Raw genomic sequence first — 264,235 nt, 5'->3', positions numbered from 1 at the left:
GCTTGCTTTTGCCTTCTGTTGTCTTTCTTTTAATGGCATTCATTTTATGTTTATGAGGATTTGTTATGTTTATATGGTTTTGTGTAATATAGGTGGGTAGCCATGATATAATAGATTATTTTTGTTAATCAAGACTCTTTAAAGCTTAAAAAAATAAATATTTCTGTGTAGTTTGCTTGTGGGAATGCTTATGCTGCTCACGCCAACATGGTTAAATATCTGCAAGAAAAACTAGCTCACTCATACAATCAGTAGATCATTGGTGAGAGCTTGCTGACAATCCAGCGTCTCTAAACCTCACAGACATCTGTTACTCGATACGTTGTTGAAATGCAAAATGCTCCCTATGTGCCTTATATATTATTTTCATAATGAAAACCAAAGAGGTTTAGGTTGTAAATTCTATTTTGATAAAAAAAGTCATATGATTGTGTATATATATATATATATGCCTTAATGTATAATAAAAAAATAAAAACTGTTAAAAAATATTTCATGTAATCCAATTTTATTTTCAACACATAACAGTTATCATCTTTAATTTATTGTTTAATTATTTACATTGTCCAGTTTCTCTGCCAACAGAGTTGACAGAAGATGACACAGATCAACACATTAAATAGAGGAAAACTCTTACAAAAACAATCTTGGCTGTAGATGAAATCACGGGTCATCACAAACTCCTAAACCTACAGACATGAAGTTTAAGATTACTCTTGACACTTCCTCAATCCCATCAGAAGGAAATAATGAAATTAAATACTTTGTGATTAAGCAAGGATGAAAGCTGACCTAAAATTCAATTTTCTAAATGCCCTCTTGAGAAACATAATTTAATAAACACTCCCTTTTTCCTTATAAATCCAAGGGAAGGATCTCAGTCTGCAATATAGATCTGCAGAGAAAACTTAGCACTTCACATTAAGTACGAAATTAACTAAATATCTATAAATAGAAGGAGATCTGCAACTATTCCAAGTCAGATATTGACTAGGATCAGCATAGGCTTCAAACATTGTAGAAATGCAGCAATTGTAAGACACCAGTGCACTTAATGCTTTGTCTCAACAGTGTGCAGCTTGGTAATCTACTGCAGAGAGCAAAGAGAGAAGAGACTTCAAGTTATTTGCTAAATGGGTCACATCTACAGACTCAGTCACAGCAGCAGGTAAAAAAAAAGAAGACATACAGATACAAATCAGCCACCAGGTGAGCTGTGCGGCAATAAAAACAGCTTGATGAAGCAAAGCAGGGCTAAAAGCATGACAGAAAATTAGAGCAGTATGAATACACAACAGTGCATGGCTTGATTGTAACAAATGCTCAAGAGATAATAGCTCTCTCCACGTTTTAATGTCCTGTCTTGTTTTACGATGATGATTGTAACATTGCAAACAGCTTCCCGTAGCACACATTACAAAATAAGACTTAGAAAAGAATTTTAGTCACGACAAAAAAGATTAAGCTTTCTTCTAAAGCCGTGCCTTTGGTTAAGCTATAATTACACTTTTGACATTTATATGATAGTCACTGATAAAACACTTGCTGTTGTCAAAAGCAACTTTTGTAAATGAAGCACTGAGGTTGTTTCTGTACACCATACGTATCAAGTAAAGGAACATTCACAGCATTGAGACAAAACACTGCTTCTAGTGGGGTAGAGGTATCTTTCTTGAGAGGATTGTATTTGGTGTAGTGTTCCTTTACGTTACTGTGACTAGTGAGTGTATGTATATTTCTAAAGCACCAATAATTGGATGTTCATGGACGGGGGTGGGATTAGTTACTGTAATGTCCTCTGCAATGTCTCTCTTCTCATTGGTAGAGTGTCCCATTATATGTTCGTTGGCTACAACCACTAATTGTCTTCTTATCTTTTTAAAGTTGACTTATCACTAACTTTGGCTTTAGTTCTTCCTAATGAAAAATGTCCTATCGTTTGAAGGAGCTGGCAGTTGTAGCCCATGAAGAGACGTATGGTTCAGCCTCCAGGTGAGTCGATCGGGACGAGCAGGTGGAGTATTTAGAAGACAAGCTTTTTGGGCATCTCCCAAGTGAACTCTGGTCGACCAAAGTGGCCATAAGAAGCTGTCTGCTGGTAGATCGGCCTCTTCAGGTTCAGTTCCCTAAGGGAAAATACAACGCAATAAAAGAGGTGAGAAAGGACAGTAAGGTAAGTGAGGTATCATCTTAGTTAGCAGGGATGATATTTAAATCAGTAACACGGGATGCCTCTATGGGCAACAATATGTGAAACTCCTAACCCACAAAATTCAAATGCATCACTACTAGGATAATTTGAAACTAAAGTGTTTAAAGAGGGATCAGTCATGTATTAATGATCTGGTACTTGCCATTGCGTGGTATGTGGCATTGGTTCATGCCTATTACTTGTCCCTGTACAAATATGAATTTCTGGGTGATTCCATAGGGATTATGGGTTGGGATAGGCAAAAAAAGCCTTGGCTTCAGCCTATTCTTTTTTTCGGCTAGATATGGTGGCAAATTGTGGTAAATACTTGTTTCTTTCATGTATGTTAACCAAAATAAAATTATTCATCATCATCATCATCATCATCATCATCATCATCATCATCATACATAAAATAAACAACTGAATGTTCTAATCTTTCTGTCTGTCGTTACATGCAGCCTTCACTGCAAAAGAGAGAAATGTAAATGTAGACAAACGCTAGCGTCTTAAACCCACTATGTGTACAATTTGAAAGTGCCTAACTTTGGTGCCTCCTAGTGGTAAAATAAAGAAATGCATTTTCACTGAGTCTAATTTAGCTAGAAGCAAAAACATAAGACATCAGACTATTTTAATATATGCTATAATAAAAAGTCCACCCACAGTGACTAAACGAAACAGCCTTGACATTGTCTTGCATAAGGAGGATACAGAGGTCCTATTGTCATGGTTACCTGACAATGACTCCTGGCCGCAGATCAAAGTTCTTGTTGACAATCTGGAGCAGCTCTGACTCCGTTTTCTGGGAGGAACCGTAGGTGAACAAGGAGATGGACAGAGGTTTGGCCACTCCGATAGCATAAGACACCTGTAACACACACCCACAGAAATGTAGATAGAAATGTTTTTATCAGTACAGCTTAAAGCTTTAGTGCGTAACATTTGATATTAATGAACGTCCATTACATTCAAGCCATTGCCAAATGAGTTGTTACAAAGCTAATTAAGACTATGAGCTCCACACAACTCTCTGTGTATTTCTCAGTATGGCTGTGTTCAGAAGATTGTGTCGTCCGGCGACTTTCGCGCGCAGAAACCCGAGTGAAGATAATTACCTGAACCTGTCAGTCACATTTTTTTAATCCTCCGTGTCCTCCTTGGCTACTAGCAACTGTGTGGAGGAGGGGTGGGGGCTGTGTGCGATCACGGAAGGCTTGTATCGTGTACGCGCCGACAGTTTTGTTGTCATTACTTAGAATTTCTCATGGGGGTGACAGAAACTACGCACTATAGCTTTAATGCTTCAAACGCTGGTCATGTACACATGGGTGAATGAATGATGATGTGGGCTCACCTGAACCAGAACTCTCCTGCACAGTTTGGCTTTGACCAGAGACTTGGCAACCCAGCGAGCAGCATAGGCAGCAGAGCGGTCCACCTTTGAGAAGTCTTTTCCGGAGAAAGCTCCGCCACCGTGAGCGCCCCACCCTCCGTACGTGTCTACAATGATCTTCCTGCCTGTCACACCAGCGTCACCCTGTTAAAGAAAGAAGGAAAGATGAGCAAAAATCAGTGGTGACTTTTTTACATTTTTTCTTTTGTTTGTTTTCGAGATGAAATGAGCAGCTTGTGTGTGATGGTCACCTGAGGTCCTCCAATGACGAAGCGACCGCTGGGCTGAAGGTGGCAGATGGTCTTGTCGTCCAAATATTTAGCTGGAACCACGGCATCGATCACCTAATAGAATCAATGCAACAGAACCAAAGATATGACTTCATTTCCTAGGCAATGCATTCATCAGAGGCCAGTGAAGTGTGTTTATAGGATCAACCTTCTCCTTGAGGACCCTCTTCTGTTCCTCCAGAGAGATGAAGTCATCATGCTGGACAGAGACTACGATGGTGTGAACTCTCTTGGGGATCACAGCTCCGTCCTTCTGGTCGTAATGTACCGTCACCTGTGGGACAGCCAAGAAATCAAAAAGTTAGCACACAATAATGTATATATTATAGTATAATTACAGAAGTAATCTACAGTTCTCTCTCTTTTACCCTCATTTATCTAGTTTCCTGCTGCTGCTGTGAACCAAATTTCCCCACAGGATGACTACATTTTCCTTTGAATGTATCGGTTTACTTGTGCAGACCCTCACCTGAAACTCTGAATGAAAGTTTTGCCAGACATCTTCTAACATTCCAGAATTGGCAATAGCTAAGTAACTACATAGTCACTTTGTTGATTCATTAATACTTCTTTGTCATAGTAAAAATGTGTGCTCAGTCAAATCTGTGATACATTTAAAGCTATTGTGTTTGAATGCCTGGTTTTAATTTGGATATAGTCTTTCTTGTCTGGTTTTCTAACAACCTACATTGGACCTGGGACACAAAGGTATTAGACACGTAATGTCACAGAGCTGCAGTCAGCGGCTAACTGCCTCAAAATCGGTCAAAAGTCTATTATTTCTACACAGAGAGCTTTATGTTAAATACTTAAGTAACCACAGCTGATCCGATTTTGTCTGCTGGCACCAAAATAAATCTCTTGGAAGACATCCAGAGTAGAAACAATAAACTAATTCACAGAAAGACTACTGTGGTTTTGTTTCGGGAGGAAAAAAGAAAAATATTGCATATGTTGTAATACTTTGTACAACACATGACCTCACCTGTGTTTTAGAGTCGGGACGCAGCCAAGCAATGCTGCCGGATCGTCGGAGTTCAGCCATCTTTGAGTTGAGTCTGTGGGCTAAGACGATGGTGAGAGGCATGCACTCCTCTGTTTCATCCGTGGCATAGCCAAACATCAGACCCTGCAGAGAAAGAGAGTCAGTACAGAAACAGAAAGATGTAAACTGTATAATGACACCGATCATCATCAGCAGGAAATAGTCAGATTGACTGAATCTGTAACAAAAACAATGACAAAATATTAATAATGCATTGTACGACACAGTGGCCTGTGAGGAGTCAGCTGGAGCTAGTTATATTAATATACAGTGCCTTGCGAAAGTATTCGGCCCCCTTGAACGTTTCGACCTTTTGCCACATTTCAGGCCTCAAACATAAAGATATAAAACTGTAATTTTTTGTGAAGAATCAACAACAAGTGGGTCCCAATTATGAAGTGGAACGAAATTCATTGGCTATTTCAAACTTTTTTAACAAATAAAAAACTGAAAAAGTGGGCGTGCAAAATTATTCAGCCCCTTTACTTTCAGTGCAGCAAACTCTCTCCAGAAGTTCAGTGAGGATCTCTGAATGATCCAATGTTGACCTAAATGACTAATGATGATAAATAGAATCCAGCTGTGTGTAATCAAGTCTCCGTATAAATGCACCTGCTCTGTGATAGTCTCAGAGGTCCGTGTAAAGCGCGAGAGCATCATGAAGAACAAGGAACACACCAGGCAGGTCCGAGATACTGTTGTGGAGAAGTTTAAAGCCGTTATTTGGATACAAAAGATTTCCCAAGCTTTAAACATCCCAAGGAGCACTGTGCAAGCGATAATATTGAAATGGAAGGAGTATCAGACCACTACAAATCTACGAAGACCCGGCCGTCCCTCTAAACTTTCAGCTCATACAATGAGAAGACTGATCAGAGATGCAGCCAAGAGGCCCATGATCACTCTGGATGAACTGCAGAGATCTACAGCTGAGGTGGGAGACTCTGTCCATAGGACAACAATCAGTCGTATACTGCACAAATCTGGCCTTTATGGAAGAGTGGCAAGAAGAAAGCCATTTCTTAAAGATATCCATAAAAAGTGTCATTTAAAGTTTGCCAAAAGCCACCTGGGAGACACACCAAACATGTGGAAGAAGGTGCTGTGGTCAGATGAAACCAAAATCGAACTTTTTGGCAACAATGCAAAACGTTATGTTTGGCGTAAAAGCAACACAGCTCATCACCCTGAACACACCATCCCCACTGTCAAACATGGTGGTGGCAGCATCATGGTTTGGGCCTGCTTTTCTTCAGCAGGGACAGGGAAGATGGTTAAAATTGATGGGAAGATGGATGGAGCCAAATACAGGACCATTCTGGAAGAAAACCTGATGGAGTCTGCAAAAGACCTGAGACTGGGACAGAGATTTGTCTTCCAACAAGACAATGATCCAAAACATAAAGCAAAATCTACAATGGAATGGTTCACAAATAAACATATCCAGGTGTTAGAATGGCCAAGTCAAAGTCCAGACCTGAATCCAATCGAGAATCTGTGGAAAGAACTGAAAACTGCTGTTCACAAACGCTCTCCATCCAACCTCACTGAGCTCGAGCTGTTTTGCAAGGAGGAATGGGCAAAAATGTCAGTCTCTCGATGTGCAAAACTGATAGAGACATACCCCAAGCCACTTACAGCTGTAATCGCAGCAAAAGGTGGCGCTACAAAGTATTAACTTGAGGGGGCTGAATAATTTTGCACGCCCAATATTTCAGTTTTTTATTTGTTTAAAAGGTTTGAAATATCCAATAAATTTCGTTCCACTTCATGATTGTGTCCCACTTGTTGTTGATTCTTCACAAAAAATTACAGTTTTATATCTTTATGTTTGAGGCCTGAAATGTGGCAAAAGGTCGAAAAGTTCAAGGGGGCCGAATACTTTCGCAAGGCACTGTATCAGTCCTGTCACGAGACAAGACATAATAAATGAAAAGAGCACTTCTTAAAACAAACATGAAGGTTAAAAGACATTAAAATAGACGTATATATAAAAGATAAATCAAGTAAAATAAGATAAAGTTATGTTTTAAGAAAATATTTATAAGAAGATCTTGAATCAGCGAGCTTTATTTTACATCCTTAGACGTGGTATTATAGATATTGCAAAACTTATTTTAACTGTTGATTTTTTCTGATTGAATTACACTTAAACTTAAATTACTCAGAATGAGTACATTGATTTTTGATACCTTAAGTACATTTAGCTGTAATTGTACTTAAGTAGGATTTTAAATACAGGACTTTCACTTGAAATAGAATATTTACTTAAAAAGTAAAAGATCTAAGTACTTCTTCCACCACTGCTGAATTGTCTCAATTCTTTAACACTGTAGTATTGAGTCAAACAAATAGAAACAGAAGTCAAATATCACAGCCATCCAGCCCTCCAGCCAACATTAGCCAAAGGTCACATTGTCCTGTTGCAACAGTCCTACCTGGTCCCCCGCTCCAATGTCCTCCTCCTGTCTGTCAACATGGACCCCCTGAGCAATGTCTGGACTCTGCTGCTCCAGAGCCACCAGCACATTACACGTCTTATAGTCAAAACCTACAGAAGAAAAGTGAACGAGAGCGATAAAGCTGACAACACGGCACATTTTACCTCTATTTTAGTTGATTTCCAAGTTGCTTTCTCACCTTTGTCAGAGTTGTCGTAGCCAATGTGTTTGATGGTGTCCCTCACCACCTTCTGGTAGTCCACATTGGCCCGAGATGTGATCTCTCCACAGAGCAACACCATGCCAGTCTTACACACTGTCTCTGTCAATACAACCAAGACATTACACATACTTTTAAACATCTTGTGAAATTAGAAAATCTTTGGACACAGTTCTACTTTTTGACTTCTATCACTTGGAAATAGCTGTTGCAAAGACAGGCCTTATTGCCGTTATCAGCAAATTCACAGGGTTGCTCTGAGTGGGGAGTAGGGATCTTGTGACACTCAGAGGTCAATATTAAAATACAGTAAATAATCTAACAATCCAGACAATTTAAACTCGGGTTTGTACGTCAAAACTGACCGCATGTTGCCCTTTGTCCTACTTAGGAGAATTTAAAGAAAAAGTTAAAATATTGAAATAATGACATTAAATCGATCTGAATTCTAGTTTACTTACCACATGCCACTTTGGCATCTGGGTCCTGCTTCAAGTGAGCATCCAGGACAGCATCACTGATCTGGTCACAAATCTTGTCTGTGGAGAGAGGACAAGCATTAAACGTTAAAAAGTTTAGATTCAGAACAGAGACAGTGTGATGTGAATGTATTACTGCACAGAGATTTCTAGATACGGTATATGAGCCTTTTGAGGCAGTAATTTCAGTTTTTGAAAGACAGAAAAAACTAAATATTGTAGCATTATTACTGTAGGTTCTACAAATATTTCTCTGAAAGGTTACAAGCTAATATTTCAAACAGGACGAGCGTTGGATTTTAGTTGTATCACTCAGCAGCAGGACAATGTCTCACCAACCACTCCATTCATTTCTATCTGTCATCCTGCTGGAGCATGCAATACATGGGTTACATCAGAAACAACATCAACATCTGGTTGCATCGGCTTGACACGACACTGAGAACCTCAATGTATAGTTTTAGTTCAGAGATATGGAGGAATTAAAATAATATGAAACTTTTTGTCATCTTCACTTTAAATTGACTAAATCGATTTATAGCTGGTTTACAGTCTGTAGGTGTAGAAGAGAATATGTATCTTTGATCCCCCCCAAAAAAAGGCCACTATCTGTGGGAACAGCCCAGACCTTGAGGTGTGTTATCAAATCAAAAGTTGTGTGCTGCAGCTTTCCACCAAGGCCACACACCTCTGTAAATGTTCAAACAGTATGGGAAGTATTTTAACTGGTAACTAGGTCTTTTGACTGGTAACTAGGTCTAGATTGTTTTTAAGACCTAAAAGACTTTAAGTTAAAGTAAAAGTCCTCTGGGAGGCCCGAGTTGGACTCTGTTAACTTGTTAAGTCCTTTTTTAAGGCCCAGTTTGGAACTGGTTAAGTCCTCTGGGAGGCCAGGTTTGGAACCTGAGTTGCAACAGAAAACATAAGTACTCTGGGAGGCCCGAGTTGGACTCGGTTAACTTGTTCTTATACTGCACTGTAAATTTAATTATCGTCTTTTATCTGTTTTTAATTTTTTTTTATCATTTTTAACTGCGCTTTAATATTTAAATTTCTTAATCGTTGTTAACTGCTCTTTAATGTTTTATGTAAAGCACTCTGAATTGCCCTGTTGCTGAAATGCGCTATACAAATACAGCTGCCTTGCCTTGCCGAGTGAAATGTGATTACTATCTACAATAAAGATGTATTGTTTGAAACATGATTGGCCATGTTTCAAACATGAATGCAAAAGGTTTGTTTTGTTTTCCCTGAGACCGCAGAGGGTGGGGGGTGGGAGAGGGTTTTGGGTCTTGTTTGATTGTAGTTGTTTGTTCTGTATGTTCTATGTTCAAAAATATAAAAATAATAAAAAATTGATCATAAAAAAAAAATGAATGCAAAAAAACTAAACTGTGACACAACCAAGATGAATTTCTCAAATTCAAAATCAGCGTAACTTATTTTCTAACCCTGTGGTTTTACACAATATTGCGCCATTATCTGTGAAGCAACTGTTTTACTCTGCTGAGTTTACTGATTATCGATTTAGGAACTTTGTAACATATTTGTGAAAGGATTACAACACTTTGAAAAAAAGGGGTGGGGGAGCAGTGTAGAGGGTAGAGTACATTTTTAGCTTTATAATTAGCTTTCTCAGGTGTGTATAGAACATTTGGGCAACATTTTACATAAGTCCTCCTTTTTAGCATTTATAAGCAGTATATAAACATTAAATACATTGTTAATAACACCATCATGTAGTTGTAAGCAGCTATAGACATTTTTAAGGGTTTGTTAAATATACAGTAGTTGTCAGCAATTATAACTTATGACCTATGAAGACATATTTTATATTATTACAACTGTATTTTACCATATTGCAATTAATCATACACCAGCCTCCACTTATGGTTGCCCACAGGAGGAGTTAAAGTTGTTGACAAATACATTAATAAAGACTTATATCTGCTTATATAAGTGATGTTATAAACCATTTATGAAATATTTACAGAGTGCTAATAAATGCTATATAGGGGGACTTAAAGTAAAGTTTTGCCAACACGGGATTGACAAGAATTGACAACCATATCCAACAGCAATCCACATAGAAACTGTAATTGGTCATTTTAATTAGGTTAAGGCTGTTGGACAATGTTGTTCTGTCGCATGTATTTGTATGTATGTATACTTATTTCAATGTCAACATGCCAGTTGTATCCCCGCATAGAGTCCACATGACACTTTTCTTCAGTGTGCAACCTTACACCAGTGTCACACACATTCACCTCCTGCTGCCCATAAGTGAGAGTGAGCGTGAGGGGCAGTAAACACATGTTGCTGTGAATGGAATACCAACCATGCTTGGAGAGTAAATACTCAGCACTGTGGAGCTATTTTGGACATGAAGTTCAACTTGCCTAGAGTTTATTCATATGTATGTCTATGTTTTAACCATGGAATGTTAAATCTAGTCCTCTGTGTATAGATAAGAAAAAGGTAAAGATGTGTTTTGAAAATGATATGTTCTGGATGTGTTTACAACAAAGTGTGAAGAAATGTGTTGTGAGATATCTCATAGTAAACACTTTAACACACTAAAGTTGATTGGAGACTCACCTGGATGTCCCTCTCCTACGGACTCCGACGTGAACATAAAAGAGCCATCGTCCAGCGTGTCACTCATTTTTCTTTACAGGGCCAGGTATTCAGCAAGACTCAGAGAGAAAAGTTTCCTCAGCTCCCTCCAACAAGCAGTGCAGAGAGATCTGAAGGCTGCTTTATATTCCTGCTGGTTCTCTTTAAGAGTATAATGAAGAAAAAAAGGCCAACAGCCCTGCAGCCAATACAAAGTCTATCCTACAAAACTCCACGCCTGTGTCCACATGGCCCGATATATATGGCTAAAAGAACACACACACGCACACTCTCTCTCTATGCGCGCACACACACACACACACACACACACACACACACACACACACACACACACACACACACACACACACACACACACACACACACACACACACACACACACACACACACACACACACACACACACACACACACGTCATGTGAATCCATGGGACAGTCCATTCCAGGGGGAATGGATGATGGGAGGGCATTTACAGCTTGTGGAAACTGCTTTGAAACACCTTGTGTACAGTATGATACTTAAGTGCGTTTAAAGTCACCACCTCCACATTGACAGCTCTGCTTTTTAGGGTGAAAGACTGGAAGGGTGGGAGCAGGAACAGCTTAACTAGGGGTTCCCCTCCCCTTGTCACACTGGTGGCATGGCTCTGTCTGCTGGGACTCTGCCAGGTCAGAGCAGCCTATGGATAGAGGGACAGAGAGAATGCTGGTTGTTGTCAACTGCAAAAATGATGCAATTACTTCTGTTTACCTCATGTTCAAGGAGTTGGTGGTGGTTAAATAATACAAAATGCTCTAGAACATGATTACAAAGCAATCAAAACAATAACATATGGATGTAAAACATAGATCTTCAACAATTAGTCAATTGAAAGAATATTAATCTGCAACTTTTTTTTTTATGGATTAATCATTTTAAATTAAATTTTTTAAGCAAAAAAGCCAAACTTTTGATGGTTCCAGTATTTGCTACTTTGTCCCGTTTGAATTTTTGCTACTCTTGGTCTTACATTTTGGTAAATTGCAGTGGTGGAAAATAGCTAAAAGTACATTTGGTCAAGTATTGTAGTTGAATTAAGTAGGCTACAATTTTACTACTTTATACTCATACTTTACTACATTTCAGAGCAAAATGTACTTTTTACTACACTACATGTATGTGACTGCTATAGTTACTTTGCAGATGAACTTTTAATGAAAACCTAATGCTTAGTTCATGAACAATATAATGAATGTAATATATAAAACTACCAATCAGTGTAACTATAAGTGGTTGGTTTAAAGATAAAAATAAAAAAAGATAAAAAATAATTGTGTCATGAATAATTCCCTTGACCTCAAGTAAAGTGGAACACTGTGGACTTTTCATTAAGATGACATAAATGTTATAAGGCTTGTTTGACGACAGAGAATGCAGTACCGAGGTGATTTACTGAGTTTTAGACAGATAGCTTTAGGCTACTTGTTGCTAAAGTAACTGCTAACTACTGCTAACTGTAGTAAGCTGTCATTAGCTGGGTGACCGGATAGCTCAGTTGGTAGAGCGGGTGCCCATATATAGAGGTTTACTCCTCGATGCAGCGGGGGGGGGGGGGGGTTTCCCCCCCGACCTGCGGCCCTTTGCTGCATGTCGTTCCCCCTCTCTCTCCCCTTTCATTTCTTCAGCTGTCCTGTCAATAAAAGGCCTAAAAATGCCCAAAACATTATCTAAAAAAACAAAACAACCTGTCATTAGCTCGGTTAGCTGTACAGCTGTCCTATTAGCTAACTCATCCCTGGGGTGCTAGTAGCCAAACCCAGAAAGAAAACCACCTATGGGTACTGTATTCCCTGTCGTTAAACTGGCCTGGTCAAAGTATTTCAAATTTGTACTTCAGTACAGTACTATGTAATTAGTTACTTCCATCACTGTCGATAATTACATTTGGACAGACAGCCACCTGTTGTCTGAATGCTCTTTTCCATCTAAGTTCCAGCCTGAGGCTCTTGTCTCTGTACACAACTGCAGAAAATATCGAGATCCATTTCCAGAGAGGAGATCAAATAATGAAGATGTGTCTCTCAGATATATTGAGGCCTTTAAGGTGACTCACTGTGCCTGTGTTTTAATAGAATATCAGGGACTGTAGAGCAGAGATCTTCAACAGGAGCTCCGTGACCCCTAGGGGGTCCTCAGAGTTAGTTCCGGGGACCGCCAAATTATTCAAAATATAATAATAATAAAGTTTCTTTTTTCAAAAATGAAAATGTCTACAAATATACTTTAATATGAATCCAACATATCAATAGCAAAGAGAAATTGGCCTATTTGTGGAAAAAAAAAATTACATATTGAAGATAAGCTTACTATAGGTAAGCTAGCCACTATGGTATCTGTACAGTTAAGCTTAAAGATTCACTGTGCCTTCCACATGTATGTTTTATGTTAAAACATGATGTATAAATAATTTATTTATATCCATTCGGTCCGGTTTAATATGGAACTTAATTGTATACATACAATATATGCAGTAGGGGGTCCCAACTCGTTCTCAAGGGGTCCCTGACCTAAAAAACATTGAAGACCCCTGCTGTAGAGGACTGTTTATGTAAGTGATGTTCACAAACATACTGTATATGCATGCACAAACATACACCTGGAGAAACAATGGGACTGTAAACTGCAGAGACACTGACTCTGTGCTTTTTCATATGGTAATACAAGCTCTGCAGACAGTGAAAGATACACACATCTCTCTTTACTGTAGCATAAACAGTGGAGAGGGACTATGGACAAACCCTTTCTCTCCACCTCTCTCTCTCATCTGGCTCTAATATCAGCTAGTGTTGAGTTGGCCTCATGAAATGAGAGGAGAATGTTAACTAGCTCTCAGTAGTGAATACAATTCCTCTTCCTTACTGTTTGAAGTCTCATTTAAAGCAGATTTAACCAGAAAAGCAAAAAAGCACAATCTACATTAACTTTAGAGCCATGTAAGCAGTAAATGCATTACCTTTTTTTCTTCACAGTTCTACAGAAACTCTAAAAATGAATTTGGAGTATTTGTAAAACTACAGTAGTTCTGTGCATAAAAACATTTGACATAGTGAATATCTGTCTGAACTGCACACTCTAAGAAATAAATCTGTAAAATAACAGAATAAGTTCTGGCATCTCATTACCCAGACTTTGTCCTGTAATTAAAAACAGAAATTTTGTGTGTAGCGTCAGTAAAAATACAGACACTTTTCTATCAGGCCTTTATTAAATTCTCTCAGTTAGTACACTTCTGAAAACTGTGAAAAAAACACCCAAAATGTCAACAAAATGTAAAAAAAACTGCCAATATGTTGAAAAAAATGCAGGAAAAAGCTACAAAAATACCAGAAAAAAGCATCAAAAAGGTACAAAAACAACACAAAAACTGTCCAAAATGTCTTAAAGGTCCCATGACATGGTGCTCTTTGGATGCTTTTATATAGACCTTAGTGGTCCCCAAATACTGTATCTGAAGTCTCTTTCCCAAAATTCAGCCTTGGTGCAGAATTACAGCCACTAGAGCCAGTCCCAAAATGAGCTTTCCTTAAGGTGTAGACACATATAGCCGACGGCCGACCGTGGACAGAAAACCCCGTCGATATGATCAGTCGCGTCCCCGAGGTTAAAAAAACTGCCACAGAGAGGGGAGAGGAGACGAGACGTAATACATCTGTATAACAGCAGGTGGCGCTAATCTGTATTGTTGCCAATAAATGAAAACTGGCAGCTGATTGGACGAACGCATCACATGGGTTTGTTTTCTCCGGAAATTCAGAGCCAGACTGTCTTGGCGGCCGTTCAGAATACGATCTCATATTGTACTAAAATAGTTCACTGAAACATGTTTCTGAAAACATTTTAAGCGAGAAATAGGCCGTGCAGTTGCTGAATCTGTCTTCATTTCAGCTCAACAAAGGTCAGTTTAAAAGATATTTGTCAGATTTTGAGAGACTCTAGTCACCTCATTCCGCTCGCCATTTCAGGGTCAGAGTCCCGACTGCCCTGGCGCCGACCGAACATGTCAGGTCGGCCAAAATGAACGCCGACAGCCCCTCAGACGGACGACGGCTCGGGACACACCGAACAAATTAAATAAACTAAAAAAATAAACTAGATCATAAAGAGACAACATGGGCCAGTCTGATGGCACAGTGCACGACCTTGGGATGATACACCTGTTTATTTTGGCATGACTACTGCCTGTATACCAGGATGAAAACACTCAAGACGGACACCACACTTGTTACGTAAACACACATGAAACTGACTCCTCTCTGAGTTTGTGTAGTTTGCCTCTAAACATTTGTTAATGACTGACCAGAAGAAGGGATTTTTTTTTTCACCTCCAACAAGATCACTCTGGTTATGTGGAAAGATAACTGCTATCAGTGCTTTGATAACGTGTCAACATGAAGAGTGAATGTGTGCTGGGGAATTGTGAAAAATACAATACAGATAATGCTATAAACCAGGGGTGTCGGACTGGGGGGGAAAAGGGGACTGAGTACCCAGGGCCCTCATGTGAGGAGGGCCCAAAAAGATGCTAGAATGAATAGCTGTGGATGCGGGGAAGGGCCCATAGAAAATGCCTTTCTACAGGGCCCAGAATTTTGTGCTACACCCCTGCTATAACCCTCAACGTGTAATTTATTGACTTCTACCTTTTTCTGTGTTCTACATGAGGCTAGCACAGTGGAACAGAGACTTCCAGGAGCTTAAAAGACAGATTAACTGACATCACTTGTAATGTTGTATTTGTCATTTCCCCGCGCCGCTACATTAGAATCAATGCGACACACCTTACCAAAAGCGTGGAGGTTGTCGATATGACTTGGTAAGATGCATGTCAATTGTTGCGCCCAACACTTTTGAAAGTTACAGCTATATTTGATTTCTTTGCGGAAAAACTGCCTTCACCTGCCATTTTTATTGGCTCGCTTTTCGGGTCTGAACTTTCCGGGAAGCTTGCGCAGAGATCAACTGCAAAACTGGGTTATAGGTTGCCAGGTTGAGGTGACAAACGGGTTGAAAATTGTATATGGTGTGTGGATTGTGTGACTAGGATGTGTTTCATACAAGATCTGGCAACAGGTCAACATTAGACAATCACATTGGCAATGAAAATTACGGGAATTTCCCAGGAGAACTATCAAACTGGGAGCAGTCCGGGAGATAGGGCTAAAAAATGGGAGAAACCCGTGAGTTTGGTAGGTATGGTGTAAAGTCTCTGGAGGTGAAACATCTGACCTGTATGTACACTAGTTATCATGCACATGGAGGTCAGTCTGTCAGGAAAAAAAAATGCAACCCTGATATACAAGGTCCTTTGAAGTGTTAAATCATTCTGTAAATCTATTGCAAATGCATATCTACTTCATATTAATCTAACTCAGTTTTTCCTCTCTTTAAAGCAATTTAAAGTTTATTGAAGTTTGTAGGAAACCCCTAATTTTCCAAGCAAAGCTTTTGCCTGTAACATTTTGTAAGTTTTCTTATTTCTATACATTTTTAAATTCCATTGTTTTCACCAGTGAAATATTTAGTTTGAACTATTTTATTCAAATCTAGTTTTGTACTTCTGAGACACCATTTTGATCCATATCAGGTATTTTTTTTATCATCTATTCTGTATATATGTATGTATGTATGTATGTATGTATGTATGTATGTATGTATGTATGTATGTATGTATGTATATGTATATATATATATATATATATATATATATATATATATATATATATATATATATTCTCTGACAATCACTGCCAGAATAGTTTGCCACAGCTGATGATGCTGCCACATGAAGAGCCAGACCAGTCTGCTGCTAACACTGGACCCCTGGACAAAGTTTTGATTACTATATTTTATTTATTATTGTTAATATAAAAAAGTTTCACACCACATTTATTGTAATTATTTCATGCAGAATGTATGTAGATGTAAAATGTAATAGCTTGATAGTTGAGATAATATCATAAATCAGTTCAAGTCATTTATCATTAAGAATTTTTTTATTCAAACAAAATATAAAAACAAAGGGTACTTTGTACCGTTAATTGCTCCTGGGAATAAATAAAAATGGAAAACTCTGTAAATTTTAATAAATAAGTTAAAAGTACAGAAAACTGAGGCAACTAACATGCTAGCTTGAAAGCTGTGAGTGCTAACAGTAGTAAGCAGTCGGCGGTTTAACTCAGTGGTTACTTCCACTCAAATGTTGATTCCTAGCTCCTCTGGGTCAGGGGTTCGAACCACGGGCGCTGTCTGCTGTTTTTCAGGAATTTCCCCAGTGTGGGATTAATAAAGTCTATCTCATCTTATCTTAACCAGTGAATGAGACATGAAGTAGTGTAAAATTGCAGTCATTTCCCAGCTCTGCTCTGAAGCGGCGACGTAGCAGTGTTCGTGCACGTCTGCGTGTGGGTCTGAGCCCCGAGGGCGGTGGGGGGGCGGGGGGATATGCTACTTTTAAATCTTGCTAGCTCCTCAACATTAACAACCCTGCCTTTAAGTACTGGTTTTCAAACCATTCTATATGAATAATTTTCACAGAGAGCCAAACCAATGGACAGTCGTTGAAAAAGGAACTGGAACACAGGTTTTTCTTTTAATATAGCTAATCTACCAGATGCAAGGATTCATGTGTCAACGTAAGGTGTGTCATCATCTGAGACATTGACAAATTAAATTGACAATGTTTCAATCGACTGGATCTCTGTCGGGTCAATCTTGTGTAATAAAATTAATTTCTTGTTTGGAGTCCGTGTGCAGGGGTTATGTTTTTTTGAATTTGAACTACTTTATAAACTAGCATATTAGGTAGATTGTGAATTTCCCCACAGGGATCAATAAAGTCTTATCCTAAACTATAATAATACATCATCATTTAATTTTTATAATATTATATTTTGTATTATTAATCTGAATCTAAATCATCATTTAGGGGTGAATTATTACACATAATCTCATAGGTACAGAGGGAATGGAATATTATTTTGACATACTCTAACATGAAGAGTATTGCCTAATAGGTCAGCGAGACGAGAAGATATATGAAACCTACAAAAGATACACTCTAGATAAAGTTTAAAGTTCAAATCCTCCTGACCCTTTATCCACAGAGCCGTTGGGCCCCTGAGAAGACGACAAGCACAATGATAAAAGCCTGATGACCTTTGTGTTGCAGCGTGTAGCTGAATAAACTAAGTGAAAAAAACTAAACACACATTATACATTCATCATTTAAATACTATAATTCCACATTACACTATATAAAGAAAAAAAAAACACTGAATCGATGTCAAATCAGACATGACAGCGTCTCCTCCTCCTGTCTGATTGGCTACGTCAAAAGGTGTGTCATATATTGACCCACTTTAATTTAGTCTAAAAACAGGGGTCATTGTTTTGGGGTTTTTGAGTCGGTCAGATTCAAACTTGCCAGAACAGGATGAGATAAATGAATCCTGGCAGCGTCAGGGGCAGGTAACACCTGTTTGTCTTTCCCCAGGTCCAAGGACACAGTTCGGCTCTGAGCCCGTCTGGTTACCAACCAGTTTCATCTGGATGGCAGTCACAGCTCGCAGGACGAGTTGGATCCTGCCAGTCACAGACATTTATTAGGGCTTCAACTGACGACTGATATTGTTAATCTGTTGAATATTTTCTCGATTAATTGATAAATGTTTGGTCTATAAAATGTCAGAAATGGAAATGTCATTCAGTGTTTTCCAAATCCCAGGATGATGTCCTCAAATGTCTTGTTGTGTCCACAACTCAAAGATATTCAGCTTACTGTCATAGATAAGTCAAGAAACTAGAAAATATTCACATTTAAGAAGCTGGAATCAGATAATCCTTTTTTTCATAATAAAGGACTTAATCGATTAATGGGCAATTAATTTAATAGTTGAAAACTAATCAATTAATCAATTATTCTTTGCAGCTCTACACTTATTGCTTGGTTGAGAGATCGTGGAGTGTGTACATCTTGTTAAATTAGGAATTGCATATCTATAAACAGCAGATAATTCACACTGTCACCAGTTTATTGTATGTTTATGGACATTTCTTGGATGGCTCTATCCATTAAGGTCATTTCTTTTGTGTTCAATTTGTGGCTTCTTGTTTGTATTTATCTGAATATTTACCTGAAAGTGGTTAACAGAATTATTAGGTGGAATTTTGGCATTATAGAACTAGTTATATTGCCAAGATTTTGACATTTCTGCCATCAAACTGATCCAAAAGAAGATCTCCCTTTTCAAATGGATTTGGACAGTAATTACTATTATTACTATTGTACTCCCTGTCCTTCCTTTATTACTGCCCACTTTACTCTGATTGGCTTCACTTGCACAATAAGAATATCACGTGTCAAGCAAGCAAGCGACAACACCATACAGGAGGTGGGGTGCAAATCTTCAGCTGTGATTGGCTGTTGGTCCCCCACACTCCCCACTAGAGCAGCATGGTCCAAGGAGTCTGTTCTGTATTTGTGTGTTCTGTATTTGTGTGTATGTTTGCAGAGTGTGTGAGTGTGAGACCTAACTTAAACCTTACAGATGAGAGTCTTGTGCGTTGTGAATGCGTGAAATGTTTACGGTACATTGACAAGTCTTTGCATGTTTCTATGATGATTATCTGCCGAATTACAAGCATAAGCCTCACTTTGTCATATACTTTTGGGGGGGAAATCCATTGGCCATCCATTACGTTTTATAGTAGATGATGTGAAATGGTTTACAACTACAAAAACAAGCATCCAGGCAGACTGTATTACACACACACACACACACAGCCCAGCATATGGCCGAGCAGAGTAGCCGGAGGGAGTGCAGCAGCTGGGCTCGTGGAGTGTCATCCTATCCCATCTCTATTTCAGCCCACTTTGGACTCTCAGCACATTCCTCTGTGAAGCTGCCACCAATGAGTGAAATATTACCACAATACCAATAGCAATACAACTCCGACACAGGGAGAGAGGTTATGTAAGTTCACCCCCTTCACACACACTCCCCTAACCTGAACCCCCTACTACACCGCACTGGGGTGGACTGGGTTTTTATCAATGGCTTCTCTATAAAAACGGCTATCTCCAATGGTGGTGGTTGTAAAATGGGTCATACAATACAGACAGGATGTTTTTTAGAAGATGGACAAAATCTATATAATAGATATAAAGAAGATGACTTCTCATTTAGTAATTTCGTATGAGTCAAATTATGTATTATCTAATCATGAATCAATTTTACATTAGATATAGTTAACTCAGCAACTGTTTTGATAATCAATTAATCATTTTAGACATTCAAACAAAAATGCAAAAAGATGTAGGGCCCAGCCTCTGTGAGGATTTGATGCTGAACTTCGTCATGCATGACAGTAAACTGAATATTTTGGGGTAAAACCAAGCAATTTCAAGATGTCACCTTGGGTCCTGGGAAATTCCAGTGGCTATTTTTTCACAATTTTCTGACAATGTATAGACAAAATGATTATTGAATAATTGGTAATGAAAATAATAGTTAATTGAAGCCCTGAATTCAGCCACTGAGCAGACTGTGTGTCAGCACTATAATCTCACTAACCTCCTGCAGGGGGCCGTCTTGCTCTGAGCCATAACAGCTGGAATGTGATCTCAGGACCTCTGCGGCTACTTTGGGACTGACCTGAAGAGATAATAAAAAGACAAATCTTACAAAGACATTTGTATGCCCCCCACTGACACGTGTTTATGTCAGCAGTTAAAATAAGAAATTCTGATGGTGTTCATTAATTTAACTAAAAAGATCAGGAGACTTTGTATCGTTGTCAAATACTTAATTACAGATGCTATTTATTATATGTATGGATATTAAAATAATCAAGGCAACATAACTGATTAAATCAATATTTAAAACTGCTGTCACATTGCTAATTGATGTGAGCTTCACTCTGCACAACGCTGTACCTGGTACTGAGGATTGAGCTCAACATGAGCCTTGTTTCACAGCAGTCTTTGAGAAATTCCTATCATGTTACGTTCACATAAGCAAGGCTTTCATTGTGAGGGGGACTGATGGGAGTTTAGACGGCTTAAGGGGCTGGTTGCAAACATCAGATTTCTTCACACTAGCAGCGAGGCACATTCTGGTCAGTATCACCTTTTTACAGTTTTGTTTGACATATTGTACTCAAATAAATGTTAAGTTAAATGTTAAGCCGTTAAAAACCAAGACTTTCATCTTATTGATTCTCTTGTTAATATGTGGTTAGCAAAGCATTTTTGGCAAATTAACAAAGCATGCATGAGTGCACCTGTTTATCTGTGTAAAGATATAAATAGCCATGCTAAAGTGATCTGACTGATGGTAAAACATCTTAATCTTGTTAAAAGTTCCTGAAGCAGAGTGTTTTTACATGTTTTCTCCGTAGAGTGCCTGCGGAGTGTGTTTAGGGTCATGGTGAGTGTGACCGTGGTCCTGAAGGCGTTGAGCCTGTTTGTTGCAGAGCTCATCAGCTCTGTCACAGACTGGTTTCAGTCCAAACCAGCATGGGCAAACCTAGAAGTGCTGGAGAACACAGAACTGAAGACCACTGGAGGCGGTGAGTCCAAAAAGAGGAACAAGGAGAATGAGCTAACTTGCAGACATGCTGCACTTTTGCACTGAAAAGGTTACAGATTTTTAGTATGAAATTCCCTCTTTGTGTTGCTGTTCTTCCATCGCAGTACAACAAGGAAACACTGTCTATTTTTACCCTCTGAACTAATAACGCTAATGAACACTTTGGACGAATGCAAGACTGGTCAAAATCCAACTTTTGGTGTGTGAAATAATGTACGACAGCACACAAATCAATCAACAAACTCTTTGTTGTCCAAAACAGACGGCATCATTCATAGGGCTGGGTACCGAATTCAATACTTTTTAGGCACCGACCGAATTACAGAGTATCAAAATCTGCCTAATCATTCAATAAAATAATATTTTTTGTGATTGGCTGTGTAACGTTACACGTTGTAGAGACACACAGGAAAAACTCTACGTTACACACAGAGACGGGGCTCACGTAGTAGGAGCTGAAAAATAAATAAAGACATTTTGCGGTAATGTTGTAATTTCTTTTCGTTAAAATGGATTTCATAAATTGGTATTGAAAAAAGTCAGGGTATTGGTATCAGTACCGGTATCGAACATGATACCCAGCCCTAATCATTCATAAGGCACAAGATAGTTAATGGACTTCTTCACTTATCCCTTATGAAGAAGAGTCAATGATTTAGATTCAATAATGCTCTTTTGTCTCTTTCAGTCCATGAGCGACACAGGGCCAAAACTCTGTGGGAGAATACTGGAGCAGTTGTCATGGTTGTACGACGACCTGGATGATTATTGTGCAGAGAGGTAAGAAATCACTGTATGTGTATCAGTAATAAGAACTCTGTAGTCACCTAACTGGTTAACTTTGATCCATGCTATTTGATTCTCTCTGTCCTTCCCTCTCTAGGAGGCTGCTGAGCTGTCCTCTCTAAAGTCCCAGCTGCAGGAACTTGGAGTGCCTCTGTTTGCCGTGGTCAAAGAGAACCTTGGCAAGGAGCTGGACTGCTTCAAGACGTACTTCTCTGGGAAGGTCTATGTGGATCAGAAGGTCTGTATTTACACATGGCTTTAAGCTATTAAGTGAAACATGGAGGGTTACATACCGGTAGTTTAAGACAATAAGCTGCTTTTATATTATTCTCATAGAGAAATTTCTACGGCCCTCAAGAGAGGTGGATGTGTCTATCCATATTTCTGCGTATTGGTGTGTGGAGGAACATTTGGCGGGCCTACAGGAAGGGCTTTGGAGGAAACATAAGAGGTGAAGGACTTGTCCTGGGTGGAGTCTTTGTCATTGGGCCTGGAGATCAGGTAGGCAGTAACTTATTTAATATTTTCTGACAAGTGCATCCGGATGTTTTAATGGGTTTTGATTGTGTTCACCCCAGGGTATTCTACTGGAGCACCGCGAGAAGGAGTTTGGGGATAAAGTGAATATGCTGGCAGTACTCAGAACAGCCCGCAAAATGCAAGACGATATGGCAAGATAGACCTCAAATATGTGATTGAATGGACTGTTTGTCATTGAGACGTTATGTAATATTGGTTGCAGCATGTTGCCATTTGCTGTGTGCATTCTTTAAGCTAATCCAGGAATTTTCTCTACATCATGATGTGCTCTACTCATATTGTATTTGGAAATGTAATGCTTTTCTGACTGCATTCACCTGTTGCTGATATGTTATACTGTGTCACAACTCTGTGGTTTAAATGTGCTACTTTAACTGTTTATTGACCCACTTTCTGCAGTTCTGGTTTTGGTTGTGTGATGGCCTTCTGTGTGTGTTTAATGAAGATTTGTTTCTAAACTCTGCTGAGAGAACAGATCTGATGCTAGCACACAAATCCAACACTGACATGAGGGAGATTGAGCCGTTGGAGTGATTAACATATTTGCCACGTAATAAACCACTTAACCAGTCATGCTGGAAAAAGATTATCAGCATATTTACCTGTCCGCGTGCCTTCATTTCCCATGCCTTGCTCCTTCAGATTCATGTCAAAGTTCAAATAGCCAGCTATCTTGCTCGATTAGTTTCCCTGCTCCTTTGACGTTTAGTACGCATGCGCCAAAATCTGTTTACAAATCGCTCTTTCAGAGAGGCGCTGCTGTTTGTCGCTTCATTGATTCTGGTGAGTGCGCCTTTATTACGAAAGTACTCCACTTTATATGACAGTAACAGCTTCTGAACAGGTGCACCCGCCTCAGGAACACATGCTATTTCCAAGCCCAGACTCTATAAATCAAAGGCTAAATCGTTAGCTAAGCTAACTGCTAATTTATTGATTGTATACCACGACACTTGTCTCCGTGCCAACTTTGTAGGAGACTGAACGTATTGATTATATAACCACCACCATCACCATATTTATTTAAAAAAGATAAAATATCAAGACCTGTTCGGTTACAATTTTAAGTGTAGTGTGTAGAGCCATCAGGTAGACTACTGCCATTGACTGATTAACGTCACACATGACATTGGTAGCGTTAAGGTCATTATCTGCATTATGTGTCTTCCTGCGGGCTGAAAAGGGCGGTGATCGTTACTGGTAGCTATTTTAGTGACCTCATCTTTACATGTAAGTTAGTTGAGGAAGAAGTAGTCGGACCCTTTACTAGCAAAGAAAATAAAAAAATGTCAAGTAAGTAAACTCTTTGTGAAATTATTTTTATGAATTTTATAATACAAAATATTAAGCCCGAACAAACAGCAAATACAATTACGCTGCTGGACTAATAATAAAAATAGCAGCACATTAAATCTGCAGTGGGTATAAAGCCAAAAAAAGCTGCCAGAATTTGAAGTAGAGTGCCCACAGCTTCCTTAAAACCTAATTTTAGGCGTCGTTGGGCAAAAATTCCATGATAATCTTTCAACATATTGTAATGCAAGTAGTCTGAGAGAACTAGACTTCTGCACCTCCTCTTGGCTCTGTTTCCAGGCTTTAGATAAGCGGTTATATAAGTTGGACAATATTTATTCAGCTTGCTTAGTTTTGTCTTTAATCATTTTGAGTGTTTTTTATTTATTATCTGCTAGCTTTTCCAACGTTTTAGACACAGATATGATAATAATAACGGTCCAAAATGGTGTTAAAAAGAGACGCAAAACTACCACAAAGGGACACAAACCGACTACAAAGGGAAAACACTGGAACTAATGTTGAATTGTTGTTAAGTCCCATATCCTTCCAGGCAACCGAGTATTACAATTTGGGGTTTTAACAGCTGGTTAACAAATAAAAGTAAATTATAAAAAATATAAGTAATGTTATATTAAGATATATATATATATATATATATATATATATATATATATATATATATATATATATATATATGATATTTTCATAGGATGATATTATTAGATTATTATTACGGATGCATTAACATGTATGCAACATTTTAAGGTTGTTTTAACTATTTTATATTCTCTTGGGCAGTTAAATATATGACAAATCATTCCACTAGTTGATCATGCATAAAAAATCAGAGTATTCAAGGTAACTATTAACTATAGCTGTCAAAGACAAGAAACATCTAAGCAGCATTTGAATGTTGTATCTAGTTTTTGGTGGTGGAGCTAATTTCACCACCTATTAGGTATACCATTGGGTAGTTTAATCGCCTATATAACAAATCATATTTTAGGAGCTGATAATTTTTTGTATGAAAATCAAATAAATGTCAAATAAATGTAGTGTAAAAAGCACAATATTCCCCCCTGAAATGTAGTGGAGAAGAAGTATAAAGTTGCATCAAATGAAAATACTAAGGTAAAGTAACTCAAAATTGTACTTTAGTACAAATACTATTTACAAGCTACTGTTTGACCCTTCCCCCAGTCATCTCATTAATGTAGTATATCACTTGATTATATTTGGTGATAATGTTCAAAGTGTTAGGCAACGCTACATCATGTTTGGCAGTGACAGTGTTGACAGCTCCTCTCACTGCTTGCTCTGCAGACGCATTCAAGGAATTTAGACTCTTCCTTGAGTTGCAGGCGTGGGCATCTGTCTAGCTATAGGCTGTTGCTGTTTCAGCCCTTTGTCCTCCCTGTCTTTATTTGTCAGAACACTAGCGCATTTGCGTCATTTACGATTTGAAACGGGATGAGCTAAATATTTCTTCACATTTTGGAAATGGAGACAAGTTAGTATGACATTTTTTTTACTTTTCTAATTGGTTATAAAAAAGATAGATTTGATCCTAATTAAACTTTAAGTCAGTTTTTTTTCCCAGTGTAATATCTGACTGGTCATATTTAATTCTGACTGCATGAATTTCTCTGTGTACTAATTATAAACTGACTTATATTTTTGTGTTTTCACTGTAATTTATGTGTTGATGTGTTTACCACACACGAGAGCTTCCGTGCAAGAATAGGAAGTTTGTTTGCAAATGGAGAACTCTTAAAACCCCAGTAAGATTATCAAGATAAGGGCCTTTCGTACTTGCTAATATGGTTCTTTCATTTTGATATTGCACACTCTGGGTGGGTAATCATTTCATTTTAAGCATGGCTACAAATTGGCTAACGTCTTATCTGGGTAGTCTAATGAGAAAAGAAAGATGCCACAGTATTTTTCTCTCTTAAATCTGTGAAATCAAATGCAGCCTCCTTGAAAGTAGCGCTTGCAGTTAGAGATGGATTGTATTGTCTTTGAAACGGTCTGTGGCGTGGCACAAGTGGTTTAACGCTCATAGAAAAGACTTGTGTTTCTTTCTTTCAGTGAAATCTTGTTTGTAGTCAGAGGGTCAGACTTTGTCCACGGTCCCGATGCTGGCTCTGTCCAGGTGTTCGAGAGCTTTGAGGTGGAGACTGTCCCTGCGCTGCTCTGCCCTCTCTCTGGGGAGCAGTACCATGAGCAGCCAGCCCTCCACCGCAGCCAGACCCCAGTTTCTAAGAACCCAGACTGCTCTGTTTCACCAAAGTAAAGCCAAAGCCAGTCCTGACCCAAACAAGCCCGCTACAGGCAAGGACATATTTGACTGCCTACACAGCTGTTCCCTACCATAACCCAAACTTCCAGCGTGTTCTAGAAACCGTGTTTCAGCCGTGACCTGTGCACAGTGTTTCCTTGCTTTCCACCCACTTTGTGCTGGAGTGACTCAAAAACAAAAAAAAAAAATTTTTTTTTTTTTTTTTTTTTTTTTTTTTTTTAAAAAAAAAAAATTTTTTTTATAAAAAAAAAAAATTTTTTTTTTTTAAAAAAAAAAAAATTAAAATAATACAGGTGAAGGCACAATAACCTGTACAAACAAAGGTTAGCTGTCCCAGAGTGACTCATTAAGAAACACACCAGCTGCAGTCAAATATAGCATTTACAAACGGTTTAACCTGTCATGTTGACCAGCATCCCATTTCCTTTGTAAGTATATCAACTATTTAATCTCATGGATGGGCTTTAGATTAAAGTGAGAAGAGGCGTAAAAAGCAACTCACACAGACATGATAATATGCTCAAACACAAGCCAAAATCTGCAAGCTGGGTCTTGTTGCTCTCACTGAGAGTGAAAGAGTATGTGAAAATATCAGCTAGTCTGCACAACTAGCAGCTCATTTACAATAGGCAATGTGAAGAAAACTGCAAAAACTGTATGGTTAAATAATGTAATGTCAGAATTGTGACACATTTCTTTCCTTGTGTTGTTGCCCGTTTGTGCTGCAGTATTGTCCTCCGAGTCCGGCCTGGAGGGGGAGCTATTTGGGATGGGGATGTGGTCGTTGGGTCTGGGTGCTGTTGGAGCTGCGCTTGCTGGGATCTTCTTGGCCAACACTGATCTGTGTCTGCCTAAAGCTGCACAGTTGTCACTGGAAACCCTTGAAGATGCTGACCTGCGCTCCACCATAGATGGTAGGCTTTCTGATTGGCTGTCTAATATGTCACTCACCACAAATAAACCTGTTTGTCTCAACGCTGGCTGGTGTTAAAGCCAATGGGAGGAGAATTAACCATAGAAATAATGGAATTAACATTACATCAGCCAATTCCAGTTTTCTTCACGGTTGCATTTGTATGCAACATATATTGCACTGAATGAGGTGTTGTGGGATTCAAGGCAAAGCTGCTTTCTCAAATCTCCTGGTATTACAGATTACATCACTGTAATGGTCTTTGTCTGAAGCTGAAGGTCGAGTTACTGTGTTACTCTTAATACATATTGATGGTCCATGTGACCATGAACATTTAGCTTTTTCTCCATTTGAAGGCTGCATATTTTATGGTCCACACAATGGCTTTACTGAATTTTCTTGCAGCAGTAAAATCCATGACATTTTTGTGCTTTCTTTTTATCAGAGACATGTCAGATTGGAGCTTTGTTTTAGAAAGCGTTTTTTTCTTGTTTTGTCTGCAGACGACAACATCATTAAAGCTAAGAGCCTGTGGGAGAAGAATGGGGCTGTGGTCATGGCCGTACGACGACCTGGATGATTTTTGTGCAGAGAGGTGATGCGTAATGTTTCTGAATGACAGAGGACAGGCTGTTACACATGACTGAAATGTATATAGTGTATATGAGTAATCTCTCCCCAGATGGCATAATCTCTCTCTCTCTCCCTCTCTCTCTCTCTCTCTCTCTCTCTCTCTCTCTCTCTCTCTCTCTCTCTCTCTCTCTCTCTCTCTCTCTCTCTCTCTGTGTCTCTGTCTCTGTCTGTAGGAGGCCTCTGAGCTGTCCTCTCTGAAGACCCAGCTGGAAGAGCTCGGGGTCCCTCTGGTCGCTGTGGTGAAGGAGAACATCGGCACAGAGATCCAGGACTTCAGACCGCACTTCGCTGGGGACATCTACATAGATGAAAAGGTCAGCCGTGGTAGATAACTTCAGATCTTCCAGAGCCGCTGTCAGAAGTGCTCACCCTCCAGCCAGTCCATCTAAACTACACTGCGATTAAAACATCTTATTTCTTTTTTAAATACCTTTTTTAAAGATCTCCGCAGCTGATAATGACAACCTGTCCCGATCCCCTTCTTTGCACTTTTCTTAGTCTTCTATGATAAAAAAACCTTTATAATAACAGAAATTATACACATGCTGAAGCTACTAAACAATCAATTTGTTATCAAAATTGTCACTAATTAATGTTGTGTTCATCGACTAAACTTGTGTGGTTAATAGTTTGGATGTGGAACTCTTAGTCCATTAGTGGAGTGAATATGGCCACTAGAGTCTTGGTTAACTAAGCAATTTTCATAAATGTTTAACAATTCTTTTATGGTGAATAAGCTATTAATTGTGTGATTGTAGAAAAACTTCTACGGCCCGCTGCAGAGGAGAATGGGGGGCCTGGGGTTCCTTCGCCTCGGAGTGTGGCAGAACTTCATGCGGGCCTGGCGGTCCGGCTACCAGGGCAACATGAACGGCGAGGGCTTTATCCTGGGGGGAGTGTTTGTCATCGGAGCAGGAGACCAGGTAAGCGTAGCAAACATCTGGACTGCACCAAAGAAGTTTGGCACAATAGAGCTTCATAATACTGTATTTTCACTGCATGTTGTATTTGCAGGGGATTCTCCTGGAACACCATGAGAAGGAGTTTGGCAATAAAGTGGAGACTGCAGATGTTTTAGAGGCTGTTAAGAAAATTGTGCCAGTGAAATAAGTATTTTTATTTTTTCCAAAAATAAATGGCATTGGACAAAGGTACACTGTATTTAGATCAAAACATAACTGCATTTTTAACTTGACATGCTGAGATGCAATCAAAATCCATCCATTACTTAAATACTGATATTATAATGACATTTAAGTTTGGTTGTGTTGTCTAATATCACAATATACCTCTGTTTTTTTGCACATTCATTTGTTGTTGGTTAGTGGAGATGTACTTGGGCCAGTGTTAAAATGTTTAAACCGGTTCGATATTAAGCCAAACACCGGACCAGACCAGTATACCAATATGTCACACTTGACTTAGCAGCCACTCCTGAGTGGGACATAATTAGACTTTTACTTTTTTCTTGTAAGTTTGCTTCGTCTCAGCTGCGTTTCAGCTCACCTCTTTCGTCGGCTTCAAATCCAAAATATTGCCATGTGGGCAGCCCACTTTTAGCATACATCCATGAGTCATGTCTCGTCACCCCAAAAAACACTTTTATTTTAGCAGAACGCTCTTCTGCACTTGAGCGTCACAAATACTTGGGGAAATGCATCGTTACATTGTGTGGTCGCTACCACACTGCTTGATCAATAAAACAACAATGCTACTAAGAAACCAATGTGAACTAGTTATGCTGCTGTAGGCCTTACTGCCCAACACTGTTGGATTTGGCAGCGTGACACTGCTGGCACAGGTTGCTGATGTATACTATTTTTTTATTTTCGCCAGAACCACAATGAGTCATAATGACAAATGCAATTGCATAAAATCAAACCGGTTTAATCTTGTACACTGGACCGGCAAAACCGGAAATCAACCCAACTCTAGGAAAGAGCCAATATTACAAGATTTGTCACCTAGAAGCTAGTGTTTTTGAGACGGGTATTAATAACGGGTAGTAAGGGAATAAAAAGCAGCATTTTTATTCAGGTACATGAGCTATTACATTTAAAGTAACTTGAAATCCGCCTTTTAGAGAACCACATAAATCAGTCTAAAGACTGGATTATACATTTGATGAATTATTCTATAAGCTGTCTGTTAGGGTACATTTGTAATAGGGTACATTTGTAATACTGTTCCTATGTGTTATCTTCCTTTGCTTCTCTTGGTCAGGCACCTGAATGGGCCTTCAACATGGCGGATGAGTGTAAGCTGTCTGTGTGTGCTATAATGACAACTTGACTCCAAACTCAACATTGAGAGGAGCAGGTTTGATGCTTAAACGCATGCAGATTCAGCCACTCTCGCCATGTTGAGGAGTGTTTGTGCTGCCTGAAGCATGTGTGTGTATTTGTATGTGTTAATTATAAATAAAGAAGACCTCATCACCATCTCTTCACTGTGCACTGTACACTGTGTGTTTTTTTTTTTTTAAGATTTCATCTGTATGTTAGGGCACTTTACATGACCAGTTTACAGATGTTTTGGTAATAGATTCTACCAACTCTTGTGGATTTCTTTATATTTCTAGTTTTTCACACAAACAAACCACCAACAAGTCTTGATTGTGATGGCTAATAGGTTTAGATTTGTTTTTACTGGACTTTATAACTAGACACAAATGTGTTTGCTGTTCTAAATTACTTTGCTAGTATGTAGGTTCTCAGCCTCAATTACAACTTCCAGTTCGTATGAGACAGCAGTCTGACTCTGTCAAGTTTGTGTCTGATTTGTGAAAATGTATCAAATCCATCTATTAAAATTTCAAATACATACACACTCTTTTCCTTTAGTTTGATTAATAGTCCTATGTCTTATTAATCGAATCCTGCATGCTTTCCAGTAGCACTAAATATTCGGTAAAATAACTAAAATGAGCAAAAACGCCATCAACAGTTTATATTCTAAACACATTTTTCTGGTAAATAAATCTGACTGTCATTTAAACCATTAATTTATTATAGCTACCGAAACAATATCTACATACTATGGCTGAAAACTAAAAAAAAATCTCATTTTCTGTAGAAAGCTCTGGATGGGTACAAACGTCAGTAAAAATGTATCTGTTATCATGTTTAAACTAATCCTGGGAAATATTTTATTCTCAGACATCTGAACTAAGACATTAGTAGACTTCGATGTAGAATAAAGTCCTGTTTAGCTGGGTTGGTCACTTTGTGTGTGTGCGTGTGTGTTTGGCCAAAACACATAACAATTCAGATGACATTCTCAGTTTAATCTTAGTGTTATCTGATTGACTCCTTATCATTTAAACAATCCTTATCAGATCAGAACATGGTTTTCACTCTTTTAAAGTTATTTTTCTAGTTGTTCCCCAAGAGCAGGAGGATGATATATTTAGTATATACAATGTTTAATACTGTAATGTCAAATTAGGCAGAAAGGTTTGGACTTTAACATTACATATTTTATTCTATTGCTCTGAGTGAAATACATTCCACATCAAGGAAATATACTTCAACACAATACAAAACAGAGAGAGAAAACACAGGACCAATACTGACAGGACTACATGTGTGTAAGTTGTATGTACATGACATAACCAATAAGTATTAATGGAGTGTAACAATAATGGATTGTCTTTACATTTGTGCTTTCAGTATGCAAAGATTTGACATTTCCTTAATGCAGAACAACCAAAGTTACAGATTAGTGAGATTTCAACCAGTGCACCAACATTCACTGGTGCTATGTGAAATCACGTTTTTTAGGAGATTAGAATGCCAAAACCAAAACAAAAATCGATACCAATAATATGATCTTTAACCAAACTAAACTGTGCGTTTCATTTATTTATATCTCAATCTGTTAGCTGTGTGTTAATGACAATGCTTAGCGATGTTCTTGAACATTTTGGTGTGCTGTTGACAAAGTTAAGGACCATTTCTGTTAAAATAAACAACAAAAACATGTTTTTGCATGACAAAAGGTCCATACGTTAAAGCTGAAACAAAACTTCACAAAAAGCTACACACTTCTCCTCAATCCTGTACGATTCAAACCTGTCTCATCTTTGGCTAGCTCTATTGGTGCGACATGTTACGGTGGTACAGTACAGTCACAAGCTGAGATACAGGTTTACAAATGTATTTAAATGCTGACTAAAACCTTCCAGTTTTGTTCTTGACACTTTTACGCTATTATTCCAAGACCAGAAAAACAAAGGAAAAAAGCAGAAGCTAACCATAGTTCGTTTAACATCATCCAGCACCATAAACAAATACAGTCTTCAATTTACTTTAAAACAATCCTTTTAAATAGCAACGCAAATCCAACTAGCTCCTACAGCAGGACAGCAAAGGTTATATAGTGCAGTTTCACCCTCAGCAGGAAAACACCCCAAACACAATAACTTTGTATAAGGATGCAGCCATGTATATATCAAATATTGGAATACATTAGTGATGCCAACTCTGAAACACTGTCCTGCAGTGCATGTGATCATGGCTCAGTGTTACAGAAGGAGGCGAGGGACTCAACAGTAGCTATTATTTGGGGGTTAAGTGTTTACATTGCATATGAAAGACAATGGAGAGTAAGAAAACAGTTGAAAGACGAGTTTTGTTCCAAAATGAGATATCCGTCATTTTAAAAATAATACAAAGACATCCACATTCTCATTCAGAAGTAAGGAGTCATATCAACGTGGTATTTCAGGATAGGCCCGTATGAGTCCATAAAATGATCCGAATATCACTTTGGAATTAAACCCTTCAATTTCAGGATCACATAGAAACAATCATTGTGTATTTTTGTACAGAAGTTGATTTTTGTGCAGTTGCTACAGTCCCTTAACATCCACAATCAGTTTACTTTTAATTAATTACTGTACAATTTCAAATTTCAGAAACATTTAATCATAGTTGGTAATCTGTGACTTTGTTTAAATCCCACTAGAGGACCACTCCTCTAATCTGAGAACGCGTTAGCCCTAAAGGTGCACTCGCTCATTTGCAGCAAACTCTTCTGTGCTCCTGCATATGTGGGGCCAACAGAGGCCCACCTTGAAGTTAAAATCTTTAAAATTACTCATGCATTATCCAGTGCCGTCTGGATAATGCAGGAATATGTATATTTAGATATATTTATAAATGTGTATATATAGATAAATAGATAAATCCAACTATTTCCTCACATACACCATCATCACTATCTAACCACACTGAGTCATGTGTTTGGCCGACACTGTAAATGAATTTGATCAGAGAAGCTCAAACTCAGCCAAACTGTCCACTTTAACGAAGCAACAACAAAGACCGTGCATACAGCTACCCACTGCCCTGATATAAGCTTTTAGTATTTGGACTTTGTCCCACAATATTAGCTACTTTCATTTGGTACAATGGGACATTAATGGCTCTAGTGATACGATTTCAGATGGCCAGCTAGCTGTTGCACATAAAAACCCTGCATCTCTGACTTAAATTAGACAGCTTTCATTTCTTTTAACCTGTTCATGCAATTGTTCAGTTCAAGTGTGAACATAAAAAACAAAAAAATCTGATTTGCTAAGTTTTCACATGACAACAGCAATCAATTGTTGTTTGCTTCTGCACATCACTGTTAATTTAAAACACACAAATGGCAAAACTCAGATCATTTCGTCTTAGCAACAACAAAAGGATATTCCTCCACCTGACAACCACCAAACAAGCACCACCAACAACAACAATCTATTATTCATTAATTTGCCACTAAAGGCTGCGACTGATCAAACGATAAAAGGCCTTGAAAAACAGGTAACAAGTAGTGCCTTTTGCATTATAATTTCTACATATTTTTTGTAGAATATCTACCCATTTTCTTTGCCACATTGTACCTAGCACCTTATTACCTGGTCTATGAATATGAAGGGACATAAGTACACTTCAAGGAGAGTTGACGAAAGCTGCACCGGTTAAGTACAACAAAAGAGGAACTTATTCATCAAGGGTGGGACTAATCAGAGCTATTTAACACACTGGTTCTTCCAGTACAACTGCATGATTCAAGTTCAAGGAGGAAATTAATTGGTGGAAGTGGGGAATACTGCAACGCGGACTAGGCAAGAATTGGAAAAAGGACTTCTAAATGTGTGTGTGTGGGGGGGGAAGTGGGGGGAGCACAAGGCAAAAAAAACTTACATGAACCTGAATGCAACATGAAATATTGGTGAGTGAAACACAAATCTGTAACTTCATGAATTGCCCCACTCTAGGCAGTTTTGACCAAAGGAAGACAGAAAACACACTACGACACAATAGAAAAAAAGTCAGGAGTCCGTTTTTCTATTCTAAGGAGTGCCATCTACTGTATGTACAGAGAGAACTGCCAGTGATCCTCCTTTTCAAAGGGTTTTGTTTGCCCTTCAGTTAATCATCAAGAATCAACGGCCTAACCGTCTGCTGTTACACGCAGAAAAAATAAACAAAAAACAAATGCAGTAGTACACAAAAAAAAAAAAACATAAATACATTTTGTATTGCCCTCCCACTTGTGCCCACAGGACAACAGACGTGTGTGTATGTCTGATTGTCTGCATGTCTTGTGTGTGTGCATGGATATGTGTTGGCTGGTCCTACAGGCCCTTGTTGAAGTAGACGGTGGAGGTGTTGGGACTGGTCTGTCGTATCCTCTCCTGCAGATCTGCTTCCAGCCCGCTCACACTCATAGAGCTACAAAGAGACGATAGAACAGGATTAAAACGCTACTACATGTTACATAACTGCTGTGTACAAGTATGAGCTCCTTTTTCTCCAAGGAGAGTGATGTGGTCGGCTGGTACCTTTTCTGTGGGAAGAGGGCGCAGCATAGAGGAGTTGCAAACACCAGGCTGAAGACAAGAGATAGAAAGGGATGTTTAGACGGTGTCACTCGTTTCTTTTCAAGCGTACATAATAGAGTCCATTAAAAATGATCCCCATAGATACTATAATGCGTTATTTACTTACCACAGACCGACGAGCCCCACCTGGATTGGAGCGTTTAGAATTGGGAACCGCTACAGGGAGACAAAATCAGAGAAGGCAGAACTGCAGTGAATCAGGCAGACAAGTTGGACATTTGACACGTTAGCTGTTCAATGGATGTGTAACATGTGGAATGCGACGGGACTCTTTTCAGCCTCACAAAACACCAGCAGAATCCAGTAACTAAAAAACTGTATGACAGCCATGCATGCAGTCTGCTTACCTTCATGAAAGCTTTCTTCTCCAGTGCGTTCATTATGACAGGGGGAATGGCTGTAAAAAATTAAATAATATATTTCAAGTGTTGCGTTTTATGAAAGAAAATTTCACACTTTGGTACGTGTCCAACAGGGCGTGAAATGATTTCATCCCTCATGCCATGGTACGGTGTGACTAGCAAAACAGTAGATGTAATGTTGACAATACCCATTGCTGGCACTGCCATGCCGATCCTTGACACCACCACCTGTATGATGGCCTGCTTGGCAGCATTGGGGGACTCTCCTAATCGGTTTCCATTCTCATCCATCACAGGGATACCATACTTCAACTCCCTGGAAGAAACAAAAACAAAAGTCATATAGAGCAGTGTTGGAAGTCATAACCGTTCCTAAAAGCTACCGAGTAAAACAAAGCCATTTGTCTTTTAGTTTAGAGATCTTACCTCTGTCTCATGAAGGGAATGTTGATACAGTTAGCAGCAGCAACAGCAGCAAAGGGGACAAACCGGCTCATGATTGGAGGGAGATGCTGCAAAGATACAGAAACACATTCAGACAAATGTAGAGAAACATATGTGCAGATCAGTGTGTCTGTATTTGAGTTACTTTGTTTTACTTTATATGTTTATTCTAGGGCTGCAAGTAACGATTATTTTCATTGTCTATTAATCTGTCTATTATTTTCTATATTAAATCGATTAGTTGTTTTGTCTATAAAATGTCAAAATAAGTTGTGAAAAATGTCGATCAGTGTTTCCCAAAGCCCAAGATGATGTCATCAGATGTCTTGTTTTGTCCACAACTCAAAGATATTCTGTTTACTATCATAGAGGAGTGAAGAAACTAGAAAGTATTCCGATTGATTACTATTTAGGAAACTGAAATCAGAGAACTAATTGACAACTAATCGATGAATCTTTGCAGCTCTAGTTTATTCACTTGAACCACAGGCATTACCGTAGCTAGAGACTTGAGTCCCAGGGCAGTGACTACAGCTCCAGTAGTAGCACTGACGTAGGCTGCACCAAGCTGACTGCAGAGAGACAACATCACACATTAATTACCCACTTCCTCTTCAACACTGTTTGCTGAAGTTTGCGGCTGACAATCTATAAGGGGGTACTCTGAAGTGGAACATTTCAAAGTAGAGTTGCCTCAGTAATTTTGCAAATCCATGCTCTGTGAAAGTGCAAAGGTAAAAAAACATGAACATCCTCACAAATAATAATGCAGAGGAAGACACTATAACATTAATACTCAATGACATGCTTAACAAATGAACATGCATTTGCATGTTCTGAAGGCAACCCCCCCCTATTCTTCATACATGCATGCATTCGATGCATTTCTGCAGCACCTGAAAGATGCATTTTCTGGCACAATGAAAAGAGAATGCACGTTGAACTGACATCAACTGGGAGCATATAACCTATGTCAGCATGGGTGCATGGTGACAGGGGGCTGAACATGCTTAACAGTGGAACGTAATACCGCTGTGAGGGAAGGGGAGAGGACAGCAGCTCCCATAGCCTCCTTACAGACATTAGGTTAGAAGGAGGACAGCAATGATCTAGAGTGGAAGTGAAGTGAGAAGTCCTCCCTACTTCACGGTCATGGGGGCATCTCCACTGCGGTTGGTGTAGTTGACGACAGCGTTGAAGGACTGGTTAACCCACTGCCAGAACACCACTGCCGGAGTAGTCCTGTAAACACAAGGGAAAAACAGAATGTACAGTACAAACTAAAGTTTTTGGCACTGCAGCGAAAGAGTTTAGTGACATTGTAAAAACTGTCATAGTAGAGCATAAAGCAAAAATACCCTACTGTCTGAGGATTAGACAGTTATGTGTGCTAATCTCCAGTCCCCACAGTAGAAAGAGTCGGAGATATTTATAATATTAAGCACACAGCATGTACCCTCAATCATTTATTTCACACTGCAACTACCAATGAATTACATGACCAGTCAACCCAGCAGTTTAGTTTTAATAAAGCTGACATGCATAAGATAAAGCTGGCAATCTAGCTATCAAATTGCCAGCTATTGAATTTATCTTTGCAACTTTAGACCTACTCGTCCCTCTCCGTTGAACTCCGTTACTCTCATGTAATATATACGTTGATTTTCTGTTCTGGAGCATTGTTAACCACAAAAACACATGTAGCCAGATAGTTGCTGGTGTGAAATGTTGATAGGACAAGTCAAGCCACAAGTTTATTTTAGCTCAAAACCACAGGTTTGTCTTCTGGATTAATACTTCTGTCAATTGTCACTAAATAGTGTTTTGAAGTAAAACCTTCTCTCCGACTCAGTACAGATGAACCTCTCAGTATTTTGCATATTCTTTCCTTTGATAAATAATCTGATGTTAGGCCTCATCTTTATATGTTGTGCCTATATTTTCTTTTATATTTAAAGCCACTATGTGTAGAATTTGAAATTTCAGACTTTGGCTCCCTCCAGTGGTACCATGCAACAATGACACTGTGATATCCCACTGATTACTAGTCTGATCACCAGACAAAAGTCCCAAAGTAATACAATTCTAAGGATGTAAAATATGGAGGTCCAAAGTGTTCACTATTAAATAAATTAATAAGACATCATAAAATAATAAATAAATAGGAACAACATATAGAATATAGCCATGACATTTCCATTAAATAAATGTTTAGAATATCAGTATTATGTGATGTTATTTCATCCTGTTTGTTTTTGTAATGAAAGGGTTTATTGCAGATAATGCAGTGTTTCCCACACATAGACTAATTTGTGGCGGTGCGCCACACAATCAACACCGGCCGCCACATACACATTAGGGCTTTGACTCTGAACTTCGTGATTCGAATATAATTTGAATATTAAAAATAATAATGATATTCTAACAAAGTATTAGGCAGCTCTTAATATTCGAACCTGTTATAATAATAATAATAATAATAATAATAATAATAATAATAATAATAATAATAAATTGAATTTATATAGCGCTTTTCATGGACTCAAAGTCGCTTTACAGGGCAGGGTAGATTATAAAAACATAACAAAAAAAACGAGCAAACAAAACAAGTAGAACAAAACAAGATACAGATGAAAAAGGGAGGGGGGCAGGTGGACTATGGGTAGGCTGAGGTGAAGAGATGGGTCTTGAGGCAGGACTGGAAGATGGTGAGGGACTCAGAGGTGCGGATCTCTTGGGGAGGGGGAGTTCCAGAGCCTGGGAGCTGCTCTGGAGAAGGCTCTGTCCCCAAAACAGCGCAGGTTGGACTTTTGGATGGAGAGGAGACCGGCTGAGGTGGATCTGAGGGACCGTGAGGGTTGGTAGGGGGAGAGGAGGTCAGTGAGGTATGAGGGGCCAGATGGTGGAGGGCTTTGTAGGTGAGGACCAGGATTTTGTAGGTGATCCGGTGGGAAATAGGAAGCCAGTGGAGTTGTTTTAGGACGTTATGGCCATTATTTTTTGTAAATGTGTTTGCTTGTAAACGTTTTCAATTCAGATTCCGAGGCTTTTTCACGCATTTCAAAATGTAACTACAAGTCGCGGCGACACATGGCTTGCATTTCCCCCTGACTCCTTTCCTGGTTCTCCTTCTCCATAAACAACATGAAATCAAGGAGAGAGTTAACTTTTCCTGCTACAGATGTCCCACCGTGGTCAGAAAGAACAGGGGAGACACTTTGTTCCTCTCACTATGACTCTAGAGTCAGTACTCACTCTTAAGCTAATCACAGTCACTCTACACACACTCTACACACACTCTACACACACACGCACCACACACGCACGCATCACACACACACACACACACACACACACACACACACACACACACACACACACACACACACACACACACACACACACACACACACACACACACACACACACACACACACACGAAAGCTCCGAACTTCCTGTCGAAAGCATACCGTTTGTGTTTAATCCAGGGTCTGATTTTAATAATATTAAGAATTTTAATAATTGTGTTTTTCTTCTGAAAACATCGTCTGTCTATTGACATTGACTGATACACTGCCCCCTGGTGGACAGAACATATACAACTTAAGTTTGATAAAAATATAGGTCTTACTGAAGGCATTTAATGGTCACAATATTATTAATAAATATTTGAATATATTTGAATATTAATATTAATAAACAAACAAACTTCGAATATGATTTCTGGGCAAAAGTCAAAGCCCTAATACACATATTGCGTTTCGTTATTAATTGTTTTTTAACGCAGCGTATTCGTTCAGCTGCATTACCTATCCCTGCTCTGTCTCTCACGTGTCTCTCTCACATAGCACACACAAACACACACTCAGAGTCTGTCTCCATGAAAACAAGAGAAAACGCCTGGCGAAATTCACAAGTTCACGAAAGGGTGGTATCTCATGAACACCTTTGCACAGTCACACATTAAAAAGTGCTATAAAAATATGTTATATTCTGAATACAATGTTGTCAGTGTGTTAATGTTGGAGTCCCGACCCGACTCTTAGCAAATAAGCAATTGCGCCTGCTTTAGAAAGTTAACTAGTCACAAGTTTGCGGTAAAATGCAGTTGGGTTATCGAGGTCAAAACACTATATAGCAGCTGTGAATCAAATATACAAAGTATTTTCCGTGACTGAAAAAGGCACGTGTTGAGGATGAGGACCAGTCTGAACAAGAGGTATCAGTCTGAAACAGAGCTGGTAAGTCCGACTAGTGGAATTAGTTATATTATTAATTTGTTTACAATATTTTCAGGCTTCAATCAGTCAAAGACAGGGTCAGGGAGAGAAAGAGATAGATTCGTTAGGCATTGAAGAAAGAGTAGGAGAGGAGGACAGCATCCAACAGTGTGTCCTCCTCAGTTTTTGATTAGGGGTGGTACGGTTCATGAAAAAACACCCGAACCGCTCGGTTCGCTAGTCTCGGTTCGGAGCGTGTGTGTACCGCACGGTTCGTCAGTCCACTGTTAATATGCACTAACCTCTTACTGCCGTAGTGTCCACTTTCGACACCTATGTTAAAACAGTTACTGGGAATGACGAGCGGGATGGGCGTGACAAACGCAACCCATGGCAGCTGATTGGACGATTGCGTCACATGGGTCTGGCTGGTCCCAAATTTCAAAACAGACTGTCATGGCGGCTCGTTCAGAATAAGATCTCATATTGTACTAAAATAGTTCACCGAAACGTGTTTCTGAAAACATTTTAAGCGAGAAATAAGCCATGCAGTTGCTGAATCTGTCTTCATTTCAGATCGACAAAGGTCAGTTTAAAAGATTTTCGTCAGATTTTGAGAGACATCGAGCCGACCGCTCCTCAAGTGGAGTGGGGTGCCGCTGCAGGTCACGTCACGTCACCTGCAGAAATGTCAAGTGGGAGAGAGGCTGCCCAGAGCTGGAGGATGCGCCAGCGTCGTTTATAGTCTGGTGTGTGGGATTTCACGTTACCTATGATGAAATATAACAATATAGAACTGCCACTGTGTGCACGTTTTGTGCAACATGCATTCAATATGCTAATTTTAGCTATATGCTGAAGTATATTCTGGAGTGTTAAAGAAAAAATAAGAACCGTACTGAGCCGAAAACCGTGACCCTAAAACCGTGATACGAACCGAACCGTGGGTTTTGTGAACCGTACCACCCCTATTTTTGATACTTGATTATTACGAAAATAAGTATTTTACCCCCCCTCTACCCCCCCGGTCTGACATGGGGCGTCCCCCCCCCCGCACCACAAATTGCTTTCTAATCTGTGGGAAACACTGTAATGTTTTTACTGCAATAAAAACATTTTTTATTTTTTTTTATTTAATTCTAACAGTTCTTATTTGAAAATGTCCATTTTCCAAAGCCTGTTGTGCAAATTTACATTTTTATGTTGTGAAACCTTTATTTCACATCGCCATTTTTTTCCAGCGACTGTTTTATTTCATAATAATTCTAGTTGCACTTTTTAAAATCTTTGAACAGATAATTTTCACTTGATAAATATCTCAAACTGTTATATTGATTACTTTTTGTTGTTCATCAGGTTGTTTTAGCGCAACATTATCACATGACTTCACTCGCCCAATGATTTGTCAGTATTCAGTAGTGAGTGATTTTTTTTTTTAATTCTTTAAGAGGATTTTCACTGTGCAGGGATTACAATCTCTATCTTTATGCAGTGCTGTATGCCATATTAAGGTTACATTTAAATCACATGAAAGTATAATATTTATTAAGTAAATTTTACTTTTTCTATTTTTTCCTTTTTATTCTGATGAAGCCATTTTCAGTTTGGTGTTTAAAACATTAAATTATGTGTTGAAACCTCTGCTGTACCTGTAGAAGGTGAGCATGCTGCCTGTGATGGACATGTTCATTGGCACCTGAGCGGACATCCGGCCAATCACAAACATCTTCTCCCCTGTGTCGGGGTGGAAGGCGGAGTCATAAATGTACTTGGCTCTCCAGAGCTCATCCTCCGTCAGGCCAGGCTTCACGACCCCGGCTCTGAAGAAGTCAAAACAGTGTAACACATAATGCCTTTTTACTTATACAGTATGCGAAAAATATAGTATGTGATTTTTAGATTGATGCTCCTTGTCATGTCATGTCAATTCTCATTTCTATTCATGCCTCAAACCACAACAACCTCCCTAACATTATCATTTAGTATACTCCTACTCCATCCTCTTATTTCATGACCCTCTACCTGTAGTTCTCCATGATCACTCTGGCGTCCTCCAGAGTCTCAGAGGACAGCAGGACATTCCTGGGATCTGTGACCATGAAGAAGTGCTTGGCGCGCCCCATAAATGTTCCTTGGTCCCATCTTGGCTCTTTGATGTTTATGTTGAGAGACAGCTCTTCAGACATCCTGGCTTTCTTTAATGAATAGCAGATATGTTAATTAGTATGCACACATTATGTCACAAATCTATACTGGATTCACATGTAAATACAAGTGTACCATTTTGAGAGTATTTCAGAGGAACAACTGATAAGACACAGATTTAAATTTTTAATGAATTTCATATTAGACGGATTAACAAATGACGAGGTCCAGTTATGTAATTCACAGGCTGAGCCTTGTTTGAGAAATCATACCATCACAATACTTTAACAAATAAATACAATACATGCTTCTCAACAAAACGTTTTTAAAAGCCAAGGTTCTTTGTTGAATGTTAAAATTATTATTTCAATTGGGAACCATCTGATCGAAGAAAAAAGACATTAGATGGGAATACTTTCAACGCTCTGCTCTATCGACACAGTTTGGAGGATATCAAATAAGTATTGCTGATACCCAGCTGTAAAGGTGAAATTATCATTATTATAATGCATATATAAGCCTTCACCTCTACTCTATTAATAGCTCTGCTACAGTACAGAGCTACACTGGGGTGTAGCCCCTCCCCCTTGTCAGATTGTAGCTTCTTTGAAAGCATGTACCAGGTTGAGGCTGATCTCAAAAGTCTTGTATCAGTTGTGGCTGTGAGTACAAGATAAAAGTAACTATACTGAAAAACAAACCACCATTTAAGGCGATGATTTTTCATTATTAATTAATCTGCCAATTATTCTCTTAATTAATGGATTTGTCTCATAAAACTTTCAGCAAATTGTGAAAATGTCCATCACAATTTCCTAAAGCTCACTGTGACTTCTTGAAATAGCTTTTTGTCAGACTAAAAGTCCAAAAAAACAAAAAATTTGAGTTTACTGTCATTTAACACACCGAAAAGCAGCAAATCCTCACATTTGAGGAGCTGGAACAAGTAGGCTAAATATGAAACGTTGCTTGAAAAATGAAAACGTTAGTTTAAGGCCAAAATTGTTTTCTGTCAAATGACTAATAAAATATCGACAACAAGTTCCAACAAACAAAACTATTACAGGAATGTTGTATGTGTGCTTATTTACGCGGCACTCCGACAGTGCTCACTGTACTCACACAGCATGTACCCTCAATCATTTATTTCACACTGCAACTACCAATGAATTACATGACCAGTCAACCCAGCAGTTTAGTTTTAATAAAGCTGACATGCATAAGATAAAGCTGGCAATCTAGCTATCAAATTGCCAGCTATTGAATTTATCTTTGCAACTTTAGACCTACTCGTCCCTCTCCGTTGAACTCCGTTACTCTCATGTAATATATACGTTGATTTTCTGTTCTGGAGCATTGTTAACCACAAAAACACATGTAGCCAGATAGTTGCTGGTGTGAAATGTTGATAGGACAAGATAAAAGTAACTATACTGAAAAACAAACCACCATTTAAGGCGATGATTTTTCATTATTGATTAATCTGCCAATTATTCTCTTAATTAATGGATTTGTCTCATAAAACTTTCAGCAAATTGTGAAAATGTCCATCACAATTTCCTAAAGCTCACTGTGACTTCCTGAAATAGCTTTTTGTCAGAGTAAAAGTCCAAAAAAACTAAAATTTTGAGTTTACTGTCATTTAACACACCGAAAAGCAGCAAATCCTCACATTTGAGGAGCTGGAACAAGTAGGCTAAATATGAAACGTTGCTTGAAAAATGAAAACGTTAGTTTAAGGCCAAAATTGTTTTCTGTCAAATGACTAATAAAATATCGACAACAAGTTCCAGCTCTTTAGCTTTGTACATACTGAGTAAGTGCTCAGGAGACACTTGTGTACAAACAAAACTATTACAGGAATGTTGTATGTGTGCTTATTTACGCGGCACTCCGACAGTGCTCACTGATCATGCCATGACAAAGTCATAACCCCCTCTGCAAACTGATAAAGAAAATAACTCTAGAGCGAGATAACATGTATGGTGGATTCAAAGACACAAACGTTGGATAAGTAGTTGTAGCTAGATAGATAGATAGCTGATCAAAGACATAGCATGACACATACACAGTGACAGACGGGATTGGGGGAATTCACGACACGCTGCCGGCGTCAGCAGCAAACCGGCGGCTAACGTAGGCAGACTTGCTAACGAACTAGCTAGCGGGGTAGCTGATTGATGAATAACCATAGACTTAATATCAACAGTCTATGATAATAACACGCACGCACGCACGCACACACACATACATACACACACACACACATACATACATACATACATACATAGCTAGCTACATACATATATATACACACACACACACACACACACACACACACACACACACACACACACACACACACACACACACACACACACACACACACACACACACACACAAATACTTGAACGGGACATTAAAACCAAATTAAATTCCCACAACATCAAACGTTAGCTAGGTTATACGGACAATTAACGGCTTTTCAACGCTATCAAAACAAACCACTTCAGTGCTCTCTTGGTAAACTAACGTCAACCAGCCAGCTAGCTAGTTTACAAGCTAACTAATATGCTAACACTTTAGTTAGCGTTGTAATAAGGGCACTCATCTAGGCGAAGTAAACACTGTCTTAGTCGTAGTGTAATTTAAATTCATTAAAGACGTGAATTCAGTCAGCACTGAAACGTACCTGGCTTGCTTTCGTTTTTCGAAGATGTATGACCTCTCTCAATATCACAGCACAACCGGTTGGACCTGTGCTGCCTTCTTTTACATTTAGAAGTATCGTAAAACACAGCATTACCGCAAATGACTTGGTGGTAAATAGGAAAAGTAGGCTATACATTAATTTCTGTTATACCCAAACTCAACTCAACTACACTTCACCTTATACAGTAGCCTACTATATCTTATATCTCATATGATATTATATTATATTATACTGTACTATATTATATTATGTCAATTAGGGGTGGGAATCACCAGAGGCCTCACGATACGATATAATCCCGATACTTATGCCATGATACGATATTATTGCGATTTTAAACATATTGCTATATTTTGCGATATATTGCAATGTATTACCTTTTTTCCAACTTCAGATTTTCCCCAATTTCAAATGATGTCCCGAAAAGGACAATTTTGTCAACATCTGTTTTATCTAAAAAGATATATTTCAATATTTGTTCATCTCACTTCAATTTTATTGCTGCAAAATGGGATTGTCAAGCAGACAAACTGACCAACACATATGTCATAAAAGATCGATACTTGGCATCTGTGTATCGATACAGTATTGCCACGAAAAATACTGCGATACTATGCTGTATCGACTTTTTCCCCCACCCCTAATGTCAATACTGTATACTGTTTTTGTTACATTATGTATGCAATATGTATATAATACTATTACACAATATTAATACAGACAAACATTAAGTATCATAACTTAAACATAGCCTATTATATATTAGTATGTTTACATACACTTGCTGACTCTGCTGCTGCTACCACTCTCACTTTCTCACTGTAATTTGGTCTTTAATTGCTCTTGTATAGATTCTATTTTAACTGTTATTCTTGTTTAAGTTCCAATGCCGCTTTTCTTTTACCTTATGTATTTACTTGTACTATTTTTGTCCTTCTGCTGCTGCAACATCCTAATTTCCCCTCTGAAAATCAATGAAGGATTATCTTATTTTATTATTTTATTATTTTCTCCACTTTGTTGCAGCATAATGTTTGTTTTTACCAAATTTGAGAAAAATCGATCAAATATGGTCAAATCAATCACATAGAAGATTGGATTCCGGAAATCAGAGCTTCGTAGAGACCTTTGAAAGCAGCACCGTGAGGGAAATACTGGGGGCGGTGTTTGTCATGGAGGACATGCGTGAGTTGTTGGAAACCACTGGGCGTGGGAGGTAGACCAACACCTGATTGGTTAAGAACCAGCTGACTAGCCCTACAGCTACGAAAAAACCCTTGAATAATTGTGTTTAACAAAAGCCACTTTGATTGCAATCCTGCCGTTCTAATATAGCCTACGTTATAAGTTATATTGTTATACGTATGCAGTCCGCAGTAAAAATGTGCAATGAAGTAGGCCTAAGTGTTTTTGTTTTTCTTATAGGTTTTTATTCATGATATGAGTCTTGGAAAGAAGTAACCAGTAAAATACAATATTTCAAGTCTCTGTGAAAAATGGGTCATGTTAATTTTGATTGTATTTATAGTATCTATTTTGAAAACTATTGTGATTCGTGTATATGAATTTCTTGAATTATTCGCTCCTTTGTTTCATGCTATGGTGTATTGTTGTGCATTGCTTTTTTGAAATAAAGTAGTATAAAATAATAAGAATTATGTCTAATTGAAACAACCCTTGTGATTCATGGGTGATGAACTGACTTCACAATTAGATAATGTCAACTTTAATCATTTTGGAGAAATTATCATATATGATGATTAACAATATTTACAATACTAACTTATCAACCACACCAAAAAATTAAAATAACGAAACAACGCTAATACAAAAACTATATGTTCAAGGTCAAGGTTTCCAGTTGTATATTGACTTGTATTAATATGACTGATCAATTCCCTGAAGACTCTGACAAATCTACAGAGATTGGGATCTACACTATGGATCTGCATCGAAGCTGTGATATGACAATATGACGCATCTGACCACTGGGTGGGGTTGTTTACCCACCTTACAGGCACGGTGAAGATCCACAGCTCACTTTCTCCACATACACCTCTCTGCAGTTTTACGGAAAAATAAGGACTTAACACATTAATAACCTAAGGACAAACTGACACAGACTTGAGGCAGTATTACTGTAATATAAGTGCAATTATAGTGTGCTTAATTATAACTAGTCCAGCGCTAATGGCTGCACAGCTGCAGAGGCTTATGTAAAAGGCTTACAACTCACAAGACAATGATTGTCACCTGGAGAACGACTGAGGTGGCACTAATACTCCGGAGGTGTCCGATGATGCGTCAGCGAGGCGGAGCAGTGAGCGTCTGTCCGAGCTCATCCGACACAACGTGGACACACACAGCAGGTAGGCTGACGCTCTCATGATTTTCTGTTCACTTTAGTTTTAATGCTCACGATGTTACAGTTGTTTCGCGGGCGTTTTGGATCATGGTTGAAGGGAATCAACAGAAAGAAGTTTAGATCCAAACAGGACGCGTTGAAGTTTACTGACATCGCTCAGAACAATGTCAACAATTAGGCCTACTACAGAAGTTTCGTTAGCTATAGTTATAGATGATAATTACCGGCCAAAACTATGCCACTTGTTTATGTATGCTATCTCTTACTCGCTGTCCATGGTGCTGATTGATAGAAAAATCACACGAAGTAGCCTAATAGTTCAACGTTACTTCTGTTGACACAATTTAAAAAGCGATATTCAATGTTATTTGTATTCTATTTAAGATCCCAGGCAATAGGTCATTACTGTAGGCTATCATATAAATGAGTTTATCTGGAGCTTCTGAGCCCACATTACTCACCACAGCATATGTTCCTCACAACAGATATCCATTTAATTAAACATGACCCGAGGGGATCACCATGCACCGCTGAATTCTCTGCAGACAGGCCGGCAGCCTCTCAGCTGAAGCAGGGGGGAACAAGGTACCATGGGCTCTATGGAGATGGATTCAGAGGCTGCAAAGGAAACTAGTGGAGTATACCAACTTCTTTAACCTACAAAGAAAGGTCCACAGTTCAATCATGGATCACTACTTTTTGCCATCGCTTTTAAATGAATGTTGGTTTGTTAATTCAGTTGTGACATTTTCTATTTTGAATCTTGGATTTATTTATTAAGTTTTATTCATGGTCTGTAACTGGTTTTAATGAAGATCAGGGATGTTACCTACATTTTTGTAAGTTGCCTGCTCCAGTATTTCATCATCTACTTTGGATCAACATGTGCAAAAAAGTTCCCCACAACATTTGTCCCCTACCTCAGTTCCCTAAATCCCAGGCGCCATCTCTTCCATCCTGACTGCAGACACCAGATATCCTCCTGTCTGGATGACTAAGGAAAGTATTGCCAGACACATAGCATGGCTCGCTCCTCTCATCCCTCTGGCTGGAGGGAGATGACAAATGGAGGGGGGAACCCCCACTTCAACCATGGAGGCCAAACCGGGGGTTCCCACAGCACCACGCGCTACATGCTAAAGAAACAGCACCGCCACAGACATAGGTCTTCCTCACCCATGGGCAGGGTCATTCTCATTAACTCACCTGTTGATGGTGAGTTTACAATGCTCTGTTACCATGGTAACACACACATTGCCACTGGCTGCAGAGGCCCACTCAGGACTGTTATTCAGTCAGTCTTAAGTCCAATATTAGATTAGAGTTTAGAGCAAGCCAATGTATTATTAATAATGCAATATACTGTAGATACTAGAGAGGAAATAATAAGTCGATGAATTGTTTCGTCAATCAAATCGCTCATCTCATTTTTTAAAGCAGGAATAAAAATTCTGAGATGTGTAAATATTTGCTCGTTTTCTTATTCTTCTATGATGGTAAACTGAAAATCTTTGAGTTTTGTGATCAGACCAAACAAACAATTTGAGTACTTCACTTCTGGCTCTGGGAACTTGCGCTGAACATTCTTCACTATTTTTACACATTTTATTGACGAAACAATTCATCAATGAATTAACTGACTGAGATTGATCAATAATGGAAATAATCATTAGTTGCAGCCTTAGTAAATACTACACAGGTACACATGGATATCTCAGTGACTCATGGTTGAAAAGTGTCACACTATTTGGAGGAACAATGAATGAATGTTTCTAGGTTTGTCAAGAAGTTTTAAAAAATGTATAGGTGCAAACATATTGATGTTTCAGTTCTCTTTACCCCACACTAATTGAGTATCAAGAATTTCTGCATTTCAAACCTGACTTTCTTTGTCGGTCTTTCTTTTTTTGTTTTGCAGGAGGGGATGACAGTGAAGACATTCACACAGTGACAGTAGAAAAGAGTCCAGATGGGCGTCTGGGTTTCAGTGTCCGCGGGGGCTCTGAACATGGACTCGGCATATTTGTCAGCAAGGTGGAGGACGACAGCTCTGCAGGTTAGGAGGCAAGCTTATTTTTCAGTGTGCTTAAACCTAGGCATGTGGTCTTCTGTTTCCCTGTGACATTTACTGTAGTGTATCATGCTGAGTTCCACCTGTGTCTGCAGCGCAGGCTGGGCTGACTATGGGCGATAAGCTGGTGGAGGTGAACGGGGTCAGTCTGGAGAGCATCACCATAAGCAGCGCTGTGAAGGTCCTGACGGGCAACAACAGGCTGAGGATGGTGGTGAGACGGGTGGGCAAGATCCCTGGCATCCGCTACTCCAAGGAGAAGACCACATGGTGAGGCCAAACAGCTCAGAGGTGCTGCTCAGTACAGGTTCTGCCAATGTGAATAAGGCTGCAAAAAAAGGATATTTTACATCTAATATACAATTAAATATGTACTCTACATAGTTAATTAAACAACTTTACCAAACAGTAACTGTATATTATGACTGTAGTTTGCTTATTATTATGTAAAGTACAGACTACAACCGTGTTGTTATCGCCACTGACCTTTGCATGGCCCTTGTTTTGTGAAGTCTTGTCACTTGACTGTAGCTCACACTGGTAATCTTTCTTTTGGGATATACTGTATCTTGGTTTCATGTGGCAGCAGTGGATGGATTACCGCTCTGACCTTTATGGCTATTTGATTAACCGATACTGACAGGCCTGAGTGCAGAGGAGAAAGAGAAAGCAGCGTATGTGAATGTTTTCATGCGTGCATACATGTTATCTTTTGCATGTGTTTGTGTGTAGGGTGGATCTGATTCACCGGCGGATGGTGGTGGAGGAGAGCGGTCGCACACCGTCAGAGGCCAGTTCAGACGGCGCTCTCCGCAGGATCGTACATCTCTTCACCACATCAGATGACTACTGTCTGGGCTTCAACATCAGAGGAGGCAAAGAGTTCGGACTGGGAATTTATGTTTCTAAGTATGAACCAAGTGTGGTTTGAAGCACATTTCGGCTCATGGTTGTTTTTATACCTGAAGAGGCCATCAGCATCAGATAAACAAAATGGTTCAGGGTGGTGCTGTGTGTGCATGCAGTGGAGCCCAGCTTCAATCCCCCCTATTGCTTAATTGGATAAGACACATACATCTAGTAAATGCAAAATATTCAATACTTTTAAATTAAATATAGAATAGAAAATGAAATACATGTTTTATTGATATAAGAAGTCAATTATAAGTAAGTGCCTTTACCCACTGCTCAGATTTAATAGATGTCTATATCTCATGTATGTATGAATGTGTGTGTGTTTGCATGCCTTTATATATTTTCCCTTCAGGTTGGACCCGGGTGGGCTTGCAGAACAGCATGGCATCAAAATGGGCGATCAAATCCTTGCAGCCAACGGGATCAGCTTTGATGACATCACCCATAGTAATGCAGTTGAGGTCCTGAAGAGCCACACCCATGTCATGTTGACCATCAGGGTGAGCAACAATTTTACAGATAAACTTGAGACCAAATTACAGTAAGTTTGGTCAAATTAATAAACCTATACCAATCAATAGTTTTTATATTGCTAATGGAGCAAATGATTATGTGCAATATGAAACGGGGTTGTTTGTAATGACGAGCTGACAGAGAATTATCATCCAACTTTGCAGTTCCCCTCAGCTCTACGGCACTTTTTAGCCTCTTTAACCTAAATGTCTTAGTTTTACCCGCAACCAGTGTTTTGGTTCACTCTCACCGTTCTCATCATCCATTTCCATTTCAGCTAAAAAGCTATAAAAAACCACTGTACACTACCTGCTCAGCACCAAACAGCAGATAGCTACAGTTAGCTACTAGCTGGTAAACATAGTGGAGCGTTTAGCAGCTAAAGTGTGAAATAGAGCTAAAAGGAGATTTTAGATAGTGCCCCCCTTGGTCCATTACACATCTCTAGTGCAGTGTCTTGTGGCAGTGTTAATCATTTGCTCAGGTTTAAACATAATTGATTGGGGGCTGTGATACAGTAATAATTGTTACAGCGTGTTAAGCAACAGTTCTTCTCTGGAGGGGACAGAATAAGCCTGCACAGCAGAGCAGGCCGCTGGCTTACAGCCACTGAGTTCCTTATGTGTGTCTGTGTAAGCATGTATGTGTGCAAGGCGGCGCCACATAACCTGTGTAATTTTTAGATAAAGGAATTGTGCATATGTTTGTGTGTATGAATGGGCACGTGTGTTGTACAGTGTGTTTGAGCACTCTTTTAGCTCGCTAACATTACTGCATGCTCATTTTACTCCTCTGATCTCAGGTTCCACGTGTGAAAAACAGCCAGAGACAACGTTCATTATTCAAAGGCGGTCAGGGATCAGGTTATAATCAACAGAAAGCTGAATTTTATGTCTTCCTTCTGTCCTGTATTAGCCCCATTTGTGTGTCACACATAGTGGAGCCAGGGTTAATGGAAAAGTTTGTGGAAAATTGTAGATGTAACCTTGCTACATCTGCGTGTCTTCTCTTTGACCTTAAGCGGTGTATTGGTGAGACAGTCTCTTAAAATAGACTTGGGAGGCTATCGGAAACTAATTGCTAATGCAAAATGGCTCCTTTCTTTAAAGTGCCCATATTATGGAAAAAAACACTTTTTCTGGGATTTGGGGTGTTCTTTTGTGTCTCTGGTGCTTCCACACACATACAAACTTTGAAAAAAATCCATCCATGCTGTTTTGAGTGAGATACGGTTTCTGAATGTGTCCTGCCTTCAGTCTCCTAGTGAGCTGTTCAAAATCGGCTCGGACTGTGACATCACAGTCCGAAATGAGCTGGCTAACCGCAACCGTTAGCTCGTAGCGTTAGCATTAGCATGCTAACGCTAATGCTAACACTAGCATGGTACCTCGTTCTCAATAGCAAAGCACTGCTACAACACACACAAGTTCACCATAATCTACAAAAGAACTACTTACATGTGTGCCCTCATTTAGAAGTCTCTGTCACTACCCAAAGGGAGAATAGTGCAGATTTGAGTTGCGCATGCTCAGATTTAAACGGTTTACGGCATAACGTGTCATACCCGATGTTAACCGAGTCAGACCGGCTTTGGTCGAGTGCAAATGTGAGTTGCGCATGGTCAGATTTAAACTGTTTACGGCATAACGTGTCTTACTGAAATTTGTGAAATCTGTAAAATAATAAACTTTTCTCTTTACATACAATAACAGAAGATGGGAATCATTTCTAAAAACGTTTTAGCAATCTATGATTGTTTGGTTGCTAACGTTAGCTCAAAACGCCATTCAAGTGACATAAAGTGTAACAGCCTGTGTCTGATTGCTAATTTGTAGCTAGCAGTCATTTCAAAAACGTTTTCGCTCTCTATTATTGTTAGATTGCTAACGTTGGCTCAAAACGCCATTCAAGTGACAGCCGATGTTGTGTTTGATTGCTAACTTGTAGCTAGCAGTCATTTCAAAAACGTTTTAGCTATTTATGATTGTTTGACTGCTAACGTTAGCTAAAAACGCCATTAGCATCTAGCTAGTAGGCTAGCTACTTGATTGCTAACGTTAGCTCAAAACGCCGTTAGCATCTTGTAGGCTACTTGTCGCAAAGTGACGCATGCGCAACTCACATCTGCACTCGTCGCAAAGTGACGCATGCGCAACTCAAATCTGCACTCTACTCACTTTGGGTAGTGACAGTCTCCCAGCTAATCCTGCCTTGTAACTGACTGAAGTTGGAGAAACAGTCTTTTACTTCTATGGAGCTAGCTAGCTGACATGATCTACATCTGAGCTACTGAGCTACTGAGCATGTGCGAGTGCAATCAAAGATAGTACAGAAGAAGAAGAAGAAAAGAGGTCTCACTCTGTAGCTAAAACAGAAACCAGGTGAAAAGAGGATCTACAGCAGTGAGAGAGAGCTGTGCAGTACAACAAAAATATGGTGTTTTTTGAAAATTAAACCATGTAAACCTATTCTGGTACAACCTTAAAATACAATTATGAACCTGAAAATGAGTATAATATGGGCGCTTTAAAAACATTGCCTAGAGCAGTGGTGTCCAACCTTAAACTCATGCTTAAAGCTTGAGTTGTTTAGGAAACTACTTAATATAAGTAAGTATAAGGTGTAGACACGTGCAATTTGTAGTTTTGTTGTTTATGTTCACACTGAATATTAATATTATCATGTTTGTCCTCATCAACAGGAAGCTGGGAGATACCCTGCATACAAGGAAATGGTAGCTGAATACGGCTGGCTCGACAAACGTATGTTGACTATCCCAAAATATGATTTTACAAGATGGAGATAGTGTTAAAGATGAGTGTAAAAAGACATGATGACTTGAGTAGTAGTGCGAAAGAATTACCTGCATTAAAGTCAATATTACAGAACAAAATAATGAAGATGTGACCTGGTGATTAGGAGTTTTTAAATCTAATTTCCGTTTGCAAAGCCACATGTTTGATTCTACTTGGAAATCTAATGAAAACAGTGGAACAGTGGCTAAGTGTATCCTTGCTTATTCTAAAACCCTGTCATTTAATTTCTTCAGAGGACTCAAATTTCTTGTTTTTTTAGTTTGATATGACTTCTGAACACAGCCAGAGATTAATTCAGTGTACTCAAAGGCAGCTCAGTTGTTTGGAACAGAGCACGACCTGACATCTGTGTCAAGATGCAGAGTCATTTTGGAGTTTCATTAACAAAAAGCAAGACACAGAATAACTCCGGGTTCATGTTCTGTCACTCAAAAGTTTAAAGGATTAACAGGACATGAGGGCAGACAGACTTTAATGTAAACAAAGCAGACTGTGTGTGTGTGTGCGTGTGTGTATTGTGCTCAGATATAACAATTGGACAGTTTCATAAGGTATTGCACTTGCACAATAATATTAAAACACACACTAATCCCCATACTTCATTCTAATTATGGATTGTTTTCTACAGTGGCAAATGGGGGCCCGGCATCATCCTCCCAGGGTTCAGACTCCAACTCCTCTGCCTCCTCGTTGTCCTCCAGCACCCCTGTCAGCTCCCTCAGTGGTCTCTCCCAGGTCCTTTTCCCTCCTATCTTTGGCTCTGGGATGGTAGACGTCGCCATCTCCACAGAGGACCGCTCCCAACGTCAAAGCAGCGCAGAACGAACTGCTGACACCGCCATACAGACTGACCCCCACCCTCCATACTACTTGGACCACACCTCCACTAATGGGTTGTACTCGGACAGGGTGGTCGCCACAGAAACCAGCCGGACTGTAGGTGCCACAGTGCTGCTGAAGGACACACTTATACGTGGGAAAGGGGAAGGGCCGAGGGAGATGGTAGGAGCTGGGGAAGGAGGGCGGGGACGTACGAGGACGTCATCTGGGGACCAGGAAGTAGTGAAACCCTCACCTAAGACGGCAGCGCTGATGGCCCTGAGCAGACCACGGAAGCCAATCAAACGTTCTCAGAGCCACATCATTGTGTCAGGTGAGACCTGCAGGCTCACTGGGATTGTAAGGATTGTAAGGTCGCTTCATAGACTTTAAGGTCATATTAATTAAAAAAGTTTTTTTTTGTATTAGAGGTAGACTGAAAAGTTGGCTGGGCTGGTATATCAGCCGATATAAGCTTATTGTAGATATATCAGTATTGTTGTATATGTCGGCTGTAAAGAAACAAGAATTTGCAGTACAAAACTGGCAACATATGTTTGAGGTAGGCAAGTCCAGTATCAGGTCAGGTTGTACTCTGTGATCGGGCTGGGCAATACGATATTATATACACATCGATATATGACACAGTATTGTCTTTTCCTGATTTTAAACGCTGCACTACAGAAAAGTGATGTACTTTTCTGAACATACCAGACTTACTAGCTGTTTTATAATTTGCCTTTACCCACTTAGTCATTGTATCCACATTATTTGTGATTATTTATCAAAACTCTCATTGTGTTAATATTTTGTGGATGCACCAATTGTTGACCCTACAATATCGCCACAATATTGACATTGATGTTTTTGTTCAAAAATATCATGATATTTGATTTTTTCCATATCACTCAGCTCTACTCTGTATCGTGGTTGTTGATTATAGTGGTAGTATCCTCCATCTCAGTAGAGGAATCAGCCACAGCACGATGAATATTGCAGCCAAAATCAGGTTAAATTCTTCAGCAGATTTTTGTGGCAGTACCTGCATTCCCTGTATCATCCAGAGATCTTTCTGCAGGCCATCCGTCAGTTTAATGACCCCTCATCTTTCTATCACTCCAGGAAGTAAACAAGAACATCTTGGCTCCACATGGCTGATTTAAGCTCCAGACACAAATTGTCCAAGAGCACAAAGTTCAACGCAGACCCATGATTAATCACCGCCCCTTACTCTCACTTGTTGTACCTCTGTGAGAAATGAATAAGAACAAGCATATGGAGAAATATCTCATCCAAGCCTTGGTGGGGCTGTTGAGTTATTAGCCTTTCCTTCTCAATTTATTCAGCTCATTCATACCTCCAAGTCCTGGCGGGGGCTTGGGGGTGAAGCTCAGGGCTGATTGGACATTTGTTATGTAAGCTGGAGCACTTTGCTGTTGTGCCTTCAATAGATAGGGGTGTGTTCAGGTTGGTGTAGCTGCAATTCATCAGTATTACTGTGTTACTTTCCACAGTGGCAGATTTACTGCAGTGAACAGCGGAGCTGATTGGAAGAGAAATGAACAGTCTGTACTCATAGAACAGAGTGTGTATCACCTACTGTTATTGGCCAACAGCATAAAGTAGTACAAAGCTTAATGAATTATGTTTTTAACACCATACACAGATATGCAGAATGTCCTATTCTTGCTATGGGTCAACACCACTTAAGGAAGATTTTCCTATGATTTAGTCGTTTGGGTAAATAGTTTTTTATATAATTTAGCAGGTGTTAAATCTGTCATTTGGATGGGAAAATGTATCTGTATTGACTACATATGCTGATTTAGAGGGACTTGAATGCTATTTTGTCTTCCTCTTTTTTTTTTTTACCTTTAGAGGAAAGACAAAAGAAGCAGAGGCAACAGAAGGAAACAAACTCTGGAGAGGGTAAAACCAGCCTGCAGCGATCTAAAACCTTTGTCAACTTGTTCTTTAAGAAAGACCGTAAAGAGAAGAGCCCATCCAAGTCATTGTCTCACAATGCAGACAAAGGTAAGGGCACAGTCACAAGGCATTCTTTTTACTTTCCAGGCACATATTCTGCATCCCATACAGCAAAAATATCCCCTAAGGTTTTGGCTGAATTGCCATTTTGTTTCACTTCAGTTAATATATTTGAATCCCTGAATTAAATCAGAGAAATGGGCAGCAAGTCAGGTTTGGAACCAGGAAAAATACATAGGATCCTGTTTCAGATTATATTTTTGGCATTTGGGGGGGTTACAGTTCATCACAGTAGCTATTCGCTCATTCCTTGGAGTTCTTAAGTTTACATCAGCTTTGGACATTGGTGGTGAGATGGGGTGGGAACCGACAAACATCAGACAGATGTGTGATGATTCAGCTTTGCAACTGCCTCACTGGAAAGACTTTGGGACATTTTGCATGGACATCTCTGGGTTTGTGAGGTGAAATCTTATTTTGTATGAGTGTAAGTCTCTCATGCCATCTGCAGATGCTTTTGTTTGCATCTTGTTTATTTCAGTTTGCACTAATTCCTTAGATAAGGAGCGGGGCCGTCCCTTCCAGCTCTTGACCTCCCCGAGGGAATCCCGTGCTGGGGTTAAAGATAGCAGCCCGCTGCGCCGACCAGAGACCCTGATGCATGTGGAGGACATAGCAAAGAAACTGCTCGGCCATGATGAGGTGGCTGCTGTGATGAGACACTGTCAGCGGGTGAGTTTCTGATCTAAAATTACCATCTCTAACACCTCAGTGGTGTTTTTTTTTCTTCCTCCCACTGAATGAAAACCAGCCATATTACTTGCAGGCTTAAGTGTGCAGTATTGTTCCCTGTGTTGCTCAGTGTGTCCCTTAGTCAAAGATGTGTCTGGCAGCGGCTGTGACAAAAGACGGATTTGGCCTGTCATTTATGATTAGGATCAAATACCAGCCATCATTTGATCCCCTTGTGTCTCTTGGGCCCATCTCACACTTAGTGGCCAATTTCAGGGGATCAGCTTCTTTGCCAACACTGCAGAAGATACCAAGTCTACTCAAAGCACAGTATGACTCACAATACAGTAATTAAACACCAAAGACTGAAAACAGCAGAGTGCAGTGGTGTTCTTGGAAAAGTGAATATTTAATGTACATGCAACATATTAGAAGACAACCCAACTCCCAATCATGAAAATGAAACAACTTCAGTTAAAGGGCTACTCCAGCAATTCAGTATTGCACTTCCATAAAGTTGGGGGACTCACAAGAGACAAGATAAAACAATTTAAAAAATGGTAGAACTTGATGTAGCAGAGCCAGAGATATCCTGACTTTTAGTCTCACAGTGGATTATACATTTCCCAAAATGCACCTTCATAGTGTCTTTCATTAAATACTCCCTTCCTCCTCACTTCTTTCAAACCTCACACCTTCAGTTTGCAACTCAGACTTACTGTTAAAAGACATTATACATACAGAACAGAGAAACACAAATTGAACAAGAACAAAAACCCTCTCCCACCCCCTCCACCCTCTGCGGTCTCAAGGAAAACAGAACAAATAAACAAACAGAAATCACACCTTGCCTAGTCACTCTCCTCTATTTCTTGTGGCACTGAGGTCATTAGGTCTGATATTTGAGCTGTTGTGCTTTTCCATAGGTCTATAGTCGATGATTTGGCTTTGTTAATCCTTGCTGTAGCGAGCTCAAGCATAACTACGTATGTCTAGAAAATACGCCAACCACTGTTTTATACAAAGCGAGTGAGGGGGGAGCCAGCATTGAGCTATAATTTTCTTGGTTGCAGTTGAGCCGGCTAGCCAAATTTTATCAGGGTTATTTTTTCAAACTTTGGAAAACTCCTACCAGAGCCACAGAGGACATTATATGGCTGTTTTCACAAGCTTAGTAGTGGTCTTTGTGACGAGTAAACTGAACTTGATGTGTAAAATTGGTGGAGTGCCCTTTAAAAAATCAGAAAACAACCTGATGTAAATCTGTCTATATACACCACCACACTAGTTGGCTCTTCTTATTCTTTTCCTCTAATTTGTGTACCTATCTAATCTTTCTCTCAGTTTCTGTCCGACAATGTAATTGAGGATTTAGTGCGTCCCCTTTTGGCCATCTTGGACAGGCCAGAGAAACTGCTACTTCTCAGAGAAATAAGGTGAGACACATATATGTAAGTATATGAACAGTATAATACTGTTTTTCTGTATACATGCTGTGTAACTATGTTTATGTAACTGACTAATTTCCCTTGCAGGATGCTGATACCTACTACGGAGCTGGGTCGGTTTGACAGCATGGTCATGCCCTTTGAGCTGGAGGCGTACGATGTTCTCAAGAGTCGCTCTGGTAAGCAGAGGAATGGACTTAACATAATTTTCCTGATTACAACATACATTCATAATTTCCTGTTTGCATGAAAGAAACAAAAGAAATATAGAAGTAACAAAAAGCAGGTACACAGACCAAAGGAATTAATGGAAAATAAACAATATATCTTTAGTTGTTTATTTCTTCTTAGTGCGTTCTCCAGCTCTACGCTCCCCTCGCAGTGGAACCCCTCGACGTCACCTCATCACCCCAATCCCAGGTACATTCGCTGTATCGCTTCCTTCCTCTCACCCTTTCTCTTTCTAGACAGCATCTCTTTCTTCTGACTTTCTCTCTGTCCGATTAATGTCCTTTCTCTGATCCCAGAGCAACACGAGAGTCACGAGGGGCTTAACTCTCACGTTTTATCTCCTTCCCCTCCCAACTCTTACTTTTCCTCCCTAACCTGAATCATCTCATATCTGTAGTGTCAAACTGAAACACCTGCAGGCACAGACCATATTCTGGCCTTGGCATTCCACACACACATACACATACCCACCTCCTGACCTCATAAAAAACACACTTACACACACACACATTGCCATGCACAAAATATCTCAGGTTTCCTGTGCCTGCGCTGAAGCAGAGGCTTGTGTTACATCTCTGTGGCCAACAGAAAAGACTGGTTGGCCACTGTGACACTTCTACAGTACAGAGATGATATTATCCTTTTTCTCATCCAAGAGTCATTTGAGACACAATCAATAGAGTCTAACTTTAGACTGACTGCAGCCATCTCATTTTCTAAAATCACAGGTTCGTGGTCACAAGGTCAACATCATTATTTCAGTTTGGTGCTCTGCCTCACAAATAAATTGTTTTGCAAATAAATGATAAATATAAGATGACAGCACCATTTCAAAGAGCTTTTAGACTGATTGTATCCAATTGTTCCAACAGTTTTCCCTATATTACAGTAAAATTGTGAATATTTGTTCTTTTATGCTGCTGTTATCCCTTACAATGTAGGCTTATTATTATTATTATTTCATTGCAAAATTTCTATTTGCAACTGTTAAAATGAAATCAAATCCATATTTTGTCATTCAGGCAGTGTAATGTAAAATCGTCACCCACTGTTTGTCTTTAAAAAGGACACCCTTAAGATCCTTGCATGAACAAGCTTGTCGTGATGTTTTCGTGGCATCAGTATTCCAAGTAATGTTATGTAACCCTTATGGGTTATGTTGTTTACTTTTTATATTGACTTGCCCAATTGAGGAAGTAAAATGTAGAAACAGAAAATGTAGAAAAGTCTGATGTGGTGAGAATGCTAGAAGGTAGTACAGATTGAGCTTGTTTTATCCTCAGGATTTAAAGGGGGACTCCTTTTACACACCAACGTCTGTTTAACGTTACAGGTCTTGGGTAGTACTTACGTTACTGCGCATGTGAAAAAAACTTGTATAAAGCCTTTGGTGGCTCCAGAGTAAGCTGTGCAAATTCAGCGTCGGCTGAGGCTGAAGACTACATGTTTGAAAATGAAAAGGCTTGAGACTAGTGGCCCGAGGCTACATTAATTGCTACTAGCATAACCAAAGACCCTATAAACCGTCTCTGGCATAACGAACCTGAATATCCGACCCAAACTGTTGCATTGTGGGTGATGCTCATGAACCATGTTCAAACTAGGTTTTGAACATGGTTTTGAAAAGTAAGAAGAATGTGTGTTTTTAAAACGTCCATTGTGAGTTCAATGCTAAATCAGTGGAGTAATCTTTTAACTCATGCTGAGCGGCTGCTTTTATTCTGAATAATCTTCACATCACTGTGTTTGTATGAAGAAGTTCTGAAAGAAACATCTACTTTTGCAGGGCTGAACTTACTGTTTTTATGTTTGTCCAGACTACAGGGGTGGGTTCCACCTCCAGCCAGTCCAGGACGCACTGCGGGAGCGTCAGTTGATTGAGGAGTTGGAGAGATTACGTTTGTCCAGCCAACAGTCAGGCCATCTGCCTCCGTCCCGTGCCTTCACCCCTCTGCTGGATGTACCTCTGGACAACTATGCCTCCTCTCCTGTGCGATCCCGCTCCCTGAGCCCTTCACCCACCCACAGCTTCCTCCTCACAGAGCCATCACACAGCACCCAACGTGGGCGCCAAACCCATCACTCCCCAAACAGAAGAGAGAACAGGGCCTCACGGTATGACGATGTCTCCTTGTTGTCTGACCGAGGAGATGTGGCTCCTGAACGAGGGAGGTCACCTGTGAGGAACGGCCATGGGAGAGCAAGGAGGGAGGTGAGTCCTGACAGCATAGATGACAGAATGAGCAGGCAGGAGGGCTACACAGAGGTCAGCGTACAGGTTCCTTCACAGCTGCAAGGGAGATCCCCTCTGGCTGATGTGTTTGAGCCCAAGAGAGACAAGAGTCCATCCACAGGCAGAGAGAGCAGTCAGCCGCTAAATGGACATTCACAAAATGGTCATGGTGTAAAAAGAAGAGCAACTTTGCTACCTGAGGAGTATGAAATTAACACTTTGACCATCTCTAAGGCCAAGCAGTCATTGGGTGAGTTCAACACAGAAATGCTTATATTTTTCACTTTGATTTAAGTTTAGTTGATTGATTGATTTAATTGTTATTATTCTTAATCTTTGAGCAAGTTTGATCAATATGCCTGCAACTGCCAAATTACTTTTATAAAACTGTCCATTTCAAAGTATTCATCCTCCCATATCCATTACATCACCAGTAGAGGTCAGGGTATCACTTACTGTACAACTAAACTGAAAGGAGAAGTTGAATGCTTTAATGATAACTGAAAAGACCAAAGAGTGTATATACACTATTAGACTTGTTAGAACACAATTGTCAAGTAATCTCTCGGCTTATTAATTTATTATTTTCCTGTATTTACAGGTATTAGTATCTCTGGTGGTATAGAGTCTAGAGTCCAGCCCATGATAAAGATTGAGAAAATCTTCCCAGGAGGAGCTGCATCTACGAATGAGGCTCTGAAGGTGAGCCGTTATGGCAGAGACAGGAAGAAACACCTCAATATATCACAAAAATGGGTGTCGATTGAAAGGCAAAGGGCTGAAAAAATGAGTGTCTTAGCCTTGACCAAAGGTGGTTGACACGTTACAACATATTTACATCTTTTCACCATAAATGTTGACAATGTACTTTAGTTTCCCCATAACACCCTGATCATGGTTGGAGTGTACTGTAAGTACCTGTCAGACCTCTGTCCTGTGGTTATGAGTTGTTGCTATAAGTAAGCACGTCTATGACGGAGAGCTTGATGGTGTGCAATGAGGAGTGGAGATGAGAAGAGTGGAGAGACATCTCAAGTAGCCCATCGCCTCCATTATTGATGAAGTACACAAGTGCTGGTCTGCTAATGTATTGGTAATATATTGCCTGCACAGTAACTTAACAGTTGTCTGTGATCTGGGCCTGGTTCACTTAAACACACATGATACACACACTCATCCACTGCAGTTTACCAGAGCCTAATTCTAGACCAGAGTCAAAGATACAGTAGTCACACAACACTTAAATTAAGATACTTGAAAAGAAGTGAAACAGCTAGCTATAAATACCCATGTCTAATGCCTGATTAGAGTGTCAAACATAGGGTGGAACCAGTGTCTGCTCTTTTTTCATATTCAAAAAACTTTCCTCTTACAGTTCCTGTAGTCACACACATGCCTGCGCTCATAATCACACAATACACAGACACATGCAGTGCACCCAATCTTGGAAAAAGAAAAACATAAAGAAAGAGAAGAAAGAAACTTGAGAAAACTGAGAGAAAGCAAAACACCAGTAACAGAGCAACAAAGTGACAGGAATGGCAAAGGTGGAGAATAAAGCAGGATACTGGGGTTTGTGAAAACCAGAATCTGGCAAAGAGGGTCAGATTAGAACAAGACTTAGCCACGCGATCGGGTCTGTGAGGCTGTACTTAAACACAGTGGTACTTTGAGCTGAATGCTAACTTAATCACCACAGGTATTACAATTCATCCTAAGGGGAACATGAATGTCTGTGTGGAAATGCATGGCTTTCTATCCAATAGTTGTTGAGACGTTTCACTAAAAAACATAAATGCCAACCTCATGGTGAAACCTAGAGGAAAAGTCAGGAAATCACCAAAGTTAGGAGGATTCATCCTCTGGGAACCATGAATAAATATCATGGGAATCCATTCAATAGTTGTAGAGATATTTTAGTCTGGACCAAAGTGGTGGATGACTGACAAACCAACATACTACTGCTAGCAAAATCAGAGAAGTTGTTGCTTAGTAGACACATGTATATGACTACTTTCCAGCACCCTACTGCTATCTGTTGTCTTCACATCCCACCTCACAACTAGGCATGTCAACTCACCAATATCAGCTCCCTGGCTCAGTACTATCACCCCCTACTCTGCAGAGGGAAGTGAAACCAGGGCAGCGCTGTGTTAACATGCATTCTGTCTCCTTAGACCCACATGATAACGTCCAATAAGTGAAGAATGTTGTGTGTGTGTATCTGTGCGGCCGTGTGCACACATACTTTCCTGTTCATTAGACTCTCCCACCTGTCTTTTGTCAGCGGAAATCTAGACGTGTGTGTCATTTCTGCGTTTAACTGGCTGTGTAAGAGGATGTAGTAAATATTGCAGCATGTGACAACTGAATGGACCTTCCTTTTGTGGAAAGGGTTGGTTTACCCACAATATATTAAATTTGTTTTTTCTTTTTCTTTGTTTTTATTGGAACTTGCATTTAGCAAATGTTTCAGGGACATATATCTCAAAACCTGAGCAAATGTTTGGCTAGGATTTTGGTATATTTATTAATAATTTTAGCATCTATAATGATGCACCACTATTATTTGTGCATATAAATATACAGTATGTCTACTCATCTATATACATAATAAATTACTTTCTATTTTAGTTTACATATTTTACTAAATGTATGTTACTTTTATTGTAGAATTACTCATTATATACTAACATATATTACTCTACTGATTTTATTATGTGGTTGTAATTTCTGAGCAATCTCTGGCACAATAATTTCTTTTGGGATTAATAAAGTTCTATTTTATGTTACAATAGAGATTTATCTTACAATAAATAAGATAGAGAGACAATATTTCTCCTCTCCTTTGCTAAATAATGTAGTTGAGTTTATTTGTAATGGCCTGGTAAACCACATTATGAACTATTCACTGATCCTTCCGTGCAAGCTGTAGTAATTTTGACAGTCCGTGTTATTTTTGGATTATGACGTCCATTGGCTAGAAAAGAGGAAACCTCATAAATGCGCTCCATAAATGGCCGTAAAGAGGATGGGGCAGATTAGGTTGCGATCTATTTAATTCAAATAAATTACTTTTCAAAAATGAAAAAAATCACTTTTAATCTCCTCTTTGGTTAAATGGATCTAAATCTTTTGATACTGGAAGGCTATAAGGTTATTGGTGAACATCAGACTGTCTGATGAGCTTTAAGAAAACCTGTCTGGACAAACACAGGGCAGCACATGTCGAACCTCCTCCGATACAAATATGTTTGACCCATAATAGATCAAATGCAGAAGTGCAGAAAGAAGAGAAAACAAATCTCTTTGTGTCTAATCACTGGAAAGGAAAAGGGAAAAAGACAATACAACAATGGCCATTGGCATTGCGTGTTTCTGTGCTATGTTTTGCTAACCTTTACTGAGGTTGAGCACATGAGGCAGGTGCATCCTCGTCAAACGTTGATGACATCAGAGGAAGTTTCTCTCCTCAGGCCTCCAAAGTTTTGCCACTCTCTGCTCGCATCCTGCAGGAAACAGCGAGAAAATGGTCCCTTGTGTGTGTGTGTGTGTGTGTGTGTGTGTGTGTGTGTGGTTGTCTCAGTGTATGTTCTTTTTTTGACAACCTTGTGCTGAAGTGGAATATGTATATGTGCACTAGTGACGGCCTTCAGTGTGAATATATTAAACTAACGGGAGAGCCCCAATTCTCTCTGGCATAAATCAGGTTCCCGCTAAGGGACACAATCACTGCAGATTTATGGAAACTGTTCATAAGGGACAGATTGCTACAGAAAAAAAAGATACAGAGGGGGAGGAAAACATACAAATATGTGTGTAATAATGAAATATGAATACTAATCTTATTAAATATAAGATATTTATAATCTTATTCTTTGTTTACACCGAGTTTTGCAGGTTAAACCTTTTACCCTGTGTTTGTATTTGTAGGCAGGTTATGAGCTGTTGTCCGTGGACGGTGAGAGTCTGCAGGGAGTGTCTCATCAGCATGCGGTGGATGTTATTCGCCGAGTGTTCAGCAACAAGGCCAAAGAACCGATGGTTTTTGTGGTCAAAGTTCCCAAGGTCCCTAACACCCCTACATGCCCCAGGAGACCAGCAGACTAACCTTTTGTCATACTGCAGTTTGGGCATGAAGGACACCAAAACCTGCAACTCCTGTGGGAGTGAATAAACTACAGGATTCACTCCTGAAGAGGAGATATGGGACAGGTAGATCTCCGGTCATAGTGGAGAGAAATGGATGCACAGAAACATTTGTCCTATGAGAGAAAGAGTTATGATATGTCAAAGAGAATGCATGTTGAAGCAGGTTTTTAAGACTGATGCAGTAGGTTATTTATCAGGATAAAGATTGTTATAGATATCTTTTGCTACGATGAAATTAAGTTTGTTGCAACTTTACAACTTTTATAACATTCTTAGTGTTTTTAGCAAACATTTTACTAAATGCATACATTGCACATTAACTGGACAAAAAATAATATGTGTTTTGTGATAAGATCACATGGTTCATGAACTCCTCCTTGGTTGAAATTGTGCCACTGTTTGACACGTGGCATCCTTGCCTCGACCTCTGAGCACTGTCTGATTGTGGAGCCAGTGGTCTGCACTTTTTTCAGTTGGAGCATCTCCATCCTGCAGCCCTGCAGGCCTGCCAGAGGGAGATTACCCAAGCCTGAGTTATGAGATTTATAGATTTATACCCAGATTAAACCCCTGTATTATGTCAAAACTGATAGTTTGGGTTTAGTGGATGTCTGGGGGGATTATTACAAATTGCTGCTCAGTATTTTTGTGCTGCATTTTTCTGGCAGAAGTGCTTGTGCTCTGGAGCAATCCGCCACTTTAGAGGCTTAATTACACCATGCTGTGGACTGAGCTTATGCAGACATGTGGAGGAGTTGGAAAAACATGTCAATGAGAAATGCAGGACATGAAGGCCAGTGTCAGAGTTTAAATCAAAGTAGGGTAGCGGAGATATGGGCACCAAATAACTGGAATATAGTGTGCATAGTGCCTTACTTCTTCTGCAGATGGCCACTGGGGGAAAACATTGATAAATATTACACAAATAAGTGCTAGAAAAGCTCAAATGGAAATGTTTCAATTCAGACATGCTATTAAATTTAAAGATGAAATTGAGCGTGTCTATGCCTTTGGGTTATTATAAAGTGCTTCAGGTATTTGACTTAACTGCAATAAATGCTCATTCAGTATATTTTACTCACACTTGATGTCTTTCAGGTAAAAGAGCACATAAATCAACAGTAATTTTAAGGTGTGACAACTTGTTCTTTAATTAAAAACACAGTCATTTGTACAAGAAATGTACACAAAAATATACATGGACAACTACATTATGAATTACTGAAGACACAACGTAAGTAAACAAAATGCACACAAAAAGTTGAGAAAATGCCACAAAAAAGAAAATGTGTTACGTTGCTTTGGTCTAGTCACAGTGGCTACATTTGAAATAGATATTCTGTCTAAATAAAAGACAATGTCACTCTGTTATACTATTAAGTGTTTTACATATTTACACAGAAAACGGTTATGCAACGATGAAGACAACTGAGATGGGAGGGAAAAATGGAAAAACGGTTTGCATCACCTGTATTTGTTGTTAATCTGTACCTGTGCTGCATCTGTAGTGGTGAGTGACTACTAGTGAGGGTTGAATTAAATTCCAAGTATAGGAAACATAAAATTTTCTTGGTTTGCATCAGCTCGGACCTCAACTTAATGAAGAAGTCACTCAAAAATTACCCTTCTCATGCTTTTATAAACTAACAACGTGCACGAAACCCAACGATGAAGACGTGAATTGGTTCGATTTTATGATACTGAAGATCAAATGAAAGATCGATCAAAATGGAGAGACAAAACTGAGCCTAAAATAAAGCTCCCGAATGTTTTATCAGCTGCAAAGTTTGGTCATTAGACTATGTTTGTGTCACACAGATTATATAATGTAAACATATTTTCATGCATTACATATTAGGTGCACTCTATGCTGCCGCCTCCATTTATAACTGATCCATCATTTGAAATATATATATATATATATATATATATATATATATATATATATATACTGTTTACATATATATATATATATATATATATATATATATACTGTATACTATATATATATAAGTCCTTTTTACTTTGTATATTAAACCCACACTTATATCAGTACTACAACAAAATATCTTCAGGTGCTATATATATATAAAAATATACAACATCTCCTCCATTATATAGATTTCCATTTAACTATTATTCCTTGATATAGACTCTTTGTAAAATAAAAGTTCTCAGCCCACTATTTTTCCCCATAGACACCCGCCATGCTCAGTGTTATGCAAAGCCCTGCATATACTGTAAGAAAACAGCTTCAAATGTTAACATGCTCCCAACCGGTTTATATTTAGGGCTTTAATGGCCAACCTGTCATAAGGACATTCAGAGCTGGAGCTACTGCAGCTGAAAATGTAATTCTCATCTCACCGCTATGTGAACTGGCTTCTTCTGAAATCTGATATAATAAAGACATGCAGAGATGCCAGTCTTGCTACCTGTATAGCAGTCAGTGAATATTATAGTCTCGGAGAGACTAGGAAGACTTTAAAAGTGTTATTTGGCTTTGGGCTGCCAAAAGCTAAATAAAGAGCACTAATGGGAATGAAGAAGAATAAACGGAAACTCTAACATAGCATGCCTTAAATCTCTCGGTGACGACCAAACTGAAAGAATATATTTTTAGTTTCCTGATACTGACTGTTATAAAAATAGTTGAGTAAGAAGCAGAGACAGAGATGGAAAGAGAGAGAGCAGACATAGAGACAAAGGCAGAAATAGAAAGAGAAGAGGAGAATCAGCAGCATCCTGGTGATATCTCCCATGCTACGGTCTGCTTCCAAGTGCTACATAATTGAAAAATGTAAATGTTTATGTCAGAGCTTGCTGCGTTGTCTGAATGAGTTGACACGTTGGTGGAGTGCACCAGCATGACGATGTTGGTGGTCTAGAAAACATAAGCACATACATACATAAGCAGCTAACCTTTAGGCGTTTGGTTTCTGTGTCGTGGTTTGGGAAATGAGAGATTAGGACGTCCACATGTGAATGTCAAAACTGGTTTGTTGAAGTCTGACGATTTACTCCACAGGAATGACAGCTGTATCTTGAAAAGTTGTGCAAAATTTTGCCTTGGTGAGCAGATTCTTTAAATGCCAGTGATGACCATATATACTGCATTTCTCTGGAGTGATAACAGTCACAATACATTCTTTTTCAAATACACTCTGCTGAGAAAATAGAGCACAAGAACAAAAATATTCTCATCCTTTTATGAACTGCTGATCCTCTGAACACCATATAATATAACCGGCAGATGTTGTAATAGTTGGTGTTATTTTTCCTTCAGCATTTACTTGGAGGACTAGTGCAGCTGTTGGGGTGATGAGATCATCAGTAATAGCCAGTAGTGGCGGTGTTGATGGGACTGTTGTCATGATGCATCATTACCTGCATGCTGGTGGCTGGGTGTTTAACCTTGTGTGCTACTGAGAAAGGTGTGACTGCACTTTGACCAGACTGATGTGCCTGTAGTAAAGAATGTTGCTTTATGTTCCCGACGATTATCGATACCCTGATATGAACGTGGTTTGAGGAAGAAACACTTTCTTCACTTTTTGTTCCCACAGAAGGAAATAAGTCTTTGTGCTGGCTTTGTAGTGGAATAGAACCTGTTAAAAGGGCCGGAAGGGACACTTTATAGGGATTTATTGGAGTACTTGTCTGTTAGCGGGAAGTAAAAATGCACATTTGGGAGATCTCCCTTTTAAGTGTGACGAGTGGTGAGTGCTCGCTCAGTAGTCCAGGGAAAGCCATGTTGAAAATAGTGCATTATTTGGCCTGGAGTTCAATGTTTGGTTTACATCCTCGGAGTCTTTTGTGAGTTGTGTTTCCATGTTTCTGTGCACATATTACTGTAAGTGTGTGTGTGTGTGTATGTGTGTGTGTGTTTTTAGATTTCAGTGGCGGTGATTTCCTCAAAGTGGATGTCGTTGCTGCCATTGTGAACCTCATAGTCCTCCATGTCCCTGTTCTCCAGCTCCAGACTCAGCTCCCTCATCACTCGTTCGAGGTCCCGGTTTCGACGGTACATCTGGATGTAGTTCTGCTGCAGCTGTTTCTGGTAGCGGATTACCTGGGTGGAGGGAATAACGCTAAGTAAGTAAATCAGCAGGGAGGATCAGAGTAAACTATTTTGACATGTATGGCACTGAGTGAAAATGACAGATTTAAAGTCAATCACCAAATGATTAGACCTTCCTCCTTTTTACCTTTTCCTTCTCCTCCTGCCACACCCTCCTCTCATCCTCAAACCGTGACAGTTGCTCCTCACCAGTCCTCCTCTCATACATGAGTTCAGCCTTCAGCCTGTCCACCTGCGAAAATGAGATAGAAGAAATGTTAGAAACTGCAGGGTTTCAGTGGTGGAAGACGTATTTATTTTCTCCTGAAAGTAATACCACAATGTAGAAAAACTTCATTGCAAGTAAAGCTTACATTTAAATAAGTAAAAGTACAAAAGTATTACCAGCAAGATGTAGTTATGAGTTTAAAATTTAAAGATGCCCTGCCATACAAAACCGTTTTTACTTGCATTTTTTGAAATATGTTAGGTCCATATGTGTTTGTGTTATGTTGTGAATGTGAAAATGAAGTGCTACCTCCTCTGTCATCTCTAGCCACTGAAAAGAAATAAGCAGAGAAATCAGGCCAATTACAAAAGCTGGTCAGTCTGACATCATATTGCCTGAGCTCATTACTATTCATTAGCACGCCCAGTTGGGCTGGGTAAAGGATTCTGACAGCCAGGCTCACATTGGCTAGCTGTTAGCCAATCGGATTCAAACAGCTTAGCTTGTTGAATATTAATGAGAACTGGCAGAAATCGAGCTGAGTCTTCCTGTAGGCTTTCTATACCACACTAGAATGGCTTGAAACAAGGTAACCAAGGCATTTTTTCCACAAAAAAATCCATGGTAGAACTTCAGACATTACCACAAAGTAATGAAATATGTGTGGCAGGGCACATTTAAAGCTACTCATTATGTAGAATAATTGTCCATGTGATTGTTATATTATATTTTAATATTCAATTATTAATTTTGATACATTAACATGCAAGCAGCACTTCAATGTCATTAATAGTCACGGTGGAGCCACTTTTAACTGCTTAATATACCATTTTGTAGTTTATTTGTAGTCTATAACAATGGATCATATCTTATAACCTAATCATATTTTTGTTCTGCAAAGTAATAACTATGTGTGATCTAAATGTAGTGGAGAAACAATATTTCCCTCTGAAACGTAGAAGACATTTTCATTATTTATGCCTGGAAAAGGTGCAGTAAAAACTTGTACCTGCTGTCTGAATCCCAACACTGCTTCTGCATTCTGCCTCTGAGCCTTGGCTTCATCACTGTCCCCTCCCCAGGCCACATGAGTCTCCTCTGCATCCCGATACAAAGACGGACTGGGACCCCTCCTCCCTGCCATACCTCTACCCTGTTGGAGTGAGAGGCTCATGCACTGCCCCTTCATGCTTAGATTTCCAGGTAGAGAGTGTCCACCGTGATTGGACCGAGTGTCACGGAGGCGGGCAGACTCCTCTTCCAAACGGCCCACTTTCTCCCGGAGCAGCTCAGCTTCGCTCTTGCGCCTCTGGAGTTCATTCTCACAGACTTCTAGCTCCAGAGATCGAGTCCGCAGGGCCGTTCCGGCCTCGTGGGATCGAGCCTGGCTAGCTTGCAGTTCAGAACGTGCTTCTCTCAGCTGGGCCTTTAGCACCACAATGTCTCCAGCCTTCTGGCTGAGCTCTGACTGGATCTCCTTTAGCTGCTGCTTCAGGAGGGAGATCTCTCCTGACTTCTGACATACCTGAAGGGTCAAGGGAAAGCGAGATAGAGATAGAGGTGAAAGCGCTGAAAATACAGAACAAATTGTCTCTTATGGCAGATTACAAAGTGACACTGTGGATTGGCTCTCTTGTTCCATAAACCTCAAATACTTTTATGAGGTTAATTTAATTTTAATTTAATTCTAATCACGTTAATCACCGAGACCTCTCCAGTGTCCGACTCTTACAGTACTCACCTCCCACTTTGTCTCTTCCAGACGTGGCCCCAGCTGGGTCTGCTCCCTCTGGATGGTGGCACACCTCCTTTCCAGCGTCTCTCTGTCCTGCAGCAGAGAGGAGAAGTCCTCCTGCAGCTTCTTTTTTTCTTGCTGTAGTTGAAATACCTGATGACACACATAGATTCATATTTTACAACTGCCTTACATACTGAAACAGATATGTCGATCTTGAATAAAACATGCACCCTCAAAGAAAGAATCTCCAGACTCACAACTAAAGCATGAGACTAGCAAAGTAACAATGTGAACATCTCTCTCTGTGTAAATGATTAAAAAGGTTTTTAAATACTTAGCATACCTGTAACTGTAGCACCTGCTGTGCCCTCTGGGCCTTCTGAGAAGCCTGCTTCATCTTTGTTGCACAGCTCTGTCTCAGCTCCTCCATCTCTTTTTCACAGCGACGCTGCTTTTCCTCATACACCTTTCAACACAAAAGACATGGGTGAGAGGTCAGTGTACTAACATCATATTTAAGTTCTTCATTTGGAGTTTGGTCAGTGTGGTGTGGTGAGTATCTTTATGTCTCACCTGGCAGATGGCAGCTTCATTCTCATCCAGATTTTCCCGGAGCTGCTGGAGCTCCAGGTCTCGTTCCCTCAGCTTCTCCTCCAGCTCCCTCACCACCGCCTCGTAGCCCTCCACAGGTGGCGGCGAGTGGCCACAGGACCCGCTGTCCGACAGGGGCTGCCCGCGCCCACTTAGCGACCCCGATCCTGTGCTCTTGCTGGATGAGGAACGTCCACTGTCTGAGTTTGTATGGCCGTGGCTCCCACTTGCAGCTGAAGTGTTTCGGACCAGGCCTGGAACGGGCTCTATCTGGCCCCCAGAGCCAGATCCGGAGCTGGAGCCCTCACTGGGGGCCAGACTGTAGCCTGTGCTGCTGTGAGTAGGGAGGCTGGAGAGGGAGTTCCTCCCTGAATCTGACATGGAGCAGGACTGGCTGCTCCGAGCATTGCGACCTCCGCTGTAGGAGTTGCGCTTTCCTTCAGTGCTGGAACCGCCGCTCCCTCCAATGACGTTTGTGCCGCTGGTGTTGTTGGATCCCCCGAGGGGCAGCAGGAGGTTGAGGCTGGCCTGGCTCTCTGACAGACTGCTGCCCCCTGGCCGTGGTGACAAGTACAGGACAGAGTGGCGATTCTTGGGAATGACAGGTTTGAACGCTGTAGGACGGATCAGCACTTTCTCCATGTTCTGAAGATACATAATTATATTAAAAAAACAGCATTAGTGATTGATAAAAGCTAAGCTGTGCTAATTAGCAAAGGCTGAATAAAACTCATTAGAGAGGGGTGAGTGATATGCTGGCAGGTCACCCCTCCAGGCTCTGATTAGTTTAATTGGTTTAATTGATATTCATGGGCTTCGTTAAGCAATTTTCTTAATGATGTTTTCTATCATTTAAGATATAGAGGGACAGGCAAGAGAGGGAGAGGACAGAGAAAATCGAATTAAAGGGCAGAGAAACAAACAGGAGGGAGAAGAGTGGAGGAAGAGACGAGACAAAGAGAGAGGGGGGTGAAAGCTCCTCATGTTCTGTAAGCATTTTTCTTAACGATCTTCCTCAGGGTTCACTAAATACTTCAGTGAATGTAAGTGAGCTCTGACATTGATCATGATGTGTCTGCAAGGTGAGTACCTGTCAAATGATCCATCAGAGCCTGTCAGGCCAGTGATTAAGCTTTTCTCTGGATCGATGGAAATAAATAGCCAATTAAACTGCTGAGGTAATCTGCTGTAAAACATGTCAGCACATGCTGCAGAAATGCTCACATCTGTTTCAAGTGTATTCCAGGTAAAGCAGAGAAAAAAAGTCCTCGCTATGATATTTAATGTCACAGCGTGTAATCTTGAGCTGTAATTAAAGCAGACATTTTTCTATAAATATCTTTAGGTCAGAGGTCACGGTCATCTACACATCAGCACTTATGGAGCTGATTCAATGTCATGCTGAAAGGCACTTAAACACACTTCCAGTGAGGTAGTGTTTCTACTTTCTATACCACCCTATTGCCACAAATGTATCACATACAAAATATGTTTATCAGGTGAAACAAATAGCATTTATTAGAGCTCACCCTATGTAGGAGTTTTGCTCCGGCAGATACCGTAATTACAAAAACACTAGCTTTTTCGAGAGCTTTCAGCCGCATCTTACAGTGTTTAAGTAAATCGAGTTAGCTCAGAAGACTGTGATGTGGTTTAATAGCTTCCTAAAAAGCTTGTAAGTGGACATTGAGTTAAGATGACTTTGTCAAACGATGCTTTTCAAGGTCAAGAATAAACTTTTACGCTACACCATAAACCCATCTTTATGCAACAACATTTATATTGGCCATGGCGATGTATTGGTCGGGCTCTTGTAAATATAGCACAATCCGCTGTAGAGTGATACTGGATTTTTGAGGCCGATACTGACATTGATATTTATGCATTTTAAAAGGTTAAGATATATATCGCCCTAAAGTTTAACATAAACAAACAATCGGATACATATCCTTTTTTGAAATTTTATTTTGACCAAGAAAAATCAACCATTACATAAAACTATGTAATGGAGACACTGTTTCTAAATTGCATTTTTGTACTGCAGGTTCTTGTTACTTATCGCCCAAGCTAAATATATCTGACCGTCTAATTTATTGGTCTAGCTCTACAGTCTACTCCTCTTACCTTCTCTAACTGTCCGGACACTGGGATGAGTTTAGGAGGAGGCCCTCCAATGTTGCCATTCAGAGTCCTGTTGTCCTTTTGGTCCTCCGAGTCACTGCAGGGGCTTGCAGCTGATAGCACCAGGTTGTCGTTCCAGTCTCCAACCACCACCTCGTCGCTCACATACCCAAAATTTCCATTAGTGCCACCACCTACTGCTATAGCCACCGTTCCACTGCCTGGCCCAGCAGAGTTACCCGGCCGGGGCTGCTTCTTGGTGGGCAGCGGTGGAGGCAGAACCTCGGCCTGGGGAAGTGTTTGGTTGCTGATAACCAGCAGCTGCTCCAGGGAGCTCCCACTGCGCAGGGTGTTATCCTGGAGCCGGAAGCAGCTGGTTGCCGGCGTGGAGCGGCGTGACTTGGTGGTGAATTCGCTGGCGGCCCGGCAGTGTCTCTCCTGATACGTCCGGCCTGATATGAGGCTGCTGACAGAACCCATGGCTGTCCCGGAACTGCAAGGCCCACAGGGGCCAGGGTAGGGGCCTGAGGGGGATTGGGATGATAGCGGCCGACACTGCTGGACGTCAAGACCTGGACTGGGGTGGTCAGTCACGGTCACAGGTAATGCCTGAACCAGAGCCATGGCACCCCGACGGCGTCTGACACACCACACACTCTGATGAGAAAAAAAAAAAAGGTATTCATACTCGAGATGTAACAGATGTGACTATTACACATGCTCTGTTGGAGAGTTGTACCCATGCATACAAGGTTTTTTCCTTTGACATTTATAAGACATAATACATTCTTCTGATTGCCAATGACGTTACAACCAAGTTTATGGCCCTTTAGCCCACTAAAATGTAATGTAGTTCTCCCAAATAATTAAATTCTGCCTTCTGAGTGACTTATGATGCAATACTTTGGCGTAAACTAAGGAATCACAACATACACCAACAGGCTTGGCACTAGAACCCAGCAAAGACTGCACTGCACTGTGGGAAAGTAAAAACTCCAGTACAGCAGTGTGGATTGCAGCTGCACAACCACACAAAGATAAAGAGATGATATAATGAAACACCTACAAGCAAATTATCTTTAAAATATTTCACCAGAGTGCAGTGACAACAATGACTGAACTGTCAGCAGTGAAAGAAATGTGCAGACAGTTTAATTATCAGTTACACCTGTGTAAAAATGTCTGCTGCCTGTAGTAATACAGTTTTTATAGACCATAGGTATTTTCGACAGAATATATTTTAGCTTGTCACAGTAGGAAAAGCACGATGCAAATAATGAAATTGATGATGGCTGAATTCCATTTAACTTGTTTAGTTTCAGGGTGCTGTATTTTGCATGCTGGCTCACTCTCACTGGGAAACTTGAAAAGAACAGAGCCATCGTTAATGTGATTAGTAACACCTGTGCTTTTCCTACTATGAAAAGTCAAAATGTCTGCTGTGAAAAAGACCTATCCTGATTTCAGTAAAGTTCAATTGTAGCCTGAGATAGACCTCTAGTTGGTTGAAACAACGCTAATTATTAAATATATACCTGCTAAACATCAGTATGTTACCATTGCCATTATTAGTATGTTAACATGTAAACATTAACATTTAGCTCAAAGCACTGGTGTGCCTATGTGCTAACCCGCCTAAATAGAAAGTGTTAATGATACATTTTACTGACAAAGAATACCACTACTGTGTTTTTATATGTTTTCCCTTGCAAGTTCAGCAGAAAACAAGAGTAACAGCAGACATTTTGACTTGTCATAGCAGGTAAAGCACAAGTGTTACTAATAACATTGACAACGGCTCTGTTTTATTCAAGTGTCCCGGTTATCCATGACAGTGAGACAGCATGCACAATACCAGCACCCTGAAACAGCTAAATGGAAATCAGCCATTTATAATTTTATTATTTATACCTTTGCTTTTCCTACTGTAGATGTAATGTGCTTTAACTAAACAAGAAACATAATTACCACGTTTTTGCAGGGTGCTGGAAGTCATTAATGTGATTTGTGCTTAGCTTCTTATCATTTACTTGTTAAAAATATGTGAATGTGACTCATTGTGTGTTAAATAGCTTTTCTGTCAGCTTTGATTTATAAGGCAAATCATTTTATCATTATTCTTAAATTGTTCAAATTAAAACTATTAAATGCATCATCTTTAATTTTTGTAATATTAAAATGCGACACATTTACTTTATACAAACTTATTTGTTGAATTTAGGCCTGTTTCCACTTGCAAAACTCATTAGCTACACCCACTTAACAGCAGTTTATTTGAAACATTTTTCCTTGGGGAGCACATCCCCAGACCCTCCCCTCATTAAATAAAATACACTCTATGTCTCTGGTGACTGATAATTGTCAATGTCATTAACAAGGCAGGAGGAGGAAAAAAAAAGGTTGGATTTAGTCGAAACTGAGGATGACAGAGAGATAATGAGTCACAGTCATCAGCATCTGCTCTGTGATTTTCCTGAATGTCCCTGTCTGACATGGTGAGCAGTCTTCCGTGTATTACTTCTAAAGGGGTTTGAAAGCTAGTCGCTTCACTGTTTGATGATCACAGTGCTCATCCACCTATCAAAACATCTTTGAAGAAATGAATAATAGCCTCACTTGGTCACTGAACTATTTTAAGATGAGAATCACGGATACATAGTATTAACACAATAAGTGGCAGCAGATTAAGTCTTCTATTTGCAGATAGTATTATCAGTGTTAGTCTCCCAGGGGCACAGAGAGGGGACACATATCCTCAGTCTGTCGTGCCAAGTCCAAATCCGTCTGGCCAAGTGGAATAATCCACGCCAGCTATGTCTGTGCACAGGACTAACACAATAATACAGACTGACACACACACACACACACACACACACACACACACACACACACACACACACACACACACACACACACACACACACACACACACACACACACACACACACACACACACACACACACACACACCGGATGTATCAACAGGGCTCACATCATTCATGCAACTCCTGAATAGAAAATAGTCTGATGATATCAAGTTTTGGAAATGAGAGGAGTTTTTGTTTTGTTTATTGGAGCACAATTTAATCAAACAATTAGAGCAGATTGTAGTTTATTGCCAGAGTACTCTGAAATATGTGCATTGCAAACTCTTTCAAATTCAAAAACAAACAAAAAACATTCAAGTACAGCACACTATTGCAAAACAATAGCTTACAGTATACTCTAGCAGCCTAGGGGCCTCAGTATGCTCCAAACAAAGTGGCTGTCGGACCAAAAAGTGTCTGCTCCATAGACAGTATATAATGGACCAACAGATCCCGTTGCTCTGGACCAGGGGTGTCAAACTCAATTTCACTAAGGGCCACACTGGAAAAAGAGAATGACACCAAGGGCCAGACATGTATATAGTTTATCTGACATGCTTTTATTTCATCGAAAAAGTAAAATATCTTTGACTCAATTATTGCATGTCTCATATAGTCTTATCACTTACAGTTTGGTCTACATAAAGCTCTGAAAAAGTGAGCAAAAAAGTTCCAAAGCCATCCTAGAATTTAGCAAATCAAGCAAAACTAATGATTACATTTTCTAAGTAGGCTACCACACAGCTGACTCACAACAAGTTCTTTGACAGCCTGAATATGCAAACTCTCTGCTTCTGGGGGAATTTCTGAGTCTCAAAGTTGTCAAATTTGCCAAATTCTGCTTTGAGTGTCGCGTAATTGCAAGTTGAAGAACAGTTTCCCATGTTTTTGGTGTGATGCACAACTAGGTGGGCCAAAATATATTGTGAACCTAGATTGATATGAGGGCGAGGGGCCGGATTTGGCCCGCGGGCCTTGAGTTTGACACATGTGCTCTGGACGGAGACCAGTGAAGGATATTAGAAGCACTTTTCCGGTGAGCGCTGAGCGTTACTGCGCAGCCTCCAACGTAAATGTGACGTGAGCAACCTGTCTGAAAGTTGTAAGTCTTCTGGTAGCTGTGCCAAGATAAATCTCAATCATTCCCAATCTTGCAGAGATGGCGAGCGTAGGTATATGTAAGAAGATAACATGGGTACAGGCTAATTATTGCTAACTAAAATGCTAGTTAACATTAGTAATTAAACTTAAACAGCTAATGTAAGTCGAAACTGCCTGCGAGCTTTTCCTGTACTATACGGTAATTCCTCTACTGTGCGACAGTAAGTCGCGTGGTTATGACACAATCGTTAGCCTATTTTTACAAACACGTCTGCTACGGAGCCATAACATGAGGTACAAGGTAATGGAGCCTTTCATACATTGTCGTGTTTCTTTAGAAATAAACAATGGACAAAAAAGTCTTTAACCCTTGTGTTGTCCTTCGGGTCCCAGTGACCCGAAGGACAACACAAGGACTATGTACTTCCCTTTACTTTGTTGAGAATTGCTCTCTAAACAAGGGTTAATACAGCACCTTAGTTCTTGTTTGTACAGCATTTTGGTCAGCTTAAACTGTGTTTAAATGTGTTCTAGAAATAAACTTTACTTACTTACTTTACAAGAAATAGGGTTCAGAGAGCAATTCTCAACAAAGTAAAGGGAAGTACATAATCCTTGTGTGGTCCTTCGGGTCACTGGGACCCGAAGGACCACACAAGGGTTAAATGCTTCAGATGTAAAGTTATTCGCTGTCAAAGTGACGTCAAAATGAACGGGAGGTGATCGTGATCGGCGCCATAGAAGGTTAGAGTTCTAAAGCGAAGCTTACCCCCTTGGTCTGATCCAGCACTACATGGAAATTGAGAGACAACATTATAGGGTTGGTCTAATTATTTGTTAATGATCAGTCAGCAGGGTGGTTCAATTCCTGGCAGTTGGCAGTGACTATATATTGACTAACTGTGAGCATGTCTGGGAGTGTGTGACAGGGAGTGAGGGGGAGTGAAAGAGAGGAGACAGAATTCATTAGTACACATGAGTCAAAGAGATTAAGATATGTGTGGTATGTGATCTCTTCCCATGCCAAAATAATCACGCCTCACAACCTCCTTTCACCTATTATCCGGCCGTGCCCACCTCTTCTTCACTCACAGCCCCGACAAGGACCTCTCAGGCAGGGATAATAGAATATACAACCCCCTGAGACCATCAACCGTGACTCCCCCTCAGCCCTAACCCTGTGACCCCCTAATGAGTAGAGGGGAGCTGGTCTGATTGTGCCCTCCCACCCCTGTGACCTCCAAGGGTCTGGTTTTGTTCTGGCTACTAGGGCAACAAATCCCAAAAGCTAATTTCCCCGTCTGATGTTGCTCACTGGTTTTTCTTAAAGTTATTGATGCCCTCCTCTCCTCCCCTTCTTCTTGGCTGCATTCCTCTGACAAAGTGAAAATACTTTTACCATCCCTCCACCTGCCCTCACCGCTTCCTCCACCTTCCTCATTACACACATCCTCCTCTGCTCTCAGCAGCACAAGACAGGGAGAGAAAAAACAGTCAGTCACTAAAAATAGAAAAAATCTCAAGTGCCTGAAATCATTTGATAGTCTTTCATGAGGCGTTTCTGTCAGCGAGGCATTTTATTCGGCGTTTAAAAATAAACTCCAATAGTTTTTCAGCTCTCTATTACAGGGTCAACCCAGGGCCACTTTACACCACTTTAAAACTATGAAATGATGCTGAATAGCTTGAATGCATCCTCACTGCTTCTGACAGGAACTGGAAATGCACCAAGTGGTTGTGAGAGTTTATCCTCCACATGCCACCAACTGGCCCAGGATGAGTAAGAGTAGGACTGACAGAAGAAAGAGTTTCCCAGGTAGGTCTCTAACAAGATCCAGAAGTGGGGTCTGTGACGAGGAAATAATCCCGTTATGATAAGTCTGTTCATAATGCCAGTATTACCCAGGAGAGGAAGCCCATTATTCCGCAGCAGCAGCTCGCCCCTTACTATCACACGCAACCTCCGAGCTGTTCCGGAGACTCTGCTGGGCTCAGGACACAGTTAGAAAAGCAAGAATAAGGAAGAAAAAAAAGAAGTGGGTTTAGGGGCGAGAACACAAAGGCGGGCTGGGTGGGGGTGATGGTCGAGAGTCTAAGGGAATTCCAATACCAGGTAGCCCAAAGAGAGGCTCCAAAGAGGCCTGAGCACTTGGGAACACCAGGCATCTATAATCCTGTTTGGACATTTGGCCTGCACACAGACATCAAGGTCTGAGCACCTCAAGATCTCTGAACAGGAAAATCAAATGTGAAGGCAGACATAATTTCCTATCTAAACCATCGTCTCTACTGCTGAGTACCGAACCCAGTACTTATGTCCTTTTTTCTCTTTCATCATGTTCCTTCCACATGTATGCCTCTTTCAGATATTGTAATAATAAGAGACAAAGAGCAACAAAAAAAAGACAGCTGAAATCTACACTGTGGCCTTTTGGATAATTTCAGCTGATGTGAGCGCTCACTGTGAAAACAAACCAAGCTGAAGCATCCTCAGTCCTCAAGGGGAGGTTATGGGCGCATGTTGTCATGAGATCTACAGTCGAGAAAGGCAGCAGCTGTTAAAACGAGGATAATGTACATACTAGCAATGTGTGGTGCTAGCCATTGTACTCATGCTTGGTTTCAATCCACACAAAGGCAAAGTTTCCAGTGAGCTGGCTTTTAAAATTGTAGAAGCTGGAACCTGCAAATGTTTGGCATTCTTACTCAATGAATAGCTTTACATGATTACTGTTAGAATAATTTACATTATCAAAGGAACCACTGAAGTTATATCAAAGTTAATTTTTACTTGTGAACACAAGGAGGCAGTTCCAGTACTCACAGCATAAGTACAGAAGTGACCTAATGAAAAGCTCTCTACAGCCACTTTTTATAATACCAAGTGGCATGTAATACAATCATGATACAGAGTTGATGTCGTCAGTTGTTATCTGGTAAGAAATTATGTTGTCTCATCTATCTGGTCTCGGAGGGCATGTATGCCCTCAGGAACACACCGTGCTTAGACAAGGAAAAAACAGTGGCTCCCATATTATCTTGTGAGTTCAAGCAGTGTTTTGGTTTCTTAACAATATCCACACACATCCACAACTGTTTAATTTAACAGAGAGAGAAAATAGTAATCAGTCTGATATTATTCTATGCAAACAGTTTAATAAATAACAAGAGGAAAAGTATGTAAATCAAATTTTTTCTAACAATTACTCGATTTAAACTCTTAATTTTCTGTTCATCTGTCTGACTTTAATCTGCATTTATGAATTCTTTGGCACATAACATTGACATATTATCACCTTATTAAGTTGCTATGGCAAGAATGTTAGAAAACAGTTGCTTAATTACATATCCTGCAGACAAGAAGCAAAATTAGCTTTCATTTGGAGTCGTGTGGAGGCTACCCAACCCATATATGTCCAATATTCACTCTCCTTTTAAATCTGTTTTGTTCTCCACCAACTCCTGAGGGAAATATCTGTCTCTTTAGCTGCTAAATGCTCCAAAATGTTCACCAGCTAGCCGCTAACTGTGTCTGTTTGCTGTTTGGTGCTAAGCAGGTAGTGTACAGTTGTGTTTTAAAGCTTTTTCACTGAAAAACAGCTGTGTGTGAAAATTATGCCGTGAGAGCAATGAGCTCTAAACAATGAGCTGAAAGATGCTAAAACACGCTGTTGGGTAATAATTATTCATGGGTTTATCATACAAGCAACCCCTTTCACATTGAGCCATTCGGTCCATTCCTAATTTAAAAATATTGAATAGTGCAGCTTTAACCATTGGTAAAAGTTGACCTCCTCCTGACCAACTTCCATGTTTTTAGGGTCTTCCACCTCCTTCCTCCACTTTCATCCCTCTTTCCTGTTCCTGACTATTTCACCCCTTTCCCCTCTTTTCCTTACCTCCTGTGCTGGATTTTTGCTTCACTGCTCTCCTGTCACTCTTTCCTTTTCCATCCCTCCTCTCCTACGACTCCCTGCTCACTGGTCTTTGCAGCTAGATTTTCATCTGCCCCTTCTTCCTCATCAGCAACACCACAGCGTGACTAACCAAAGGCAAAGCCAATGTGAAGGCGAAAGCAACAGGTGGAAAGTGTAAATAATAAGAACTATATTTAACCTTTCTTTTTCTTTAATGGGTGGTCACTGCCCGGTAGAGTTTATCAACTGATCACAAAAACAGTAGTCAGTGGTACCCTAAAACACTTCCATAATAAAGCCGGATGTTGTAAGAGTGTGGTGTTTAGTTGAGAGCTTGTTTGGACCAGCAGAAATATTCCACTTTGGTATACAAAGCTTGGGTGGCCTTGATTAATCCTGAGACCAGTGATTCCAGTGGATAGCGAGTAAGAAAGGCAGACAGAGAGACTGAGGTAGAGAAATCTGTCTTTCTCACTCTTTCAACAGGCTAGGTGAGTCACAATAATCCTCGATGGCTGCTAACAAAAGAAAATCCACAAGTACAGGCAAGGCAGCAACACACTGACACACACAATAGCTCAGCAAGGCGATCACTCCACACCTAATCTACTCTCCCATTTATTTGTCACGCATCTACTCACTGAAAGTCCACAATAAAACTTCAAACAGGCAAGAAAATGGTATTGGAATGAAGTCAGCCGACTCCACTGTAAAATGAGCTGAAGTCTTTTTATGTTTTGCCAGAAGACCTGAGGTTATAATATGCCTTCATTCCAACACAATGACTATCTGTCTGAGTGGTCGCTCACTGTCACCTACCCCCACATGACTTGGCTTTAAGGTCTCGCAGTGTGTGTATATGTGTGTGTATATGTGTGTGTGTGTGTGTGTGTGTGTGTTTTAGATTGCTGAATGCATGCAAACCTACTCAGTCCTCATTAACCCATCGTCTCACTGCCAAGAGTCTTTTCACTCAAACCAGAGAGATATTGTCCTCCTTGGCAAAGTAACATGATTGACATTGTAGCTTAACACAATTTGTGAGTGGGTTTTCTCTTGTGATGAAATAAGGTTTCTAAAAAGTGAAAAAGTGTTCAGAAGTAATTGGCAACAGGTCCTCCTACAGTTTCCCCTTCTATTCTTTTACAACCAAGTTGTTGCTGTTACAGACCTTAGCTTCTCCCTCTGTTTGGAAGCGTTGCGATGGCAGCGGAGGCCCACATTTTTCATGCATGAGGCGAAATGAGATAGAGAGACAGGAAGAAAGGAAAGAAGAAAGACTGAGTGAATAGGTGAAAGAATGACTGAGTTTTTGTGTGTGTGTGTGTGTGTGTGTGTGTGTGTGTGTGTGTGTGTCAGTCTGACAGCGGACAGTTTGGCTCTTTAGCATCTCAAAGCATCTGGCCTCAATTCGGACGTGAGAGGCTGCCGGAGAGTGGGGTGACTGAAGCCTAGATTCTTTTTCTCTATCACATACACATTTAACTGCAGAGAGACTCACTAAGTCCCTGTGGGGGTTGACAGAGAGAGCAGCCAGCAATCTATTGAAATGGGATGGAGTAGACGTCGATGACATGAAAGTAGCGACACAGCCTTGTGAAAACACAATGGTCATTTGGGGACACAAACTGCCAATCACATCCTTATTTATGGGTCCAGTTTAAAATGAGTTTCTTCACAGAGAGCACAAGCTGACTAAAAAAATTGAGGTTGCATTTTGTCAAAGTGAAATCTTTACCGTATGACAAAGCATATGTTCGTGCCCACGTCGAGCTACATCATACTTTATGTGCTGTACTTAATTAAAAGTAGAGCTGTCATCTATTTTTTTGTCTTTTGTTGACAGTGAAATACATTGTTTTTCTACAGAATACCTCTTTTCATTGAACAAAAGAAGCCACAAGCCATATTTCAAGATTTTGGGAAATAGCCTTATTCGCTTTCTTGCCTAGAGTTAGATGACAAAATTGATATCACTATCATGTCTGTATGTTAAATATGAAGCTATGGCCAGCAGCCGGTTAGCTTAGCTTAGCAAAGAGACGGGAAATGGGGAAACAGCTAGCCTGGCACTGTCCAAAGGTAACAAAATCCACCTACCAGCACCTCTAAAGATAACTAATTAACATGTAATATTTTGTTGTGATTCTATGGGGAGTTATGTGCCTTATCTAATTCTTGGCTGGGAGCAGTGACTTCCTAGACTGGGTAAACCCAGCCCGATCTGCCAGCGATTTGATTTCGCCCTGCAGCTCAGGCTGGAACTGTATGTTTATCTATCCTGCTTCAGTTACAATTTTGCGGGGACCAATCACAAACTGGCTTATCCACCTGGCACGCTATTGGTGGGTTTAACATGATAACAATAGAGAAGCAGCCAAGCAGCTCTTTGTTTACATTCAACATAGCGGCCACCGAAGCGCAGCAACCCGTTGATGCCGCTGTCGCTGCTACGTCACCTGGATCGTTGGTCTGATTGGTTGAAGGACTATCCAATTGCGTACAGAGTCATTTGAACTATGCCCGTTGATCACGCCTCTTGTGCAGTAGAAAATACAGAGCAGACTCCCCAGACTAATGTTCAATCTTAAAGGTCCCATGGTATGAAAATTTCACTTTATGAGGTTTTTTAACATTAATATGAGTTTCCCCAGCCTGCCTATGGCCCCCCAGTGGCTAGAAATGGCAATAGGTGCAAACCGAGCCCTGGGTATCCTGCTCTAGAGCTGAAGATCTTTGCCCGAACCCGACGGGACACAACGGGACCCGACGGGACCCGACGAGTTCGGTCTTAATTTCTATTATTTTATACGGGCTCGGGCCGGGCTCGGGCTTGCGCTTCGGGATTCGTGGTAAATTAGCGGTCAGGTGATGCGTTTCATTTAGCGTGAAAATGGATCCTGAGGAGGTGAAAGGCTGGTCTCTGGAGGACTTAATTAATTGCTTTGTTCCAACTTCCAAGTGGCCTATAGCGTCCGTTAGTCATGAATAAATGATGTTAAAAAATGTTTAAATGACTCATTTTTTACGAAAGACAAAGGAGCTGTGTGCGTACGGGCGCAGTCTCTTTTTTCTTTCTCTCCCTTTTCCGCCGAGTGGTGCGTGTGCCAGCTCGCGGTGTGAAGCGCGTGTCCGCGCTATTCTCCGACACTCTAATGACTGCTGATAGACGGCCTTTTGTACAGTCGGGCTGTAAATGGGTTTGGGCTATTCAAAAGCTGTCAATCAAAATGTACTCTGTCGGGCTCGGGCCTTTTCGGGCCGTACGATTACAGCTCTATCCTGCTCTGCCTTTGAGAAAATGAAAGCTCAGATGGGCCGATCTGGAATGTTGCTCCTTATGAGGTCATAAGAAGCAAGGTTACCTCCCCTTTCTCTGCTTTGCCCGCACAGAGAATTTGGCCCACCCATGAGAGAGAAGACATATAAATAATCTATATAAAAGCATCCAAAGAGCACCATGTCATGGGACCTTTAAAAGATTGAGCTTGGTCTGGTGATGGCCAGACTAGTGACTTCTTGGAGTCTCTGCTAGTTGACTGTGACTACAAAACTATTCATTTTTAAAGTAAAATCAGGAACTATCTAAACAAATAAAAGTAAATAAGATTAGGAATCTGACTAGACAGTTGATGCTAGCTTGCAGTACTTGACAGTTTTTGATACTCAGTAACAGTTTCCATCCCCAGTCCGACACAGCACTTGAGCTGAAGAGTGCTGGTTTACTAGCTGGCATAGAAGGAAATTGAGGTAAGAGTATGTGAAAAAAGGAAGATGGCTGACATTCCTGGTCCTCTCCAAATGTTGGATTTTCCAGGAGGTTTTCCAGCCACTGACAGTTATCCAGTGGCGGTCAGTGGTCAGACCCGCAGACACTGGAAATACCAAGAATGCCGGTGGTAGAGACACAGGGATTAGTGTGGCCAGTGGACTTCTGTTTGTCAGGATCAATGGCCAGTTCAGCCTTTACTCACAGACCTAGACTCAATAGAATAACTGGGGCAGCTCTGATCTCTTATCAGTGCATGTAATTTTGTCTTAAGCATGGTGCTTACTAGAGTATATTTTTGAAAATCCAGGTCCTCAGGCTGTTCAGACTTCTCATTGTCCCAAATCTGGAGTGAAGAGTAAAGTTTTCCCTCCTAAACTTCCCTTCCTCCACCCCCCCTTGCTGCTTTGGCTGTATGAACAGTGGAAGGCCATTGTTTGAGTTTAACAGAGGGCAGAGAGCAGAGAGGGGCCTGTTATCTCACACTGAAAGTAACAGCACTTTGACTGACAATACTGTGAGTGAGGATGACGGGAGCCTTGATTGTAGGAGAGCGGTTTACTTACAAAAAGACTTCAGTGAGGAGAAGTAGGCCACAATATATGCTCAGCAAAGGTGTAAAAGCTTTAGTGTGAAATCACGGAATATAACACACACACACACACACACACACACACACACACACACACACACACACACACACACACACACACACACACACACACACACACACACACACACACACACACACACACACACACACACACACACAGCTACTAAATACAGCCAGGCAAATGAGTTTCACAGCAGCTATTACATAAGCAGTGAAGCCTCACTTTAACTGTGCCAGCCTCGATGTATAATTCACTTCCACTCATCTGAGAAAATATCTGACATGGCAAAGAAGCACATGTGCAGACGACGTATTCGGACACACTGTCCGTGCTGCTGTAAACTGGAGAAAGATGGAGGGGAGGACACAGACTGGCGTGGAAAACACACATTCAGCAAACTGAACAGAAGCCCGGCCGACGTCTAATCTCTTGCTGTCTCTTGGTCTTCCTGTGTTTCTGTCTCTCTCTCAGTCTCCCTCCTTCAGTTTTCCACCATACTTCTTAACTCAAGGCTTTACATAAATACCTGGCATAACATTTAGCTTGATGGGATCACTGTAAAAAAAAAAAAAACGGACCTGAGTATAGGATGTCGAATTGAAGCTGAATCCAGTTTCAAATTCTTTAACAAATCTTTTTTGGTTCTAATGAGGCACAAGAGTCTATCTAAGAGAGATTGTGAATGTGAGATTCGATGAGGGGTTTGTTGGCCAAGCTTAACAAATCTGAATATTTTACCAACTTGGACCTGTATATAGGACCCTAAGGAATGAGGAAGAAAGGGAAGGAAAACCAAGGAGAAAGAGGTCTCACTACCTTTTATTTGGAGCTACTTTCCTACCTTTGAGTGCTGTACACACACACACACACACACACACACACACACACACACACACACACACACACACACACACACACACACACACACACACACACACACACACACAGGAAGCATGAGTCAACACGGCTGGAAAGCGTTACATATGTAACCTGCAACACGTGACACATTTACCTCATTTGTTTTGTTTAAAGAAGATGAGGTAACCCATCTTCTCCGCCTCTCTGTCCCCCAGTCTTACTCCCCTTGAGGTAAACTTTACGTCAGCGTTTGCGTCTTGACACCTGCCCATTTACAGCCCATATGTTTATAGAGTGAAACGTCACTCCTTCTAACTCTGCCAAAATCCAGTCAGCATAATTACAGTCTTCTCTCAAATGAAACCTCGAAATGACACGGTCAAACAGACAGCTACTACAAAGAGTTGAGTGAATGGACGGCCTTCTAACTGGTCCGACTATAAACATATCTGCTGAAACATCACTCTTGGGCCAAAACAAACTTGATGAGAAACTACAATATGTGGCCCAGGGCACATGAGGAGTCTTGTAATTACACGCATAGGGAAGAACAGAAGAGAAACAACTGCGGCCTGTGTCTCCTAAAGTGCTTCGTCATCAAAAGAAACATGAATGTTTTGTACGGGTCACAATTCTAAGATGCAGCCTAATTGTCTGCTCTGGTAGAGACATATCTGCTGCCTCATGCTCTTTCTTATCTTGAATGTAAGGGTGTGCAGACAGATTGAATAACACCATCCTCCTCCTCTTTCCTATTGCTCCTCCAGGCCAACTGTTCAGAGGGTGGGACAGCTGAAATTTCAAATCAATACCCCAACAGTCTGTAATGAGCAGATTACCCAGGGTTGGGATTAGAAAACCACCAAAAACTCATCATCCCACCTCAACAAATCCAAGCTACCGGGTCTGTTTGCCCCTGCTTGTTCAGACTTGTTCTCCGGGGTCATTTAGAGCAGCTACAGTCCTAACAACTTTAGAAAACTAACTTCAAGCTAACACCAGTCAGCTGACTCTGAAGCATCCAGCTGCCTTCACGCTTTGGCAAAATGACAGGAAACCAAGTTTTCCAGGGATCATTATGTGACCTGTTAGATCTCAGTTTATCCAGATTTTAGAAGACATCACCAACTTGTTTGCCTTCACTAACATTCCAATCCTGTTAAAATTAGTGTTTGTGTTTAAATGGGCCTGCCAAGCAACTTTTGTCTCAAACTCTTTCCGTTAGACACCTTCCATTATTGGCATTTTCCACAATGGACACCCTCTTAAGTGGCTTCACACTGATTTAAGGTGCTCATGAAAACAATGTTTCCGCAAATTTGTCTTCAAGTAAACCAAGCCAAAGTGGGATAAAGGGCAGGGTAAAGAGAGCCTGAGTTTGAGACACACACACACACACACACACACACACACACACACACACACACACACACACACACACACACACACACACACACACACACACACACACACACACACACACACACACACTTATGCAGAGACATGCACAAACACACACACTCTTTCTCCACACTCACCCCAGTGAGAGCCCTGCATCGCTGCCTCCACTTGTCTCCGTCTCTCTTGGAAAAAATAAAATAAAAGTAATAATCACTCCAGCCTCTGCTGGCTCAGATTCTCCCAGTCTCTCCTTCCTTTTCTTCGTCGTCTACCTCTTCTTTACAACACTCCAGCTTCCTGCCGTTGCCTCTGCAGCGCGCCAGGACTTCATATCCCGACACGAGGACTTTCAAATGGAAGCCCCCTTATTTTCCTGTCCTCTCCTCCTCCTCTCTCTCGTCTTACTTTTCTCCACTGTTCCTCTTCTCAGCTTTCCTTCCCTGCTGTCTGCCTTAGCACCGCCTTCCCCTCCTCCTCATTTCTTCCTCCCCTCTCTCACTTTTGTCTGCCAGCCCCCCTGCCTCTAGTTCCCCTCTTTTAACACACAGACTACTCTCCTCTGCCTCTCTCTCCTCCCCCTTCTCTTTTCCCTTCTCTTTCGCACACTCTGCATCAACACAATCCTGCGTGAAATTGAACATTTTTTGAAATGTTATCGACTATTTCTGTTTGGTATGTGTGTGTGTGAAAGTTGGATGGCCCACAGGCATTCAGGGGACCACCCCCTCTTACCCCATTGTTCTGCATCTACCCTTTGGCTAAATAACATAATAGTGCAGTTATCAAACATCGACTATATCAAGAGCTGCAGCCGCTACAGAGGGAGGGAGGGGGTCAATTCCCTCAGATGGGGTAAATTACATAACATGTTTCTGCTCATCTTTGTGCCTGCACACACCACATGCTCTATCGTGCAGAGTATTATTCGGCAGGTAACAAAAAGCATGAAATGCCTGAGTGGAAAGGGATTGCAAATGTTTTGCTTGTTTTTTGAGGTGTTTGGAAGTGAAATTGTAAGGGTGATGGAAAGAAAATGATGTGCGCAGTGAAATGAGGCATACTTTGGCTATATCAGGGCTGCAACTAGAGTATTTTCATTATTAATTAATCTGTTGATTATACATCATTCTACTGTTTTGGCTTGTGACACCTTCAGTTTAAGCTATGGCCTCAGTAAAGAGTTTTTACTTTCTCTTAAAAAACTGCAGCTTAAGGAGGTGAAAGTATCTAGTGTTTCAAAAGAAAAAAACTAAAATAAGACAAACGTGACCTCTCAGATTTATCTTGAAACGTGGTGGGCAACCAATGAACTAGTTAGTGTCAGTAAAAAGTGAAAAATGCTTAAAGTAATAACAATAACAATAACAAGTTCCCAGAGCCCAAGGTGATGTCTTAGAATTTCTTGTTTCGCCTGACCTATGGTATAAAACCAAGGACATTAAATAAAAAATTATATAAAACAAAAAAAGCTTGAAACACTCACATTTTTGTTAAATGTCAGTCCACCACTTTGACTGAAAACTCCAGACTGAAATATCTCAACAACTATTTGAAGGACAACTATTTGGTAATCCTCTGACTTTTCATTTAGTGCCATCATAAGGTCAAATTTTCAGTTTGTGCTAATACTTTAATTTTTTGACAAGTATTTGGTCATAAACCAATGACATCCCATCAGCCTCCCTCAGCTGTGCTTTGTGTTTTGTGCTAATTAGCTAATGTTATCATGCTAACACACTTATCTAACTAAAGTTTATTGTTGTGTGCTTCCATGGAAAACCAGTAGGAGGACTGAGTAATGCTGGAGGAGAAGAGATAGTGTGTGTATGTGTTTGTGTGTGTGTCTTCTTTCTCTCTTTACTGGAACTGCCCTGTACCTCCCTCTGAGTCCCACGGTAACAAGTGAGAAAAGAGTTCACTTCTGTTCTCTGACTTGGCACTTTACTGCCATTAACACAGCCCACCTCTCCATGCCGAAAATACAGCACCAGAAAGCTTTTGAGTCTTTTTTTGCGTGTTACAGTGAGTGAGTGAGTGAGTGAGTGAGTTTGTGTCAGCAAGAGTTTCTGTCAGCCTCCGAACAGACAATAGAAACTTACAAACTGAGTTCATCCGTTCAGTGTGACACATTAAACCCTTATATGAGTCTGCACAGAGCAGTAGGCTTAACGTGACGTTAAAGAAAAGTAGGAAGAGAAGTTTAAATTTGTTCATTAAGTGGACTTTTAGAGGGATGAAGCATACCACACAACAAAACAAACAAATGTGCAAGCCAAAAACAAGGTACTAAGTAGGACTAAGGATCTTTTGTCTTAAAAGTGACCTTGCCTAAGCAGGCGGTGAGTATCGTTGTGGGACCACTAATGAAGGAAGGGGACAGCTGGGCTGGGACAGGCTGAGCTGAACTGGAGGAAAGACAGAGAGCAGAGGATACAGCAGATCTGTAATGGAGACGGTGGAAAGAAGAGAGGAAGACAGCTGCTGCTGTGTGGACCACACATTATTATCCCCCCACATATCTCACAAACACTGCCCTTTACTGCGAGGCCTTGAGTTGATAGAAATGATAAGGAGTTAATGTCAGGACTCAGTGTTGTGTGACTGCTCGTGGCCCAAAAACAAACAAAAACATTGTTGTAGCTATCCAATTTAGATTGACACAAATGACTTTAGAGGAGGCTTTGTGAAAGAGAAAATTACATTTGTGGCAGCAGTAAACAGACAAACACACCTTCCCTGACATCTTCGAGGTATTGCTGTCGCCCAGCTGCCTTATGGAACAAAACAGGCTCAGCCACAAATTCCTGACCCCTTGACCCCCTCATCTCCTCCTCCTCTAAATCCTCCTCCCCACTGTGTCACACACTCTAACTGCCATCCATCTCTAAACACAATCCCTAAATGGACACTTCAAAGATGGAGGCCAAGACCTCCATTTCCATAAATGGGTGTGCATGTCTGTGTGACAAAGTGACCACACCGGGTCACTCCAAACTGAGCCCATAGCAAGAAGTCATACCATTGATCAATGTCCCCAGCGTTCCCAGACAGGAGAGAAAAAGACCAAAAGGGAGGGACAGAAAGAACAAGTGGCATAGGAGGATTGGGGGACGCTTGAGTCAGCAAATATTGAAGGTCAACGTTGTCAGAGAAGGGTTTTGTCTGCAGAGGGTGTTTTATTTTTGTGTGTGGTTCTTTACCTCAGAGTGTCGCCCAGCGTACTCCGCCTGAAGGTCTGGGGGACACAGGGAAGTGGCAGTGAGCTCTCATCCCAGGACCACACTCCTCTCTGAGCCTCCTCCTGCACTCTGTCCTGAGGGAAAACACACAGCGTTAATGTTAACCTGTTGACTCAAAATTACACTAATGTTTGCAGCATTTACATTGCATTAAACCCGCAATACTGTTTTGGTCACTTGTGGGCAACGGGAACACAGCACTGACATACAGTATCATCACCTTTTAAGTTGGCATGGCAAACTTTACTTTATCTATACATTCAGCAGTTAAAGAGCAACATTAGCATTTGTTTGGAGTCGTGATTGTGTCCACCTGATGAATGTAAGTCCAATATTCTTTCCCTTAAAGCTCTAATTTTGGTCTCCACCAACTCCTGAGGAAAATATCTGGCCTATTAGCTGCTAAATGTTCCACTATGTTCTATGTGTCTGTGCTGAGGTGCTGAGCAGGTAGTGTAAAGTGGGTTTTTAGAGCTTTTTCATTGAAAAAAGCACTATGAGAGTGGTGAGAGTGAACCAAAACAGTAACGTTGTGGGCCGCACAGTTAAACAATGAGCTGAAACTCACTATTAAGCTCCATAATGCCGAGGGGAGCTGCAGATTTGAGTGGAATTTTCAAGTGACTCCTTTTGAATTGTCACAGTTTTCACATTGTTATTACTGTTATGAAATAACAGCTTTAGATATTAAGGGGCCCAGAGTTGTTAAGGTGCCGACAATGAAACGCAATGTCTCAGGTTCGACTCCGGCCGGAGACCTTTGTTGCATGTTATTCCTCATCTCTATCTCTCCTCATTTCCTGTCATCGCTCCACTGCCAAATACAGGCATCTACTTAAGACAGTTAAGACTTGGGCAGCATTGTGCAAGTAATACATTTAGAAGTCTATCTGAAGTGTGACTATAAGTTAGATCCATATCTTTGTAAAACCGACCTCTGAACAAGCGCCCACATGCAAACGAAAAATACAACCAAATGTACCAAGCATCTAATAATGAAATAATAATTAAATAAAGTGTGGAGAATGAACGACTTCACTGACTCATAAAAAGTGTATAAGAGAAAAAAGAGGGAGGAAATTATAAAAGAACAGGAGGTAACAAGGCAGTAGAACTTGATGATATATTGATTTTGGTTATGTTATATCCTGAATTAGTGTTTCCTAGTTTTATGGGCTGCATAAGAGTTAATCAAAACAAATCTCTGAGCTCATCTGACTTCAGAGTCAAATAAGCAATAATAAATATCACTATAAACTATAGTGCCAAGCTATTTTGTCTCAAAACCCTTGTGAAGTTTGATTTTGTCAGTATTACCACCCCCTGGTGTTCAATAACAGAAAACTTCTTCCATTTGTATATTGAAGGGTTTTATCTTGTTTTCCCAAAAATGCTAATTAGCCCTATTCCATTTATGCTTTTTTATCTTCTGATCTCACAGCTTCTTATTCTTTACTTCCTTCCACCACCTCGCCACTCTCTACACAAGCAGCAGATGAGGTATTCAGTCTGCTTGTTGCAGTCTGATAAGTGATATGATACAACTATTGATTTTGGCCCCTCTGTCCAGGTGCAGAGGTCATTCCTGAGCCTCAGAGCTGCTTTCGAGAACCACAAACAGATGCTGACTGGGCTCCTTACACAGCTATTTTCATGAACAGAAGGACTGTAGGAATATGTACAGTTACAGAAAAGTATTGTCAATGCAAATTGTATCAGCTGAAGTTTGATGATGTGTTTTGGCTGCACAGAAAATTAGCTATTCAGGTTCAACTTTGGCTATGGCGTGAATGGCATAATGGCATAGTTACATTACCCTAGATTATAAGGTAGAGAAACGTCAGAGTGCATTGTTTTAACACCCAAGACAATTCAGACAAAAGCAGACAAGAAGAAGCTCAATCTTTTCTCCAGCACCCACCATCAAACATCACCCGTTACAGAGATGCTACAGAAATGCTTATTTCATTTGGAAAACAGGACATAATGCATAACCTTTGAAACTAAATTAATATAATCAATTTAATTCAGACATATGATCACATAAAACATGATTATTAATTAACCTTTAGATTTCCTTATAGCTCTGATATTGCTGATGTTTCCAAGAAGCTCAAATAGCATCAATATGCACCAAACATGAAATGAAATCATGTGTTTGTCCGTCAACAGAAAATCTAACAAACTCATATATGGATTTCCATTAAATCTGGAGGTTAGTAAGGCTTAAGGCCAAGGTATGACTGATTAAAGTGGCAATCAGGATCTGGGATTCCTGCCATTAGATGATTATTATGTTTCAGCCATTTGAGGCCGGATTTGATGGCCACATGCCTTGTAGTTGTCATTGTGAACACCAGTGAGACACAGCCTGATCATCTGCAGCTGAGCATCAGTCTGTCCTAACAGGGAGCCCCCAGGAAGACAGATGGTCAAGGTCTTCCCTGAGGGACACAGGGGATGGAAATTAGTGAGATATTCAGATGTCCCACCCACCTTTAAGTTATTTGTCTTGGTAATACATACAACTCCACAGATATGATAGTGATAGAGTGTGTGAGGCCGTAGACAAGGTGCTTTGAGCTAAATGCTAATGTCAGCATGCTAACATGCTAATGTTAAGCAGGCATAATGTTCACCATAGTCACCATCTTAGTTTAATGTGTTAGCATGCTAACATTTGCTAATGTTGACCCAATGATGGCCCTAGATTAGTTAATGGATCATCCAAATTATTATAAGGGAACATGCATGTTTTAAACAAATTTCATCACAATCCATACAATAGTTTTCCTCAAAACCAAAAATGTCAACCTCTTGGTGGCGCTACAGGAAGTCAGGGGATCACTAAAGTCACTAGGATTCATCCTCTGAATGTAGATTTTATGTACAAAATTGAATGGAAATCCATTTGCTAGTTTTTGAGATATTTCAGTCTGGACCAAAGTAATAAACTGATGGACTGACATTGCCATCCATACAACCATGCTGCTAGTGTGTTTCTATAGATCAAGAAAAGATTTATAGAAACCGTAATTTGTGAATACAGGCACCTATACTGTACTGGGCGCACACACGCGCACACGATTATCTTTTCATTTTCATAAAACCTACTTCAAGGTCGAAAGACATGACATGTGATGCTGTAATTATTTCTGCAGGGCTTGAAGTTCATGCATGCATGCACGCACGCACACACACACACAGTCACACACACACACACACACACACTAATCAGTATATAACTTCTCACTCGTATGATAGGCTGATGTGAACCAGATTAGATAGAGATTAATAATTCTTTAGATCACTGGTAGATAGATTACATCGCTATAGCAGCATATGTCCTCACCACAGGGACCACACTTAATGTGAGTACAATGACACAATGATTCAAGGTGCTGAGTATTAAATTCAGCTGAAGGTGTTATTAAGATTATGCAGCGTGTGTGCTTTGGGTTCACTTTGGTAATCACAGTGCTTCTAATGTTACATGTGTTGGTTCACTCAGGTCTTTACTGTGTTTCAATGTTGTACTGATGAGGGAGGAGTAAAGGAGGGTGAAGGAGAAAGTAGCTGCCGTCACACAAAAGGCGTGGCTGAATCTGTGCCAAGGTGAGTCTTGCAAAATAAACAAGAGAGAGAGGAGTTCAGCTCAGCCTTGAAAGATTGACAAACACATGAACACACGTATTAGACTTATCTAGGGGTGGGTAACGCGGACAAGATTTCAGTATATTAGTATATGTCATTATATGTTGCAATATCAATATATTGTATATGTTAAAGTACATTGTGCTGCAACTAACCACCATTATTTTCTTTTTTGATTAATCTGACAGTTATTTACTTGATTAATCGACTCGTTGTTTTATCGTTTTGTTTATAAAAAGTAAATAAATAATGAAAAATACCCTTTACAGTTTTCCGGAGTCCAAGGTGTAATCTTCAGATGTCTTGTTTGGTCAGACCAACAGTCCAAAAGCCACAGCTAATACATTTACAATTATATAAAACAGAGAAAAGCTGTGAATCCTCATATTTGAGCAACTGGAACAAAGAAATGTTTGCTATTTTTCCTTTAAATAATAAAAAAAAACGGTTTATGGATTATCAAATAGTCTAAATAATTAGGCATTTATTTTCTATTGACTGATTAATTGATTAATCAACTAATTGCTTTAGCTCTAAAAAATAACCATATATGTATGTATATTTTTGTTTTGTTTTTGGCCAATCCAGTGAATTACATTCCACATAAATCACAATACTTCATCCCATTGGTGCAAAAACTTGGTAAATGCAATTTTGCCATAAAGAAATTATTTTCAGTAATTTGCAACATTGCACACAATAACCAAATATAGAACTGAAACTATTAAGCAATGAATTGATCGACAGAAAATCAACGTTTCTGTCCTTTTTTCAAGAAAAAATTTAAAAGATTCTCTGTTTGCACCTACAAGTGTCAAGCTTCTTTAGGTTTTCATTGTAAACTTAATATTGGGGGTTTTGGACTGACAAAACAGGCAATCTGAAGAAGTCAACCTGACTTCTGATTGCCATTTTGCACTATTTTCTGATTTTTTATAAACCAAAACATGAATCAATAATCAAGACAATAATCCCCAAATGAGCTGATAATAAAAGTTGCAGCCCTTGTCTGATACAACCAGAGGTGTTAAAGTGATAGCTACCTCTGTGTAAACATCTCAGTATCACAGTATATCTTCATATTGCTCACTGCCAGACACATCTATTAAATAATGGAGCTAACAAGTCAACAGCACAGTTTCTACACCAGAAGAGAATCAATGGGAATAGTAAAACACTTTCTAAGAATAGAGCAGTCAGGCAATGCAATTTCTATGTATCTATCTTTCCATATTTGCTGTCATTAACCGAACACTCGTATTGTACTCTGTGCCTGGCACTTTTCTGGCTGCCGCTGTCGCTTTTTTTCCAAGAAAGTGGAAAGCTGCTTTGTTGCCATAATATGCCCTGTGTGATGCTTGGCCCATTTTCCAGCCTGCTTTCATTGTGTAAGCACACATACACTACATAAAACATGATTTGCTGCTTCAATTTCTGACTTTTATTCAGCAGGGATTTGGTGGCAGACAACATCAGAGCCATGAAAAGCAGAGCAGAGCAGCAGCAAAATGCAAACTCTCCCTCTGATCCACTGAGCGAGGGAGGGAAAGAGAAATCGAGATGGAGAGTTGGCTACGTTACAGAGAACACGGTTTAATCACTGACCTCTACTCTTACAACTGAAGACAAATGGCCATGATTAATGAGGGCCATTCATCTTATAGGTTACGGGGAAAAAACACAGTGGCAACTGCATTTGCACATGCTGCTCTGATAAATCTATCTGCTGTATATATTAAACTGCAGTCCTGTTAGTTTGCACTTCACTTCTGATCAAGAAGCTCGGGTCACCCTCGTGTAGATCCAGCATTGTTCACTAGAGGGCAGCCTGTCTAAGTCTGGCTTTTCTCAATACAAATTGATTTGATATTCAAACCTCAGGGAAACACTGTTGTTACAACCATTAATATAACACACATGTATTGTTTCAATGCATCCTGTACAAAACTGGGCCCTCCAGCTTTGTTTTAATTAATTCCTTAAAGCATCTCTTTCACTTGTATCCGGCAATGTCCACCTACACTGAAGAAAAGCATGAACTGAGACCAGTGGTAGAAGAAGTACTGCGATCCTTTACTTAAGTTAAAGTACCTATATGACAATGTCAAAGTACAGAAGTATTGCCAGTAAATGTACTTGTTCTGCAGAATATATACATTATAAGATTGTTAATACTGTCAATATGTAAGCAGCATGTGCTGGTTGAGGTGAAGCTAGATTATCTTAATCTGAGGGGCCGAGAGATGATGAATGAGGATTGGAAAGTACGCCTGCACGATAACTCATTATAAAATCACGATCTCGATTCACCCCTGTTCGCGAGTGTTCGTATTGGCATGTTTTAATTATGTAAAGACATGTTCAAGGAGTTCAGATAGAGCCTGTATCAGGGCCATATTTAGTTCAATGTGTTATATGTCACTATTTTTGGTAGCCTGCTGTACTTAAATGGCCAGTATGTACTTTATTTTCTTTATTCATTGAAGCCTCTATGTTTACAGGCTTGTGATGATGCGCAACGTGCTATAGGTGCCAAAAAAAAATCTATGTTTGGTACTGCCAATTTGTTTTGTTAAACATTACACTTCGTGGCAAAAATCCTGGCAGAGAATCGTGATATCAATTCTAAGCTACAAAATCGGGATTCATATTTTTCCCCGAATCGTGCAAGCCTATTGGAAAGATAAAGACTTTCTAACTAAGCTTTGCTTCACAAATATGTGTCCATTTGTTTTACTTTTCTCTAACCTTTGCTTTTATTGTGGGCATCGAACTGTGACTTAAAGCAAACTCATCAAGATGTTTAGAGGGGAAATCACTCTTAGCCATCTTAACATCTTGTAACAAGAGACAACTAGACTTACTTTACTTACTAAACTTTAATCTTAAAAAATGTGTTGTTTATAAACCCATCATGTGTTTTTTTTATGTGGAATCTTAATCTCCAGAGCAAAAGCACAATATTTGCTTCTAAAATGTAGAGTAGTAGAAGCATTAAGGAACATAAAGTAGATACTCATAATACCTCAAAATTATATTTACTCAAGTACAGCACTTTAATAACTGTTACTTTCCACCTCTGCCAGAGGAGAATTACCTCATCAAGTACTCAGTGAAGTGAAACGGCTGATTGATACACTCCTCCTCTAACTCTCCTTTCTCTATCCCCTTCTCCACCCTGTAATGTCCTCTAAGATTTCAGATCTAAACTCCACGGTGGCCAGATTAGATGAGATGACATGAGATCAGGGCAGCAGCAGCAGCAGCAGGTCAAATCTATCTCTGTAACCGATCGTAAGAGCAGCAGCTCATGCTCGGCCACAGCCGCACACAATTAACCTCTCTCTGTGAAAATCTTACTATAAAAAAGGATGATGTTGCATGTTCACAGATAGCTGATAACTAATGAGGGTCTTCTGTGGGAAAACGATGAGACATGAGCAGGAGTAGCAAAAGCAGACTGCACAGAGGAAATAAAGAGAGCAGGAAGAAATTAACAAAAGGAAAAAAAGTTTTCATTTGCCTTCTCAGCGCTTCAACTACAGCCAGAGCCAAAAGCTTTGTCTTGGCTTTTGTCTGTCTCTAGCTCTATCAGCCTGCCGCTGTTGTAACAATTTGTCTGGCTAGAGGATGCGAATCATCTCCTTTCATTCACACAGTTTGTCTCCTCTCATGATATTCTGTCTCTCTGTCTTTAGCTTTTCCTCTATTATGTGAAACACATTTCTCAGCTCAAGGAGCAGGAACATACAGTAGTGTGCGTGGGGAAGTTAAGGGTCAGGGGACTAGAGACGTGAGATCTGGAAATATTTCATGGAAACACACCTGTCAGCATCTGGCTGCACTTTAACTGTGCATTATACCTAAATGCAGAGAAAGTTGAAAGTTGAAATGAGACAAACAGCATGAGAGCTGCTGCTGTCATGCTTCACGCCGGCTACAGAAAAGTGAAATATTTCCATCTCTCGATCATGTTTCGCCATCTATGACTACCGCAGCAGGTTGGTTTGTGCTGTCACAAGAACACAAGGAAACCACTCTGAGGGTGCATATGTAGTTCAAAGACCAGTGGTGGAAGAAGTACTCAAATGTAAAAGTACCAATACAACAATGTAAGTCAATTAAAAGGTTTGCATTCAAAATTATTTCCAATAAAAGTAAGTAGATTTAGTGTCATACTGTTATATACTGTAATATTATTTTATCTTATCTTATTGTTAGTTTAGTTTAGTTTATTAGTTTATAATGTCGTGGACAGTCCCCCTTAATTAACTATACAGTAAAAGGAGCAGCTTTAACCTCAACGGCTAATTTCCAGCTGTAGTCCCCGGCCAGCTGACAATATGCATCCTAAAATACAATGGTTAACATATTAAAATGAGTTACATTACATCTATAATACTAGCAGGCCGAAGCAAAAAGGGTTAAAACATACAAAGAAGTGGCACACAAACAAACAAACAAAGATAATGGCAATGGCATTAAAGCAGTCCGTGCAGTTAATACAATACGAAGGAGACAAGAGAAAGGAGAAAAGTCTCAGAGGCCACATTGAAAGCACATACAAGACATAACGGGGGCAGGCAGCAGAGATGGAGCGACAGCAACAATGACTATGTCATATTGAACGCACATCACATCTGACAGATGTGTGCAGTAATAGCTATCGGACTGCCATGTTTTAAGGTGTGTTGTAAAGGTGGTATGTATGTATATCTTTGATTGTAGTGGGCAATGAATTCCAGCTTTGTAATGCTGTAACAGAAAATGATAATTGGCCAAATGTACTTTTCCTGAATGGAATTAGAAGGTCACCTTTGCGGTGTTTCTACTGATCTGACTGCTATTGTTACGTTGGGTTATGAAAGAGTTCAAAGGAGTAGGAGCAGTGTTATGCAGAATTTTGTACACCAGACAGATGTTTTTGTATTTAATTGCATCTTTCCAGCTTAGCAGTAGCTGTTCGGCTTCTGGTCCAAAACGTTGAGTGTTTTCTTGTAAAGAGTAGCTATAGTGGCTTTAATGATGAGCTGTTGGTTTGTCCCCAACTTGTCAGACAATATGTTAGATGTGACACAATCATGGCATCCATAAATAATTTGGCAGTATTAAAAGTTAGTGCATTTCTAATATATTTTAAATTGGCTAGGCTAAACTTGATCCTATTGCACACTTTCTTAATATATGCTTTAAAAGCAAGATTAGAGTCGACAATAATGCCCAGATACTTAAATTGTGGCACAATCATAATGTTTTGCCCTGAGATGATTATATTTGACACAATGTTACATTGTCTTTTTGTGAAAAACATTCCTACAGTTTTATTTACATTAAGTTTAAGACAGGAACGATTTAGCCAATCGGTGATCTGATCCATGGCTGTGGTGAGTTTGGCAGCAGCCAGATGTTTTGTATTGGCATGCACATATACTACGGTGTCGTCCGCATACATTAGTGTTTGGACAAACAAACGGCAAATCAATATTTAAACTAAACAAAAGCGGGCCAAGTATCGATCCTTGTGGTACCCCTTTGCATAAGCCAAGAGCTGATGAACGATAACCGCTCACAGAAACATATTGTTCTCTACCCGTAAATACGAAGCAATCCATTTTTTTGCTAACAGGGAGAAATTAAAATAAGACAGTTTGGCAATAAGGACCTGATGGTTGACTGTGTTGAATGCTTTACAAAGGTCTAAAAACAACACCTCCCTTGTCGACCAATGCTTGGATCGTCTCTGTAAAGAAGCAGTTAGCTGTTTCCGCAGAGTGATGGGCCCTGAAGCCAAACTGCATCGGATGAAGATTAAATGGACCATTATTTAAAAAAGAAACAAGCTGCTCTGATACACATTTCTCAGCAACCTTGGAGATCACAGGCAAAATACTGATTGGGCAGTAGTTACATATGTTCAGAGGGCCATTTGACTTAAATATGGGAGTTACAATCGCAGTCTTCCAGGGAGTTGGGAATATCCCCTTGATTACAGACTGGTTGATGGTTTGTGTAATCGGGTAGGCTAGGGGTTCTTTCAGGGATTTAAGCATTTTAGAATCCATACCATGAATATCCTTTGCCGTTGAAATTTTAAGAGAATTAATAATTGCCTGAGTGTTAAGTTCAGAGGTCGATTGAATGCTGAAAGAAGGCTTGCTTTCATCTACTTTAAGAATATTTCCAGTTGTTAGAGGAAAATTCTGTGCAATTTCAGCCACAGAGTTGGTCTCGAATCTGTTAAGTTTAAAATAACTCAAAAAATTAAAATTGCAAGGAGAGCTCCTGACGCATCTGCCCTGCTGGCCGCTGCCATATTTCCTTCCATTTTGGTGCTGCATTAATGTTTAAGCAGCAATGAAACATCTTAGAAGTTTAGAGGGGAAATGTCTCTTTGATGGAACTCACAGACAAATTAAAAGACTTAAGATACTTTTTGTTATGCATTTTATGAGCATATCGTACAGTTTATTTATGTAAAATCTACCAGATAAGCCAGATAAATGTAGTGCAGTACGAGTACAATATTTCCTTCTGAAATGTAGTGGAGCAGAAGTATCAAGTGGCATAAAATGGAAATTAGTACAAGTAACTCAAAAATATACTTAAGTACAATACTTAAGTAAATGTAGTAACCTTCCACTCCACAGCAGAGAGAAAACATTTTTCTACAAGAGTAAGATCAGTAACGAAAAAGAGCACCAGATTAAGTTCGAGACACGAGAACAAGGACAATCTAATGCTATTATTTATCTCAGGCCTTGAGATGATTTCCATTCCTGCCTCTATGTGCTATACTACATGGTGGTAGTGAAAACAATTATATTGTATGTCTCGCAGACATCTGCACATGTGCATGTTGTGAATGCTTGTGTCTATGTGTGCTCATGAATGTGTGTCTGTACTGTATATGTGTCCCCTCTGCCACGACCACAGTAAGTGTGTTATTGGAGCAGGGTGAGCCGGGGGCAGAAACAGCAGAAACAAACGAGGTCCTGTGCAACCCCAAGACTGTTCCATGAATCATCCAGGAAGTTATACAGTAGCTGGCCAGTCCTCGCAGCCTTCAGCTCACAGTTATTAACTTCCAATGCAAAGTTTCTTATACTGGGCTGATTAAAAAATCCATTTAGATTTAGCTTTATTCCCCCTAAGAAACCCAAATAAATATAAATGGCCAGTGGTTAGAGTTCGTGTTTGTGACTTAACGCAAGAACATTTTAGCTGTTTTTGTGTTATAGAGCCAAATCTGGGATCCAACAAATGTGAAAATGAAACCAAAATTACCTTGAGGTAGCAGTGCTATGGGAAATACCCCAAAAAAAAGAAACAAAAAAAAAACAAAAAAATTATTTGCAGAAACACCATCTGAATTTAAATTTAAAACAGGAACTATTTCTTCTGCCTGCTCAATTAGATGTACAGTAAGTGTGTGTGTGTGTGTGTGTGTGTGTGTGTGTGCGTGTGTGTGCGTGTGTGTGTGTGTGTACAATAAACAAGCGCACTGATGTCGTCCAAGTTGGCCAAAAGGGAACCCCACAGTTCGATGTAGTTGAGGGAACACGTTTCTCTCCCTGCACGTGTGCTTGTAGCTGTGTGTATGTGAAAGGACAAAAAAACAAAACAAAGAGAACACATATATTCAAATCTGATCAAAGAACAAAAAATAACTCGAAGGACTCGGGAGATGGTGCAAGGTTAATTTATTCCTAAAATTAAGCAGTAAAATTAGAGAGAAGACGTTAGGTTTGGTGTGTACTTTGCGTGTATTTTTTGAACCCATCACTCTCTGAAGTGCGCCATTTGCTTCAAAAGATAATCTTTTCACGCACTGAGCTGAGTGGCACGCAATTACACCCACATTTCACAGCATATTTATGTCAAACACTGTTCAACTGTTAACTGTAGCTCTAACTTAGCGCCTTACACACACACAAACACACCGTCAGATCCGTCGAGTTGTCATTTTCTTTTGCTCAGTGGCAAAGGTCAGTGTACACACGTTTTCATGACACCCTCAGGGTATATAGACATACTGTATATGTGTTTGTGTGTGTATATAGAGCTAATAGAGACTGACATGGATGCTGAGCTGTTCTACGCCAGGCAATGCGGTCTAACCCAACAGCAGGGATAAACTATAAATAGACTATCTCATTCACCCCCAAAACTCTCCCATCCCCCTTTTTTCTCCTGTTTCCTCTTTTCCTTTCACTTTATCTGCAGACCTTTTATAACATTTGCTTTGCTTTCGATTTCCTCCACCAACTACATGTTTCTTCCCTGCATCGCCTTGTCGATACCTAATTTTTCATCATCTCCCCAAATCCCCATTTTCAGTCACCTGTCTTTTGTTTGAGGATTTTTGGTCCCAAAGAGAAGAAAAGCTAAAAACAAAGAAAGATATCCAAAATACTGGAATAACAAATAGGTCAACACCAATCTTGTGATCTCAGAAGAGAGAGGGAGAGTGTGTGGGATGGGGAAAAGGGGAAGATGGGCTAGTTAAGAGTGGAGATAGGGGGAGACAGTTATGTAAGCAAGGCTAATCCCTTCCCAACCCTGCATAGTAAATAAGATAGGATGACAATGGCATCATTTCATCTGTTTATCTCTGTATCCACCGTCGCTACCAGTCCAAAGCGCTCTGTCTTCACCTTAATCTATTTGTTTGATCTTTGACAGCAGACAAGAGCTGCATTTAAACTCCACAAACTAGCAAATCCTGGTCTGCTAACATTTTATTATATAATCAACAATAACATCAGATTTTTGAAATCTCTCTCACAGTAAGAAAGGATTTGGACATATTCCTGTTAAACATACTCAACTGACAACAACTATAAATATTCCACATCTTGTTTGTTATCGGATGTCAGGCATTGGTTTTCTAAAAGTGGAGCTACAGAAACAACATGATTATTGTTAATGATATACTGAATTTTTTAGATTTGGACGCATAAAACTCCCATCATCACATGACCCTCATCCCTCCAGTCCTTCTCTTCTCAATTCTAAGACAACATTCTGACCTCTCCCAGTCCCATCACACTCTCCCACCCAGACACCCAGACACCCTAATCTGTAGAGGTACGTTTGGTTTACGAAGGTCAACAAGGCCAACAGAGTGAGCTTGCATTACGTATTTCGGCACACAACTATTGATTGAATCCTCTCACAAGGAAAGATAAGACATTATGCATAGCATGTTAATGGTTTCAGTTTAAAATGACCTATTCTGTACTTTGTGTTTAGTGCTTAGCATGCTGACATTAGCATTTAGCTGAAAGCAACGCTGCCTAGTACAGCCTAATAGAGCCGCTTACTTTGAGATTAATTTAGGCTCTTCAGAAACCTATGGGTAACATCACATAGACTATGGTTTGTGACATCACAGAGACTATAGGCTCTTTCGAGATGAACTGCGCCTCGCCTGTAAAGTGGACGAGAGCAGGCGAGAGCAGCCGGGGGCGGTGACAAAAATCCTCTGTCAAGTCGGACAGTTTCCAGCCGCTTCCAGCAGCCTTCAGGCTGAACAGGAAGTCACAGAAACACTGTGGTCCAATTCCGATTTAATAAAATGTTATCAGACCCATATATCAGCTTGTAGCTACACAGTCTCCAGTTTTTTTAATTATGACAGAGTAGCTCTCAAAATGCTCTACATGCGATATATTGCTGATTTTAATTAACAACACACTGTAGATGATCGGTAATCTGAACAGATTTAGTCTCTCTGACTTCTAAACATAACTATCAGCCACACAACATGTGTTCTGTACAGAATAAGCCTTTAAATCAGACAAATAGCAGTTAAAATCCCTCCAATTCAAAATCAATAAAAAGTTTATATAAAAACATCATGTTGAGTCGATTCTGAACCAATCAGCTGTTAGATCAGGTGAGATGTCGGCGTTTCCCAGCATGCCCTGGGTCCGCCTGGGTCTTGCAGTCGGTGAAAAGCAACTGCGTCTCAGAACTGCGGCCGCCTTCATCTCGTGATGTTATCGTTGCCCACGTGTGCATGACGTCAGAGCAAGTCGGGATCAAGTCGGACACAAATCTAACCGGCATGCACTGGGCGGCAATCGCCGGTGATCGATCGATTCTGCGCAGACCTGGCTCATCTTGAACGAGCCTAATGGTTTCACCCTAAACCTGCCCCAGCATCACTGATGGGTGTGGTTAGTGAGCACCTGTAACCACGTGCAACAGTGATGTCATGTTGCACAGACACAACATGAACACTTCAACATCACTGCAGCATTGAGAGAAGTTCAACCACTGAAGGTCAGCAAAAACAAGATTTTCAGGGGATGTTACTCAATAAAGACAACATAAACACGTAACACAAAGAAACATAATTTTACAAAATCCATTAATTATGGTTCTATAAGAATAGATATGTACAGTAGCAGATATTTACAGATTTTACTATGCACTCTTTCTAAGTTACTATAACCATATCTTTGGCATTTCTGAGCTGCACTTTCTTGTTGTTCATCGGATCATTTATGCCAATATATATCCATATCACCCACTAATATTGGCCATCAGTCAAGTTTTATTACCTTCATTAATGGGTTTTAATTAGTTTTTCTACTTTACATTCAGCCATCAAATCTTTAGTTACAGTTAACATACAACATTGATAAATGGTTCTTAGACTATGTTTTTCTAGAAGGCAGACGGTCAAACTCTCTATTTAAGTAAGCTAGACTTGCTTTATGAAATTGATGGTGAGACCCCCCCTCCACCTCTCCAATCCTCCTGCTCAGACAGGACGCTCCAGTAAACTTTGACCTACTTATGTTTGCCCACAGTCTGGGCCAAGAGGGTGGGGGTGGGGGGGGGACACCAAGACCCCAAACACTGCAAGCTTCACGCTGATACAGCCTGTTATGATAATAATATGAATATCAAAGGCTTGTTTAGACAATACATCTTTTGAATGTCAAATCGCAGAGGGAAGCCGAGGGAGGCTTGAGGACGCGTGCAATGGAAAGAATCAGACTGGACTCATTGTTCAGTACATTTTAAACTAACAAGCACACACACGCATGCGCACACATACACGCACACACACACACACACACACACACACACACACACACACACACACACACACACACACTAAGTATAGCTCATGCTGAGGACTTGATTTCACTTTTCTCCTGATCAAACCCGTCCTTCATCTTTTTATCCGCAGTGTGTCTCTCTTTTCCAAGAAATCTCACTCAGCAGATGGACACAATCCTCCATAACCAATTCTCTGCAGGATAATGCAAAGCAGACAAAGACACAGCGACACAAAAGCAGACAACACCTCCATGATTCAGCTCTGTCAGTGTGAGGCCAAGACCCAGTGAAACTGATACAAAACCAGAGACTGCATCACTTCATAAACTGCAACTAGGTTCAAAATCTGCCAAATTTTTCATAAACGCAGGACAGATTCCAGACAATCCATGTGTGATGGGACCGCTGAGGGATGAGGGCTGTTTCGGATGAGAGGGTGGTGGGAGTTATGTTACCGCGGCTGGGACTGCATCCCAGAGGTTCCCAGAAGAATTCTGGGAACATCGGAGCCCAACATGTGTGTAAGAGAAAGAAAGTAAGAGATAGAGGGATGGATGTTTGGGGAGGAGACATCTGTCAGCAATTAAAAAGTAGGGATCAATCACATAGTTTCACCACTGAGAGTACAGTATGCAGAGATACACTTGGGTCATGATGTAAACTCTCTCATGGTTAAACCCCACCCCGTCTCCACGAGACAAGCCGACCACAATTTATCCAAGCTAGTCAGCTGATGCGGGAAGGGGGAGGGGCTGCCGTTGGTACGCATTCTGCCAAGGGGTCATCTGGCAGACGCATCCTCCGAGCTGGCTTCACTCCGCTGAGCAAAACACACACATATAAAGAGGCAGAAGCTGGCCAAGAGGGTGGGTCTGATCTATAAATCAGACACATGTCCAAACAACTAGGTATCAACACATCTTTGCTTATGTTATTAGCTCATAGGTGCCCCGCTGCAACATGCTGAAAAACTCACTGATTCGATTCCACTGAGGTAGTTGTTTTAGACAGGGCCTATGAACAACTGTGTAGTGTTTGGAAAGACAAAATCATATCTGAGAGGATCCTCTAAAAACTCCTGAGTGAATTACAGCTAAACCACAGCTGCAGGGGGCAAATGAGCTTTTAAACCGGATCAATAATTCATGTTTTGCTTCCTCTTGCTGGAACAAATCAGGTTTCCAATAGAGGCAAATCAACAAACAGCTTAATCAATGGCTTTCTCACTTTTACAGTAAGGAAGCGGGCCGTTGTTAGTAGAGGTGTGAATCTTCACTGATCTCCCGATTCGATTACGATTATCATGTCAGCGATTCAATTCGATTCGATATCTCGATGCATCACGATGCGTCAAATATATTTTTCTATTAAAACCATGCAGGATATTTAATTCATAGCTTTTCAAGCTTCAAAAACAAAATATTCTGCAGTGCTCTAATACTAAATAAATTGGATACATAAAACTACAGCACTGAGCACATGGCACTTCCTGAATGTGCAAAACATCACAGAATATGTAAACAGAAATGTGTTAGGCCTACATTAAATTGTAATCAGAAATAATCGATTATGAGCCTGCCAATTATCGATGCAGCATCGTCCATGTCCACGATTTGATGCATCGATTATTTGATTAATTTCAACACCTCTAGTTGTTAGTCATGTAAAGAGTCCAACTCTGACAGATTTGTTCAGATTTCAAGCTAGAATAAGAAAATATCTCTTAACTGAAAAAGAATGGGTTTTCTCAAGATTGCTACCAATAAAAACTTCTTATTTTTGCAGCTGCAGGTCGTATCCCGACCTCCTAAAACCATTTATCTGTTAGCGGGCAAAGTGCCTCGATTCTGGACCTAATACTGGTGTCATCCATCAATCTTGTGTTGTGTGCATCTGTGTGTGCGTGTGTGTGGTCTGCTGTTTCAGCACTGGCCATTTCTGTCCTCATACATCAACCTACTGACAGCAGTGAAGTGACGCTTTGTGACATATGAGGCCACTTTACCTTCTCCTTAGAAAGAGAGAGGGAGAAAGGCTAGGCAGTGCTCAAATGGATGAAATCTGGTTTCATGTGCAGTGATGGTACTTATACTGTATACTTTGCACAAAGTACAGCTGCTGCATTTGTATACTGCCAAGGTTGATAACTACTTACATAATCACTGTGAATTTTGCTGCATTGAAACATCTTAAAACTGCAATTTCAGCGTGTAATATAAGTATCTCTACAGTATTTTTAGGGTAAAATGAACGAGTACATGAATGTTGAGGAAACACACTTCGATTGGCCTACTAATGGAAGTTTGGAGCTGTTGGCAGACTTCAGCACTCCTGGTTCTAATGTGATCTGTGCCAGAGCTCTGCCCACTAATGTCCATTATACACAGACTTACTCCACTCTGCATTGATTCTGTCTGTTCTTACAGACTGTAAAGGCTTTCAGAGCTAATCTCCGCCTGCCATCTCAGCTATCAGATTCCAACAGCAATTTAATTGACCTGCAATCTACTTACGCAAAGAAAACACATTTTGAGTCTCCTTTCATGTTGAAAAGGGTTCTGCACAAGCATGATAATAGACAGGCAGTGTGCAAGTCCACGGAGCATTTAATGGGTGCTTTTGGGTGTTTTTAAATCTGTAAAAAAAGTCAAAGGGGGTAATGACAGGCTGAGAGTGAAGACAGCTTGACGATGATAGGATTGGTCCACCCGAGTCTGTACAGCCACACCTTGGGGCTGATGAATAGGCAGGGCAGAAGTCTGTATGTATGGAGCTCCTGTGGCTCCATATTCCTCTTGACTAGATAGGTGAGACATGCTAGCGGCTCTGTGAGGGACAGCAGTGCTTTGAGCTAACTGCTAACATTAGTATGCTACTAGCGCACAATGACAATGCTAACATGCTGATGTTTTAGCAAGCATAATGTTCACCATTTTCACCATCTTAGTTAAGCATGTTAGTGTAATTATTAATGTAATTATTATATTTACTAATTAGCACCTGATGGGAATGTCTTTAGTTTTGCAGGTATTTGCTCAAATATAAAAAGTATGGACACATAAAAGTTGAGCTGATGATGGTGCTCGAGGAAAGTTCAGGAGATCACCAAAGTTATTACAAGTAATCCTGAGGGTGACATGAATGTCTGCACCATATTTAAAAAATATTGCAGTCGGGACAAATGTGGTGGACCAACAATACCATCCATAGAGCCAGCTTAGCTAAAAGCTACAACACTTGATACAGCCTAATTCTCAAACTTAAAATCATGCAGAAAGAAGCAGTCTTTCCCCCTGTAGACCTGGCCTGGCCTCCTGTAGCTTGACAAATGTCATTTAATTGAACGGACGCAGTCAAGAAATCTTCATAATCAGCAACGCCAATTCTGACATCATTTGGTACACAACTCGCCACAACAACAAAATAAAACCTCCTGTGTACGCATATCTTTCTTTTTTCTATTCATGGAAGAGATTACTGTATTTGAGTTTGATTGCACTGCACTGAACTAGTCGTTATCATCAGTACACAAGGGATGGCCTCTACTCTTTTAGTAATTGGACGAGTCTGCATAATGTTAGTTAGTCTGACCTATACTTAAAATGTCAGAGTGTAAACACTTTATTCAATTATTTTGAGAAAATTGTGAGATTAACAAAGAGCCTAGTAAACCCAAAATATCTCACCTGGCTTTCATGTCAGACATACAGGGTCAGAAATGCAAAAAATACTCATTTTTATCTGCAAGGCTGTGTTAGTTTTTGCAAATAACAAATAATTTAAAAAAATAGATTAATTCAATATAAAGTATTTGCAGTAGAGGATGGCTGCACTGTTTATGCATCCATGTGTTTACAGGAAACAATCAATACATGTCACTTGTTGGGAGTTTTACCCACTGGCCATAACATCTCATCGTACACTGCTACCATAAAAATTAATTTTACTGGGAGTGGATCTATCAATTTGCAGCAGGCGGGCCTCTTCAAAAGTTATAAATCTATAGTTTAATTGTTTAACTCTTCAGTACTTAGGACCAGACTAAATTCAGCTCTTGTTTAGTGAACCATCAAGGAAGGTCTGACAGTGGAACTAACTGAAAATTTCACTTTATGAGTTTTTTTTAACATTAATATGCATTCCCCCAGCCTGCCTATGGTCCCCCAGTGGCTAGAAATGGTGATAGGTATAAACCGAGCCCTGGGTATCCTGCTCTGCCTTTGAGAAAATGAAAGCTCAGATGGGCCGATCTGGAATCTGCTCCTTATGAGGTCATAAGGAGCAAGGTTACGTCCCCTTTCTCTGCTTTACCCGCACAGAGAATTTGGCCCACCCATGAGAAAGAGAGAGACATCATGGCTTTCAAACGAGCAAAGTGGCAGTTGGTCAAGGCCACACCCCCACTCTCCACCTTGCCCCCCCTCTCTCCTCCTCAGTAGCTACAGACACATAAATGGCACATCCTAAGGAAAGCTCATTGTGGGACTGGCTCTCGTGGCTGTAATTCTGCACCAAGGCTGAATTTCGGGAAAGAGACTTCAGATACAGTATTAGGGGACCACTAAGGCCTATATAAAAGCATCCAAAGAGCACCATGTCATGGGACCTTTAAGACATGTTTTAACACTGAGTAAAACACGGATGAAAAATACAATTTTAAATAATGTTTAATGAACATATAAAGCTATGAGATATATTGTCTCTGAATGCAGCCTAAATGAGTGTTAAGCATACAGTACTGTGTCTATAATCAAGTTCCATTCAAGTCCAATAAACTCCAATAGGGCTAAAACTAGCATGTGATGATGAGCATGTGAAAGGAAGCATGTCACTGTAAACAAGGAACGATTGGTGTTTTGTGTCTTCCTCCTGATTCAAAGCTGTAAGTTGGATGTTAACATGAAACCTGCTCTGGAAGGCTCACATAAACCAAAATACTCGTACTGCTGTTTGGGAGGATCATGTTTATGGCAACAGCTTGTCTCTCCCTAAATAGCGTGGACACCAATTTCACATGAATGCATTCTAAATGCTAAATTCTGAAATCATTTTAATTGCAAGAGACGATTAATCATTGAAAAGAATCAATAGCAGAAATAAAAAGAACCATCACCTCTTCCACTCCGTCATATCCATGTTGCTTTGTTTATTTCTGGCCACAGTAAAATCTCTGGAATGCAAGACGACAAAATGCATCTACAAATCAACCACATATGTACTGTATGCACATTTAAATTAACAACTGAGAACTCGTTTTACTGTCAACTTTAGAAATTTGCTAGCTCAATAACAAGGGTGCTATATCCGTTCTTTATGACTGTATTGCAGGGTTCTCACCTTCATCTGCTATTACAGCTAGACAAAATTGGGAGGTCGACCTGGACTATAGGTTTACTGATGAGGAATAGAGACGAGTTCTAAATAGGATCCATTCCTCCTCCATATGCAGCCGTCATAGTCTTATCCAATTTAAATTCATTCATCGCATATATTGGACTAAAGTTAGGTTAGCAAAGATCAAACCAGAGATGGACCCTATATGTGAAAGGTGCAGGTAGGCCCAAGCTTCTCTGCTCCACATGTTCTGGCTTTGTCCAAGTTTGACAGGCTACTGGAAATAGATTTTTAATTCTATGTCAGTTGCACTGGGCTCTGTAATTAACCCTTGCCCACTTGTTGCACTTTTTGGTCTATCCCCAAAAACTGCAAATTTGTCAAACTTCTATAATGGTGCCCTCGCCTTCTGTACATTAATAGCCAGGCGATTGATTCTCCTTAATTGGAAGTCAAGTCAACCACCTATACTCATATACACTGGATACGTGACCTAATGAGTTGCATCCATCTTGAAAATATAAGATATCTGAGAGATGGGAAGCAGGACAAATTTAGGACTATTTGGAACACATTAATTTCCTACTTCTCTTCTATCAATGCCACTGGGATCACTCCCACCCTGCCATTACTGTCTTAATCTGTCCCCAGCTGATACCCTAGAGTCGAACCCCCCTCAGTTGTTATTTTAATCATTTTTATTTATTATTTTATTATTTATTTATTTTCTATGTATTTTTTATAATTGTTCTTGCTCCTCTTGCTTGCTGTGTCAGTAACATAATTACAGCTTCTTTTTTATTTTATTTTATTTTATTTTTCTTTCCTTCCTTTCTCCATTGAATAACTCCAACTGCCATAGATGATGTGATTATTGTTCAATATGTAGCTAGATGCTATGTATGTTTGTCATATATGTTGTCTACTAACAAAAACGAAAATAAAGTTATATAAAAGAAAAAAAGAAATCGAGCGCACACTCTGACCTGCATGACAGAAGACAAATCTATCTGCTGGTGTTTCTTTAAGAGTAAAAAGTCATAGCTTCAAAATGCTGAATTATAGCAGATTAATTATAGCAGATGCAGATAATTGTTAATATCTTTTATAAATTGGTCAAAGACTTAGAAAAATAAAACTGTATGAACATTAAAGCAAAGCCATTAGTGATGTTGTTGCTACACTTTCAGTCAAGAACGGGTCTTTAAAAGCAGGAAAAGAAAGGTCACTGCAAACCCAGGCAGCTAATCACCAGATGAGGGTAGTGTGTGTGTGTGTGTGTGTGTGTGTGTGTGTGTGTGTGTGTGTGTGTGTGTGTGTGTGTGTGTGTGTGTGTGTGTGTGTGTGTGTGTGTGTGTGTGTGTGTGTGTGTGCTTTTTAGTTTTAAATGTACTGAACAATGAGTCCACAGTCAGTGAGTCTGACACTGACAGCTCGTCTGTCCCCTGCTGTGCTTTAGCTCTTGTCCCGTTTTAATGGGCTGACAGCGAGAAACTGACGGAAATCTCAATGACGCTCCTGCTGTTAGACACACCACAGCTGAGGGGAATCACAAGCAAAACTGGATCTCAGCAACAACATTACTTCCACGAACTGTAGCCTATCTAGAAACAGGGGGAAATCAACTGCACAGGAGACACTGAACTGCAGCATAAAATCAAACAGACCTGCTTGTCTGACATGAAGCTTTAGACATGAAATAGGTTATGGAGGGAAACAAAAGACAAAACACATCTCTTGCGCTCCTTTGAGTGCATGATTCCCTTCCACAAGACTTTTCACATGTAAGCTCAGTAGAAAATGAAATATATTATAATTCAGCCTCTTTTTTTACAGTTATTTTGTATGTACACATTTGTTTCTGTATTTATTGTTTATTTCATATTAATGTTTAATGTTTGTTCGTTTATGTATGCACCATTCACCATGGAAAATTCCACATAGGAGTACCTTATTGTGGCATAAATCATTTTATGATCTGATTCTGATTCTGAAATACATGTCTCAAAATTACCTACAGTGGTGTTTAATAAGAGCAGTAGCCTATGTTACATCATGATGGATGACAATGAATTAAACATGCAGACATGCTACTTGCGTGCTTTTAATCACATCCACTACTCAACGTCATCGCCGCTGCAGCAAAATGAAATGGAAGTCTGTTATCATTTCAATCCCAGATGGCTGGAGAGGCATTTTGCTAATTGAGCCTCACAGGTGTGGATCAAATTGCTCGCTCTCTCTCTATATCACTTTATTGTGGGATTTTCCTTTCCTCGTTATGCAAGAGTGCTCCCGAGTGCACAGATGTGCCCCTTGTGTGCACATTTATGTGCTATTTTCAGATGAGATTATCTAATGAGCAAATTAAGCTGCAAAAACTGCTGCTACATTTTGAGCAGTAGGTGTCTATAATGTTTCAGCGTCTTCAGAGCAAGTACTGTGCATATGTGCATCAGCTGTCATAGTGCCTCTGGCTGTGTTCTAGTTTCGACTCACACATATTTGTAAACTCAATGTAGACATGAATGGAGATGATGGGAGGTCAGATTATTCCACAGTAGAAGCAGAAAGCTGAAGAAAATCTATTTCATAATCAATTTGAAAAGGTAGAGCAGGAGCACAGAAAGACAAGGAAAACAGTTTCAGGATTCCATGCTATCAAAAGCACATTGAACCATGACTTTGATCATGTTCTCGCTCGACTGCCTCACACGTCGCCCCCCCTCAGGGCTTCTCGTCCTGTGAAGGAGCCATGTGATAAAAAGGATCCCTCAGCATCACACCCTCCTCCCCTACCTGCCCCCCCCACCACCTCTTCAGCTGTTTCAATCCTGATCATCCGACAGCTTGGTTATCACCTCCCACCAAATCCCCCTCTCCCCCTTCTCTCTCTGTATGTGTCCTGCCCCCCCTCCCACTCCCACCCCCCATCCCCGCCTGTGCTGTGGTGACAGGGCAGGATGATATAAGGTCTCCAAGTGAGCTGGCGTGATGCCTGAACACCAAGTTAACATCCGTGCAAGTGAGGAGGGAGCATGTGTGTGCAGAACAAAAAGGATCCATGTTTGCAGCGTAAATGCATTCATGTGTTGTTTGCATTTAGCTAAAGTCTTAAAGCTGTGACAACATGACGTCTAACCCATCAACCAGCTGCAGGGAGGGTGTTCACCACAGATGAGAAGAAGATGGAGAGCATCTCAGGAATGCTTCAGCATTTATATCTGCACCTGTGGGGATTATTTATGGTCCCATAAGACCCTGGGCGTTTCCAGTTCAACTACTAACTAATCCATATATTAAAGTGGGCCTTGAGAACATAAAACAAGTGGTGCTTAGGTCTTTCTCTCTCTCTCTTTGTGTGACCTTTCCTTTTCATTACATTCCCTTCATCCTCTCTGCTTCTTTCTGAGATCTGACAACAAGAACAGTGATATGCAGGAGCAGTTGTTGTTGTGTGTGTGTGTGTGTGTGTGTTGTGTGTGTGTGTGTGTGTGTGTGTGTGTGTGTGTGTGTCAGTTGCAAGGGGGCAGCCGAAATCCCATTCACCGAAACAGCCGGATGGAGATAACAGAGCAATGCTTATTCTCTAGTTTCTCTCCCTCATACCCCCTTCTTTCTCTTAACACACACACACACACACACACACACACACACACACACACAACACATACACACACAACACACACACACACACACACACACACACACACACACACACACACACACACACACACACACACACACACACACACACACACACAGCATTCAACTGAAACAACTGCACATTATTAAACTATTAATTACCAATGAATCATGTAGACTATTGTAAACCATGCACACTCTAACGCAGTACTATCAACTTAGTATCATCAACCTCCATTTTGACACACATGGCCATAAACCACGCTTGTTTATGGATCATTTTGCACAAATTAGTCAACATCATGAAATAAGTTACTTTTAATTCTTAACTAGACGTATACAAACAGGGTGAGAATCTTTGAAACAAAGACAATAACTTTGTTTAACCCTCCTGTTAGAGAATATAGCACAACGATGCAGGCTGACCCACTAAATCACTGTTGCACGCTGCGTGATCTAACGTTACTCACCTTACAGTAAGCAAGATGTTCTTCACAAGCAGACCGTACAGCAATATTTCCTAACACAGTAAATGTGCATGAATCCGGTGTCCTTTTCTGTGCAGGTACAACTTTTCTGAAAACAGCAAACAGCCTGAAAAATTTCCTCTTCTTTATCTGTAGCTCTTTCTGTAGTTAACGCTCCTTCTCCCACAAACCCGTCCGGGTCCACAGCAGCTCCGTGGATCCGCTGCTGATCGACGCTGCTGCTCAGGCTGAGTGTGTTTGGTACTGTCACCGCCAGAGCCCGGGCTGCAGCTCTGCGGGGCGGGCTGACTCTCTGCTCCAGAAGGGTCTCGACTGCTGATCCACAACAGTTAGCTTAGGACCGGGGAATGAAGGGCAGGGGGCGCCGCAAGGGGGTGCTGCGACGACCGATGAAGCAATTTTTCCAGCGCATGTTGATGTATTTAATACTTTGTATTCATAATAATAGAGTATTCTTTACCGGTGCAGTGAATCACTGCCAGTAGGACTAGGCCTACTATACTTGACAGACTGTTAATGATAATTAAATATTGTACAAAGAACAATCAAGATAAACAACAGAGCAGTTTGGTACACTGTTTTCAGTGTAACCATCTGGTAAAAGTTGAGTGTAACTAGGTGCTGAGGCATATGCCAAGTGGCTCCTTTGGGGCCCATCTATCATCAAAAGTATTTTGGCGTTGCACTGTCCATTTATTGTCCTAAATTAAGTTTTTCTTTTCATTTGACAGTTAAAAGTGGTCACTGTTTTGTTGGGAAACATATCACAGTGGTTGCTTAAATGCATCACATGCTGGTTTAAGTATTATAGCATTTGTGTTATTTTTCAGAATTATCTAAAATCAATAAAAATAAGCGATTTTCTAAGGCTTTTTACAGTCATGTCTTAGACCAGTGGTTCCCAACATTTTGGGCTTGTGACCTAATAAAACAAATCTACTTGTGACCTCTTGTCCCAAAAATGACCTTACTCTTCACAAGAAAAAATGCCTAAATGTAGAGAAAAGTCAGAAAAAATCAAACCTAATTTGGTGCAATTGGGGGACTCTAGGGCTCAAATTCTGCCTTAAAGGCTTGGATCAAAAGCACTGAAACAATCCGGTGATCTGAATTCTTTAAATTGGAATTTAGAGGATGCATTGCCCATAAGAACAATGGGATAAGGTTGAAATCATCCACACCTTTACTTTGATGAGGCTAATTTGCTTGTTGACATCCAGAACAGGGGAGCCAGGTGGTTACAGGTGAGCTCCTCATCGTCTCTACTCCGCCCTGAACTCTTAGGCTGAGAGATTCCCGCCCACTGCCTCCTGTCCACTCAATCACCCTGGAAACACAATATGGGGTCTTCTCTTCTAACCACAATAGACTGCCACCTGCCTGATTCATCCATGAAAGAGGAGCTGTATGAATGGCTGAATGACCTTATTTGTTAGAGAGATTTGATTTCCACAAGGAGCAAAAATCCCTGTCAGTCAAAATGACCAGTAATGTTAATAATCCATTTAGAGTTATCTGAGCACCCTGCAGGTGTGATAGATTTCATGATACATGAACATAAGTGTTCATGGAGAAAAATGTTTTTATCTTGACAAATTGGATCTTGTTTTTAATCTTTCTGGCAATGTGTATAATTAATCAGTCCGTTTTCTTTGGTTTGGACATGTGGTCCATAGCGAAAAAGATTTCCTGAGGATCTTTGTTGTATTTCTCTCTCTGCCGTGATTTTCTGTTGTCTCTTTATTGTTGATTCACTTGTAACGGCATAAATCACCAAAGATTCTTGAAAAAAAACAAGCGTTTCAAGAAAACCCCATGATTCCCATTGATTTCTTCTGCTCCTTATAAGAAATATTTTATGACTCTATGACATTAAAGAGCTCATTAAGGTAGATTCTCCTGCAGTGCTGTATTACATCTTTACCACATATGTGATGTAATCAGTCCTCTACACTATTATATAAAACTTTAAACAGCTCAAACGTGAAGGTTTACATTTATTTTATACAATTTTCAAACAAAGTGCAGCTAATATTTTATACCTCTGCCTCCACAGCATCACCTTATGTCTTTGATGTTCGACCAGCCCTCCTGCCTGAGGAGAAAGATATTCAGGAGGTCTGTCACTGCTGAACTCCAACTGACCTCTTCTCCTCTGCGTACAACATACCAATTTATATCCTGCACCAATGCCAAGTACGTAACCACACCTCTCCTCCTCTGCCCCCCTGTTTCTCCTCTTGCTCATCTCTCCCTCCAGATTATCACACACCTCTGCTCTTTTTCTTCTCCCTAATCCCACTGCATCTCTTCCTTCTCTGCCACATTCAGCCTCCGCCCTCCCAATTCACCATTTCAGCCCTACTTTTCTCAATCCCTTTCTCCTTTAAATCGCCTCCATGGTTCATTTCAACTTCAGGCTTCGGCAGCCCACAACGCTAATATGATTTCCAGCTGAAATGAAACGTGCAAATGTGCTGCAGCCTCTCCTTTTACCCCAGTGGGTTCCCATTGGAGTCTACTTCATTAGGCCGGGGTGGCTGGATATTTTTTTGAACTGCAGAAGATTAAAGTTGAACATTTTATTGGCTTCATGTTTGTGGGTAGAGCATATTTTTCCAGCATTACAAAAGCAGAGTTAGTTTATTGCCATCTTACATAATATGCAAATATGTGTGTGCAGCTGTGTGTGTGTGTGTGTGTGTGTGTGTGTTTGCGTAGAGCCTGTGTGCTCAAGTGTATATTCTAAAAAAAGTCCTTGCCCTGGGCAGCCCGTGAGGTTCATACAAGACAAGACTGTTTATTTCATATTCATTGAGAGGTCAAGAAAACAATTCTGCTCATTCCATTTTTTGTCATGTTTTTGCTAAAATTGGGTGTTTTTAGCAACGTTAGCGGTGTGGCTCCAGGAATGGCAAAATCAGTCAGTCGGTTTCAACAACTATTGGGTGGATTGCCATGAAAGTTGGTACATATATCCATGTTCCCCAGAGGATGAACCCTAATAACTTTGGTGATCTCCTGACTTTATTTTTAGCACCACCACAGGTTCACATTCATGGTTTGGGTGAAATATTTCAGCAACAATTACATCGATAGCCATGAAATTAGGTACACACATTCATGTTTCCCAGAGGATGAAATGTAATAACTTTGGCTATTCTTTCAATTCAATTCAATTCAATTCAATTCAATTTTATTTATAGTATCACTTTACTTCTATCATCATTATGTTATTGTTTTGTACCAACATGATTCAACAACAGGCTTTTGGTTGTGTTTGCTTATATATATATATATACATATACATATACACACATATATGCTGCTAGTCAAGCCATCTGCAGCAGCTCTGATACCGTGAGAACAGGCACGGGGCTCCTAGAGGGGGGACTCTGAGAAACAACTCTACTAACACATCTCACACACTGTTTGGTGTAACAGCTTCATAAAGCAAGATGAAACAGATTAATGGAGAATTTCTCACGCCTCAGCAGAAATAATACACTGCAAGAATTTGTTTCCAATCGGCTTTGGTCTGTCTGTGTGTGTCTGCATGAAGGGCTAAAGCCTGGATCATATGACTCACACATGCTCTGTCCCCTCAGGGTCTTCGTCCACCGCCAGATACCTGACCAGAGCCCGACCCTCGGCCTCAGCATGATTCAGAAATATCAAAGTTACCCTGGCAGTGCTTCTAAAATTATTCACAAGAACTTGACAACATTCCTCTAGTGCATTATTGCATTTTTTTCCCTTCTGTTTCTACATAAAGCACCCTTTACTCATCTAACCTTAATGTTTAATTAATCATAGTCTGGCTCAACGGATGTAAATTGCTGGGATCAAGCCTGACATCCAGCGGGTGAGAGATGCACCCTCCCTCCCCTCTCGCCATCTCCTCTATCAGGGCCTAGCGCCGCCCAGGATGGTTGTGATTGATTTTAAGAAATACAAACAAGCCATAGCGTTTTTTTTCCCCTATCCCAGAATCGATGGGTGGTGTTACAAGACCATAATCCAGCGCTGACACCGCGCTGTGGAGATAGGTCTGGCAATGCAAGACTAAATGACTCATGAATTGCTCATGCCTCGTTTGCCAAGTAGATGAATTTTAGCTATTCAATATACAATGAAGCTCAAAGTGCATCCAGGATGAATCTGCCAAACAAAACAACAATGTGGGATTTTGAATAATGCCATTATCTTTGTTTGGGCCCTTTAAAAAGTACTCTGACATCTCTATCAAGTTCCCAATTAGAGCTCCCCAATCCCAGAGCTGAATGGTCAGCACTCAGTGGAGGTTTATTTACATATTTCCATAATGGTCAAATCAGGAGAGTGCAGTGTAGCATGAAATACTTAATTACCTCAAATTCCAGCTCTGAGCCCATGAGCTCATCCAATGTCAAATTATTTGTCTATAAGCAAAATCCAAATGGCTGGGAAGCAGAGGAATTGGGGCAGAAAACAGCTTCATCTCTGTTCTGATACTGCTGTCTGTTCAGAGCTTCTCAGCTCAGCTCAGTTTCTCAGTTTTTGTCTAATTCTATGAATTACTTTACTGCTGCCGCAGTTGGGGGCCGTGGCAGCGCAAACTCCCTCACACCGTGCACTGAAGATGATTATTTCATACCGCTTTTCTACACATGCTCAGTAGGAGTATGTCTTTGCAACAAAAAACCCACCTAGATAATTTATTCAGTCATCAGCCACAACTTTGATCTTTCTTTTATTCTTCCGTCCTAATGCACTTTGATACATTTTTAATTACTGTCCCATATGTTTATCCATCCCCTGCAACACTGGTACTGTAGCTGAACTCTGACCTATAACAAAACCCCTGCATACAGGCAAGATATCATTAATACTCATAAAATATATAAATGCAACCATAACATGCTTTAAGAATGGCAATATGAACTCATGACACTCCTGACATAAAATTAGATTTTTTTTCTGCTCATCAAAGTCCAATAAGACAATGCTGTGCTTTTCAGAAAAGTTGTATGTAATCTATTTTGTGTACTATGAATGTATGCATGCATTTTGTTTTCTTATCTTTCCAGTCTGTGTCTCTAGAAAATAAACAACTTGCACTGAGATGAAGCTCAATAAGGGACCTGAAGTTATTGTTTAAAAGAAAATATGCTTGTAGTCAAATAAAAGCTCCAAATTACGGTTACTGTAATAAAACACCTTGCATTTCTGTAATGTAGTTTGGTGGTGCATTTTTCTGGTTGGCTAAACATAAATGATGTGACCTAAGGTTGACATTTAAAGTCCAGCAACAGTACAACATAGTCTGATTGCAGAACAAAATATGGCAGTCTAAAAGCATGAATGTTAGTTTTGTTGTCAGAGCTTTTAGTTAGAATTAACATACATAAATCATAAAGGGAGAATCAACTAAACAGAGATCAGTGAACTACAAGTTTTGCTTATAAGTACTGCTCCATCAAAAATCATCTTTATTCTGCACCTCCTTGTGATGTGAATACACTGTAAGCACAGCAGAGAAGATTTCCAGGACACCAGATTAAAGCTAACTACCTCCAATAGCAAATACCGCTTCTCATCCTCAACCTCTAGATTCAGGATTTTTTGCAGCGGTTCATTTTCCTCACTGAGCTGAAATGGGATGCCGAGAGCAATCCTCCCTGGATTATTTAAACAGCCACTTCAAAGGAGAGCAATTATAATCCTACATTATTGATATGGGAAAAAAACAGTGAGTAAATGTCATAGTAACTAGAAGGGAACTGCCACAGACATTTTGGGAAGAGCAGAATGTGAGTGCATGATAAATGCTTTTACGTTTGAGGGTTTAATTTTTTTATGTGACATAAGACGGTAGGGTAGAATTAATCTTACACCCTGTTCAAATACACAATCTACTTGCACCCACATACACAGTTAAATGCTCTCACTTGCTACAGTATATTTAGGAATACATGGATATGTGAGCCTATTTGTGCACTTGGGTCATGTATTCCCTGTAATTCTTTGTATTTTTTTTATGAATCACTGGAGCAACAATTAAAAATATATAAAATATAGTTTGTATTTTTTGTTTAAAATTAAACCGTTTTGTGCTCTCACATCTCATAGTAAGTGTACTGGCCCAGATTAGAGCATGCGTGTGTGCGTGCGTGCGTGCGTGCGTGCGTGTGTGTGTGTGTGTGTGTGTGTGTGTGTGTTTGTAGTTAGTAGTAAGTGGCAGTAAATTATGCTGCACGTGTCCCAGAGAACTCAGTGCAGATGGTTATTTTAGTCAGGCAAAGGCTGCAGGCAGCATGCTGTCATGTTGTGTAAATCTGGCTGCAGGAAAACACTCCCTCCCTGCAGGTTAATGATGGGACTACTGCACGTTTGGAGAAATGATGAATGAGAACACTGGAGAAAAAAAATTAAATTATGTAATGCTCAGCCAAGCGGTTGTGATTTTACATTCTGCAACCCATAACTTTCTTTTCATTGCCATCAGCTCTGCATGAATAATAACATTTTATGCGTCAGTGACCTTGGTGGATTCAAAGTTTACTGACCTTTGAAATGTCTGAATCAGGACCAAATGCTTTTGTCTTCAGACCTTTAACTCCCTTTTTCAGCTCACTCCCATTATAAATCCATAATATATGGGTATACAGTATATATATATATATATATATATATATACTGTATAGTTTCCTGACGACTCTGCAGTGGTTGGGTTTATAAGTGATAGTTTGTAAGAGTAGAGAACACTGGTAGACAATTCTGTTGAGTGAGCTGGAAGAAATCAAAATCTGAACGTGGCCAAGACCAGGGAGATGGTGATCAACTTAAGAGGGAAGAGGACGGCTTCACAACCCCTGTGTGTTCTGGGAGGAGATGTTGACGTGAAGGAGGACTACACGTACCTGGGCGTCCACATCAACAACAGACTGAACTGGAAGACTGATACCGAGGCTCCTTATATAGGAAGGAGGTGAGCAGACTATTTCCTGAGGAAGCTGAGATCCTTCAACGTGTGCAGACATCAGTGCACGGTACTTTACTGTAGTCTGCTGGCTCCAGACACCATTGAAGTTGTGGTGAAGAGGACACTGAATAAACTGTTATCCATTATGGATTAGCCTGATCACCCTCTCCACCACCTACTGGACCGACAGCAGAGTTCTTTCTCTAACAGATCTTTCCAAAACAATAACTCTTTACAACACCACATCTATCTATCTATCTATCTATCTATCTATCTATCTATCTATCTATCTATCTATCTATCTATCTATCTATCTATCTATCTATCTATCATCTATCTATCATCTATCTATCTATCTATCTATCATCTATCTATCTATCTGTCTCTCTGTCTGTCTCTTTGTCTGTCCGTCGCCTGTGTATGTTCACAATACTGGACATGTTGAAGGTTGGACAGTGACATGTTGATGGGGGGGGGTGACTTACTGCTTCCTGCCCTGATGGCAGGATCAAGCTACCAGCATGTTTCTAATATCAAAACAGGTCAAGGACATGGCTGCAGGACAGCACTACTCTTACAGTAAATCACCTCCACACCTTTCCACACTGACACGTGTGTGAGTAAAAAGACACAAAGATGCCTTAGTAAGGAGTTTGTGTGTCTCCATACTCATTCTCACCACATACAGGAAAATAGTATCTCCAATAAATATTTCTTGAATCAAGCGAACTTGCAGACAGATGCGCAGCTGTGTGGAAAACAGAATGAGGGATCTTAGTTTTACATTTTTTCTCACATTTACTGAAACAAACTTACAATTAAGTACAATCCTCACACCACGTGGTACATTCAGCACACCACTCAACGTGACCTGCAAAAGGTGATTACTCAATCAAAAGAAGTAACTCGTGTTTCAAATGTAAATATATCCATCAATGAATAAATCATTGTCATCAAAACAGAAGGTTACTTTATCATTACTTAAACCAAGACAGTCATAATGCTAATACATCTTGTCAAATGACAGTGTAATCTGAAAGTGTGTTAGTTACCCACTATGTAATACTGTCCAGTTGCTAACATTGTATATTTAGGCAGCTGAATAGTATTGATGACAGCCATGGCACACACTTCACTTTCAACAAAACTTCTATTTCTCATTATATGTACCCACCAGCCAAACTCAAATACATAAAAAAAAAGCTTGTACAGAAAAAAAGATATACAACAGCAAATCATGATCATGAATGTGCAAGAAAAAGAAAATGTGCTGCAAATGTATCAAGCTCATGGGTCATCCAATCTCTCCTCTCTGTCTGGCCACAACATTTTATCGACATCACACATGATATCCTCCCTTGCAATTTCCAGGGGCGTTTGCCAGGACTTGAGTAGGTTCGGGGCTTAGCCCGGACCCATTTAAATAAACTGAATGCAACGCAAAACAGCAATTGGCTTGCCCAGCTTGTTAATAGCCAGTGTATGTTCATTTTAGCTTCCATTTTGTAGATGTATGTTAGATGGCACCAACATTTGGCCTAATCATAAACAACTTGTTTTCATCTAGCCTAAGTCTATCCATCTGACAACTTTTACAAGTACCACATACATATTATGTATCTAATATATGTGTGACAGGTTATTGTGATTGCTGGTTGCTATATTTTGCATGTAGGGATTTGTGTATAATTGCATTTGAGAGTAATATGATTCAATAGCAAATGATTGCAAACTATTTTGATTGCAAGCCTTACTCAGTGCATTTTGTGCCCAAGCAATTATAAAGGACTATAGTCACGTGAATAACTGACCTAATATTGATATACAGTAAATTGTCATATAGTTTGACAATGTTTGATAGTCATTCGACGATTGTGCCAAAGTGATTGAGAAAAAATTGTAAACAGCAGTTGTGGAAATGTTTAGGTTGGCTGAGGTGAGCCAAACAGCGTGACTGTCTCCAGACACTCAGCAGATGTATACACACACACAAACACACACACACACACACACACACAAAATCTGCACATCCTTTTACTGTCACAAACAAAGAAGCCGTGCATGACTCATACTGTGTTCCTCGGAGTTCAAAGACCCTGCAACAACAACATTTATGGCTCCAGTTCAGATATACTGTAGCATTAGCAGGACAGCCACTATAAATGAATGTCTTTATGTGTGTGTGTGTGTGTGTGTGTGTGTGTTAGTGTGTATGTGTGTGTGTGTGTGTGTTTGCGTAGATCCTGTGTGTGTAGAAGACAGTCTTCAAATGGAGGAGTCAGGCTCAAGCCCCTCTCCTGAGCAAGAAATGGAATACATGTATACTGTATCTGACCCTGACCTTTGACTTGGACCAAGACAAAAGATTATTTCTCCACCAGTGAGTAAAGTAATATTGTTATTTTAACAAAAATGTTCACTGTTACCAGATAATGTATCACCCATAGACGAGACGCTGGGTTCAAGATTAAGTGAGTCGATTTTTAGTAGTAGATTCAAAATTATTTATTTATGTTACAAAGACACTGTATAAAAGCTTCTGGATGGCCTACAGTTGTTAAAGGAACTCATTGAAACGGCACATTTCTCTGCTTCTAAACACAGAAAAGTAAGTCTCTACACTGTTTTGATCTGGAGATATTAAATAAGACATAAACAATTTATTGTAGTGTCGTCTACGACAGTGTTGACTTTAGAAGGTTAATCTCACTTGTTTTCATTTTAAACAAATTGTATATCGAAATACAATAAACATTGTCTATACTATAGGCTCAGTCTGCCGCTTTTTGCAATCATATTTCAGTGGTGGTGGTGGGGGTGCGGTGCCACCTAGTGCCCCCCTTCTAGCCCCGCCTCTGGAGGTGAGGAGGAACTGAGAGACTTTTTATGTCACAAGGTAAGAGGTACACGAGAGAGGAAGAGAAAAGGCCAGAGGAGGAGAGGAAAAAGGGTACACTGCACTAATGTGGGGAGACAGGGCGAGTCTAGGGAGCATCTGTTTTTAGAGTCTCTAAACACTCTGAGTCTCTCTTTGATTTTGTGCCCTAAACAGCCTGTGTTTCACCATCTGAAAGCAAAAACCAGGATCTTCTCCCAGAGGAGTTGGATAACGGCAAGCCAGCAAGGCTGCAGTTATTTTTCGACAGCCCAGGGTCAGTCAGGGCTGCTCTATTTAATAGCAGAAGGCTACAAAAATATTGAAGTGTTATTACAGTGGGGGCTTGAGAAATAATTTAAAGCATGTGCGTGTGTGCGTGTGTGTGTGTGTGTGTGTGTTTGAACCATTATTACATAAGAGATTAGCATTTGCAGGTCTGGATGCAGAAACAAGGATGAGAAAGAAATGAGGTGAGGTTTTAGTCTTCTGCTCTCGTTTATTTCTCGTCGCCATTCAAAAGGGAGAACATCTGGAGATGAGTTGATCTCAAGCAAACCTCAATCACACAACGGTCACAACAATTTAAGGTTTATTTGTTGGTTGTTGGAATTCAGCCAACTGAACTCTGCTCTTTGTAAAAAATAAAATAAATCTCCCTTCTCGTCAGCGCGTTTCTTCTAATTTCTCCAGTGTAAAGGAGGAGAATTTGCTGACAACATGCTTGTCATGCTCCTCCCATGTCCTCCTCTGAACCCCACAACTATTTCCCTCTGTTTGCCCAGGACCTGAAGGCTCCAAGTGGCCTCTCAGGACGACTACATCATTTCATCCTTATACATATTTCACTCAGAGAGAGAGAGAGAAAGAGTAGGACTGGGTGTGCAATAAAAAAGAACAAACTCATGTAGTTACCAAAGCCCCTGGATCGACCCTGGGCTCACTAAACTGAGACACACCATTAAAACTCCCATCAGCCATGATCAGGAAGGAAGGAGAGAGGAGAATTCAGGAAGGAAAGAGAAGAAAAGGGCTCTCTGGTGCTGTAAAGTCTATAGCTGCACTAATATCAACCCTGGAGACTGTCTGACCTTCGCTTTCAGCTTAAACAAAGCACAACCAGCAGTAAGAAGCAGAACCATATCTCAGAAATCTGACTTTTGGTGGAACATACTGACATTTTTTTAGCAGCTCTGCTTGTTTGCATTGTTCTCCTCAATCCCTCTGCAGATACGAGCCACGCTATTGTAAAACCTCACAGATCCTGGTGATTAAAGTTAAGTTGATATCTGTTTGCTTCCTCGATGGATATCTAGCCAGGTATGATGCTCACAGGTTATTTGACCAGGTATTGATGAAAATTATGATGAAGAAGGGTGAAGGGGAGGAGGGGGAGGGATGGGGGCTCATTGAAACTGCTGCAATGCAGAGCTCTGAAGTGGATTCACACCAAAGCGATTGAGAAAAAAGCAGCTATGGAAATGTTTAGGTTGGCTGAGGTGATGCAAACAGCGTGACTGTCTCCAGACACTCAGCAGATGTACACACACACACACACACACACACACACACACACACACACACACACACACACACACACACACACACACACACACACACACACACACACACACAGAAAGTTATTAATTGTTCCCTGCTGATTGGACACCTGGTACTGTTGTTTCTATTAATCAATCACCTAAGCAGTAATACCCACACAGATTTCTTCATCATTTTATGCCACAGTTTTGTATGCTTTTGTCTGTAAATCATTTTGTTCTGGTGCTGTGCTGCTGTGGTGCGTGAGTGTGTGTGTGTGTGTGTGTGTGTGTGTGTGTGTGTGTGTGTGTGTGTGTGTGTGTGTGTGTGTGTGTGTGTGTGTGTGTGTGTGTGTTTGTGTCCAACTGGGTCAAACCCCTCTGTTGCCTCTCAGATAGTCTATTGGGAGATAAACACAGAGAGATGAGCTTTAATCCAGGATTGGAGCTGGATCCTCTAACTCATTTAAACACACACACACACACACACACACACACACACACACACACACACACACACACACACACACACACACACACACACACACACACACACACACACACACATCAAATCTCCTAAATATAACCAACCCTTAAACTAACTCTAACCCTTTCATCGCCCTATCCTAAACCTTCACATTCACTTACACACATTCATGCACCATCGCAGACACTCATGTATGGTCTCTCTCTCTCTCTCTCTCTCTCTCTCACACACACACACACACACACACATGTTATCTCTATGTCATCTGTGCTCTACTGCCTGTATTATGGTGTCTGTGTGCTGTGTGTGATGTAACAGCCGTCTGTCAGAGATTGCGTTGTGTTTTTGTCTTTCACTCTAATAATTTGTTGTGTCCTTAACAATGAAGTAAGCACAACAGTTTTTTTAAATGGACTAAAGTGTGTGTGATTTGTTATTATTTGATAAGACCCTCTCAACTCAAGGTTCACTTACTTGTTTGTTCTATAGCTCTTGACCACATTACACCGTCTTCATCAGCAGATTGAGTTTGCACAGTTGTGGTAACATCTTAGCAGCAACCGAATATCTCATTTTTCATTGTAAAATTGAATCACTACTGTATTTGTAGAACTGCATTTCAATTCGAAAACCATATATCCTAATTTAAGTATGAATTCCTCTCTTTGAAAGTTTGGTCAAGTTTTAAAAACATAATTTCCTATGTTTGTGTTGTTTAGGGCTTCAGATTGAAAATTCCAATAATACTTTTTTTTAAATAAATTAATAAATAAACACTTAAGATTGAATGCACATGTGGCAAAAGAAGGCAGGCCTAGGTCAGCGTGCCCTCCACCATCATCCATCCATCAGTGTTGATGGTGGTACTGCTGCAAAAGTAGCAGTAAGTATCTGGAGCAAAGAATATTTCATTTAAATAATTTGACAGTGTATTGACGCAAAGACAGCTCTGAAAACATGCGCTTCCAATAAATGGCAGGACTAAATGATGGAAAGAGGTAGAAAATGTTGTATGTCAGCAGAAAAACACACATGTCCACACACCCATGCACGCACGCGCGCGCGCGCACACACACACACATTACACACTATGTCTGACTTCTCCATCCACCTTAAACAAGAATGACACTGAAATACAGACACGTGTTCTTGTCGCTGAAGCTTGAAATTGCCTTTCCTTCCTGCTGTTGATTGTGTTTCACACTCAGTGAAACAAGAGCTGGGACCCCATGACAGATTCAGTGTGTGTGTGTGTGTGTGTGTGTGTGTGTGTGTGTGTGTGTGTGTGTGTGTGTGTGTGTGTGTGTGTGTGTGTGTGAATATCTAGTCGTATTCATTTGTGTCACGCTCACACCAATTTGAAAGAGATTTGACATTCTGCTTGCGAGATTGAATTTATGCATGGAGGTTACCCACTGATCAACAAGAGAGCTTTCCGGTCAGTTAACCAGCCACCAATCTAACTTCTCCTCCAGTTAGCACGACAGGACCGCACTGAGTCCTGTGGCTGTGCAATGTAATGCTGCAAATAAGGTTACATTTTATTGCAAATTAATTGATCTGAAACACCAGTTCCTTACTAAGTCTCAGCATATAATGATACTGTATATACAGGTTTATTAAATACTTTAATAATACAGCATTTTGAATAAGGTCATGATGCATAATGTGTACTTTTACTTTTGCTGGTTTAAGTACATTTTTGTGACAACACTTATGTACTTTTACTTGCAACAAAGTCATTTTACATTGTGGTATTTCTACCATTTGAGTACTTCTTCCACCATTGGTGTTACTGGTTCAGTGTGTCACGGTTATCCTGTAATTGTCACTTGTGGCCACAGTGGCTTCTGTTACGAGCATGTATTGTTGTAAAGTAGAAGTATTTGGGCTGTAATTTTATTTTGGGATGTTTACTGGTTTTAATCTTAGTTGCTGGTTTACACATTACTTTATACATTGAGGAAGTTGTGTGAAACTGTGATTGGTGTGTGTATGAAAAAATACAAAACTTTTTGTCTCAGTAAAAGCCCATTGACAGTAATATTTACATCAGTTATGTTGATGTGGTGTTTAATATTTGCATTTCCTTCTGGGTACTTTTCTCTTTGCACAGGAAGGTCAGCGGTTAGCTGTTAGCTGTAGAATAACGCCTCTTGAGCTGGCTGGAGTGACACATTCATCAGGTTGGTTTGCTGACATGTAGGATTGATGCCAGGTTTTCTGGTCAAGGTCAGTCTCCGACTCACTATGCCAATCTGCAGGCTTGTTTTAGCTGCCAGATGGGGTTGTCTTATGGGTCAGGACAACGAGAGTCGGACAATTAAAGGAAATCAACTCAGGCTTATCTCCCATGATCTGAATTGTCCTTGTGTAGAAGAAACACAAAACTTTGGCTCTCCATTCAGCCTTTCATCACTTACTGACGCTGTTTGACTCGGGTCTGTTCCACAATCCAGCCTGCATCAAACATGTGGAGAGAGGTAATCCTGCTCCTTCAGCCAAGATGTCATCCAGCCAGGCAGGCGGTGAAAGATTTACTGGCCTCTGGACTAGGAAACAGTTAATACTAATACACACATGCTATATGAAACACAATTAGATTACTTACATCTCTGATTGTTTTTATCTCCTTGAAATTATCAGCTGTTAAATTTCAGACAAATGTGTCCAGCCAACAGGGAAAATATGATTAATGTGTAGAGGCAGGAAACTTAATATTTTTGGAGTTATACTGCAACTTTTAGCACAGTATATTTGCTGGTGATTTGAGAATTTATACTGAAGGATTTTTCCACGGGCAGACTTTCTATGACCTCCAGTGGTAAACAGCAGAAGTACATTTCACATTATTAAAAAGAAAGAATCACTAGGTGGCGCCACAGGTGTGGGAATGAAATGTGTCAGGGTGTGAGATCATTGTCCAAAGGGGAAACCAGTGCATGGCGTCTGGGCAACACAAGCATATACAGAAGAACACAGTAATTACTGAAACATACGTGATTAATACCATAACATGCAGCACAGCTTCCTTGGCCCCAGTTTAAATAAGAGTGCTCTCTTCTGTTTGACCAGTTTTAAACATCAAAGCTAAACGAGACAAGTGCTCTGGGCTGAGAGATGTTTACACACCGTCAATATGTCAAAAGTCCAAAGGTCAAAGATCAGACATTTTGTCTCTGCCTCTCCAGGATATGTCAACAGACGCTGCTCTGTGTGAATCCTCTTTACATATAGGTACCAAACACCTGTACCAAAAATCATTATTATCGTTATTAATGCAAAGGCCAGGAACTAAATCATAATCAAGAGCCAGTTTCGATGTTATCGCTCACAAAGTTTCAAGTGAAACTGCAGTGAGCTGCTATCAAAACAATCTATCTGGAGTAAAAATCAGAAACACCTGAGACACTCAGTGTGTGTGTGTGTGTGTGTGGGGGGGGGGATGAGAATGTGGTGTGACTGTTGTCTGGCTGATCATCCAGATGACGTGTCACCAGGAAACAGTCACCTGGGTGTGTCTGGTGCGACTACAATTACTTTAATTACCTTCTCCTGTTACTTCCTCCACTCCTACTGCATGGTCAGAAAACCACATGGTATCTTTTAATGCACTTGTTTTGAAAAAGCTGCCTTTGTATTGATTGTATTGGTTGCTGTCAGAAATAATTCTGAGGAAATTGGCTGCTGTTTAGGAAAGTACAGCAAAAGCCAAAACCCTTGAGTGGTTTCTTCTTCCTGGCTTACCAATACGCTTTAAATGCTAGTTTGTTCATTTAGAAAATATTTTAATCTCCAACAAGTAGTCATGGGGGTTTCTAGGACAAAACTTGAAATTCTCCGCAGGTTTATCTGCAAATGCCAGCCTGTCTGAGTTTGACAGGCATGTGTCTCGTCTGAAGCAACTGTGACAGACAGACAGAAAGCCGGGCGGGCAGAGTTGAGGAAGCAGATAATGGGCTGATTGATATGGGAGCGTGGCCTGTGTGACAGCAGAGACACGTGGCTTTTCTGGCTTCAAACCGGTCTGGGAGGGAGGCAGAGTGAACCAGCAACAGTATCTGTTTGTTTTAGTTTGTTTGTTGGGGGGTGCAGTGACACACTTCCCTTTGTCAGTTCAATAGACAGGCTTTTATAATTGTGACATCCACAAAACAATATCAGAGTGGAAACAGCCACTAACATTATTACGACCCTGTGGCTGTACAATGGCTGCACACAGGAATAACAGCTGTACTCCGAACACAATTAGTGTTTCCATTAAATCAACCCACTGATTGAATACAACATTTGGTTTTCTCTTACTTGTGTATCCATTTTTTGGATGCGAGACCATAGGCAGGACTTAAAGACGGCTCTGTGTCACACTTGTCCCAGTAGCAGTAGCTGTACTGCACTTTACTGGAACTCCAGATCCTCCTTATTCATGCTGGCTGTCAAAACTCAAAACGTAATACCACTTCTCTGTCTGTGTGACATTTTCAACATCACATTGAGAGCAAAGATTCAGGCAACCAATGCAGAGTCGGGGGATGTCTTTTTTGATAGGTAGATGGGGGGGGGGGGCGACAAAGGTTAGAAATGAACCTTTAGACATCAAACATCAGACATAAAACCTTGAATTCAGCTGAGTATTTCTCATTTCTTTGGTACATTGTGTCCTCATCACAAAGCAGGGAGTGTATTTGGCAGTTGTGCGCAATAATGGGTAGATCGTCATGTAAAAGCTGTCAATGTACTTTCGCCAAACTTAATGACTCACACTGACTTTGCTTTCTGATTTGTTCCATGTGACATTTTCCACTTGTGCAACTGTGGTTTAATATGTATTAGGACACACACTTTTTTAGGTGTGTCTTTTGATTCTTGTCGTTTCTCTGGCAAACACAAAGGCACCACTGCTGCTCACGTCTAAATGAGAATTTAGAGCCATGAATAAACAAGACAAGAGCAGAGATGATACAGCCAGCAGAACAAAAAAGGAAGAACAAGAGGAGTGGGAACTATCAACCACACCAATATGATTCCTACAACTTTCTACTCTGTCTCACTGAAGGTTACCTTGATATATGATTGATTGTCTGCAAGCTAAAATCGTATTTTTCACTATCATCTGTCACTGACAGCCCTTTCAACAGTCTCTCCTGGGATGATATTCACAAGGAAGAAAAAAGATCTGTTGAAATCATTTTCACTGAGATGTAAATCTAGTCCAGGAATAGAATAGATGTTTTAATCTCAGACTAAGTTACTTGACATGTTATTTCTATGAGATGCTTTACAAATAGCACAGGCAGATAAATCGCTGTCAGTGTGTCTGAACAACAAAACAGCCCAACTCTAACAAATAAGACGCAGTTGTAAGTTGAATAATGATTAGAGTGATTAATGCTGTGTTCAGGCCTTCATTGCCTCTTGGAAGAAAGACTGTCTTTGTCTGTTGCACAGTATGTTAACAGTGTATTTAATGTGCTTCTTAAATGATTTTACACATAACTTCTACTGTTATTTTTGTATACTTATTATTTTTAAGATAGTTGCAGTATCTTTGCAATAATGACAATAAAGTTGGACTGAATTGAATTACCTTGAACCAAATGAGCTTCTGGGAGTTTTTCCTCAAATGTAACCTCTCTTGCAGACCTTTATGTCACGTCCTTCACCTCATCCCAACCAAACTCTAATCTTAAGTGGCTAAAACCTAAAGCCTGTTGGAAGAAGGACAGGTATCTCAGCCTGGGAATCAATTCAGGGCAAAATATAAATAAAATCCCTTTTCTACCAGTGATTTGGCCACCACTGCTGACCCGCCAACGGGAGGGTGTTACGGTTGAGGGTCGAAACATCCAATGAACGTTGGGACACCGTCTGACGACAACTCCTCCTCCTGGCCAAGGCTACGTTCACCGAAGGTGAATGGAGGGGAAGCATCTTTTTTAGATGTAATTACTCCTGTGGGGGTTTCCCCAGAGGATCCCCCTCTTCTGTGTGCCATCCGGTCTGTACATTTAGACTGCAACACCTACACTCTACAACTTTCAACAATTCATGTAAAATAAGAAGGTAATGTGTCATGGTTGATCAGCACACATCTCATCAAAGCAGCAGCATTTTATTTATTTTACACATTTTAAGAAAATGAAATTAAAATATTCTACTCTGCCACTGAAGAGGCAGAACAGGCTATCAATGCTAACCCTTAAATAAAACTGAGGAAGCGTTACGTTAAACACACCACCCATGACAGCTCGTTAATCACGTCAAGCTGTACACACTGCAGGTACCCGGCACTTTTACAGTCTACCCTTTGGCTGTGTTAGACTGTCTTTGCGTGACACCGCTGTCCTATTTATGGGTGTTTTGTCGTGCTGCAGGTAATAGATTACGACAGCTGTGTTATTGTCTGATAGCTGGGTGTTTCCTTCTCACCCAGGAACATGAAAAAAAAGGTCATACAGATGGAAAAATCTGTGATATATATTGACGGTGGCATTACTGAGAGATCAGTTCAAAAGGCTGCTCTTTTATAAAAGAGATAACATTTTCTCTTGTGTTGCCATGACTGGGCATGTACTGTATGTTTGGGTATTGGGTTCTGTCCTTTGACACTCCAGTTGGATCTGAACCTAGGACATCAATATTTTCCCTACCACTCTGTGCCGTGCTGTTTTACAGCCAGTGCTGCAGGAGCTCAGGCCTGCGTCCAGTAACAATGCAGAAGCCAACTTTTTTCCCCCCTGAGTGTCTGACAACATTCACCAGCTCATACAATACGCTCAGCCTCCTCTTAGATACAAAATACCGGTCTCATCTACCTATCTTTGTGAAATGTGAAGAGAAAAATTGTAAATATACACAAGCGATGATGAGGAGAGGAAGAGGTTGAAGTACAAAGTTTTATTTTAACTCTTTATGACTGAAATGTGAAAGAACCCACTGTTATTCTTTGTGTCAGTTTAGTAAAAGAATTAGTGGTGTGCACAAATGGACATGCAAATAGAGATCAAAACTCAGAAGTGGCCATTACAGTGACAGATAAACCCTAAAATCCCTAATTAATAGGTTAGAGTGAATACGTACATTGGTGTATTTTTCCTCCTATTAGTAGGTTATACATATTAAATTATGTGGTGCTGGTAAAGCCTCTGCATGCTTTTGGCTACCGTGCTTCCATTTATTACATTTTGTGCAACACAGGTGACTTGTGACCCCCTTGTCAGGAGGGTGTCTCACAAGTAGCACCTAAACAGCAACACTGACATTAACTTCCAAAAGAGAATGTACAAAATTACAAAATAAATAGGTTTCTTTCTTCTTCTTTTTTTTAATCTTTTTTTCTAGTTTTGCAATAAAATAGGCTCAACGTTTTTATAAAAGCATCAACCCATGGCACTTTTCATTAATATTAAGATGAGTCCTTGGGGTTTCTTAGACTTAAAGAAAAAACAGCAGTGTCAAAATATAATTCATGCAGCAAGTGTGAGAATAAAATCGTTATACGTCGAGTTTGGTCTACAAAGTTTGCATCAAACAGAGGCGAGGATGCTCTCTGCGCACAAAGAGCCGCTGTCTGAAGAACAACCGTTGCTCGATAAGACACTGCAGCCAACAATTTTCATTCCAGTTGTGGGGAAGCAGACCTGGAGGTTCAGAGACTCTCATGCTGAAGCCCTTATCCAGCTTCTCTTTCTCTTCTGGCTCAGCTGTCCACTAATGATGCTGAATGTCATTTCACTGCTCATTAAAAGAACATCTGCAGCGGGTCCTGCCACCCGACGCTAGTGGAGACACGGTGTCCTCGAGAATGAAATTAAGAGAAACTCAAACTGACCTATGCACATCAGACCTGCAATGAGAAAGGAGAGTAAAAATATTCAGGTATACAGTAAGTGTCTCCATATGTTATTTTAAAGGGGTGACAGAATGCAAAACCGATTTTACCCTGTCACAGTTGAATAACGACAGTTCGGTGGGTAAATAGGACATTCATAGAAGCTCAAAATCCCATTGACACCCCTTTACTATGAAAATCTCATATTTTGAAACTGCCGCTGAAAACGGGCGAATCTCAACAAAGCTGGAAGCTTACGTAAGCATCTCAAGACCTGTAACTTTGTCACGCCCATGGGTGTATTAAGAGAACGGTCATGCCCCAACATTTACATAGGCTACACAACTGACCTGAGATCAGGTAGTCTTCTGAATCTAGGTCAGGCAGATCTCTGCTATTCCATTACAAAATTCACTTCTGAAACTTTTTTATGCGAGAAATCAACCACGTAAAGCTCAAATATGGGCTGTTTTACGAAAATTGATGGCTAATTGCAAATTTTGTCCGACTGTGTGTCGTAGTTCAGCGGCCGGTGCTGCCTGGGTTGCTACATCGCCGCCCTGCCTGTCCTCCGTCACAGACCCCGGCCTGCTGTGAGCTCGATTGAGCTCCGTCATGGCCGGCAACCCGGTGCTCAATACCCGCGCATACTCACCCCTTTTCTGGGTGACTGGACTACCAAACGCCGCTGCCCTGACAGAGCTCCAGGGCCTGCAGCTCGCTGTTCTCCCTCCTCTCTTCCTGCTAAATGGCCGGCCGGTGAGTGACTGAGAGCACGGTCAGAGAGCTTGTTACGCCCGCAATCTCTTACCGCAGGTTCCAGTTAATCTTATAATGGATGTGTGTTGAGTTATTTAAACAAACAATCGGGGAAATAAACGCCTCTTGTCCACGAGTCTCATTGATAGAGCCCGGGGTGAGCTGGAGTCCATCAATGAGAGCAAGCTAGTCTCCTCCTAATTCTGACATTCACAAAAATGCATTCAATTAAAATCCGAAATCGGACAAGTGTTAGCTAAGCTTTGTAAGACCTTGGGGAACCTGTAATATACATGCCGTGATGAAGTTCTAACTGTAAATATACTATAGTTATGCCGAAAGTGTAGCTAGCTAGCCGCAAACATTTCCCATTGTATTCAATGGGACATATAGCTAGCTAGCTGCTCGTCCTGACAATACGCCTCACGTTCATAAAAATGCCTTAAAATCAAATCGGACACAACAGTTAGCTTTATAAGGCATTGGGGCATATGTTATATAAGTGGCGTGACGAAATTCAAACTGTAAATATATTATAGTTATGCCGGCAGCCGGCCGCGGAGCCCCGTAGTGCAATAATCCACAAAGGGTGAGTTTGCGCTGGGTATGGAGCCCAGCAGGCTGCTGCTTTCTCGTCAGACTGTGTGGAGCTCCTAAAGTCCGACACGTCTTACCAAATTTGCAATTAGCCATCAATTTTCATAAAACGGCCCATATTTGAGCTTTATATAGTTGATTTCTCGCATAAAAAAAAGTGAATTTGGTAACGAAACATTGCAGTGTCTGGAAAATTATTCTGTCGCGTCTCTAATGTGTGTGTATTGGGGATTTGCTCAACCAATCAGCGCGCGTCTCTAATGTGTGTGTATGGCGATTCGCTCAACCAATCAGCTCGCGTCTCTAATGTGTGTGTATGGCATTTCGCTCAACTAGTCAGCGCGCAGCTCATCTAAATATTCATGAGCATACCATATTTGGAAGAAAAGCTCTTGTTACAAATAGGGCCTAACACAGGGATGCATAAGGGCCTATAAAATATCAACCATCAGCCCAACCAATGTTACATACCCCATTAGAGACTATAAGGAACAGTGTGAAATACCCTATATAATCATTCTATCACCCCTTTAAAAGCAACACAAGTATTAACACACAAGTATTAACATTTAACTAACACTCAGTTTAAGTGTTTTTGCAGGAGTATGAAATGAAAACGCCCCATCGTCATGTTCGCCTTCTCTTGTGCTTTGAAATGAGGTCAAAAGGGCTTTAATGAAGGCTTTTAATGTCCGAACTGTGCAGCTACGACTTCTCCTTTCATGTCTTTGATCAGTGCCACTGATGGGAAAGCCTGGCTTATTGCAAACCACAGCAGCACGTACAGTGTCTCACACACTGACATCACAGGCTTGTTAGATTCAATCAAACGTGCAGCAGTGCAAGTGTGCCTAGGATCGTCTTATGTTGGTGTATGAATGGCTATATGTGCATATAAGCATACGATGTATACTTGTGTATACATTTTATGTATACCATTTTGACATAATACAAAGCCCCAGTTGACCTTGGGGGTAGAGAAAAAATAATTAGAGGCTGTAAATCTCCGGGGAAGATCTCTAACTCACTCTGTCTCTTCTCTCCCTCCTTCAGCAATAAGGTCAGACGAGTGTTTAATTAATGCTGCCCTCTGACAGAAGATCAACAGGCAGATGCAGCAAGAGGACACTGATAAGGAAAATAAACAGTGTGATATTGAATGATAATGACCAAACTAGTCTAAAGATGAACTTGTGATGTAAGCCAAAACTGTAAAAGAAATGTCAAGAATGAAACTGAGCGTCATAGAGAGTCAAGCATGAAGCTCCTCCGTCACCCTGATTTCTAGAAATTAAGCCTTAGAGTTTGTTTTAATGCTGTCCATGGTTGGGTCCCTCTCGTAAATGAAATATGCTGTTTGAGGTGATCCAGTACATCTGTGAATCAGACTGTAGCAGATGTTTTCATTCGGGCATCTCTGAACCTAAACTGTTGCACAAATCACAAACAACCCAGCAGTCAGATCAACAAGCTGTTAGTGTACAGATGGATTTCAATCCAGTAAACAGAGATAACACTGTGCTCCCAATGTTCTGCATGTATCCAGTCTTTAAAACACTGGTGTTGTGACCATGCAACTCCATGATCTATTATTTTAAGTGCTTGTTTGGCAAAGTGCCTGTGTAGGACGGGTGTTAGTAAGATATAAAAATGATTTACCTTGGATTTTTTTGGCAAACGCTGAGTCCCATAGTCTGTCATTCTGCGTTAAAGTCTCATGCAGGGTGTTACTCAGCGGTGGATTGAGGCTCAGCTGAGACACAGTCAGTGTTTTCCTTCCCTAAACCACTCGTGTCAAACGAGGTCCAGCAGACAAAGCTGTAGCCTTCACTGCTGCAGCTCTTCATACTGAGAAACGACCAATCAAAAAGCTCCTCCAGCCTGCTGGTTGTTGACAGGTTGCAGAGTCAGATTCCATAATAGTGTCTTTTACCTTTCCCGAAGGGCTTTAAAAACGATAATACTAATTTAATACTAATAATAATACTGTCATATTTTCTTCGGGTTGTCTATTAACACTTGGTGAAATAATCATTATTTAATATTCCTTAAATTATGTAAAAGGTTAAATAACATTATTTCCTTGTTTATTCTTTAATATCTTGTGAATTATGGACCCATATAATGTTTATGTAAATGTGTGTTTCACTTGTTAGTGCAGACATGACTTATACTTTAAAATAAAGGCCAACATAAGGCTTCACCCTTTAAAACCATTTATGATGAACTGTGAGCCTCAGCTGCAGCTGTAAAGTACAGTTATGCATATTTGTGTTTGCAAATATTCTAACAGTAGTTAAAAGTTTACCTGCATATCAGGTAAGTACCAACAAATTGTGGCAGTCAAAAGTTATTGATTTAATTTCTTACCATTTTTAACACATGTAAATGGCTATTTGAATTATTAATATAGTCATTCATTAATAATTAAATAAGGTACATTATGTCATTAATGATTCATATAAAACAATGGAATAAATTAATACATTTTCAATTACTTAACGCCAAATAATGGTTAATAATAATATTAAATAATGATTAGTTCACCATTCTTAATGATGGCTGGTGTAAAGTGTTATGTGCTGTTACTGCAGTTACTGTTTGTTGTTGTTTGTTGGTTATTGCAACTGATTAAGTCAGTATTTAAAGTGAAAACATTGCAAACCAAACTCCCTCGCTCACCACGTCAAGCCCCCCTTTAAAATGTATAAAGAGTGAATGTCATGTTTTAAAAATGCATAGGCCATCTGTGTACTTGTCCGTGCAAACAAACTTTGGCTAGATGCCCTCCAATTTGAATCGAGCCAAAGATGGCCGCCACACAGCAGAAGCCTTCACGTGTATTTATATTCCCATGGGGCTCCGCGGTGGAGTCTGTGTGTTCCGCTTTGTGCTTTGTCAGCGATCAGAGATCTTTCTGTGGCTGAGATCTAAGCCCTGATACTCGGATCATATTACAGACTGACTGGGCATGATTTAGGTGAGGTAGATTGCACTTGCTTTCCACTTCATGCTCGGCCCTTCACTGGCATTTCTCATTCTCACGTTATGCATTGGGCAAGTTGGGAATTTAGGTTGACAAAGCAGCTCAAAAGGTTAAGAAAACAGGAATGTCTGTGGACTTGTAAAAAAAATCCAAAGTAAAGAATGTAGTAGTAGACTCTCTCATTGCTTTAGTCGTCCAATGAGTGTCATGACAGGCACTTCAGTACCAGGTAAGAACACAGCAGTCCTCCCACCACAGGGGGAGCTACATCTCTCTACACAGAGCTCTCGTCCGGCCTGGGCAGCAGCTGAGTGTGCTTCCTCTTCTCTAAGATCCTGTTGAGCTCCTCGGCAAAGGAGTAGCAGAGCGGTGACGTGCTTTCAGACTCGCTCTGCCTCAGCAGCACGTAGCTGTTGCCGTTCATCCTCCTCAGGACGCTGGGCAGTGTGGCTGACAGCCCGTTGGGGAAGTCACACTCTGGAGAGGGATGTTGCGGGGTTGGTGGGAGAGGAGGGGCCGGGGGAGGAGGCTCCTTATTGGATGATGGGTGACCCTCACCGGGGACGATCTGGAGGAAGCCTCCGTCCTGGATGTCGCCGTTGTGCTGCTTTGAAACTCCATTACAAATGCCGTTGCCATTACAGTGGCTTGAGATGGTCTTCAGCTCCATGTGGGAGGAGTTTCTGTGCTGTTTTCTGTGCTTGTTGTGCCTCTTACTGTTCGGGTAGGCAGAAGCTGCGGCTCGTATGGAGTACTTCCCTCTGTTGCCCACTCGCAGGCAGACACCCACATAGACAAGGACCACGGTGAGGACTACACACAGGCCTCCGAGGATGGTAATGAGGGACAGATACATGGCCTCCATGTTCCTGGGGGAGAGCAGGTCTGAGTGGGGGAGGTGAGGGGCCGGGGGTGGTGGCAGGGGCCTCTCAGGGGACGGACGCTCAGTGGGTGCTGGCAGGGTGGCAAAGAAACTGTAATGGTCTTCAGTTGGCTCAACAGGTGGGGGAGGGGGCAGGTCCAGGCGGATGCTGATGTTGTAGGTAACTATGGCAACCTTGATATTGTTCTCAACAGCGTAGCAGGTGTACAGCCCGCTCTGGTCCTGCCGGGCCTCAATGATCAGCAGGCCGTCTGTGCCGGTTCTGAAGCCAGAGTTGAGACCGTAGCCCTGCAGCTCGCTGCCATCCAGAGTCCAGAGGGGCGTCGCCAGGTTGGAGCTGAGCTCACACTGCAGCAGCACGTCGTCACCCACCCGCACAGAGCGGATCCGCACCACAATTTCTGCAACACACATATTAATACAATGAGTCTAATTTCACATTTCACACAAATTTGACTCGGAGTCATTTTATATGTGAATTAATTATCTACTAAATGTATCAAAGGCTGTCCAAAGTTATTGAGACATCAATTCCAAATCTTTTCATTCCTGCCATCCTTTTAACTTGTACAGGTGAGAACAACAAAGGGGCAGAGATGAGGCTACATTTTATCAGATTGAAATTGTGAGGAGATGGAAGGCATTTGTCTGCCTTGAATATCAAACAGATTTGTCTCCAGAGATGGCAAAAATGTGATTAAAGAAGGGAGAAGAGGATTTTGCCAATGCGGTGTGCATAATCAACTTTCAAAGAGGCCTTCATGCCATCTGATGACAACTATGCATCTTTCGAGTCATTCCTAACAATCTCTATTTTTAATCTCCCTTTCATCATTCACTGCGTTAAAAGCTTTAGGCAGCAGCACCTAGCTGCAGATGAGATTTCGGTGTACCATTTTGTGTATTTTCACATCCTTTGCTCCCCTGCTGGATGTCCTGGATTAAAGTGGATCTGTGAAGAGAGAGAAAACATAATAACTATCAGTGCAAAGAATAAACATGCTTATCTTGTTATGTTACAACCTAACAAGATATTGAGTATTGTTGGTACATATACAGAAATCTCTATTTCTTACTATTTCTACTTTGTGCTATATTCTGTCTCATATCATTTATTGCCTCCATAAGCACTTTCTACTGAGTAAGCAAATCTGTTGAGGTTAAAACAGTACACCGCTGCATTCTATGTTTAGTAGAACAGACAGCATCAACTTTCTGCTTACGCAACAGTTCTGGAAGCTGACACTGTGACAGGGCACTGTGATACTTGAGGTTAGTCAAATCAACACACACACACACACACACACACACACACACACACACACACACACACACACACACACACACACACACACACACACACACACACACACACACACACACACACACACACACACACACACACACACACACACACACACACACACACACACACACACACACACCTGTCTGCTTGTGCCATTATGTCTACACACTGGGCTCCGTTCCAGGCACAGTGAGGGTCCCTGGCAAAGACACAGTCGTAGCAGGAGGTGTATCTGCGACAGTTAGAGAGGGGAAGCTGCACCACGCCTGATGGAGAGCCCACGTACACACTCATCTGGTGGGGAGAAAGAAGATTTAAATACTGCAGGGCCGAGATTACTCCTCCTACATGTGTTTGTGCATGTGATGGTCAAACCCACTACCTGTTTTGCAGATAGCAGCAGGTTGTTAACAGGTTGGGGTTCCTCAAACAGTTGAAGCTCCTCGATAATGTGAAGCTGACCCTCAATTTCTACAGCTTTATGTAACCAGCCTTCATCTGATTGACACATACAAAGAGTAGAAACATTAGAATTAAAAAGGATCATACCAACATGCAGTAGCCTGTACTACCAGCAGAATTTAATATGCATTTCTGTTTTCAAAACATTAGTCTTAAGTTGATTTCCTGCCTTTAAGTCAGCTATTGAATTCATTAATTTCAGTATGCAATATAAATTAACTTGCAAACACCTGAAATTAACACTTAAGATCCACTTTTTCTTATCGTAGTTAAATAGTCTGTGAGAAGAAGAAGGTTCAGACATCCAAGATGTGGAGTTCTCTCATAAAAAACAATGGTTTTAATGCAAAAAACGAACTAAATTCCAATTGTCTTATTCATGTTTCTTTCAATTTTTTTGTCTTGTGGGTTGGATTCTCTGAAAACCTGTAATGCATTGCTGTAAAAGCCACTTAAAAGGTGCTCTAAGAGATGTCACACGTTTTTTAGGCTACAACATTTTTTGTCACATACAGAAAACATCTCCTCACTATCCGCTAGCTACCGGTCCCCTGAACACACTGTAAAAAAAAACAGGGTCTCTGTAGACAGCCCAGGCTTCACACGCGGCAACAAAAACAAACTGTGCCAACCTGCACCACCAAACATAACAAACAGTGTTCCAGCCAATAACCGACAAGAAGGATTTGGTGGTGGGGGTTGGGGAGTTAGTGCATGGAAGCACGGAAGGGAGGGAGAGGGGTCGGGATGAGGAGGCGGGAGGGGCGAGCTAGCCTCGTTTTGTTTGAAAATACTTTGAACGTCAACAAGAAGTGCCGTCACCCAACATCGCTTAGAGCACCTTTGAGGAAAGGCAAGGCAGCTTTATTTGTATAGCACATTTCAACAACAGGGCAATTCAAAGTGCTTTACATAAAACATTAGCACATATTTGTATTTGGTAAATTGTTGTTTTGTTGATTTTGTTGATTTTGCTACCTTTAAAGTAAGCCAGGCCCCCTGTTTCCAGTATTCATGCTAAGCTAATCTAACGGTCTCTTGGCTGTACTGTAGGTTCATATTTAGTGTACAGACATTAAAGACAATCTTCTGATTTAACTTTCGACAAGTATTTTCTAAAATAAGTCTAACTATTTCTTTAACAGATTGCACAAGTAATACCTTACATGAACTCAAACACACCTGTGCCCATGTACAATACATGGTATGTTTTTCCATCCAAGCCTTGGATCATATGTACGGCCATGTGTGTGTAGTCTGTAGTCCGCCTAAACAAAAGCGGACGTCTGTCTGAAGGTTGGACCTGCTGGGACATCAGAGGATGCCTCCTGACAAAATTCAGCACATCATCAGGCAGAGAGGTGGAGAAGTTTATGCCCCTGGCCCTCAGAGCGTCTGTTATACACTGTAGGAAAAGAAACCAAAGAAAGCGATGAGAGAAGGGATAGTGAGCAAGTAACAAGGCACGATGTGGGCTGCAGGGAAAAGAGAAATTTTTGGCTCATTTGTAATAAAGTTCTCTGTAAATAGAAACGGATAGTGGAAGGCAGAGAGGATGTGACAAGGCTTAGCGAGATGGTCTGCAGGGGAAATTAAGGGATCATGAAGAAAATGCGAGCCTGTGGAAGATAGTGTTTGGGGAAAATGCTACTATTCACACAGACAACAATGAGCCTGTGTGAGGTCAGCAGTCGGCTTGAGCTGACATGTGGGCAACTCAGCTCTCTCTGCACCTGACTAAGGGAACAACTTCCCTTCAACCAACTCCTCTAAGAGGCTTTCATGCTCCCAAGTTAAAGCCCTTGACCGCTTCTCCTTTCTGTTTAATAGCAAAGTTAAAATTAAGTCCCACAAAGTGACACTACAGTGATAATGTCTGCTCCTGCCGCACTAAGCCATTGTCGCCAAAGCTACGGGCTGGAGTTAATCGCCATGGAAATGGGTTTCAGTGACATAAGCTGCTTGTGTTTTGAGCCTCATCGTTGAGGCTGCCATTCTCTATCATTTTCCCTCCATCTCTTCTCTTGCATCTTTACTTTGGATCAGTTTCATCTGCTGTGGTTTGAGTCCTTGAGGCCGAGAAAGAGGAGACATTTCTTCTGGGCTTCTTCTTTTGTTTAAGAGAGGGCAGTAGTGCCTGTCTGTGTGCATGTGTGTTTACCGTTCCAGGTCGTGGGTCAGGGATCTTTCCAGTGTATTCTTTCCACTTAAAGCCAGAGTCCTGGTTCTCCATGTAGGGTCCTTGAAAGGCCTCTTGGACTTCAGACAGGGAGAACCGACACACTGCAGATGCCTTCACATTTTTCCTAAAGATAGCAACACACACAGTGAGAAAAAAAACAGAGCACAGGCCATGAACAATAACAGCAGTAAACCCAGTGTTGCCATAGAGACAGCAGTAGAAGTACAGTAGATCAGTGGCTCACCTAAACGATGGAAAGAGACAAATGGGAGGAAAGTACATGGGACGGGAGAGGGGATAAGCACTGTCAGAGATAGTACAAAGATGATTAGAAGTCATACGTCTCTGAGAAGAGTACGAGGGAAGGAGGAGAGAATTACAAAAATGGTTTCATAAAAGGTGTAGTACGAGTTAGAGACAGGAGAGGTGGAGCTTAAGAGGAGACCGCAGCATCCCAATAACAAAAATGCTGTTTGTTTATGTTTTCCACACCACAAAATGTATTACATCCGATACATCCTTGCAGCGAATGAACTACGTTAAAAAGTGGAAACTAGTTTGTACAAAGGTCCATTACAGTTATAATCTTTAAAGGTCCTAAGACACGCTGCTTTTTGGATGCTTTTATATAGGCCTTTGTGGTCCCCTAATACTGTATCTGAAGTCTCTTTCCCGAAATTCAGCCTTGCTGCAGAATTACAGCCACGAGAGCCAGTCCCACAATGAGCTTTCCTTAGGATGTGCCATTTCTGTGTCTGTAGCTTTAAATGCTATTGAGGAGGAGAGGGGGGGCAAGGTGGAGGGTGGGGGTGTGGCCTTGACCAACTGCCACTTTGCTCCTTTGCAAGCCATGATGTCTCTCTCTTTCTCATGGGTGGGCCAAATTCTCTGGGCGGACAAAGCAGAGAAAGGGGAGGTAACCTTGCTCCTTATGACCTCACAAGGAGCAGATTCCAGATCGGCCCATCTGAGCTTTCATTTTCTCAAAGGCAGAGCAGGATACCCAGGGCTCGGTTTATACCTATCGCCATTTCTAGCCACCGGTGGACCATAGGCAGGCTGGGGGAACGCATATTAATGTTAAAAAAAACTCATAAAGTGAAATTTTCATGCCATGGGACCTTTAAGATTTTTATAAAATTAAACCCCATTTTTGTTACTGTTAATAGTTAGCATTTTATCTGCAATAGCCATTTGATATATTGACATTCAGTAATTACTTCTCTGTATAGTGGTTGTTTTTTGGATAACATTACAGCCTCCCTGTTACCTGTCCACTCTCTTTACACCCTGTCAAAGCTGTATTTACTGCTAATGCAAACTATGCAAAAGGGATAATGCAATGCAACCAACTTTACTGTGCCCTGCTGTTGTGTGGGAAACTACTTGCGCCATGTGCAGCATAAAATCAGATCATGGTTGCAATTATTTATGCCTGACTTCTTTATTTAAACAACAGGAGTTTGGTTGGTTGTGTTGTAAACAGATTCCCCAGTTGCCCTTCCGTTGTATTTCTGACAAAGTAGCTGCTCAGTTGGGTATTTGGTCTATTATTAGACCGCACTCGTTGTTACCACGGTAACCACAGGTGTCACCAAATCCACCAGGACTGAAATCTTACGGACTACAACTTTAACTTCTTTTAAGCCAATCTAAATCTGCATGTCTAATTAAAATTCTCTCCTCAAACTGCCCTAAAATTCCTCCATCTAACTTCTTTTTTTCACATTGTTTGGATAAAAAAGTTCTACTCTCTTTTCATCCTTCTTGTCTTCTTCGACTGCCTCAATGTATTGATTGCTGCCTTTCATCTTTATCTCCCTCATTTACATTTGCATCCTCAAAGTCCCTGTCAGTCAGAGACCTTGACAACACACAAGTTCCCACTCACCACTCGAGGCCGAATATGCCGTAGAAGAGCGTGTCCTGCGGCGTGAGGCCAGGCATGACAAACACGCTGCGCAGCATGTTGAAGTGGAAGTCGTACTCGGGCAGAGAACACGTCAGCCTGGCCTTGAGGAAGGACGTCCACCGTTTCTGGAGAGTTAAATAGCCTCCCAGGTCCCCCTGAGGGAAGAAGGGTGGGAGAGAAAGGAGAAAGAGGAGAAGGAGGGAGATGAAAGGGTCATATGAGGTAAGGCCTGGATAAATGAAAAACAGACTGAACACCCGGCTCAAGGTGGCACACAAGGGGAAGTGAACCTCCTAAAGAGTGAAACAGATGGCATGGGAGAGCAATAACGATACTTTCAATAAGATTATGGGTCCCCATGCCCCAAATTCACAATGGAAAAGCTTGACTCAAGGTCATGATGATTTTTCAAATCCAGCAACTGACATCATCTTGCCCTTTGATTTTAACCTTTAATGTATTCAACATGTGGCAAATATGTCACAAATGTCACACATGCTGCCCCAAAACATTTCTATTAATATCAAAAAACAAACATGCTTCCAAGCTTTCAAGGAGAGAACTTGTGAGCTGACTTTAAAGTGATGGTTCGGAGTAATTTCACCCTAGGGTGACAACAAAAATATTTATTAATTTAATGATTAAATAAGGTAATGTCTCCAAACTTACCTCAATTATAACTTGTCTCCTGCTAGTTATACTACAGCACTTACAAAAAAAAATGTTGTATCTCTTTTCGGTGTTGTAATTTGTAGACGTCCCTAAGCACTGTCTAACTGCAGGTAGCAGCAGCAGCAGCAGCAGAGAGCAGAAGCCAACAGGCAAGTGTTATTTACATAAACGTCTGGTGTACTTATAAACTTTCCAATCCATCGTTTTAGGAGTGCATAACCTATTTGTACAACTGTAGAAGTTTGGTATCATTTCGGGCATTATTAGTGGGGTCATTTACGAGATACAAACATGGATCCATTAGCCCCTGCACTAAGCTATTCAGCTGATCACGCTAACTCTCCCAATGTTAGACCCAGGTGAAAAAAGCTCCGGGGGGTTGTTTGGCTCGAGGTCATGGTGCAAAGGACCCTAGGGTGAAATTACTCCGAACCATCACTTTAAGGTGCCACAGTAGAGAACAACAAGGTTATTACACTGTACATTTAGCTCACACTATTCTTAACTCCTTCCTGGGCAGCATGAAATGTAAATCATTCACATTTTAGGCATCAGAGGATGCAAAACAGTCCACCTCTCCCTTGCAGTCATCCATCCCTCTCACTCCGAGCCACACTGACTCTGCAATCCATTCATCAGCTACACAGTCTGCTCTTCTCATCACACTGGGGCCTAGTTACAAATGCATTCCCCATCCAGCACCTCATCTGTTATAGCACCCTCTCCTATCATCAACCAAGACTTCACTCAAGCTAGTCTGATGCAAGGCTTCACTCCCAATTGTAAATCATATCCTACATCTTTTTAAATCTGCACTCACCTTACAAACGCGCGCCACTCGGGCCACCCGGCTATGGCTGTAGGTTGTGGTCTGCTCCTGGCTCCTCTCTGTGAAGAAGTAGTAGATCTTGTCATCATCACCGGTGCTGCTTCCCAAACTCTCCCTCACCAGTGTCGAGCCCACAAAGTCTGCCTCTGTAATGGGGAAGAAAAAAGAATGAATGGAATGAAACTGGGTATAGTAGATTCCTGAACAAAAAAAACATACGTAGTATTCTACCTGTCCACCTGAGGTGAAGAAAGGAATGGCAAACACAGACGGTGAAATCGTAAAGTCAAAAAGGAGATGGTGTTAGGATGCTTCAGTTATCTGCAAAACATCATGTTTTGAGTAATTTAAACCCAAAACCAGGTGTCTGGAGGAATATATTAACAACACTAGGAGTCTACAGTCATGCTAGTGGCTCAAAACCACAAATGGACAAAGTGTTGGACAGACCAACTGGGACTTAACACAGAATTGTCAATGCATGTAAAACTAAGTTGTAATGCTTTAAGAATTAGTGGAGCAATCGGTAGGAGTCAGGAAAGTTAAATAATGCATTATTGATCAACTGGAGCTGATAAAGAATTAGTATCGGAGTTGCTGTGGCTACTTCAGCAGATTAGGTGCTTGTCAGTATGGAGGCTTAAACATTGTGTTAGCTGGTTGACAGACAGAAGCTCTGACCACTTAGACCACCCTGCTACCTAAATAGGCTAAAGGGCTTTTTCATTCCAGGAGATTAACCCACCATTCAGCCAACGTGTGGGAGCATCTTCTGTCTTTAGTGTGGGAGACGGAGAGTTGCGGCGGATATCTGGAAAGCTCCTGAACTCATACTGGGAAGCTGTATACATCTGCTGGTCTGGAGTAAAAAAAATGCATCACTTTCTTTAGTTTTTAGTAAAAGTCTGGACGTGACTGACAACTGTTGAAGGGCTTACCGATGATGAGGGCAGTGTAGCCCGTTGTCGGGCCGTAGGGACATTTGTCTTTGCCTTCTTCAGGCTGAGATGACATCACAAACCTCTCCTTATCCTATACAGGACAAAACATTTGGGTAAAGAGTAAGGCATTTAGATCCACCTTGAAACCACAAATGAGGAATCAGAAAACCCCCATATGTATTCAGTAAATGCAAATAGCAAACCGATAGATAAACATTATAGTATGAAATTAAATATGAAATGTATTCAACAGTACTGGAAGGGCTGTAATGTGTATTGCATTGACATACTATGTATGCACAGAGTGGACTGAAGGCATGAGTCCCACACATGTAGAGATGAGTCGAGTTGAACGTCTGGAGGAATCGGATGTGATTAAAACACTCCGTCTGGAAAAGGAAGAGAAAGCCGGAAAAGATGGAGAGGAAACGAATATCAATACATACTGTAGTAGAGAACCAAATGCAAAAAGATGAAAAGAAAGAACTGAGGGAGAAAGAGAAATGAAATGCCTACCTTATTGTCTTTTCCCTTGAGCAGACACTGTAGCTTTTGCTCAGGAGAGGCTTCCCACTCAATCTAATACACACCACATAACATACAGCAAGACAGAAAAAGACAGCAGATGAATGGAGAGTGATCTTCTTGTTGCTTTAATAATTCATATATTCGAAATGTTGACCTCACTGCATCTGAATTTCCATTCATTCATTTTATTATAATACAGGACAACATTAAAAGTAACATCTATTGTGTTACATTCAAACTGGCCTGCCTCAGTTAAAAACTGGTTTAAAGCAGGTTCCTGTTCTGCAGCACATAAAAGACAGAATCACATTACAATACAAATTAAAAATAGAAACAAGACAAAAAGAAAACATAAGCAGTTACAAAAACAAACAATTCAATATGTTGTTGAACAGCAGCATTTTTTAACTCTTCTTTAACAAAGAATGTAATGCACACACCAGCAATTTATACTTTATGACAGACATCATTGCTGTTGTTACGGCCCCACCTCTGCATTGCAGGCAGAGGAGGGTCGTTAGTGATTGGAGCCACCTGGGCTCAGGGTATTTAAGCTGCTTCTAACCACTCTCTCTCTGCTCCTCCAGGTATGAGCCTGTTTTGTTTGTTCCTTTATAGTTTTACTTAGTTACTCAGTAATCTTCACACACACAGACTCACTCATCCATGCACTTTACAGACACCTTACATTATGACATTCTCACACCTCATTCCTTTTTCTTTGTTTAAAGTTAATAATTTTGGTTTACAATAAAGTATCTTTTTGATTGGCCTATACTTGTTGGTGTCCCCTCATTCGTTGCCACAGGCCATGAGCATAATAGCTCATCACCAGACTGTCACCAGGTAACAAACACAGCAGCAGGACAAGTGAAAGAGGATTTTCAGCCTTTAATGCTATTATCCTGCAACATGCAATGGTTTAGGAACTAGATGATGACAATGCACTCTAAGTAAACGGAAATAGACAAATGTTGCCAATAGCTATGGACATCATTTATAGGTTACTAGTGCAGTGGCCGTTGAAAATGTGCCCGTTTGGAACTGCCGATTGCTCGGCCTGTGGTATTGATGCTTATAGAATTCATCAAAACCAAATTGTAGCCCAAAATTACTTACAGAAGGACCCCAAACCACTTCAAATGTAACTCCCCTGTATACCCTACTACTAACTTGCTGATTTACCTGACCGAGAACATTGCAGATTGAGAATGTAATCACAAAATATCACAATGAAAATGTGGAGTAATCAGACATTAGCGTCATGGACTCATGGCAGTGCGCTACCCACCTGGCCCGTTATGAGCGCTAATCACCACCAGAACCAGACTGTGTGTGTGTGTGTGTGTGCGCACGCACACACACAGAGAGAGAGAGAGAGAGAGAGAGAGAGAGAGAGAGAGAGAGAGAGAGAGAGAGAGAGAGAGAGAGAGAGAGAGAGAGAGAGAGAGAGAGAGAGAGAGAGAGAGATCTTGTGTAGTATGAGTGACTCATAGGTTAATTTAAAGAGACGGGTGAAAGATCCGAGTGAGTCAAGACTCAAACAGGTTTAGTGCTCAGTCAGTGTGCATGCAGTGTGAGAGGGTGAGAGGGGGAGTGGCCAGTTTTACCTGTAACGATATATTTTGCATTTCTAATCCAAACAACATCAAACTTGGAACTGCACTTACTCGTGGCCGTAGCAAGACACCTGTCAAGTTTGAAATCCATCGGACTAACGGTTCGAGATATATGCGCATAAAACACACACACACACACACACACACACACACACACACACACACACACAACACACACACACACACACACACACACACACACACACACACACACACACTTTTATTTATATTTATAGATAGATAATCCTTAAGATTTCAGATCTACTTGATTATGGTGACGCCTAAGAATATCTTATCTGAAAGGAGTCCCAGAGTTCTAATTAAAAGGACACATTTATCAATCAGCATAGGCTGGAAACATGCTCTCTGCAGCTAATAATATACAATATGCAAGTTTATGCAACAAGATGCTCCTGTGGTGAAACAGTTTGCCTCAAAATGAAATATTGTTGCCTCAAAGAGTTCCTGCATTGTGGAATGCAAATGAAGCTGTGGTAGAGTTAAAGGTATGGCAGCTGAGGAGCACAACATGCAGCAACACAGAAACAAACAAACTCACAGTGAGAACAGAGCTGACTGAAATGTCAGAGGCATTGAGAGCGAATACAGCCCCCCGGGCCCCGACGTAGAGACGCTCACTGTCAGCCTCCAGGAACATGGTGCTGTAGTTGACTGCAGAGGATTGGAAACGTCTGCAGCCCCGGAGACCTGGGAGGGTAGGGGAGGGGAGAGGAGAGGAGAGGAGAGGAGAGGAGAGGAGAGGAGAGGAGAGGAGAGGAGAGGAGAGGAGAGGAGAGGAGAGGAGAATTGGTTGTTAATGAACGTGACTTGTCCCCCTGACCGGTTCTGCAACATCTATCTATCAAACCGCTCCTAATGCATTTTAAAAAATACAGCATAGACAACAAAGACACCAGACAGGCTGAAACAGCGATTTGATTGGTTATTTTATAGATGATACACTCAAAATTAGTAAGAACAAAAACTGATTTTCTTTTGTTGTTGTACTTCCTCAGATAACATCAGTGGCTTATCCCCAGTGTGATTATTTGTCAATACAAGTGGGTGAAACAGCCTGATTCTCATTCATAAGGCAACACCCATTACAACCTTGGCATATCTCAGCACAATTACTGTCCTCTGCTGCTATTAATTATGGTCTCTCTCAACTGTGGGTCAACAAATAATACTTTTTTTCAAAGAAAAAGCATCCTCTGTTCACATTCATTTCATCAAATACTCTACTAGAGACTGATTACTGTATTATGTACACCTAAATACAAAAAAAAGCTTTTATTGTCATCTGGATTTTTATGTGATGATTTGAACAAAATACAATGAAAGAATCCACACTGTTGGATATTCATAAACTAACACACATCTCCCTGACTGCCTTTAGAAAAGCCCACAAATGTGCATAACGTTCTTGCCATCAGAGTTGGGGCATAAGCATGAGCACTTTTTCAATCAAAACTGACAGCATGAGAATAAAGGGAGGAATAGAAATCTGTGATGGATTTTTCGCTGTATGACTGCCAAACATCAGTGCAAAGTGGTAAGAAGGCAATTTTACAACTGGAGATTCTTTTTTAGACTGCTAGAAATAAAAATGATTCTATTAAACTCTATTATACTGTAGCTGCACAGAAAATCACTTTACGTGACCTCACAGTTCCCTGCGTTTAGTCAGAAATGAGGGTCAGATAGAAAAGTATTTTCAATTGCTCTGTACCTATGTCTGGCACATATTGCAGAATTGACAAAGTTGACTTGACTTGAAAAAATACACAATACCTAACAAAATGGGAGAAGCAAGATACATTATCAATATCTGCTTCTTGACAGCATTAATATCCTTTAAGGCTGCGTATCTACTAACATTCCCTTGCACAGTTTTAGTGCTGAAAGTATTCGTCAATTATCGTTGTCAGACAGAAAATTAATCACCAACAATTTTTTATGATCAATTGTTCGCACCAACCGCCTAATTGCAAGAAGCATGAAACATGTTTAAGAGTCTACAGCCGCGCTAGCAGCTCTGTGAGGCAGTACTCAATGGAGGCTGATGGAAAACTCATGAGTTTTGCAGGTTAACCCTAACCCATAAACCAAAGTATTGAACAAATTGAAATTTTGGTCAGATGATACCTCTATGAAAAGTCAGAGATCACCAAAGTTGTCAAAACTCATCCTGAGGAGAACATGAAGGTATATAACCTTTACAGTATGAAATAATCTAGTCTAATTAAAACAGCAAGATCTCTTTTGCAAGATACTACGGAAGCGTATTGCATTCACCATAGAAAAAAGTTTTTTGAGAAAAGATCTCATAATTACGAGATCCTCATCTCGTAATTACGAGAAAAGATCTCGTATTGAGATAATTTTAAACACCTGGAAGGCGGCATATCTAAACGCTTAACGTGAAAAAGCTTAACGTGGTTTAATGTATCTAAACAACGATCAATCATCACCAAAATCCTCTCATATATTGCTCATCATAACCACTTAAAACTGTCAAATAATCGAACCCAAAGTCCAATTATTATGGACGTTATCTGACATAAAGCGTTTCTGCTTCACAGCAGGGCAGCGGAGCGGCTGGGGGTTGACTCTCCACGGTTCTCATTGGCTTTATAAGTCCTAATGTGAAAAAGCTTAACGTGGTTTAATGTACCTAAACAAAGAACAATCATCACCAAAATCCTCTCCTATATGATGATTGATCGTTGTTTGTACATTGAACCACGTTAAGCTTTTTCACGTTTACGTTTTCCTAGATATGCTGCCTTCCAGGTGTTTAAAATGATCTCATAATTACAAGATCTTTTCTCGTAATTACGAGATCAGGATCTCGTAATTACGAGATGAGGATCTGGTAATTATGAGATCTTTTCTCAAAATTACGAGATCAGGATCTCGTAATTATGAGATATTTTCTCGTAATTATGAGATATTTTCTCGTAATTACGAGATAAGGTGTCTACATTTTTTTTTTCTATGGTGAATGCAATACGCTTCCGTAAGATACTATAGACCTGAGTATACAAAAACAAACCTAGCCAGTTGTAGAGACATTTCACTCAAAACCACAAATATATACCACATGGTGGCGCTAGAGGAAAATTCAGATTCATCAAAATCAAAAATAGTTCTTTGGTGGACCATTGCTATACATAAGAGCCCCGCTGCTAACATAAATAAAATTACACATTTGTTGGTTCTAACGTCACATAATTTGCTTTTCTCAGTTTTATATATAGCTATATAGCCCTGACCAGAAATTAAATGACAACCCCACATTGGACAATAAAAGCCAAGGGATTATGCTTATCCTACACAGCTCTCCTGAGGAAGAAGAAGATAATGAAAAGAGGCCCAACACAACATCAGATTTCAGAGATCCACTTCTGCTTTATGTGGGTTTCTGTTGTTCAAGGTTTCATTGCTTTGTGTGCATGTCCCCCGTCCAGTTTTCCAGGCTATATTGGGATGCATCTGGACAAGGACAAGATACTAATGACGTTCACTCATACAAACACTCAGCAAAGAGACATGCTGTACAGCACACACGCACACACATAAGACACACGCTTACTCGACAAGTCAAGAAGTCACTCGCTGCAGTCATAAATTGCCAGAGTCATGTAAGTTCTAAACATAAGATCTATCCGGACTCCTCTTAGCATGGGGTAAACATGACACAACTTGAAAGCGATCCACTTTTCCTGCCTATTGATGAGTACAGTAGCTCAAATCGGCCAAAGTGTCAAAGACTTCCTGCATCCTCAGCCACTGCACTTCCCCACCGAAGACTGCATGGTTATTAAGTAAGCTGCCATTAAGATTCCAATCAGCTGCTGCAAAACACAATCCACTCTGCTTCCTTCAGCAGCAGCAGTCAGTTCCCATCCCAGACTGCTCCTGGGTGATCAGGTGTCAACTTTACCTCACCCACTCGCAGCAGGAGGAAGAAGAGTATTACCTGTACGGGATTTTCAAAACAATAGCTTTTCCTACGTGACACAAGTGCTTCATTGTGAGTGAAGACAATGCATTACAGCAGAGGCAACACCTATGTTTCCTCAGAGTAACCTGAGCAATAGGACACATAATGCCGGACAGCTGGACCCAGGTAACTGAAAACAACCTCTCTGAGAGTGTGACGCAAAAGAAAGATTTAGTAGCCATTATTGGCAGCACATTTTAGCCTCGGCTTACAAGATCGTGTGAGAATAGGCACGTTTGATTCAAGCTATTAGGGAGAGAAAAAGAGCGAGAGAGGCAGATAGAGAAGCCCAGATGATATTATTTACTGTGCAAACACTTGGAGGGACCTCAGCTGATCAGCACAGTACACAGTGTTCAGGGAGACAGCTAACGTTGTCACGTATTCCAGTTGAGCTTTACGCCACTAGTTTTGTACAGTAGGCTCTCTGCAGCCTGCAGTTTTTTATATGCTGCAGGCTGCAGAGATGTGCGCCACAAGCTAAAGCGGCACAAGAGAGAAATACAGCTTATTTTATGATTTATTTATTTTTTAACAGCGATTGCGTTCTAAAGCACAAATAAATAACTGTCAAACGCTCAGATGATTTAGTGGAGACAGGTGATCTTATAGTTTTATTCTCTTTCTCCTCTGCATTTCATTCATTGCAGGTGCAGCCGTGAACTAGGAAGTAGGCTACTCTAGTATCGATTTATGACCATTTCAGGACAAGGGGAGAACATTTCTCTTTGTTTCATAACAATAAATGTAGAGTAAGGCTTTGCTGTCGTCTTCCCCCTCATTTCCAACCCATGACATAATTTGTCCCACCCCGGTTGTTTGCAACCACGGTCGTGTGCAAAAAAATTACATTGAAAATCGACCTGCATCCGACCCAGCTCTCGACCTAGGTCATGAAGCTGAGTCGATCAACACAATTAACCCTTTCAAACACAAAGTCAATCCTGGTTCAAACCTGGTTGAGCCCTCGGCGTGAAAGGGGTATCGGAGCATTCAGACGTGCCGACAGGCAACACTGAATAAACAAAGTAAAATCCATCAATTGTAATTCCCAAAATACTTGACAGGTTGAAATCTGTGTGCGTGATGAAAAGGTATTTAGACGAACACCAGTTTACATTCTATTTGACAACCTGCTATCTCTCTTGGTTTTGCCAGCTTTTAGCCTCCCGGATCCTCAAAATTGAGCACTGGAATTCGTCAAATTAATAACTATTAACAACGACCGTCTCAACTTTACTTATGGTGATTTGCAATGAGGAGAGAACACAGGTGTGTGTGTGTGTTTGACCGTGTGCTTGTTTGTGTGCATGTGTGATTTAACTACCCCACACAGGTTTGGAGGCTTGGCCTTTAGGTTGCTAAGAAACAGAGATTAAATGGATTAGAGGTAAGTTTGCATATCGAACTCTTCTCATCAGGAATAGGGAAGCAAAAGAAACAAAGACTAGAGGTAAAGGCGAGGTGAAGGAATTAAAAGGAGGGCAGTGCAGCCATGAAAAGTAAAAACTAATGAAGAAAACATTGAGGAAAAAAGACAGAGCTTAGGTGCAACGGCAGAGCGATGGATGGTAGAGGAGGGCGAGTGGATAAGAGAGTGATAGGGCAGCAGACAAGCAGATAAGCTGTGTAGGAGGACCTGTGGGCAGGCTTGAGCACTAACCGATGATTTACAGAAACTGAGATAAAGGTATCAAGAGAGGTTCATAGTAAGAGGAGGAACAGAAGGGAAAAAAGATGGATAATGAGTGTACGTAGGTGATGTATAGTGTGAAATGCAACTGTTTAGAAAAGAGAAGGGGAGAGGAGGGAAATTGCTCTACAAGTAGATCTTACAAAGTGAATTTGGCCAAGAGTCAAAGTGGAGACGTGAGAAAATGTCTTTCACAGGTCTGTGTCAAATAAAGTCCAGGATCAGATAACAGTACTGATTTAAGGAGAATCACACACATACACACTTGCCCACACATGCACAGAAGAAAAATACTGTATACAGCCGTCTTGCGCTGTACTACAACAGTTGTCATGGTTACGTTGCTTCTGAACTACCTACAGTGGTGTCAGTCTCCCTGGATGCTCCGCAGGGATCCAAGTGTAAGCACTTAACTTATCTGCCTCTATCTCTGTAACTCCTCAGACTAAATGCCATCACTCTCACAAGGTAAATGAATAAAAATCACACTTTGGTAAAAAAATAAAAATAAAATAAAAAATCATGATTGACAATTGTACTACAGAAAGAGACTGAACATAAAAAAAATTCATCTCCAAATAGAGATTATCTCCGATATTCTGGCAAATTTTAGAACAACTACTGCATCCCACCCACCCACCCGTGTGCCTGTGTCCGTGCTTACCACTGCTCAACACAGTGACGCGTGGAGTCACATCCAGGTCCAGGGGTGTTCTGAATGGGTAGCCGGCTGTTGCACACACCCAGTAGCTCAGCAGCAGGAGCAGCAGCCTCACCGCAGAGGATCTCGCTCCCTGCATCTCCGCAGAGTGTCTTATGAGACACACACTCTCCGACCAGAAGGCACTCACACAAACATATTCACCCTCACAGGCAAGCAGGCAACTTCCTTCGCTGTGCTGTAGAGAGGACTGAAGGAACCTGAAAAGAAAAAAACCCCAAAAAAACAACAGTATTAGTAGTCATGTCTACACCGGAAGAAACACAAAATGGGCACTGTGAGTGAAAGCTTCACCTCAAAATCTCAGAGAAGTTGAAAAAGAAGGAAAGCTGGTGAAGTTGAGTGGCAAAGTTCAAACACATTAAATGAGCTTATGTGGAGGATTTCACAAGGATGACGACAGAAATATGAAAGAGACACAAAGTGCATTCGCTAAATACAATGTTGGGGGCTTTCGTAGATAAATGGGCGGTGTGTGAGACTGGGACCGGCTCTCCATGTTGCAAAGTCTTGCAGTGTGTGAGCAGCAGCTGCCCAGTCTAAACACATGACTGCAAATATCTTTAACCAAACAATGACTGTCAAACAGAGCTACGTGCCGATATCACAAGCAAACACTTGAGGATTTAACAGCGATGTGGAGCAATCCAGATCGATACGGTGTGAAACCAGTTCAAACAGCAGACGTAGCTGAGCCAAATCCACGAGGGGAAACATTGTGAAATTTGATTATCTCCAAGATGTGTGTGTTGTGAATGCGAATGTTGTTCCAGCAGGACAAGACAATCTTTTTGAGGAGGGAAGGAAGAGATGGTGAGAGCAGGGGAGGGAGGTGACACACACACACACACACACACACACACACACACACACACACACACACACACACACACACACACACACACACACACACACACACACACACACACACACACACACACACACACACACACACACCTTGAGCAGTTGCATAATGAAACGGACAAACAAAGCAGCATGCAGGTGTGGATACTAGAGAGACTCTACTTCCTGTTATTTTAACACTAGGTAGTAATAGTAAGACAGGGAATCACAGGTTCATGAACGTGCTGCAAGTACTGTATACACTGTGATTTCATAACTGTTTACGACACACTGTTCCACTTACAGTACTCTAGCACAATGTATGACTTTCACGGACTGCAAATACTAAGGAAAGTTACATGAATTTAGACCTAAGCAAATAATAAGTGTCCATAGATAGAGAATGCCCTGTATAATACCACTAAAAACTTTAAATCACGGTGTCTCCAGGGGGAGGGTGTTAAAGGGTTATTCTACTGGGGTTTTTTTTGTTTAAAAAAAACAACAACAAAAACAGATGGGGTGTTGCATGTTTTAGTCAATAAATCACATATGTATGCACACACACACACACACACACACACACACACACACACACACACACACACACACACACACACACACACACACACACACACACACACACACACACACACACACACACACAATTGCTGAACATTTTACAAAACAATCAATTAACGAATTGATTGATTCATTTTCTATCTTCCTGCTGTCTCCAGTGTCTGTGTGTCAAAACAAGGACAAACGGTCCTAGTTTTGCAATTGAATCTGTGTTGGGCCAGCTGCCAAAAAGGTATTGTTGTCAGAAAATAAAACCACAAAGACAATAAGAGAAAGAAGAAAACTTAAGGTGAATTTGTTTAGTGCTGAAACAATTAACTAATTAGTCGATCGACAGAAATTTAATAAAACATTTGCTGCTTTACAATGTTTTACTCGGTCAAATAAAATACCTTTGGGTTGGGGACTTCGGTTGAACCAAACAAGCAATTTGAAAAATTCACCTTGGGCTCTGACAACCTTTGATGGGCATCTTTCACTATTTTGTGACATTTCATAGACTAAACGAGTATTTGATTAATTGCAAAATAATCACTAGATTAATCAAAAATGATTTAAAATGATCATTATTTGTTAGTTTCTTGCATTAAAAAGATGACTTCTCAGCAGCTGGCTCTAAAGTCTTGGATGAGAAAGTGTTTTAAAAACCATCCCTGATGGCAAATTCATTATTCTGACAGAAAAGAAGTTTGAGATAAAGTAAAGTCAACTAAATCTCCACAGTGATAGATTTCAGGCCTCTGCAAAGGGATATTTCTACTGTACTCAAGTGAAATGAAACCAACGGCTAGAAGGTAGGAAATCGATCTTAATGCCTTGTAAATGTTATATGGGCTGAAGAAAAAAAACTAAACCTCAGGATAATCGCAAAACATAGTGAAAACAAGGCTGCTTTTACAAGTTCCTGAAATGTAGCCGTTTGGGAAATACCACTTTTTCACTAGTATCAACTACTTTTTAAAAAGGTTTTACCGCTCTCTTGTTCCCAAAATGGCATGCATATATATATATATATATATATATATATATATATATATATATATATATATATATATATATATAAAAATATAAATAAGAGACAGTAATGATCTCTTTCAGGATGTGCTACCTCTCCTGAAGCCTGTAAACACTGTAAAGGTGTGCCAAACGCCCTCCCAGCCCCTTAAAAGGTGGCAAAGGAGGTGCACTCAGGGGCTCTTTATAAGTAATTTATCTGACTCATTCACACCAAATCACTCATATGGGCTGTCTGGGTCTATCCTTTCAGTCAATCAGGCAGCCACCAGTGTCCTGATGTGATCTTATAATCCTGAGAGAAAGTCTATCCAGATGGAAATGTTTCACAGGAATATGACATAAGTGAAAGAAAATGTGAAATCGAGAAAGCAGCGAGCAAGAAGGTAAAATGCTTTTGCAAAGTCCAGCACCGCAGAGCAAAGAGCCAGTAATTGTGACATTCCAGATTCTCTGTCATCTAAAATCCATTTCTCCTGACTTGCTGAGTACCCTGGACCCCCTAAATGCAGAAGCTTTCAATAGTTAATTGGCCACTGAGAACACCAGTCAAAACTTGAAGCAAATGTAGAAAGAGATGTTGAAAATAAAATGAGGGTTGACCCAGAGGAAATCACAGTGACTCTACCACTCACAGCCTAACCTTTCTAATCTGTCTTCCTCCTGATCTCCCTGCCAGCTCTTAGTCCCAAGACATTCATTCACAGAGATGGATTTTATCAGGCAATTATAAAGTGTCTATAAACCTGCCTGAATGGAAGAGATTGGAGCAGTGTGGTGACAGCTCCATCAACAGACAACGATTGTCCCAAAGAACTTAAAACTCTCTATTTTTGAGTTGGATGTGTGTGTGTGTGTGTGTGTGTGTGTGTGTGTGTGTGTGTGTGTGTGTGTGTGTGTGTGTGTGTGTGTGTGTATTTACATGTTTGTGTGACAAATAGGAGAAAAGATTACAGTCAAAGCCATTGAACTGTTCTTCAACTGAGAGACAGACTGCTTTAAAACGTTCTTGTTTCACAGATAGACAAAAGGAAGCCAACTGAATTGAACTCCATTTGTTCCCAGTACTGTAGCTTTAGGCTATACTTTGCATGGTCACTTTGTGAAGTAAGACTGGGCTCTTTAAACCGACAATGGAGATGTTCTGACAACATGACAAAGGAGACAAAACTGTGAATGGTCAGTGTATTACTGAAATGTTCTTTACCATCATTTATAACTGTGCATAATAGAACCTAACAGCTTATTTGTGTCATTTATTTGAATCTTTCCACTCTCTGAGAATCAGAGAGTTTAATGGCAGTCCAAATGTGGTAATGGTTTAGAGTCTAAAGTCTAGAGAGAGAAGTTTAGACCCTCAAAAATCAAAATCATTCTCATTTAAGATAACAAGAGGCTTACAGTCAATTCAGACATGCCTTAAAATGCTGTTATTTAGAGTATATAACCTAAAATCCCAAATTTGCCTCAAAGTGTTTCACAATATTGACAGCATACAACGCCCTCTGTCCTTAGCCCCTTGATTCGGTGAGGAAAGGAATCCCTCTTCCAGTACAGACAGGAATCCAATAGATGTTGATAGAAATAAAATATACTAAACTTACGCTGAAGAGAAGCAGAATTACAATATTAGACAAATTGCAAAAAATATAAACATTAGGGTATATGGAACCACTTTTGTTATCTTGCATGAACATATAGCATGTTTGCAGTGCAGATGTAGCAAAGAGAATACATTTCATTAAGATGTATGTTTGCTCCGTTTGGGACTGTGCTAAATCCCACTGAGTGGCTGCAGCTGAAAATTGAGTTATTCAAAACTAAAAGCATTGGTGAAGTCATTATAAGGGTACAATTAGAAAGGACCAACATTTGAATACGGTATGAGCTGAAAACCAGTTAAGATCCTTTGAAGAATGGGGTAAAATAAACAATAGGAAGAGAACATCAAGGACACTACATAACAAGTACATGCTTTGTGTTTTATGACCACATATTTGCAAATCTTACAAGTGTTTTCTTCCACTTACCATACAAGTACGTCTTGAACATTTTAAAGACTAAGCAGGTAGATAAGCTGGTTCCCTGGGTTTCGCTATACCCCACTGATTAGATCACAGTTACAAAACCATCAGCTTGGACAGGAGATGGCTGATTACCCAGCTTCAAAAGATCATGCTTGTTTACAATTTTACACACACACTAATGATGCTAATTCTTGGCTCAGATTGTGATCTTACACCTGCCTGTATTGGCTCAACTCACAGGCAAATACCTCAATGAAACGTGTAATTACCCCATATTAGAGAATATTTTACAAATATCATAAGTCTGTCTACCATTGCAAGATTTTAGGATATTAAAAATATACCGACAACGACAAAGAATTATACCACACAACTAACTGTATGGCCAACGTAGAAACATGTACCACTATAGAACAAAAATACCAAGATAAACTCACTGCTAAGTCAAGGTATTTTATATGGTTAAATCTAGCTAAGCAACGGTCGTTTAACGTTAATGTTCAGGGTGCCTTACCTGAATCAAGAGAATCCAAGAGAAAGATATCGGTATGTACGTTTCCTTGAGCTAAAGATAATCCAAGTGGACTTTAAACGCCGAAACACACTCACAAACACCCACTGAACGACACACAATACTAACAGTGGGACTGACTCGAGGTTCTTCTCCACTCATTTGCCGTCACAGGTGGCCCGCCCTCCCACGACGCTCACTTCTTCGCCTTTTTTTTTTTCCTTCTCCTCTGAATAGGGTAGTCCGGTCTCTTTTTTCCACAAGCTCGTTGTTATTTGATGATGAGACTGTTCCTGGATCGTTGTGCCACTTTTTTTGAGGGGGCTATCAGTATAGTATAGACAGTAGCCTATATGGCTATCACGAGCTCGATGACAGTTATGAGGCAAAGTGAAAAAGGTGCAAGGATGCAACCTGTCCATTTTAATGCTGGAGGGTGGCGTCACACTGACACCTAGCGTGCACTGAGGGGATTACACACAACCAGGTGTGCTGATTATAGAAAATAGACACATTTAATTAAAGGTCCCATGGCATGAAAATTTCACTTTATGAGTTTTTTTTAACATTAATATGCGTTCCCCCAGCCTACCTATGGTCCCCCAGTGGCTAGAAATGGTGATAGGTATAAACCGAGCCCTGGGTGTCCTGCTCTGCCTTTGAGAAAATGAAAGCTCAGATGGGCCGATCTGGAATCTGCTCCTTATGAGGTCATAAGGAGCAAGGTTACCTCCCCTTTCTTTGCTTTGCCTGCCCAGAAAATTTGGAATCATGGCTTTCAAACAAGCAAAGTGGCAGTTGGTCAAGGCCACACCCCCACCCTTCACCTTGCCCCCCCTCTCTCCTCCTCAGTAGCTACAGACACATAAATGGCACATCCTAAGGAAAGCTCATTGTGGGACTGGCTCTAGTGGCTGCAATTCTGCACCAAGGCTGAATTTCGGGAAAGAGACTTCAGATACAGTATTAGGGGACCACTAAGGCCTATATAAAAGCATCCAAAGAGCACCATGTCATGGGACCTTTAAAAAAAAAAATGTACGTGACGACGAGATTTAACATTATAAACAACTATGGATTTAATATTTCTTATGTCAGTACTCCCTGTATTTATTCAGCTTCTCTTATTGATGACTGAAACCAAAGTTGCTTTGATTTCTCCTGACAAAAAGGAGATACCTTAAATCAAGTGACTACTTGGTTTAGAAATCTCATCAAGAGTTTAAACCTGCAGTAACAGTTTGTTTTTGTGGGCACATGGGGCGGGGCTGATCTCACCACAAATGTTATCACCTTATAAGTTGATATGGAAAACAGTTTCCACGGTAGAAAATGGAGCACTTATCAGAATATAGCACAGAACATCTGCTTAGACATATAGGAAATATTGGATAGGATAGAACAACGCAATGTAATTCTGCTAAATAAAACAACACATTCATTATTAATCTCACTTGCTTTCATTTTAAACAAATTGTATATCAAAATACAATACACATTTTAGGCTCAATCTGCCACTTTTAAAAAGAATTCCGGTGCTGGTTCCATGGTATCAGAATTTTGGATATTCATCATGAAAACATTAATTGGTCATGTGACAAGGGCTGGGAAGATTGGCAGAACAGGCAGCCAAGTGACATTAGGGGGGGGGGAGCTTTGCCACCAGTGCCCACCTTCTAACCCTGCCCCTGCTCGGATAGAATATATTTTGCATCTCTAGATGAGGTGAGATTCATCGTGCAACAGATCCCATATCCCAGTAAATGTGGATGTTATGTACGCAGGAGCTCAACACTTAATAAGGGTGCCTGTGAGGAAAGGTGGCTCCATTACTCTCCCGTTCCTATCCCCAGACACAAACCCAATGAAATAACATGCCCACAGGAGGGACCTTAGTCATTATATTGCATAAGGCAACTGCATAGATCAGATATTTAGCTGTGTGCACACAGTACACCCTGCAGGTCTCCACACAGCTCATAAAAACACAAAGGGTGTGTGTGCTGCAGAGCTCAATGAGAGCTCTGAATATGAAGGTAGGAAGGAAGGAAAAAACAGCATCTATCTGTCATTCCACGTGTGACTTTCTTCTCTAATTTATACAGAACTTTTAATCTATTATGAATGTATGTATCAATTATAAATGGAGTTAGTCATGTTCAGTGGGCAGTGTTGAAGTTGAATTTAGCCTTTTATCTCAACTCTATTGCAATTCAGCAGGGGATTTGTGCAGCGTATGGGGGTTTGTCTTAAACATTCAGCTGCATTAACCCCATAAAAACTCACAAAGGGACACAACGGAGGAACTTCGCTGGAGCCCATGGAGGAAGGAGCGTCACTGTTGCAGGTTACCATGGCAACAGAGGTACCTGAAAAGGTGGTGGAGTGGTTCGTTCATATGAGGACATGCAGTATGTTGTGGATATATTAGTTACATCACAAGGTGCAGCACTTGTTTTTCTCCCACTGTGTTCTTGCTAATAACAATAAAATAGATTGAATTGTTTTCTCTCTGCCTGCCATTCTGTTACAGAGATCTGCAGATACCTGCACACAAAACACAGAAACGCAATTATTACTATTACATTGCACCTTATACCATATCTTATAGTATGATATAGTAGGCCTACAGTATGCCTATATGATACTAGAGTATACCACATCATATACTATATTATATTTCTATTTTGCTATATTAGTTCAGGCCAGATGCATTACCACTGATAGCTGCCATAGATGCTGTCCCTCCAAAAATCTCAGACTCCATAGAGTCATTGAAAAATATTTTTTCTTCTCTCTTAAGTGAAATGTTTTCACAAAAAGCTTCAATTTCAGTAGCTGTTTCCCTTTTCTTTACATTAGATAGCTGGTTTACAACTTTGTGCATCCATTCAACGCTGCAAATTCTACCGAGTTACAGGATCATTAAGTTAATTTAGCCTAGGCTGTAACTTAAATATGGGTTCTTTAAATCATGTGTGCTCTCCCTCTTTGTCAAGCTCAATTGTGTATGTGCTATTCCCACATATTTTTCTTCTGCTTGTTATTTCCTGTTGTAAAGGGACTGGGAGAGAAAATGAGCTTATTTTACAAAATAATGTACTTACCTGTAAACTAACACAACAGTAATTTAGTTATAGCATGAACAGGAAGCTCAGAGCGGTCTACACATAGACTGTATATCTTTATTTACAGTCTATGCGTAGAACACTCTACACCACATTGGTACTCAAAAAGATGGTTTTGTTTTCATGAAAGCCTGAATCAAGTTTTATGTACTGTAATTTATATAACAACATTCACATATTTTATAACCTGCTCCCACACCTCAGTTTCTTTTCCATATCTGGACTCACACTCTGGAAGGTGAAAGTGTCACCTTCTGTTCAGCAGAGGGCAGCAAATATAGTGTATAAAAACAATAGGCATGAAGAACCACGTTTCTATTAACTCTTATCACAAGGATCATAAAATTGGCCTGTATTTGTGGTCAAACGAGAAGACTATACAAACTTAGTATAAAGTATTTTATTGTAAATGTTTGAAATACTAGAGTACATTGGTGGTTATAGTTTTGACAAAAGGGCTAAAGAAAAAAGTAACAAAAATAAATACATCTGCATTGACAGAGATATGTGACGAGCCGAGTTCTGGAAACTGATATTGTATAGTTCCATCTTTTTTATTATTTGATTTGACTTGAGAAATTGTCTATGACTTTACGATATAGTGTCATCATCGCTTAGTGATTATTACAAAATGTCAAGGTTTCTCGTAATTCGCTTGCTTTCTTACATTACTGTATGGTCATGAAATGGCTGTAAGAAAATACTAAAGTCATACTGCATTATATCTTCCTGGTCATATGGCCTCCTAAGAGTTTGAAAGTCCATATTCATAAACATATCATTCCTACAGTAACTTTTCATTGTTTTTATGGCAAAAAACACATGTATACACAGTATCTATGGCATCTCAACCATGTGCCAATTCAGGAAAGCAGACTGGCTTTCTGGGTATCATAGGCCACAGAATGAACAGCAATAGATCAATCAAAAGCTTCATCACCGTTTTTGTCGTCTCATTTTCTGTTTGTTTAGCCAGAACAGTGGTGGTCACAACTGAAACTTTACTTCTAGTGCAGTTATAAAGACAGACACAGTCACTCAACACAGATGACGAGAAACAAGCCCGCCAAAGATTGTCATGGTAACAGAGCATTTCAAAAGCATTATTATTATCATCATCATCATCATCATCATCATCATCCACTTGTTCACCTCATCCAATGTTGAGCCCCAAGTGTGTAGCCCAGAAAACCCATTTTAAAAGACTATTTAAAAGTGTAAAAATTACGTGGAGCAATAAAAATACTGCTTGTTCCATTTACATCGCAACATTTGAGTTTGTCAGTTTAGAAATAGTTTCAGACACTAAGTACAAAAACAACAGAGTAAAGGAAAACAATGCCAATAGCGTCTTGAGTACCCAGTACACAGTGTGGCCTGGAAAAATAAGTGAGGGAGAATCCCTCTGTTGTAGATACAGAAAAAAGTGCCAGAAATAGTTCATAGTTGATCCTTCATATATTTTGGTCTGTCCTTGTCTCTTCATTTCAGCAGTGTCCTTCTCTTCCCCAGTCTTTTTAAGCCTGTGTGGATGCATGAGTGTGTGTGTGTGTGTGTGTGTGTGTGTGTGTGTGTGTGTGTGTGTGTGTGTGTGTGTGTGTGTGTGTGTGTGTGTGTGTGTGTGTGTGTGTGTGTATATATAGAGTTCTAGCAGACTGGAATGTGCAGGGATCTTTGTGTTTTAAGCCAGGGTTCTCTGTCTTGGCTTTATTCGGGGGTAGAGCTGTTAGAGACAACAAGAAGACATGTCAACAATGCACATTTGTACATAAAATGCTTCTACATAAAATATACACACTTATCATCATTACAGTTTCACTGACTCACCCCTAGGAGGTTTCGGGGAATGTACCCCTCATTGTCGCCCATACGTGCCCACCACCATTCGATCTCGTCCTCGTCTTCTCTGCGGATGATGGACATACAGTCTCCCTCGCGGAACAACAGTTCATCAGGGTTTTCGCCATTGTAGTCCCACAGGCCGTAGACCACCCCCCTGTTCATGATGCCCATCTTCTCTTGCACACCTTGAGGGTAGGCAATAAGATATTTAAAATAATAGAACAATAATAAGCACAAAAAGATTTCGAGGGTAGTGATCTTCTGACATAAACATGGACACAGGACACAATAAAATGAAAAGAGTAAAAAAGGAACAAAGCATGCACAATATATAACAAAAAACAAAAGACAAAAATGATAAAGCTTTCACTGACCATAGAGGAACTGAGAGCACTGGGTATAGCCCTCCTCCATCTCTTCACATTTATCAGCTGCCGTTTGCATGTCACTGTAAGTCATAGCAAACACCGCCGCACCAGACTCCACCAGGAACTTGCACACTTGCACATTGTTGCAGGATGCAGCACAGTGAAGAGGTGTCCTGTGTTAGAGGGTGGGTGAGGAAGGAAAAGGAAGAGGAGGTAAGAACAGAGGGGAGGGAGATGAGGAACACTAACCACTATAGAGTAAGACTAAAGAGTAAGATTTTCAAAATACTTCATTTAATTTTGGTGATTACAGCAACTACACTGCATTCAAGTTCATGTTCTGACCAGCTCATACTGCAGGATGATGGTCAGAGTTGAAAAAAAAAAAAAGTATAATAATAATAATATAACTAATAACCGTTGGGACTTGTCTGAGGCTGACCAACCATGTCACCAGTCAACTTGAACTTACCAGCCATCACTGTCAGCAGCATTGACATTGACACCAAACTGAACCAGAAACTTGACAATCTCCGTATGTCCGGCACAGACGGCATTGTGCAGAGCAGTGATGCCTTCATCGTTGGGCTGACTGGGATCCTCCACCTGTGATTGAAAAATTACAAGGGGTGAAGGGAGACATTTCATTTCATTTTAGCACAAGCAAATAATAATATATAAAAATAAAAATAAAATTAAAAATATATTAAATAATATATTACTACTTTTGGATATTTCTAATATAAACTTCTGTGATACAATGGTAACTGACTAATACAGCAGAAAAATAAGCCAAATAAAACGCTTTTGTAATGTGGTTGGTTTTAAACCTTATAACAATGTTATAATACATAGCAAACATTTCTTGTTGAGAGAATGTCTTACTTCATAGATGATTCTCTGGACCAGATCAAACTCTCCCTCCAGAGAAGAGTCCAGCAGCAGAGCCAGCGGGTTGAACTTCACTCTCATGTCGTGATCGATGCGTACAGAGCCAAGCTTGCGTAAGTTGGTCCTCTTTCCCTAAAGACACAGTCATAACACTGTATCACACAAATGATCAGCCATTACAACACAAAGAAGACAAATGTAACATGAGACTGCAAAGTCCCATCCTGAAGTCTGTCCTGCTGAGATGGAAGCGTCCACTCTCCGTTGTATTCAATCTGGACTGAGAGCAGAGGAGGGACTTGTTTTCCAGCTCCAACTGCATTGCTAATCCAGTTTATCCAGAAACAAATGTATTTTTTCTAAAACCATGATTATGCAACCAAATAGGTCTTAAATGGAGGTGACAAAAGGAGGGAAGAAGGGGGGTGGGTCATAATGGCATTGGTTTGCCCTTTTGGGTTTAAAACCTGCCACCTCACCATAAAATCCACTTAAGGAGTTTTACTAAGAGCTTAACAACAAGAACATGTAAACTGGTCTTTATTTTCAATACAGAATGGGGAAAGGTGGGGTGGGTATCCGCTTAGTGTAAGCAAAAATAAAAGGCCCATTTTCTCCAGAAACAATAGCAGTACTTGATTATCAAATTATATAACATCAGACCAGGTCACGTCTGTTAACAGCAGGTCATTAAATTGTAGAATTTGCAACAACTGTAACTCATGACCTGGCCCTGTGGTACTAACAAACAAATGAGTGTGAGGGGATTTAAAAACCCATTCAGCACAAAAGCACACAAAGGTTAATCTATACTGTAGACTTAGGACTGTAGTGACAAACAAGACAACTGAGAGGTACACAATAATAGTGATTCAGCAGTTTAACATTGTGATTCATACCGGTGGCAGAGTGACCTGGCCAGTGACCTCAGGTGCCTTCATGGTAAAAGTGTCTTCCCCCAAGCTGTCCTGCTCTGCTCCACTGGGGTATGGGGGTGGTGGGTAGGGGGGGAACTCTTCCAGGAAGCCTTCTGGAGGTGGAGGGGGCAGGCTGGCCATTGAGTCCTCCAAGCCAGCAACTGGTGGTGGTGGGAAAAGAGCGTCATCTGGCCTGGGAGCTGGGTGGGATGGGGGAGGAGGTGGGATGATGTCCTCGCTCTCTGGGATGGCTGAAGATGGTTTGTTCTGTTCAGCAGGCGCTGGAACGGGGACATTAGCACCCGGGATGTGAGATGAGAGCTGACCTCCCTCCAGAGTCTGTCCCGTTTCTGATGGGTGGTTCTCTGCACCACTCGGAGGGCTTGGAACATGTGGCCCCACAGATCCCTCCGTCACCTTCTCTGCTTCACCAGCATAGGTGGGAGTGGTTGGTGTAGTCACAGTCTCCATAGCTGCCAGTGTGGTCTTCTGGTAGAGGAGTTTCTGAATGTTGGGCCCTGCAGGACCCTCTGGTTCAGTGATGGAGCTGCGTTTCTTCAGGGGCCTTGGGGCATTGTAGAGTTTCTTTCTTAGGGCTTCCAGGTCACCATCACTCTGATGCCTGTATGGGTTGGAAATGAAAGGAAGCAGCTTGGTGGGGCTGAGGGGCCGGGGGGTGCGCTCTGTTTCTGGTTGAGGGCCCTCAGTTGGGCTGGGACCCATGTTGTTGGCTCCATTGTGGTCAACCTCAGATTCTAGGGCAGGGGAGCGTCGGTCCATGTAAGGGTTCTCTGGATGTAGGGAGCCTCCACTGGGGATCACTGGTTTACCATACACTACAAACATAGATAGGAAACAAGTGTTATGACTGCCATGTCTACAGAGATACTACCAATACCACACTAATGACCTAATGACTGTCCTTTTGTTCTCTATCACTTACAGTATGAGCTACTTTCTTTCCCAAAGCAAAGTATCATAGTGTGATAATTACGAGATGGAGCCACATTACCGCAGCCTTAAACTCATGATAACAAAAGGAATATCACCATGCTAATTAATCGTTTAGTATCCAATTAAGATACTGTATTCAAACCCTACCACCTGACTTAACCAGACTGTGACTTGTGTCAGGCAGAAACTCTCATTTATTAATCAGTTGTTTCCCTTAAATGTCTATATAATAATAGTATTGTATTCTACAGATAGATATTTTACAGAGCTAGCTTGGATTACATGAAAATCCTCAGAACAGACAAACGTGTTCCATTTCCTTTCCACAATTCCAGTTAGAAGCAGCAGGTACGGTTGCCTGTGATTGTGTTTGTAAAGGGAAGATGTAACAGATGGCTTAGCCTCCCTAGCTGCTCCTCTGGTCAGTGGTGTGTGAATATTTCTTGTGGAGGATGCTGAAGAGAAGCAGGGCAGATTGACCTTACAGGGAATATACAGTGCCTTGCGAAAGTATTCGGCCCCCTTGAACTTTTCGACCTTTTGCCACATTTCAGGCCTCAAACATAAAGATATAAAACTGTAATTTTTTGTGAAGAATCAACAACAAGTGGGACACAATCATGAAGTGGAACGAAATTTATTGGATATTTCAAACCTTTTAAACAAATAAAAAGCCAAAATGAAATGTGGTGCAAAATTATTCAGCCCCCTAAGTTAATACTAGTATTGGCGCCCCCTTTTGCGCGCATTACGAAAGCAGCTCGCGCGGTATGTCGCCAGTATGTATCAGGTTTCCACATGGCGACTGATTGACCTTTGCCTTTTCCCCCTTGCAAAACAGCTCGAGCTCAGTGAGGTTGGATGGAGAGCGTTTGTGAACAGCAGTTTTCAGTTCTTTCCACAGATTCTCGATTGGATTCAGGTCTGGACTTTGACTTGGCCATTCTAACACCTGGATATGTTTATTTGTGAACCATTCCATTGTAGATTTTGCTTTATGTTTTGGATCATTGTCTTGTTGGAAGACAAATCTCCGTCCCAGTCTCAGGTCTTTTGCAGACTCCATCAGGTTTTCTTCCAGAATGGTCTTGTATTTGGCTCCATCCATCTTCCCATCAATTTTAACCATCTTCCCTGTCCCTGCTGAAGAAAAGCAGGCCCAAACCATGATGCTGCCACCACCATGTTTGACAGTGGGGATGGTGTGTTCAGGGTGATGAGCTGTGTTGCCTTTTACGCCAAACATAACGTTTTGCATTGTTGCCAAAAAGTTCGATTTTGGTTTCATCTGACCACAGCACCTTCTTCCACATGTTTGGTGTGTCTCCCAGGTGGCTTTTGGCAAACTTTAAACGACACTTTCTTTATGGATATCTTTAAGAAATGGCTTTCTTCTTGCCACTCTTCCATAAAGGCCAGATTTGTGCAGTATACGACTGATTGTTGTCCTATGGACAGAGTCTCCCACCTCAGCTGTAGATCTCTGCAGTTCGTCCAGAGTGATCATGGGCCTCTTGGCTGCATCTCTGATCAGTCTTCTCATTGTATGAGCTGAAAGTTTAGAGGGACGGGCCGGTCTTCGTAGATTTGTAGTGGTCTGATACTTCTTCCATTTCAATATTATCGCTTGCACAGTGCTCCTTGGGATGTTTAAAGCTTGGGAAATCTTTTGTATCCAAATCCGGGCTTTAAACTTCTCCACAACAGTATCTCGGACCTGCCTGGTGTGTTCCTTGTTCTTCATGATGCTCTCTGCGCTTTACACGGACCTCTGAGACTATCACAGAGCAGGTGCATTTATACGGAGACTTGATTACACACAGCTGGATTCTATTTATCATCATTAGTCATTTAGGTCAACATTGGATCATTCAGAGATCCTCACTGAACTTCTGGAGAGAGTTTGCTGCACTGAAAGTAAAGGGGCTGAATAATTTTGCACGCCCACTTTTTCAGTTTTTTATTTGTTAAAAAAGTTTGAAATAGCCAATGAATTTCGTTCCACTTCATAATTGGGACCCACTTGTTGTTGATTCTTCACAAAAAATTACAGTTTTATATCTTTATGTTTGAGGCCTGAAATGTGGCAAAAGGTCGAAACGTTCAAGGGGGCCGAATACTTTCGCAAGGCACTGTATCTCCATTGACACAAGATACTATTAAAACCCTTGTTTACATTTAGAGCTTGTGTTTAGATTTGGTCGTCCTAACTTGTTTTTGTACTCCAGCATTAGTCTTCAGATTTAATGTTCATTTCACTCAAAATGATACTTACTTCAGAGACTGATATGTAAACCTGTAGCTTGACATGTGCACATATACGCTTTGACTTTTTTGTGTTAGGTGGATTTATGTTTAACCGTTGTTTTATAAAGCATAAAGTATACATTTTCCAATTCTGTGTTACATCTTCATTCCAACTTATCACCGCTAGTTTTACACTTATGTTTGGAATTCATGGTCAATAAACCTCATATTAAAATATGCCTAATTTTGAGTTAAAAAACCCAGAAATTATTAATTACTTTATATAATTAAAATCAGAGGAACGTATGTTGATGCATAATTACAGCCTGTTTTGTGTATGGAACCATCTGTTATTTTTGGGCAATTTGGTTGAAAGAAACCCATATTTTTGATACAGATCTTTGAAAATGGGTCAAATTTGACCCGAGGACCACACAAGGGTTACCTCAAAGTGTGACCTTCTATTTCTACATGTAATCTATCTAAATGCACTGTGTAACCGAAGCTTGTTCTAAGACAGGACCCTCTCAGATCATGGAAGTAGTAAGAGTATAGACAAAGCCTTTAGACAAATAATGTGTTCATGACCTACTCCTATTGAGGCAACTATCCAGAAACCCAAAGGACAATGACCCTATTCATCTGTGTCACCTCAACAACACTGTTCATGGACTAAATTCAAAAAAAGTTACTACTGGATAATCTTACCACTGACAAATCCATTGGTGCGGCTCTGAGACCTGTTGAGAGCGCCCTGCACCCCAGGCTGGTTGAAAGGCTTCCCTGAGCCAGGCTGCTGCGTGTACATGGAGTAAATGGACCTGGCCGCTAAGGTCTGGGGCTTACTCAGGCTGGCGTCTTTGGAGGAGGGCAGCTCTGGGGTGAAGGGCCGCACCGTGGCTGCAGGTGGAGTGTCCTGCTTGGAGGGTAGGGGGAGTGTCTGGCTTTGTGAGGGTGGGAGAGGGTTGCGGCCCTGGACAGCCGGGGGCTGCTGGCTGTGGGGCTTGGCTTTGGGGAAGGTGCCCGTGTTGAGACCTGGTTTGCCGTAGGGCACGGCACCAGGGCCTTTTGGTTTGGTGGGAACAGGAGGAGGCACCTTGACTGGAGCTTTGGTAGCAGACTGGAGAGATGAGAGAAGACAGAGAGATAGAAAATTAGATGCCAGGGTGCATTCCTGCTGATAACCAAATCTGACTAGTGATGTTTCCTTTGACGATTTAAGGAGTGCGTTTCCGTTCCCTCTCACCTGAGCGTCCCTGACCAGGTCATCACTGCTCTGGTTTTTGCGGAGGGAGGTAGTGGGAGCCTCCGTCGGCTCGAACATGGAAAATGGACGCACCTTCCTGTCCCTCTTCAGTTCTGTCTCATCTTTACACAAACCACATGTAAAAGCAGTAATCAGTTTTGTTTCATGTTCAGACACAGTGTGATTCTATAAAAAGACTGAATAAAACCCCCTTTGGAAGCTTTTGTTCTGCCACATTACTGTTTTCACAGTTACAGGAAGGGATTGCAGTGCAGTTTATGTAGAGAGGCTGTATGTGCACAGTGCACGTGGTGTTTGTGTGTGTCCCTTACCTTGTTCTGTGTTAGAGTTGGAGTGAGAGGCCATTCGTGGCAGTGTTGAAGCTGAACCATGACCGTTGGTGCTGGATTCTGGACCTGAAGAGTCCCAGTCTGCCAGTTTGGATGGCTGAAGGCCTGGGGGATCAGCAGGAGAAGAGGGAGAGAAGAAGTCACAAATGAGAGGCAGAGTGTGTTATAGATATAGAAAATAAAACAAAGCACCAGTACACATCGGAAACTAGCTTCAGCCATTATTTATCCAGATAAACACAAAGTTTCCATAGCTGTGCGTTATGCCGAGTCACACATCATAGATTTTTGAAAAAGAACCATGGATTCTGTATCATTTTTGCCTCCCTCGTTACTCATCATTTGTTGTTTTGGTTGACTGACCAAGACCCAGCCAGTGGCCATGCATGTCTGCAGACATCCACAGTTAGATGAGCCACAAAAGCATGGGGCTCTTGCAACTAGCAAGATTAGCATCATTTCAAAGACGGTAAATATATGAGGATTTTCATCGCAGTGCCTGTAGCCTGTAGTTAAATGCTCCCTCTCAAGAGGTGTTGTACAAATACGCCAACAAACGCACACAGATTTTGCGAACGAGAACTAATTGGGTTGGTCAGAATCCACACAGAATGTCAGTTCAACTGAAGGTTATGCGTTTGTTCCAACTGACCCATTTAAAGCGGCAGAAAAAGAACTGAGGAGAAAGCTCAACAAACACGCTTTAACAAACAGCAGGAAAACAAACAAACAGGACCAAAGATCCAGCTAGGATCTTATATAGCTAGGATATATAGATATAGATATATATATATATATAGATATATATATATATAGATATATATATATATATATATATATATATATATATATATATATATATATATATATATATATATATATATATATATATATATATATATATATATATATATATATATATATATATATATATATAGATATATATATATATATATATATATATATATATATATATATATATATATATATATATATATATATATATATATATATATATATATATATATAGTATATATATATAGTATATATATATATATATATATATATATATATATATATAGATATATATATAGATATATATATATATATATATATGCAGATATATATAGAATATATAGATATTAAGAACAGGATACATTTCAGTGGAGAATTAACACATGAAAAAAAAAGGACAAAGATTTTAAGCAAAGCATTGGCATATATATAGAAAGATGGAAAGAAAGGAAAGACAAGAAATGTAGAACTCCCTTTGCTCTAGACACGCTGTTGGCTGGGCCCAGACAGGCCCCCGAGGGGCCACTCAAAGACCAGCACAACCCCCAGGAGCCAGCCTGATACTATGCACAACGTCCCTGCTCGAGAAGAACTGGGAATGGGTGTATACTAAGAGCAGCTTCCTTTGTGCCCCCGCCCATCACCATCTCTCTTCTTCCCATACTGCAAATCAACTCAGCATGCAGAAATAATTGCGTGCAAAATCATGACAGACTAGGAAAAACCTGTTACTTTTACTTCCTGTATGTGGAATTGCTTTAAATAGGAAAACACAGGCTGGTGAGGAGGTGAGAGAGGGAATGAGGGAGGGGAGAGTCCCTTTTGCTGTTGTTTTGTACTGACTAATTTTAGTTTTCGATCATTCATTTTTAATAACATAAAGCGCACTGCTGGCCCACTATCCACTGGGGGACTGAGTTAGGGCTAAGAGAGCAAGTCTAGAGATGGAGCATCTGAGAAAAAAAAACACTGAGAAAGAAAATGGCATAAAGAACATTTTTGGGATGGGATATGTTGCTCTTGTGCTTTATTGGTTTGGCCAGACTTCGTTCCCTTCCATTACACAGCACACATGCTCCTGGAGTCTGTGGGGAGAGGGTGCTGGTGTAACAACAGCTTACTCTAAACAGTCTCTCAAACTTGATTTTAAAAGAAAAAAAGAAGAGTGGCACAAAGAGACATATAATAATAAAAACGGTTTCAAAAACTGGTTCACTCACAGCAAAACATATCAAAAGTTCTTCAGAAAATACAAGGAGACGGAAGAAAGAGTTTAAAGTTCAGGCTCAGCAATACACGGTCAAAACACAGCATCCACGAGGTAACTAGCTACCTTCTGAGCTCAGAGTGACATCACAATCAGCATGTGTCCCAGACTCCTCTGCTCCTGCTGGAGGCAGGACAGTCTTGTCACATTTCCATAAAAAAAAACAATAAAAAAAACATACCCAACTCCATGATGACATTCACAAAGAACACACATGGAATAGTAGTTGAGGACTCTTTACTATTGGTTTCCTTACATATTTGTGATCTGAAAATGTAAGCTTCATTTTTTTAACTCTGCTGCTGAGTGATCTGATGCAGACTCTGCAATCGCTAAATTTAGCGGAAGAAAAAAAAAAGACAGACATGTAAAAAAAGACAGAAGGGACAAATCGAAGACCTGCTTTCAAGTCAGAGATCTGAGTCATGGCCAGAAAGGAAAAGGCTTGGGTTAAGAGGTGAAAGGCTGCCGACAGGGTGTTGTCTCTGGCTGCTCACCTGTGCCGGCCTTGCTCTGTGGGTCGTTGGCTGGAAGGGTGGCAGTGCCGTCCGGGTAGGCTGGTTTTACAAGCAGGTCGTGCCTCACTGGGCCCCTGGGCATGGTGGACGACTGGATGTATGGGCCAACCGCCGCCACACGAGACGGACCTGACTGCTGTCCAGCTTGGCCATCAGAGGGCACCTGTACAGTGAATGGGTAAAAAATAAAGAGGAGGCTGTTAAGAGTGGCAAAGGTCAGTGAGAGTAATCTATAAGATCTTGTATTACAGCAGAGAGAGAGAGAGAACACACTGTTCAGACACATAAACTAATAGATAACAAAATGGTAACCAAAACCTAAACTGATGTTTTTTATTGATACAAAAAACCATTGAGAGGAGTATCAAAGTCTAAGTTATTATAGCTATATAACACTAAACGTCTATAGCAGCCCTATATTTTTAGATAATATGATAGATGAAAAATAGGGAGACAACTTTCATATTCTTACATTATTGACACTAGGGAGGCTAAACAGTAAACTTTGGCCTGAGGGTGGCGCCAGAGTGGGCTATAATGCTACTCAAATCACAACGATTTAATCTGGTCAGTGTGGAAGTGTTCGAAGATTTGTAAGGCAGTCTTCTTAATTTTCCTAAACTGTGGATGGTGCTAGCAGAATGGGCATTACAGTGAGACACTGGTGAGATTTTTTTAGGTTTACATGTCATAAAGTGACGTCTGGGACAAGTGGAATTTCAGGTCATGTTTCTCTGAGGACCATGGATCTCTATAAATGCAACAAATTGGCAATCCACAGAGATTTTAAATATTCATACACTCTCATTTTGTTAGCAGCATGGTGCTTTTTTATTTTTTAAACATGCAATGGAACATCATGCAGTGATTTTAATCCACACTGGCAGTACAGCCTCTTAAATCATGTAGCTTAATTTAAGGCTTAATTATAGAAATCTTGAAGTTAGAAGATATTAACTTTGTCACATATACAACATCTTACAGAAGACATGAAATGCCAATAAACAGACTGATTAACATTCACTTCAAACCTGGGTTAAGTACATAAACCATCTTTCAAAAATACAGCTCAACCCCTGGACAAAAACCTACAGCTGATTTCATTATGACAAGCTGTCCCTTTAAAACAAGATAAATATGGCTCCCTTTGCCCATCACGAGTCTGAAGCAAAAAAGAACTAATAGAATCGGATGTGTCAAGTCATACTGAAGAAATCAAATCAGAAAGAAAAGGGACACCGCTCCAATACTAGTTTAGTTACCTGAGGATGAGTGTCTTTTGAAGCCCTCTCTTTACCAGGATAGCCATTCTTGAAAAAAACAAAAGCACAAACATGCAACAGCAGTTCAAAATACGAAATAATTCCCTTTTTCCAATCTAATATGAGCCTTTTCTAAGTGTTTCCTGAACTATGCCACTAAGATGTTGCAGGATGACTCTAGGCTGGCAGCTCTCAGACTACCTCTCTTCAGTCAGTATGCTTATGCGTGCTTGTTGGGTGATGTCAGCCAGACACTTGCTGTTTGGTTGGAGGAGAGAGCAGCTTGGATGGAGTGAGTGTCTTTGTGCTAGTGTGAAAAAGGCCTACTCATTATGATTCCAGGCAGGGTGTGGGTAAATCACCTCTTCACTAAGGCCTATTCAAGCCTGCACATAACCTTTCTCTGTTCTGTTCCTATTTTATTATATATGTCAAGGGAACATCAAAGAGAAGTTGGGCATCTTTAAAGTTGGATAGGGTGCAGGTTGCTACTTTATCTAAAAGGCTTCCAGCAGAGCTTCAGAAGAATATATTAATTCATATCAATTTTCAATATCAATTCTTTTTTATATTTTATGTTTTAACTTATAGGTCACTTTAGATCTTGTAAAGTAATGCAGAGTAAACATGGCATGCTGCAAACTAAGAAGGCTATTTTTTGTATCTACAACACAGAAGAAAAAAAACCTGATGGCACTGAATACAAACCACTTTATGATTTGAGGTGACAAAGTTACAAATCAGTATTATATAATGAAAAACAAGCGATGAGGTAAATTGGTTGAATGTTAATTTGGTTGAAAGAAAGAAAGTTAATGGCGAAGGCCAATAAAACACCTTAATTATGTCTGAGAGGAAGTCGACCTGATCAGGGAAACATAATTAAAGAAAGGACTGCTTAGAGGACAGAGTAAAATGGCTCACGTTAACTAAGAGGGTAAACACAGAAAATCATCCATCATCCAAGCAGAATGTTTATGTATTCTTTTTGGCCACCCTTACATCTTTGCTATCCCGACACAAGCATTCAACATCAAGCAGTAAGCATGTTAATTTTTCTTCCTTCGTCTCTGTTGACTCTTATTTACATTCCCATGGCAACCTGTGTTGAAAACAACTCCTAGAAAGGAGAGAGAGGTGCAGAGGAGCAGCGAGCAACCAGGCAGCGAACTCAGAGCCAAAACTTATTTTGGCTCCTAGTTACCTATTAGAGCTAGTACAAACACTGGATTATTGAGATTGCTCATTTCTAGTATGGGTTAAATCCAGTCATGTATTTTATTATAAAATGTGTTTTGAAAAGGCCATGGTTTTTAGTTAGATGGTTGTTTGCCTTAAATCAACTGATTATTCGCTCTTTCCTGTTTCTGTGCAGCCAGAAAAGATAACATCTCCTCTGACATTCCTGCCCTACTGAGATGTCAGCCTGCACTCATTACTCCTCTCTCATATTCAGAAGTTGTTTCTGCCAAATGGGACTGAAAAGACATCCGAGTGAAGAAGTGGGAGTGTAAACTCAGAAGCAACTCTGTGACATGCTCAAAACAATGATCAAACCCCACGAGCTATCTCAGACGGAGAGATCGAAGAACGGAAAAAGACGAATAGGAGTGGACTCCTTCAAGTGAGGGGCTCACTAGGTTTTCCCACACAGAAGATAGTGAGGTTAAGGAGCCTTACATTGGCATGGGTGAGCTCTGAATGCCAGGGAATCTGAGGCTTCCGGAGATAAAGAGAGACACAAACAGCCTTTATTATGTGGCCACTAGGGGGAGCTCTGATCAAAACTATTTCCATCACTTATTTGCAGATATGAATAATAGTGGCTTGACAAATTTAGTTAGAAAGTCACAATAACAATTAAAGCTACGTGAACACAATACACAAAATATAAAAGTTAACACCTGAGGGGGATCTGAATCAGGTTTTGTGATTGTGTTTATGTTATTGTGGTGTGATAATACTTACAGGCAAGTTCTCCTTCTGCTGCAGTGCTGCCTTCTTCTTCCACAGCCGATCTCGGAGCTCACCGATCCGTTTGTCCATGGCAGCCACCTCCAGGTTGCGCTTGTTCAGGCCCTCTCTCTGCTGCTGCAACTTAGAGTTTTGATCGTGGTTGAGCTTGTTCCTCAGCTGACCACCATGAAGGACAAGACATTAGGACAAAGAGAAGTTAGTGCAACATTTGTGCTCATTAAAACAAATACCGTCTTTGGAGCTCAATTTTGTTGTTGTGTTGAATTCTATCTTGTCAATTTTATTTCTGCACACCTGTAGCTCCTTGTAGAGGCGGTCTAGTTCAGCCACAGAGCTCTGGCTGTCATTGTAGTTGTCCATTTTGCCATTTTTGAGCAACTCCAGCTGTCGGCTAAGCTCCTCCACCTTGGACGCAGCCATCACTAGTTCTCTCTGCTTCTGCTGGAACAGGTTGTTCATCTGCTCTATTTCCTCCACTGGAGAGGGAGAGGCATGAAGACAAGAGTGAGGTGGGGAAAGGGAACCACAGGTAGAGAGAAGGTGTGTGAAGATGATGGAGCCGGGGAGGTGAGAGACCTCCAATCATTAATTCACTAAGTCCATGAGCTTTACCCAGTTTGCCATTACTGAGGCGCTTCTGCTCCACTTGGCCCTTGAGGGCCCGGACCTTCTTGAGCCGAGTTTCCTGGTTCTCAATGTTCTCTCGGAGGCGCTGCAGCTTCTCCTGCTCCGAGGCCTGCTGCTGCTGACGCTGCTCCTGCTGCTTCAAGTAGCGCAGCCGCTGCTCCTGAAGAGACAAAAGAGAGGAGACAGGGAGAATAGAGGAAAATTCAGAAACATAATTAGACATATTCCTGTTAACTTTCATTTATGAGTAATCCATGCTATCCTCAACAGTTGCTGTCCAAGTGCCCTCAGGCAAGGCAACTACCCACTCTGGTAAAAGGTTAGGGGCTAGCATTAAAAGGGCTGATGTAAGAATATGATTCCCGGGCGCCCAGATAGCTCAGTTGGTAGAGCAGGCGCCCATATAAAGAGGTTTACTCCTCGACGCAGCGGGCCCGGGTTCGACTCTGACCTGCGGCCCTTTGCGGCATGTCATTCCTCCTCTCTCTCCCCTTTCATGTCTTCATTAGAGTGTGGATCGGGCCGCATTTTTCTGTCCGAGCCCGGCCCGCGTCCGACAGGTATTACGATATTAATGTCCGAGCCCAACCCGAGCCGGACACAGTTAAAATCTTGTTTTTTTCTCATACCAATGACATATGCATTTGTTTGTGTGGAAAGCCTGCTTTTATTCGGAAATGTCAACAGATCAGCGCACACGGGGCAACAAGCGCACCTACATAATAAGCTTTTTAAAATTTAAAATGTTCAATGCCTTATCGCGCTGATGTGACCAAGCCCAACCCGAACATCATTGCTAAATATCTGTCCCGTCGGGTACCATCGGCCCGGTTCGGGTATCCATCCTCTAGTCTTCATCTGTCCTGTCAAAAATAAAGGCTGAATATGCCCAAAAAAATAATCTGAAGAAAAAAAAGAAAAAAGGAATATGATTCCCCCTGTACTTTAACTGCTCCTGCAGGCTGTTAGGAATGCTTTTTATATTAACATACCTGGTTAAATAAGGGTTAAGAAAGCATTCTGTGGAGATAAACAGTGTTAAACTTTTAAAATCAATAATAAGTCTTGAACTATGACGCAGTGTTATACACCCGTCAGAGCTCTCCCAAACAGGTTCTAAGAGAGCACAACACAATCTCTTTTCAGGAAAAGTACCAGGTGATGTGTGCTGATGGTAATTCCTGTTGTTTACTTGACTTGTATGCAAATGTACATGACTGCTTGAAGCTACATTCCTTGGAATGCTACATTATCCTCAGGCAACAGTTGCTTGGATCAGAAATCTAAAGTGGGTCAAGGACACAGGTTGCAGCCTGCAGGACATATCTAAATACATTTATAAGAAATAAAATAAGTAAAAACTTTTTTTTTTAAAGCTATCTTAATACAGTACATACTGTATATGGATCAGCAGAACGGAAACATTTTAACGTGCCTTAGCAGGAACAAAAAAATGCATAGGAGGAAAAATGGTCAGCCAAGTATTTAATTATATCACGCCTGTTTGCTGCCTTTCCCACCATCCTGAGGAGGCTGAGAAGCACATCCTAAGCAAGAAAAGACATAGACATCTTTTAAATACCAGATGAGTCCTGCACAGTGAGAATCGAAGGCAGCCAGCTGTCTCAGGCTTCTCAAATTATAAACACTACACCTGCAGCCATCCACAAGTCATCTAACCTGTCTATCACAACTACCACATGCACTCTTAGCATCTTTATTGCCGTAAGTACACTAGACTTGTTTAATACCTTTGTTATGTGTACCATCTCCCCACTTTCGCCCAATAACCCCCTCTTTAATCTTGCTCCATTATTTTGTCTCTCCTCCTATGGCTTTGACTTTGATCTCCGCCACTTAAACCTCCTCATCCCCTGTATCTACCCATCTCTCTACCAGTCCCTATCTCCCCTTTCATCTTGCACTCCGTCTTTATGCACCTTGGAAGCAAGGAGCTGTTGTTGAGCTTCTATTTGTTGCTGCTGTCTGGTAGCCATCTCTTGCAGTTCGGTCAGCGTCATGTCCATCCGGGGTGTCGCCACCTGGGCATGGATGAATAGAGGGACAAAGGACAAAAGACAACACATTCAATCCAGTGTTGTAATACACATTCTATCAACAGTCATTTAAAGTGGAACTATTACGCTTTTCTGTATTTTCTGTCATATCTATAATGTTATAATGTCAGATCTTCATGTTAAATGTGGCTCAAATAATGAGGTAAACGTATTTCAGAGAAATCCCCGTGAGCTAAAACGTTCAGATTTCCAACTGTTCTGAACGCTCTGGCTTCAACAGTTTTTTCTTTCTGCTAAGTGTTACGCAACTACACGCCGGCCTTTTTGATTGGTCATCTGCTCCAGGCAGGAACTACTGAAATGTTTTTTTAAGCTACTACTGCTACTGTTGCATGCTGTAGTTACATGCTAACGGCAGTAAAAGATGTAATCTTGGCTGCCAATGTTGTTAAATTCTCCTGAATTCCAGGTCGCATTACTCCTGTCCACTGCTAACTACAGTAGCTGTATGCTAATGCCAGATAGCTATAATCTTGGCGGCCAATGTTGGTCATTTCTCCCCCCAATTTCAGGGTTAGGGTCGCATTACTGCCAAAACATGTCCAGTTGTGTAGTACTTGGTTTAGAAGCTTTATCTGTGATTTTTTATGTTAAAAAGTGCTGCTCCATTCCATTATAATCTAACTTTAGCTACTGCTAAATATTGGATAGCTACATGTTAACACCAGATTGGCTGATAATGTTAGTAATTTCTCCCATATTTTGGGTCACATTACTGCTGGGACATGTCCGGTTGTGTAGTATTTGGTTTAGAAGGCTTTATTGGTGATTTTTCACGGTACAAAGTCCTGCTATATACTCCGTTGCACTCAGTCTCAGGCTCTGGAGTGAAACAACGGTGGAGAATCAGAGACTCGCGGACATGCCCTGACCAATCAGAGCAGACTGGGCTTTTTCTGGAGGGCTTAAGAGACAGGCGCTCCAACAGAGTGTCTCATACAGTGGGTGAATACAGTAACAATTAAGTGTTTTTTGAACATTAAAGCATGTAAACATGTTCTAGTAGAATCTCAAAAAACAAGTATGAACCTGAAAATGCTATATTATTATTATAATAATAATAATGATAACAATAACAACAACAACAACAACAACAACAACAACAACAACAACAACAACAACAACAACAGGTTGACTTTAAGGTCTAATACAAGACAACAAGTCTAGCCTTGAAGTCAAAAATGCAAAAGCAGCAACAGACAAAAACATGTCGCGACATTAGTGGGGAAATCCCTTTACTTTTCTATTCAAACCCTTAAAAGAGGACCAATGTAGGCCTTTTTGTGATTTTAGAATTCATAGCAGCACATTTATTCTCAACTGACATTCTCAACTTCATAATTATTTAAACAGTCATGTCCATGTTATCATGCACTGATACATTTTTCATTCGCATTTATACACTGCAGGGTGTTTTTGAATTGAATTAATTAGTTCCCCTCAGCAAATCATCAAGTTGGCTTGTTGTTCAGTATAAAGAAACAACAAACTAGGTCACAAAATGTATGTTAATAATAAAAATATATGACCTACATGACAGGAATGAAAGAGGTGGTGGTGATGCATCAAAACATCCACTACTTGCAATGAGCCAGGGAAGCTATGACTGTAATTCTGTTATTCCAATGAGGTGCAGCAAAAAGTCTGTGTAAATGAGTTCCAGGGCTTTTGTTCTTCTTTGATCAAAAAATAAAATAACTGAGTGTGCTAAAGTATGAATAAGGTGTTGTCAGTGCTTTACTGGCTCAGGTAAAATATTTCATTAGGTTAAAGAAGAAGTATAGAAAGTTTTTTTCTTAACAAGATTCAATATTCAAATATTTATTACAATTTCAATTAAATATTGATTGGAATTTGTCTATACGTTTGTGCTCGGGGTGGACAAAAAAAACAATAAAAATAGATCAACAGAGACATATCAAAGAGTAGATAAAACATTTGTCAAAAACAATGGAAGCATCCTGCTGAACGCATTTGAAATTGTCTAAAAAGAAGACAAACTCACCCCATTCTCCATTCTTCTGTCTGGGGGACCCTTCACTCCATTCCTCTTCTGCTCTGAGCCTCTTGACCCACCTGAGTAACCAACACAATAGTAGACTTCATCAGACATCACAATCTACTGTCGAGCTTCATCTAAGGCTACTGCCTCAGTTTAGTCCAAACCATGAAACAGCATTGGCCTTTGCGGACAAATGAAAAAAGTGAAAGTGAAAAATTAACTGAAATGATAAAAGAACTTCCCCATGCCTTTTTGTCTGTCACTTTTCTGACAAAAAAGGGTACACACTGTATAGCTGTATCTAGACTTGCTGCAGAGGATGGTGTAGATCAGTAGACAGCTCGACAAAACTGGCACTGGCTAGTGCTGAATGATCTTAGCTCCTCTGGGAAACAACTAGGATCAGTGCTCTTTGTGACTTGCCATAATCTCAGGATTTAACCGAATACATAACCATCTGGCATGGGTCCCACAATCGTGTGTGTATGTGCTTGTCTGTGTACATGAATGCACTTACTGTATATCCAACCATGCTACTGGCATTTGACAGCTAAGGGATGGAGGGGGTCTGGCAATCCAGATCACAACCTTAAAGTCTTGGCCCACAACCAAAGCCCTTTAGCTTGCATAATGGTTTTAGATGACCCTTGACATACAATACCACATCTTAAATACATGCACTGGTTATGTGTTGGTGTGAACATAACACCATGCTAAAATTCACAGTCACATTGAGTGTGAGATTACTTGGCTAGCTCAATTGAGCAGAGAATACTGTACATTTTGTCCTTTCACCTGGTGAGAAAGAACATGCCGGCACAGCATCAGGAAGTGTAAACGTTTAAATGACTCATGACAACAGGACTGAGTACATCAGTATTTCCATAAATAATATTAACACCACAGAAACAGGAGACCAAATGCACCTGTCCTTAAAAAATAAATACAGCAAAAAAATAAATAAAAATATAAATTAAAAAAAAGGTAATAAACCACTGTGTTGCAAACACTGAGCTAAGTTAATAGTGTGGGAAAAAAGAGCAGGCTAAGATAACAGGAAGGGAAAACAGCCATCTAATCCCTTGGCCAGACTCAAGCTGTGAGGGGTAAAAAGGCTTAGTTACGCAACTAGGGGCTGAGAGGATAGCGCACGACCAAAATACTAGAGTTTTCTCTGTTCCTAAGAAAACTGAAAAGTAACAGGCTTATGGCGATGTGACTGGGACAGCCTGGCCTTTAACATTACTGCTAAATAAGGCTTTTTCAAGGATTTGAAGCCTGCTAATATAAAACGCTTTCCTGAATAAAGGCAGTCTTTATAGTACCACCTCCAGACCTCTGTAGTGTAAGAGGAGAGGTTGTCTGGGTCATTCTCAGCCTCAAATGAGCGGTTAATGTACATTTCCTTTCATGAATCCTTAACGCCAGAGTGGATGTGTGTACGTTTAGAAGCTGCAGGCATCTCTGGAGTTTACTACATTGGTGTCAAATGTCTTTTCTCTGAGGATTGCCCTCTTTCAAACCCTGACTCTGAAGTGAGAGAAGTGACCATAGAAACCCTTGCTTCCGCTTCACTATCTGTTGTTTGTGCGGTTGGGCTGTGTGTAGGAGACGGACACCTACCCGATTCCCTGCTAGGGGCTCGATTGTGACGCAGGAAGAAGCGCACCTCGGCCCTGTGTTGTCCCCATCGTTGGAGCACATCCAGCATCCTCTCCCCGTCACCTACAGCTCGTTCTGCAGACAGAATACATATATGCGTCAGCACTTAGGTGTGAGATAAAGACACACCCATAAACTAAATATTGATTTTTTTAATATTTAATTTGGCAAGGTTAAAACACGACAATACCAATGTAGGGCAAGTGTGCATATAAGGTTTGCTTTGTAAAATTACGTTCAAGCACTAGCCTGACACTACCGACCTACACTAAAGGGGATTTATTTCACCAGCAGCATCTGCATGTAGTTGATCTTTCTGAGTAATGACCTCAGGGAAAACAACTGTGATGTGTTGTCAATTATTCAAGCTGGTACTGAGCCAAAATGCTCATCATCCATTCCTCAGACATTTTTTTCAGCCTGCTTAAGATCACTTCATTACACAAATAGACTGACACATTACAGTCAAGTAGAGGTCAATAAGACTGATCTATTATAATGTCGTGACTGCAAAACAAATCAGTAATAACTGTAATATTCGGGTTATTAAAAGCTTTACATCTAAATTTGATGCAAAATGTCACTGCTGTGTTTTCAAGGAGAATCAGCAGTCTCCCTCTGTAGAGAGAAATGGCTGCAAAATGAGACAGACAATCTTTTCAGACTACTTGTGAAAGTACTCGAATACAATAATTGGCACTTTCTTCACTCTTATGGCAGCATCACCATGGAAACAGCTACAAAACCTGGCTCCTTGAATTTTGATTCTAAATACTTCCTGACTCTCAGAGATGGGGGAAAAGGGGGAAGGCATACAATCTCAACCCCCCCTCCTGCCACCTGAGAGACGTCTGGGTGCTTGTGTTTGTCACAGTGATTATGGGCTCTACTTCATTTGCATTGCAGACCCAAAAGAGATAAGCCCTTCAAAAGAGCAGTTGACCACAAAGCTAATCTCCATATATGGTCTACTTCAGAAAAGCAATTTCTCTCCAATTAAAAAGGAAGAAGACAAATAAGTCTCTGCAGAATGACTCCTGTCCCTTGGGATACATCCATATTCCACAACCAAAACACCATGTGACTGAAAATCTCTTCATTGTGTATAGATGGATCAGGGTAACACTGGATGAACTGGCACTGTAACTCACCAGATCCACGCCACATCTCAGACAGGTGGCAGTCTGCTTCCCCCGGCTCCTTGCACAGCTCCACCACATCCCGGCACAGCGTCTCCGGGGTAACGGGAACCTCAGTAAAATGCTGGTCATTGTTACTGAGGTACACTGTCAGGAACATCTGGGACAGCGGGAGGAAGAGACAGGTAAATTTGACAGAGAAGTTAAAGAATAACACAATAGTGTGTGTGTGTGTGTCTAGCACTTTACAGACATGGAATACGTAACATTGCGGTCATTCACACAGGTAACTTTACATTAATGTTCCGTACGACTTTATTCATACACATGACTGCACAACTAAAACTTGTTTTGCCATTGAAGCCCAAGTGAACCTTAAATGTTACTTGGTCCCACCTAGTAAGATTGCTGTCATGACTTTTGCGTTAAAGTGTCGAGGGTTGTTATTCAAACATCAGAACGACATGCTAAATTGTTGTCAGATTAACGCAAAGTGGTGCATGTCTGAAAGGGGCTACATAAAGCAGTATCCGTTTTCCTCATTCCTCTGAAATCAGGGACCAGCTCCAAGAATTCCATTTCACCCCACACCATCTAACTGCTAACTAGCGCTGTCACCACTGTGAGAGATCGGACCCCCCAAACACACATTCTCTCTCTCTCTCTCTCTCTCTCTCTGGACAGACCACTAAGGACTCTGGAGATGCTGGATTTATATGTCAGTGTGTGATTAACAGATAGTAGAGACTGGTTTAGGACTATCCAGGAATGGACTATCTTAATGAACACTGAAGTGGAATGTGAAAGCCTTCAGCTACGGCAGAAGTAAATTAATAAAATGCATCGACACTGAGCAGAAAATTGAGCTGTCAAACAGCAAGCATCCCAAAAGCTGGCATTCCTGTCAAATTCCAAACTAAAACTATGGCAGCTTCCGTTTTGCTTAAAAACATTTTAAAGAAATCCTGAAATCAATACTTACAGGATATAGTTTATCTTTATAGTTACGATAGGCGTTGGGAGTCCAATTTAATAAAAGAAAGAAGGCTTATAATAAACTAACGCCTTGATAGTCAATATGAAAATACACATCTGGGACTGAAATGTCATATTCTGCCTATGTGATACTCTAAAACCTTTACAAACACTGGTAGTAAACATGAAAGTAAAAAAATGGTGTCTCTGTGCAATCATACACAGATGCTTAAGAGGCTTTTAGGGCCGTGCTGGAATATGCTCCCATCTGTAATCTGATTACACGAAAGGAGAGTGAGAGCTTTGATAAGGCCGTAACAAAAACAATGTTAAGACATGACACAGGTGTCCTGGGGCATGGCATGAGTTGAACCTTTCCGTTTTAGCACAATGTAATGTCTTCACAGGGACTTTAAAAGTGCTCCAATTAAAAAGCAGCAGGCCAAGAACTAGAATTACCTGGAAAGTGTATAATTGTTAGAATATTATTGTTTGTGTCCTAAACCTCCGGGTTGGACCGTCAGGTTTATCTATTCTCAGCAGGCTGCCGTGAACGGCCGTGCCTACGGGGGCCATGGTGGGAACATCAGGTCAGCAGGGTCACGAGCACAAAGGACTTGGGGGGCGAGCATGCAGAGCAGCTGCAGCCATGGTGCAGAAACAAAAGTATTTGAGTTGCTTTTGAACTGTGTGGTGCACCGAGCAAAAGCACAGCAGGCTCAAGATAAGTGGCTTTATCCCCCTGTTCTTCTTCAAATGAAGCTTACCGAGTGAGTGGGCAGGTGACACGTTTCCTCTACATACACAACCAGAAAAGGTTAGTTTTTTTTCCACAGCGATGTGAAGGTGGGAACAGGAGGTAGTGGTCTGACTCAGAGGACCTGAATCAACTGATTTGTTACATAGAGATGTAAATGAAAGATCCTTATCAATAGAGCGGATCAGCAGTGAGTCATCCTTGTTAGTAATCTACGGTACAAAAAGCTGTAAACAGACATTGCCCCTGGGTTCCTCAATGGCCGTAGAAGATCTAACAGCTCTGTGGTGAAAGACCACCATGGAGAATAAAGCCAAAACTATGACTTTTCCTTTACTGTCTGCTTATAGGAATAGTTTTACCATTTGTGGTATGTAGCTGAGAACTAAGCGGATATCAGTTAACATAATAAATTACACTGTCAGGGCCGTTAATTAAAATAAAACCTCAACTGGCATCAATTTAATCTAGCCTGCCTTTAGCAAAACAGCCATTCAGAGATCAGGGCAGAGCAGCTGACATCATCACAACTTCTCAGAAATGTAGGACGTTCAAATGACCCTGTTAATATTTGGAGAGTGAAAGAGAAACAACAGAGCGAGGGGGGGAGTGGGAGAGAGCAGGACTGAAAGACCGTGAGGAGACAGGACACATCGATGGGAGGGGAAAGGAGTCTTGGGGGTTGCAATGCCTACACTGAAAGCCAATTCACTTCAGCACTAAAGTTAATGATCCAGGGCCACTACCTGGTCCGAGCCTTGATCTAGATGAGTTAGCACTTTGCTGCTGACCTTCATCCACCTAATGCATGTGGCCCACTGCTAAGATATCACACACACATGTGCAACATATACATTGGGAACATTAAAAGATGCAAAATAGTGTTAGGTAATACATTATTATTTATTTATTTGTATCTCCTATTAAGGTAGTCATATTAGAAAGATATATTCTTAAACACTGTTTCATTATACACAATATTGCTTTTGGAATTAACACAGCAGAGGGTCCACTTTCCATTATTAAAAGACCAGTGTGTGTGTGTGTGTGTACACTACTGTGTAACTACACAACTTCACATGCAATTCTTCATGTAAAAACAGATACATTACAGTATATCGATATGAAGAAAAAGTCTCCATATTGCCCAGCCCTACTGCAGAGCCTCTGCTAGCTTGATTAAGGGGAACTGCCTAAAGTGTTCTACCTACACAGACAGGTGAGAAGACTGCCCCTGACTCCCCATTTTGACTCAGCCAAACAACTTGAGTCCATAAATATACAACAGCAAATACAATTAAAACAGCTCAATAACAACCTGATAGGCCTATTTATAAAAAGCACAACAGCTCACCAGAAAGCATTGTCTTAGGTAGCCTTATACAACCAGGAAGCTGAGTGGCACCAATTTAGTTTGCATATGACAAAAATATGCTACACTTGCCTTCTGTCTATCAGAGTGGATGACAGAAGCAACTGCTGAATTGCACTTCCTGCCTACCTGAGACAAGGTAAAGAGATCGCCCTGGAGAAGGGGAAGGGGACGAGTTGCCTCTGCTGCTGCGGTCCACTATTAGAACGATAAATTTATAATTCCATCACAGCATAAGCTAAGTCAAATCTGTCTCTCAGGGTTTGGGAGTGGTGCGACAGCTCAGAATTGCAAACTGACAATTACAGCCGGTGCCAAGAAACGTGGCTGCCCACGCTGCAGCCTGTACTGTAGATATTCCCAAAGCAGAGCAGCTATAAGGCTAGGTCATTGGGGCTATATCTCAGGGATTAAGTTAATCCGCTATATAAAAATATAGCCTTTAAACAGACTACTGGCTCAGTATTACAATAGTAAGCTTAAATGCAATAGCCTGCAGCTAGGCCACAGCCACTATGCCTTAAGTTTAAAAGAGAATATCCTTGTGGGTAACCAAAGGGCCAGGAGTATGCAGGTGTTCATTCTCATAACCAGATCTCACAGTTAAGTGCCTGGTTTATGGTGCTTAAATCTATAGAATTAGGTACTGTAGTGAGTTGGGTAGAACAAATAAAAACTACACACAGTCTTGAGAGTCAATGGCCTATGCTTAAGAACATATGTTCTAGATAAAACAGATAGGAGTGTGTGTGTGTGTGTCTCTCAGAGATGAAAGGCTGTAACATCAAACCCTCAGACAAGACACTGAACACATCATAGAGAGAGAGACTGACTGCAGCTGGCAGCACCTACTTGACCTGCCCTGTTGAAAAGGGCCGAGAGGTTGAGAAAGAGAAACGTGACGAAACACAGATATACTGTAACGGTTGTTCTCGGATATTGCATTGAAACATGCTTCTTTGTCAATGTACTGTACAAAGTTAAATAAGATGCAGTCCCTGTAGGGAAGTGCAGGACTATTTTGCAATACAATGTAAACTGATAAGATATCTACTACAAAGCCTACAGCCCCATAAGATGCTGATTTGGCCCTTAAATGTGTAATTTGGATCCCTTCTCCCATTAAAGCCTGTGGGGCCCTGAAGCAGATGCCATTGATTGCAGGTCTGAGCAGAACAGGCTTTTCAAGGATCCATAGTTGTTTAGACAGAGGACTCGGAGATGACTTGAGTTTAAAGATCAACACTGTACCCGTAGCCAATTACAGGAAGGAATGCTGTGGTGGTGTGCCTCTGTGTCACTCCCACTGATCATTCAGATAACGAACGTGCACTGCAGCAATAGAGTTGTCCAAGGAAAATTAAAAACAAGTTAAGAGAATATTTTTGACGATGTTACTTCAAGCAGGCCGAGTAGCATATCAATCCCTGTGTCCCACCTTGACAATCCACTCTCTCCTTGTGAGGGTCAATTCTACGGTGTCTCAAGATCGTTGTCTAAATGCAATTGGTCCCATATTGAGTTAAGAGTGATCAAAACTGTCTGCCTCTGCAGTTTCCCATTTCCAAGAATAGACAAACCACAAGGGATTGTACTGTAATGGAATTACTCTGCAATATCAGGATAACAATCAAATGAAAGCCCACCCTGTTACTAAGAATTCACATCAATACAACTAACAACACCCACAGCAACAATGGCGTTTAAAAAAAAAAAAAAATCCAATTAGATATCCTTACTGATGTTCCCTGTAACATCAGCAAGTGGCTCATTTTCTACTAATAAATAGTGCTTCAATTTGGTCTGTTTTGGTCTGTTTTTCAGTACTCAAGTCAGAACCACAACATGTTTGATATTTATACACTATATATTTTAACACAATTTAACACTATTTCAACTACAGGGGTCTTTCGAACCACCCGACCCCCCACCCGTCTATGGGCCGGTTGTCATAGCGTTGCACGAGTCTGTGTAATCTCAAACAGAGAACATGTAAACCCATGCATATTATACTGTGTTGCTGTGGTCCCTGGTAGACTGCCTGCTGATAAAAGGGTTAACCCTAATTTGACATTAACACCAATTTGGTAAACCTGCATTATGCTTCAATATCTAACAGTGTTAATGAATACTGTGCAAAACACTCTGATTAAGTTACAGTTTAATATACATCTACATTTTATAAATAGCAAAGTTGTTCTGACTATACCCCTGCTTTGGAAGAGCATGGGCATAGTCCGATCAAATGAGGCAGAGTGTCAGACAGGATTGATATAACACTCTGGGATTGACTACCCCATATACACAACATCTGATCTAATGCCTAGGGGAGAAACGGGACGACTGGGCAAGTGGACAGCGTGAGGCAGGGTCACAGCAGCGGAAGATAACAGGGGCTATGTCTTTGACCATTCCTGAAGGGGTCTCATCTGAGGGCTGCCATGCCTTCTGTCCACACACACACTTTCAATTACACGTATTGCTGTGGTAAGCGAACAAGTCAACTAGGTCTTGTTGAGGGAGTGAGTCACCTCTGAGTCTGATTACCGCAAGTTTGTAAGACACTGCAGCATTATCTTCCTGTGTGAGCATCTCCGTTCTCCCTGCCACAGCTTCAAGAGTTGACACAGTTCCAGCATAGCAGTCCTTCAAAAAGGCAAGGCAGCAGAAAACTCCCTTATGGCTTTATGCATTATTCCTCTTCATCTCACTCTCACTTTCTTTATGCTGCATTCAGGGGGATGAGGGGGGCGAGGGAGGAAAGGTCAGGGGTAACAAAAAGGAGAACGCTGGCGGAATCAGAACGCACAGTAGCCTCATTCAGCTGCAACATTTAGAAGAAAAAAAAACAAGCAGCTTTTACAACACACTGAAGCAGCAGCGAGCTGTGACTCTTCCATCAGGACAACCTCTACTCTCCGTCTGCATTGCAGTCCTTAGCCTATCAATTTATGATCTGCATCCTGCGTTCCTAGTCTACGTGATGATACCGTTCCAACTTGTGCTTATCTGAAAGATAAGGGAAATGACAGTCACAATGAAGTAGAAGGGAGAGGATGTATCCTTTTTCCCAAGCCTTCTTGACAGTTAGATGAAGTAATTCAGAGTAACAACAAGGCAAATTGGAGGCTATTACAGATCGTCAACACAGGCTAAAATTATCCAAAGTGCTTTCGTTAAATGGAATACCATCTTTTATCAACACTTATCTCATGAGGGAAACTAGAAGCCAAGAGTTAGCGATTCAAAATGTGGCAGACACACTAATTGGCTTCCTAATATAAATGCAGGCTGGATGATGCGTTGTGTGCCGTTTAATCCGTCATATGCAAAATACACTTTGGTGAAGCAGGAGAGTGGGTAATTGAAGAGACAGAGTACAAAAGCCCTTTTCCAATGCAGGAACCTTTCCAGAAACCTTTTTGGGACTCAGGAACCTTTGTCACCTTTTGACCAGAGGAACCAGGATCTAAATTCAGATCCAATAGTTTCTGTCCCCACAAAACCCTGGACAAGTGGTGTAACTCACAGAGCAGTAACTACTGGTTTCCAGTAGTATCAATATAAGGACTACAAATTCTTAGATGTAAATAAATGTCAAAATACATTTTTAACAAAAGCTATATAGCAGAAAAAAACATCCATTCAAACATCAGAGTCGCACTGCAGTCAATTAGACTATTAAGAACATTGTAACAACTTGGTTGTTGTCTCTTGCAGAGAAAACTGCTTTCTGTTATCAGTCTAATTCACCATATATTCAGATGTGGTGACGTGCAAAGAGGATGGCACAAAGGAACCTTTTGATTCCTGACTTAGTTACTGCGACTATTTAGTGAAAAAAAAATGGCAACAAAACTTCCTTGAATGCCAATTCCCAGACCCCCCCGGGTACACTTCTGAACCATGGCTTCCCTGTTCCCCATGGATAGACTAGCGGTTCAACCTTAAGACAATGCTGTCACAATACCCTTGTAGCTTAAAAAAAGGGGTCTTTTGTGGCCAGGATGGCCCAGTCGGTAGAGCGGGCGCACATATACAGAGGTTCATGCCTCGACGCAGAAGGTCCAGGGTTCGAGTCCGACCTGGGACAATTTCCTGCATGTCTTCCCCCTCTCTCCCACCCTTTCATTGCTTTTCTATCATTAAAGGCGGAAATGCCCCCCCAAAAATATATTTTTTTAATAATCTGGAGTTGTACTACTTTAATGTGTAATTCTGCTTTTCACGTGGATTCCTCACAGATGGGAGTCACTCAATACTCCATGGTAGGTAAGTTGATACCTGCTGAGGTGACTCTGGTGTGCTTCCTCTCAGAAACCAGGCTAATGTGATGCTGGTATTGTGACATTAGTGTGCTGCACAGTCTAACAATATGCATTCAAGGAAATTATTTAAAAAGATCATCTTTGTTCTTCCCGGTGATGAATAAATGAGGCTTGTGTACAAAACGTTATAGTACTCAGTGCTATGAAGACGATACATAGATAACCAGCTTGCTGAGTTCAGAGCAAAAGTCTTTTAGGCGAATACAGTCATAAAGATAACTCCTCTTCTTCAAATAAATGTCAAAACATTGCCCTTGAAAGTCCTCGGCAATCACTGATGAAGCTGCTTATGTAACCACCACATACGCTCTCCTACAGACCAAACACAAAGCCTGCGGTGGCCGCATCATCTCATTTTCCCACAATCAGAAAAAGTGAGATTTGTTGCGGTGTAACTTACACATGGTACAAATGTGTGTGGTCAAATAATGCAAAACTAAATAATGCAGGCCAGGCAAAATGCTTGAAAATCTACCCAGCAGGCAACTTGTTTCATGAGAGAGGAATGAGGAATGAGGAAGTTTAATGTGCCTGCAACATTTTAAACCCCAAATCATGCTGGAACTTTTCCCCGACTCATCTTAACAGTTTTTATGTTCTTTTATGTTAACAGAGTAGTCTACTGAATATAGTTAATCTTGACAAAAAGTACACAACAATGAAATATGGGCTGATAAACCAGCAGAGAATTCAAGCCTGAATGTGGCAATAATAAATGTCTGCAGAACAAAGCCTGGGTTAAATAGAGATAACAGCAAATCAGGGGTAAATGAGTTATACCATGCTTTGGTTCAATAAAGGGTGGGCATCCCTTATCAGGGGGCTGCCACAGCACAGGCACACACAATGTGCTCTCCACAACATGCTGTTAAAGAGCCCCTGCAGCTCATTGTGTTCAGGAAACAGTGACCCCTTATTTATCATCCCAGCCAGTAATTACGACACTACATTCTCACTATCCCCGAGCCCCTGGCCTGTACAAGCAGGGTCATGGGCTATGGGTGTAATTTCTAAGACAATACCTCACATCAGACATGGCTATATAGAGGCTGTTTTGTGTTAATCAGGCAAACACCAGAAGCTGTATCACATGCAAACACACAAACAGATATATTCTCGGGTGACAGAATTGGGGTAAAGGGGGCAGGTCTCCTATAATAGAATATGTTTATAAAAAAAAAAACAATCAAAAAAACCAGATATTTTATGAAAAAATGTGGGAGTGACAATTCATTTTGGTATCCACAAGAACCGAGATTGGTGATAACAAATGGCCATGTGCCAGTAGCAGACTGAGGGCATGCACAAGACAGGAGTCATCCAAATACAACTCTGTTTACACAGCTACGATTATTAATTCACTGATCAAGCTGTTTTACTGGAAGCACAGGTCTGAGCAGAAATGAGTATCATTAGGAGAACCTGAGCATACTACCACAAAGGATTGTACTGGATGTTTCATTACTTGTTAACATTGTTGAAAAAAAAAAAGTGTACTGTATGTTGTAAAGCGTGTGACTTAACACATTGATCACCAAATACACAAAGGTCCAGAATTAACCAGTGAAGCTGAGACAAAAACAAAACAAAACCAAATAACATAGTGTTAACATTCAGACAACAACTGTCCTTTCCTCTAAACATCTTGGCAACTAGTGCTGGACTGGCATTAGGTTTGAAACAATTAATTTGTTAAGCTATTAGCAGATTATTATTATTATTATTATTATTATTATTATTATTATTATACCTTTTTCGACAACAGATTACCATTTAAGTCAGTTAGACCAAATGCCTCTTGTTCCAGCTTCTAAAATGTGAGACTTTTGTGCTTTTCTCTGTTCTTTATAATTGTAAAGTGAATATTTTTACGTTATTATTATTTCATTGAATTTACAAATAGAGAGAAACAAATTGACACCATTAATAATGAAAATATTTGTTGGTTGCAGTCCTATTTGCCATGACATTCTCAGGTGAATAAATGCTAGACATAAGTATTTCAGCTGGGTTAACACTAGTTACCAATGCAGCCATCACTAGGCTACTTTGAACTTTGCACCTTTACCAGCCAGCAGGCAAAGTCACAACAGAGAAGTAACATCTACATTATTCAACAACTTGTCATTATTTCTATTTGTTGGGAAGGTTATTTCTTTACAGTGAGCACATACAGGCAGACCACTGTCTGCTGCCCTCTCTATATACATGAAAGAAGTGCTGAGAGATAGAGGCTTTCACTGCAGTAAAAGCAATGAACCTCTCGTGATGATGATGATGATGATGCCATGGCAGGAGTCCAGAGCTGAGGTTAGCGTAGTGCCATCCAGACTTGGCAGGTGCCTTCTGCTTGTTGTGTTTTCTGAGCATGAAGGATGTGTGGAATACTAACGGATCGTACAATAAATGCATCTAAAGTGAAGTTAATGACTATCAGGTAAAAGTCATCTGTCCCAAGACTGGATAGAGATACATATAACAAACCATTTTGACGCGAACCGTACATGAGTGGAATAATATCACAGAAAGCAAATAAATGACATAGCTCCTAACGACATGCACCGATCACACACAACAACACTGTCACAGCTAATAAACTTCACAACAGAAGCTCGTGCTGCCATGGTAGCTTCTGACACAAAGTAGCAACCGCATCAACTTGCCACGTCAATTTAAATGTCCAGGTAATTCACAGTTGGAACAATGCGGGGTTAGTGCGGTGATATAATGTCGAAACAGAAATATTAAGCTACAGGACAACGTTGAAACTTGTAGTCAAGTAAATAAAACATGAACTCACCGGCATCATTTTAGCTTCGTACCGCATTTAGCTAACCAACACAGCATGAATCCCTACTGGCAGTTTCGACGAAAGCTGTGGGACTGGCGAGCACTTTAATCCCAGAGCCTAAACCCGCGATGGGCAAGGCTACTTTCTCCTGCTTGGGGGTCCCGTTCTGCATAAAAAAAAAAAAAACAGCACCTCGTTATTTCATAAATCCAACCAAAGTGTCCAAAAAAAACAAAAATACACAAATGTTAATTGTGTGTTAATCCCGTGTCTAGGACCTGTTGCAACAAATAACAAGGCCTTCACGACAAAAGTTTCCTTGTAGTTGTGTGAGCATCGCTTAGAACTTTGAAAAGACACTACTTAAAGCCCTCATGTTTTGTGAGTAAACTACAGACACAACTAATTATAAACCTATGCGTGGATTATTTGATATTTTCAAGGTTTTGCTTACCCGAGAATGCCTAGGTAACCAACCCGAAACCCTGTTGACTGACAGCGTTGCTCGATTGCTCGCAGCCTATCCCAGAATGACGTATCGGGAGGAACTCAATCCAGTTTGGAATTCAAGCTCCGCCTCGTTTTGGAACAGAAAACACCCCCAACGGCTAGACGTGTCCGGTGAAATCATACAGCGGTATCCCTTACATTCACTTGTAAGAAATAAATAATAATAATTCACTAAAGTTTACTACAGTTCGACATAATCCAGTTAGATAACAAAATTCTTAGCAGCAAATGAAACTTAAAAGTAGAGATCAACTAACCTGCGTTAAATCGGAGAAAAGTAAGAGGTCTCACTCTGCTCGCATTTGACAAGTTGAAAACCAAAGTTGAAGTGGTTGAAGTTATGGCATGTAGTCAGTAGTCAATGCTGGAGGAAGTACTAATACCACACTGTAAAAGTCCTGAATTGAAAATAAATATGTATGCATATTAAGGAGAATGTAGCCTACTTAAAGTATGATTATTACACTATTATATAATATATCATTAGATTATTATTATTATTATCATTACTACTATTATTATTATTATTATTATTCATGCGTTAAAGGTACACTGGGTAGTGTTTTAAGTATTTTATTCGCTAAAATCAATGTCTTCATTCATAAAAACAGGATTTTACTGTTGGTTGTAGTTGGTTTAAGTGGAGCTCATGCTTATTATGGATTCATCTGCTGCATTTTTCTCCATTGATCGATTAATTGATGAAAGCAGAAAATGTCTCACATTTGAAATGTATGCTGCAGTAGGGTTCTAATTTAATGTGTTGTTTGGAAATAGATCTTTTTCACAGTAGACATTTTGACATGGCACAGTAGAAAAAAAATCTATAATGAAATGTAATTTATATAAAGAAAATGATGAAACAACATGCATACCTTGTGCTTAAATCCTTTATTAAATATTTTCACAATATATTGAATAATTTGTTGTGGTCATTAATTTCATGTCTTATGAAATAAGACGAATTCTTGGGGCTGTCAGGCATGTCTTTTATTTTGAATTCAGGAGTGATTTCTCTTTCGGTACAGAGACGATCTTTAAAGGAAATTGGCGCTTCTACTACAACTCCCAGAATTCCCATTCAACGGCGAGCCAAAGGTTCAAACGCACAGGCAGCACATTATGAACGTTGGTACCTCCCTGAGGCAGAGGTTACGCAGCTCGTGCAGGTGTTTTGCATAAGGGAGCTCCTCGCTTTCCCCTTAACAGTGTGCCAAGACGCTACCTGAAGTCATGGCTGACCAGGTGGCCGCCATGTGTGATCAGCTTATTAAAGCTGTGAATGTGATGATGGATCCAGAAACAGACCAAATTTACCGACTGGAGGCCCTAAAGGTAGCATCGTTATGGGTTGCTAGCTAGCTGCTAGCTAGCTGAGCTTTTGAAATATTGTTGCTGTTGTGAAAGTATAGCTAATCAAGTAACCTGTTGCCCCGATAGCTGAATAAAGGGTAATGTTTTTAGGATTAGTGGTAACAGCATTGCTCATGCAGTTCGTTTACTGCTAACGTTTTTTTTTAACGTTAGTAAAATTTGCAATGATGACGGTCAGATGCTTTGCGAGCTAGCCGGTAACGTTAACAGTTAACACGTTATGCCATCCACTGTTTATTCAGTATATTTATTGTAATTTTGCTAAGGCAGCTGTTGCTGTACGTTAGCCTCCCAACACTGACACATGACATGTATAACCGTTACGACAATATTAAGTTTGGTGTGTGTAATATAACAAGCTTCATTTTTCACTACAGTTTTGCGAAGAGTTTAAAGAGACGAGCACCTTCTGTGTCCCATGTGGCTTACAACTGGCCGACAAAGCCCAGACAGCTGTAGTGAGACACTTTGGTTTGCAAATTCTGGAGCACGTCATCAAGTGAGTTTAACACAGAAATTAAGTATAACAAATAATTACATGAGAAAAGTTTGCCATTTAAAAGGAAACTTATTTTTCTTATAGGTTTCGATGGAACAACATGCAACAACAAGAGAAAGTTCAGTTGAAGGAGTGTGCCATGCAGCTGTTATCAACTGTAAGTGTGATAGTAATAGGCTGTTGGTAACATAGCCATCTGTCTTGGGATTAAAATTGAACTTAAATTCTGTCTCTTAACTCTGTCACAGTAGTAGACACTTTACCTGGTTTGGTTCTTATCAGGGTACTCATGCTATCCTGGAGGAGGAGAGCCACATCAAAGATGCCCTGTCAAGAATCATTGTGGAAATGATAAAGAGAGAATGGCCTCAACATTGGCCAGATATGCTGAAAGAGATGGAGGCTCTCACCAGCCATGGGGTGAGTAACTTATGTAGTGCAGGAAACCGTATGTGATCGCATATCAATCGTTTCCTTTGCCAGCTTGCATGACATTTGAATACAATTATGTAGTAACTCACATGCAAATAAGTACTAGTCAAGGATAAGGCTAGTCATGGTCTTTTTCATGTGATGTCATCATGCCAACTTTGCTACTGGGAGATAACATCATTTTTCAGTAACTATGAACCTAGACAACCTCTTTTCTGCTTGATTATTTTATCTGTATTCTTGGCCAAAAGATGCAGCCCTTTGATCCTATTGACTTTTTAGTCAACCCCAAGTAAATAAAGTAAAAACAAAAATTCACTTGTGCCTTTTCATAGGAGGCACAGACAGAGCTGGTTATGTTGATCCTGTTGAGGCTGGCAGAGGATGTGATCACCTTCCAGACGCTGCCCACCCAGCGACGCAGAGACATCCAGCAGACACTCACCCAAAACATGGAAAACATCTTCAGCTTCATGATCGCCATTCTGCATGTTAATGTCGAGGACTACCGTAAACTGGTCAGTGGGGTCTTAACTTTTATATTTTAGAAATAAGTAGCATTAGGATTAATTTCTCTGTATTATCATGGTTCTTATCTATTAATACATTGTTGTTTATGTTGCTAACATTAAACAGTAAAGTGACTATATTTGTCTGATTTGTGTTTTTCTTTAATCCAGAAAGGGTCACTTGGACATGAACTGCAGGTGAGGAAGCAGCACTGCTTCTCTGCTCTGAAATAAACGTCTCATGAACTTGATTAGTTTCGTTAGTTTTTCGTTAGTTTTGTTTCAGTTTCTGTGTCACACTCTTCTCTTTTCCCTCACGTACCCCTTTTCATGCTTTCTTTTTCCATTCACAGGCCAGAGCTCACTGTCGAGTTGCTGTGGCTACACTGAACACGCTTGCAGGCTACATAGACTGGGTGTCTCTGGTGCACATTACCTGTGGAAACTGTCATCTGCTGGAGATGTTGTGTTTGCTGCTGAGCGAACCGGAGCTGCAGCTGGAGGCAGCAGAGTGTCTGCTCATCGCTATCAGCCGGAAGGTGAGTCGCAGGGAAAACACTGCGTTGAAAGGCCATGGTTAAGCCATAATGCTAGCTGTAAAGAGATTATTCTTTCAGTCCATTTTTTTTTGCTCTGTGTGTAATGGTTACTACTAATATCTTTTTAAAAAAGGATCTTGGGATCAGATGTGATTTGGATTTGTTGGGACAGTTGGACCATGGGTTATGGAAAGAAGTTGTGCAGATTCAGAACAATAGCACTGCCATGTGGCTATTTATAATACACTTATTTTGGCTCATATTTCCTGAACTGAAAGGTGTGGATGACAGTCACACCAATTTTTCAGATTTGAAGATATGCCTTATTTTTTTTATTTAACCTTTATTTATCCAGGTAAGTTGATTGAGAACAAATTCTAATTTGCAGCGATGACCTGTCACACTCACACAGTTACACATTCATACCAGGAAGCTGCCCGGTACAACCACAGTCTGATCTGCTGGCCACTGAGCAGCTCCACTGGAGCAGTTGGGGGTTAAGGGCCTTGCTCAAGGGCACTTCATCATCATTATTATAGAACCATAGATCAGAGAGTCCTGATACAGTATGCCTAGTTACAGCCTAGAAAGTTTACATTAAATAAACAAAAGCCATGTGTGATCAATTGTGTCATTCTGCCGTAGGGCAAGCTGGAGGATAGGAAGCCATTCATGCTGCTGTTTGATGATGTGGCCATCCACTACATCCTTTCTGCAGCCCAGTGAGTACAACTGCGCTCTCTCCATCATCTCTGTTTACAGACTTCAACCTACCATTGTCACTGTTATTGAACGGTTTGTGTCTGGTTGCAGGTCAGCCGATGGACTTGCAATATGTAAGAAATCCTCTGAATCACAGTAAGTAATATGACACATCTGTCTACTGTAGAGCACAAAGAGATGTAAAACAGTCATAAAAACATGTATAAGTAAGTTTATTCAGTCAACTGGCTGTAACTTATAGTCGTGTGTATAAACCTTTAGAGCAGTGGAGGTGGTGGAGCGGCGTTACATCTTCCTGAAGAGGCTGTGTCAGGTCCTGTGTGCTCTGGGAGGACAGCTCTGCTCGTTGGTGGTGAGTTTGCCTTAATTTGGCCACACATTAATTCCCGGGTTCACATGGTCTTTTATCTTGGCGTGGTTCACGCACACATCTTATGTCTTCTCTCCACAGGGTTCAGATGTAGAGGTCGATGTACCTGCAAATCTCAGCAAGTACATGGAAGCCTTTTTAGCCTTCACTACACATTCCAGTCAGGTGAGATAACAATACTGTTTTGGTGGACTTTCACCTCTAAATCCTTTGTTAAATACTGCATTTTAATGAGTAGAATATGAATCATTCAGCTGTGTTTGAGCTTTCTTGTGATTCTTATTTTTTTTTTTCTTTTTCTGCAGTTTTTAAAGTCGTCCACTCTGGCTACTTGGGGAGCTTTGTTCAGACATGAGACTCTGTCAAAGGATGTGGTTGTTGTGGATAAGGCCATCAAATTCCTCAGAGCGTGTATGACCAACCTACTCAAGGTGAGACACTGATGTCTGTGCTACCATTCCTAGGGTACATGGAAGCCAAACGGGTGTAAAAGTTTTGTCTTTCTCTCCAGACTGGATTTCCATCTAGAGCTGATAACCCAAGCTGCGAGTACTCGCGTGTGGACTTTGACAGCGACGAGGACTTTAATTCTTTCTTTCATTGTAAGTATTACGGATTCAGCTTTACCTCACTTACGATTGGTACTCTTTCTTTCATCCCTTGATGCTTTTTACAGTGTATGTTCATGCTCAACAGCTTTCCGAGCACAGCAGGGAGAGGTGGTGAGGATTGCATGTCGCATTGTCCCTCTGGAGGCTTTCCAGATAGCAGCAGAATGGTTACAGTATCAGATCGCCAGCCCTATTGATACTGGGGCTACCACATGTAAGTGTTGGTCCTAATTCTTGACACATGTTGGGAAGGATTGTTGTGGTGGGTTTGGTTAATTTACATACCTGCAAACTAGTCGCTTTTCGGCGAAAATCGCCATTTTTGAATGGGAAAATGTCATCCATGTGAATCGTGTAGATCCGAAGAGTTTTTATTGGGGTTGGATTGATTTGATTGATTGATTGCCTTTTGTTACACTAAGCGACAAACACTCCAAAGTATAATTTGCATGTTGATGGTGATGAACTTGTCTCTCTGCACCTCACTAGCTAAGACTGCTGAGGGCCTGTGCTCCCTCCTGTCTCCGTCAGTGGTCCAGTGGGATGCAATGACCGTCTTCATGGAATGTATGGTCGCACAGATCTTCAAAAATGTAGAAGAGGAGGTAGCAGGAATAATTTCAAGTAACCAGAACACAGTTGTTTCTGAGAAATAAAGTTGATTATAATGATGTGAAGGTTTGCCCCCCCTCCCCCCCTCCCTTTTTCCTCTTACTGTGTAGAAGTTGCCCATAGATCAGAGCATGGAGCTGCTGCAGGCTGTGCTGAACTACGACACCAATGATCCGCTCATCTTGTCCTGTGTGCTCACCAACGTCTCTGCCCTCTTCCCATTTGTCACACTAAGGCCGCACTTCCTGCCACCGGTCCTCTACAAGGTCAGCAAAGTCTATTGTATATAGAAATGGATAATGTAAATATTAGGTGGTTTTATGATTGTAATATGTGGTGATTTGGGTAGGTACTTGTGGAAGATATTTGAGTTTGGTGTGCATAAAATCTCTCTTGATTTTTTTTTTTTTTCTTTTTTTTTTTTTTTTGTGTCTGATGGTGGCAATAAAATTATGGTCAAATCATAAGGGAACTGTCTGGAATTACTTCTTTTTGCAATTGCAGTTTGTCTGTTTTTTGAAAATATCAGTTTTCCAAAAGTATTATGTTGCTGGAAGAAACACATTTTAAAATGCACTTTGTCTCTGTTAATAACACGTATTAATAACATTGTCCTTACAGTATTTTTTTTTATAATGTCTCTACAGCTGTTTAAAGCCATCACATTTGAGGTTGGTCAGGAAAGTAAGGTGAGTTGTCTTCACACAACCAAATATTGTCACTTTTCCTTCATCCTTTACATCCAAGACCAAAAAAATATGTTCTCCAACTGACATCTTCAGGCACCTCGAACCCGAGCTGTAAAGAACGTGAGGAGGCACGCCTGTTCTTCCATCATCAAAATATGCCGGGATTACCCACAGTTCATCTTGGTAAATATCCATGTATACCAGTTAAAGTAAAATAGCATGCCATAGATTAAACTTTCTTTCAGTGGATAGTATTTATGCACAAAAGGTGTACCTGAAGTGCACAAGCATGAGTAAAGTTTGATTTTGAAATAATTCATTTTTTCCTCTGCAGCCTTGTTTCGACATGTTTTACAATCACGTAAAGAAGATGTTCTCAGGGGACGCCATGCTCACTAACATGGAGAAATGTTCACTGATGGAAGCTCTGGTGCTCATCAGTAACCAGTTCAAAGACTTTGCAAAGCAGAAGGCTTTTCTAGATGAACTGATGGCTTTAGTGGTTGCAGAATGGACCTCGGATGAGATGAGGCAGTGCGTTTTGATTTCTCTCTATTTCCCTCAAATTGTTTACGACGTGTTTAAATGTCATGACCGATAATTGACTGTTTTGGCTTCCCTGTGTTTCAGTGTGCTGTGGGACCCTGCTATGTTCCTGTCCTTTGTTGGAGCTGATCAGGTTGTCACTGAGCAAAGTAAAGATACAGACACAGCGGCCCTTAATAGGGGGCGGGTAAGTGTGGACGGAGTTAGTATGTGATCTCTAAGGACTGTCGTATTTCTGTTACTGGGTTTTTAGAGAGGTTCTAGACAGTTGAAATCAATGTAGACTTGCCTCCTTCACACTAATGTAGAAGACATGGCAGTTGGAAAAAATGTTGTCCACTTCCAGGCTTGCACCGGTGCCGCCGGAAATTCCGCCGTATGTCCTTTTTTTCCGACCAGATTTCCGTTACCTAACGCTTCCTTTGTGTTGGAATTCTAAACTCCGATGGATTTCTGAAGATTATGCTTCACTGCTCCTCAGATCTTTGCAGAGTAAACCCAGACAGCTAGCTAGACTATCTGTCCAATCTGAGTTTTCTGTTGCACGACTAAAACAACTTTTGAACATACACACGTTCCACAAGTTCCTTCCCGAGGCTATTTTCCAGCAGCACCGGGGCTCCGTGCAGCGCTTAGCGCCGCCCATGGTGATTTTAATTGGTTTAAAGAAATGCCAATAAACCAGAGCACCTTTGTCTCCCATCCCGGAATGCTGTGTGGACTAGCCAGACACTCCTCTGCAGCGTTGTGGAGGAAGGTCTGGCAAAGCGAGACCTAAAAAATTAAACACAAGTTAGCCACTGAGTGCTCCAGACTTGACATGTTTTAACACTGCAGGATACAGAATGATGAATAATTACTCAACTTAAAATACGGCAGAGATATTTAAAGTTTTCAAAGCATTAGGTGAGCACAAGTCCGGAGTCACTTATGGAGCTTATTTCTGTTTGTCAACTATTAGGTCAGTGTGACCAATCCTATCCAATAAAGACAATCCTGTAAAGTTGTTTTTGCCACATAAGCAGAGAATAACTGTAATAACTGTTGTAATTAATAAACAAGACTAGGACTCTACAGCCATGCTAGGAGCTCAGTGAGACTGTATTGCCACAAGCATGCTAATATGTTCACAATGAAAATATTCACCATCTAAGTTTTGTGTGGTAGCATGCTAACATTTGCTTATTAGCACTAAACGGGAAGAGCAGCTGTGGCAGATGTGAATGTCAGTTTTGTGTGTATTTGGTCATTAATCACATTATTGGACCAATTAAGATTTAAACCTGATGATGACATGAGAGGGGACATGAACGAATGCACAAAATGTCATGGCAATCCGTTGAATAGTGGTTGAGATATTTCAGTCTGGTCCAAGTGGTGGACTGATCAACAAAGCGCCTTGTCATCCTTCGAGCCATGTCGCTATCATGGCTACAAATTGTGTGCAGTCAGCTATAATGTTGTTACAATTATTTAACTGTTTATCTCTTCTTTTTTTTTACTTTCCTCTAGTTGAGCTTCTGCTTATATGCCATGTTGGGGGTGGTGAAGCGGGCACGCTGGCCTGCAGACCTGGAGGAAGCCAAGGCTGGTGGCTTTGTGATGGGCTACACTCCTGCAGGAGCTCCCATCTACAGAAACCCCTGCACTGCCCAGTTTCTGGTCTTGCTGCCCAACCTGCTGGCTCTAATCAGGTACGCCTGTTGGTTGACACTGTACCTTTTGCATTACTACTTTTTATCCCAACAACTTGTGTCCAGCCATATCAGGCCATTAACACATGCTATTGTTATGGCATGGTGTAATGTGTGAACAACCACGCCAACCACTTTTTCTTTTTTTGCCCATTACACATGTTATAGAAATGGGTCTGACTTTAATCAGTGGTCATTGGTGTAAAAGGGTTATCAGTACTGTGGGCTAGATTTACTAACACTAGCGCAGTTTGCGCTGCGTCCGTTTATGCGAGTTCGGTAATAGCGCACGCTATGCTTCCACATTTTGCGTAGTATTTATCAACCCTGACACCCATCAGGCAATCGGCGTCTTTCTCCGCCCACTATACCGTAAATTGCGCTGTAGCAAAGCGGTACTTGTGCTATGATATGGCTGAGTGCAGACTGCGATATTCCCACTGCTGATGCAATGACTGTTTGAAATGATCCTGATGCCAATATTTGTAATGTAGGGAGGAGTTTAACAACTGCTGGAATGGGATGTGAACGCTGAGTGGGAGATTCAATTTCTTTCTTTGATTTCTTCCAGTAACTCTAATATTGCATGGCTGCTTGATCCGTAACGCTAAATGATGTTGTGTTCACTGACAAAGTGTGATTCTTGTGTTTAAAAATATTTTCAGCCTCGCCTATGTCTTCGTCTTGCTCAAATTACTGTTGCCATTTCACCAGCGGCATAAAGGTCTACGAGGAAACTCGATTGCGGCTGGTTTAGACCTGCTTTTAAGAGGCGGAGAATTTCCCCGCAGAATAGAGGCGCTCTTACTGACAATCTTTGTAAATACCACGGAATATATAATTAGGGGCACTTTGGCGCTTATCCTCCCACCTTTTGGGTGGAACTCCCACTTTCCCCACGACCCTCCCACGAACGCATATTGAAAGCGCAACTTGTCTCTTCTCGCTCATGTGGCAGGTAATCTGCGATTTTACCCAAGTGCGCCCTGTTTGTAAATAGCCCGCATCGGTTACGTCCGTCTTTGCGACCAATTAGCGCCTGGAAACGGGCACAAACGGCTTGATAAATCTAGCCCTGTATGTCTAATAGTGTCTCAATAATACCTCCTCACTGCAGGACTCACAACAGCTTGTACATGCCAGAGAACATGACTCGTCTGAGTGCGACTTTCTCCAGGGCCCATGAAGTGATGGATACAGAGAAAAATGTGGTTCTTGGTAAGAGGAGCTCTCTGCACACATGCTTTGTGCCCATTAGTGAGCCGCCATCAGATAAGATTGTGGTTAAACCTTCTCAATATGTGCTTTCTCCAGGTCTCTCTCAGCATCTTCTGGATATTTATGACTCTCCTGTGTATAGAACCAACCTGGAGCGAATGCAGGGATTTTTCACCACATTGTATGACAACTGGTGAGAATTTCCCCCAAACCTTTCCTTTTTGTATTTTATAGATCTCACATCCTGTTGCGGTCTAAATAATACCTCTTTCTCTGCTCTCTTTACCTCTGTAGCTTCCATGTCCTGGGGAACGCGGGTCTGTCTCTGCAGCAGGAATTCTACACCATTGAGAGGTTGGCAGAAGAAATATCTGGCTCTGCTTTTGTCTCCCTCGACCATGTGCCTGACCACAGACTTCGCCCTATGATTCATATCCTTATTTGCTTTAGTCAGTGGTTTGAAATACATGGAAACATTCTTTTCCCTCCACCCATTTTAGATGGATAATACTCTACGTGACCAAAGCTGAGCTATTGCTTTATGTTAACAGTGGAATTTCCTTAACAAGTGTACGGGTGTTTCTGAGGCAGTTGGTGGTGTCGTGTCCTCAGGAGTACTACAACAGTCTACTCTGCCCCCTGCTGGGACCTCTGTTCGCCTACATGCTGCAGGTCAGATCTCCACACTTCCCATTCTGTAACAATTCTCAGTAATCTCATCATTCTCATGGTCTTGCTTCTGTTTCATACTACAGAGACTCAATGCCAAGTGGCAGGTCATCAACCAGAGGACTTCTGTCAAGTAAGTTGTTGCATAATGCTTTTGTGTATATATCAGGAAGCTGGAAATGATGTACTTTTTAAAATAACAGTTCCCTTACTGTAGGTCCTCAGTTGGGATGGCTATGTTTAAGTCACAATGGAGGCTTAATTGAACATATTGAGCACTAAAGTTAAACATGAAGGTATCTCAAATACAAATCACAATTCACACTATAATAGGGCTGCAATTTACAGATTATTTTCTATTATTTTCTCAATCATTAAATTCTTTGGTCTATAAAATGGTGAAAAATGTTTTTTAGTGTTTTCCAAAGCCCCCTCCGAGCTATTCAGTTTACTATCCTCAAGGAGTGAAGAAGGGAAAGAGAATTAATTGGTCATCAAAATAGGTGGAGATTAATTTAATAGTTGACAACTAATCGATTTTATAGCTTTACACTATGACTCCAGTATTTTGTTTAACCGCAGAACAACAAAACATTTTAATGTAAAAGTAAAGGTCTATGAAACACAGTTTCTTTGAATCGTTATGCAGTTCAAAACGAGCATAGCTAAGAGCTTTTCTGAAATCACGCTGACGTCTATTGAATATACCATATATTTAATTATTTGACTCTCAAGCTGATATCAAACTGGTAACCTGTTTGTTGTGTTTTTAGTGGGGAGGACGAGGAGGAGGCGGTGTGTCAGGAGAGCCAGGTGACGCAGGAGATGTTTGAGGAGCAGCTGGTTCGCCTGCTCACCAGGGAGGTGCTGGATCTTCTCGGTAAGTTTCAGAATCTCTAGTAACTTCTCCCATTTCCATACAAGTATAGCAAACATTGGTTGTGTTACAAAGAAACTAAAGGAAATTGTAACCTGACAATGTTTAAAGGCGTGGTAAAACGTCAGAGAGATGCACACTTCACTTAATGATAATGTATTACCTGAAAATGATTTTATGTTGCTATAAACAGATTATTTTGACATAAACTGGAATTTTAAGAGTGAAAGAAGTTTATTAATTCAGTGCAATGCACGAGCCACTTTGCGTTTTGTTGGCATAAGTATTGATTAAAAATAAAATACTTATTGCAAAAGATTTTTTTTTATGACAGTGATGGTTTATGATAGCAATATAATGTCCCTGTCTAAACCTGCCGTGAAGCTCTGGGCTTATTCCTTAAAAAGGAACACGCTGACTTATTGGGACTTCAGCTTATTCACCATCTCCCCCAGAGTTAGATAAGTCCATACATACCCTTCTCATCGCTGTGTGTGTTGTAACTCTGTCTGACGCACCCACCGCTAGCCTAGCTTAGGACTTATGCTACTTGGGCAGAGTGATTTGCTCGCAGCACCTAAGAAGCCCCGTGGTGAGGAGCAGAGCATAACAACGGTGCTTTTTAGGTGTTGCGCTAATCACTCCGCCCAAGTAGCAGTGCTTCGCCTTCTGAGAATTAGTTCCCAGTATGTATACGGTTAGAAGACGGCTGTGTCTCATGAGACCTTGTTATTTGTACACTCTGTGACTATACAAATCACAACATGTAAATAGGAGCTAGGAATATTTGGGAGCAGTAGGCTAGTTGGAGCCGGTTACCTCCAGCATCTGTGCTAAGCTAGGCTAGCGGTGGGTGCGTCGGACAGAGTTATGATACTCACGGAGATGAGAAGGGTATGTATGGACTTATCTAACTCTGGGGGATACGGTGAATAAGCTAAAGTCCCAATAAGTCGCCGTGTTCCTTTTAACACTGCTAATGCACTTTAGTCATGTGGTAAGGTTGTTTGTGCCAGGTACACAAGCTACAAACGGTTTCAGAACGCATCAGGAAACTGCAAATATCAGCCATAGTTCTTGGATAAAGCTGGGACTCTACATATTGTGATAGATGAGACTGTGTTCCTTCCAATAGGACGTGTCTTGGATGACTAACAACCTGCTGCCTGGGTTTAAAATCATTTACCGCCACTGCACTACCAAACAAAAATAGCCAAGACATTGATAGCTATGAGGGTGATGTTGTGTATTGAGAAGGTACTAAAAAAATATAGCTGTGGGAGTTTCAGGATATTGCACACAACTGCCTGATCAGCTTTTACTCTTCAGGCTGAGTGTAAACTGAGGAGTCGCTTTATTGTGGGGCCATAATACTTTTCTTCTTCCCTCTCTTGTAGCTGTGAGCTGTATTTCCAAAAAAGGGCCTGAACCAGCAGCAAATAAGGAGGAAGTAGATGGTAAGTCAAATTTTATTTATTTTTTGTATAAGATTTTATTTAGATTTTTTTAATATGTACAATACATACTTAGAAAAATCAACAAGAAAAAGGTCCACAATCTTAATGACAAAGCAGAACAAGACATGAAGACGGTTGTTTTTTATTCTGACAAGGGTCTCATCACTTTGCTGAAATGTGCTCTTGTAGAGGAAGACATGATGATGGATTTAGTGCAGACGGCGTCTCCTGCCCAGCCCACAGAGGAGCTGACTGAGCTGGGAAAATGCCTGATGAAACACGAGGTCCGCCTAAGACGCATAACATTCAGAGGACGGCATGATCACTCCTAAAATGCCGTATATAAACTCATTGTCTCTTGTTCTTTGCCCAGAACATCTACATGACCCTGTTGACCCTCTCCTTCACCTCTCTGTCGTGGAAGGACACCACCAACTGTCACCGCACTGCCTCCATGGTCTGCTGGACACTTTTGCGGCAGGTAGCACATTCAATACAACAAACGTTTAATAGAAGCCTGGCTCTTTTCTTTTTATTATTATTTTTTTTTAATCCTAGTCACACTTTTCTTTTAAAATATAAGGATGGCCATATTCCTATTATATATGTTACTGTCAACAAATGAACCAGAACCAGTCTCTCAAAACTTTTTGACTTCCTTACCCTGTCTGTGGTTCTCAGCAACAAGCTCATTCCTTCCTACTGATAACTTAACTTTTAGAAATGGGACGCAAGTATATACTTCTTTTGAATCTGAAACTGCTGGGCACTGTAGGTTTTAGCAAATGTTTCTCAGACGAATAGTGCATTTGTTTTTACCTCTTTTTGTAGAAAAGAAATTCAAAATAAAAGATTTGCTGTAATGGAAGTCTACAGCACTAATAAGTTACTTGGGCGTTGGATACACAAGAAAATACTTGTCATGAATTTTTATTTAAACCTTTGCCACCTTTCTGACCATTCATTTATTTGTATCCCTCTTAAATGTAGTATTTTTGCCTTTTGCCTTTTTTAATTAATTGAATATTTCAATTCACACATTGCCTGGCTGTAAAAAGTTTCTTACTACATATTTCCAAAGCTTTCCTCCCACATTCACTCTGCCTCTCTTCAGGTCGTAGGGGGTAATCTTCTTCCTGAGGCGGTGACGTGGTTCTATACCAGTGTTCTTCGGGGCCTTCAGGTTCACGGGCAGCATGAGGTCTGCAACTCTGCCCTCTCTCAGCTGGCCATGCTCATCTATGAAAACCTGGTGAGGCTAAAGGCAACCATCTCAACCATATCTCCTCTTTCTTTCTGCCTTTTCTTGAGTCATTTTTTTTCCCTCTAAGAATTAAAGAAGACACCTAGGACTGCAACTTACCATTATTTTCATTATCAATTAACCTGCCTGTTATTTGTTGTTTTGATTGTTTCATCTATAAGATGTCAGGAATAGCAAAAAATGACAGAGTTGACATCTTTGAATTGCATGTTTTATCTAACTTACAGTCCAAAACCCAAATATGTTTTGTTTACTATCATAAATGACAAAGAAAAGCAGAAACTCCTCATATTTGGGAAGCTTGAATCGGTGAATAGTTGAGATTTTTGCATGAAAAATAACTCCAAACGATTGTTATCAAAGTAGTTTCATTTGCTTTCGATCGACTAAATGTTTCAGCTCTAGAGTCATATAGTACAGTAGTGTTTTTTTTTTTTTTTTATTTATTTATTTTTTTTAAAGAGGTATGATATAGAAGTTTCCTCTTAAGTTAATTCCCAAATCTTTGAAATTTCTGTTAATCTGTCTTAGCGTCCTCGCTACATTGAGCTGAAAGCAGTGATGACCCAGATCCCAAACATCGGTGTGGAGGCTCTGGACCAGTATGATCACAGGCTCATGGACCCCAATGCCCCGAAGGTTGGAGACAAGAAGAGGAAAGACCAGTTCAAGAAGCTCATTGCAGGAACTGTTGGGGTAATGCCACATTTAGCCACTAGAGAGCAGTGCTTCTCTATTATGTCCCACTGTATGCCGCTCATCAGAAGGGACCAGAAACACTGGCCAAACAGTGCAAGTCATTACTCCGCAGTGTGATTCTGGCTGTGCTGTAAATCTCCTGTGCTCTGCAGCAAAAACTGTGCAGCAGCTCAACAGGGCTGGACAATCTAATGAAATTCTTTCTGGTAGATCTCGTCTAGCTCTGTTTAACCTCTCCTCTCTCTGTTCCCTGCCAACAGAAAGCTCTGTGCCAGCAGTTCAGGAAGGAGGTTCATATCCGGAATCTTCCATCGCTCTTTAAAAAGCCAAAGCCAGACAAGGATCTGCTACCGAACAGTGAAGCACTGGGCCTGGCAGCTCTCTTCTCCCCGGAGAATAATACCCTGTAGGAACACATAGTGGTTCTAATGGACTTCTGACTGAAGACGGAGTTGTGTACAAACCAGGGTTTCCCCTCACCGTCCTCCAGCTGGGGCAGCGTGGCTTTACCTAGCATAACTGCCAACAATCCTGTTTTCCAATCTTTTATGTCACTCCTCGTTGTGCCACAGCACGACTTACACTCCTAAGTAATATCTTTCTACTAGTCATTTGTCCAGGCAAGTATCACACATTAGATCCCGTTTTTAAATCCTATTCTGTTTCTGTGTTAGATTGTGTTAAGAGACCATCTTAAAATAGCAGACTATTTAATATTTGCTCTGCTGCAGCTTTATTGAGCCACACAACTATCTTGAAACAGGATGGGTTTTCGTTTCACTTTGGACCTTTTTTCATTTTAAAGGGCAATATTTGCCCATTGCTCAGCATCATGCACACTAAGCATGTCAGATATATGGGACAAGGGGAGCCCAGCTGCGGTTTGATATACAGCATAAAAATTAGCATCTAATGATATCCAAACGAGCAAAGCCAATATAGCCAATAGCTGCAGGAGTAGCCTATTAGGAGTGTGGGTAGTGTGTGGTTTGTGGAGAGGTTTTTGTACCTCTCCACAAGTACTTTTGTACTTTTTTTATTTTTTTTATTTTAATATTAATTTTAGAAGTTGGTGTTGGCAGATATGTTGTGTGAGCACACGGCTGCTGTCGAGGTTATTATATTCTGGGTCAAGAAGAAGTGAAATCTTGGACAAATCCTTGTACACATTTCTGTATTTGCCGTAATTTCCTTTTGACTGGACAAGCTTGAATGCAGTCTCTGATTCTGAAGGATGTGCTTAGGTGCCTCAGGTGTGACGTTCCCTAAGATGGGGTGAAGATGCTTTATGGAAACACCCTAAGAGAAAAAAGCAGCTGGTTTGTGTTTTCATGAATGGTTATTGTAGTTAATAGTTAATATGTACAACAGTTTTCTAGTAGTGCAGATAATACACAGTAGTTGGTTTAGGCAATGATGGTTTGCATTTTACCAGTTCCTTATCAGCACAAACTAACAGCCCAAGTACAATTTTATTTTCTTATTTTTTTTGGGGGCATTGCTGCCTTTTTTGGATAGGAAAGCTGGGATATGAAATGGGAGGGAGAAGGGGGAAGACATGCAGGAAAACCATCACAGGTCCTCTGCATACGTGCGCCCGCTCTACCAACTGAGCCAATCGGCCACACAATACAATTTTTTCTTTTTTTTTTTTTTTTTTAATGCAGTGCGCATATGCTACAAATAATACAGCCACATTTTGTGCCAAAACACTCATGGTAGACATGTTTGACAAATGTGACCAGACAATTATGTCCGAGAAGCAAAACCTAATAAGATATACCTTTTCATAATGATTATTTAATGGTGCACTCAACAACTAATGTGTAGCTTAATCCAAGTCTTTCTGTTGTTTTAGCTGTTCCTTTGGTGATGATATTCTGTTTTTCACATGTTTTTTGTGTTTTTACTGGTTTTGCCAGCCATAGGAAAAAGATGAACCAGCACTACATTCCTTCATTGTCCAAGAGATTGTTTTTAAGCATAATTCGATGGATGCATTTTGCTCTTATGGAGCTGTCGTAGTAGAGAGTGATTTGTGTTGTGTTGTGTAGATTCAGACCAAAAATAAATGGGAGTTATTTTGGCATGGAGTGAGCCCCCTTTTAAATGTATAAAGACTGGTCTGATTCAGATAACGTTTTACTAAAAACACATGATACTTGACCAGGAGTAGCTTGACTTTGCAATGATTTCCCTGTCTTTGTGATGATTTTTTGTTAACATGTGGCCATTTTTAAATATGCTTGTTCAACACTAAACTGTTCTGTACAAAAGAAAAAATAGGCTTTTTAAAAGTGCAGTGTGGTTTATATTTTGTCGTTTTATGCCTCTATGCCAGCGATAGCCGTGGTTGGAGGAATTATGTTTTTGGGTTGGCCGTCTGTCCGTCCCATTCTCATGGGAGTGATATCTCAGGAACTCCTTGAGGGATTTTTTTTTTTCAAATTCGCCACACATGTCAACTTACACTTGAGGATGAACTGATTAGAATTTGGTGGTGAAAGGTCAAGATCCCTGTGACTTCACAAAACACGATTTTGGCCGTAACTCAAGAATGAATACGCTAGTTATGACTATTTTAACACATATGCCTTAATTGGATGAAGTGATGAGTGAAATTATTTTGTATCCAAAAGGTCAACTTCACTGTGAAATCATAATGTTCTGCAAAAACCCTTATTCAACGTCATGACTCAGGAACAGAAGGGGAGATTATGACTATTTGGTCAGATACTGAATTGGGTTATACAAGAGTGCTTTGATTTCATCCCTCTTCCTCCTCACCACCACTGCTTCCTCAATGTCCAGTTCTAACTTGATCACCTAGCTGGCCTTCCTTAACAGCTTGTGGAGCCTGCTGACGTCCAAGCCTCTATGCTACCACGGCGAAGTACCGAGCACTGCTACAGACTGATAGAAGATCTGCAGAAGTCTGTTGCGCAAACTGAAGGATCTGAGTCTCCTTAGGAATAACAGTCTCCTCTGTCCCTTGCTGAAGATGGCTTTTGTGTTGGGAGTCCAGTCCAGTTTTTGTTTGAAATTGGAACCCATGTACTTTTGAGTCCACCTTCTTCACTTCCTCTCCCTGGATGACAACCAGGACAGGGTTCTCCTGTTTCTACTGTAGTCCACCATCAGATCATTGGTTTTGCTGATCTTGAGCTTCAGGTGATTGGTGTTGCAACATGTGACAAAGCTCTCGATCAGGCCTCTTTTAAAAAAAAAAAAAAACTCCGTCAACACAGCATGTTTCTCACTGGAAATTATTCACTGTAATCATAGCTATCACTTATAGTGATTCGTTTTGCCAAATTAGCTTTTATTACATCAAAATCTTCACTACGTACAAGTCTGGATAGACATGGATGTAAACTGCAGATTGACTGGTAGGTGGAGGCATACAACCGTAAGGCAGTAATTCTAGTTAAATAAAAATAAATTGATTAATTTCAATTTAAAACTTTCAGCTTTTGATTTTTGATTTAGAAATAAGAGAAAAGTAATTCAAGTTTAAAAAAGGTTATTTCTGGGGTAACCTCTAGCTCACCCAGTAAGAGCTTGAGAAATTTGCCCCGTTTTGGCTGAGTCCTGCAGCAGCGCGGGTTCGAATCTGACCCGCTGCCCTTTGCTGCGTGTCGTCCCCCGTCTCTCTCCTCCTTTCCAGTCAATCAACTGTCACTATATATTAAAGGGAAAAGCCCCCCCAAAAAAATAATCTTAAAAAAAAAAGGTAATTTCTACAAATGGACATGTTTGGGTGTTATTAATTATTTGATCTGTTTTTCTGGAGGGTTACAATATCATCTGAATAGAATTAATAAAAGGGGAGGGGGTGTGGCTCTGTATGTGGATAGTGATCTGAAATGCAAACAAGTTGAACATATGACTACTGTAATTGATGATTTATTGGGTTGCATAACTGTTGAGATTGAAATGGAAAAACTGCAAAACATTGTTTGTAACCTGCGTGTATAAAACACCAGGAACAAATCTAGAAACGTTTAAAGACGGCATGAAAAAGTTAATGAATGGGTTTAAAGAAAGTAAAACGGTTAATATTTGTGGGGATTCCAACATTGATTTGATTCTAAACATAAAACATCCGATTTTTTGATTAATTTTATATTAGAGGAATGTACCCAAAATTACAAACCCCTAGTGGAATAACCTTGAGTTGTGCAACATTAATTGATAATATATTTGTAAATATTATTGAGAGTTTTGTTAAAAGCGGGCTGATAATGACATAAGTGATCATTTACCAGTTTATCTAACTTCTGTCAATTAAAGAGTAAGAAGAAGGAAAAACAATATAAATATATACGAATAAGAACTGATGAAAAAAAAGAGAGTGGAATGAAGTTTATGTACTGTAGAAGAGGTAAATGATGCTTATGAAGCATTTTTAAAGAGCTGTTTGGCACTATATGATTTATATTGTCCAATAATACAATGCAAACAAAACCTTAGCTACAATGAAACGCCCTGGATAACAAAGGGCTTACAAAATGCTTGTAAAAATAAAAAATAAACTTTACAGAGATTTTTTAATAAAGCAGGAAAGAAGTGGAAAATTAATGTAACTCCTATTTTGTAAATGTTATGCCCAATTTGGCAAACTCTATTAATAATAAAAAACGATGCTTTTCTTGAAAAACAAAAAAAAAATTGCTGAGCAAATCGATCTACAGCTTTAGCATTAATGAAAATAGAAGAGATTACAACTGCAATTTAAAAGAAGAGATATACGATAGGTATATTTATAGATAAAAAAAAAAAGCTTTTGACGCTATAGATCACAAAATGTTAATTTCTAAATTGCAAATATAGGGGATGAGAGGCGTAGTTTTAAAGTGGTTAGGCAGTTACTTAGAGAATAGACAACAGTAAGTACAGTTTGCTGGTAATACATCTGGTTGCAGGAAGATTGAATGTGGAGTCCCTCAAGGTTCAGTTTTGGGGCCGAAATTATTTATTTTGTACATTAATGACATTTGTGAGGAACAAAATTATTGCAATTTGTGCTATTTGCGGATGACACAAATGTGTTCAGTTTAGGAGTTTAAAAACCGTAGCAGAAAGTATTGAAAAAGAAATGGTTAAACTGAAAAAATGATTTGATGAAAATAAGTTACTGAACTGAAGTTCATGTTTCTTTCTAATCAGAAGCAAGATGGAAATGTTTCACTGTCGATTGATGGAACTCCTATTGAAAGACTGTTTGAGTTTAGATATTTTGATGTTATAATGGATGAAAAAATTGATATGGAAATCCCATATTGTCACCTTCCTAAAATAATGGCTTAAGTCATTTTTTCAGGTTTTTCAGAAAACACAAAAAACTGAATGGCCTTAAGTCACATGCTTGACATAATCCATTATACTAAAGGAGTAGAATCACATGACCTGTTCAACTGAGAATGTAGGCAAATCATTTTTGCCATTATTTTAGGAAGATGACGATATAGCACATGTAAAAACAAAGGTGTCAAAGAATATTTCTGTTCTAAACAAAGCAAAGTATGTGTTAGATTATAAGGCAATGTTAATTCTGTACTGTTGACTTATTTTGCCTTACTTTAGTAACTGTGTGGCAGTGTGGGGGAACACATGCAACTAACATAGAGCCATTGTTCATTTTACGTAAAAGAGCAGTACGAATTTTACATAAAGTGGATTTTAGAGAACACACCAATCAGGATTAATGAAACTTAAAGATTGTTGAATTACAGACTTTGTTGGTGATTTAAGGTTTAAGGCAAAAAGCAGAGTACTACCAGAAAATATACACAAAATATGGATAATTGGATAATGATTTCAAAGGTAATACCAATATCTTTCAGTTCAAGAAAATGTATAAGACATAAAAAATATATACAATATGAAGGTTGCCAGATAAATTAATTCTTTTTAATAATTATTTTTATTATTATGATTTTTTTTCTTTTCTGTTCTCTCTCTTACTTTGTAAAATCAACTGTTAAGTCACTAAAAGTCTATCTATTTCTGTTTGTTGTATCTGAGAAAGGGGATGGAAAATTGTTGACAAAAGATTGATAAAAAGATTTTGTCTTCATCCAGCTTCTTTCTGATCATGGATAATGTTATTTGTGGTTAAAAAAAAAAAAAATTCTCTGTGTCCATGAGCAGAATAAAAACACTGTGAAAGTGAAAGTGTTTTGTTTTGCATTTGCAACATTTTGCAAAATGACAAAAACATACATTTGGGTGAAATTAAATCCTAAAAGAAAAAACTATAATGTGGAAAAGAATTTATATTAAATCAACTATACCTTTTAAATAACCATAAGTTTATGTTTCATTTTCCTCTTGTGAACATTTAATTCTGGTACTTTCTGTATATTATGATATATTTCATTTCCCCCCTATGTTATACTGCCTCTAAAAACACATAATTTGGAAAGTTGGAGTTTTGTTGCTTTTCTGGATGAGGTCTAATCTATTTGATACCTGCCATTGGTCATGAGAAAATTATGATGTTCCAAACCTCAATTTAATAATTACCAGTATACCCTTTAGGGGTATATCGTGAAGGAATATTGAATTAGTAAACGAGGGAGAGAACATAGACTGTTAATACTTACAGTATATGGGAGAGACTTTGAAAGCATTTTCGTAGAAGTAGTTCAGACTCCAAATCATTAGAGGGCGGTAATGCGCCATTTGCTGTTCGCCACCGTAATGAGCTTTAAAGAAGCGCAATGAAGAAGAACAATGTTGCTGAGCATGGCTGTTTATATTTCTTTAACTGTCTATGGGTTATAGGCAACTATGCATGGATGTATTAACGTTTAACGTCGGTGTCATGTTGTGGATTTTGGTATTATAAAATATTGGGAATGAATGCACGTATGTTTAATAGTTATGGTCAACAGCCAGTCGTTTATACCTCGAAGTTTTAAACGTTCAACCAACCTCCTAAAAGCTTAACAGCCGGCGGCGTTCGCTGAGCACAGAGGTAACGTTACATTTTTAATTTATACAGTAAAGTAGGCCCTGTGCCTTTGTAACGTTACGTACATTTGCACCAGTACTGTCGCTATATCCATTTTTGAGGTACTATTCTTGAGTATTTCCATGTTCTGTTCCTTAATAATTCTACTCCACTAGCGTTACATTTCAGAGACAAATATTGTAGTGTTACTTTTTACTCCACTACATATATTTAACAGCTATATTTACTAGTTAAGCTACTTCACAACTTAAGTATTCTGCATACAAAATCAAATATCTTATAAATTTGTAAAAGATGAGGCATTTTTACAGATTAAACTAACTTTACCCAAAAGTATATAAAGTGCTGCTCAAAAAGTTACATCAGTAAGGGTCCAATAAAACACTGACAAGGCTCGAGTGCTTTTATACCTTGAATACATTTTGTTGATAATACTTTTACTGAAGTAAAAATTGTGAATGCAAGACGTTTAGCTGTAATTGCGAGTGTGATATTGTTATCTATGTAAATTATCTTATTTTTCCACCACTGCTCTAATGTAATGAACTGTCATTGTTGTTTACTCTTAACAATCATGACATTCTCCTGAAATCTTAAAGTTATTTAAAAACACAAATATCAGCTGTTCAATGTTTTACATTTAATGAATGAATTTAAGTATTTTTAAATGGCAGCACATTTATGTCAATTGGAGATTGTTAACTTGGTATACAGTACTGTAATGTGTATCAATTTATGTTTGCCTGTGACATATTTGGTATCTCTGGAAACTACTTTCAACAGAATTTCCTAAGCTTTTAACAAAGCTCAGAGCTCTGCATAATGTATTTGTAGTGATTGGTTCTGCAGTGTAGGTCTATTAAAAGATGAGACATATTTTTCTTTTTCCTTCCAGCAAATTGTAAGATGCTACCTTGGACTGCGGTATATAATGGGAATTCAATATTTGAACTATTAATCGATTCATTGAGAAAAGAATCGCTATATTAATCGATAATGGAAAATAATCGTTAGTTTTAGCCAAACTGTAATAATTCCTCCTCTTCATACTGGCTGTGGAGAGATACGTTTGTAGTGCACAAAACAAAAAAACAAAACCCTGCACCCACATTCAGTATGCTGTCTCCCACCCACACTACATAGTGTCTCAGGATTCTGGATAACCAATGCTTTCAAGTATAACAAAGGAATGTCTTCTGTTTTATGTAATTATTATTATTATTTTTTAAATATCCAATGAACAAACTCTGTAATTGCTTAATTTGCAATAATCCCCATTTCCCCCCATGTCTTGTAGGGCCCATTGCCTTCTCTTGCTTTGCCCATCACTGCTGCCTGGATGCAAGATCCTCTCACCAGTGTGACTCTGCAAACTTGAGCCCAAGACATTCCACGTCATTTGTCTGCAACAGTCCCTTTTTCTTGATCATACATACAATAATTGTGAATTCATAATCCAAATGACCCTGCATTAATTTGCTAAACCTGCTATCTCTCTCAATTTTTAATTCAGTGACTAGACAATAAGTAAATCTTAGTTAATATTTTCTGATGCTTATCGTGAATGAACAATAATTAATTTGATTATGATATGATTTGTGTTACTGTGAGGTACAAAAATGGACTGCTTAGGAGGAAAAACAAGATTCTAAATTGAAGAAAAAAGAGAAATAAAAAACCACTGCCTATAAAATGTATTGACCATTCTTGGATTTTGGCATATTTGTTTTCAACATCATTAAATCAGTGGAGGCTTGATTGCATATCATTTGTGGTTTCACCATGCATCTTTGCAAAACTGCTTAATCTATATCAATTTGCATTGGGGAGTTAAAAGCCATTTTCAAATCCTGCCACAAATGTTCAAACAGATTGCAGACTGGACTCTCAATTGGCTTTATGTTTGAGATAGTTGTCTTGTTAGTAAATAATTCTGGCAGTTTTACAGACTGAAGCAGTTCTTCCTCCAGGATCTTTCTGTATTTTGCTGCATTTATTTGACCCTCTACCTTCACAAGCCCTTAGGGCCTGCTGCAGAGAAGCATTCTCACAGCAGGGTGCTGCTACCATTAGGCCTACACCGTGTTTACACTAAATATTGCATTTAGTATGATGATCTTGTAGCCCCCTCTGCAGTAGGCCTTGTGGTGGCCTGCCACACAAGTGCCTTTGTCACGCGGACTAAAATGGTTTGAGGACGGCCTGCTCAAGTCAGATTTACAGCAGTGGTATTCGTTATTCCTATTTTAAGGGCTATGCCCTGGGAATTTTGTAATTTCCCCGACTTTTCAGTCTTGTTATGTAATGGCTTAGAATGTTCCTTTGGTTTCATAATGTAGTTTTTGCCAGGAAATGTGCTAACCAGCTGTTGGACCTTAAGTAAAATCCCTTTATTCCACACAGGTGACCTCCTCAGTTTAATTAAGTGACTTCTAAAAGAATTGGCAGAGTGCACATTTTCTTTGTTTATATTTTTATAGTTCTATTTTGATATTAAAGTAGCTTATTTTTGTAATTTGTAATTTGATCATGATTGGCACATTCAACCACTGAATGTGCCAATCATGATCAAATGGGTCACAGTCACACCTGTGCTGGATGATGTTTTATCATGTCTACATTGCTGTATGTTTCTAAAAAATAATAATTTTAAGTGTTATTCCCATACTAACATAGGTACTAAAATTATATTTATGTATTTTTCAGTCAATTAACATACGTTAAGCCTACATGTTCTCCACCTGCTGCTCTAGCTTGATGGCAGTTTAGCAATTTAGATTTTTCGCAGGAATAAACTAACTAACTAGCTAGCTAACTAGCTATCCTGGAAATGCAGCTGGGACGTACAGTGTGCAAGAGAAGCGACACTGCTGACAGTAAACCATGTGTTTTCCACTCAAGAGTCTGAACCCAAGGCAAGTTCAACATTTTAGGTAACTGTTAAGGCACCCTAAAGTTCCATATTTTTTGCCCCAGTGCAGATTGTCAATGTTGGAATTGTAAAGATGCACCAACTGTTAGCTATTTATTTTAGGACTTTCAGTGCCACTTCATCGTTACTGAAATCCCTTGGGAAGATTCACGTGTACTTACTCAAAAGAAGTATAAAATGCCTAAACACTGACTGATATTCTGATTGCTGCTGGTGTCGCCAAGTAAACCGTTATCACTAAACAGTGTTTGAGTGTGTTTCAGAAATGGTGCTTATTAATATAGGCTACTGTCCACACCCTGTATTTGTTCATGAACCAGGGATTTCATTGGCTCCCAGATATGCCACTTGTTCTAACACTGAGTTGAATAAGTGCAGTGACCTGCACTCACGCTGTATTGTATAGGGTGAAAAATGGCATAATTATTTCAGTGAGTGACTGGGGCAGCTTTACTGTGCCTCATCTCTCAGTGTGTCCTGGCAGCTGTAAAGCTCTGGTTGCGTGTCAAGCTTGGTCAGACAAATGGCTGTTAAACGGAGACAAGACTACACCTCTCCACACTGCAACCACGGTCTCCAGAAGGGCTCTGCATGGAGGATTACAGGCATTTTCAGATTACTGCCCAGCAAGACTGAACTGTCTGCTGCTCTGACCCCCTTTTTTTACAGGGTGAAATAGACAGCTCACTGATAATATGCAGATAAACACAGCGCAGAGGGGAAATTGTGTCACATGTATGAGGATGTGAGAGGGTGTAGTTTGTTTGGGGCAGCAGTGGGGTATATAGATATTTGATATAATTGATCTAGTACTATTTCAGTTTTCTTTCTTTACCAGATTTTTTGCATCACTCGTACTGTAAAAGAGAAGGAAATGAAAAAACTAACTTTGATAAAATGTCTCAGTTAAAATAGCAGATACTGTATTGCTAAGTGGTGTGGGGGCAAAAGGGGCCATGTCTGTTCAGCTTTGATTACAGTAAACAGCCTCATGGATAAGCGACACACACACACATGCACATGCACACTCACACACACAAACACATAATGTCCCTAATCATGGATGTCTTAATCAAACTGAGCAAAACATAAAGAATTAGCTGGCACTGTGGATTAGTTGGCAGGGGTCAGCAATGTGGGGGAAGGGGGATACTCCTTAACATAGGATGACTAACATTGAAGCTCTGGTGCCAGGAGAATGCCCTGTCCATCTGCCACTCACCCACCCACTGACACACTAACAGGTGCGTGCATGCAGATACACGTGTATTTTCTGTGCACGCGCTCAAATACTTTACTCCGCACTCTGGCCCTACCCCTGTCCTCACTTAGCCTGGGCAGCAGATGGTGAGGGGTAAGGCTTGTAGCCCCCCTCCCAACTCCAAGCCACCAGCCCATCAACCCCTATTTCTTCTCCATACGAACACCACCCCACCCCTCTTTGTGTTGTTGAAGAGCCTGAGTGTTGAAAGGCGAGCCCCCGCTTGCCCCCCCCCCCCTCCCCAAATCCTTGGCTGACTGCCATTGGCGGGACTCAGTCAGGTGTCCTAATTCTTCAGTTAGGGGAGGAAACGCTGGTTAATCTGCCCATCGCGTGCCACCGGCCATGGCCTGGACTCTTTGTGTCTGGCACCCCTCTGATCAGTCCCTCCACCCCTTCATCTGTCTTTCACCCTTCTCGTCCAACCCAGTTTCTTTACCCCAAGACTGTGTCATCCTTTCTTAAATTGTTGCTATTGAATATTACACCATTCTTTATAAGTTCTCTGATGCTTCTCACCTACAGTAACTAGTCAGGCCTTTCAGTGTATGCCATGTGTTGAGATGTATAACTCCAACCACGATCACTTTGTCAAAGTTATAGTACATCATTGCGAAATAACATATTTTATCAAAGTCGCTCCTAAAGGAATACTTGAAGTTAATACAAAACTGCTACCAATTACATTGAGGTGTTAATATATAAATGTCCTGTATGAATGGATTGAAATACACAATTTGAAATGCTTCATCTCTTGTTAAGCTTCATCATCGTTTTCTTGTTTCATATTTTGCTCTTGATCTTTCATATCTCATTATAGAGGCAGCTTCATCCCGTACTCCTGGAAGGTGCACAGCTCTGATTAGGATGAATGATGCTTGGATGCTACTTGGGAGAGGCTGATACGGTGTGGTCACGTAACCAGAGAGGGGTCATTACCATTTGACCCCTGCTGACCTTCTTTTTGATTGACCCTGGGTTTGGTCACCGCTTCAGAGCACAGGCAGGAGTTTAAGGTCAGAGTTCAAAGTATCCTCAGCTGTGCTGTCATGGTAACAGTAGCGTTTTCTCTTGTTATGGTCAGTTTTAATCTAAGGACATCTAATCTAAGGTTCATTTAAAACCTTAAGAGTTTAATTTGCTATTATTAACCTTTGAAATGTTTGCTGTTTACTCTACTTTACTGTTTTAAAAAGCCCCAAAACTATTTATTTTTTAATGTGGGTACAGCTAAATATAAGATAATCTTTGTGGACTGATAGCAGATTTGGAAATATTGAATACATAATGTTTTGAGGATAATGTGGCTGCAAATAGCATTATGAACTGCTCATTTACAGATTTTTTTTTTTTGTGCTTTACCTGCTATTTTTGTATTTTACATGCTGTCTTGGGGTTTCTGTAACGTGTGCTATGTGCAGCAGAGCATAGATCAGTTCAGTGTTGTGACCAAAGCTTCGGGATCCGCCATTGTGGTCAATCAAAACACACCCGTGGTTTGTTTTTCCACTTCCTGTTTGTGGACCGTTGTGAAGGGTTTCCTTGCAATCAGTGCTGCGGCGGGGGGTGGGGGAATCAATACTTTCAATGTAACGTGTGGCCAATGGAATAAGGGAATGATTTATGTAGGGATGGCTACTCCGTATCAGATGGGATTTGTGTTTAGTGGCCGGATGAGTAGAGAGGAGGGGTGGTGGCACAGAGACCCAGAGCAAGAACAACTATAAAAGGTTAAAAAAAGTGTGCTTCACTGCTGTTGATCGTGTCACCGCTCCTCTCCTTTTCCCGCTGTCCCTCCTCTTTTCATCTCTCAAACACACCATGCTCTCTGACTGTCCCGCTTAATCTTAGCACTGTAGTATTATGAGACCGACGGGACGCGCACACACAACACACATACACACACTAGGAGTTTAGCAGGTTGTGGACCACCAGCCAGAAACAGCATATGCCCCTCTCCTCTCCAGATTAATGGGAGCATGTTAATATAACCGTACAGTCAGAGAGGAAGGGATAGGGGCAAGGGGTAGGGAGGGGTGGGAGATGAAAGGTAGAGGGAGTGTAAGACCCTTGCAGACAAACTGAGATTGAGAAGGAAGTGTGAAGCAAGAAGAATGAGAGCAAATCTACGAGGGAAGGAGGATGAGAGCAAGTCTTGGAAAGAGACAGAAAGATGGAAGTGTGGAGGCGGGAAAGAGCAAGAGAAGCGAGGACATAACAACCATAGAAAAATGTGTGTGTGTGTGTGTTTGCTTTATTGCAGTGGCCCCACCTACCCCTCCATCCTGTTAAGGAGGCACAGTCGTAAGGAGGAGGGGTAGGATCCCCTCCCTCAGCCACTGACACACACATACACACACACACTCTCTCTCTGGCTCATACACATACTCTGCTCCGTGAGGGAGCAGTCGCTAAAGAGCTTTGGATAGACCATGTAAGGTTCTGCAGGTGTCCCACCCATCTCTCATCACATAGATGCTTTAAAAGGTACTATTTCCATTTGTTTCTTTCTCCTTTCTGCCATTTATCCCAATTCTTTCGTAATTTTTTTTTTGGTTTGCTGTTTCTCCTTCGCTCAAAGATTTCCTTATTCATTGTTGAGATTGAGTAATCTGTAAGCCTCTGTTTCTTATGTGCTTATGTGAGATTGCATGTGCGTTTGTGTGAGACTGAATGCATGCTTGCATGGTTGTTTACAAGCTCTACTGTAGCCGCAGGTCTGACAACTTTAGTAGAGTGGATTCTCTTAGCTACATGTGTTTCAGCTCAATTTTATTTTATCATCGTGTACTGTAATGCCTTTTTCAAAACAAATTGTATGGGGGTCATGGCTTTGGCTGTTTGTTGGATTATTTAGCCTTGCATTATATTATTTTTTATTGCCGCTCAACTCTTAAGGGTGGAGAGAGACAAAGCGCATTATGAATGCTCTGTGTACACTCTCTATATGCGTATTCATGATGTTTGAGTAGAGGCTTTTAGTCAAATCAAGTCTAGTAGAAATACATGGCAGCATTTTTACAATAAAAGCGAAGTGTTGCGGTTTTTCGTGTGTTATAGTGATGATGGTGAGTGTGAAAGAGTTGGAAATGTGAATTGTAAGTAGTTAATGGTTGTCACATTGCCCAGAATTTGTTACAGTAACAAATAAAATACAATTAAAAAAATATATAAGTTGAGTTGTGGCCAAGCTGCATATTGTTTGTCTTTTTATCAAAAAAAAAGTAGATTTGTGTTTCACAAAACTTAATTAGTCAAAGGCAAACCAGATTATATGCTTTGTTAGAGAGAAATAAGGGAGATGGCAGCGAAAATGGCTAATAATCCTATAATGTGGAGTGAGTGAGGGAGGGACAGAGGGAGGGAATGAATGAGGGAGGGAGGAAGAGCACATGTCTTGCATGTAACGTGCTGTATTGGCGGACACCCAATACACCCCTCTTCTGCTGATACTAGAGATAGAGGTACAGGAGCAGCACTCCTCTTACTATATTAATACAAATACTTACTATAGATATTTTATTTCTATGTGCAACATAATCTTACATTTTAAATTAGTTTCAAGTCTACAATTAACATCCCTTCTATTTTATGGGACATATTTAAAAGCATGACTAAGCTAAAATGCTTGCATTACTTTGTTTTGTCTAGAATTTCTTAAATTAATAAGACATTTGGCTCACTTTCCTGGTTTTTGTGTGTTTGTTCAGGACACAATAATGACCGTACATTCTGTAAATGACTAAAAAGTTTTTAGGACAGCGCTACTCTTATTGTCTATCAGTAGTTTTAAAAATTTGTCCAGGTCGTTACATCCCTGTTTGGAAATCAAATTGGTGGCCATTTGTTCAAACAGACCGGACAAACAACCTCCAAATCCATCCTGCAAATCTGTTACTTCCACAATATCTCCCCCCATCCCGGTCTTCTGCTCATCCTTTAGGTTAAAGGATCTCCCCCCCTTTGTATTGACCTGTTAATAGTATTATCCACAGAGCGTGTGGCAGGGCCAGGGTCACATCCCTGTAGGGTTTGGACGGTCAGCCCTCTGGCCATAGTTTGGTCAGAGAGCGGCCAATAGGACCTGAGCTGTGGTCATCCTTCAATCTAGCTCCTTTCACATCAGAGGTCACACGAGTCAAAGGGTAATAAGTTTAATCCCTCGAGAGATGAGAAGTCAGAGGTCACAAACAAGGATATAGGGAGAAGGTTTGCATCATCAATCAGTGGCACTCCTGGTTATATTTGCGCATATCGATGACACATGCTCCCTTCTGCCAATCTCATTTACATAGCTTGCCAAACACAAAGGGCAGCCATTATGATCGTATACATGTGAACAAACATAACATCGCTATGGTGAAGAGGCTGGGTAGTGTCAGTTTTTGTTTCCGGGTTATACAAAATTATATTTCATTGTGTAAATGTAACACACATTATGCAGACATTATTATCCTGATTAATGTTCGTAATGCCATCCACTTTATTAAATGGTAATGCTGATCAGTCGATTTTCCCCAAAATGCCTGTAAAAAAGAAAACCTATACTCTTTGCAGGAATCAGCTGTTCTGTTATATTTTTTATGAATGCCTTAAATGTTTGTTAATGCTAAAAAAACACTGATTTGATAGATGATTTTTTTGAATATAACTAATTTGAACCACTAATGTACCAATTTACATACATAGACTGGTTATCTGTTATATGTGTGTTGTTGCTCGTGCATGCTACACCCTTAATACCATGCCGCATTGAATGTGAACTGCTGAAAACAAGGACTATATCAATATTTTGAGCTGTTTTTCTTGATAGGGAAAAATAGTAGTCGTTGTTTATGATGGCTTTATGTGAACGATCAAAGGTTTATTTGTAGGGGTGTGGCCTTCTTAGTGCATTGGCACAATTTTGTGCCAATGTACATCGTCTAGGCCTCGCAGGTGTCTTAAAATACATGTAATTATTCAGCCTTTAAAGGGGATGTTATTAAAATAATGTCCCACAATGATAGTGTGACATTTTCTAAAATTCTACTGCAGATGAGAAAGTGCATCTGAAATGGTGCTGTGCTGATGTTTCAGCATCTCTCAGAGGTCTCCTTTCCCTGGCTGATGTTAGCGATGTGTCAGCATTAGGCTAGGCCTGCCTGCTAGGCTGCTGGGGCCGTGGTGGCGACCAGCCCAGCCTGGCCAAAAGCCAGACCAGACATGTCTTGGCACCAGACAACAGAGACGTGACAGGATTAAGCATTGGGGGGAAAATATGCTCATACAGTATGCAGTATTGGTGATCCATATTACAATTAAATATAACAAGAGTACAACAATATGTATGTTATGCACATTCCTGAAGGATTTTAAAAATTAAAGACTGTTGTCGCCTGTTTTTTTTTTCTTTTTGATTCAACAGTGTACCATGATGGGAGAAAGAAGCAATGGGAGGGAGCAGGGGATGAAAGAAGACATTCGACAAAGATCCCAGGTCGGACTCCGAACGAGGGTGTCGTAGTTAGGCTACATGGTATGTTCCTTCCACCAAATGAGCCACAATAACGGTCCTGATGTGTATTACTGGGAGGCTCCACATGCACATTACTGTACACATATGGGTTGTGGTGCATATATGTTAGACTGAGCACACTATAGGATGTGTGCATGCCATTAAGTGTGTGAATAAGAGAGATGTACATGTTGCTCAGTCAGCTATTGCACAGACAGAGACCATCAATCACAAATGCATGGTGAGCCGCATTGCTCTTTTCCTGGTCCCTCAAGTCCTTTCTCTGGGCTGGAATTACACAGCACTTTACCTGCAAAACAGCATTTTTTTGTACTTTGTCCTTACCCTGCACAGTAACTCAAGCAACACATTTGTGTGGTGCCATGTCTTTTTAAACTATGACCAAAGGTGACATTTTATGGTGTAACTTATAAATCAGCCCAACATACGCTGTTTTTCTATCAGCTTTGGATTCTCTAGTTGCAGTAAAATGTTCACAAGGATAAGCCTGTAATGTCCGTGGCTTTCACACTCTCTTAAAATAACGGTGTGAGTACAACATATGTTATTAAAGGCCCTTCCCTTGCTGCAACTACTGTAAGCCTTTTATTAGCCTCACAGCAATGCTTCTCCATGCCTGCTTGACATCTTGTTTCCCTGCATATACCTGATGTCAGTTGTTAAAAAGCTCTGCATGCGCCTCACCCCCATATGAACTGCCCGTTTCTTTTTTATCCTTATGTTTAACCAATGTGGTCAATAGGCACATTTTTCCTATGCCTTGTATTTTCCCTTTTATTATTTTATATTGTCTCACAAAAGTCAATAGAAAACTCTAAATTTAACAACACATTTCATGAAACTAAGCAAGGACACTATCAAATTAACTAGAGCTCTATGGTATGTGCAAAAGCCAGCTGTATTTGATAAACGAGCGTAAAGACCTTGGGCTTTGGATAAGACATGAGGGCCAGTATGCTGAGGGCTCTGTGCATTTTGCAATACTGGCGACGGTTTTGGAGAGCGCGTGTGATAATCAGCAGGTGGGCTGGTTATTGTTCTGATAAGAGGAGGTGATCGATTATGCAGTCAAGGTCTTGTCTTTCAGACATAGTTTGATCAGCTGAAAGGTTCACTTCATATTTGTCCCCTGAACTACAACAGTGACTAACTTACTTAGTGTGGAAAAAAGCACACCATATACTTAAATAGAGTTAAAACCTTTCAAATAGGTGTAATATATTCTGACTCTGTTAAGTGTGGAAACTATCTTTTAATTCTACTGCGGCCACTTAAAATGTATAGAGTAGTAGAAAATAAATAGAGAAAAGTTCATTAAAGGAATGACATGTTTAGCAGTATTGTGAAGGGGGTAGACAACCTACAGTGGCGCCCATATAGCTCAGTTGGTAGAGCGGGCGCCCATATATAGAGGTTTACTCCACGACGCAGCGGGTCCGGGTTCGACTGCGGCCCTTTGCTGCATGTCATTCCCCCTGTCTCCTTTCAGCTGTCCTGTCAATTAAAGGCCTAAAATGCCCAAAACATTATCTTAAAAAAAGACAACATACAGATGTTTTTTCCCACAATGAATGCAGAAGGAAACCTGCCCTCTGATAGGGTCTAACTGAAGTGATGCGGTGCCCGAGTTGTCAAGAAATGCTCTTTGTAAAGGTCACATATTACTGCTTGCTATGTTGTGATGCGGCCAATAAAACAGCCAATAATTGACCCTGTCAAACATGCACTAATTAGAATGCTTTGTCAAGGGTTTTATCCTCATGATTGAAAATATGCCATTTAAAGAAATATAAAATAATCCTTCAGCCTTGTTCAATAACTGTGAAACTACGCACCTAAGTAATGACTTAACCAGGATCCCATAATTGAGTAGTTATAAAAAAACAGATATGAATGAAGTTCCGTCTGCTTATGTTGGGGTCTATAAGTTTGAAAGTATAGATCTCTGTAGCCCGAGGTGAGCCATGTGCTAACATTGGGAACGCCTTCATACAGTAATTCACCCACACAATCGTACAATAGCACACTATTAGAACTGTGGTGTTTTTCTTTCAGCTCAGAGAGGAGCAGAGAAGACCTCATTAGAGAAACTTTTTTTTTGTGGTCTATTCTTAAACATGACTTAACATTTTAAAAAGTGATACCTTTTGCTACAGTGTAATCTCCAAGTGTTCCCATTACATTTATAAGGCAAGTTTATCATAACGATAAATGCAATTTAATTGTGCATAATCACCTTTTTGCTCTGTGTATTTTGACGATTAAGAAATATTCATACCACAGGAACTGATTACCTTTAAGTTCCATCCAGGGAACTATTTTATAGATGTGGCCCATGTTTAAGAACATAGGGGTGATATTCTTTTGGGGGAGATGCTTAGAGTTGCCGTTCTATTGTTCCCTACTAAGCTTTGTAAAAATGAGTTGGTACTTTATGTAAGATTTGGTGATACTGTATTTAGGTAAGGAGAGAGGTTGATAAGATGGCGCAGCCTCATTCTGTGCTGGTACCGTCTGTTAAATCAAGGTGATGAACAGGGACCTTGAAATGACTAGAGGCCAATAACAGAATGCTCCCTGGGAAAAGGCCAGTCCTCCAGTGGGCCTAAATCGACTCCCCGCTCATTTAAATGAGACATAAATTCACATTTAAATGGCAGAAAATTGCTCGGGTGGCTGATACACTGGGGCATATGAAATTATAATTGTAGTCAGCCGCGTGTGTGTGTGTGTGTGTGTGTGTGTGTGTGTGTGTGTGTGTGTGTGATATGAGATTGTAGAGATGTGTGTAGGAATGATGTGTCCAATAACTGAGATGGGATGTAAATATGGTCAGGACAGTCAGTAGGCTGATGTGCTATCGGCCCATCTCATCTGAGACTGCAGTGCAGGGGCTAAATAGCAGCCAGTCCCACACCGAACAAATGGCAAATCAAAACTGGTCTCCACAGTACGTAAGTGTTTTATATGAAATGAAGTATTTAGTCTAAATGGGGTGTTTGGCTGCCAGCAGAATCTTACCCTTTTTTGTATAGGTAAGATCAGTAGGGCTACAACTTTCTCAATTAATCACTTGGTCTGTAAAATGTCAAAAATATTTTTGAAATATTGAAAAATGTCCAATATGATGTCATTAAATATCTTGTCTTGTCTGACCAACAGTCAAAAACCAAAGATAATCAGTTTACTGTGAAATAAAAGGAAAACAACAAATCCTCACATTGGAGAGGCTAAAACCAGAGAATGTTTGGTGTTTTTGCTTAAAATGTGACTTTAACCGTTATCAAAATAGTTGCTGTTGAATTTTCTGTCCGCAAACTAATCGAACAATCAACCAGTCGTTGCATCTCTAAAGATAAGTAATTCTGATGTATAAACGCACATGAACAGTGACAAAAACCATTGAGGGGAATTTGACACAAGACTAATCACTGAAACAATGAAACATGTTCACTTTAGTTTTATATAATACACATTATATCTCATTTCCCTTATATTTCCCTTATATTTGGCATAAATAGCTTTAACTGTTGCAGTTAATGCCTTTTACTCTGCCAAAGACCTCGTTGTACCCCCTCCTCATCCTACTATCCCTCTTTCTCTCACTCTCTTTTTTCTTTCACCTCTACAGTAGGGCTCCTCCAACGGAAAGGCTGGAACAAATACACATGTCACATCAGTTCATGGAGATCCCAATTGTTTTTGGCCAGTATGCACCTCTAAGAGGTTGACGGGTTGCCTGTGTTTCTTAGCATGGCCTCGTATCCACAAATACAATTCATCTCATTAACGCATACATTGTACATCTACATTTATCTGTATTTACTCTAACACACTTGTTTCTATCTTAATCTCACCACATGTCATTCAATCCAAACTGAACCATAAACAAACAGTACAATATGGCTCACCAGGAGGCCCCTTACAGGCCTGTTTTATAATTTGGGCTGCTCTGTCCATTGTATCAGCCTCCTTTGATAAATTTACCTCCAACTGATACAATGCGTCAGTCTTTTTGTTAGAGGAAGACAATTGCTTGTACAGCGAAGGTCCAGGGCCTTAATGAAGTGCTAAAGCTACTGGGCACAAAGGTCGTTTTTTGCTCTAACATTAGATGACAGCTAACGGAGAAGACAACACTGTGGAATGATGGAGACTAAAGTTCATATGGTGATATCATTATTTTATTGTTCAGTGCTCTATGTGGAAGTCAGTAAAGCGTAAAACGAAATTGTTTAAAACTGAATTTGAAATAGCCATTGATGAGTCACAGTGAGAGACTAATTGAAGAAAACAATGAGTTGTGGTTTGAATAGGTTGTCAGTGTCAGGCCAATGTGCAACAGGGTCTTGACCTTCCCATGCTATGTCCTTACCTAAAGCCATAAATGGTAAAATATTAAGTTTGAGTAGAATTATTTGCAACATTAAAACTTAAAAAAACACAACACTTTACTTTCTTATTTTGTTAAGGAGAAGTTATTCGTAGTCCTAGTAAAGCAAAGACACTATTCAGGGGTCCCCAGTATCAGCTTAAATTGACCATTTCATCCTTCATCTTTTCTCCCTCACCTTTCAGTGCTCTGGCCGTTCTGCTCTTTATTTCCAGGTTTAACTGCAGGGCTAGTCAACTCTAAAGACAGGTGTAGGCAGAAAGAGATATACAAAAACTTAAACATGTTAAATAAAAATACATCCACAGCGACTTTTTTTAAATGAAAGCTGTTTTGCATGTTCTTAAAATCAAATTATTTGGATTACAAGCACAGCTATTGTTTGCAAAGCATTTAACCTGGGAGGTGAGATAATATCAAATGAGTAGAATAATCTTATATTCTGCCTTAATAGCAGCATTGCATGAATTTTATGCTAAAGTGTTGGGGGTCAGGTTGGGGGGGCCTCATGATGTTGGGACAGATGGCATTTAGCTCTAGCTGTGCCGAGCTCAGTGGGACCCGAAGCTTAAGAGGTTAGGCCTGTCAAAACCACTCTGTTCATTCACTGCCTAACAAAGTGTGGACTGTCAGCCTGTTCCGTTTAATAAACTTAAGATTTTTCTTTTGTTAACGTGTGAGCAACACTTTGCAACTCGATGACCTGAATATCCCAACATGCATCGTGGCTCAATGGAAAAGATGGCACCTCTGGCTAAAGACTTTCCAAAATGTGCGGACATATATCTGATCTGGTCCTTTAAACTGCAAAAGCTGATAGTGTTTTGTTAATCAACACAATAAGGTTGGGTCAAGAGGCTTTTTCAGCCAGATGTGTGCATGACCATAATGAATATGTGGACATAAAACATGTTTACATAAACAATTGTGTTTTGTTAGAATCCAGCATATAGTGGCTGTATAAAAAAGCTCAAGAATAAAAGGCCATTCAGTGTCTCATCCTTTTGATACACCAGTGCAACAAATCTCACCATTAATAAGACAATGCCTTTTTCCTGGCATTTTGCCCTTAAGTAGATAGTTTACAGTGTAGCTGTAGACAAGAAACATTGGAAAAGAAAGGGGGACAACATGGGACAAAGCCATTAGACTAGAATCAAACCGGGGTTGTTGTGGTTATATGGTATTAGTCTTAAACCCTTGGCCACCAGGACGCCCCATATTCTGCATTTTTGTGCCACACTTTGAATCAAGTCCACATAAAATTTGTCATTTTCAAAGCATCATACTTCACCACAAGAGGGAGACATACTGTAACATGCGGCATGATTCTCAACCATACTCTACATTGCCCACAGGACTACACTGCTAATCTGCACTCAAAATGCCCGAAACACAACAGATACATACATTTTTCACAATATCCTAAACTATCATGTGAATAGAATAACTGAGTAAATATGTTTAATTTTGACATCTCGTCCTCCCCTCTCTCCCCCATCTCTCAATTTGTTTTAGTGTTTGTTGGGGTCAAAGGCTGAAAGCTGGTGAGTGGTGACCTGAGTGAGAGGCCTCGGTGACATCTGACCTCTAACTGGTTGTGCGGCTGATCCTGGAGGATACAGCTCAACAATGGGAGGCACGTGCCTTGGCCTTGTCACCATGGTAACACAGGACATTTTGGAACGGTGAGGGGGGTTGGAGGGGTCAAAGCTGGGAATTTATCCTGATCAGTGTTAACCGTCTGCTGCCAATTACTTTTATGTATATAAGAACATACCCACTACAACACAGCGTGTGTGTGTGTGTGTGTGTGTGTGTGTGTGTGTGTGTGTGTGTGTGTGTGTGTGTGTGTGTGTGTGTGTGTGTGTGTGTGTGTGTGTGTGTGAGTGAGACGGTGCACGAGTGAAGATAAATAGGGGCTGACTGAGTAATCTCTGCAGGCAACTGTGATGGTGCTTTAAATTCTCACAATCACCTGGAGAGATTCTGCAGTTTGTCTAATATGCCTTAAAAAAAAACCTCCATAATACAAACCTTGTTTCATCTCCAATCTTTGTATCACAAATCAGAGAACCTATGACGAATTCTTTGCCATTGCAATACATTACATTTTTCATTTTAGTGTTTTCTGCAACATGTTGGGAGACCAAATTGTTTACCAAAGGTCGGCTCAAAAACTGTCTGCCTCGGTGAAACGGTGATTCAAGAGGATTTTAATGCTCTTGTTTGAGGTAATTACCATTGCACAATAGAAGATATGTTGCTATGACACTTTTGATTAATCTTTTTATGCCTCACTATTACTATTAAGTCAAAACAGTTGGTTGTTTAAAAGAAGAAAAAGGGGTGGGTTATTGAATTACAGTCCTGAATAAAGGCCAACAGGTGCAGTCCACCTGGAAGAAAACATGTTTCACACTTTATACTTTGCCTCTTTGATGCTGTGCAAGCTGCATGCTCACCACAGATCACCACCACCCTGATCATACAACCATCCTGCCACCCCAGACAACACAGCACTATACCTACAATATTACTCTTCAAATTCCACGTAATGTAATATTTGAAACATCTGCATTTTTTTCTTCATTTCTACTACCAACCTTCTTGTCTCTAGCCTGAGTCCTTTTCCCACTCTTACCCCTCCTCCACCTCTGCTTTTTCTGTCTCATCCCCTTCTCCTTGTGTTCTGCTGTGTTTTGGTGAAATCTCAGCTGGCAACTGTGAGTCGTTCACTAGCTGCTCTCACAATGGCCTCTGGGATTATGCTAAACACAGCGCCTCGGCTGCTCTCCCCATCGACCGGCGTCAGCGACGCCCTTTGGAGCACACAGGAAAGAGATGGAGGGCTCTCAATGAAGATGTCACTGCAATTACACAAGCGCGTTTCACAGACACCCTCTCTGTCTACTTAGCCTCCTCACGCATCCCCCTTCCCCACTTTTAAAAAATTTCTTTTCGACAGTCTTTTGAAGTGCAGCCTCATCTCTTGCAGCTCTTTCATAATGCATGCCCATTTTGAATTTGCATGAATTCACTTTCCAGATGCTTCTGCTGCCATCTTGACTTACAGTGATGTGTACTGTACAGTATTGGCTATTGAATTATGGTAGCATGAAAAGAATATTAATAATAATGGCTTGTTTTTAGGAGTTTGGGTTATTTTTGTATCATTCATCTCACCGTTAAGAGATATTGCGAAAGGATCAATATGTGATGTGAACTATTCAGCTTTTGTTGCCCCTGCACTGATGCCGGGGTGAAGGAAGAGCTTTCTGATGTGGATGATACTGCATCAGGAACTGATTGGCTGATGCTCAATAGCCAACAGTACCTGATGCATTGCCTTCAGCATCGAAAGAAACGTCAGAGACTACTGGCTCCTTTAACGCTCTGAAAAATGTACTTACATAGTTACACTAGTGTATTAGCATATGAGTTTATATTTGCTCTTAGGACTGTGAAGCAGTGATTATGAACAGATTATCAGCAATATACCTTGCACACTTACCATGCGATTGCCCCAGAGCACGTGTATGTGCATGTGTGTGTATGTTAGTCACTATTGTGGGCTGGAGGATTAGGTAATAATGATCTAAGAGATGTTGTTAATCGCAAAGAGGTATTTATGGTAAGCTACTGTTCCAATTTATCACTCTTGCATTTAAATGTATGTTGGTGCGATCTGGTGTATTATGTTACCCTATTGTTCACTTAAGTCTAAATCGGCTGCATGGTTGTTGTTTTTAGGTCATATGTTAGCATGTTTTTCTTGCAGGCTAACTTTTCTGAAGAAAGATGTTTTAATGCAATGTTTAAAGTGCACTTTTGCACATATGTTCAAATGTACTGTATCAGAACAGTGCTTTTGTAACATCAATGTGAGAAGGATCATCTGCTTTGACTTTAATAGCATTTCTGTGGATCCTTTCTCACACCTAGAGGTGCACCCAGTGGGGCTGGAGCTCGCCAGGGGAATGTTCTCTTATCTTCTCTTTTATCAGTCTTGGATAAAATCTTCTATTTATCTTGATAAACTGTTTCAAAACGGCTTTGATTAATCAAGTGCTTTATCTCAATGTCTCTGCCATTTTTGTGCATCTGTTGAATAGATTGCCAAGTAAAATAAACTTTTAAGTGAAGACTCAAGGCTTTGCGCATTTTTTGGTTCATCCATGTTTGAACAAGTTATTTATATGCATACCTGTAGTATATTTCTGTGCCATATTCGGGTTCATTCAGTCATCATGTGAGCAGACATGAATGTCCGTACAGTGCAGGACCAGAACTCTGCTCTTAAATTCCCAGTTTTTACGTGTTTAACTTGGTTAGACTCTCACTGATTTCAAGTTAAATAATCACATTAAAGATTAAACACTGGATTTGCATCTTGGAAGAGAAGAATCCAATTTTAATTAGGAAATGTTTGAGTTTGACTCAGGACCGACAGGATATCGCACCATGCAGAATCTATGTGCAATCCTTTAGTCATCCACAACCTGCGAGGAAAGGTCAGAAGGTCAGCATTAAAGGAGGTGGTGCCAAGTCCGTTCTATCCACTCATATCAGCAAACTGTTGGCACACACATGCATACACACACACAAACACACAATCACTTGCTGTCTCTTCACCCATGGGAAATCCAGGAAGCCATGCCAATTCCAGCAGATGTTCCTGAAGCCCAGGCATCTTGTAAACACCATGAAATGTATTAGAGGCTAATGTAGTGGTTGCTGACAGAGGTCTTCAGCACATGATTTGATTTAACACCTGCTGCACACACATACTGTAGCTACATATTATACACACAGGCACTAAAGTCCCTCACCTGCATGTTACAACCCCAACAGTTATGGAGGCTCATTCTTAAAATAACATACAGATATAGTGTAGGCCTTTAAAATGTAAACGGGGTATGGTTCCAGATTTCCTCTTTGAAAACTATTGAAATCCTGCAAAAAAATATCACTTCAATCTCCCTAAGGTGGTGTTAAAAGTACACCGGTACAAGGACAGACAGATTTTATTAAAGCTTAACTGAATAATAATTTGTGTTATTACAGCAACAAATTGTTCAATGTTTAATGCATTATAACCAAAGTTTACTTCGGTGTTTTAGAATGATGGGAATATTGTTCTGTGCAGCAATATAATGAGTAAGTAGTAATAATGGATTATTTCTGAGTTTAGTTTTCCATTGATAGCCGTTTCTTATGTTGATTACCTTTTTTATCACTAGTCATCAGTCTATAGAGGGAGCCACTGTAGCCTGCTGATCGTTTATTGCTCCCCGGTGAGAGAGAAACCCGGAGCTCAACCTGCCCGGTACACCGCCCCCAACATGTCATACAATACGAACCGCATGTTCATCACAAGTGCTGCTTGCACTCCGACAACCATCTAACATCCACGGCACCGTTTGCAGAATAAAGCCCAGCCTGCTACGCGTTCACACACTCGGATTTGCAGCAAAAACATAAACCGGGGACATTTTCTTCAGCACGCCAGGAGAGTTGGAGGTCCGCAGGTACAGTAATTGCTGGTACGTCGCCAAGGCGCCACAGGATGACAAAGATACTGCATACAGTACAGCACTCTGATCAGATAACAATGAGAGCTGTTCCAAGGAGTGTGAATGTTGAAACAATTGAGAGAGAGAGAGAAAACATCTGCAGTAGCACTTGTTACTTATGTAGTTCGCTTGTTTCAGGGACTGACAAGTGTCATTATCTTGAAACAAGGCTGCAAGGTGAACATGGCAGAATACTATTTGATTGTGCAGCTTGTAGAATTAGATGGTTTGTGCAAATACAGGATTGTAATCAACATGAGCTCTGCATGGCTGATTAACTCGTTCATTTTCCTGACACTGACTGACACAGGAGGACATGTTTACGCACGATCTTGACGCGTATTACGCACTAATCCTTTTGGAGAAAAACAGCAGAAAAACACTTCACTTAGTTGAAGTCGCAGATTTAGCTGGACCGGTGCCAACACAAACATCACGCCAGCAGCGGGAGATGTTGGGACTTGTTAAGCAATGCCATCAATGATGTAATAACTGGTATTAAAACTTGTAGGCTTGTCAAGCGAAAAATGATCTTGCACGCTCTATCCATTTGGTTCCTCTGCATCTCGTTACAGTGCTGCTCAGACGTTTGGTCGTCATGCTGGGCATCTGCGTGTGTCTTTTTGCGGTTTTCACACATGTCCTCTCTCAGGAGGCTGAGGAGCCCGTCTTCTACACAGTAAGTGAGATATCTTTGTTTTTCTTTGTAGGTTTAACACAACTTGGCATGCTGAGTAGGCTACTTTCATTTGCTGATGGAGGTTCATGTTTTTATTTATCATATGATGCTACATGACAGGACACTAAAATGTCTATAAGTTAATGGTAATCATTATCTGTCCTTCACAGTGCACAGAAGGGTATGAGTATGACAGAGTCAGAGAGCAGTGCAGAGGTGAGAAATGACAAATTGCCTTTAATGTTAAGCATTGGTTATTATACATTTGTGCAGCTATTCATGCTTAATGACTTTAATATGTATTTATTTTTCATATATTTTCAATTAAGCTTAATATCAGTTGCCTTTTAACCAATCAAAATTATTCAAATACAGAAAATGCCTTGAAAATGTCTTTCTTTTTGTCATACTGTTTTCCGTGTCAGACATCGACGAGTGTGCCTTGTTAGACGATGCCTGCAAAGGAGGGATGCAGTGTATCAACCACTTTGGTGGATACCTCTGCCTCCCCAAGAGCGCCGTCATCTATATCAGTAAGGAGGGCGAGCAGGTGCCGCTCCCTGCTGTCCCTGCTGTCCCTGTTGTCCCCGCTGTCCCTGCTGTCCCACCAAGCCAGCCTCAGGTCCCACGGTCTTCAGGCAACCAGGGGGTCTCTCTGTCCAGCCGGACCATCCGCTGTGCACCCGGATACACTGCAGATGAGCAGAACCTCTGTAGAGGTAAGATCCGCTGCCCAGGCACTTTCCCCCTCTCTGCTTAGCTATAAGATGATACGAAATACCATCAAAGTAACTTGAAAAAACTAGCCTTTCTTTTTTTACGGCTTTACACCAACACATGGAGATGGGTCTTCTTATCTCAGCAAGTGGTGTTGACAAGCTCCTCAGGAGAGAAATTGGACTCTGTCAGCAGGAGAGGAGGTGTAACCACAAAACATGGTCTACAAGGGATGGCTGCCACACTCTCTCCATAAAAAGTTGCCCACTCATGAAATGTGGGTGCAGATTAAAATCCCCCTGTATGGACTGCTTTGTCCTGCAGTATACTGGCAGAATTAAATGTCGATATTGAGATGTGTGTTTTTTTTAATCTCATGAATATCATGAATATGCTTTTGTTGCCCTTGGTTTTTTATCTCATGAATAGTATGCTTTTGTTGCCCTTGGCCAGATGTGGTGCTGCTGCTTGATTGAAAGAATGTGTCTGAATGTGTCTCTAGCAGGTCCACGTAGGTATTTGATAATTACTTGCTAATGACTTTAGAGCTTTGATAAGTAGAGCTCTAAAGGTGAGCTGTTCCGTCGCCAATAGCTAAGCCATGCGTAGCAGCAGATGTATTGCAAGCTCCTCGGTTTTTCTCACTATGATGTCATCGTTTCTTTTCTTGTTTTTGGAGTTCAGCTTCTTCTTAGAATATAAGAAATTGTTCTTGTTTAGGGTGCTGAGGTCCTCTGTTTCAGGGGCAAATCAAGGAGATTTTGTAATATTGTGGCAAGTTCTGTGCTCACATATAGCCTTTACGCCTACAGTATTAGTTCCCTGGGCCGTGACCAGCTTGAGATTTTGGTAGTATCGCGTGTAACGGGTGTGATCCTGAATTTTTAACTAATTTTCATATATACAAAAAAACACACACACACACACAAACACACACACACACACACACACACACACACACACACACACACACACACACACACACACACACACACACACACACCAGTGCCTTTCGTTGCTTTGTGCCAGATGTTTATAGCTGCACCTGAGAGAGAGAATATCTGATATCACTTGTAACCTCTCAAAGCTTTTGCATTGCCATCTGACTTGGTCTGTGAGAGTTCGGGAATGTGGATATGTAGAGTAATCTGTAGACGTAATGTAAGGCAAAGTGCATTACCATAAATTACATCTGTTCAGTGGTTAGGAGCTCCTCTTGCCTTGCCAATAAGCAGAGGCATGTGGTGAGTGGCTGTGCGGTGAGGCTTGCGGTCACAGAGCTCCAGTGAAAGTAACAAATTTAATTTTACACCTGGGGCAAAGATATGTGTGAGGTGCTTTATGTGTTTCTCTGAATTAGAACCCAATTAGGTTTTATTAGAGTGTAAAACATGGCAACATATCAGCTAATGTAACCACATAAGCGAGCTGGCATGGGTATAATACTTATTCATTTGCTGGCGTACTGTTTCAGTGCATGGGCTAAACAAAGATAGGCTGTTGCTGTCAGTGTGATTGCTTTGAAAAGACTGGAGTTTTAACTGGAAGGCGTCTCGTGCCGTCTCGTGGGCGTATATTTCTGTTTTGTGAAGTGATATAATCTTTGTTTACATCAGTCTCTGGTTTCTCTGTCATTACCTTTAACTCGCTACAATGAGCCAATTGTTCTTGGACACAGAATTGTCTTTTCTCTTTTTTTGTTCCACAGTGGTTGTTTTGCACAGCTACGTATCTTGCTAGCAAAGGAATTCCCATTAACTTTCAATGGGGGGGGGGGGACCTCAATGTATCAAATAGCACTTACATCAGGCTCCTTCCCTGCTAACCCACCACTCTGTGGAGGAAACCTAGAGTGCCAAGTCAGGTAGAGCAAAGGGGAAGATGAAAGGCTGACACTGACTAAATAACCACAGAAGTGCCAGAGCACTGACCAAGCCAGGTTGGACCAACGTCATGGGTTGTGCTGCTGCTGAGTTGTTTTGGTGACTTACTGCTGAGTGTGTGGCGAATAGTAGAGAGATCAGCTAAATGCCCTGGAAAAAAAATTAAGCCAATTTTCCAAAGCACAACTTAAATTGTTAAAAAACAAACAAAGAAATAGCTTCTCTTAAGTGCACTATTATAAAAAAGAAAAGAAAAAGTGCACTATTATTAATGCTGATTAAAAGCGAAGCAAACCACAAATTATATAACGCACAATTTTTCCTTTTAATCGTGGCTTTAATATTCATTCCCATTTTGCAAATGGGCAATAAAGCCCTTTGGCCCTGAGGTAACCTGAGCCTAAGTGTGTGTTGTTGCAGTGACACATTGGGGAAGTTGGCACCCTATTCCAGCCCCGGCCACACATAGACACTATGAACCTTTACTGTATGTGTGACAGCTTAATGATGCCTCGCATTTCCATGACCTCCCCCCACCCTCCAAACATACACACACATACTTACTGTGTTTACCCCTGGGAGATGCCTACAAGTGGCTAGTTGTAGTCGTATGTATGCATATGAACTCTTATTTTCAGCAGAGGTGAGATCACTTCCTCCTAGAAATGAAGGTTGTCCATCAAAAGCGGTCGATCAGTCATTAAATCTGATGAAAAGTGGAAAGCAGCTATTTTATGATCCTCATTTACAGTTGAACACTGTTTGAGACTACTCATACTAACTCAACTGTACTTTCAGTGGCTTCAGGCATATAATGTTGGCCAAGGGGAATGAAACATATCATGTTCTGCACTTTCTCATATTCTCCTCACAAGTCTTGAGTTTACTTATTTTTCATGTCTAAATTAGATACTCATGCACTGCAGTATGGGACATGAAAGGACATGCCACTCCTGTTTACCTGTCTGGTTTTCTGAGGTCATGCAGGCCACATTACCACCTGCATGCCTGACTGATTTTAGCTACGTCTGGACGCTCTTCACCTGCAGTGGCTGGAAATCTTTCCTAACTATGTTCTATTAAGGCCGTTAATCCCTGTGTGACAGAGAAATTGTGTACTTTTCCGAACAAGGCCGAGTGCATGCAATAACATTTTTCCACACAGATGCAATGCACTTGGGAGGAATATCTCTGGAATGTCAGTGGTGGTTGTTTTTTCCATTTGCTCCCATCTTTTGTGATGGTAGGAATTACTCACCACCTTTGACAGATAAGCATCGGATCGATCTGCGAGGAGCAGGAATGCAGAGAGCAGAACAAGCAGAGGGAGCACAACATGACGCTGCTACATGACTTGACCTTTACAGTTTATACTTTACAGCTCTGCTTGTTGTCGTCTCATCCTGACATTTGCACTTGAAGAAACAAGCCCCAGCCACCCAGTCTTTGCTCATCCACAGACAATGTAAAAAGATGTGAGCACAGAGAGCGATTACAGTTTTTCAGGAAATTCCTTCAGATGTTATCCAGTTAGTGTTTGTTTTTTTCCAAACATCCATCAGAGATAAGCAACACAGATTAGAAAAGTTTGTTGCATAGAGAAGGAAGACCTGAACAATGAGGTGAATGTGATACAGGATACACAGGATGTTATATTTAAACATTCTGCTACGACTTTGTTGAAGTGGGATCAAACACAAGCGGACCCACTTTGTTTAGGGTTACTCAAACAAAAAGACACCTGAGGCGCCCCTTTGTGCCTGTTGAACCCTCCTATTACCAGCTAAGCTCTTGTCTTCCACCTGTTCTCAGACTGATGATTTGCACTGTCCTGCATCAGTGTGTCTTCACTATGCGATTGTCCTAGTTCCCTACAGTAGGATTTTCCTGTCCAATTCATTGAACGTGTTGTTTCTAATTCTTTAAGGCTCTTTTAACTACTGGATGTATTTTGACGTCAGTGTCTCTATGGCAATAAACAGTTTTTAATCTTCTTTTTTAATGTCAGAGAATGACTTCCAACCTTCCTGTGTTTTAACAGGCATAACATGGTTACAGTATTTCATCAGCTTACTGACACTGCCAGAGAAGACCAGAGTATCTTTCACACTGTGAATATAATCCAACCATCCTGCAGGCAGCCTCTCCTTTGGCCTGTGCACTGTTGCTGTACAGTATGCTGTTATTGCTTGTGGTTTCGCTGCTGGCTCTTCGCTGCCATCACATCAACGATGGCAGAGAGGAGCAGGAGGGGAAGCAGCTTTGCCATGCCTCCTCAGCGTAAATGCTTAATGTTGTTGTTATTATTCTCTCTGAGGTCGGTGCCTGTCCAACGGCCAGCTGCTTCCTCCTCTAATGTGCTTACATGTGTTGCTCTTTCCAATTACCTCATGATGGAAAGGGACACAGGGCTGCTATAAATCACTATTGCGCTCAGCTGGGTGACACTCACATGCAATCACAAGCTTCATGTTTCTTACACTGTTTCTCCTTTGACTCGTATTATCACTCTTTTACAGGGGTGTAACGGTACACAGAAGTCACGGTTCGGTTCCCCGGTTTAGGAGTCACGATTCGGTGAGAGTTCGGTACAGTGGAAAATAAAAAACAAATGCATAAGCATTGCATTTCTTTTTAACAGACAGCAGTGCAAGTGACAAAGACCGTCAAAATCCTCTTGCTGGGAACTGAAGCATCTCTTGTCATGAAATTGAAAATATAGACTATAGTTTGCTATTTCTTGGCCCGGTGATCGGCACATCGGGGTGATGCATGGGTTTCTATTCACACACCTTACAACGGTGGAGCGCCGACACACCGCCTACGTCTTATACACAGCTCTCCGTTGCTGCGCTTCATTTGCGCTCACCATAGTGTGACTGATTTTGCACACCAATCAACTTGTTGTGATAACCTCAGCACATGTTGCTAACGGAACTCAGGCTTGTGAACTTTGGTTTCGCATTATGTGTGTAACGGTTCATCGTGAATGCAAGAACCTAACATTTTAGGCCTTTATTTGGATAGGACAGCTTAGACTTGAAAGGGGAGAGAGAAGGGGAATGACATGCAGCAAGGATCCGCAGGTCAGAGTCGAACCCGCGGCCGCTGCATCGGGGAGTAAACCTTTATATATGGGTGCCAGCTCTACCAGGTGAGCTAACCAGGCGCCCGTGTTCTTTTATTTTGACCCTATTTTCAGGTTTAATTCCTTCCATGGCTACAGCGTGACTACTGCCATGTCAGGTTGGCAGAGTGATTGATAGCAGTAGAGTTGCCCAGCACTTCTTTTTTTCGAAACATTTTCAGAGTAACAGGAAGGATTATTATCAGTAAGGAATGTCGCTGGCACACTGGACGGATTTTCAAGAATGTCAAGACTCTGCCCGACCTTTAGATGAGTGTGGAACAAACTCACAAACCAGTTAGTAAGTGTCAGCATGACTAACTAAAACTCCTGCTCCTCCCGAACAATGAGAGCAATGAGAGGGGGAATCTTCTTGGGAGTGGTGAGAATAGCAAAAGCATTGAAATATTTCATGCCCTAATTCGGATGGAAATACACAGAATTAAGGATAGAGTGTCTTGAATTCTTTGATTTCTTATCTGCTTTGTGTTTAAGTTTGCTTTGAAAGGGAAACACTACCACTCCCATTTGTCCTGAGGTGGAGTTCAAGCCTGTGATAGCTGCATCTCACACTGCATTGCAGAGAGAATTATAAACAAATTAAACAATGTGAAGTGCAGCGTTTGCCAGGAGGGGTGATATAAAGGTGTTTGAGGTTAAGCAAAACTAAACACTCAGGGTCTGGTTTATGACATTCTAATAAATTTGACATTGTGAAATTTTATGGGCTATTAACATCACACATCTTGCCCCCTGCTTTCCCAAAGATTGAATTATCCAATAATCAGAGGGAAACCGAGATGCCGTCCAACAGCAGGATGGCTCCAACTGTTCTTTGGAACAGCTCCTGCTTTCCATTGCAGTGGTTCAGTGAAAACAAGACTAAATGCTCTCAAGTGATAATTACAACAAGCCCTATCATGTCAGTTTAAATCTGGAGCACATTGTTCTGAATTCTGGCCAAATAATTTTTGTCCCTGTTTTAGACACGTATGCTGTTTCTTTCTCACCAATATGCACGCACTAACACACTAAACAAGTCTTCACAGTGTATAACCCCATTCTGTAAAACATTGTAAAAGGCCATTTAATGTTCGAGCACCTCAAACAGGACCTCTGATGCACACACACCCACTTGTCCATTACACACACTCTCGCATTCTTTGAGCTGCCGCCATCCCTGTTACTCCCCCAACTCCCACAAGGCATTTAGTATTAATCTCCCTGAAAAGCAAGGAGTTTTTAACTCTGACATCACATATGCACACACGGCCGTAAATCTAACATCAAATCTTAAAAAGCCCTTTTTTGTTTAAAAAAAAAGCCTCCACCCTGTCTCCTCATTCTTTCCTTCCACATCTTCCACTCTCCTGCTGGACAGCCTTATCTTTCCCTGTGATGTTACAGCAGGCTCGCTCTTAGAGGAAACTTGTAAGCTGTGTTAAATAAATTCTGGAAAAAAAATCTGACCTCAGAGAAAAAAGTGACTTTTCCCCACACGCAACACATCATCACATTTGATGGTAAAATCTGTTTTCCTGGGTAAACTATATGGACTGTACTGCATGTGGTAAGCTGTGGAGGCTTTATGGGACCTAAGAGCCAGCCAGTGTGGGATGCCCTCCCACACCACCTAAACACACACACACACACACACACACACACACACACACACACACACACACACACACACACACACACACACACACACACACACACACACACACACACTTATGTGGAACTTTGTATTGGCAACGGCTTAAAGGTTTAGTGACAAAGTAGCAGTTACCACAAGATATTCCTGTGAATGAACATTTGGATTGCATTCAGCACATATGCTTTTATTTAGAGCTCTCAAAGCTTTCTTAAAGGGAGTGAGGATGACTTTTCCGTACACAGAACTTCTTAGGAAGCATCGCTGCATTCTTCACATTTAAACAATTTACAGTTAGCCATATGCACTTACTTCAAAACAAGAGTTGGTTTCTACACCTTATGTAGGAAAAGTGTTGGAACATCCAGCTGTCTGCCCGACACCTTGTTTGATGGATTCACGTAGTCTCACAGGTACACAGTGGCATATGTTATCTGACTCATGGCAGGTAATTCACAGCCAAATCATTCCAAGTGCACCTGATCTAATTTGGGTTGGCAATAATGGTCCAAAACTAGAGCAAATGCAGGGGGTGAGTCTTAGCCCAAGTCTGAATTCTGAACAAAGATGAGTGTGCCAACTGCAATTGGTCAAACTGCCTATCTGATCTAGCACCAATCCTGTCCAAGAAAATAATTGCTTACACCAATGGACTGCTCACTGTTCAACCAGTCACAGCAGTACGGAAATAAAAACAAACTTACAATCAAACAAAGACAATCTTAGCTTTTAAGAAACCTTTTGACTAGCTAATTGGTGCTTAGCCACACTTGGCTATTTGCCATGAAATCTCTTGACCTAAAGAGTCTGAATCTCAGGATGAAATGCTAAAACTTTAGTGATTCCCACACATTGTATTGCCACTGTCAGATTACATTCTGTCCAGTACTTCTGTTCACCAATATACCTGCAAAAATAACAACATTCCCATCAATTTATGTTTAGTGCTAATTCACAATTGTTTGCACGCAAACACGCTACTGGTAAACATTATAAACAGTACTAGCATTCTTAGCATGCTAGCATGCTGATGTTAGCATTTAGCTAGGTGTTGCTGTGCCTGATACAGCATCACAGAGCCCAAGTGTGGCTGTACACTCTCAAGTCTAATAACTGTAGTTTATCAGTGCGGTGGCATGTCTCAAGAACTGAAGAATTTGACAAATTTTGCTTTCTGTTACTAAAACCAAAACATTTCACAGGCATCACAGTTTGGTTGTCTGCTTCTTGGCACCATGACAGCATCAACACAGGACTATTTTATCAGGAATTAATCTCAGGCTTGTTTTGTCTGAATATACTGCCGGAAGGCAGGGCATTTCCAGACCCAATGAATCACCAAGTACCTCCAGTAAGTAGGTGTGGTTGTGATTCACAGGGCTTTGATCCCAGCTCCAACTATTTGTTGAAATTCATTTAAAATTTTCATTGGTACCCTATATACACACAGGATTTTACTTCCATTTTTTTCTCTGACAAGCACATCACCCTGTTATTATTTAAAGGGTTAGCTTGTGTAGCTGTCAAGGCTAGCTAATACTATGGCTTCTGTATTGTTGTCTTCTCCCATCAATGTTCTGCATGTTCAAACTACAGAATAGATAGGTGTTGTTTTTGCAACCTGATAAAACCTGATAAATCTACTCAAATCTCTACAAATCATACAAAAACTAAAACGGTTGAGTGTGGATGCACCTGCATATCTGTGGCCATAAACACCACGTGGGGAAATATATCAGATCTCTTGACCTAAGAGGCTGAATCTGGATGCTGCAGGTCAACCGCTAACAGTGACAGAGATCCTTTGATGCACCAGGTTTTTTTTTAACAGCCATGTCATGAAGCCTTTGGGCTGTTGGGTCAGCATCCCATTGTGTTATACTGCTGGAATCCAAGCATTCGGTTTCTCACTCACACTTGGTGCTGGTTGTGGATGCACTTTCCCAGATGCTGTTTAATCTACATCAGAGCGTTAGAGTTTCCAGAACAACACTGCTTTTATCTTTGTCCTCTACAAAGCGGGTCAGTGAGCAACAAGTCTTGTCTGTGCATTCCTCCCTAAATGCAATTCGCACCTGTTGTCTCTCAGTGGCACCTTTGTAGACAAGCCCTTGCTTTTGTCCCTAATGTACTGAGTTCATCTTATCACTGTGCTCCCAAAGAGTTAAGCACATTTTAGCCTTCTTCCCTTTCCTCCCTTTAAGGAGTGAAGACAACTTACCTTCTGTCAACCTTTTTGTGTCACGGCTCTTACGCAGCAAACCAAGCCAATTTCTCACAGGCACCAATCCCACTGGATGATGGAGGCTGTGGGAGTGGCATGTAGGACATTTGAGGCACTCTGGGAAGGGCATGATCCTTGCCAACTGAGACCTCATCACATGAAACATGTCGAGGGGAATATCAGTTCGAGATATCTGTGCAGCAGCAAGTTGGGCTTTGCGGCACTCATTTTAATGGTCTGATCATTTTTATGTTTGATCTTCGTGCACTCTTTATGAATATGGGCTCTATGAGTATGTTTGTCTCAGGTGGATTGATCGCATCTAAACTCTGCAGGAGGGATAATACAATCATGTCTGTCAAGGCAGCACAGAGTTCAACTTAAGGTTTTTCAGTCAGGTTCTTCTGACTATTGTTAGGCTACACGTGTCATATCACAATGCTGTAATAATACCCCCCTTCCTTTCCTGTGTGTGCGTGTGGTATTGAGGATAACCGTCTGTCATGCTTTTAAACTGATGCCCACTGGCTGTCTGCATATGATGGGTTGTGTCAGACCACCCAAGAGGACTGCTAGTGGGCCCACAGGGATGAGAGTATACAGTATGGGCGTATTTGTAGTGTGTGTGTGGGTGTGGGGGGATGGAAGATGGATGTTCAGAAAAAAAGGGGGCGAGGGAGGTTATAGTGAGAAAAGCCTTTTTTAAGATGCTCTGACTCCAAACAAACCAAAATTGAGAACATGTTTGCAGGGTGAGATAAAAACAAAAATCTTTCCACTGCTGTGTTGTGTATGGAAAATTCTAAAAACTAATAACTAATAACTAATAACTAGTAACTAATAACTTGAGGGGGAAAATTACTTTTTGGAGGTTTTACACCAGTCATAACTTCACCTTATCATCAATTCATCGTCCCAACACTTACACTATTGATTGTATGTACAGTACCATTAATATGAGTCAATCTGGACATAACTTTAAAATTTAAGAGGGTAACTTTTGAGTTAGCATGTCTGAAATCACGTTTATTATTAAGTTTATTAAGAAATTATTAAGTCGGTCAATGAAAAATGTGCAGAGTTATTTAAAGTGCTCATATTATGCTCATTTTCAGATTCATAATTGTATTTAGAGGTTGTACCAGAATACGTTTATGTGGTTTAATTTTCAGAAAACACCATATATGTGTTGTACTGCACATTGCTGCAGCTCCTCTTTTCACCCTGTGTGTTGAGCTCTCTGTTTTAGCTACAGAGTGAGGCATCTCACTTCTGTACCATCTTTGTTGGGAGTCGTACATGCACAGTAAGTACTGCTAGCTAGTCAATTGCAGAGCATGAGGGAGTGCCATGCTAGCAGCTAGGCGAGCATTATAACGTGTGTTATAAAGTGACGCACGTTCGTCACGGAAGTAAAGGCTGGACTACAATAGAGCTGTTTGGAGCAGTTTGTGAACAGTGTTTTCTCTGGAAGATGGTAAGTCCCTTTGGGGTGGACTTTGGGCTTTTTCACTTTGTAAACCTATAACATGCACAAAAAAGATATATAACACAATAAAGGAAAGGGAAAAAGCCAAAAATCATAATATGAGCACTTTAAAGTATAGATATCTTACGCTGCAGTAATTATACTCCTGGCTACGCTGCAGTAATTATACTCCTGGCAGGAGCTTTGTGTTTTTAAGCATCATTTACTAACATCAAACTATTGCTTATCATGTTATATAACTTATGAATGATGAGGTAAGGGATACAAAGTGGATCTGTGGGCTTTTGGGTTAATGGATGTCTGATGAGAGAGTGTTATGGTAGAACGCACATGAGTTCTCAGTAGAGCTCTCTCTCTCTCTCTCTCTCTCTCTCTCTCTCTCTACACACACACACACACACACACACACACACACACACTTCCCCATTCAAAGAGATGTCCTGTTAGCAGAGATATGATCAGTGTTTTCCCCTCCACCCGGAGCTGCTGAATAAAAGCCCTCTTTATTTAATCGCCTCCTCTCTGTATGAGTATGTGTGTGATGTGATGGTGTCAGTGATCACAGATTTTTTTTTTAATGCCTGTGGAAAGCAGTTCCCACATCACAGATCACAGAGTACATATAGTCCAGACATGTTGCCTTGCTTTGTCTGTCACATGTTCCTGCGTACAGTAGGCATTACCGCAACTTTGTGTTGCTTACTCTCAGTGTCTGTTTCTGTGTGTTTATTGCAGACATAGATGAATGTGCGACAGGTAGACACACTTGTGGCCCTGAACAGACGTGCTACAACACCAGAGGCTCCTATACCTGCCAGTGTCCTCCAGGCTACCAGAAGAACGGAGACCACTGTGTTGGTGAGTCGTTGATGCAAAACACACTCTCTCCTCTCGCTTTATTACATGATTAAAACTGCTGCCAACAGTAATTGGTTGCTGTCATCTTTAATCAGCTGATTTAAAGAATTGCTTTTTGCAATGTATCTTACCGCTCATATCTTCATGATTCTCCTGTAAGTGTGTATATTTCTGTTTTCCTGCAGACAGAGATGAGTGCGCCCTGACCCACTACTGCATGCACAGATGTGTGAACACACAGGGCTCATACTACTGTGAGTGCAACGCAGGTCACAAGTTGGCCAGCAACAACCACAGCTGTGTTGGTAAGTCACTGTAAAGCCATGTGTTAGTGTGTACAACAAACATTTTGCTTCAATGCTTTGTTATTCAGTGGCAGCCCGTCAGACATTTTGTGTTGGTATTGCTGACTTCTAATAGATTTGCATGCTCAATGCAAATGACAAGGGTTTATTATAATAATTATAATTACTGCTTTAGTGTACATGCAAGTAGAACAAAACCCCACACCAGGGTAAAAAAAAATATGCATGATAAAACATTGTAAAGAAAAGAAGTAATGTAATTGATAAAAATGCATTAATAATCAGGTAGGTGTAAAGAGGTGTGGTGTATAAAGCAGAGGATGTTAGCTCCGGTTTAGCTCACCAAAGTCTAGTGTTAACCCACAGTGTTTCTTTTGTTCCTCAGTTTTCTCAGGATGCAGATATTTTAAGGTCAGGAATAGCTTTAACAAAACAAATGGTGCTCGAGCTGTTATTTTTTATGCCTGGAAGCTCAGAGCTATCATGAGATTGACCATGCAACCTGAACCCACACAGCAAACCTCCTGTGGAAGTCAAAGGAAGTTATTGAAAAAAATTGTGTGTTGTGATAGAGCGCTGTTTATCTCTGAAACACATTTAGAAATTCATCCAAAGCCGTGACTGGCTCCCAGCTATCCTGAAACATGTGTGTCGGGTTATTTATTTCTTAAAGTATAATTCCAGGTGTATTACAACTCTTACTTACATAGTGTTGGCCATCATTCCTATTCATTATGATAACATTGTACTCACCATACTAATTGCTGACATCTGAGTTCCCAGACCTAAGTCGGTGAGTACAGGGCCATTAATACCGGATTGATGGCCAAAACTACAGTAATAAGTTCCAAGTTGTAATAAACCAGAATTATCCAATGATATCCATGTATGTAAAACATCTGCTTTTGTTCCAGATGTGAATGAGTGTGATGTGGAGAATCCCTGTCAGCACCACTGCTACAACCTGATTGGCTCCTTCCTCTGCCAGTGTGAGCAGGGCTATGAGCTGGCACAAGACACGGTCTCCTGCCAAGGTGGAAACACACACACACACACACACACACATATATATATATATATATATATATATATATATATATATATATATATATATATATATATATATTCATGTATATACACAGATATTCAACTGCAGATAGATGCATGTTTGTAAACACCCATCACATGCCTAGTTTTCAACATGCCCTGCTTATTACAGTATCTATGTTATTTATGTTTGTGTGTGTGCATATTCTCTGTACAGACATCGATGAATGCAGCTTCTCCAGCTACATGTGTCAGTACCAGTGTATTAACAGCCCAGGAAGTTACGCCTGTGAATGTCCAGAAGGATATCAGCTCCAGGGAAACAGGGTGTGTCAAGGTACCGCAGTCCTCCTTTTTCCTCTCCCTTTTTCTTCCCATCAATCTTTTTTTTTCATCCCCTCTTAGTTTATTTATTTATCTATCTTACCCTCCTCTCTGTTTTCACACAAAACAAAGTTCCTCCTTTCTCCCTCCCGTCCTCCTCTTCCTCAATTCTTTGAAGATTAATGTTAAGAGGTACTTGATCATTCCTGCTATCATCCACTATTCTACATCTCAAGCGAGAATGAAAGCCACTCTCAACCGGTACTGTCATGGAAAGAATGCAGAGGTTAGGCAACACAAACACAGCAACGTTGTGTTGCCCCGCAAAGCCACCTCTGTGAATTTATATGCATGATGTTGGTTTCTTGAAGTGGATTTATTTGAAGCTCCGGCGCTCGCTCAAAGGGAGAGCTGTTATTTTTTCCTCTCCCCCTCAGTCAGGTGCAGGCTTTATAGGGGGAGCCATGAATCCGGCCGGTTGTGTTAGAGGGACCTTAAGGTGATGAATCCAGGCTGCTGTGCCAGAAATAGCCCTGTGGTTTGGGGCATGTTTGATGGGGTTATTTTCATGGTGCTGCAGAAAGAGAGCTGCAGTTAGGCCTGTGTAGGGTTGCTAAGGGGGCTTCCCTCGACTACAGATCTGCAGGCTTTCCTCTTGTGTTTTTTTTCACCTCCACAGCTACTGGAAATGGAGCTACAACCCGGAGATGAAATGAAATAGAGCTACACTGTTCACAAATTGTACACGTCCTGACCTCGACTGTGTTTTCACAGCTCTGTTTCATGAAGCGTGTAGAGTTAGTGTGTGTTTTGGAAGTGGGGGGATACTAGGATTGTCATCCAGCTATTTTTGACTACTCAATACTTTTCTTCTGTCTCTCTGCCAATCACAAGACATAAATGAGTGTGAGACGGGGACCCATAACTGCCAAGATGATGAAATGTGCTGGAACTATTACGGAGGCTTCCGCTGCTATCCCAGAAACCCCTGCGAGGCGCCTTACGCCAAAACCTCTGAAAAGTCAGTAAACATCATCCAGTTTTTTTCCCCTACTATCATCAGTGCGGCCAGTTTCACAAAGATTCTCTTAATTGTTTTGTGTTTGCAGTCGCTGTATCTGCCGGTCTCAGGCCGAGTGCCAGGGTCTCCCGCCGTCAATTGTCTACAAATACATGAGCATCCAGGCCGACCGGACTGTGCCAGCGGACATCTTCCAGATTCAGGCCACCAACATGTACGCCAACACACACAACACTTTCAGGATCAAAGCTGGGAATGAGGCAGGAGAATTCTTCCTGAGGGTAAGTTGATGGGAATTATTATTTTTTTGTGTTGCATTAAACGCTGAGGCAGGGTGTAACAGGTGATAATAGTAAATGCTTAACTGTTACATTGTCATGATGCTGTCAAAATCTTCAGTTTCATGCTAATCCATTAAATTACTCAATAGTATCATCCTCCTTACTCCGCCTGGTACAATTGCCCAACCTTTTATCAACATATGGCGCTTGTAACATAGTAGTTACAGTTATGCTGTATCAAGATATTACTTGGCATTCTAAATAAACAGTACTAAGAATCTACAGCCATCCTAGACTTAGACATAGACTGCTTTGAGCCAAATGCTAATGTCAGCATGCTAACATGCTCGAAATGACAACGCTAACATACTGATGTTAAAAGGTATAATGTTAACAATGTTCACCATCTTAGTTTAGCTTGTTTACATGCTAACATCTGCTAACACAAAGTGCAGTTGAGGCTGGTGGGAATGCCGTTAGTATCCCGCCTATGTTAAACTGTATTATAAAAGATATGTGGTAAATCCTAGTTTTATATACAGTCTATGGATAAATCTGTATTCACATGCGTACATATTGACTGAGGATATTTTTTTGCAGCGTTCCAGCAACGTGAGTGCCATGCTGGTGCTAACCAAGCCTCTGTCAGGCCCCAGGGAATACGTCATAGACCTGGAGATGGTCACTCACCATTTGACCATGAACTACCGCTCCAGCTCACTGCTGCGGCTCACTATAATAGTTGGGCCATACGCCTTCTAAACATCGCAATCCCCAGCAGCCCACATAAGTCTGGTTCAGCACACATAGCAGTGTAACACTTGCCTGTATAAGCATAACATACTGTACATTTTTCATACAATACAACACATAACATAGGCTGTCCCAGACTCATACAGCAGCACAGCAGTTGCAATAGGCTTGCTCATGACAGACCAGCCCATGCTGTAATGTGACCACTGGGCATCTTTTTCTCTCAAGATGCTGGGAAGCATTGTAATGAAGGGATTTAGTGTCCTGAGGAATCAAGCACTGTGTTTCAACAACAGCACTTAACGATAAATAATTTTTCATCTTCAAAGTTGAAACATTTTTGACTTTAGGTGCCTGAAGTGGACATAAGAAAGAAAAGCATGTTAGCATTTTCACTTTCACTGCTTTCATACTAAAAAACAAGTGGGAACAGAGCAGTGGCACTCAGGAAAAGAGGCCTAGTGGACACACATCCTAACTGTGATGGATTTTTTGATGCAGCTGTACCTACATGTATCATTTTGTTTCAGACCAGAACTTACAATAACCTATGTATCAGTGAAGCAATCTGTTGTAAGAAAAAAAGAAAATACATATACATGTGATTTGCCTGTTAGTTAAGAGAGCAAACTTTGCATGACAACAGGCTTGATGCTTGTAGACTTTACTAACAGGAGTTAAGCATGTACATACCAAGTCAACAAATCTGTGTGTATGTGTGTATGTGTGTGTGTGTGTGTGTGTGTGTGTGTGTGTGTGTGTGTGTGTGTGTGTGTGCGCACGCCTCGCATTGTTTATGCATGCAAGCAAGTGAAAGTGTAATACACAGAGGAAGAGAAAGGGAAAGAGTGAGAGAGCTTGTTCTCTGCCCCCAGGTTCGGTGGATGTGGTTGAGCTGTTTATGTGTTTCTGTGATGCCATCCTTGCAGCCCTCGGTCACAGAGGCAATAACAGAGATTTTTTTTTTAAACTAGAGAACACGCACAGGAAATGACGGCTTTCATAACACACCTCGGCCAATCGACCGCTCACTGGTGCCACGGCGATTCTCCAGAGAAACAGCTGAGCTTTCTAATGTCGGTCCCAGTCAAGAAGTCACACTGGCACCAGGCTGGCTTGCGTGATAAACATAATTACAGTGCTTTGCCCCGTTGCTGGTTCATGTGTGACACAGGGGATTATTAAAATGTCAATACATTGTCACCACACTTTTGGCAGAATGAGAAATCTTTCACTACCTTATTTGCCTTTCGTGTCTGCTCTGGCTTATTGCTAAAACACTGTACGCTGTAGACATACACAGCACTGAAAACCACATTGGAAACCAGCATGTTAAAACATTTAGAAAGTTGTCCATCTTTTATGTGGTTTCAGCAGCGATCATAGTGCCTTAGATGTATAAACACAAAAAAACACAACACTAATCTTTCATGCTGTCAAGACTTCCTTCATTGAAATGCCTTAATGTTTTTCTCATCTATTTAAAATATATTTTGTCATATGTATCTTTTATTGATTGTACTCTGAAGAGCAAAAAATATATATTGTTGAATAAAATATGATGGATTAATGGGGCTAGGTTGTTCAGATTTTTTTTAATATCCAACAACTTGTGTAAAAGAGAGAAACAACAAATGTGTGGGAAACAAAACGCTGCTCTGCACTGCCTGCATGCCTGCCACAAGTGGACTTCATATACAGTATAATGGAAAATGCAGCAGTTGTGTGAATTGCTCCACTGCTCTGCCAATGCAGTAGGGAAAGTGTGAGGGTGATTTTATCTGAATATAACAATGATAAATGCAGTGAACATAATGCCCTATAGCCACCATATATATCTTGTTTAAAGAGATCCAGAGGGGTATATAGTAATATAGTTGGCTATGTTGAGTCAATGTGTGCTGAGGGACAAATGTGAAGCATGCACACACATGCACACCCATACAACAACATATTTAGATGTGAAATTGGTTGGGAGGGGTTTTATGGTAAGTTGTTACTCAATCATTCTGCTGTCGAGAGCTTTAGTCAGAGCAGTGTTGGGAGGTGTAAGATGATACACGATGTGTCATTGTTCCCCTAACCCCATCTTCAGCTCGCCGCTCATTGGAGCTCTGTGTTTTTGCTGTCCGTGCATGATTCAACCCCCAGGAGAAAACATTGCTCACCCACTTTTTCTGTGACTCAACTATGTGCTGAACTCCTCAAGAAGAGCAGCATTTTCAGGTTCTCGTTTATGATTAATATTCCACTCAGGGTAACGGTGCAGATAATTAACTTAATCTCCCTGCATGTAGCTAGACATTTCATTAATCACTGTTAGATTTATTAAATATATCAAAGCCAAAGCCATTGGATGGAGATCAAAGAGAGAAAGAAAAAAAGTTATGAAAGTTCAGTAAATTGAATGTTTGTTACCCTCTGTCCTCTCCTCACTACAGTATCCCAGTGATGCAATAGTTGTCCTCTTTTTCTACTGTTTTTATACTCTGAACATGTTTGGGATCAGATCGTAAAGAGCTGTTTATAGTGAGTCATTTATTTACAGAGTCAAATTTTCCAATAAGCAAGTGGACATTTTAAAATCAAGGAATGTAACGTAACAGTGAAGATGATAAGTTGGTGGAGGTTAGCTGATGCTTTAATTCTGTACATCCTCAAGGCATCATGCAGTATACAGATTTTTCAGGTTCTCTATTTCAGTTCAGGGAAGAAATACAGTACACCTGCAGTACAAATACATGCAATATGCAGATACATTATATTACCAACAGGGCCAGGTTAGGAGGCCCTGGTGTAAAAATGAGATGCGGGCCCCAACTGAGCTAGGGGCATTGAAATTAATCATTGCATCAAAGCATCGCGATGCGGATGTGGACGATTCTGCATCGATGCAGTGACAGACCAGAATCGATTATTGCCTAATGGCTTACTTGTTGATTTTCCGCTCGCTGCTTTTTTTGTTTTTGTCTGTTGTCTGCTGTGTTCAGACTCGCTATATTAAGGAAGTGTCTGTTTCAAGAGCAGATACAATGAAAAGGACATTTCATATATGTCTGACTACTTGAATTTGTCAATGAAAACCATAGTAATATATAATAATATTGAGGAGGTGACGCATCGTGATGCATCGTGATATTGAATCGATTCGATTCGTTGAAAGGATAATTGTAATCGATTTGAATCGTGAGACCAGTGAAGATTCAGGCCCCTAAACTGAGCCCCACCTTTCTCATTAATTACTTTAGGGTAACTAGATTGAGTACAATTTAATTTAACACGTTTTTTGTGTGATGCCCACTAAAAAATCTATTCATTATTTTGAAAAGCCAGCAGCTCTGTGAGGTCGTACTAAGGTACAGTGGTGCTTTGAGCTATATGCTAACATCAACGTCAGCATGCTAACATGCAGTGACAGAGTTAACATGTTGATGCTTAGAAGGTACATGTATACGCAAATATTTACCATGTTCGCCACATTAACATGTTAGCATACTAACAATTGGAGACATTTCACTCAAAACCACTCATGGAGGCACTAGAGGAAAATTCATAGGATTAACTAATTCATTAGAATACATTGTCTGGATGAATGAATGTCTGTACCAATCCTTCCAGTAGATGTTAAGATATTAGAGAAAACTCTAACTTCATCCTCTCATCTTAATCCATGCAATATATTGAGATATTTCAATAAGGAATCAACTGGACTGACACATTGTCATCACTAATGCCATGCTAGTGTGTCTAAAAAACACACAACAATAAAAAACACAAATGGGATGGTGAAACATGGTCTTTACGGTGCAGCAGAATATTAATTTAGACATTCACTGGCCTCAGAATCATCCAGGTTTAACTCCAGGGCCGACATCACAAACTTTTTGTTAAAACTCAAGTGATTAATCACTTCTCAATGGGAAATCAATCACAGTCACTTCATAGCGTGCAGTTGCTTTATGTTGTCCTGTCTGGGCTTTTTCAGAGTGGGTGTCAGGGAGAGAGGTAAGAGGTGTTTTAATGGCAGAGAGAGAGTGCATGAAGAGGTGAGAGTAGTTTATTGGATGGCATTTGAGATCGGAAAGATATAATGGGATGAGGTCACTTGTTAACACTGGCAAAAAGTGCCACAGAAGGGTGGCATAACCACACAAGGGCATTCACAGGGAGACACACACATGCATGCACGCCACTCAAGAAATTGCTCTCAAGGTAACAAGAATATACACACGTCAAACAAATTAGCAGAACCAGCCGTCTATGTGTGCATGTTTGTGTAAATTGTTAACTCTGCTGGTATGGTATGCTGCCCGGTGCCACTGCATGTGGCTGTTGAACAGGTGCCAGGTCGTAAACACTCCCTGCCTGGTGCCCAACCACAGATGTCATTTCAATCAGCCTTCAGTCAGGCTGAAAAAATAAATCCTGGAGGTCCATACCTGTGTGATTACATTCTCTAATTATAGTTTGGAGCAGTAACTCTGAGATGACTAAACAAGATGGGCCCTCAGGGTGCTGTGAGTGTAATTATATCTTGACAATTAATAGGCACGTTCCTCAGAGAAAAGTTTGTTACATGATGACGTACCTGACTGTTTTTTGCTCGCCGGGAAGAGTTTGAAATTATGACATAATTACAAGGAAAAACATGATATAAAAGGATGATAATTATCCCCACGTGGCATTGCCTTTTATGATAAAAGTTCATATCAAAGAAAAAGTTTATGTTTCTCCTGTGAGGGCCTGCTACACAGTGTAGTGTTTATCATTAGCTGCTTGGTCAAAAGAGGAAATAATTTGGACCTGGAGTGCATCATGTTAGCCCACAGGTGTTCTATGGAAGTGATGCTTTATTCAGAGGACGCTTGATCTGTTGCTGTAGTACAGAGTACACTAGCAAAGAAACATATCTAAGTTGCTGGGAGAACAAATTAGAAGGTAAAGGCTAACAGGCCATGCATGCAAATAGTGGCAGACTAAGCAACACACATTAAGAGAAGCACATTTGAAAAGAACATACTGCAAGAAAATGATTTATTAACAATCTAGTACTAAATCATAACAAAGGAACATAACTAATGATGTAAAGTAATCATTATTAAAGCCCTTAGTTATGGCTTAAGGTGTGGCTAGAAAGTCTTACTGACTGATTCTTGAGTGAGGGAGGGTGAGTCCGCCAGCTGGGCTCTGATTGGTCCAAAGTCAAGGTGAAGCAGAAAATAGTTCAAGGGAGATCATCGTACAAGGAAGGTCACTGCTACAGGGGGGCTTCCTCACACATGCTACCCTTTCCTTCATACCTAGCTGCATTTTTCAAGTCTTAAAACAATAGTCAGATGCCCATATGGACACTGACATGGTTTTGCTTGCTGTAATCATCCCTCTTTTTCATACCGGCCATTAAGAGATCCATTCCTAATGTGCTTTTAATGTAAGTGAGGGGGGACAAAAGTCACAGTCCTGACTCTGTGTAAAACTGTATTCCAAAGTTTATCGGAAGCTAATATTCAGCAGTCTGAGTTAGACAAATCATGTGGGTATCTTCGTAAATTAAAGTATTTTTAGTTTGAAATCCAATGCCTCACTCCCCAACAGTGGCAGAACACAGAAAGGATAAAAGACACAGTTTTGCAGCTAAATCTTGCGCTTCTCACTTACACCCACTGCTCCCAGTCCACTTCCATCTCTCCCGCCCTGTCAGCTCACTTGTGCCCTGGATTTTTAAGCCTTTTCATAGTTTCCATTTCTCTGCCATCCTCCCAATACAACTTGGGAGAAACCAAGAGAGTGCATGAAGTGTGTGTGTGTGCGTGTGTTTGGTGTGTGTGCTGTATGTAGCTTGTGTGAGCACATGCATGTGTGACAGCGATGAAGACAGACAGGTGAAGGGGAGGCCAAGGGTGGGCGCGGGCTGTTGACGTGCTAGTCAGTAATACTTTTCCTCAGGTTGAGGTGTGCTCACCGGGAGGGTGTGTTACTGCTGGAAAGCTCTGTAATGAACAGGAGGCTGGCTCTCTGCCTGATCAAATTCCACCGCAGCCTCATATCTATCTTGCCTTCCAAAAATGTTCAGCATACCAGTGGGTTTTATTGACTTGTCAGAGCAGACAGCCGAGTGCAAGCTCTACCTTGTAAGGTGTGCAGTTAACAGGTTTCTAAAGCAGGAATGTCTGCTGATGACTTTTTATCTGCAATACATTTTTTTGTGTTTTTAGCTCAAATTGATGAATGGTGATTAGAGCTACAACATGTGATAGGACACTAGTAATTCAGAATACAGACTTTGACTGTATTTATCCAAACTGTACTAAATCATGTTTGCACGTGTTCCTTTAAAATGAACTAGACCATAAATCTAATGGAAGCTAGCCCCAGTTTGTGTATCTCATGTATTACCGTTACATTTCATTCACAGAGATAAGCTAAGCTAGTTTTCAGAAATATAAATACCCAGAATGTCGTTTAACAATACTTATGGCTGTTCTGAAGATATTCCTAGAATCCTCAAAGACTCTTCAAACCATCTGGATGAAAAAAATATTCTGTCTGCTGCACGATAAAACAATAGATTTTTTAAAACTGTTTCCTAAGGTAGAATAAAAAAGATGATAGTTCTGGTCCTGCTGCATCAATTTTCATATTTTGTAGGTCTGACAGTGCTAAAAAAGTGCAATGCTAAAACAACGGTGTACCCTTTTAATGAAACAAAACTCTTATAATATCTTTGTCTATATTCATGTTACTCTCCAATATTTTCATACAAAATAATGCCTTCATATTTTTATTGTGTTGCACAAAAGAGCAAGGATGTATGCCATTTCCACAACCTGGATAGGAAATATTGCCACAAGTTTTTTTTATCGTGCAATGGACAGAATTTTTTTTCCTTCAGGTGGCTTAAAGAGGATTTTGAAAAAAAACTTCAGAACAGCGGTAAGGGTTAAACTATCTTCTCAAACATCATCAACATCACAATTTTTCAGACACTTACGTCTGTACTTGAATGTAATAGTAACACATGAGAGGCACAAACTGGGACTGAATGTGAAAATGCAAAACTCTAGAAAACATCTTCCTTCCTGAAGAGGCTTCTCATGGTATTTCCCACACTTTTGCAGGATGTGTGCAAACATTGTTACTGACTGGAAAGCATGGCTTGACTTTCACTGGTGAAACTGAGTCAGGCAAAAAGAGCTATGGTAAAGTGCCAATGCTGACAGATGCTACTCCACTATCTGTCTCATAATGAGTTTAGCCTCCCACCCCCTCTCTCTCTGTCTATCTACTCTTTCCTCTCACCCCCTGTCCTGCAAATACAGTTAACTGCATGACCATCCGCAATGAATGGCGGTTAACAGCTGCCTCTTTTTTGATGGTTGCCTGTGAGAGCATGTAATTGCATTTGGCCCTGGGTGTACATGCACTCATTAAACCAGTGTCAGTGCCCATTACATTCCACAGCAGTGCAACTCAGGTACAGAATGCAAATACTAGGCACGAACAAATTCTGTGAATGCTTTAGCACTAAGGACGAGAGCACTAAAGGCCTCAGCTCAATACAAGGCCACAAGCAACTCAGTTGCATTGATTGTTTTTACAGTGAATTTTCCTTTCTATCTGAAGTCTGATTAACACAAACAAATTGAATTTATTTCTATCATTGCATAAAAACTTGGTAATTTTAGCAAATCTAAAATAGATATGAGCAAAACAGCCAAATATCTCACTATTAGTAGTAAGAGGATGTGTCTTACTGGAATAATTTAGCTGGTCCCAGTTGTTAGGGCTCAGAGAGGATAAGATCTGCTATGTTGGGACCTGATCCATGCTGGGATCCAATGCAGAATTCCAAAAATTCCCATCTACATGCCAAGATTCAGTGTTGGACCCCTTTTGTTTTGCTGAACCCATTTTTATCTCTTTGCATATTGTTCTGATATCTCTCCTTAAAAACATGATGAAGACAAAACATGTTTTTCAATTAAGTTTATCTGAGCATTCTAACCTGTTGTGAAGGAGGGTGGTGGTTTCTCTGCTGATGTAGTGGAGCTAAGTCTGTAGTTGATGAAAATGAACTACAGATTCCTCAAAACCACAA

The 264,235-nt window shown here is 40.6% G+C and overlaps 9 protein-coding genes, 2 long non-coding RNA genes and 1 pseudogene across 26 annotated transcripts; 7 read left to right on the top strand and 5 right to left on the bottom strand.

Annotated features, from left to right (window-relative positions):
* Nucleotides 1-491: 491 nt before the first annotated feature.
* mat1a (methionine adenosyltransferase I, alpha) lies at nt 492-10,915 on the bottom strand. The gene is made up of 10 exons (XM_039784112.1): nt 10,661-10,915; nt 8,045-8,122; nt 7,563-7,685; nt 7,361-7,473; nt 4,863-5,006; nt 4,026-4,151; nt 3,839-3,931; nt 3,549-3,731; nt 2,929-3,062; nt 492-2,126 (listed from the first exon to the last, which is right to left on the bottom strand). Exons 1-10 carry the CDS (start codon nt 10,725-10,727, stop codon nt 2,024-2,026), a joined length of 1,164 nt encoding a protein of 387 aa, XP_039640046.1. The 5' UTR covers nt 10,728-10,915; the 3' UTR covers nt 492-2,023.
* A 9,834-nt stretch (nt 10,916-20,749) lies between these two features.
* LOC120548384 lies at nt 20,750-23,225 on the top strand (annotated as a pseudogene).
* LOC120548383 (peroxiredoxin-like 2A) lies at nt 23,199-30,259 on the top strand. 4 transcript variants are annotated; one of them, XM_039784641.1, is made up of 7 exons: nt 23,358-23,437; nt 26,042-26,284; nt 26,981-27,166; nt 27,669-27,760; nt 27,972-28,112; nt 28,557-28,721; nt 28,813-30,259. In XM_039784641.1, exons 2-7 carry the CDS (start codon nt 26,089-26,091, stop codon nt 28,906-28,908), a joined length of 876 nt encoding a protein of 291 aa, XP_039640575.1. In that variant the 5' UTR covers nt 23,358-23,437; nt 26,042-26,088; the 3' UTR covers nt 28,909-30,259. The 4 variants fall into 4 exon arrangements, with proteins under 4 accessions (XP_039640574.1, XP_039640575.1, XP_039640577.1 ...); XM_039784642.1 differs by lacking the exon at nt 23,358-23,437 and adding an exon at nt 25,441-25,460; XM_039784640.1 differs by lacking the exon at nt 26,042-26,284 and having other exon boundaries at nt 23,199-23,437.
* Nucleotides 30,260-31,063: 804 nt separating this feature from the next.
* sfxn3 (sideroflexin 3) lies at nt 31,064-44,654 on the bottom strand. Of its 2 annotated transcripts, none has more exons than XM_039784637.1 (11): nt 44,557-44,654; nt 41,742-41,914; nt 41,369-41,539; nt 36,643-36,741; nt 35,996-36,071; nt 35,482-35,567; nt 35,244-35,371; nt 35,041-35,090; nt 34,800-34,849; nt 34,634-34,681; nt 31,064-34,523 (listed from the first exon to the last, which is right to left on the bottom strand). In XM_039784637.1, exons 2-11 carry the CDS (start codon nt 41,903-41,905, stop codon nt 34,427-34,429), a joined length of 969 nt encoding a protein of 322 aa, XP_039640571.1. In that variant the 5' UTR covers nt 41,906-41,914; nt 44,557-44,654; the 3' UTR covers nt 31,064-34,426. The 2 variants fall into 2 exon arrangements, with proteins under 2 accessions (XP_039640571.1, XP_039640572.1); XM_039784638.1 differs by having other exon boundaries at nt 41,742-41,910; nt 44,557-44,641.
* Nucleotides 44,655-46,836: 2,182 nt separating this feature from the next.
* Nucleotides 46,837-66,229, top strand: pdzd7a (PDZ domain containing 7a). 4 transcript variants are annotated; one of them, XM_039784634.1, is made up of 17 exons: nt 46,837-46,946; nt 47,428-47,611; nt 47,910-48,157; nt 48,861-48,998; nt 49,109-49,283; nt 49,746-49,922; nt 50,281-50,428; nt 53,143-53,203; nt 53,886-54,410; nt 55,955-56,110; nt 56,622-56,794; nt 58,139-58,230; nt 58,330-58,421; nt 58,576-58,662; nt 60,291-60,956; nt 61,308-61,408; nt 64,640-66,229. In XM_039784634.1, the coding sequence occupies exons 3-17, from the start codon at nt 47,965-47,967 to the stop codon at nt 64,814-64,816; spliced, it is 2,961 nt and encodes a 986-aa protein (XP_039640568.1). In that variant the 5' UTR covers nt 46,837-46,946; nt 47,428-47,611; nt 47,910-47,964; the 3' UTR covers nt 64,817-66,229. The 4 variants fall into 4 exon arrangements, 3 of the variants coding, with proteins under 3 accessions (XP_039640568.1, XP_039640569.1, XP_039640570.1); XR_005637178.1 differs by lacking the exons at nt 46,837-46,946; nt 47,428-47,611 and having other exon boundaries at nt 47,637-48,157; nt 60,291-60,685; nt 64,640-64,745; XM_039784635.1 differs by lacking the exons at nt 46,837-46,946; nt 47,428-47,611 and having other exon boundaries at nt 47,640-48,157; nt 58,594-58,662.
* Nucleotides 66,230-68,139: 1,910 nt separating this feature from the next.
* On the bottom strand, nt 68,140-115,849 carry lzts2a (leucine zipper, putative tumor suppressor 2a). Of its 3 annotated transcripts, none has more exons than XM_039784631.1 (9): nt 115,543-115,849; nt 91,325-91,437; nt 73,601-74,254; nt 71,459-72,121; nt 71,229-71,351; nt 70,889-71,035; nt 70,157-70,672; nt 69,067-69,171; nt 68,140-68,930 (listed from the first exon to the last, which is right to left on the bottom strand). In XM_039784631.1, exons 3-9 carry the CDS (start codon nt 74,219-74,221, stop codon nt 68,748-68,750), a joined length of 2,358 nt encoding a protein of 785 aa, XP_039640565.1. In that variant the 5' UTR covers nt 74,222-74,254; nt 91,325-91,437; nt 115,543-115,849; the 3' UTR covers nt 68,140-68,747. The 3 variants fall into 3 exon arrangements, with proteins under 3 accessions (XP_039640565.1, XP_039640567.1, XP_039640566.1); XM_039784633.1 differs by having other exon boundaries at nt 91,325-91,432; XM_039784632.1 differs by lacking the exons at nt 91,325-91,437; nt 115,543-115,849 and adding an exon at nt 88,262-88,608.
* Nucleotides 115,850-134,301: 18,452 nt separating this feature from the next.
* On the bottom strand, nt 134,302-162,550 carry sema4ga (sema domain, immunoglobulin domain (Ig), transmembrane domain (TM) and short cytoplasmic domain, (semaphorin) 4Ga). 3 transcript variants are annotated; one of them, XM_039784128.1, is made up of 17 exons: nt 162,335-162,550; nt 157,298-157,554; nt 151,491-151,639; nt 149,301-149,363; nt 149,075-149,173; nt 148,782-148,875; nt 148,589-148,702; nt 147,835-147,989; nt 146,322-146,497; nt 144,410-144,554; nt 143,431-143,653; nt 142,169-142,284; nt 141,926-142,080; nt 141,374-141,432; nt 138,271-140,881; nt 137,640-138,039; nt 134,302-135,270 (listed from the first exon to the last, which is right to left on the bottom strand). In XM_039784128.1, exons 2-15 carry the CDS (start codon nt 157,431-157,433, stop codon nt 139,872-139,874), a joined length of 2,694 nt encoding a protein of 897 aa, XP_039640062.1. In that variant the 5' UTR covers nt 157,434-157,554; nt 162,335-162,550; the 3' UTR covers nt 134,302-135,270; nt 137,640-138,039; nt 138,271-139,871. The 3 variants fall into 3 exon arrangements, with proteins under 3 accessions (XP_039640062.1, XP_039640063.1, XP_039640061.1); XM_039784129.1 differs by having other exon boundaries at nt 137,640-137,739; XM_039784127.1 differs by lacking the exon at nt 137,640-138,039.
* A 3,294-nt stretch (nt 162,551-165,844) lies between these two features.
* tp53bp2a (tumor protein p53 binding protein, 2a) lies at nt 165,845-198,398 on the bottom strand. Of its 3 annotated transcripts, XM_039783815.1 has the most exons (21): nt 198,279-198,398; nt 197,834-197,990; nt 187,614-187,761; nt 186,424-186,537; nt 184,804-184,874; nt 182,661-182,762; nt 180,706-180,880; nt 180,388-180,569; nt 180,085-180,249; nt 179,797-179,835; nt 178,117-178,164; nt 176,834-177,017; nt 174,257-174,379; nt 173,925-174,046; nt 173,387-173,798; nt 169,460-170,313; nt 168,555-168,692; nt 168,142-168,275; nt 167,676-167,842; nt 167,287-167,486; nt 165,845-167,182 (listed from the first exon to the last, which is right to left on the bottom strand). In XM_039783815.1, the coding sequence occupies exons 2-21, from the start codon at nt 197,858-197,860 to the stop codon at nt 167,141-167,143; spliced, it is 3,447 nt and encodes a 1,148-aa protein (XP_039639749.1). In that variant the 5' UTR covers nt 197,861-197,990; nt 198,279-198,398; the 3' UTR covers nt 165,845-167,140. The 3 variants fall into 3 exon arrangements, with proteins under 3 accessions (XP_039639749.1, XP_039639750.1, XP_039639751.1); XM_039783816.1 differs by lacking the exon at nt 179,797-179,835; XM_039783817.1 differs by lacking the exons at nt 186,424-186,537; nt 187,614-187,761; nt 197,834-197,990; nt 198,279-198,398 and adding an exon at nt 185,049-185,129.
* A 1,042-nt stretch (nt 198,399-199,440) lies between these two features.
* LOC120548157 (exportin-5) lies at nt 199,441-215,418 on the top strand. The gene is made up of 33 exons (XM_039784216.1): nt 199,441-199,669; nt 200,086-200,207; nt 200,292-200,364; nt 200,490-200,627; nt 200,975-201,157; nt 201,320-201,346; nt 201,502-201,687; nt 202,333-202,409; nt 202,501-202,545; nt 202,672-202,762; nt 202,862-202,945; nt 203,086-203,211; nt 203,292-203,382; nt 203,477-203,605; nt 203,881-203,996; nt 204,114-204,269; nt 204,651-204,692; nt 204,786-204,875; nt 205,027-205,226; nt 205,323-205,425; nt 206,751-206,932; nt 208,050-208,150; nt 208,247-208,343; nt 208,445-208,581; nt 208,725-208,822; nt 208,906-208,952; nt 209,593-209,699; nt 211,094-211,153; nt 211,343-211,437; nt 211,527-211,634; nt 212,268-212,405; nt 212,949-213,113; nt 213,377-215,418. The coding sequence occupies exons 1-33, from the start codon at nt 199,568-199,570 to the stop codon at nt 213,524-213,526; spliced, it is 3,666 nt and encodes a 1,221-aa protein (XP_039640150.1). The 5' UTR covers nt 199,441-199,567; the 3' UTR covers nt 213,527-215,418.
* Nucleotides 215,419-219,824: 4,406 nt separating this feature from the next.
* Nucleotides 219,825-221,853, top strand: LOC120548114. Its single transcript, XR_005637141.1, has 2 exons — nt 219,825-220,098; nt 221,393-221,853. It is a non-coding gene; the product is annotated as an uncharacterized LOC120548114 (long non-coding RNA).
* Nucleotides 221,854-226,665: 4,812 nt separating this feature from the next.
* LOC120548226 lies at nt 226,666-238,344 on the top strand. Of its 2 annotated transcripts, XR_005637157.1 has the most exons (4): nt 226,666-226,775; nt 229,696-229,806; nt 235,718-235,887; nt 236,325-238,344. It is a non-coding gene; the product is annotated as an uncharacterized LOC120548226 (long non-coding RNA). The 2 variants fall into 2 exon arrangements; XR_005637156.1 differs by having other exon boundaries at nt 235,718-238,344.
* A 1,175-nt stretch (nt 238,345-239,519) lies between these two features.
* On the top strand, nt 239,520-257,431 carry efemp1 (EGF containing fibulin extracellular matrix protein 1). 2 transcript variants are annotated; one of them, XM_039784325.1, is made up of 11 exons: nt 239,520-239,730; nt 240,351-240,454; nt 240,625-240,670; nt 240,880-241,173; nt 252,284-252,406; nt 252,592-252,711; nt 253,626-253,745; nt 253,976-254,095; nt 254,977-255,103; nt 255,192-255,384; nt 255,985-257,431. In XM_039784325.1, the coding sequence occupies exons 2-11, from the start codon at nt 240,374-240,376 to the stop codon at nt 256,144-256,146; spliced, it is 1,386 nt and encodes a 461-aa protein (XP_039640259.1). In that variant the 5' UTR covers nt 239,520-239,730; nt 240,351-240,373; the 3' UTR covers nt 256,147-257,431. The 2 variants fall into 2 exon arrangements, with proteins under 2 accessions (XP_039640259.1, XP_039640257.1); XM_039784323.1 differs by having other exon boundaries at nt 239,520-239,745.
* The last annotated feature ends 6,804 nt before the right edge of the window (nt 257,432-264,235 follow it).

Source organism: Perca fluviatilis, chromosome 19 (genome assembly GCF_010015445.1).
Source record: "Perca fluviatilis chromosome 19, GENO_Pfluv_1.0, whole genome shotgun sequence".
NCBI classification, from domain to species: Eukaryota; Metazoa; Chordata; class Actinopteri; order Perciformes; family Percidae; genus Perca; species Perca fluviatilis.
Note: the sequence above shows the minus strand (reverse complement) of the source record. Positions and strands in the feature narration are given on the sequence as shown.

What these genes read in the sequence shown, in the direction of transcription:
- mat1a (XM_039784112.1), bottom strand. Translation starts at nt 10,727, where the DNA reads ATGAGTGACACGCTGGACGATGGCTCTTTTATGTTCACGTCGGAGTCC. An exon ending in GTCCCGACTCTAAAACACAG is followed by an intron (nt 4,152 to 4,862) that starts GTGAGGTCATGT and finishes GCTGTCCCACAG; the next exon opens with GTGACGGTACATTACGACCA. An exon ending in AGAGGGTCCTCAAGGAGAAG is followed by an intron (nt 3,932 to 4,025) that starts GTTGATCCTATA and finishes TGATTCTATTAG; the next exon opens with GTGATCGATGCCGTGGTTCC.
- sfxn3 (XM_039784637.1), bottom strand. Translation starts at nt 41,905, where the DNA reads ATGTCTGAAGAGCTGTCTCTCAACATAAACATCAAAGAGCCAAGATGG. An exon ending in GACTCAAGTCTCTAGCTACG is followed by an intron (nt 35,568 to 35,995) that starts GTAATGCCTGTG and finishes GTATCTTTGCAG; the next exon opens with CATCTCCCTCCAATCATGAG. An exon ending in GTGGGGCTCGTCGGTCTGTG is followed by an intron (nt 34,682 to 34,799) that starts GTAAGTAAATAA and finishes TCTTGTCTTCAG; the next exon opens with CCTGGTGTTTGCAACTCCTC.
- pdzd7a (XM_039784634.1), top strand. Translation starts at nt 47,965, where the DNA reads ATGGCTCGCTCCTCTCATCCCTCTGGCTGGAGGGAGATGACAAATGGA. An exon ending in ATACGGCTGGCTCGACAAAC is followed by an intron (nt 53,204 to 53,885) that starts GTATGTTGACTA and finishes TGTTTTCTACAG; the next exon opens with TGGCAAATGGGGGCCCGGCA. An exon ending in CCTCATCACCCCAATCCCAG is followed by an intron (nt 58,663 to 60,290) that starts GTACATTCGCTG and finishes ATGTTTGTCCAG; the next exon opens with ACTACAGGGGTGGGTTCCAC.
- lzts2a (XM_039784631.1), bottom strand. Translation starts at nt 74,221, where the DNA reads ATGGCTCTGGTTCAGGCATTACCTGTGACCGTGACTGACCACCCCAGT. An exon ending in TGGAAGAGACAAAGTGGGAG is followed by an intron (nt 70,673 to 70,888) that starts GTGAGTACTGTA and finishes TTGACCCTTCAG; the next exon opens with GTATGTCAGAAGTCAGGAGA. An exon ending in TGTTGGGATTCAGACAGCAG is followed by an intron (nt 69,172 to 70,156) that starts GTACAAGTTTTT and finishes TCATTTTCGCAG; the next exon opens with GTGGACAGGCTGAAGGCTGA.
- sema4ga (XM_039784128.1), bottom strand. Translation starts at nt 157,433, where the DNA reads ATGCAGGGAGCGAGATCCTCTGCGGTGAGGCTGCTGCTCCTGCTGCTG. An exon ending in TCAAGGGAAAAGACAATAAG is followed by an intron (nt 149,174 to 149,300) that starts GTAGGCATTTCA and finishes TTCCTTTTCCAG; the next exon opens with ACGGAGTGTTTTAATCACAT. An exon ending in ATGTGAAAATACACAAAATG is followed by an intron (nt 140,882 to 141,373) that starts GTACACCGAAAT and finishes TGTGTGTTGCAG; the next exon opens with AAATTGTGGTGCGGATCCGC.
- tp53bp2a (XM_039783815.1), bottom strand. Translation starts at nt 197,860, where the DNA reads ATGCGGTACGAAGCTAAAATGATGCCG. An exon ending in ACAGAAGAATGGAGAATGGG is followed by an intron (nt 182,763 to 184,803) that starts GTGAGTTTGTCT and finishes ATCCATGCCCAG; the next exon opens with GTGGCGACACCCCGGATGGA. An exon ending in ACAGAGCAAGGCCGGCACAG is followed by an intron (nt 174,380 to 176,833) that starts GTGAGCAGCCAG and finishes CTGATCCCCCAG; the next exon opens with GCCTTCAGCCATCCAAACTG.
- LOC120548157 (XM_039784216.1), top strand. Translation starts at nt 199,568, where the DNA reads ATGGCTGACCAGGTGGCCGCCATGTGTGATCAGCTTATTAAAGCTGTG. An exon ending in TACATCCTTTCTGCAGCCCA is followed by an intron (nt 202,410 to 202,500) that starts GTGAGTACAACT and finishes GTCTGGTTGCAG; the next exon opens with GTCAGCCGATGGACTTGCAA. An exon ending in TCATTGCAGGAACTGTTGGG is followed by an intron (nt 213,114 to 213,376) that starts GTAATGCCACAT and finishes CCCTGCCAACAG; the next exon opens with AAAGCTCTGTGCCAGCAGTT.
- efemp1 (XM_039784325.1), top strand. Translation starts at nt 240,374, where the DNA reads ATGCTGGGCATCTGCGTGTGTCTTTTTGCGGTTTTCACACATGTCCTC. An exon ending in TGAGCAGAACCTCTGTAGAG is followed by an intron (nt 241,174 to 252,283) that starts GTAAGATCCGCT and finishes TGTTTATTGCAG; the next exon opens with ACATAGATGAATGTGCGACA. An exon ending in TACGCCAAAACCTCTGAAAA is followed by an intron (nt 255,104 to 255,191) that starts GTCAGTAAACAT and finishes TTGTGTTTGCAG; the next exon opens with TCGCTGTATCTGCCGGTCTC.